Source organism: Macrotis lagotis, chromosome X (genome assembly GCF_037893015.1).
Source record: "Macrotis lagotis isolate mMagLag1 chromosome X, bilby.v1.9.chrom.fasta, whole genome shotgun sequence".
In the NCBI taxonomy this organism is placed as follows: domain Eukaryota; kingdom Metazoa; phylum Chordata; class Mammalia; order Peramelemorphia; family Peramelidae; genus Macrotis; species Macrotis lagotis.
In genome coordinates this window covers 141,234,468-141,522,825 of record NC_133666.1, presented here as the reverse complement: position 1 = coordinate 141,522,825, position 288,358 = coordinate 141,234,468, and the positions used below count along the sequence as shown (strand labels likewise).

Sequence of the window (288,358 nt, the reverse complement as noted above, 5' to 3'; positions counted from 1 at the left end):
GGTCATTGACCTTAGTTTTCTCCTGTGTCAAATTATGAATTTGGCCTTGATGATATCTAAGGTCCCTCTAGCTCTAAATCTTGTGACCCTGTGACTGGTTTCCATTACTGAGAACAAAGGTTTACATTCATGTATAAGCTCTCTTTTCCAGTTTGGTAAGATTCAAAGGGGATGCACCTAGCCAGGGTGGGCTAGGCATGAGGAATTCTGCTTTGTGGCACTAACTTGAAATCCCTTCACATCAAGGCAGAAACCATTTTTTGAAAAAAATCCTTTTGTTTGTCTCTCCTTCCTTCTCCCTCATCCCTTTTATCCTGCATTTTCTATTGATCCTCCGCCTGCTATGGAGGAGGCTAAAAGGCTCATTATTGCTGTTTTCTGAAGCTCTCTGAGAGACACAACCAGGGGAAGGATCATAGGACCTGGCCTAGCTATTTATGACCTTGACCGAGACGGGAGCCTAACCTTGACCTTGAGCAGGAAGCAACTTTTCCCTGTCAGACTTTCAGATGCTCAAAAATCATTTGCATTAATTCCATTATAAAATCAGAAATCTGAGTTTAACTTCTTTTCCCTTCTTTTTCCAGCCTTGGAGGTGGGCTCCTAACAGGGAATTGGGTCAGAAATGCCACCTGACCTCAGAATTGCCTTGCTCCATCTAATCCTGGGCTCTTGCTCCCCATCTTGAAATCTCTCCTCTCCAGCATCCCTAAACTCCCTCTCATACACCTACTATGAGAACTGGCTAGGGAGGGAGTGATTGATTAAGCACCCATAGAAACTCACTCCCTTCACCTAAGGGACTACCTTGCTCTAGTGAGGGAACCTAGAAGGGTCAGCAAAGATCTCCAGCTGAAGGAGCCTCCTTCTATCTCTGTTCTAGTCATCCATCCCTCTGTGCTTTCATAGAATGCCAGATTTAGATCTGAAAGGGGCCTTAGAGATTATCTAATGCAAGGGTTCATATTTTTTTAGTGGCATGGTCCTCTTCTCAGAAGAATATTGTTAAATAATTGAAGGATATTACTATATTTTTACTATATTTAACGTTATAATTAGAATTATAGTTAGAGGCTAATGAAAAATAAAGACATAATTTTTTCCTATTCACGTTTCATGGATTCCCTGAAATCCATTCATGGACCCTTGGGAGGGGAGTGTGGATCCTAGGTTGAGTACCTCTGATGTAGTTCAAACCCCTCATTTTATAGATGAGGAAAGTGAGCTCAGTGATATTCCCAGGGTCATATAGGTAGTGGGTAACAGTCCATCAGCTATGTGCTAGGAATTATGCTAAGCACTGAGAAAAAAAGAAAGTTTAAAAAAATTAAAAAACATATGGTCCCTGGCCTCAAGGATCTCATATTTTAATGGGGAAGACGATATGCAGATAACTGTGTACAACAGACATAGATTGTAAATGTAAAGTAATCCCAGGGGAAGGACCACAGTGGGATGGGGAGAGGTGCCAGGGAAGGCTTCCTAGGATTTAAGATGGATTTTGAAGGAGCCCAGGAAGGAGGTGAAGGACTGTCAGCTCTGATTCTGGGTCACACAGCTGTATTATGATGCCCTTCTCTTACCTACAATCTCTCTTGTCTTCATCACCTACCCTTTTTCTGATCATACGGCATACATGTGCACACACATACAGAGCACACATACTCATACACAGGCACAAACACACATAGCAGACATACATGCACATACATCCATTCTCACATATATAACAAACACACACATACACCAAACACACACACACAGCACACATACTTGTACACAGGCACAAACACACATAGCAGACATACATGCACACACACATCCATTCTCACATATATACCAAACACACACACACACACACACACACACACACACACACACACACACAAACACGGAGGCGCACACCCCTCCTTTTCCATTGTTAATGACCAGCTGGTCGCTGGGTCCCAGAGCTCATATTCTCAGAACAGCAGCAGCCTGGGGTTGCCTCCAGGACAGCTAATGAGGGAACCAGTAACAGCCAGTTCCCGGGGTGAGGAGGAGGAGGTGTGTAATTATGTTAAATATTCAGCGTGTTCACACTTCTCTTCCTATTCATCCCCTTGGTTTTCTTTGCTAGAACCAGTGGCCTGTCAGACCACATCAGTGACAAGATCAGTGAGTAGATCCCCACAGTCAGTTCCTTACCTTGTTAAAGAATAAAATATAAAATAAAATCATCATGAAACTAGCTACCCTCCCTTCTCCCCCTCCCTCCTTCTCTCTGGGAGGCTGCATTTGACAAGCCTCTGCCAGAAGGGCAGGGGCCGGTGGCCTGGTTTTGCAACCGAGGGTTGGCTGGAACACTTAGAGGTGGGAAACATCTGGGGCTCCCCATGGCCCTGAGGAGCTGCTGTCTGCAGAATGAAGCTCTGAGTCTCTGCATTGGAGCTTGCTGCATCAGTAGCTTTGGGTTTCCAGCACTGGGCAGCTGGGACTATGTTCATGGAAGTAAACATGGATTGACTTAAGCAGACTGGAATTGTACTGAGAAGGGATTCAGACTAGGTTTCAGGAGCCCTGGGGCCTTATTCCAGCCCCACCAGCATGTCCCTCTATAATCTTTGGGGAGTTCCTTTGTTCCCCACCACCACCATACTTCCTTTTCAGTTTCTCTAGTTTATAAAATGGAAAGATAATTTTTTTCCTTCCTTCTTTTCAAAGGTGAGGGACTTGGGGTGGGAAAAAATTACACATGCGGTTGATTTGTTGTTTAATTTTGCTAAAGTGCTTTTTTCCCCTACTTCACTAGAGCAGGTACCTCTTTGTACAGAAGAAGGGGGTTAGAACTGTTTGGAAATGAAAATGATATAAAAAGAAAAGACAAAACTAAAAATATTTTAAAATATATAAAAAATTAAAAGAGTGATGCCTTTCTTAAACAATTAGGTGATACAACAGGAGAGCACTGGACTTGGAATCAGAAAGATTCATCTTCCAGAGCTCAAATCCAGACTTAGACACTTACTGGCTGTGTAACCCTGGGCAAGTCACTTAATCCTGTTTACCTCAATTTCTTCCTCTGTAAAACAAGCTGGAGCAGAAAATGCCAAACTACTTCAGTATCTTTGCCAAGAAAACCCCAAATGAAGTCATGAAGTGTCAGCCATGATTGAAAAATGACTAAATGACTAAATGACAACTGATGCATTCATTTCTCCTTCCAAAGTTATGAAGACTAAGGATGTGGAACATTACAAATATTATCCATATTTGATTGATGTGTTGGTTAGTTTTATTAAAGTATTTTTACTTTTTTCATTACCTTGTTTGGTCTCTGGATAGCCCTGTAAAGAAGAGAATATTATTATTTGCATTTTGTAGATGAGAAATCTGAGGTTCAGAATGGTTTTAGTGACTGGTAAATGTCAGCGTCAAGCTCTTCCTAACTCTAAATCCTTTCCTCTCTGCACTGTTAATTTAGGCCCATTTATATAGCCCAGAATCTGGAGCAAAATTAAGCAGAGATCTCTGACCAGGAGCGCTGCCTCTCATCTTCCTTTTGGTTGAGATTGTCCCTTGAAGAACTTTGGGCATATACCTTCTAAATTGGGCATTTTTTGATCTGGGGTCCCCAGACTTACCCATGAACAAGACTTGATGGGGAGAAAAAAAATTACATCTTTCATTTCACTGACTTCTAACTGCAGTTTTACATTTCTTTCAATTATGAATAAAAGACAGCAAACATTATTCTTCAAAGAGGTTGCTAAGTTTTACCAAACAAACAAAAGTTAAAAAAAAAACCACCATGCTCTATGGGGGCACGTTTCAAAAATTAGTGGGGCTAAGGATGAAGAAAATCTGGTTCAATGAAAAGAATTCTTGATTTTGAATTCATATGCTAAACATTGATTCTGTTGTTTCCTATCTATGCAACCTGAGGCAAATCACTTAACCTCTCTGCACCTCAGTTTCCTCATCTGTAAGAATGAAATGATGGATCAGCTTACCTATAATATCTTTTCTGGATCTAAATCTGTGCTTCTAAGGGAAGGAAGCCAGTTTCATTAGTAAATATACTAAAGTTATTCAGCATCAACTTGTCTTATTTTTCTCCAATGGTCAGTTCTATGTGGACAGGGCAGGTGTCATGTTCATCTTTGCAGTTATCCCCCATTGCTTATCACTGTGGAGATGTTCTATACAGATTTGCTGAATAAAAGAATAAATCACAGAGAGAAGGTATGGTAGTGGAATCAAGAAAAATTCATATAAAAGTAATATCTTAGGCTCCATGTGACCAAATGTCCTTCAGTTCTCAGAATCCCACATCTAGGCAGCAGCCAGGACCATTGTAGCTATCACAGAACAGTGTGTGACTTGAGCCCCATTTATTGAATTAGCAACCCCCCAATCACTAGATAGATCATTAGCACCCTGCAGTCACTGGTAACATTCTGGGCAAGGAGACTGCAGTGGATGTGTTTAGGTTTTAAGTGGTCTCTCTACTGGGTCCTGGCAGTTCACTCCAGGGGAGCTAAGCCTCCCCTTCAGGCCGTGCCTCCTTAGTGGTCACCCCCTGCCTGAGAGATGCTGAGAAATAAAAAAAGGAAGACATTTATCCTACCAAGGACTAGGATGATGCATGTGTCATTGGACATTCTTTATGAGGTGCTCTGAGATCACTATCACAAAGAAGCTCCATCTCTATCTGTCCTCTCCACAGATGGGAAGCAACTTGAGAGCAGGATGCCCAGGACTACTTTGGTCCTTACAGCACCCTGTATTCTTCCAACCCTCAGAAAATGCAGTTTGATGATGAGCATGAATGGTAGGTTATTACAGAGCTTACTAAAGATTTAAATATATTGGGTGCTCAACAAGGGTTGTTGTCTGACTGCTTCACTGATTATGGCCAGCTGTTCTGTATCCCCATACAAGACAGATCAATTGTAAATGGGATTAAATTTTAGCTGGGGAGAGCTAGGAAGCTACTGATGGAGAGGCCAGTTTCTCTTTGGAACTGATGACCAAGAAAGATAAGGAAATGAAATGATGGAGAGGCAGCCAAAGAGATAGACTAAGGGTGATACTTCTGAAGGCTAGTGATTGGCTTGACTCCAAGTCCCTTTCAAAGTTCAGATTCTATGATAATGGATAGTTAGATGGTACAGTAGATACAGACAGCACCAACCCTAGAGTCAGGAGGCTGAGTTCAAATCTGGTTTCAGACACTTAACTTACTGGTTGTGCCACCCTGGGCAAGTTACTTCACCTTGATTGCCTCATATTCAGGATCATCTCCAGTTGTCTTGATTCATATCTGTTCACTGAACCCAGATAGCTCTGGAGAAGAAAGTGAGGTTGGTAACTTAGCATAGCTTTCCCTCGCTCAAATCCAATTCACTTTCTTGTCATGGCATCATCTCCCTGATGTCGTGTCTTCTTGAAGAATGAAGGACAAACATCATCATCTATGAAAATCACCCTTGCCTTTATACAGAAACTTAAACTTTGTGTGACCATGAACAAGACACTTAACCTCTAAGGACTCTGGAAAACTATCTAAAGTGCCAGTTGGAGGTGGCTAGGTGGTGTAGTGGATAAAGCACTGGCCTTGGAGTCAGGAGTACCTGGGTTCAAATCCGGTCTCAGACACTTAATAATTACCTAGCTGTGTGGCCTTGGGCAAGCCACTTAACCCCATTTGCCTTGCAAAAAAAACCCTAAAAAAATAGATTGCCAGTTGTAGAGCGAGTATTGATCTACATTGCTAAAGGGCAGTTCTAGATAATCAAAACAGGTCCAGTTAAAAAAAATTATAGTGTCTTATAGTGTCCAGCAGAGTTTTCATGATGTTCACATCAAAAGATATATATAAAGAACTTTAAAAACATTAAAATGTTACTCTATGTGTCTGATTATATTATTATTCTAATATGATAGGAAGATTATAAATTACATTGTAAGTGCCAAACTGCATTGTTCAAGAGTGTTTCCTCATCTGGAGTTCTTCATTCCAATGAACTCACAGGTGCAATCCTTATCCCTACTTGCTCTTTTTAGGGGTATTTTTGTGTAACTGAATTTAGCAGGTTTTGATATAATAAAAGAAATAATCCCACATTTACATATTGCTTTTAGGTTCATGACCCTGCCTCAAGACTCACATGTTTGCTGTCTGAGGAGCAGTCTAAGTTCAAGCTTAAAAAAAAAGAATTAATTTGTTAAGTACCTAATATGTGACTGATCCTCTGATAAATATCTACTATGTGCCCTCTACCAAGCACTGGGGCTACAAAGGGAAGCAAAAAAAAACAACAAAGTTCCTGCTCTTAAAGATCATGGAGTTTAATGGGCAACACAATATGTAAGCAACAATGTACAAACAAGCTATTTAAGGAATAATTTGGAGATAATCTCAGAGGGAAGGCACTAGCTTCAAGGTATCAGGAAAGGCTTCTTGTAAAAAGTGAGATTTTTGGCAGGGATTTGAAGGAACCTAGGGAAAACAAGAAGCAAAGATGAGGAGAGAGAGAGTTTCAGATATAAGGGACAACCAGAGAAAATGTCTGTGAGAAATGGAGTGTTGTGTGCTTATTACTATATGGTGAAAATGATAAATTTCATAACTAGGCAATTCTGGAAGACACCATCAAGTCCTAGAAGGGTTGCAATCTGCATCAATGAAAGGAACACCCATATTTGTGGAATATCGAGTCCTTGAAGTACTGAAGCGTTTAAAGGTCATCAGATCTTGTGATCTCAGTTGTCTCTATTCCCAGAGCTTGCTTTACCATGGAAAGCTGATGCCTTCTGCTTTATCTGCATTGCCAGAGCAGAATAAATACACTCAGTTGTGGATGTTCCAGTTGTCACTCAAAGGCATCGTTGCTATTGTTGGTAATTACTTTACCTCTTAACAGGGAGTTCATAAATTTCAGAGGGTACAAGAATTTGGATGGAAAGAAAATTATATCTTTAATCTTCACTGATCACTAATCAAAATTTAGCATTTCCTTCAAAAATAGTTTTAAAAAGAAAACTAGGAGGGATCTATTCAAAAAGCTTCACCAGACTGCCAAAGATTCTATGACACAACAAATATTAAGCCCTAATCTTGGGCTACCTTATCTTCATTTTTCTATTTTTTCATCTTTCACCAGTTTGTGTTTTGCATATTGCAAGCCCCTTTAGGGTAAGGAATGTAGTGTAGGGCAGTGTGGATTTAGAGGCAGGCAGCAAATCTATGTTCAATCTCATTTCCACCATTTGCTACCTGAATGACATTGGTTAAAATACTATCTCTTGGTCTCCATTTCCTCATCTATAAAATGGGAGTTTGGACTACATACAATGCTCTCTAAGGCCCCTCCCAGCTCTAAATCTAAATGTTTATGTTTCTAAGATTACCCAGTCATAGGAATCTTTTTTTTTTCTTCCTGGGGACAAAAACAGTAAGGAGAAGTCTTAGTAACTGGTACCTGGGTTTGGTGTCCACCAATAGGGTAACGAACATATTTGTGCCTGGACAAAGACTCCTTCATACCACACTAGTATGAACTAAAGTCTGCTTTGACTTCTTTATGTCTCCTGGGTACAGAATGGGCTCTTTCTAGTTAATACTGCTAGGTCGATTTTACTGATCTAAACTTTGGGTGTGTGTGTGTGTGTGTGTGTGTGTGTGTGTGTGTGTGTGTGAGAGAGAGAGAGAGAGAGAGAGAGAGAGAGAGAGAGAGAGAGAGAAGGACTTTGCTTTCATATAAACTTTAAGGGGACAGCTAGGTGGTGTAGGATACAGCATTGACCCTGGAGTCAGGAGAACCTGAGTTCAAATCCAGCCTCAGACAATTAATCATTATCTAGCTGTGTGACCTTGGGCAAGTCACTTAACCCCATTACCTTAAAAATATAATTTTTTAAAAAAATATAAACCTTAAATGAATTACATATGAAAAAATTGAATGTATTGCAACAGTTCATTATGGGTAGGGTGGGGTTATTATTATACCTGTAGGCAACTACTACTTTTAGAACATGCCCACTAAGTTATTCCATCATCATCTGAAGATAACACATCTGAAACTGAAATCATAGTCATCATCAGCTTGATATAATGAAAAAACATTGACCTAAGATCTGGGTTCATATCCTACATCTGGCACTTATTACCTCTGTAATCCTGGGCAAGTCACTTATCCTACTTAGGTCTCAGTTTTCGCATCAGTAAAATGAAGATTTTGAACCAGATAGTCTCTGAGGTCCCTTATTTGACTGTCATCAAATAAGATAATATAGCCCTTAAAACACTAATTAATATGAGCTACTACTCCAAGAGCAGCTTTGTTGCTGAGTAGTTCAGACATGTCCACTATTTGTGATCCCCTGGATCACAGCACACCAGGCCCTTCTATCATCCACTATCTCTCCAAGTCTGTCCATGTTCATGTTCATTGTTTCCATGACATTATTTCTCTATCTCACTCTCTGCCATCCCTTTTTCCTTTTGCCTTCAATCTTTCCCAACATCAGGGTCTTTTCCAATTAGTCCTGTCTTCTCATGTGGCCTAAGTATTTAATCTTCAGCTTCAGTATCTGACTTTCCAGGGAAAGGGCAGCTTTAAGGCAATGGAAAGAGCACTAGACTAACAGAAGACCTTGTTTAGAATCCTGGCTTTGTTGTTTCTTAATTCCTTGACCTTGGATAAATCACTTGTCTGAGCCTCAGTTTCCTCATCTATTAAATGAGAATATAAATGTGTAAAGCAGTTCTCTTTGTGGTGTTAAAGAATCAAAAATTGCAGGAATGTCCATCAAATGGGGAATGTCTGAACAAGGTGTGGTATATGATTGTGATGGAATACTACCATGCTATAAGAAATGATGAGCTCAATGATTTCAGAAAAAAATGCATGAAATAAAGAACAAAATGAACAGAACCAAGAGAACATTGCATATAGTAACATCAATATTGTTATAAGAATGACTTTGATAAATTTTTATATCTATCTGGGAAAATAAAATTAAATACTAAAAAATTAAAAACAAACAAACCAAAAGAGTGACTTTGAATGAATAAGTTATATTGTCTATTATAAATACCTGAATGAATTATAAGGGATATATGAAGAAAGATACTATCTGCATCCAGAGAAATAACTGATAAATTGTATGTATAGAATAATTATATATATATATATATATATATTATATGCATATATTTGTGTCCAATGGTAGCCATCTCTAGGGTGAAAGAGGAAAGAAAAGAAGAAAAAAAGAATAAATTATAATTTTGCATAATTGAAAAGGCTTAACAAGATGTGCATAGTAGATTCACAGTTTCATGTATAAATTATCTTTTTCATTGTATTATGCAATGGAAAACTTGTTTTATCCCATAAATTAAAAACAAAATAAGCAAAAAAGAGAATAAAAATTCTTACACTTTTTACTTTATATAATTGTGAGGATCAAATAAGATAACTATGCTAAAGTACTTTATAAACTACAAAGTACTATAATGATATAAAGAATTTTTTTCTCTCTTCTCTATTTCTGTCCATGGTACCAATGTTTGCCTAGCCTTCAAGGAGGAAACGAATCTCACCTTTGACTCCTCTCTTTTCTTTACAATCTATATTTCATCTGCCTTTGAGTCCTCTTGTTTCTTCCCATGAAAGTTTTCCCAGATTTGTGGTTTCCTCTGCATTTTTTGCTTTTTCACAATTTAGTTCAGATCCCTGATAGCTGAGTTCTTCCTAGTTCTAGCTTCCTGACAATGGTTTTCGCCCACCTCTCCTCCAATTCAACCTAGACACCACTAACAAATACATTATTCTAAAATGACTTTGTTATTACATCTCTAGCCTACTTAGGAACCAACAATGGCTCCTTATTACCTACCAAATAAAATTCAAAATCCTCTCAGTGACATTCAGGGCCCTCTGATGCAATCTTTCCTTGTTGTTCAGTCCCTTTTCAGTTGGGTCTGACTCTGTGATCCAATTTGAGATTTTTCTTGGCAGAGACACTGGAGTGGTTTGCCATTTCCTTATCCAGCTCATTTTACAGAGGAGGAAACTGAGGCAAACAGGGTGAATTGACTTGCCCAGGGTCACGCAGCTAGTTAGTGTCTGTAGTCACATTTGAATTTAAGAGGATGTCTTCATGACTTTGGGCATAGCATTCTTTGGCACCACCTGGCTTTCCTAGACAACTTTATTTCTACTATTTTAAAAATCATATTCAAATGAGCTACTACATATAAATCATTTTGAAACATATGTGAAAGAGTTTGTAAAATTTTAAATGCTGTATAAATACTAACTATAACAATTATTATTAAAATCTGCTTTCATTAGTGAGGTTGTGGTAGAGTGGACCTTCAGACAGCTAGGTGGCACAGTGGATACAGGGATCGGATAAGCGTCAAAAAGACCTAAGTTTAAATCCAGACTCAAACAAGTAGTAGTTGTGTGACCTTGGACAAGTCATTTAACCTCTGTCTGTCTCAGTTTCCTCAACTGGAAAGTAGGGATAATAATAGCACCTACTTCCCAGGTTTGTTATGAAAATCAAATGAGACAATAATTGTAAATCAGTTAACAAAGTATCTGACACAAGCGTTATATAAATGTTAGCTGTTGCTATGTTATTGTTTCTACTGCTACTACTAAATGCTTTCAATAGTAGACACTTAATAAATGCTTTTTCTTCTTCTTTTCCCTATTCATTCTCATTTCTATTACCTTATTTACATTATTCTTTTTGTTTAGAATCCAATTTAATCCAATAAGCATTTATGATGTGATATATGTATATGTATATTCACATGTTAATATTTGCTCCATAGATGTATATGTATAACTAGGCTGCTGGGTGATACAGTGGACAATGCACCAACCTTGGACTCAGGTGAAAACAAGTTCAAATCTATACTGAGACACTTAGTAGCTGTGTGACCCTGAGCAAGTCATTTTATTCCATTGCCTCCAAAAATAAAAATATATATGCATATATAAATACATATAATTATATGTATATATACATATATACATGTATATACTTAAATAATATGTGTGCCCAGGCCTAGGTTTTGAGATTCTTTAGAGTTAGGGACTGGATCTATGATTTCTTTAGTAATGGAGACTCTCAAGCAAGATTGTATTTGAGTTTGATTTACTCACCATATTTTAGGAATATCTGTCATTATATAAAACTAGATCTATCTGTACAGGTAAGGTACAAATCATTTAGGTTGGGTTAATTTCTACCAAGGTCCTAACCTATAGACTGGGCTAATTTTCCCCAAAAAGGCAGGGAAGTTGTCTTCAAGAATTGATTAGCCAAGGGAACTATGACCTGAGCTATTGATATAGCTTTGCAGTGGCCTATGAACCAAAGAAGTGGCCCACAGGAGTTAATGACTTTCCCACCCAACAGATTTTATGTTAACATTCCTATTAACATATCCTTCTGATCAGTCATGTTTCTAAAATGAGACAAAGGAGGCTTTGTCTACCTGAACAAACATTGTGTCCTTCCTGAACATCCTTTCTGTGTTAAGTCTAAATAAAATTTTTTATTTGATCAATCTTCAGACAGTATAAAATGGAGTGATGAAGGGGCAACTAGATGTTGCAGAGGATAGATAGAGTACCAGCCCTGGAGTTGGGAGGATCTGAATTCAAATCCAGCCTTAGACACTTACTAGCTGTGTGACCTTCGGCAAGTTACTTAACTCCATTCATTGTCTTGCAAAAATCAAAAGAAATAGAGTGGTGAAACTTTTATTTAGCACTTCCTGCATGTCACACCCTAGACAGAAGTGACTTATTTTGTTCCAGTTCCAAATGGGAACCACCAGACTTACCTGAGTCAGGTAAGATCTGTAACAGTGAGCATCACATCCTATAGTAAGTGGTGGGGATTAGACCTAAATTAACCTTGCAAATAAATACTTGCCCATAGAGAACTTCTACCAGCCAGCCCTTCCCAGAGCCTACATTCAGACAGGAGACTCAATCAAATCTTTTTTCTTTTTATCTCACCTGACCTGTGCCAGATGACTCTGGATGTTAGTGAGTCTTAATAGTGGCTATATTGAGTAGGAGTCAAAATGAATTAAATGCTTCCTTTTCTAAGGGATAGGGTAATAGAGTAGAAAGAGTGCTGAACTGGGAGCCAGAAGACCCAGAGCAAGTCATCTAACTTCTTGTGGCTCTCTTTCCTAGTCAATAAATGAGTGATCATAATACCTTGATCTTTCTTTCCAAGATTATAGATTTCTAGCCATGTGACCATACATAAATCACTTAAGTTCTTTTAGCCTCTGTTTCTTCATTTATAAGATGGAGATAATATTATATAGTACCTCCCTATTGAGACTCAAATTACTATTTTTGCAGAGTCAACTAAGTGAAAAAGTGTGGATAGAGTATTGGGCCTGGAGTTAGAAAGACTGGAGTTCATATCTAGCCTCAGACACTTAATAAGCTGTGGATTGATAATAATAATTGAAGAACAAATAAGATAATGAATGTTAAAGTGTTTTGGAAAGGATAAAGTCATATTCAAATTTAAGGTGGTATTATTAATAGTAGTTGTTCATTCTTTCATTCTACTGTTTTTGTTAATCGTTTTCAAAGAAGATCAATGGGAAAAATAAAAAAAAATAAGAAAGAAACCTGCCCCCAAAACAAAGAGGATCAATGACATAATGGCTGATATCTTGACTTGTGTGTGAATTAGATTTAGTGAGGCAGATTTGCCCAAAGTCATCAGCCTCAGTCTCTTCCAGAGTCATCAAAGTTCAGTGGCAGGACAAGAGTCAAGATGACTGGCAATAGTCCAGAATGCAGGGGAGGATCTTGGCATCATTGATGTTTGACCAAGCTCTAATCGCCCCACAGCACCTGCTTCAGCCATCAGTCTGCCAGAGGAAGGCTTCACATACTTGGGATAGACATACTCCTACCTCACCCACAGATTTAGACCTGTTAGTTCCCCTCACCCAGGTTTAGCTCAGCTGCAAAGATAGTTTTATCAGTGTGTGGCCCCTGTGACAGGTAGACACCAAAGGTGGATGAGCAGCCCTGAAAAAATGTTTTGGTAAGCTCTCATCCCAGAAGTGTTGGTCCTCCCTGAACATCCCACATACCTCACATACCACCCCAGTACCACTATGATAATGACCCTGGCATTAGGAAGACTTGAATTCAAACTCAGCCTCAAACACTTATTTGGACAAGCCACTCAACCTCTGTCTGTCTCAGTTTCTTCATCTATCTAGGAATAAAAAGATTAACTATCACCCAAGATTATTTTAAGGATCAAGTGAGATCATATTTAATAATATTAATAATAATAAATTATTATTTTTTCAAATGTAAAAGAAGTATTAGTAATAGTAGAAATAATAATATTAGTAGCAATAACTATTAACAGGAGTCATAGCAATCCCTTAATGTGTCCCTTGATTTCCCACCTCTACGCCTCCAGAGACTGCTAAAAACAGACTCTTGGGGTGAGGTCATTGTGTCCTTGTTTGAGATGAGAATTCATCTTGCTTTTGAGTTGAAGAGCCCATTTACGCTTGTATATTCTATCACGTAATCAAATCTGTATAACTTCTCAGGTTACTGCTCACCACTTGGTTTGATAAATATGTTTGCTAGCTATTCATGAGAGTCTTGGGTGTAATAAGTATCTTGTAAGAGAGAAGACAAGTTGACCAAAAGTAAGCTAACTGTTAAACTCCTGGTCTGGGGAGTGCTTTCTGCTGAAGGTGACCAAAAGAAATGGTTTTTATCCTGAACCCCAAAAGAATATTATGCCCCTCAACCATAAATATTTGATGTATAATAGATATAATTCAACTCTCCCCCTCACATCCTCCCAGAGATGAGAGAATGAAATAGTAATAGCCCAGTCAAGATCCTTCTCCAACTCTCCACAAAGACAGATACTGCAGTCAACCTGCAAGATGAAGTTAGATCACATATATGCACCTAAACCAAAAGTTTAAACCAGAAGGTCCACAGCCCCAATTGTTGACACTTAGATTTCAGGTCTTCCATGAACTTGGAATTGGAAAAATTACATCTTAATTCTAAGTGAAATTCATATTTCCTTCAATTACGAATCTAAAAATATATTGTGAGAACTCCATAGCCTTCACTAGATTGCCACAGTATGGATGATACTTGAAAAAAGGTCAAGTCTATGATGTAGACAAACTCCTGCTGCATATGAACCTTCTATGTTAGGTGGTCATCTTTATTAGAGATACTTTCCTATGTTAGAGCTATTCTGTCAAGTGATAAATACTCATATTAGTTTGCTCATCATTTCTGAGAAGAATACTTTGTAGTTGGGATGCATATGTTTATCTGCTGAATAAAAATGTAATTTGTCCATTTTTAAAAGTACCCACAGAATTCAGCCACCATTTTCTTTCAAAAAAGCAGCATTATCCACAAATTAAATGTAAGGGATATCTTAATGTCCTTTAGCTGAATATCAGACTTGATCAAAATGAGGTGCTGATTGCAGAACCAATGACAAATTACTTACCTTCTGAGGGAGGGGTAAGGGAAGGGGGGGGGAGAGAATTTGGGACTTAAAAATTTTAAAAAATAAATGTTAAAAATTGATTTTACATTCCATTGGGAAAAATAAAATTTTATTTAAAAACAAAAAAAACAAAATAAGATATTGACTTGGTAAGTTAGAGTGGAAGGATAGGACTAATAAGCAAGAAATATCAAGCATTTGAGTTGAACAGAGATGTCATCATTTGATGTGGTGTAGTATGGGAAGATGGCCAGTTCTAGAGTCAGAAGCACTGGATTCAACTCTCATCTCAGATGCTTATTAACTGTGTGTCCTTGGGCAAGGTCTAGGTTTCAATTTCCTTAACTATTCAATATGGGTGGAGGGGGCAGAGTTTGCTCTAGATAGCATTTAAGGTCCCTTCTATATTTTGGTCTTTGAGGACCTTAAAAATCCAACCTCTGTATTTTATATTGATGAACCAGAAACCTAAGGAGGTTCAATGACTTGCCTAAGCTCACACAATTAATAGCTAAGACGGGTTTTGAACCCACCTTCTCTAACTAGAGAGATGATGTTCTTTCTATACTGCCTCTTTTTCAGCTCTGGATCTATGATCTTTTGATTCAGTTGAACCCATTGAGCAGATGGAGAAACTGAGACCCATAGAAGGAACAATGACTTTCCCCATTTCCTAACTGGTTCATGGCTAAGCAGGAAAGACACCCTGTGATGTTTCCTAAAATTGCCCTCACTACAATGTCCCAACCCCCACTGTGTGATCAGCTAAGCAAAATACTGCTATTATGACTTTTGGAATCTCTTTTCCCCTTCATGCCTGATTGGTTCAAACAGTATTTGTTTAAACTTTCATTTTATTGGTGTTTTTGTTGAATGTACAGAATTATTCATGGTTGATTTCAGAACTCTCCTTGCGACAATTTCTTCCCCATGCGTAAGGTACAAATTATATGTCAGCTCAATTTACCATCAATAAGACAATGCGGCCCAGCATTAGCACCGAGGAGCACTTGGTAAGCTTTTCTACATTTATTTTTCCGTTCAGGTGCTGGTGAGGAATTTCATTTTGTCTGTAATAATGAATGACATTCGGTTTTGAGAGCATTGCCTTCAAACAGGAGCCTCTAGGTCCTCTAAAGCACCCCAACAACTATTAGCATCCCACTATGCTTCAGGAGGGAAAGTCAGACAAGATCATATCTTCAAAACTAGGAGAGATCATTTAATACAATCAGTTTATTTTAGAGATGAAGAAACCGAGTCCCAGGAAAATTAAGGGATTTGTGCAAGGTCAAACAAGTAGTAAACCCTAGAGCTGGGATTTGAAACCCCCAACCTTTTACTTTGCAGCCTGTCTGTTTCCATTGTAGCCCCATGATGTAGTGGACAAGACAGAGAACCTATGGGATGAAAAGGGAGGATGTGGGGCAACCTGAAGGGATACTGAGGAGTCAGAACTGAAGCTAAGACTATCCTGGGAGAACTTAAATCCAGCTCTTTCTGCCCACATGCGATTGTGGTTATTCAGACATCAAATTCTCCTTTTTTCTTATAATCCTCTTCCCTTCTCCTGCTTTTCACAGGATCATAACATAGCCAATAACCCCACCCCAAAAAAAACAACAAAGAAAAAAACTCAGAAGGCATGCATGTAATACACATCTATTTTACGTCAAATACTAGGGTAAGTGTTAAGAGTCAATGAGACAAAGAAAAAACATTCACCTCCCTTAATGCCGTTTTCTTTCTACTGAGCAAAGCAGAAGCAAATACAAAATCTATGTAAAGGAATTATAAAGTGATTTAGTGGGGCAGGGAGATGGGTTTAGTCTTGTGTTTGGAAAATGTTTAACCAACTGGGTGGGGTGGTGGGGTAAGTGTGACACACTTTAAAACTTTTTTCTACTCTATTACTATTTCCTCCACTACTTTTTAAAGAGGACAAACAAAACAATGAATCAAGTTTTAATTCAGGGTCTGTGCTGATTTCCAAGGTAATATGCTCACTTTCAAAATTTATCAACTAGATTCACATACCACATTGGATATTTAAAAGTTATTTGACCCAGGATGAATCATTGTGCCTTAGTCTAATCTACTAAGTCAGATAATTTTGGACTAAGTCATAGATATGCATAATAGATATGTTGAAACTATAGGTCCTTTACTATTTGCTTCTGTTAAAAATTACTAGTTATTTTGAAGATTGACTGTTTCTATTTGTCAAATAGAAACTTCTCTACAAAACAAATAGAAACTGTCTTCTCTAAGTTGGGAATGTCTGGTTTTTGTTTTTTTTTTGTCTTTTGCTTGAGTTTTTTTTAAATTTGTGTAAATAGCAAGTTTGATAAATATTATTTGTTGTTTGAATTTTGTTTTTTTAACAACAGGTTCCTATGAGCAGGAGTCACCCCTGATGTGACTCTAACAAATGGAGGAAGCAGAATAAACTTGCTATTTAGAAGATGGCACTAGAACTGAGTTTGAATTAAGATAGGGCTTCTAAGAGGAAAGAATATATTTCAGGAATGGATAACTGCCTGGACAAAGTTATTAGGGAAGAAAATAGACTGCCCTAGTCAGAAAGATTCACCTTTATGAGTTCAAATTTGGCCTCAGAGTCTTACTAGCTGTATGATTCTGGGCAAGTGATTTTACCGTGATTGCCTCTGTTTTCTCATCTGTAAAATGAACTGGAGAAGGAAATGGCAAAAACACTTCAGGATTTTTGCCAAGAAAACCTCAAATGGAGTCAAAAAGAATCAGATACAACTGAAACAAGTGAACATGAGGAAGAGGACCAGCAAATGCAAAGTTGTTCTTAATTCTTTTCCCATGAAGCTTTAACAAGCTTCCTAATATTATATGAAGACAGAGTAATTCAACTGGACAGTAATTAAACACATAACACATATAGAATACTTTGCAAATAGGTGGGGGCAAGAAGAGGGAAATGTTTTCTTTTCCTTTATTTTCTGCTTGGATGAAAAGTCTTCATCCTGACTTCTCCCTGACCACTCCCCCCTCATTTCTTTTGAGTCATGATCTTGTGGTTCATGGGTAAATTGACATTGTGAAAACAAGGAAATCACAACCAGGGGAAAACCCATGTGTTAAAAACAGACGTATTTTTATAACAGACCCTGGAATCAGGAGGACCTGAGTTCAAATACAGTCTGAGACATCTACAAATTGTGTGACTCTGGGCAAGTCGCTTAATCTCAATTATCACTTAACTCAGTTATCAAAAAAGAAAAACCCCCAAATATTAAATTAATGGCAAAGCCTAGCAGGGGTTTGGGGAAGAAAGAAAATGCAGGACCAGGAGAGAAGGTGATGGGAGGGAAAGGAGAAGACTAGGAAAAAAGAAAATACATTTTCCCTGGTCATTCTGGACAAGCCCCAAATCACACTAGCCAAGGAAAGAGCTACTAGGAAGCAATGGAAAGAACAGTGACCTTGAAATCAGGAGAGCTGAGCTTAGATAAATTATTTCTTCTCTCTGAGACTTAACTTTCTCCCTCCATGGATTAGACCAGATTGCCAGCTCAAGCTATATTCTAACACCCTTTGTTCTAATGTCCTTCTCACTTACAACATTTTATGTCATCTAGAAAAGACCTTGTAGTGGAAATGCACTTGGAGTCAACGAGATTTGGGTTCAGATTCTACCTCTGACACTAATTAGCTATGTCAGTTGATCTGTCAATAAATATTTAAATGATAATATTTTTTGTATTATTGAATATGTATAGCATATAATAAATTGCTTACTATCTCAAAGAATTGGGAGGTGAGGGAGAAAAACAGAAAACTTGGAACTCATTTTTAAAAAATGTTAAAAATTGTCTCTGTAATTAGGGAAAAATAATTTTTAAAAAATAAACATATTGGGGTAGCTAGAGCACTGGCCCTAGAGTCAGGTGTACCTGAGTTCAAATCCGGCCTCAGACACTTAATTACCTAGCTGTGTGGCCTTGGGCAAGCCACTTAACCCCATTTGCCTTGCAAAAACCTAATAAATAAATAAAACAAACAAACAAACAAACAAACAAACAAATAATAAACATTAATACTTTGTGTAAGGCATTGTGCTGAGTGCTGGACAAAGAAAAAAGAGAAAGAAAAAGAAAAAAAGTCCCTGTCCTTGAGGAGGTTATAGTCTAATGTCTAAAAACCAGAGTAACCAAGTGAGGAGGTTGTTGTTTAGTCATATTTTGGTCTTTTGTGACTCTTTGGGACAAAGATGCTGGAGTGGTTTGTCATTTCCTTCTCCAGCTCATCTAACAGATGAGGAAACTGAGGTAAAAGGGTGAAGGGGCATGATGCTTTGTAAAATCCAGAGGACTGCAGCCAGATGGAGAAGGATGAGAGGGCTAGCCTAGACCTGCTTTTTAAAGGGAGATTCTGGGAAGAGCTCTCCATCTCTACCCTAACCAATCAGAAGGAGGAGCCTCAGGAGAAGTGGTGCTGATGAGAGGATGAGTTCCAGGACTGAAGTGATCTTTCAGGATGATGAAGTTCAGTCCACATGACCATGGGCAGGTCCTTTCATCTCTCTAGAAGTTCAGTTTCTTCATTTGAGAAACAGGGATAATAATACTGTTAGTGAGTACCAGAAAGGGCTGTGGTGAGGCTCAAATGAGATAATACATATATGTAACTCTTAGCAAACATTAAAAATCAGTATATTCAGCTATTATTACATTTCTAGGTCCCTCCCAGTTCTGACATTTTGTAATTCTAAGTTTCTGGCTGGGTAGGGAGGAGTGCAGGAAACTGTTCTTTATTTGTGAGTGTTCCTGAGTGTCATAGTGACTTCTGATCAAGTGCCAGGAAATCCTGGGGCCCCAAGTCCCCAAACCCCAGAGCAGACTAATATTATAACAGCTGGGATGAGCTAGGATAACAGAAAGCACAGATGGAAATTATTTCAATTTTATCCTGGCTTCCTTTGTGGAATCTGTATGATATAGTAGCAGAAACAATACAGATTCCAGAGCCAAAAAAAATCTGCGTTCAAATGTTATTAGTTTATTATTCGTGTGACCTTGGGTCAGTCACTTAACTTCCCTGGACCTCAGTTTCTTCAACTGTAAAATGAGAGGAATGACTTTTTGAAGTTCTTTCTAGATCTATGGTCCCAGCCCTCTATTCCTATATTAACCTTGGACCATTGTTGCTGGTGAGTAGTTGAAACTTTGTTTTAAAGTCCTTCCCCCCTCTGACATTTGATGTCACCTATGAAAGGACATGTGTTGTAGTTCAGTTTTTTTCAGTTGAATCTGATTCTTTGTGATCCCATTTGGGGTTTTCTTGGCAAAGATACTGGAGTGGCTTGCCATTTTCTTTTTCCAGTTCATTTTACAGATGAGGAAACTGAGGTAAACACAGTTAAGTGATTTGCCCAGGGTCACACAGCTAGGAAGTGTCTGAGGCCAGATTTGAACTCAGGAAAATGAGTCTTCCTTCATTCTATGTGCTTTACACTCTATCCACTAAATCACCTAACTCTCCCCACAAAAAACCCTGTAGTATAACCAATATAAAATTGAACTTGCAGTCAGCAAGACCTGGATTCAGATCCTCCTCCCGCTGACATTTATTGGCGAACAAATCTGTCAATCAGGACAGGAAATCCATCAATAAATGTTTATTAAACATCTACATATGTGGAAGCACTGTGCTAAGTGCTGGAAATTATTTTTTAAATGAATAAGATAAGCCATCCTTCTGAGACTCAAAGGTACACTCATTCATACAGGTAGCAAAAGATCCTAGATTCAGCAGGAACCAACTTGGGAAGATAGTCAATAAGATGATAGGGGTAATGGGATTTGTAGCCATATGGCAGGCAGATAAACATATGGAATCTGAGCTCATACTTAGACTTAGCTCTCTGACTTTGTTCACAATTCTATGCCTCCTGTTGTCTAGAATGTCTGCGTTTCTCCCCTTTGCCCATTGCAAATCCTTTAAGGTTTAGCTTAGATTCTTCCTCTTCCACGAAGCCCTCTTGGATTTCTCCAGCCCAAGTTGAACACTTCTTCCTCCAAATTTCCTGGGTTCTCCCCACTTTTTACCTGCTGCATAGAGACAGCCTTAGAGGAGAATTGTTAATGTCTCAGTAGGTCTATTGGCAGGAAATGGCTCTCTTCTTAGATGCCTTGCCTTCCCTGACTACAAATCATCAAGATTTCTGGGAATAACCAAGGCAAACTTTCCGACTTTTTTCATTTTGTGGACTGATTCTAGGGGGAGGGGAGTAGTTAAGCATATATACATATATATATATATATATGTATATATGCATATATATGTATCTTTTTGGAATAACACATTTAAATAATTGAAGGAAATACTTTATTTCACTTAACGATTAGTGAAAATAAAAATGCAAATTTTTTTTCCATCTGAGTTCATGAACACCCTGAAATATGAAATGATAGCTAGGTAACACTTGGACATGGAGTCAGGAAGACCTAGGTTGGATGAATCCAGTCTCAGATACTAGTCAGTTAATGCCATTCAGGCAACTAATAAATTATGAGACCCTAGGCAAGTTATACAACCTCTGTCTGCCTCAATTTCTCCATCTGTAAAATGAGGATAATATCCCTCAGGGTTGCTCTGAGGATCAAATCATAGTGTGTAAAACATTTTTTGAACCTTAAAGTATTGTATAAATTCTTTTCTGTTCAATTATTTTTCAGTCATGAACTACTCTTTGTGACCCCAATTGGGGTCTTCTTGGCAAAGATACTGGAGTAGTTTGTCATTTCCCTCTCCAGCTCCTCTGATAGATGAGGACACTAAGAAAAATAGGGTGAAGTGACTTGCCCAGGGTCACAGAACTAATAAGTATTTGGGCTCATATTTGAACTCAGGAAGATGAGTCTTCCTTGACTCCAGGCCCAACATTCTAATCACTGCATCTGCCCACAAAGCTGTTGAGTGTCCATTTGTACCAGAAACTAAACTAAAGGACTTAAAATATTATCTCTTTGAATGTCATCTTGCCCATTTTACAGTTGAGAAATCTGAGACAGATGAGGTGAAGTGACTTGCCCAGGGTCATACAATTAGTCAGTGTCTGAGGCTGAATTGGAACTCAGGTCTTCCTGACTCCAGGCTCAGCATTCTATTCACCAAGCTACCCAGCTACCTAATATAAATGCCAACCATTTAAATCTATCCATAAGTCCTTTGGAAGTCTATAGATCTTTTTTTTGCAAGGCAAATGGGGTTCAGTGGCTTGCCCAAGGCCACACAGCTAGGTAATTATTAAGTGTCTGAGACAGGATTTGAACCCAGGTACTCCTGACTCCAAGGCTGGTGCTTTATCCACTGCGCCACCTAGCCGCCCCCATCCATAGATCTTAAGTTAAAAACTTCCACCTAGGAAAAGGAGTTGAAGAGGGCACAGGTGGGGTGTGATAAGGAGACATTATCCCAAGAGGACCCCCATTGTTTCTAGACTCCTGCTAGCCCCAGGTTTTCCACTTGGGGCTATAGTGACCAAGAATATTGCTGTGCTATGGGGAGATCAGTCAATTTCTCTGATCCCCAGTAAGAACTGTGAAGTGAACATAAAGTAGAAACTTAGTGGGGTCTGTGGTCACAGGGGGAGCAACATGGTTGGGGTCCCTGGGCTCATGGACCAGTAGTAATAAACTCCTCAGTTTTGTCTTCCTTTTGGAAAAATATGTATTATGGCTCTTAGCCCATCACACAGTAGGTTCTAATAAATCTTTCTGGATTTGAATGTGAATTGGTTTTGGGGGGTCCCTGAAGTGCTTTGCAGGAGTGTTCTAGAGTCAGCTAAAACCAGTTTCTGAAAGACAAAGGTTACCTTTTCAGCATGAGTAGTTACTACCTGGAAAGAAGTAATTGCTACAAATCAGGCCTTGATTTATTATTTTGATTTAAGAAAGTGAGGGAGAAAATGTTAATATTGCAAATTAAACATAAAAGTGTGTCTTGCCTATATTTTCCCCCTGAGAATGGGTTGTTAAACATTGACCAGCTCACTCCTGGATATATGTCTCTAACATCCTCCCTGCTGCCCATGACCCTCTATGTCTGTGCCTGAGGGAAAGAAAGGACTGCCTTGAGAAGATGAAGGCCAGGAGCAGCAGATGCTTTTTCTTTTTTAAGTTTTATTGATGCCCTTTGTTTTTAATACTAGTCATTTCCTGATGTATTCCCTGTTCACCAGTAGAAAGCAATTTGGCCAAACCCCCAGCTCCAGCCACTTTGTCTTGTTCTACAACTTCTCTACTGAGAAGAGGTTCATTCTCTCCTCTTGTACCAGCATTGGTCATTGTATGTAATCTGTGTTCAATCATCTTTTAGCACCATTTTCATCATTATATAGGTCATTCATTTCTGTTATTATGAATATCATCCTCCTGGTTTTAATCAATGCCTTTTCCCTGGGAATTTCTTGCTGACTCATTCTCTTGCCCTAGATGTAACTCAGAGCTAGTGGGTACTCATTGGATGTTGGCTTGCAGAGATGGGGAGGTCTGATGGTTGACAGTTTAATAGGGGAGATAAGGCTAGTACTCTTATTAGCCATAATACAAAACATAATGCAAATGCTTCATAAGGAAAGTAATAACAAAGAATTATTTACTTCAGACAAGTCCAGACTACTTCCTAACTAGGGGCTGGAGGAAGGAGGATATCATACTGATATATACACAGACAAATATAGATAATAAACCCTGGGCATTCCTCATCCCAAGGAAGGAAGAACATTCTTGAAAAATCCTCAAGTCAATCTTCTGAGAGACCTCAATGATTCTGGAGGGAAGATAGCAATGTCAGCAGGAGCTTCTAACTTATCTGAGCAGATGGGCCTCCAGCCAAGTCCCAAAAGGCTTGACCTATAGAAGGAAGGAGGGCACAGGAGAACATTCAAATCTTGACCTACTGCAAGTGAGAAATGCACCAGATTTCATTATATTTCCCGTCAATAATGAAAATATTTCTATGATGCCAGGAAGGGGCCACTCAGGTTCTTGCCTATCCCTTAGTCCTTGGCTGCAGACTGATATGGAAACATTACAGACAGCCCTCCTGGGTTCCCCCAGTGCCAACCAATAAGATTGGTATTTGTCAGGAGAGTAGCCAATTAGGTCTCTAGCCCTGAGTTCCTCGCCCCCAGTAGAAATGAAGGGGAAGAATTTGACCTCCTGGCAGTGCCAGGCAGGGAAAACTGTCCTGAGAGAATGGGTGGAGGGGAGGGGGAGTGAAAGAGGTGGATCAAGGGTTCTTGGAATCTCCTCTACAGTAACAGTGAACTGATTGGACCTTGACAGCCAACCATCCACTGCCTGCCTTCCTTCGCCCTCCTCCATCTGTCCTTACTTAAAAGGGAAACATCAACTCTCCATGATAATTCACAGGACCCTAGCCAACCCTCGGGGGTTTCATAAGTAAAGTAGTCTCTGATTCTGTAAGTGCTGAGTTATCATAACTTATGCCCACTTTACAGCTATTATAACTATATTATAACTACAGATAACAGCAAAACGACAACAATAATAATTTCTTATAGCACTCTGATGTTGTTTAAAGCACTTACCTATCTGTTTCTTCACTGGATCCTCAGGATAGCTCTGTAAGGAAGGCAGAGGGAGTTTCAATTTATGGAAGGATTTATTATATACAAGGCCCCATACTAGATTTACAAAAGATGACAAATAGTAGAGTATCTCCCTATTAGAAGCAGCTAACTAATGGGCCAGTGATGTAGGACTGAGTCCTGGAGACATGAATTCAAATCTTACCTCAGACAATTATAAGCTGAGAAGTTAACAACTTCTGTTGCCTCAGTTCCCTCAGCTAAAAAGTAGGATTAATAGCAGAATCTGCTTTTGAGGGTTATTGGGAGACACAAATGAGATAATATTTAATAAGGGTTTAATATAGTTGCCTGGGACATAAGTAGATGATTAATAAATACTTATTTCCTTTCTTCCTTAAATAATGATAAGCATGATTTTGAAAGTGTAATATAATGTAGGCAAAAGACAGATCTGGAGAAGAGATTCTCTGCCTGGGATAGGTATAAGGGGGAGTAGTGAAAGTGGTTTCAGACTAACTGATGGCCACTTGCTGTGACTCATTGCCTGGAAACAACAGTATTTTAATTTGATTTTTACAATTGATTTCCAATCAAAGAAGTTACCAAGTGTTTGACGTCCTCCTAGAGATGCCTATCCTATGCTTACTTTTCTTATGAAAACTTAATCTCTTTCATTTATCTCTTTTCATATTGAATATGAGGTTTATTGAAAGACAAAGGCTAAGGGGAACCTAAAAAAGTTGGGAATCAATCCCTGGTCTAGGCAAAGGGCTTTAAGAGGAGGGAAGGGGAAGTCAATAAGCATTTGTATGTGAGGCATAAGCCCTTTAGAAATATCTCATTTGATCCAAACACAAACAACTCTGGGAGGTAGGTGCTTATTATTTTCTCTATTTTTACAGTTGAGGAAACTGAGACAAACAGAATTTAAGTGACTTGTCCAGGGTCTTCCTGATGCCAGGCCCAGCTATGCACTGTGCTACCTCCTAGGAAATCAGAGAACAGAGAGAACATATTGTTCTGGGGGTACAGGAAAGACTTCTAGTAAGAGGAAGCATCTTGAGGGATGAGAAAGATTGCAACAGATAGAGGATAGGAAAAGAGTGTATTCCAGGCTAGTGATTCAGTATGAATTGAAACACTGAAAGGATAGAGAGTCAGATAAAACTGGAAAGGTAGATTGAAGTTAATGGCAGGTTAAGGAGGTTGAATTTTAACCTATGGAGGATTGGGAGCCACTAAAGATTTTTGAGCAGGGGAATAACATAGTCAGACCTGTGGTTTTCTAGAATACCACTTTGGCAGCAGTATGAAATATGGATTGAAGGGGAGGGAGCCTGAAGGCAAGGGCATTAATTAGGAAGCTATCACCATGGTCCAGGTGACAGATAATGAGAGCCTGAACAAGGAATGGGGATAGTAGAAGAAAAGATGAGAGTTATCATGATAATGATAATCATGGTACAGTGGATAGAGCAACAGGCCAGGAAGATCTGAGTTCAAATCTAACCTCAGATTCTTGCTAGCAATGTGACCCTGGGTAAGTCACTTAACCCAGATAGCCAAGAAAGAAAGAATGGAAGGAAGGAAGTATTTATAGATTTGATATGGAGAGTGAAAGAGAAGAAAAACTACAAGGTGACTTTGAGATTTTGAGTCCAGGCAACTCAATGAAAGGTGGTGTCGGGGCAGCTAGGTGGTGAAGTAAATAGAGCACCAGCCCTGGGGTCAGGAGGACCTGAATTCAAATTCGGCCTCAGACACTTAATAATTACCTAGCTGTGTGGCTTTGGGCAAGTCACTTTACTCCATTGCCATAAATAAAAATAAGTGGTTCCATCAAAAAGAAATAACTGGGGGGAAGAAAAGAAAGGAACAGCTGAGTTAGGTGGAAGGGTAGGTGTGGGGGGGCATGTCAATTGGATGAGTTAAGTTCTAGGGACATTAAATTTAAGCTGCCAGGAGATTTGGGGATCATTCCCATAGAAGTAATCATTGAAGTTCTAGGAGTGTTTTAGGAAAGGAGAGGCAAAAGTTGAGAAGAAATGGTTAATGAAGGTTTTTATCCCAGGTTTAATACTGAAAGTCAGCAATGTTAAGATCATAGAATATCTAGCCTGAAGAGAGACCTTAGAGGTCATCTAGTACAACTCCCTTATTTTATAGATGAAAAAATTGAGGTTCAAATAAAATTGGGCCAACTAGGTGACAAAGTGGATAGAGTGTCAGTCCTGGAGTCAGGAAGACTCATTTCCTGATCTGGCCTCAGACACTTACTGGCTGTGTGACTCTGGGCAATTCACTTAATGCTATTTGCCTCACTTTCTCATCTGTAAAATGAGCTGTATGTTGTCATTTTTTCCTTCTTACTCAAAGTGGTGAAGCCATGGCATGCCAGTGAATGGGAGCTATCTTGGTCCAGTAGGAAATGGCAAACCATTCTAGTATCTTTGTCAAGAAAATCCCAAATGGGGCTAATCACAAAAGTCAGACATGGCTGAAAATGCTAAATAATGACACCAAAATATCCCCAGGTCTGGTGGGATATATAATGCTTCACACAATAATCCCCTAATGTCTGCAGAGAAGAAGAGGGATAGATGCATTTTTTCTTCTCTTCCTTGGGAACAACCTTGAATTGTTCAAATTACCCATCACTGAATTTGTTTTTCAGTCATTTTGTGTGAGTAGAAACTTGGGTGCCACTTCCTTCAAGAAACCTTCCAAATAATGATCATTGTTGGAAGGGTTGTGGGAAATCTGGGACACTATTACATTGTTGGTGGAGCTGTGAACTCATCCAACCTTTCTGGAGAGAAATTTGGAACTATGCCCAAAGGACAACAAAAATGTGCATACCCTTTGATCCAGCAATACTACTACTGGGTCTATACCCTGAAGAGATGATTAAAAAAAAAGGGTAAAAACATCACTTGTTCAAAAATATTCATAGCAGCCCTGTTTGTGGTGGCAAAGTATTGGAAATCAAGTAAATGTCCTTCAATTGGGGAATGACTTAGCAAACTGTGGTATATGTATGTCATGGAACACTATTGTTCTATTAGAAACCAGGAGGGATGGGAATTCAGGGAAGCCTGTGGATTTGCCTGAACTGATGCTGAGTGAGATGAGCAGAATCAGAAAAACACTGTACACCCTAACAGTAACATGGGGACGATGATCAACCTTGATGGACTTGCTCATTCCATCAGTGCAACAATCAGGGACAATTTTGAGCTGTCTGCAAAGGAGAGTGCTATCTGTATCCAGAGAAAGAACTGTGGAGTTTGAACAAAGACCAAGGACTATTACCTTAAATTTAGGGGAAAAAAAACCCTGATATCTTATTGTCTGATCTTGCTATCTCTTATACTTTATGTTTCTTCCTTAACGATATGATTTCTCTCTCATCACACTCAGTTGGGAAAAATGTAGACCATGGAAACAATGTAAAGACTGACAGATTGTTTACTGTGGAGGAGTGGGGGAAGGGAAGTAAGATTAGGGGAAAATTCGTAAAACTCAAAATAAATAAAATCTTTTAATTTAAAAAAAGCCTTCCAAGATTACCTCAAGCCTCATGATCTCTCCCTTTTTTGAGCTTCCTTACTCTCTTTATGCACCATTCTGTTTCTTAGCTTGTTGTCTTCTATTAACTAATTTCTCATATGTGTAAGAGTCTCTTTTATCTAGTTAGAGCATAACCTTCTTGAGGGCAGGGATCCTAACATACTTCTTTGTGCAAAAGAAGTTCATACACACACACCCACACACCCACTGCCAAAAATTAGTCTATAAGTGTTTGCTGATGAAAAATATTTTTAATTCTGATATTTAAATTGTTAAAAAATTGAATTTATTGGAAGTTAAACATTGTGTTAAGTCCTGAGAATATAAATAGAAAAATCAAGACAGAGTCTGCTTGCTAGAAGCCTGGACTCTAACTATTTAAGGCTATATAGGCAAGAGTTCATCTGCAGGGCAGCTGACCAGGGGGTCCCTAGGGTGATTCAGAAGGTCATAAGATGGACTAAACTCATAAACTCTGACCCTTTGCAGGCTAGGCTTCAGGCATCAATCCGAATTGATACATGTCCATCTGAATCTTAAAGGCTGGGGGTGGGTGAAACTCGAGGTTCTCCAAATCCGCCCTTCTTCCCCAGATGGCCTAGAGATACATGATTATTTTGTTGATGAGTATAAACCCTCAGGAAACAAATGCAGCAGAACAGGAGCTGTGAGAGTGGCTAAGTGTCCATTCAGAGAGGAGAAATAAGGCCTTGCTGTCTGGGGAGGAAGTTATTCTGGTGTATATCAAAGGGAGTGAGTTTAGAGATTCTTCTATTCTCAGAGGCTCTTGGAAAAAGGCTTGAATGGCCTTTGAATGAGGCTTAAAAAGGGGGCAGTGTTCTCTGATGGAGAATTTTGTATGCATCCATCACTGGCCCAGAGCTCTTGCATCATAGATCCCAATCTAGCTGACCCATGGCAGTGTGACCCAGGGAAGCAGCCTTGAAGAAGGGACCTAAAGGGGGCAGCTAAAAACTCCTCCGAAAGATACTGCCTCTCCTAGGCAGGACCGTAATTGGATAGAATGCTGGGTCTGTGACCTTGGGCATGTCACTTAACCCCGTTGTCTTGTGAAAAACAAAAAGAAAAGAAAAGAATGCTGGGTATGTAGTTGGGAAGACCTGAGTTCAAATTCAACCTCCTTCGCTTACCAACCTCAGGCAAGTCACTTAACCTCTGTCTGCCTCAATTTCCTCTTCTGTAAAATGGGGACATCTACCTTGAAGTGTCATTTATGAGGATCAAATGAAATAATATTTGTGAGGCAGACACTTAATAAGAGTTTATTCTCTTCCTCTGTCCTTTCCTGTTGGACTGAAGTTCTGTCCTTGGCATGGAACATGTGAGTTTTTCTTTCATTCCTTTTTTTAAAAAAATTTAACTCCCCCCTCAATTAACAAGCATTTATTTCCTCTCTCTTCTATCCCTTCCCAGCCCTCATTGAATAGCAAAAGAAAAAGTAAAGGAAATTGTCATAACCAATATGCATAGTCAAGAGAAGCATGGCTCTTTATTGGCCACGTCCAAAACCATATGTCTCATTCTCCATCTTCAATCCATCACCTTTTGGTCAGGAAGTGAATAGCATATTTCATCTTTGGCCCTCAGGACTTGTGGTTTATCCATTTCATTGATCAGTCCTAAAGTTTTTTATTATTTTTTTTCTTTATGACAGTGTTATTATATATATATATATATATATATATATATAAAATTGTTCTCTGATCTTGCTCTCTTCACTCTTTGTCAATTTATAGAGTTCTTCTCTGTGCCCTCAAAAACTGCTACTTTTGTTATTATGTTAAAAATAATAGTTCAACAAGCTATTTTTTAAAGTAGGAGTTCTTCTGAATTCTGTTTATGACACCAATGTGGTGCTGATACCTAAATCAGGAAGAGGTCAAATAAATGCAAGAAAAGTATAGCTCAATCTCCTTAATGAACATTGATGCAAAAAATTTAAATAAAATTTTAGCAAAGAGATTACAATAAATCAGGTAGGTAGGGAATGGTTCAATATTAGAAAAACAATCGACATAATTAACTATATCAATAACAAAATTAACAGAAGTCATATGATTATCTCAATAGATGCTGAAACAGATTTTGACAAAATACAATATTCATTACTATTAAAAACACTAGAGAATATAGGAATAAATGGAGTTTTCCTTTAAATGATAAGCAGTATCTATCTAAAACCATCAGCAAGCATTATATGGAATGGGGATAAGCTATAATAGTTCATTATTTTCCTTTTTTTCTGATTCATTTAGCCATTTTCCAGTAGCCAGGCACTCCCTTTTCCTACTGTTAAAGAGTTTTTCCAACAGGAGCATCAACTAAAGAAGACCCAGCCCTTCTCTGAATGTTAGAGGGGTCTCCAAGCTTCCAAAGGTCTTGGGTCTCCCTGAATAAACTCCTAATTTTTACAAATCAGGGGTAGGATGACAGAGGGAGCAGTGGCATCCCCAAGGAGCTATGGTTAGCCCTGCATTTGGAAAGGATGGTGAGAACATGGAAGGAGAAAAAGGGCAATGTTCACTAAGTGTTAGGGATTCAAAGACCCAAAATTTAAAGAACTCACAGTCTAATAGTAGAAACATGCAACAACTGTACAAACAAGACAGATTCAGGACAAAATGGAGATCATCTCAGAGGGAAGGAACTAGCCTTCTAGAATTGGAAAGACTTTTGGCAGAAGGTGGTATAGTTATCCCAGACTTAAAGAAAGTCAGGGAAATGAGAAAGAGAAATCAACCTGAATTTCAGTACTTTTTCTGACATATCCAAGGCATGTGACCATGGACAAGTTACTTAATCCCATAGCACACCAGAGAACTCTCTTAAATTGCACATTGTAGGGATGGAAAGAGTTTTGGACATTACAGATCTGGACAAAATTAAAATGTTCTTCTATGTTGTGCATAGATGAAATTGAAAGACAAAAAGACAAAAATAAAATGGTCCCTGTCCTCAATTCATTCTTTTATTCATTCAATAAAGCTTTATTAAGCATCCATGTTCAGTCTCTGGGTTAGCCTGGGGGATACAAAAACCAAAAATTAAAAATTAAACAGTTCATGCCTTAGAGGAGTTTGATTCTACTGGAGGAAAGTAACTTGTAAACAAATAAGTCCATTCAAAGTATAGGAAGAAGGAATAGAGCTCTGACTTCATTGGTGTAGGGAGCAACCTCTGCTGGCTCAGGTTGTTATTTTCTCTGCACTTTGTAGGCAGAAAGAAGTACTTAGAGCAGAGGAGTCAAAAACACCTGTGGGAGATGGGGCAAATACCAACCCTTAAGTCAAAAGTACCTGAGTTCAAATTTAGCCTCAGACACTCACTAGCTGTAGACAAATCACCTAATCTTGATTGCCTCTAAAAAACAAAACAAAACACTAGTGAAAGACTCCAGGTAGCCCACAATATTCCCTAGTATTGCTGGAACCAGATGGAAATACTTAACAAAATAAATAAAAATATAATAGAGTAGGGGCAGCTAGGTAACGCAGTGGATAGGAACACTGGCCCTGGAGCCAGGAGTCCCAAGTTCAAATGTGGTCTCAGACACTTAATAATTACCTAGCTGTGTGGCCTTGGGCAAGCCACTTAACCCCATTGCCTTGCAAAAAAAAAAAACAAAAAAAAAGAAAAAAGAAAAATAAGCATCTAATAAATATTATATATGATAATTAGTAGTTAAATAAATAAAGAATAAGAAGGAATAAGAATAAGAGGGGCATAGTCATTGTGTATCAGAAGTAGCATCCATAGTCTGGTCAAGAGCTTTCTCCTACTTTTCTTTGCTTCAGCAACATAAAGTAATTTCCAGAGCTTACATTGGTGAGGATGGTGGTGAAGATGGTGGTGGCAGATCGTTGTTTTCTAAAGTCTAGTCTAGGATAAAGTTCAAATTGCTTATCCTGGCATTTGAAGCTCTTCGTAGACCCACCAGTGCTTTGGCCTCTCCATTTTTCTAGTGTGTGGCAACTTGGTGCCATTATTCATATGAATCGCTTTGGGTTTGAGTGGCTGACACTCCTCTCTTAAACCGTTAATTGATTTTCTGTCTCTAGATTGTGGTTACTTTTTCTATATTAGGGTGTTTTCTTTCTCTGCCAAGGTCAGGGTGCTGCTCTCTCTGGCTTCCCTAACTGATATTTTTCCTCCTTCTAGTTCTTTCAAACAGCAGCAGGCCCTTCCCACCCCTCCCCACTCCTGCCCTCCTTAATAGCTAAGTCATAAAAAGGGCATGTTAACAGGGGATCTACATACATAGTGATGGATCACAGTGCAAGCAGTCTCACATGCCACCCTGCTTTCCATTATCAGCCATCTCATAAAGACTCTCTCTTTTTCTCTTCCCTACCTCTCCCCTCCTTTTCTTCCTCTTTCTCCCTCTTTTCCATCCTCCTCTATTTTCTTTCTTTGCCCATATATATATATATATATATATATATATATATATATATGTATATATGTCTCTGTCTATATATATATGTCTCTGTCTATATATATTTGTGTGTGTCTGTGTGTGTGTGTGTCTTCTCTATCTCTGTTCCTCTGTCTCTCTCAATCTCTTTTCTCTGTGTCTGTCTTTATCTTCTCTTCTTTGTGTTTCTTTGTCTTTTTCTTTTGTCTTTTTTTCTTCCTTAAGGGACTTTTTTGTCTTTCATGTTTCTTTGTCTTTTCTTTGTCTATTTCTGTTTCTCTCTTCCTGTCTCTGTGTCTCTCTACCCTCTCATACTCTCTATATTTCCTTATTAGGGCACCATCAGGACATTGTAACAAACCCAGTGGAATAGAAAATTACTAAAATAAGATTCAGGAGACTTGAGTTCTAATATCAGCTCCACTACTAAATCGTTGTGCAGTCCTAGACAGGCAGCTGAATCTAGAGCTAGTCTCCAAGTTAGGAAGCCTAGGTCTGAGTCCTGCTTTTGATAGTTATTGGCTTGTGACCCTGGACAAGCCCTTTTTAATACCTCTCTAGCTCTGTAGCTATATTGCAGATAAGGTGCTGACTTGCATGAATAGAGATTTCCTTACCTGGAAATCCTTTCCACCACTGAAGTGACAGTTCCAGTCCAAGGGGTGGGGGGTAGAGGAGGGAGAAAGTGTCTTCCTCTCTTCAGACTTCAGTTTTCCCACTTGTAGAATCTATTTGGATTAGATTAGAACCTGTTGCACCCTAGTAAATGTTTAACAACCAGCTCTGGGTGGGTGGATGGGGAGTATGAATGACATGCTTTTTAAGTTTAATCTATACCTTTTCTCCATTGATTTCTTAAATCTAGACAATCAACAAAATAATAAATCAAGCCCTGATTTGTAGCATTTGCAAGATTTCCAAAGTATGAATGCTCACCCTTAAAATTTAACAATCTGCTTTTGTTGGCAAATCTATAAAAGCTGGCTCCAGCATCTTTTGCAGGAAGGGCTTTGTTTTATTCATGTATACTCAAACTATTGCCTTGAACATTTGAGAGTTTCTAGGGTAATGAAAGTCCGGAACTATGTTTTTCATCAATTTGGGAATTCCTGGTATGGCAAGCTCTCTTTCCAGATTCTTATTGCCGTTCAGTTGTTTCAGACATGTCTGACTCTTCATGACCCTTCTGGGGTTTTCTTGGCAAAGATTCTGGAGCAATTTTCCATTTCCTTCTCCAGTTTATTTTACAGATGAGGAAACTGAGGGAAAACAAGTTAAGTGACTTGCCCAGGGTCACACAACTAGTGTCTGAGATGAGAATTTAAATTTATGAAGACCAGACTTCCTGATTTCAAACCCAATACTCTAGCTATTATACCACCAAACTGCCCATGTATTGGACTATTTAGGCATAATATATTGCCTAACAGAATATATTGAATTGTCTAGACATAATTCAGTTCTACTGTATTATGCAGGTCTTATTTTGATGCCATAGGCAGGTGTCTCTGAAATCTGTCCTCACAAAATGGAAGAGCTAGTAGAGATCTGAGTGAATATCTAGTCCAACCTCCTTGTTTTTCACAGACAATGCAACTGAAGTCCAGAAAGAAGAATATACCTGCTCAAGACCATAGCTAATAAGTGGCAGAGCCAGGAGCTTGAACTTGGGGCTTCTGCCTCCAGTGCTAGTGGTATCTTCACATCATAATAAAGTGTCTCACCTCTCCAACCTTTCCTGATGATTTTGGAGGCAGAAAAAGGACTATGAAGAATGACACAGTGACCAGTCCAACCTAAGGTACAGAGACCTGGGATAGTGAGACCTTAGTCCCTTAAGGAAGAAAAAAATACCCACCTGAAAAGCAAGAACTTCTTCCTCATGGGTTCCCAAAGGCAAATTTTGGACCTCTATCCCCATCACAGCTAATCACATCTCTGATGGTCAGCTCCATTTCCTTTAAAGGACTAACTATCCTTTACATGCCCAGAAGAGGAGCTCTGATGAGTATACTTCTTTCTTGACCCAAGTTACATGTGATACAGCTAATAACCAGGATCCCCTCACCTAGCTCCCATACCCAGCCTTTTCTTCTCTCTTTACCTTGATGACACCTAGGACATGCCAAACTCAGCTTAGAGTTGCTACAAGAACCTAGTCCCTTAGGCCTTGCCTTCAGTAACCTATCTCTGAGCCTGAAAGTCCCCATGGACCACACACATCAAGGTCTGTTTATTTCTTTTAATTACTCCCTCTTAGAGGGACATGTTAATAAAAAGGTTAAAATTGTTAAAGCTCAAACAAGGTTTAATTTTCTAGGCCAAATTCTCCACACTTCTGTTCCAAGGGAGTTCCCTCTGGAATGGCATCTGAGCATTGAAATTCTTTCAGACAACCACTGTTTCTTGGGGCAAGGGGACAGAATGAGGGGCAAGGTCTGCTGAAGAATGAGGATAACCTTGTAATTCATCTCTATGGTCCACTTCTTACCCTCTATTCACTGTCTCAATGCCTATTTTTTTTTAGGTTTTTTTTTGCAAGGCAACGGGGTTAAGTGGCTTGCCCAAGGCCACACAGCTAGGTAATTACTAAGTGTCTGAGACCGGATTTGAACCCAGGTACTCCTGACTCCAGGGCTGGTGCTTTATCCACTGCACCACCTAGCCGCCCCCTCAATGCCTATTTTTCTAGGCATTACCTTCTGTTCTCATTCTACCAGGGTCTCAGTTGCTATTACTCTCTTTTAAATATTACTTCACCACAAAAAAAGGATGAACAGTAATAGAAGACCTTTAAAACCAGGAGCACCTTCAATATCTAAAAGAATGAATCTCTAATAGTGTAATTTCAAGAACCATTGACATAGGTTGGTGGTGATGCTATATTTGGGAAGTAACTGTATTAAGACCCCTCTAATCACATTGCATGGGTAGTTTGATACCAGGGACAGTGACATAAGTATAGGCTGCCTTGGCCTTGCTTTGAAACTTAGGACCCGCCTCTTCAGCTCCCCAGTACTGGGTTTCCTGCCAATCTGACCCCTGTAATAGGATCTTTTTGGTCACAGCTGTTCCCCAGACTCTGTGAAGGGGCTGGGCCTCTGTGAATGAGGTAGGGAGTGGGAGGTAAGGTTGAAATGGAACCAAAAAAAAAAAATCATGTGAAAGGCGAGGTTCATTAACCAATATCTGTTATCCTTGGGAGAAGAGTTTCCAATCTGTGGAGTCTTGGGGTGGCAGGAAGAATGCAAGGGGAACCTTACAAAGGGATGATCCCTTTGTTTCCCTCCTGGGAGCTATTCCCTTCTCTAGTGGGTAATCTGAGTGACAGGGTGTGAAATAGTAACGGGGTGGTTTGCTAAGTCAATGTTAGGCATGCCACAGATAGATACACATGTCCCCATCCATCTAAAGGGTGTGATTCAGGGCACTAAAAGACAACTCCCAGGGCTGATAGAGACCTGAAAGGTCATATGAGATCACAAAATCTCAATATTGGAGATTCTGTGATTCTGGTTTCAGGGACTACCTAGGACCTAAGTACCTATAAGACCTTATAAGGGAAAGTCCCTTCACCTCCTAAGTGTCCATTTCATCATCTGTAAAATAACATATTTGAATTCAAACACCTCTGCAATCCTTTCTGGCTTTACCTTTATGATTCTATGCTATGACTTGTTTATCATCACAAATTCTTCCTAAAAGGGCAGTTAGGTGGTGCAGTGGTTTTTAAATCAGGAAGATTCAACTTCCAAAGTTTAAATCCTACCTTAGATACTTATTGGCTGTATCACCCTGGACAAGTCACTTAACTATGTTTGCTTCAGGTTCTTCATCTGTAAAATGAACTGGAGAAGGAAATGGCAAAACACTCTAGTCTCTTTGCCTCAAAAATCCCAATTGGGGGTCAGACATGGCTGTAACAACTGGACAACAACAACCCTTCCAAAAGTATGAAATAATTAACCAAGAAGCAGTTATTGGGCCTCTACTGTGTCCCAATTACTTCTGCAAGTACTCAGAGCACAAAGGAAAAACTGAAATAGTCGAAAAAAATCTTTTTAATGAAACAGTCCCTGTCCTTGAGGAGCTTACATCTCTAACAAATAGTCATCCAACTAAGCACACTTCTTTCGACCTTTCCTGCACCTCCTCTCAGATATCTCTCTCTAAGCTAGCTCTCTTTCTCCTGGCAAGAAACTATCCAATTTCATTCAACAATCATCTATCCTATGTCAAGTGTCTGTGATCACATTTGAACTCAGATCCTCCTGACTCCACTGTGCCATCCAGTTACCCCTCCATGCCAGCTATAAAAGATAGTGTGGCAAAGTGAATATTGAGGAGATCTCAGAGACAGAAAGTTCTGGATCTAATCCCTGTTTCTGATACCTGAAGTCTATGTAACCATGGGCATATATATCCCTTCAGCTCTCAGAGCTCCAGGCAACTCTCAGACTGTACCTTGGCCAAGATAATGCTACAGGTATTGGTAAAAGGGAGTTTCCTTAGTTGAGACCCATGAACCCCTTTGTTGTAAATTCTTCCAGTCTCTGTAGGAAAATTCTGCCTGAATCCATGTCCTAATTCCTTTCTGCCTTTGCTACTTTCATTCTCTATCCACTTGTTACAGAGATGGAGAACAGCAGGTTATCATCCTACAGACCCAGTGCTAAGACTTCTTAAGGACCTTTGATCGTTGGACAGAGAAAATGTTGATATTCTGTGGGAAATATAGAAAGAGAGCATTGTTGCAAGATCCCCCAAAGCTGGGGTAGAAAGATGCAGAGGCCACCCTGAGCCAGACAGGAATCTACTTCAACTAGGGTTGGGGTGAGGAGATTGGGGTAGACCTTGGGGCAGTAAACACTTTTTACTCTGGTGCCAGGCACTCTCCTAATCTGGTAATACAAACAGAAAGACAGTCCCTGCCTTTAAGGAACTCACATTCTAATGGGGAACCTGATGCTTAAAAGGAAGCTGTCAAGGAGTGGGGTGGGGAGAGGGTGGTTTGGTGGGAAATGAAGAGATGATTGGCCTGGGAGCCCTCCTTAATTGGAGGTTCTAGGAGGAGTCCTCTACCCTCTGATCAATTCCAGAGCTGCAGTAATCTTCCAGGGTGTGATAGGGTACCAGGAAGAAGAGATTTCTGGGTCATGATGAAAAAGTTTCAAGCTAAAAAAGGGACCTGTGTCTGATTTAAGGGAGGGGGAGGAGCTTAGTACTAAAGATTTATTGTTGGTTTTTAAACTGGACTTGTGATTTCATTGAAATTTTCCATGATTGGCACCATTATTCTAGGCTGTAGTCTTTGTGAATTTCCTGATTCAGGGAGAGGAGAGTGGATGGGGTACAGGGAGGACTAGTATCATAGGTATGAGTAGAAATTAGAACCCAGGTCTTTGGACTACAAGACTGGTGTTCTTAACACTACACAAAATTGCCTGTGATAGAGAAAATTATTTTAAAAATATATAGGGAAAAATATTCGTGTATAGAAGGGTTAGCACCCTGGAATACAGGACAAACAAAAACAGTGTCAATAAATTTTTGAAGCATAATGAGAGAAAGGAAACCTGAAGTCTTTGCACCAAAAAGGAAAGAGGAAGCCAAGAAGATTTATCTTTGTCAAAGAAGGGCTGAGCAACTGAGGGCAGAGTGGACTGAACCAGTTAGTGGAAGCTCCAATAGAGAATGCCAGTTTGGGAGAATTCCATTTGGGGAAATTACAGGGAGTCCAGGGACCATGAGAAAATGACCTTCTCGCAGGCTTCTGGAAACTTGGGTTCAATTCAATTCAAGAATATTTACTGAGTATCTATAGTGTGGAAGATACTATACTATGCTGAGTGTATGGAATACAAAGCTGAGATTTGTGACCTTAGCAAGACCACTTACCTCTCTGAGTCTCAATCTTCCCGTTTGCTAATTGGGGATTAGGCCTTCCTCATGGGATAATAGTGAGGATTAAATGACACCAAACTTAATTCATTCAAAACCAAATTTAATTCATTCAAAAATTTTCAATTAATTCAATCAAAAAGTGATTAGTGTTATTATGTGTAAGTGATCTGAACAGAAACAAAAAAACAATTCCTGCCCTCAAAGAGCTTACATTCTCCTGGGAGGATACAATTTATACTTAGATAAATATGAAGTCATTTTTAGGGGTAGTAAGTAGTAGAAAACACAACTAGGAGGCTCAGGGAAAGCTTACTGTACCTGAACTAAGTTTAGAGGTAAGTAGGGATTCCAAGAGAAGAGAGAGCCATAAAAGGAAAGAGTATCATTTAAAAAAAATTTTAAAAGATGAAAAGTATTGCTATAGGACAGCTTAACTTCTTATACATAGTAAAGACAAAATTGAGGCTAGGCTGAAGAACAATACTTAAGTTTTCTGGGCTGGTCCTTTCTGCTTTGTTTTCATGACAGACAGAAAAGTACTGTGGGGGAAGCACTTCTAAAAACTCAAAACAGTTCTGTGGGGTTTCTTTGGTGGAACTCCCCCCACTCCTCAAATTGGTTTGAAGGCACAGAATTTTTGTTGCTTATAGTCATGGCTGTCTCTCAGTGACCCCATTTGGGATTTTCTTCGGAAAAGATACTAAAATGATTTGCCATTTCCTTCTCCAGCTCTTTATACAAATGAAGAAACTGAGGCAAACAGACTTAACTGACTTGCCCAAGGTCACACAGCTAGTAAGTGTCCCAGACCAGATTTGATCTCAGGTCTGACTCTAAGCTTAGCACTCTATCCACTGGCCTATTAGCTTCTTCTTTAAGAAGGAGCTAAAAGGAATTTTTAATTCTAAACCAAATCAAGGTTTCTGACAGAGAACCCTGCCCCTAGTAAACAAGAAATCAAGGTTAAAAAACATATTTAAGCCTGCCTGTGGACATTAGTTATCTGGCTCCTATGGCAAAGACAATCCTTTTGGAGAGGATAAGATTACACTGACCCTCTTAACATGAAGGAAAGTCACTAAGGATTTTTTTCCCTAGTCTGGTGACTGGTCGTGTGAAGACTGGTTTTCTAAAAGAGTTGTAGCAAAAAGCTCCTGGGTTTTAAGCTAAAAGAATGATCCCAGAGGCCATCCTTCCTCTTGGGGAGAAGGAAAAGGATCTTAGCTATGAACTCCACTAAAGCTAGGAAGTAAAATCAGAAAGAAACTCCAAAGCTAGTGGCATTATATCTGAGAGGGACCACTAAATCAGAGGAGAATAGGTATGACAGAGACTATCCACCACACTCACATGCTTAACACAGATTCTCTGTCTGGCAGAGAGTGGCAGAGACCAAGAGGGAGCAGACCCAGCAGGAATAGTATTAACATCACTAGAAGATATTGGCAGGCTTCCAAGAGTCAGAAGTGGTACTGCCCTTTCATGGATGAATATTTGTCACACATGTTCATTCTGGGCATGTTCCCTCTTGCTATGGGCTTTGGCCGAGTGAATTTCCTATATTTATGCTTCTCTATACATATGTTCACTCTTCTTCCCACTGATGAAATAAATGCATATATATGTATATATAAATACAAATGTTTATATATGTATATATGTATACAGTATATATATATACATATATATATTTATCCACTTTTATTTCCACTGATGAAATATATACATATATGTATATGTATGTATACAATGTATATATATTTGTGGAAGAGTGTTCCCCAGGTATATGTGTAGAATTTTTTATTGTTACTTTTTCTACTATTCTATTTTGTTAAAATTAGTTTGAAGTCTTTGCTCTGAATAGTTTATGTTTAGTGGAACACTAGTAAATGTAAACACATCAGAAGGGCCTTTGTAATCTATGGCTTTTTGAGAAAATGTAGACTCACCAAATATCTTGAAACTGGGATAGTCTGATCCTAGGAACCCTGTATGTTACATTATAATTATATGAAATAATGATTCTGTTGGACAGGAGGTGGGTCAGTGTGGAGAGGAATACTTGATCCTTTTTTTTCAAACTGCCATATAACAAATTGCTTTCCTCCCTTAGGTGAGAGAAGGGTAAAGAGGGCTGCCCAGTGGAAAAATCTAGGAACCCCTGGTAATATCAGAGAGGTGAGGGAGGGCAGAGAGTTCTGTCTCTGGGGCAGATTTGTTTCTAGCTTTCACTATTGTCTTCCAGGCTTTGTGGCCTGGAGAGGGGCAAACAACCCCAACAGCTCCCAAATCCTTTTGCCTTTTTTCTTCCCAGTAAATTTAATTAAAAGTCATTGCTGTCCTTCTGAAGGAAAATGTCTGCCAGGGACACAATTACATTTTAACCAACCAAAGCAGGGCCTGTGCCAATATATTGGCATCGGGTGAGGGCTGTCGTTATTAGTTCTAAGCAAGTAATTTATTCCCGTTATTGTGTTCAAATTACAGGATATTACCTCCTGAGGAATAATCCTGTTATTTGAAATGTAAAGAGAATTTGCCTGGACAACAATAGCTTCTTAAATGAGTGAACAAGGAATGCAGGATGGAAATTTTTTTTTAATGCCTCTCATGAAACCAACATTCAGTGACATGGAGGTGCAAGATGGAAAATTATTACATTCCTTTGGACTTGTCTCCCCCTCCCCAGAACTACCTCTTTCACCTACCAAAGAGAAAAACACCCCAATTCTATGAGGTCAGAAGGGGAAATAAAGCCACAAGCCTTTTAAAGGGAATTGGGTGTGTGAGAGTGGGAAAGACTGACTCTTAGAATCGGGCCATCCCTAAGATTTCAGTGTATCCTAGGAACAAATAAATGTTAACTTATCTGAAAAGTGTTTCAAACACTACTGTGGCTCTTCACATACAACACCCTCACCCTGCATCCCCACCCCAGTTTATCAAACCTCTCTTTTCTCCCATCTTCCCATAAGGAGCTAGCAGGAGCTAGGTTTTCAAGGAAGAGATTTAGAATGATAAATTTGTACTGTCTTGAAAGGCATAGAACTAAGACATTTCATCATTTTGGTTGCCTTCCTCTGAATACTCTTTCAATTTATCTTTTTTTCTTTTCGGTAAAGCAACAGGGTTAAATGACTAACCCAAGGTCACACAGCCAGTATCAAATGTTTGAAGCCACATTTGAACTCAGCTTCAGGGCTGGTGCTCTATCCATTGTACCACCTAGCTATACCCTTTCAATTTATCAATATCTTTTTCAAACTGAGGGTTTCAGATCTAAACCAAGTAATTCAGATTATCTCTGACCAGGGCAGAATACAATGAGACTCTTACCTCCCTATGTCAAGAAGTGATGTCTCTTTTTGTAGTCTAAAGTTTAGAGCTGGAAACATCCATAGATGCCATTAAATCCAATCACCTCTTTTTATAAGGAAGAAATTGTGACCTAGCAAGGTTAAGCAACTTATCTAGTAGGAAGTCACCTACCCAGAATCACACAGTAGGGAAAATCCTGAGGCAGATCTTTCTGACTCCAAAGTGCTCTATCCACTGTTTTCAATACCCATAGAAGTAGTTCATCTGAGCTATTATGTCTTGAATTTCTGAAAGAGGCAATGAAGACTTTCTTACTGCCTCTTCTATCTATAATGAGTGTTAACAACCTAATAGTGGCTTTTGTTTTGTCTTTTCCTATGCAAAGAATATTTTCTTTGGCAGAGAAAGTAAGCAGTTCTGCCTTTTCTTTATTGTCTATTAACGTTATTCCCTTGGGGCAGCTAAGTGATTCAGTGGGTAGAGCATCAGCTCTGGAATCAGAAGGAGCTGCGTTCAAGTTCAGCCTCAGATACTCACAAGCTGTGTGATCCTGGGCAAATCAATTTAAAGCTGCGTCAAAAAAAAAAAAAAAAAAAAAGAACATTGTCCCCTCTACCCCAAATTATGGTCACATATTATTTGATCTTCCCCTTCCCCCCAACAAGATTTTTTTAAAAAGCCCAAAGGTTGTGTTGTCCTTAGCTGGTCTCATCAACCTAGGATTGTACTGAACTTTAGGACTCCTAATACTTTGTGTTTGTGTGTGTGTGTGTGTGTGTGTGTGTCCTGTCCTTACTTCCAAGCTTTTTATGTCTTTTTAAGCACAAGTTGATTAGTGAGTTCTTTACCTCTTTAGATAAAAATTTCTCTTATTTTTTTCCTTATTGGAATTATTTCTCTAAGACTCTTAAGAATTTCATCTTTAGGGGGCAGCTCGGTGGATAGAGCACTGACCCTAGAGTCAGTAGGACCTGACTTCAAATTCAGCCTCTGACACTTAATAATTGCTTATCTGCTTATCTTGAGTAAATCACTTAACTCCATTGCCTTGTAAAAACTAAAAAAAAAAAAAAAGTTTCATTTTTGAAAACTTCCCCTCTACTCTTTAATGCTTCTCCTACAGAATTTTAGTCTTTAGTGTCCTTCCTTTTCTTCCTCTAAACCCTTTGAAATTTGCTGTCCCCAAATTAGTGGTGCACACAGGGGTGTACTGGAGCCAACTTGAACCATTTTAGGACAGGTATTGTTTTGTTCTTTTCAAGGTTTGATGTTTTGTTAATTGTCTCAAACTTAAGAAAATAATGGAGAAAAAATGTTAATAAACAGCTTAAATTATAAAAGTATGTCATCTGTACTTTTTTCTTTTTTCCTGGAAAGCAGATCCCTGAGTAGATGTCAGACATGCCTGTTTTTTTTTTCTCTCTATCACAAATTTTAAGAGGTCTACTTCCCCGCCTCCTCAAGGTCCCCATCATTTCCACCCTTCCTTCCTGTGAGTGAGAATCAGATCCAAAACAGAATTTCCCCTGGTTGCTTCCTCCACTTTTTTTTTCTCTTTCTCCTCCACTTTTTGAAGGATGAAATTATCATTAAGGCAAGTCAAGAAGTTATTAGCTACTCTGCTTTTGGCAGAGAGAGAGAAGGAGAGAGAGAGTGCCAGCAGCTGTCTGGATAATTGAAGTCCCCAATCGCCACTACATAGTGCCTCTGCGCCAGGCCTGTGATCTGTTTCTCAAGCGCCTCATTTATTTCCTCTTTCCATCCAGGTAGTCTATAATATACTCTGATGACAAAATCGTTTCTGTTTTACCCTCTATTGATCTTCACCCATATGCTCTCCCCTAGATTTCTCCTTCTAGTTCCTGAATTTCCTTCCATCGGTATACCTTATTAATATGCAATGTTACCCCTTGCCATTTACTTATCCTGGTTATTTTCAATAAAGAGCACCTTTCTGAAGACATATTCCAACCACAGGTTTAATCTCACCAAATTTCTGTGATCCCTAGGGGGTCAGCTTTGTTTATCTCTAGTAGGACCTCGGGTTCATCTTGCTTGCTATTTAAACTTAGGTCATTTTTTGAATAGAGGCCATGGGTTTTTACTGTTGGTAGCTTTTTTTGCAGTTTTTTCCCTCCTGTAAAATACTTGAGTATTTCAGCTGCTGTTCTTATGGACAACTCACCCCCTATTCATGTGCATAGATAAATATAAAACATATGGAAAGCAAATGAAACGTCATTTGTGGGGAATGAGGTGACTAGCAGTGGGGGCGGGGGGTGGGGAATCAGGATCAGTCTCTTGTAATAGTTGAGACTTGAAGAAAGCTAGGAATTCTAAGAGGCAGAGGAGAGGATGGTCTGTATTTCATTCCTCTGCAAAGGTGTAGAGGGAGAACAGAGATGAGATACCTATTTGAGGATGTTTGGGACTCTAGAACTTAAGGGAGGTGGCTGAAGGTAGTAGAAAAAAAACACTAGATCTAGGTACAAGTCCTGATTTTTGTCTCTTACTATCTGTGGAATTGTGAATAAATCATTTTAATTTCTCTAAATTTCTGTGTCTTCCTTTGTAAAACTGAGGTGATTGGGTTAAATGATCTCTTAAGCTAGCTTTTGGCTCTAAAAGGCTGTGATTCTATAACCATCTTTATTCCTCAGATCCTCTCCATTTATTATGTAGGCTAAGATAGGTTTTTCTTTTAAAAAAAATTATAGGCATACTGCATTTTATTGTGCTTTGCAGATTGTGCTTTGCAGATTCTGCGTTCTTTACAAATTGAGGGTTTGTGGCAATTCTGCATGAAGCAATTGTAACGGTGCCATTTTTCCAACATCATGTGCTTATATTGTGTCTCTGTTTCACAGATTGGTAATTCTCACAATATTTCAAACTTTTTCATTATTAGGATGATGATCTGTGATCAATGATCTTTGATGTCACTATTATAATTGTTTTTGGGGTGCCTATATAAGAAGGTGAATTTAAATTGATAAATGTTATGTGTGTTCTGATTACTCCACCAACCAGCTGCTCCACATCTCTCCTTGGGCCTCCCTATTCCCTGAGATACACCAATACTGAAATGAGGCCAATTAATAAATAATACAATAGACTCTAAGTGTTCAAGTGAAAGGAATAGTCAGTTGATGGAGCAAACTTCAGTGCTCTTGTTTTAAGAAATTGCCACAACCACTCCAATCTTCAGAAATGGCCCCTCTGTTCAATGTTGAGGCAAGATCCTCTACCAGCAAAAAGATTATGACTTGCTGAAGGCTTAGATGTTGGTTTTTTTTTTAGCAATAAAGTATTTTTTAATTTAAGTATATGCATTGGTGTTTTTTTAAGACAATATAATCATACCCTAATGTAATCATAAGGTTTACATATACTAGGAAACAAAAAAAAAATTCATGTGACTCAATTTATTGAGATATTCACTTTATTGCAGTGGTCTGGAACTGAACCCACAATATCTCTGAGGTATGCCTGTATGAGAAACTTAAGACTCAGGATGTTGACATAGTCTTCTAGTGGTTTAAGTAAGAAGCCCAGCAGAGAGGGAAGAGTCACTCTCTGCCTGAGGTTTCTGACTTGTACACCAGCATGACAGGAAACAAAGAACAGGCAAATTGTGGAGAATGTAATTATTGTTGTATCCTTGCTGAATTCTTCCGGGGCTATGGTTAAGCAAATGACTTTTTGTTAACTATTAGATGGTCTATTAATATAGTTTTAAAATGTGTAAACAAACCTAAAGGACCAGACTATCTTTTAGCCTTTGTGCTTCAACTACCTGGACCACCCCCCCACCCCCCCACCTCCCGCCCCAGAACATCCCTTAAGACCTAGAACAGACTTCTTTATTCCCCTGATGAGTTCTACCCAAGCCCTTCATTTTGAGGAAGGGCCCAGGTCAGTCAATTTCCATTCTCCTTTGGCTTTGCTTCTGGCTTTCCAAACAGCAATTCCATGAACTTGTTTGTATACCTCCTCCTTCAATCCCCCTACACCTTTTAACATCCTTTTGTGAATTACATTAGAATATGATTTCCAGGACTTTCTTTTTTCTTGTATTTGTATCTCCAGACTGGCCAACATTCTATTAAATGCAAACCTTGCCTTGGTGCTTACCTTGATGAGACCTGGTTTATAAGAGAATTCATGATCTGATCCAGACACACGATTCTAATCAAGTCAAGTCAATCAGAATTTCTATGTTGTCGACCAGGTAAACAAAGGGAATACAAACACAGAAAGAAAGCAAGGAGTTTACATTCTAATGGACACATAAAAGGAAGTTGAAAAGAGAAAGGAGGAAGGGATAGTGCTGGCAGAGAAAGTCCAGAGAGTTGAGAGTGCAGTTAGGAGAGGAATTAATACTTATCTTTAACTCTTCTTCAGAGACTTCAAGATGACAAACTAGGTTTCCTGCTCACTAATACTGTCCTATCTTTCCCTTCTTCAAGGATTTTGCTCATACCATTGATATCCCCTAAACCTGAAATATATCCCCTTCTCTTAAGCAATGTTATGCTAAAGATTCTGCAAGCTAGATTTCAACAATATGTGAACTGAGAAGTACCAGTTAAATAGACTGGTTTTTGTAGAGGCAGAAGAACTAGAGACCAAATTGCCAAATTCATTGGAAGGGAGTTCTCCCCCAAAATCTACTAAAAACTTTGACTGTGTGACTCACAACAGAAAGTGGAAAGTCCTCAAAGAAGGAAAGAATCAGATCATCTTACTTGTTTCAGAAGGAAAATGTATGTGGGTCAAAAAACAAAAGTTAGAAACAAAAATAAAATAACTGATGAGTTTAAGACTGGAAAAGGACTATGATAAGTTTACATATATTGTCACTTTATTCATTTAACCTATTCATAGGGTACATCATGTGAAAAGTTAAGCTGGATGAATGAAAAACTGAAATTAAGGTTATCAGAAGAAATATCAACACTTTCAGATATGCAGATGATATCACTCTAATGGAAGAAAATAAAAAATTAAGAAACCTCTTGATGAAGGTGATAGAGGAGAGTGTGAAAGCTAGCAAGAAGCGTAACATGTATTTTAAAAAAAAGGTCCTATCATTTCCTGGCAAATAGGGGGAGAAGTAGTGTCAGATTTTATATTCTTTTTTATTAAGTTTTTTTTTTTTTTGCAAGGCAGTGGGGTTAAGTAGCTTGCCCAAGGCCACACAGCTAGGTAATTATTAAGTGTCTGAGATTGGATTTGAACTCAGGTATTCCTGACTCCAGGGCTGGTGCTCTATCCACTGAACTACCTAGTCACCTCATATTTTATATTCTTGGGCTTGAAGATCACTATAGACAGTTATTTTAGCCTTGCCATTAAAAGATGCATATTCCTTGGAATAAAAACTAGGGCAAATCTAGACAACATACAAAGCAGAGATGTTATCTTGCCAATAAAGGTCTATATAGTCAAAGCTAAGGTTTTCTAAGAAGCAAGTGTATGGCTGTGAGGGTTGGGCATAAGAAAAGGTGAATGTAACAGAATTTATATTTTTTTGAATTGTGGTACTGGAGAAGATTTCTGAGAGTCCCTCCAACATCAAGGAGACCAAATCAGTCAGTATTTAAAGAAATTAATTCAGATTATTAATTGAAATATTCAAGCTGAACTTAAATACTTTGGCCACATTAAGGAGAATATAGAATTCATTGAAAAAAGACACTGATGTTGGAAAAGAGTGAAGGCAAAAGGCAAGGGGGATGGCAGAGGATGGAAAGATAGTTTCATAGAAATAAATAAACATGAACTTGGATAGACTTTGGGACATAGTGAGAAGAGAAGGACCTGATATGTTATCATCCATGGGGGCTACAAAGTGTCAGACAGGACCAAACAAATGAATAACAGCAAACAAACAAATTACCTTCTCAGTTCACAAAATCATATAATTACCTGATAAGAAGCAATTTTAGAGCATAACTACTTCAGCCCATGAATGAACAAGAACCATCGCACCCCTGCAAGTGATCACACACAAGTACTCAGTCATCTAGTTTCCACTAAAATACCTCTAATGGGAGAGACCTTACTACCTCTATGCTAGTACATGTTGAGGTAACTGTAACAACTAAGAAGTTTTTCCTTACATTGAGCTGAAATCTACTTCTTTGCATTTTCCCACCCAGTGTTCCTGTTGTGCCCACTGAAGCAAGAAGAACAAATCTAATCCCTTTTCCACATGAAAGCTTTTCAGATACGTGAAGAACAAGTATGTTTCCCCTCCCCCCCAAGTCTTCTCTACTTCCAGGGAAACATTCCCAATTCTTTCCATTTATCCTGGTAGAGCACAGTCCTGAGGTCCCTCCTCATTTTAGTTTCCCTTGTAAGGGTGTTCTTCAGCTCATCAATCTTTGCTAAGATGTGAAACCAGAAATGAACACATTATTACAAATGTGATCTCCCTAGGAAAGATCTCAACAGGTGGGACTATCTTCTCCCTATCCCTGTATATTATCCATGCTTTCCTTAAAACAATCTGAGACTGCATTAGTTTTTTTTGATACTAATTTATTAAAATATATCTTCTCTTCTTCTCTCTCCCTTCCCATTCATACCCCATTAAAAAACAAAGTCATGTAATAAAAATTGGCAAACATTTAGTAATCACCTACATCTTGGTAGAATGCTAGGACTAGAAAGGCAAACTTAAACCAAAGCAATCCCTATACTTAAGGTTGTTGTTTAGTCATTTTTCAAACTTCATGACTATTGAAACGGATTGATTTTGTAGTGCTCTTTTTTCAGACACATTTATCCACCTCCTTTGCTAGCACCCCTCTATTATGCTTTTAATTATAGGTTGACTTTATATATGTTTTTCATTGACACCTCTATATATGTTTTTTCCCCTCATTAACATGCAAGGAACCTTAAGTATCAGTAGTTTTAAGTGGATAGAGGGGACAGAATACAGATCTGGAGTCAGGAAGCCTTATCTGAGTCCAAATCCAGTCTCTTACTAGCTTACCAGCCTTTTACTTGTGTGACCCTGGGCAAGTCACTCCACCCTGTTTGTCTCAGTTTCCTTATCTGTCAAATTAGCTAAAGAGGAAAATAGCAAACCACTCTAGTATCTTTGCTAAAAAAAAAAACCTCAAAACTACCAAGATGTAGGTTGTTACTAAGTGCTTGTCAATTTTGATTACATGACTTTGTTTTTTAATGGGGTATAAATGGGAAGGGAGGGAAAGAAGGAGAGAAGATATATTTTAGTAATTTAAAAAATAATTTAAAACAAGCATTTTTATTGAATTGAAATAAATATCCAATAAATTTCATTTTTAATAGATTCAGCACCAAATTCTAGCTTGCTGAACTCTCCTTGAGATCTGGATCTGTCATCTAACATGTCAACTATCCTTCTGATTCTGTCTGGCAAAGCCATTCATAACTTGGAACCCCAGTCCCACTCCACTCCACCCCACCCCCCTCTGGTGTTCTTATGCCTTATATTCTCCAGGTACTCTGAGATCTTGTGGCATTGACCTTTTCTTCTAGTCTTCAAAAAAGATACTCGTGACTCTAAGCATTTTCACTTACCTGTGACTCAGTGTGGTATTCTCTCCCTTCTCATGTTTCCTGGTTTCACCTTTGAATCCCAGCTAAAATCCTACCTTTTACTAGAAGCCTTTGCTAATCACCTTTAATTTTAATATCTTCTCTCTGTTAGTTAGCATCAATTTATCCAGTGTATAGTTTTTATTTGTACACAGTTGTTTGCATTCTTTGAGATCAGGGTCTGTCTGTGTCTTTCTTTGAATCCCCCAGAAGTTAGCACAAGACCTGTAATAAATGTTTGTTGACTGACTGATGTTTGTCATCTGCAAATTTGATAAGGATGATACTTATGTGTTTATACAAATCATTAATAAACATGTGTCTGTGAGTGTGTGTGTGTGGGGGGTGTGTATACAAGATTTTGCAGTCAGAGATTATGGGTTCAAATTTGCTGTTACTTAATAATCTAGTAGCCTTAAACTAGTCACTTAACCTCGTCGGGATCCACTCATCAGATCTGTCAAATGAAGGGGCTGGATTATATGACCTCTAACATTCCAGCTCCAAATGTGTGTTCCTAAGACCTTATGATATGGCAAAACATGAATGCATGGGAACACTTTTAAGTTGATATCAGACTATTAATGGCTACTCTTTGAGCCTAGACATTTAACCAATGTTGTTGCTGCTCAGTCATGTCCAGTTCTTCATGACCTCATGTGGGCTTTTCTTGACAAAGATACTCGACTGGTTTGCCATTTCCTTCTCCAACTCATTTTTCAGATGAAGGAACTGACTTGTCCATGGTCCTACAGTAGGTAAATATCTGAGGCCATATTTGAACTCTGATCTTCCTGATTTCAAATATAGTATTCTACCCACTGTGCCACCTAAACCTAGTTACCACTTAGTAGTACTTTTGTTGATCTTCCATCTGTCTATCTTTAAATGCTTGTGCAAAACTAGATGCATAATATCCACTGCATTTGATCTCTCATTTTGGTAACTCTGTCAAAGAGGAAATGAGGCTAATCCCACCTGCTCTTGATGAAAGTATGCTATCTTCTTTTTCTAAAGATTCACTAACTATCCTTTAAAAATATATTCTAGAATTGTGTTCAGAATATGAGTTGAGCTCACTGGCCTATAGTTTGAATGCTCTATTCATTCCTTTTTTAGAAAATTAGTACATATGCCCTTTCCAATACTTCAGGCACTTCTCCCATTCTTCATGATCTTTGAAAGATTACTGGCAGTGGCTCAGTGATTACATAACATATATTTATACTTTCAATGACTGAGGAGGTAGTTCATTTGGACCTAGTGACTTGACTCATCTGGTCAGCTTGGTGGTTTCTTAACTGTCTTCACTACTTATCTAGAATTTTAACTCCCTAATTGCTATTTCTGTTCTGTCCTTCTCAGACTAAAGCTCATTCTCCTTTGCAGAAGAAAAAAATATAGAAACAAAAAGAGATTGAAACAGTTACCTTTATCATTGTCCTATCCACTTCAGGAAGTCCTTTTCCTTTTTTTATCCTCTTTTTTTAATCTAGTATAGATTAAAATTTTTTTATTATCCTTAGCATTTTTCACTAGACTCAGCACATTCTGAAATTTAGCACTCTTGAGTATTTTTATAGGGCTATGCCATATACCTGGTTTGCCCTTGCTTCTATCTTCAGGATGAGTCTTTTTAAAATCTAAGTTGTTTGGCTTGGTAAGTCCTTTGTAACTTCCTTGTCTGTCTTCAGACAATTCCAATTTCTTTTCCTTATCAGAATTGTTTCTCTTTGTGACTTAAAAACTTTATTCTTGAGTGTCTCTTATTTCTCCTCAGCTGGTTTTCCTTATAGCATTTAGTTCATAGGATCCTACCTATTCTTTTTTGGAATCCTTTGAGATCTGTTGTACATTTCAGACTATGCCTTGTTTTTCTCTTTCCCAATTATGTATGCTAAGCTGATGACTTCCCCCCTAAGGTTCCCACTATATCACCATCATTAAAAAGTATTTATTACTTGCTCTATACCAAATGCTAATCTCTAGAGATAGAAAGACAAAATTATATTGATGACCTCAAATAGTTTACATTCTAAGAAAGGACACAACACACAAATGACATGATATAATCAATATATAATGTAAATGGGAAGTGTTTTAGGAAGGAAGGGACTAGCAGGAAGGTTAAATGTGGGGAGAGGCCTCTTACAGAAGGTGAGATTGCAAATGAGTTTTGAAGGTGTAGGATGTCAAAAGGCAGAGGTAAAGGGGGAGAGTATTCCAGATAATGGGGAGAGCCAGTAAAAAGATCCAAAGTTAGGAAATGATGTGTTATGTTTGAGACATAGCAAGAAGATCACAAGATATATGGAAGGCAGTAAAGTAGAAGACTAGAAAAGTAGAGAGGGACCAGAATGTTTGACTTTTAAAAGCTAAACAGATGATTTTAATTCCACCTCAGGTAGCCAGTTTTTACTAGTTAGAGAGAATCAGATTCCAGAATTTATTTCCCCTTGTTGATTCCACTTTTTGAAAGATCAAATGAATATGAAAGTAAATCAAGAAGGAGAGGAACAACAAATATCTGGATAGTTACTATAAACCTCTTGTGCTCTATTTACCAAACTTTTCATCTCTTTCTTCTTTCTGTTTAGGTGGCCTGTGGTACACTCTGATGACATTATTGCTTTTGTTTCTTCCCATCCTATTTCTTTTAAATATGGTGTGCCCAGAGACAGCTAGTTGGTTCAGTGAATAGAGTCCTGGAGTCTAGAAGACCTGAGTTCAAATTCCATCACTGACCCATCATTTAACCTCTGTTTGCCTCAGTTCCCTCAACAATAAAAAGGGGATAATAATACCACTTACCTTGGAAGGTTACTGTGGGGATCAAATGAAGAAATATTTAGAAATATTTAGAAAGTATTGTCATGTACATAAAATGACCTTCCTTCCCCTTTTCAGCACCATTCCAGGCATGGTTCCTGACCTACAAAGTCTTACTGATATCAATGAGATACTATTCCTAGAGTTAGGTTCTCTATTCACCTGGCTTTTTATCTGTATGTTGTAAAACATTTTATGTATAGACATCTGAGGCCAGGTGTTTTATTGTCAAATCCTTTTTAAATATTTTCTCCTATGAATTTCTGGACTTTTCTATTCCTCTTCCTTTTTCCATGTTACGGTTCTTCTTTATTTTTGGATTAGATTATAAATACTAGAAGCAAAATCATTGTTATCAGTCATTGTTGGATGTACATTCCAGGGTACAAGCTTGTCATTACTGTATTTGAGGCCATGGTCCAGAAATGCAAATCTCTTTTTCAGATACTATCTCCTTAACTAACTGCTCACTTTTCAATAGCTAAATCCCAGTCCCAGCTTTGAAAGCCCAAATCCACTGTCATCTTCTCTATGACACTGTCCATGCTCTCTTGGAAGAGGTTTGCTCTGATTTGAATCATACCTATTTTGTACTATTTTTTTTTATGTATGTCTTATCTCCTCAGTGAGACCGTAATCTTTTTGAGGACAAGGACTAATTTTTGCGTAGCAGGTAAGGTACTGAGTTCAGTTGCAAATACCTCCAAATCTAGAGTAAGATTTAGCCCAGTGGTGAGTTAATGGAGACTCTCAGATAAATGATTCCATCCACTTTCTCATATAAAGTATTTACCCTGTTAATGTTCAGGTTACCCTGAACATTAAGAGCAACTTAGGAAGGAAAAAGCAGTCTCAAAAGGGATCTGTCTATCTATATGTGTAGTCATAAGGGTAAGGAAGGAGTTATTCCTTTAAAAAGTGGGTCTTGTAGACATATATACATAATTACTTGTGTATGAGTCTTAAGCCTTTAAAGTATTTGCTCTAGAAAAATCTTTTTGTCCAAAGAGGCTGCTTCTATGAGTCACTATCCCAATCTGCTAACAGATGGAATGCCCCAGATCATAGCCTCTCTAGACCATTCTCCTCATTTCAGGGTCTAGAGGATAGGTTGTACACAGGCTAATAATAAACTTTAACTCTTTAATTTCCTTTACTTTGGCCCTTGGTCACCATAAAAACTGAACTCTTCCCTCTTCTCTTCCTCATACTCTCTGGGACTGAGCTCCTTTAAGTATAAGACACTTTTCTTTATACATTAAGGGGTTCTTTTCCTTTATATAAATGATAAATTCTTGTATCAATAGTCCTGATTCTCCTCCACTTTACAATGAGCTACAGAAGGTGGGGTTTGGGGGTTTCTGCTTCTAACTGATCAGAATTGAAGATGTTGGTGGAGAAGATAAAAAGAGACATAGGAGAAGCTGAGGTTGAGGAGAGGAATGCAGTGAGAAAAGCCTGTTTGCAAAGGGGTGTGTGTCTTTGTATCTTTGTGTGTGTGTGTGTGTGTGTGTGTGTGTGTGTGTGTGTGTGTGTAATTCTTTTTGGATTTGTTTTTGGAATTTTGAGATGCCAACCAGAAGAAGATTGAGATGGGGTGGGAGACGAGAGGGAATCTTTCAAAGTAGTAGCCATGGGAAATGTTTTTATTTTCTGCTTGAAAGAAAATGTCAGAGAATAAAAACCTAAAGGGAGGAGGAGGAGCGTGTGTGTGTGAAACACACTTCTTTCCAAAGACTGTCAGAGACTCTGAAGAAGGTGAGAACTAGTTTAACTGGCCTTTCTTTTTCTCTTTACCCTTCCCCCCAGATCCCTCTTTCCTCCCCCTCCAGAATCCTTTGATTTGATGATTCTTATTGGAAAAAATATATACAGGGCAGTAGAGTATGTATTCTATGGTGAAATATTATACCCGAATAGAAAAATGTAGGGTGCTATACAAGGATTTGAGCATTTCTAGAAATGGGAAATAAAATGTACCTGACTTCATCCTAGAAAAATAGCTTTTCCTTTCCATGTCCCGAGGATTGCTGAGAATGCACAAGTCACATCTCACCAGATTCTGGCCTAAGTAGTTTAGTTTTGGCCCCAGTGAGGCTTAGTCTTTTTTCCCTTAGCCGTAGCTTTTAGCTTCAGAGCTCTCTTTGTATTTATTAGGATGGCTTTCCTTTAATAAGGCAGACACATCTCCTTGTTAACTGAATGATTCAGCAAGTCCCGGGGATTTCTGAAACCTATTTGGTTGGAGGTGTGGAAGAAACCTTGGGCCCTGTAATCCTTAGAGTGATGTACCGAGGTGGGGGTGGGGATGGAGTGTGTGGGATCATTGTTGTTTAATTTCTGTCTTCCTGGGCTGTTTCCCAATTAGACTGAAAGCTTTTCCAGGACAGGATCTATACTCCACTCGTTCCTATTCTTATTTTGAAGCATTTAAATTCACGGAAAAGAGGGAGCTTACTAGGTTATTCCTTTTATACTTGGGAGTGGGCAAGGCAGTGAATCTCAAAGTGAGATGGCTCAGGGCCAGCCCAGCCCAGGCAGGCCAGGGGAAAGAGCCAGGTTCGCCCTGGATGTCCTTGGTCCTGGTTGGAGGCCGTGCGCTCCAGCCGCCCAGGGCGAAGCTCTACGTTGTACAGAGGAAGGAACTGAGGTTTCCCTTTGCTTCAGGTGACACAGGTAGTGAGCACTGAGGACGGTGCTTGAACCCAAATTCTTTGAATTGAAACCCATGCTCCTTCTGTCACCTCTGGCCCCGAGTCGTGGCGTTCTCAGCGCGTTGCAGGGGATCAGCGGGGTGCAGAGCGCAGCGGGGCTGGGGGCGCCACCGGAGCCCCCGGCCCAGCCTAGCCCCGTGGAAGCTTCAAAGCGCAGCTGGGCGAGAGCCGGGCGCCGGCCGGCCGTTCGGACACTCCGGGAAGGTCAGGCCGATCGGCGCCCCACGCCCAGGCCGCGGCCCCCCGCCCCCCCTCCCGGCTCGGCCCAGGCTCGGAGAGGCCAGAGCCAGGCTGGTCCGGGCTCGGAAGGCCCGGCAGAGCCGGCCCCGGGCGTGGAGCCACCGGGCAGAGGCGCCGGGACGGCCGCGGGGCGCCCCGGGGTGGGGGCGGGGCGGGTGGGGGCGCCGAGGGCCCCTCCCGGCTGTCCCCCGGCCGGCTGCCGCGGGGCTCCGCCGGCATTCCCCGGAGCGCCGGACTGCACTGCGGGATCCCGGGCGGGGGCACGCACGGAGGGGGAAGTGCAGCTATTAATGCCGTGGGGCCCGGCCCGGCCCCCCCGGCCGCCCCCGGCCGCCCCCGGCCGCCCCCGGCCGCCCCCGGCGGCTCCCTCCGGCCCCGGCCAACAGCAGCCGCTATTTCAGGGCTGGAATCCGCGGCGCGCGCTGCCCGCGGTCGGCCAGAGGCTGCCGAGAGCCAGCCGGGGGTGGAGGCCGGGCCGAGGAGGCCGGGCCGGCCGGAGCCCACGCCCCGCTGCCTGCCAGATCTCTCCCGCAGGGGCCAGTGCGTCCCCCGTGGCTTCCCCAGGGGCTGCCGCCAGCAGGGAAAGGCACACACACACACACACACACACACACACACACACACACACACACGCCACCGGAGACCCCTCCTCCACGTAAATACACCTAATGTGTATTTTTCTTTCAATATTTTGTTTTGGGGGGGGAGGGCGTGGGCAATTGGATAGCACTTCAGGGGCCACCGACTCCCCCCAGCCTTCTGTATCCGCCCTAAGGGTTAGACATGCAAGTTGCTTAAGGTTGCCGGGAGCCCTTCAAGCAAGCCAGTCTCTGGGGAACCGGGCCGCCTGACTGATTTATTGGCGGTTTATTTGGAGAAACGCTATCTTCGATTCTGTGTAAAAATGTGTGTACTGGAATGTAACCTTGGGCTGAAAACTGCAGAGATTTTTTTTTTCCTAAAGGAGGAGAGAGGATAGGAGGAAGTTGTTTCTCCATTGGATTCCAAATCTGAATTCTCCAGTTCCTTGAGGGTTCTGGTTTAAATAGCAGTGGTTTAGGACACAGATAGAAGCAGCCAACTTCTGAATTCCTTCCTTTTTGACACCCGCTGAGCAAGTCCTGTAAGATCTTGTCCAGCAGCCCTTAAATCCCTGTCCCTTTAGCACAAACAGGCAGCAAGAAAAATGTAATTTTAAAAAATATATATCCCCACAGCGGTGGGAAATGTGGTTTGAAGCAGATGCCAGATCCATAGGGACTGGTTTCTGTGGCAGAGACACCTGGGAGAACTTCGCTTAATTCATTGATCAGTATTTCTGAAAGCACCAAGCCCATGCATCCTGGACATCTGTCAGTCAGTGTATCTTGATGGCCCATCTGTGAGTTTCTGAATGATTACTTTCCCTAGACTTATTTTTTTTTTTTGAAACATTTAGATTTCAGCCTTATGGCTCTTTCAGTGACTGATGGTGTTTGCTGTTGAAAAAAAGGGGGGGAAGGGAAATATAACTATCTGCCCTCAACTCTGAAAAGTACTGAAAAAATTATGAGAAACTGAGGAAAGGAAAAAATAAGGCCATACTTTGGTGTCCCTGGAAAGCCTGTATCTTGAGTTTTAAATGTAGAGTTCATAAGTATTTTTCCCCCCAGTTGGTAGAGTGATATAAAATAATTCGTGGTGGAATTAATTAGGGGAAAATAAGCTCTCTCTGGATTTATACACTAGGTTCCCTAGGCACAGATGATTACATGTTGATGTTTATCCACCTTTATACCCAGGGAAAAAAACTGAGAAGAAATACAAGTCTATAATTCCATCTATGAAATAGACTTTAGAATGAATGGGGTGTTTTCTTGGTCTTCCATATTTGCAGAATTATAAGTATTCATGGCAAATTACAACTTCTGCAACAAGGAATCCAGCCCCAAGGCTCTGGGGCAGCCAAAAGATGGAGAGGTGAAGATTTTCAAGAGAGGCAGGAATTTCAAAGTTCTCAGGCAATACCTCTCTAGTGAGATACAGGTCTTGGAACAGCTGTCACCCCAGGCCAATTGGTGTGACTTAGGAATCTGGATTTTACCATCCTTGCTTTGGCTTTTTGAAGTTTATCATGTCAATTAAAAAACCTTACTGCCTCGCCTCAGGTGGACCCCCTATCTCTATGTGAGTGGGAAATAGGGCATCTGCAGTGTGGCTGAATAAATAGCCATGGAAAAGCCAAGTTAGTCAACTTTTTTTTGGAGATTTTATGTATTTATGAGAATTTTCTAACCACATTCTCTTCATCAGCTCTATCAGAAGTCAATAGTGAAGAAAACTAAAGAATATGAGAAAAGTTAAAAACTAGACAAGAGTGGCAAACATCAGATGAAGACACACCAGACTAAAGATGTAACTATCTCATAAGTCACAGAAATCTTCTCAGTTCCACCCTAAACCCCAACTCATTGGGGGTGACCTCTTATTATATTCTCCCATCTTGAATGAACCTTGTCTGTCTGCCTAGATGGGGCAGTTCCAGAAATGGAGCAATCTTTGTAACTCTCTCCATCTCAAGATTTTCAGGGCAACTAGTCTGTGCAAACTGTTGCCGACCCCTCTGGTCCTTTTTAGCTCAGCTTCCGATGCTAGCTGAGAATAGGCAAGCCCATAGAGATGCAGCACCCAAAGCGGTTGGGTCCTCTCCCCCCCAGTCCTTCTTGCTGGGCCAGCTTCAGGCTCCAACGAGGAAGTGACCGAGGCTTAGCGCCAGCCTGAGACTCCGAGGCTGATTCCCGAGACTCCAGTGTCTCCTTGGGGTCCTGTGGGGCCACGATGCAGACCAGAGCGACCTGGCCGTGGGCTCCGAAGGCAGACCACACAGAGGGCACGCACTGAATGTGCAGTTCCCTTCCATGCAGTCTCTCCGGCATCTTGGCCTCCTTGCTAGGCTTTACCCCCGGACTTTACGCCTTCGGATTCCACCGCACAACGAATCGTTGGTGCGGCGGCTGCCAAAGCTCCCTGAGCTCCCTTCAGCTCGGTACGGATGGGGGACTTAGAGCCTGAGAGAGTTTCTTGGGTTGAAATGGAAGGTCTCCGGGGCGGGGGAGGGGAATCCATTTGTTCAGTCTCCTCTCTTGTAGAACGGCATTAGGGCTGCCCGGGCTCATCTAAGCCGCAGCCAGCCCGGGCCACGCGGCCGGCCCAGGCCACGCAGACAGCCCGGCCACGCAACCAGCCCAGGCTCCCAACACTATGCGCCCAGATTTCTCCTCCGAGGAGAGCGGAGCAAAAGGGAATGAAAACCAGGATGGCCGTAGAGGGAAGAGGAGGACCAGAGGGTTTGAGACATGAAGTGGAAGGGGTGGCTGATTTCTGGCTAAGAAAAGTTCTCCTCTCGCACTTCCGAGGCGCGGAAGAGCCTGGGCTCTATGCTCGAGCGACCAGGGGCCGGAGCGGGCCGGGAGAAGCTAGTTAAGCTCAGAACTGTGGACTGGGGGGGGGTGGCCCTAGCTGAGCAAGGGTCTGGACTGACGCGGTGGGGAGGAGACGGACTGAAGGACGGAAGCTTGAGAGCAAAGCCCAACCCCAGCCTCGGTCTCCGGATCGCTGGCTCCGGGAGCCCAGATCCCGACTTTCCTCTCCCTCAGTCCATGCCACTTCCCGGCCCAAACCGGTAAGAAACCCAAGCCGCTTCGGCCGGATCCAAGAAGTCCCCCTTGGGGATTAAATTCTGTTTTTCCTCTCCCCAAGGGGAGAGGGCATGGAGTAAGCAGAAGGCGCCTTGGCGGGGGGGGGGGGGGGGGAGTCCACTAGTTCCAGATGAGAAGTTGAGGCGTATAGAACTGGAAGGAGGGAGAGGAACTCGTAGAAGCGAACACAAGATTTATGGCTGAAACTGTCCTTCCTTGGCGAGGAGTCTTTAATTCCTTTCCAATCAAAACAGAGTTGAGTGTAAGACCCGGCCGGGCGTTGGGATGGGGGCTGCAGCCCTTGGCTCACGCCAAGTACTTTCCAAAGGCAAACGGGGTGGGGGGGAGCCAGACGACCCTCCCCAAACCGCTTGGCCTTCCCCTTTCGCCGAACCCAGCCAGGGCAAAGCAGTCCTCTCCTCCCCGCGGCCCCTTTTCACTTTGCGGCTGGGACCGCGGGAGGGACGCAGGCGTGGGCTCCGCTTCTCCGGGTCTTCCCTAGGAGCGAGAGAGCACAGAGAGAGAGAGAGAGAAGGGGAGATTGCAGTCCGGGTTTAAAAGCCAGGCTCCGCTAAGTAGTCTTGGGACTCACTCGGAGGCCCCTAAGGCCTCGCTTCGGTCAATCCCCAAATAAACACGGCAAGCTGGGAAGTCGGGGGTGCTTTGGACCTCCTGGTTTTAAAGGGCTAGGAGAGTGGGGGGATGGGGAAGAAAGAAAAATGTCTAAAACCCCAAATACAACCAGTGAATGTGTTTGTCCAGGACAGCAAAACTGGAGAAACCCAGTCCTTAGCTTGGAATCCCAGTTTTAGTTTTATAATTTCCCAATCCTTTTGATTCTCTTATTAAAGGCTTTTCTTTTATCTACCCTTAGGTGAGGACTCCTGGGTCCCTCAGCAAAGGAATAGGGACGGTGTCTTTTTTTTTTTTAACGGCTCCATTTTGGGATCTGCAAAGTTTTTAGCCAGTAAGCATTTAGGGCACTGCCGCCCAGGCACTGCAGGGTCCCCGGGGAGCTTGGGAGGACCCGGGTGTCTGGGTCCGCTGGCTAGGGGAGAGTAGTGCCCTTGAGTCTACACAGGGCAGGAGGCTGTGCACAGGGGGAAGAGACCAGAAGGCGGACACAATAGCCACTAGACTTTAGAGCCGTAAGGAAGCTTGGAGGAGCTCGTTTGGAGTGGAAGCTGAAGACCGCATTAGGCTCCCTTCTTCCCAAGGTGAATGAGAAGGGACGGAGGCTGAGGCGCGGCGGCGGGTGGCGAGGAGAGATTCCTATCTGGTCCCGGGACCCAGAGGAGAGCGCGCCGGGGAACAAAAGAGCCGTTTTCCCCCTGCTAAGCCAAGCAGCAACCCGGGCTGGGGGTGGGGGGGAGCTAGGAGGGGAAGGGGAGGAGGAGGCTGTGGATGGGAGTGTAAAAGCCTCAAGGTTGGCTTGTCCTTTGATTTAAAGAAAAGGGGGGGGAGTATTTTGTCAACCCAGCTGGGGCACGGTTACGTGTTGATGCTACATTCCGTCAGAAAAAAAAGGCCCCCTCAATTCCGAACAGACCGCAGCGAAACAAAAGAAGGGCTTAATCTAATTAACACAGCCCTGGAAGGGAGCCGGGAGGGAAGGGTGCTGGTGGGGGGCTTCGGGCTTCTCGAAGGCTCTCTGCCTCTCAGGACTTTATTTGGAGAAAGCAAATTCAGGTCCGCAGGGCAGTTTCTCTCCACCCCCACCCCCCATTTGCCCCAGGTTCTCAGAATGCGTGGGTTGGGGAGGGAAGGACACAAAAAAGGGGACTATCCTTCCAAACCCAGAGAGGTCCTATCAAATCTATTTCAAAATAAAAAATAAAGCAAACTTTTAAAGCATGGCTCTCTTAACCTGCGTGCGGGGGGCGGGAGGGAGTGCGGGTGCAGCCAGCCGCGCGGGGACTAGAAAGCTGAAGGGTTCAGCTGGGAAAATGGCTGTGGTGAAGTGGAGCAAAATCCTGTCCCCGCTCCCGGAGACTGGGGAGAAGGGGAGGGGGCTGCGGGGGGGGGGAGGAATTACAAGATCTAGTTTTTAAATTTAGGTTTTCGGGGAGGGGGGAGAAGGCGGGGGCGGCCCACCAAACACACAACCCACAATTTCCAAGCGAGGAGAGCAGAGCGAAGCCAATGATTAACACCCCAGCCACCCCGTTCCCCACCCCCAAATAAATAAAAAAGAAACTCCGACGCCCGCTGGAAGCAGAGGCAGCAGAGCCGCGAGTGGGGGGGGACGCCGCACTCCGCCAGCTCGCTCGCGGGCCCGCTTTGCCACTGGCGGGGGGCTGCGCGCGGGGGGGGGGGCGCTGGATCCCAGTTCTACAACAGGCGCAACCCTGGTTCATTCCACACTTACACCTCCTTCCCCGCCCCCTCCCCCCCACAATCGGTGGGCTTTTTTTTCCACTACATTCCCTGCAAAGCTCCTGGCTTCGGTTTCCCCACCCAATCCTACAAGATGGCTCCCAGCTGCTGTTTACCAGACTGACTGCAGCAAAAGGGGGGGGGAGAAGGGGAAAAAGGGCTTCATTCAAGTCGTGACTTCACTATCGGTGGCAAAGATCAAGGCAATTAAACATTCGCCACGGAATCAGGCCGGGTTTCATCGGGGAGGGCCCGATCTTGCACCAACAGCCGTATTCTGCACACACACACACACACACACACACACACACACACACACACAAACGTCCTCTATAAACATGCCAGCCAGCTTGTTTACTGCTCCAGTGTTAACAGGATCTGTTTTGCGTGTTCTCCTCACCCCCGTGTCTCCCCACCCTGTTCACACACGCTCCCACCCTCGGTAGAAAAAAAAAAACACCCAACCTTGCTCGACTAGGTAACTGTTTGATGCTATCAAATGGGCTCTAAAATAGCAGAGCTCCCGAATTTGTGGGGTCTGGAGACAATCGCTCCGCCAAATAGTCTCATTTAAGCTTTTTTTTTTTTTAAAGCTGAGGTGTGTGTATGAGGGGGGGAGATAAGTTGGATGACTGACAAAAGAAGAGGGGGGTGTGGAGGGGCTGGGAGAGGAGAGAGAGAGATTGATCAACACAGAAATTGCAGCTTTAATGAAATGCAGATTCTCTTTGCCCGCTGATGAGAAACACTTGAAAAATGCAAGCGCCATTGGCAAACTCAAGACAAACAAGCAGAATTTTTATTAGCAACTAAATGATTTATTGCATACATACCCCACCGTCACAATTACAGCGTCTTGTAGCATCCGGGTGTGAAAGCATTAAACATTTATAAAAATATGCTTTCCCTCTATCTCCGCCCTGCCCCCTCTCTCCCCACCCCCCAAAGGTATGCGATTAAACCCTTATTTTTTTCAGGTCTGCCTTATATTTTAAATTAAAAAAAATCTCCACCCTAGAAACCTTCTCCCGGGTTTCGGAGTGAGGGAGGGAGAAAAGGAGTGGTGGTGGTGGGGAAATTCTCAATCTGAATACGAGTATGTATTAAGGGGGGGGTTGAATTTGCAAGGTTTTCAAAGAATAAAGAACCACTTTTTAAAAAGCTTAGAGAGAGCGCCTGTCACTCATTGCTGCTCCAGTGATCGCTCAAGATCCCTCGGCATTCTGTTCAGGCAGCCATATAAGCTTCAGACTTGCATTAATTTTTCCAGCAATCACCTCCCCCCATACCAAGTCTCTCGCACTCTCATTCTCTCAGCACCCCCCACCTCCACCCCCCAGCCCTTCCCTCTCCCTCTCCATCGGGAGGATCCTCCTGCTAATTTGGGAGCGTTCTATGTAGTGTCCTACCCAAGTCAGCGTCCTTTTCTCCGCGGAGTCCGAGAGGTGCCTGGGTGATATTTAGATGAGCGCTTCCTTGCTTTTAACATACAGACATTGCTTTCCGCCTTGGCTCATTACTATTTTAGTTTCTTTCTTTCCTCTTCTCTCCCTTCCCCCCACTCCCGCCTCCCTCCTCCCTCCCCTCCCCTTCTAGATCTTCTGCTTCCTAAAGAGGGCAGCCTAGAAACCAGCTCGATAGGCTTTGGCGAAGGGCAACTTGAAACTGCCCTCCAGAGACTGAACTTTTTTTTTTAAATTTATACTGGAATTAAATTAGACACCCCCCCCCCCGCCTGGGCTGCCTCCCCCCTTTTTTCTTTCTTTCTAAAAGTCGAGAAAAGAAAATAGAATGGGGTCGAAGTATCAGAATGCTCTCTTTTCTGAAAGTTTTAAAGAAATGGTTATGAAAAATAAAAAAAAAAGACTGACCGAATCCTTAAGCTTTCAGTGACTGAGGAATACTCTGGGGTTCTCAGGCCTTAATTAAAAAAACGACTCAGCTTCCTTTCCGAATCAGAGCACGGGGTCTACTTCTTCCCTTCAATGTCTTGTTGATTTTATTTAGATAAAATAAGGAACTAAGACAAGCCCTAGGTTTTTCATTGTGTTAGTGTAGCTCTTAGGCACTCTTCCCCGCTCTCCCGGATTCTTTTCTCCTCCAAGAGAAAGCCCCAGAGAAATCCGATCTGCTCTCTCCGAGCCCCGGCCTGGGAAGTCACCGCGGAGCCAGGAAGGTTCCGTGGTGACTCAGGCGGCGGCTCCGCTCGGGGCTGACTTCGGGGCTAGCGGGGTATCCAGGCGGCGTTGCCTCCCGGATTACCCGGTCGCTAGCCTCTTCATTTTCCCTTCTAACCAGCTACGCATTCTCTTCTCTGCAGGCAGGCGAGCACCAGAGAGATTTTGCTGAAAGGGCAGTATGGAAAGTACAAAGTCTGGGGAATTGGGGGGGGGGGGACTTTTACCCCTCCTTCCTCTCCATCCAGTAAGATCGGCCAGCAAAGCAGTTAGGGGTTTGGCTACTGCCTTCCTTTAGCTAAACACATTGCCCCTGCCTGCAGTCCATCTCGCCCTCCTTCCAGAGAATGAAGGGACACAGAGCGAGCACGGGGGTGAAAGGAAGGGGATGGGAGGGTGGAACGGCTGGAGAAGAGGACCTACGCCGAGAGTTTTTAATATTACAGTTTAATAGGTTTCAGAAGGCCCCGCAGAGAAATGCAAATAGGATGAAATGTCAGAATCAAGTGGGATTCTGTACTCTGGCTCAGCCGCTTTAATCCTGTTTTCTGCTTAGATTTTTTGTGGGGGGGAGAGGAGGGGTGACGATCCTGAAAGAGGTTTGGGAGGGGCTTGGGGACCGAGGACTTTAAGTAGCTTCTTCAGCTCCAAAGGACATCAGCATGGGATTGTTTTAGGAAGGGAAAGCTCTTATCACGCACCCATACCCCCACCTTCGTTTCTATAGGAACCCCCCTTTAGAAGATTATATAGACACTCACCCGCTGCCGCTTTGGCCTCTCCAAAATATTAATCATTAACAATCTGACATTGCATTTTAGGGAGGGACTGGGGCTAGGAAAACTGCGTTTGCTCCCCCCCCCCCGAGAGAATGAATGGTGGCTTTGTAAAGAAAAAAAATAAATCATGTTGGTTCCTCCCTCCCCTTCTATACGCAACTGGATTGTTACTGCACCATCCTCCATGGTTGTGCAATTTGGGAAAGATATGGGAAGAAAAGGGGATGCAATCAGTGTGTGTGTGTGTGTGTGTGTGTGTGTGTGTGTGTGTGTGAGAGAGAGAGAGAGAGAGAGAGAGAGAGAGAGAGAGAGAGAGAGAGGAGGAAAGGAGAAAACAGGGGTTAGGGAGAAGAAAAACAAACGGCCTCAAAACTCTCCTTTCTCCCCCGGTTCCCCTGGATCCTACAAGCTGTAGTCCTCGTCCCTTTGCCAGGTCCCCAGTACGCAGGAAATTGACAGCATTCCCATTAAACAGCGGAATGAATAGAACTGAATTGCAGCTACAACCATCTTCTACTATTTTGATCAGTCAGCCCAGACTGCGAGGGGGGGGAGGGAGAGGGAGGAGGATGAGGGCAAGGGCGGGGGGGGGGGGTCCACTGGTGGAGAGGGGAGGGCTGCCTGGAAACGGCCGGGAAAAATTCTCACCACCAGTTTTGATCATTCAGCCCCGCCGAGGGGAGCCTGGAAACTGCTCGAGCCCCTTGGTCCATAATTGGTTTTATAGGAATGGCTGAGGGCCAAAGTGTTTACATGAGCGTGATTGGCAGCGCGGGGAGCCAATGGGAGGTTTACTATGAGATCCTGGCTGGCTAGCCCGGGAGGAGGAGGGAGCAGGGGAACAATGCTGGTTTCATTGCTAAAGAGTTGTCCTCCCCCCCCCCCCGATTTTTTTTTTTTTAGATCCAGCGAGAGGAACTTGAAAGGGGGTTGTGTAATGTACCTTTTCCAATCCCGGGCTGTATATGGAGATTTGGGATTCTTTAAACCAGTGCTACCTGGATTTTATTAAAAAGCGGGGACCTCTGGAGAAAGAAAGCTGGATTTTCCAGGAAAGCAGAGCAAGCCGGGTCCCAGAGCCTGTTTGCTGGAGGGTGGAGGAGTTGGCCAGCCGAACGGATGGACTAAAGGACATTTTCATACCAAAAAAAGGAAAGGCGGGCAAAAAGTCTGAGTTGGATATAATTCCCGAGAGGGAAACAAGAACGGGGGGCAGGCGGCAGGATGGCCGAGAGGCGAGGCGGTTAGGCGGGAAGGGGATCATCCGCTCCAGCAGGTAGGTTTTTCCCCAGTCCCTTATTTTTTGGAAAGTTAAATAGTTGGCTCTTCCACCCCGCTCTCCTACCCACACAGGTCTTACCTGCCCTCCTCAGCCTTCTCCACACCAACCCTTTCCACCTAAAACAACTTGGGGATGCAAGGACTTTTCTGGGGTCTGAGCTGCATTGGACTCTTCGACTATTTCCCATTTTCTCCACCTTAGCCCCCTCCCTAAGACTTTTTCCTTCAGAAAAATACAATCGGGGCGGTGGGGGGGGGGAATCTCCACTCTTCATTAAAAAAAATACCCCAGCTTCCCTCCGTGCCCCCGCAGGCTTTGAGAGAGGTGGGGAAGAGGGAGAGACATTTTAGATTATAGGCTGTTTTTAATTAAAAGCCGGAATTCAGCCATTTTAACTGCATTTAAAGGAGAAGAAAAGTAGGAATCATCCAAAGCCAAGCACAGAAAGATAAATCAACCCTTTCCATAATCTGAATAAGAAGATTCAACTTTAAGTTCCCCATTTTTTTTGTCCTGTGTCCATCTTCTGAAAGCAGTAGTTCAAAAAACATTTTTTTAAATCACGTGAAGCTCCTCTACCGCTGTGCTTAAGATGGAAAGCATGTATTCAAGGTTGTGGCGATCTTAGATTTTAAAAAGTAAATGTTTCATCTGGTAACCAGAGAATAGGAGAGAGGGGAGGGGGACGAGAGACGGGTGAGCTGTTTGTAAGTAAAAACCAGGTTAAAATAAGAAACCATTAACAAAGCTGGTAAGAGAAGCCCTGGTAAATGACTGGAGGTAGATATTTTTGGTTCAGGGTATTTTAGGCTTAAATTATGTGCAGGTCCAAAAGGAAGGGAGAATGTGGCAAACTCCCTGCTAGTATTTACTCTGTAGATAAGCCACCAGCAAAACTGAATACTGGAGACTTGTCCACGGGAAGTGGGGTTCTAAGACTGGGGAAGGGTTTGGGTTAGCTTGTTTGGGGGAGATAGCTACTGGGTTTTTTTTTTAATATAAAAAAGTCAGTTGTTTGTAATTGCCCTTCCCGCTTGCGTTTGAAAAGAGAGGGAAAATGTATCCAAAACTGATTCTCCCTTCCCCCAAGAAATCAGCAGAGGACAAATCTTTTAAACAAACAGCTTTAAATTGGAACTTCGGGAATATTTACCAAACATGGGGGTGGGGAGGGCGGAGGAGGAGGATACTCCCTCTATTGAGAACAGTCAGATTTTGGAAGAGGGGAATTTTTTTCCAGTTTATTTTTTTTCCAAGGGTGACTGCATACTCTGAAGTAGACTTGATACCACTCCCCCCACCCCCCTGCCTTTCTACTGCCCGTGACCACCCCTCTGTCCAGAGTTAGCGACCTTCCTTTTCCATACAGGATCCATTGAAAATGAAACCAAACCTTGTCCCATTTTGTTTTTTAAATTTCTACCAAATCCTCGGGCTAGAATGTATGCCACGTCTCACGAAATTTTCTGAGATGATCTATCATTGAAGAAGAGGAAGGAAAGAAGAAAACCCAACTTGATTAATAGAACCTTTTAAAAACCCTTACCCCCTTGCAGCTCAGAGGAATGAGGAGCTGCTTATAATTAGGAAAAAAATAAAATTCAGAAAAGAGGGCAAAAAAGGGGAGATGATTTTAAACTTAAGAATTATCACGGTTAAATATTAAACTTGTCCCATCAGATACTAAGCAAATGTTTAGTGAGACACTTTAATCTAAAGAAGCAAAAGGTTTCACAGTTTTTAAAAGCTGAAACATGTGACATTTTGAAATAAAACATATTTCAGCGGGTGGGATCCCGTCTTTCAGAGAGAAGCAAAGCTAGCCTTCCCCTCTCTGGCTAAGAATTTCTGGAGAAAAAGGGCGGGGGGGCGGGGTGTGTGTGCAAAAACCTCTGAAAGCTGCCCCGGGGATTGTGTGTCTGTCCAGGGAAGTCCAAGAGAGCGACTGTACGCCTTCATTTTTAGTAATATTTTGAAAGTCTAGATCTGAGGAAGACCGAAAGGGTAGAAAGTAGCGGTGATTTTTTTTTTAAGCTGAAATGCGATGCCCCTTTTAAATACATTTTTGGCTACGGAAATACCCGCAGGTTCTAAGGAGCTGCCCTGCCTGATTCAGGGGCAGAGGGAGACTTTGGGGGAGAAGACGCTTGTAAGGTTTTTGAAAGTGGTTTCCTTTTTTGGTGGTGGAAGGGGTGTTGTTTGTTTTCTCTCCGGGCCGGGAGAGCTCGGCGGGCTCCTGCCTACCTGCTGGCCCGGCTCCGAGCGGTGCTGCAGTACGGAGGAGGCAGCCGTAGGAGGGGGCAGCTCTAACGCCAGGGTTTGTGTCTCTGATCTCTCCCCACCGCAGGCAAAGAAAATGCCCCCAGCGGACTCTCCGCCGGCCGAAGACCATGGAACTGCTCCGAGGCTTATATTTTAAACCCCTCTGATTTGGGGTGTGTGGAGGGGGGGAGGGGCGCTGGGAGGGGGGGGCGCCTGGGGAGGGGTGGAGGAAAACGAAACGGCTTGGAAGTTGGTACTCAGATGATGGATGGCCGAGATTTGGGGCCTCCCCGGTCTGTTCACGGCCCCCCCCCTCCGCTACTCTCCGGGTTGGCGATGGAGAGCCACCGGGTCGGTGCTGCCACGGCCGCCGGCCGCCTGCCTTCCTCCTCCGGCCACCTGGCCGCCGCGCTGCCGGCTCCCCTGCCGCCGGGAAAGTACATGCCGTCGGGAATCAACCTCCACGCACACCCGGGTAAGTACGGGTCCGAGGTCCTGGCACCCGGTTCCCATTTCTGGCCACTCGATTGGCCCCTTCAGTGGAGAGCCGCGGCCTCCTGACCCTCCAGAGTCACCCTGGCCGGAGCCCTTTTGGGTTTCTAAAATCTGGTAGACTAGAACTGCGGGCTTAGGGTCCGCAGGGGGACCCAGGGGTAGGATATCAGGGAGGGGAGCAGGGGAGAATTTCCCTGCAACAAGGCTCTTAGTCCCTGAAGTAAATGTACTTGGAAATCTTCCCTCTCGGCCCCTTCTGCAACCCTTTGGACTGTTCCCCTGAAGGATATGAGGTCTGAACAGACACCTCCAGACTTCAGGGACGGATCAGAAAGTCAGAGCCCCTTTCCAGGAGTGCTGCAGCAGCAGCAGCAGCCAGTGTCCAGCCTGGACTGGGCAAATTGCATTTTGGTGAGGTCTCGGAAAAGGAGAAATCTCCCTTTCCCTCCCTGGGGGAACTCTGGAAAGCTTGAGAACCCTTGGAGACTTCTGCTGAAGAAGAGTCCATTCCATTGCCCAGCCTACTCATGGCTCCATGCGGAGGAAGCCGGGGTTGCTTGGTTGTGTGCAGGCTGCCGGAGTTGGGATCCGGGGAAAGGACACAGCTCAGTTTGTGAAGGAGCTTCCTGAAAAAAGATTTGCTCTCCTTTGGAAAAGCATGAGTCCTGAGAGAATAGTGGGCAGCTGCTTCGGGGGGGGGGGGCACGGATTACCTTGCACTGGACCCCCGTCTCCTCTCCCCACCCTCCGGGTCTGTCCTGTCCCGTAGGGTGCGGCCTCCAGACTTGGTCTGGCTTCTCTACTCAGGGGCAGGTGGGCCTCCCAACCCAGTTAGTTGGTGTATCCCTGCAGCAGGAACCAGGAAGAGAAAGCCCGGGACTGAGCGAACCTCGTTGGGATTTTGCTGGTCCAAGATCCTTTCAGAAGTCTCGCTTTACAATATCCTTTCTCCCTGGTCCCAGCCGGGGAAGGAGCTGGCTGACTCCTCAGGGGCTAGCCGCTGGGGACTGAAGCTTCTGGAGGGGAAGAATAGTTACAAGGTAGCTTTTAGAGTTGGTTCAAACTGAAGGGCTATCGGTTTCAGTTTTAAGACCTTTTACGATAAAAGGAAAAAAAAAACCCACAAAAATCAGAACGCTAAAAGTTTTTTCTTTTCTTTAAAAATACCTTTTCCCCCACTGTCTGCTTACGCATTTCCCCCGGTAAGATTTGTTTACTAAGATTTTTGGAAGCTTCAATGTATTTTAATTGTACCCAGCCATATATACACCCTCTTCCCGGCTGTCTCGGTCGTCTCCGAACTCCTACCGCAGGCTGATTCCCAGATGTTGGACAGTAAGACCCCTGCCCGTCGGACTCCTGGGTGTACCGGGACTTAGCTCCAGGACTGCAAAGGGGGGTGGGGTGGAAGGCTCTACTGACTCTGGGTGGTGAATTGTTCGATTGTGGTTCTTTGATGTTGCAGCTGTTGTCTGCAAAGTTGTGGGGAGACCCCCTGCCCTTCTGCGGTTCAAGACTTTTTTCCCCCCTGGGGTGTGGAGAAAGGGGTTGCTATGATGACAGTAGACTTTGCTAAGGTGACAAGATTCTGTGTGCTGCTGCAATCAACCCTGATTCCCTTCACCCGCCTGCAATGAATGACTTTGAAATTTTGCAAACCTGATTGCCAACATCTGCAGAGAAGGAACTGCCCAGATCGAGGGGAAAGATTTATGGGTTAGGGAATGGCTGGCAGTGCCAATTTTCCAGGTGCTGAAACGAGAGGTGTAAAATGAACAAAGCAATAAAACGGAGCACATGGGCATCCTCCATCCCCCAGACCTGCTGGAACCACAGCCAGCCTCGGGTTGTCCTTCCCTCCGTATCTCCTAGTGACCCTCTCCGCCCAGCCGAGCTAGGACTTGTTCAGGCTTTGCTCTCTCTGAGCACTGGAGTCCGAAGGTAGTTGAGCTAACTTGACCTGGAGAGAGAAGGGGATTGTTCTTGTTTGGAGTCCAGCCTTGGGCCCGTCTTCCCCACCGCTTGGCCCCGGCAATTGCGACCCGCCGAGTCCCGGCTTCTCCTGCCCGGTGCTGTTTCCCGGCTGTTGTGGGAGTGGGAGGCGGCGGCGGCGGCGGCGGCGGCGCGCTGGGAGCCTAGCCCAGAGCTCGGGCTGCGGGGCTGGGGGAAGGGAAGGGGAAAAAGCGAGGGCCGGGAGCTGGGGCCCCATGAGGCGGAATCGCTCCCTCTTCTCCACTTAGTTTCGTTGCATCCTCTGGGTCCCTCAGCTTCCAGCACCCCCCCCCCCCACCGCGCCCGTTTCTCCTCGAACCTATCGTTAACATTTAAATCCTTCCCATGAGCAGGGGGCTCTTTCGTTTTTTTTTCCTTGCCCAGGGATTTATCCCCCCATCGGTATTTGAGGGCGTCGGTGGCATTCCTCAGAGCGCAGGACGTGTAACCCACCGAGGGGACATCGGAGGTGGGGGCTGGGGGGGTGTCGCGGGCAGAGCTGCCCGTATCGGTCCCGACCCCGGAGCTGGCGCCTCCCTCCCTTTCTCTTCATCCCCAGTCCCGGGGGCCCCAGCCGACCTCTTCCCGCTTTCTCTCTTATTTATTTTACGTGTTTAACTTTTCAGGAACCTGCCCGGGAGCCGATCGGAGGGACAAAGGGCCTTTGTGAGGCGACACCGCGCTGGGGTGGGGGGTGGGGGCGACCTCTCGGAGCAGCGGTGACCCAGAGTGGGGGACGGAGGAGCGCGCGGGGGGGGGGGTGGGGGGGTGGAACGAAGTGAGGCGGGGCGGGCCGAGACCCGGGGGGGGGCGCGGGGTGGGTCGCTGCTTTAGCGCTCTGCCTTTCCAGGGACCCGGGGGAGAGGGATGGCGCGATGGGGGAGAGCGCAAAGGGGCGGAAAGCCTCGCCCGCCAAAAAAAAAAAAAATCAGGAAAGACGTTCCAGGCTTTGCTTATGAAAACCTCAGGGTGAGAAGACCCAGGAGTTCTGGCAGGACTGTGATCCCGGCCTAGACCAATAGGCTGAGGCGGCGGTGATGACCCTCCCTAGGCCCGGCTAGCTTCAGTGCTCACTGGGCCTTGAAATGACTGGAACTCTCTTCCCTTCCTGGCGTCTGGCCCGGGTGGGGAGGAAAGGAAAGGAAAGGAAAGGAAAGGAGGGAGCGAGGCCGTACTAGACGCCACGTCTGCCTGCACTCTGCACCAGAAACCCCCTGGTTAGGAAGCGGTTGTGGGGGAGGGGGCTCATCCGACGGGGCTGGGGTTGGGGTCGAAATAAAAGGGGCAAGAGTTGACTCGCACTGGGCTGGGAGTAGAAAAAAAAATTAGTTAATAGCCCTGCTTTTTCCCCCGGTGCCAACCATAGGTCCCCCCCCTCCCCCAGCTCCCCCTCCCACCCAGGAAATGAAACTCAATTTTGGGAAAAATACTATTGTGGAAATTAAAGGTAAAGCCTGCCGGCGTCTAGAGTCGGGGTTTCTGACGTCGGCCCCAGAGGTAAACTGGCATTCCCCTCCCCCCCCAGGGGAAGGAGGAGGACAGGAGGGCGAGTAGCCCGGAGTATCCTTCAGGACTTTGTAATTATTTCCGCTGGTTCTATTTTAGTCGGCCTCAGGCTTTTTTATTAACTGGGCCTGGCCGGTCACCCTCCCCGCAGCCCTGGGGCAGGGGTTGGGCTTCATCTGCGAGCCCAGACGGCGGCCTCCGTGAAATCAGACCTGCGGTGGCCCAGCCTCTTTCTCCCCTGCTCCCTTCCCCCCATTGGCTCCCGGGAGCGGCCGGGCCTGACTGGGCCAGGTAGGGGCCCGGGGGAAGGTGGAGCCAGGTTCAGCCGCGGAGCTCGCCGCTCTTTGTCCCTTCCACTTGGGGACTGGAAAGGACAGCCTCGCCCTCCTCCCGGAGGCCCGGGGAGGCCAGACTACCTGGACCACCTCCTCCCTTCTTCCCCTCCTGAAGGCCTTAGGATGGCCAGAGAGGCCCCGGGGGGAGTTCTTTCTTACAGGAAACATTTTTTTTCCCCCAAAGTGCTTTCACTTAGATTTGAAATGTACAAAACAATTACAAAGGGGGCAGATAGTTATTACTCCCATTTAAAAGATAAGGAAACTAAAGTTCAGAGAGATTAAACTAATTTGCCCAGGGTCACATAGCTAGTTTGTGACAGATCCGGGTCATCTGACTGGGACCAGAGTTCAGTTCTTTGAACTCTTGTTTTTTTCGCCCCCCCTTTCTTTTGTATCTCTCGAACTTTAGCACGGTGTCTGACAAATTATAGGCACTTAAAAAATTCTAGTTGACTCCCTTCAACACAGTTTGAGCCTTTCTAGAAGTTAGTAATCTCCACGGCGTTAATTTTTGAATATTTGTTGACTGATGTCATGAAGGAAATTCTGGAGGGTGTGTTAAAACTAAGAAAAGTTTTCCTGTGAATGGTCTTGAGATTTTAAGGGAGGATATGGGGATTGTCTTCAGGCTTACTTCACTTAAATGCTGTTGGGTGGATTAGACTCTGGAACTATAGAAGGAACCTTCTTTCCTCTTTTTCTTTTCAGTTATTCTTACTTGGACCTTTGTCCAGGTATTTTTTCAGTTTATCTTTTTAATAATAGTAAATATTATATTTCATAACGGTATCAACATTTAATATAGCTTCATTTGAACCTCATAACCACCCTGTAAGGTTAGTGATTAATTGTGGCAGAATGATTAATTCCATTGATTCCATTTCTATATTAGTTCATTTTTACAGATGAATAGGTTAGTGGTGAAGTGATTTGCTTAAGATTACACAGGCCTAGTAAGTGGCTCCAGGCTCTTCTCAAAACATAAGGATGTCTTGAAGTTTGGCTCCTTTCTCCATAATCAGATTTTCTGTGGATGAATCTTTTACTTGTTTTTTTTTTTTTTTTTTTATTAATCTGTGTGAGGTCTGTGTTAGTAGTCCTGTCCATTAGGCTTCCTTTGGTGCCCTTTGCTAAGGTTTATTTCTGTTTTCCAGTGCTCTTGGCTCTCCTTCTTGAAAGTTTATTTAGGATAAACATAGAACTTAAAAAGCAGAATCTCTGCTCACTGGAAAAGGAATCCTCAAAAATACTAGTCAAGTCTCTTTTCTTCCCAGAAGGGCATCAAGATGAAGTGGAAAGGGTCAAAAGTCTCTGGGTTGAAGATCCTATTTGTGTGATGATAGGCAAGTCACTTAACCTGACTGAGCCATACATAGTTTGTTCATCCAGTAAAATCATAGGTGTGACAGTCTTAGTGCTAGAAGGAACCTCAGAGGTCATTTGATCCAACCCCCTTATTTTGCAGTTGAGGAAACTGAGGCCAAAAGTAACTTTCCAATATCAAACGGATAGTAAATGAAGAAACCAGTGTTTGAAATTAGGTGTTCTGATTTCCAAATCCAGTGATTGGGATGCTTCTTGCCAGTGCTAAGGGATAATAATAGCTAACATTTATATAGAACTTTGAGGTTGGTTGCAGTTATTCCCATTTTACAGATGAAACTGGGAGAGATTAAATGACTCATCCTGCTAATAAGCATCTGAGAAGGGGATTTGAAACTAGATCTGTTCTGATTCCAAGTCCAGTCTTTTATCCATTATGCCATCCTGCACAAACATGGACGTATTGTTACTTCTTAAGCTGTGGTGTGCTGGGGATAAGTGCTAGGGACTTAGCCCTTATGAATTTGTAGGTCTGACTTTGAGGAGAAAGGCACACTCATTTGAACCTAGGCTTGAATATAGGCTAGGGGTCTTTGTTGTAACTTAGCAATAGATATTACCATTTTTGCCTTGACTGTATATGCCCACAGCTCCTCTTGATATCAGGTAAAACACAGTTGGACATTTGGGTGAGGTTGGAAGATTGAGAAGTCATTTTAGCACTAGATTTTGGGAAGTAGTACTAGGCCTAAGGGTACAAGGTTATATCACTATCAGCAACCCAAGTCATTTCAGAATATCTTAGGACCTCTCATAAGCATTTCTTGAGTTTTCTGATAATAATGATTATGGTTACTATCTATATGGAAGTTAAAGGTTTGCGAGTTGCTTGACAAATATCACATTTTATCCTCAAAGGCTATAGAAACTAGATACTATTATTATTCTCATTTTTCAGATGAGGAAATTGAGGCAGAAGAATTGAATGCCCTGCCTAGGGTCAAAGAGCTAGAATAAATGGATTCTAAGTCTGATTTGAATGTAAGCCTTACTAACTCCAAATCCAAAACTCTGTCTACTGTGCTGCCTGGCTGCTATAGAGAACAAGAAGAATGTATGGGTTAATGCTTGGGAAATAGATCATGAAATAATATTACAAATTAATGATAGGTTCTTAGTCTTATAAATAAAAGGAACTTTTTAATAAAAGGAGTTTTATCTAATCTAGTCATCTTATTTGACAGATGAGGAAATTGAGACAACTAAGGTCACTCAGGTATCCAGTGGAAAACCTGGGGTTTCTAACCCAACCTAGATACCTCCAAATCCCCTCTCTTTTTACTGGCTTTCTGCAATTAACTTTTGTTAAGAAGCATCAAATTAATATTAGGACATAGGAATAGGAGTGGACCTGTGGTTCTATTGGTAAATGGGATTCCTAGATGGGGAAAATCACCTCAAGAAGGTGTATGTGACTATCTTCTCTGCAGTTTATGCTTTCAGAATTGGCTAGGACACTAACCAGTTAAGTGACTTGTCCAGGATCACACAGCTGGTAAATATCCACATGAACCCTTAGAGTCTTCTTGACTCAAAGACCAATTCTTTTTCTACTATGCCATACTATGCCATAAAGGTATCGCTATAATCACATAAAGTTAGATCTGGAAGGGACTGTAGAACATAGGTTATTAAAGCTGGGTGGGACCTTAGAGTATTCCATAGCAGCTGTCAGAGCCAAAAATGACCTTAGAACAAAGAACATGAATGTCAGCCCTGGGAGGGACCTTTGAGATCATCAAACCATCTTTGCATCTCTCCCTCCACCCCTAACTCCCCATCTGAGATGAGAACATTGCTGTCTAAGGTCAGAGTAGTAAGCATTATCTAAAGTAACTGCTAGTAAGTGTTAAAAACCTGGCTAGAACCCAGGTTTTATATGAATAATTCTAATGTCACCCATTTTAATTGCAGCTAACACCTATGTTGCTGGCACTGTTATGTGACAAAGAGAGATATGATAGGTATAAAATACGATCCTTATTCCTTCAAATGAGGTAATATTTGTAAAGTGACTCAGTGGATGGAGTACTGGTCCTGGAGTCAGAAGAACCCGAGTTCAAATGTGACCTTAGATATTTAGTAGCTGTAGGACTCTGGACAAGTCACTTAACCCATAATTGCCCAGGTATGGGGGTACAAAGTGATTTAAATCAAGAAAAGAACATTAGATATCCACTATTCCAACTTTCTCTTTTTATCAGTGAGAAAAGGTGAGGTTTAGAGAAGAGTCTTGCTTAATGGAGGTGACATTGCTAGGAGCAAGTCTCCCAGTGTCACACAGATTCTTTGACTGCAAATCCACCATTCTTTCTATATTGATCCCTCAGTGAGATTTTTGGCTCTTTTGGGGGCAGAGGAGAGGCAGGGACTAGAATTCACAATTCTTTCATTTATAAAAATATAAAACAGTGAGACAACAATATTTGAGAGTATTTGATATTCATAGTAAATTGTGATCCTAAGAATAATTGCATTAAGAGTGAGTTTGGGTTAGCAGGGTAATAGAAGGGAAGGCACTTCCCTTCTGAGGCCTTCAGTTTTTCTCAAACAAGCCAAAAAGGAGATTTACATTGTGATCTCTAAAGGCCTTTCTGGGCTTCACTATTCTATGATTCTATGAGAAAAGAGGAGAATGATACTGATGTTTGGAAAGAAGATTGGAAATTCAGGATAGATATGTAGATAATTAATACAAATATATAAGACCAAAAGACATTCCCAATAGATAGGGGTCCAAAGAAATGAACAAACAAAAGAACTGCAAACTTGTCAGTAAACATGGAAAAGATTGCTCCGGATCACTAAGAGAAATATAAATTCAGACAACTCTGAGGTTTCACTTTAGGAAGAGTGAAGGGAACAGGCACACTAATATATTAAAACTGTGAATTGGTTAACTCATTCTGGGAAAACAATGTGGAATTATATAAAAAAAAAGTCTTTAATAGTTTTTTAATAACCTTTGACTCAGACCTTCCCAATACTGGCCTGGGAAATTAAAGGCAGAAAATTTCCATGTATGCCAAAAATACTGGTGTCTGAATGGAACTGAATTTAATTTTGTCATAAAAAAGAAGATGAATGCATAGGATTTAGACAAACATGGAAAGACATATGAACAGAGTGAAGCAAGCAGAAGAACAGGGAGAATAATATACACATTGACTATAGTAATGTAAACAAAAAAAAACCCCACTAAAATGAAAGACTGTTGAGTAATTATGTCCAGCCTTTGGCCCTAGAGAAGAGATGAGAAAGCACTTTCCTTTTGATAGAGTTTGAGTAAAGGTGGCAAATATTGCAAACACTGTTAATTATACAGACTAGACCCCTGGTCAATTTTATTTAACCCATTTTCTTTGTTATGGGGAAAACGTATTTTTTGGTAGTCAGAGGATATGTATGGAAACGACTGTGATATAAAATTGAAAGGCATATAATCTTTGAAAAAAAATTAAAATCTACCCTTTAAAAAAGACAAAAATAGCTTGAAAGTTGGATGGAAAGGATGGGGCATTTAAAGCCCCCTGAGAAGCTTGAACTTGATCTTACATACAGTAGAAGCTCATCTTAGGTTCTAGAGCAGGGGATGTGATTAATTGACATCTTAATTCAATATAGTTTAGCAATATCAGTGATGAGGTTACAAAAAAAATAAAGTCCTCAATCAAGGAGTTTACAAGAAGAGGAGAGGGGGAAATGACACAATGTATATACCAACAAGTAAAATGAATAAATGAGTAAAATCAGAAAAATTGAGTATGAGGAGAGTGCAAACATCTGGGGTGGTCAAGGGATTTATACCCTGAAGAAAGGACCAGGTTCCCAAGGGTCAAAAAATAAGGATGAGGGGGGACGGCTAGGTGGCGTAGGGGATAAAGCACAGGCCCCTGGAGTCAGGAGTACCTGGGTTCAAATCACCTAGCTGTGTGGCCTTGGGCCTTTTTGCCTTGCAAAAACCTAAAATAAAAAAATAAGGATAAGGAATTAATTCCTGGTGTGGGGGTACTGCTCCTGTTAGGAGAGATAAGAGTATTAAATTCTAGCAAGGTGGTGGTGGTGTAGAAGCAGCAGCAGCAGCAGTAGTAGTTCCTTTTGGGATTTTCTTGGCAAAGATACTAGAATGAACAAAGGACAAACCCCAGTAGTAGTAGCAGTAGAGGAGTAGTAGTAGTAGTAGTAGTAGTAGTAGTAGTAGTAAATATTGGAATGGACAAAGGACAGCCCTCAATAATAGTAGTGGTAGTAGTAGTGGTGGTGGTGGTGGTGGTGGTGGTGGTAATGGTAATAGTAATAGTAATAGTGGTAGTAGTAGTAATAGTAGTTCCAGATACTAGAATGGACAAAAGACAAACAGTAATAGTAGTAACAGTGTTGGTGGTCATTATCCTCATCCACTTTGGGTAAAATATCATTTCTAATAAGCAGAAGTAAGCAATTAGTAAGAAATAAGTCTGGAAACCTAAAAGGGGACCAACCATGTTGTTGAGGATTTAAAGTTCTTAGCTAAGAGGTTTGTAATTAGACTAAAGATGGTTCTAAAGACTTTTGAGTAGGGGAATGAATGACATGGTCAAATTTTGTACCTTAGGAAGATCATTTTAGCAGGAGGATAGAGAATGTATTGGAGTGGGAGAACTGGAAGGACAATCAGGAACCTAAGGAAAAAAAAAATCTGTGTTTTGGGGGCCTGACCTGGGGTGTATACCAGTTTATGGTATATAAAATGAATAAGATAGAGGGAAATTTAATGATCCTTTCAGATCAGAAAGAAAGAATGAGATCTAGGAAAGAATCATTTATTAGAAAATGTGGAGTGTATATGTGGGAAATGGAGAATGAGTAAGATTTCTTTCACATATATGGTCTCTGAGTCTTAATTTCTTAATTTCTGCTAGAATTTTTTGTAAAATGAGGTTAATAACACTTGTGCTATAGATTGAGACATACACACATTTTTGTTTACAAACATATATGACTTGACAAATGTGGGGATGTCTCTTGCTTGATGATACATATGTATAATGAAAAAAAAATAATAAGTCCAAGACCCTATGAATAAAAACCAGTAATAACTGTACTACATTCCTCAGGAGCTGGTTGTAAAGAAAATACTTTGTGATTTTTAAAGTGCTTTATAAATGCCAGTTTTTACATGAATGGCAGTGAGAGACTGGAAATCCTCCTGTTTAGGCCAGGGTTGTGGAAAGATTAGGGAACTGAACAGACAACAATGGGTTTAAGGAATTGACACCTGGCTGGCTTTTTTTCTACTACCTAAGTAATATGACCTTGGGCTAGTCACTTCCCAGTCTCCCAGACTGGTTTGTTGAGGGAGTTGGAATCTGTAACTTTTAAGGATTTCTTTAAGTTCTCATAATATCTTCATGTGCTTACTGATCAGTGTAATTTGAAAGCCAAAGATGACTGTTGAAAATTCCCTTACCAAAACTGGGCTATAAGTGGGAGTTAAAATTGCCTGACCTTGATTTTGGGTTTGGTTGCTTTTTTTGTGTAGTAAACATCTGATCTAGTTCCAATTGTGTGCATGCAAGTAAATTAGGTTAAATGGGAGCTAAATCTAATCAATTATGCTAATTGGTCCTAATTATAAGAGAAATGAGGAACTATAGTCAACCTAAGATAAAAAGTTGGGTAGGTTGATATTGATTGAAGCCTGAACTTCCAAAACCAACTGAAAAAATGATTATACTTATTGCTTCCTCAGCACCCACCTCCTTTCTTTTCTAACAGTGGAGATTACCTTAATTTCTTCCTGGTTTGGATACTACCATTTCAATGTCAGAGCTATTAATAAATAATAATAATAACCCTTAAGTTTTAGAAAACTTAAGATAATACTTTACATATTTAAGATACCTAGATAGTACAGTTCATTTTCTGAATTCAAATCAAATTTTACCTACTTAGTAGCTGGATGACCCTGAGCAAGTCACTTCACCCTGTTTGCCTCAATTAGTTCCTCCTCTGAACAATGATCTGGAGAAGGAAATGGCAAACCACTCCAGTATTTCTGCCAAGAAAAGTACATGTTATCTCATTTGTTCTTGAAACTGTGAAATAACTGCTTTTATCCCCATTTTCCCAAGGTCATCAGACAGTTTTTTAAAGGTCTGATGCAGGATTTAAACTCAAGTCTTCTTGAGTCCAAGTTCAGTACTATTCACTTCATCACTTAGCTGAAGCTACCTAGGATTTAATACTTTAGGGGAGTCCCCTACATTTTCATGTGATCTTTTAATAAATACAGATGTTTTTAATTCTAGATAACCTCATTTTTCATGGTGGTTCAGTATTTTGTGATAAGTCCTCATCCATATTGAAAAACGCAACCATTCTGCCAAATTTGACACCACTGGCTAACCCATCCTCTCCTGAATGCCCTTTATCTCCTCTGAGTTTTTATAATACTTGTCCTTCACTCTTGGTTATTCTCCTACCTGTCTTAACTGCTCCTTCTCAATCTCCTTTGTTGGATCATTCATCATATATATCCCACTCCTTAGGTGTAGTTGTACCCCAGGGTTCTGTCTATGACCTTTTTTCTTTAAACTCATCCTTTTGATCTTTTCCTCAGTTTCCCTTAGGTGAACTATTATATCTGTACAGATATATAGCTAGCTCTTATCTCTTATTATCTCCATACAGATATATAGCTTTCTCCTAAGCCTATTCCTTCATTACCAACTACCTACTGACCGTTTCCACCTGGATGTTTCATAGACATCTTGAACTCAACTCATCTAAAATAGAACTCATAGTTTCCCTGTCATGCTCTTCCTTCTTCCTAGTGTCTTTTTCTTTTGGAGGGTTCCACCCTCTGGGTACCCAGGTTGGTAACCTTAGAGTCATTCTCCCTCACCCCTCATGCCCAGTCATTTGCCAATTCTTGTTCATTTTATAATAGCCTTCACCATCCTAGTTTAGTTTCTTATTATCTCTAATATGAGTTATTGCATTTGTTTCCTGATTTGTTTTCCTGCCCCAGCCTCTCCCCTCTCTAATACATCTTTCATACAGCTGCAAAATGGATACTCCTAAAGCAAAGGTTTGTGTCCCTACTCAATAACTCATAGTTCAGAGACTGGGGACCTCAGAGGACTTTTAGTCCAAGTTAGTTATTTTCCAGCTACAGAGAATAAGGCTCAGAGAAAGTCTAAGATTTGCTAACTCAGACTTGTCCAGGTAACACAGGTGATCAGTAACAGAGTTGGGATTTGAACCCACATCCTTTAACTTCACATTTTGCTCCTTTTCCACCATATCACACTGGCTGGTTCTCTCTCGTCTCTTGCCCAGCATTTTAAATTCCTCACAATTTAGGCCAACCCTAACTTTTCAAGTTCAATGTCATGAACTGCCAGACTGTCTTCATTGTTATGCTCCATACTCAGCGTTCCATTTCTAGTCTCTGGAAGCTTATTGTCATCCCTCTCTCTCTCTCTCTCTCTCTCTCTCTCTCTTAGAAAACCCAGTTTCATCCAAGACTTGTCTCAAATGCTCAGGTATTGTGGATGAATTCTCAGAAGCAAAGAAGGTCATAGAGTTGAACAAATGATGCAGAACTGGGAAATAGTGACTGCAAATCTTCTCTATCTCATTTTCCCTTTTGTTAAGGAAACTCAAAGGGATTGTATGGTATGCTGTTATTTAGTCATATCCTTCTCTTTGTGACTCTGTGGACCCTATTGTCCATAGGTTTTTTTTTTTTTTTTTTTTTTGGCAAGGATACTGGAGTGGTTTGCCATTTCCTTCTTTAATAGATTAAGGCAAACAGAGGTTAAGAGATTTGTCCAGGGTTATTCAGCTAGTAAGTGACTGAGTCAGGATTTGAACTCAATTCTTTGACTTCTGGGTAGTGACACAATGTATAGAGAACTGGGATTCAAGTCAGGAAGATTTGAGTTCAAATTTGACTTCAGACATTTATTAGTTTTGTGACCCATGGCAAGTCATTTCACTTTGTTTGACTTAGTTTCTTTATCAGTAAAATAACCTGGAGAAGGAAATGGCAAACCACTCCACTATTTTTTTTTTATTAAGAAAACCCCAGATGGAATCACAAAGAGTCGAACAGACTGGAAATGACAACTTCCTGATTCCAGGCTCAGTGCTCTATCCACTGAACCACCTATCTGCCCAGAGGAAATTTTAATGGAAGAGATTTTTAGTGGTCATTTACTTCATCCCCCATTATTTTACAGAGGATTTTATTTTTCCAGGGTCCAGTAAACAGTAGCTATCAGAGCTGATGCTCACACCCAAGATTTTTTCTACTGTTCTGGGCTTCTTGAAGGGGAATGAAAATCTTTGAAAGAAATGCTGCTTTTCACTTGTGCTTCATACTGTTGGTCAATGATCTCTAAGGTTTCTTCTAACTCTTATAATCTGTGAATCTACTAAGCTATTACCATGGTGACCCGAATTTTCAAGGACAATCTTGACTTCAGGAAAGGGGAACATACTTGTGAATGAAGCTTTTTTTTTTTTTTTTTTTAAAAAGGAATATCTTTTCCTCAGACTAAGCTGTACCTGAATTTTGGTTTAGAGAGTGTGATCATGTTATTGACCTAGCTACCTCTCACCATCTTGTGTTTGGAAGGCACCAACAATGTACATGAAAGCAACAGAAAAGTAAAATGGAAAGGTTCGATTCATATTCAAGGGGCCTGGTTTGAGCCATTTTAATGTCATTGAAAGCCCAGGCTATGATCCTTGTGACTTGTGTGATTTCTGGCTAATCACTTCATTTTCAGGTCCTCAGTTTACTCATTAGTAAAATAATGAAATTAGACTTCATGACCTCTAAGATCCCTCTGGGCAGATAAAACAACAATAACAAGATCCCATAACTCTAATAGAAAAACCCAAGTTTATATCTTGCTCCTGACACTAGTTGTGTGAACCTGAGAAAGTCCTTTAAACCTCTCTCAGCCTTATTTCCTCATCTGTAAAATAGGGATAATATTATTGTGAGGATCAAATGAGATTTTATATATATAGCTCTTTGAAAATCTTAAAATGTGATATGTTCAGTTTTATTCGATTCTTCTTGATCCCATTTGGGGTTTTGTTGGCAAAGACACTGGAGTGGTTTGCCATTTCCTTTTCCAACTCATTTTACGGATAAGGAAAGGGTGAAGTGACTTGTCTAGTGTCACATATCTAATAATTGTCTGAGGCCAGATGAATTTAGGAGGAGGAGTTTTCCTGACCTTAGACTTGATGTACCACCTGGCTGCCCTAAAGTGCTAACTGTTATCCTAAGGAGGTATTTAGAATCCCTACTCTCAAGAAATTTATAATCTGAATTTGACACATTTCAAGTTAGGAACCATTAAATAGTAGATATTAAATGCTATAAGAGGAGAATAGGTGAGAGTTTTCATAGCAGTTAGTTAAAAGCTTTGGGTAGAGGTGATGAGGCTTGAATTGAACCCTTGAAGAATGAGTGGGGTTTGAATAAGCCAAGTCAAAAGGGACAGCTACTTTGATATGTGATGGTTTGCTTGGGTGGGCAGGTAGGCCTTGGTCTTTGGAACTTGGAATGTTCGGAGCAGATCATGGAGAGAATGTCCTGAAAGCTGGCCAGACTGGAGAGAGGGGAGTGTATATTGAAAAGCTAAGAAACACAGATAAGATATTTACTTTGGTGATAGATCTGGTATAGTGGGAAAAGTACTAATCTTGGTGACTAGAAATCAAGGTTTTCTCTTTTGATTTTTCCTTCTTTGTCAAATCCCTGTGATCCTTCTAAGGCTGTTTCCTCCCCTGTAAAATAGAAACATTCAACTCTCACCTCATAGGGATGTTATGAGGCCAGGCAAAGTGATTTGTAATTGTGAGTTTTATTAGTAGTAGTATTATTGGTTTCCCCTATTAGTAGGAATGTATTATGGAATCTTTCATCTACTAATGGATCATCCTTGATATCCAACAGTTTGGAAGTCTGCCAAGGGGGTAGATGTGGTCCTGGCTGTGGAATGGGATACTGAACCTGAATTGGCTGAATCAGCTAACCAAATAATCTTAGACAAAATTGTCAACCCACTTGCTTCCTGAGGTCTGAAGCCTTGTTATTGTCTACTAGGCCTTGCATTTTGCCCATCTTTTTGCACTCCAAGTTCTCTTAAAAGTTAGAAGGAAGGAAGGATTTATTAAATGTTTACTGAATACCTTGCCTTGGGAAAAGTTCTGGGACACAAATACTTGTAAAGAAAGGTAATCTCTGCTTTTAAGGAATTTGCATTCTTTTTGAGAAAGACTGAATACAAAGGGAGCTGAAAGTGAAGTGGGAAGGTCCCTATTCTGGATAGGGTCAGGTATCCCTGGAGGGACTCATCCAGGAGAGAAGGCCCTAGTTGTTGAAGAAGGTTATAGGGCGAGAGGACCCTTGGGGGCTTTCAGGTGTCTGAAAGAGAACTGAAGGGGAATGAATGAGGGGAATCAGTTGAATTACTCATTATTTTGGGAGAGCTAGTAACCCGCTGGCCCAATTTCTGTCCTAGTACTGGTTTTCTCATCCCCTACCTCCATGCATTTGTCTTCTTATGTTATCTCCTTCAATTAAAATTCTTTTGCTTGGAGAGGGGCAGCATGGAGGGATGGTACAGTGAATAAAGCCCTGGCTCAGAAGTCAAGAGGACCTGAGTTCATATGTGACCCAAGATATTTGAGCTTTACTCTGGGCAAACCACTTAGGTACAATTCTACTTTTTTTTTTTTTTATGTAAGCTGAGCCTGCCTTGCTCTTCTATTTATATATCCATCGCTTAGCACAGTGCACAGTGAAAAGGCTTAATAAAGGTTTTTTTTCCCCCATTAATTTCAATCTTAGAATGTCTGTTGTTCAGTCATGTTTGACTCTTTGTGGTCCCATTTGAAGTTTTCTTGGCAAAGATACTGGAAGGGTTTCCTTTTCCTTATCTATAAAATAGGGATAAAAATAGCAGTTATTTGATAGAATTATTGTGAGGATCAAATGAGATCATATATTGTACTTTGCAAGTCTTAAAATGCTATATGTTGTTCAGTTGTTTTCAGTTATGTCTGATTCTTTACGATCCCATTGGGGGTTTTCTTTTTTTCCCCAAGGCAATGGGATTAAGTGACTTGCCCAAGGTCACACAACTAGGTAGTTATTAAGTGTCTGTGGCTGGATTTGAACTCAGTTCCTCTTGACTCCAGGACTGGTGCTCTACACTGTGCTACCTAGCTGCCCCTCATTGAGCGTTTTCTTGGCAAAGATACTGGAGTGGTTTGTCATTTCCTTCTCTAGCTCGTTTTACAGATGAGGAAACTGAGGCAAACAGGGTAAAGTGTTTAAGAGTCTGAGATCAGATTTGAATTCTAACAGCTCCTTCTGGATGACTATCCTCCATCTTCCTGTGCATTTGATTTGTATTTATTTTATATACGTTCCCTATTTACCTATGTGTTGGTTTAATTCCCGAGAGAGTGAGCTTCTTGAAAACAGAACCGGTTTTTTGTGTTTATTCAGAGTGCCCCCTAGTTCAGTATCTGGTCCTGGAAAGTGCTTAATGGGTGTTGGTTGGTTGAAAGAATGAATGAGAGAGAGTTAGACAAACTGCTCTTGAGTTTCTACCAGCTTGGGCTTGACTAGGCTGATTCAACCAAAGAAGAAAGTAGTGACCAGCCTGCCCCTTAGGGTAGGGAGGTCTAGTGACTAATTTGGTTTTCACCAGCTATCTTCAGCTCAAGGGTTTTCTTTTCCTGTTTGGAAACCTTGGGGAGAGATTGAATCTTCACAGGTCCTGAGAGTCCATCTCCAAAAACCACCAAAGAAATAAGCCACAAAATTAAAACTTGCATTCGTTCCACTTTCTATAGCATTTTAATTCAGTTTGATTGATCAGTATTGATTAAGAGCCTGTTTTTTTGCAAGGCACTGGGCTACACATAAGGAAATGAAGACCCAAAACAAAACAATTCCTTCTTTCTAAGAGTTTACATTTTATAAACAAATAGGAATTGACAAAAATTATACAAAGTAATATGAACAGAAAGAAATTCTTTCCTAAGTTGTATTAAATAGGAGGTGCTTGAAATATGTTTTGAAGGAAATCTTTGAATTGGAGGTGAGAAAGTATATTTGAGGAAATTTGTTGTGTGGGTATTGAACAAAAGTCAATGGAGGTGGGAGATGCAAGGTCACTTAAGGACAGCAGCTTGCAGACCATTTCCCCTGACTCCCCCATTTTTATAATTTTCATATTAGCAATGTTGTGAAAGAAACCACACACAAAAATAAATCCAAGAAAAATCAATTTTAAAAAATGCTTCAATCTATTATTTAGAGTTCATCAGTTCTTTCTCTGGAGATGGATAGCTTTTCATCATAGGTCCTTTGGAATTATCTTGGATCATTGTTTTGGTCAGAGTGCTTAATTTCACAGTTGATTCTTTTTATAATCTTGTTATTTTGTACAGTACAATTTTCTTGATTCTGTTCTCTTCATTTTGTATCAGTTCATATAAGTCTAAAGGTTTTTCTGAAGCCATCCTAAGTAGGCCAATTTGATTAGAGTAGAGAGTTCAGGAAAGGGAGTAATATGAAATAATAATAATAGCAAACATTTATATAGTGCTTTAAAGTTTGCAAAATCCTTTATAGAAGACTGGAAAGGTGAATGAAAGCTGTCTTATGGAGAGTTTTAAATGCCAGCCTGAGGATTTTCTATTTTATCTTAGAGGCAATGGGGAGCCTCTGAAGATTTTTTTTTAGGTTTATGAGGGCTGGTTCTCAAAAATCATTCTGAAGTGTAGGTAATGACCCTAAATTATGGAGTGGGAACCTTCAGATAGTGAGCATATTGGTCTGGTGTTGCCAAGGCAACTGCAGGTGGGAAGGTGGGAACTCAAAATTCAATAAATCTAGTGAATTTTTTAGTGGTGAATTAAATAATTTGACCAGACATAGCCCTCAAATTATGTGACATATATATATATATATATATATATATATATATATATATATATATATCCTTTGGATGGGCACCAAAAGGTTCCCCACATAAAGGAAACCCAAGTTTACACAGATTTTGAGAAAGAGAGGGTAGATAATACAAAAAAAGAAGCTTAGTCTAGACAGACACTCATTCTTCACTGTGATTTTCCAAATCAGCCCATACTGTGTAGGTTGAGTGTGGTACTTGCTTTCTTGACATTTCTGCCACCATTGCTTTTAGCATTTAGTCAAATTTTAGCTAAATGGTCCAGTAGATAGAAGGCCTGAGCCTGGAGTCCGGAAGAGCTGAGTTCAAATGTGGTCTCAGACACTTAATAGCTGTATGATCCTGAACAAGTCACTTAACTGTGGTTTGCTTCTATTTCCTCCTCTGTAAAATGACAGTAATAGCAACCAGCTCTCCTATGGTTGGTATGAGGATCAATGCCATGATAACTGCAAATCACTGGAGCATAGTATCTGTCAGGTAGTAAGCACTCCATAAATACTAGCTGTTATCATTATCATTATTATTATTATTATCTCCTATTATGTTATCAGTACTGGGAAGCATTCTGAAACTTAATCAGAAGCCGATTTCCTCATCTCTAGGAGGGATATTTCTTTCCAACATGGCGTGGTGAGGACCAAAATGTAATGAAATGAAGGGTTGGGTCAGGGCCTTAGTGGATGATGTCCTTTATGGTTCTGGAAGTGAATTCCCAGAGAGTGGCAATTACCCAGTGGATGGTGAAGACACCTGAGGTTGAAAGTACCAGATTTAGTTTTGGAGGAACTGACATCTAGTTTCATCTCTACCACTCACTAGTGCTCTGATTCTGGATAAGTCACTTCTTCTCTCTAGGCCTCGGTATCCTCATCTGTAAACTGAGACCTTGTTGGGTCAGGAGGCAGAGTGGAAAGTCCCCCTGTGACTCTAGGACCTTGGACAAATCATTGACATTCCTGAGCCTTCTCAGTTTCACCTGTTGTAAAATGAGGAGGTTGGACTATATGGCCTTTAAGGTCTGTTCCTATTAATGAGGTAACCTTTATTTAAGGTTCCTTCCTGGGCTCTAAATCTATGTTCCTTTTATCTGACCTGCTTGTGACCTGGCCTTAAGTCATCAGATCTGAAAATAGCCTGTGGGGCACAGCTAATGAGGCAGTAAAGAAACCCTGGATGAGAACTCCTTAATAATACCCATTTAATTACCACTGCCAGTAGCCTGGCACAGGTGAGCTCAAGGCCTGTAGCTGGCCTGGCCCAGCCATGAAGGTGATGCCTGCTAACTGATGGATGCCCCAGTGTAAAAGGACTGCATCTACTCCTGCCCTATAAGGCCTTTGTAATGGAAAGTCCTCCTTAAAACTTTTTCTTCAGCAGGGGAATTAGAGAAGGCCCATCTGATTTGTTTTCCCCAAGTAAAGAGCCAAGAGGAGAAAGCCCAGAAAAAAACATGCTGAACCTCACAAACTGTAGCAACAGAAGCAAAGGGAAGGGAGTGAGGGGAGTGGGGGGTGGGGAGAGTTAGGTTGTAGACCCAGTTCACTTAAGATCCTTCCCTCTCTCTTTAACCAATTTCTTGCCAAAAACATTAGCTAGCACAGCAACATTATTTATATATTTTAGCAAGGTATTTTATGTCTCATTTGATCTGATACAACATTATTAGTGTATCATTTGATACATTGTTTAATTTCTCTTTGGAAAGACCAGGTCTTTGAGGCATAGGTCAACCTATAGTGAGTAGGAAAGTTGTTCCAGAATAAGACCTGGACTATTCAGAACGACTCTCTTTTTTTCCCTTCCCCTTTCTGTTCTAGGGTTTTTCTTACTCCCCCCGCCCCCTTGCCATTATGTAGAAGGCCAGGGGAATGCATAGTATATAGACTAAGAATGCTCCTACAAAGCCAGCAGAGGGCACACAATAGTCCCAGATCTGTCTTTGCAGCTGCTAAAGACCTTTAGGAGAATTGTCAATGGAACTAAAGTTGATGATAATGATGATGATGTCTTATGTTTACATAACCTTTCCAACTTTTCAAATCATCTTCATATCTAGGATCATTTGATCCTCACAGTCTTGCTCTAGTGAGGGGGGAGGTCACCTACTATATTGATCTTTTCATTTTAGAATAAGAAACTGGACTAGGCAAAGGAAGGAATTTACTTAGCTAATGAATGGCATAGGTCAGAGGATTAAAGATTTGGTATTCTACTTCAACCAACCAGTTAATCAATGAATAAACATTTATCAAAACTCTGTATTCTAGACATTGTATAGAAACTTTATTTTTGTTTTTGTAAGGTTTTTGTAAGGGTTAAGTGACTTGCACAAGGTCATACAGCTAGGTAATTATGTCTGAGGTTGGATTTGAACTCAGGTCCTCCTGACTCCAGGACTGGTTCTCCATCCACTTTGACACCTAATGCTTGAGACTTTAAATATAAAGACAAAGACAAAAAAATGAGAGCTCTTGTTCTCAAGGATCTGACATTCACCCTGAGGAGATAATTATAATAAGATCTAACATTTATATAGAATGCAATATGTTCTAGGATTGTACTAAGTGTTTTAAAAATATTTCATTTAGGGCGGCTAGGTGGCATAGTGGATAAAGCACCGGCCTTGGAGTCAGGAGTACCTGGGTTCAAATCCGACCTCAGACATTTAATAATGACCTAGCTGTGTGGCCTTGGGCAAGCCACTTAACCCCATTTGCCTTGCAAAAAAAAATATTTCATTTGATTCTCACAAGAACCCTAGGAGATTGGTGCAGTTATTATGCCCATTTTATAGTTAAGGAAACTGAGGCAAATAGAGGTTAAGCGATTTGCCCATATAGCATGTAGCTATTACTTGTCTATGGCTGGATTTGAATTCAGGTCTTTATAGACACATCACTCCATTCACAGTACCACTTAACTGCCAATAGCAGTGATAACTTAGATACGTGTTCCTTAGGTACAAGTGTACCTTCCCTAAGATTAAAAAAAAATAGTAGAAGAAAATTGGTAATAGTATAATGAAAAGAATACTAGATTAACAAGCAAAGAATCCTGAATTCTAGTTCTAGCTTTATCACCAACATAACTGTGTGTATTGGAATAAGTGTCTTCACTTTTCTGAGTCTCATTTTCTTATCTGTCAAAAGAGGATACTCAAGTCTATCTCCACTCTAATCCATCCTCTATTCAGCCTCTAGAGTGATGTTCTTTACTCAGGAACAAATAGAAAATCCTCTGCTTAGCATTCAAAGCCCTTCAGAACCTAGCCCCCTCCTATCTTTCCAGCCTTCATATATCTTTCCCCCAGATACTTTGATCTGGTGATACTGACCTTCTTCTGGCAGTCCACTGAACCAGGCACTCCATCTCTTGACTCTGGTCATTTTTGTCTGTTTGATCCCCATGCCTCTCTCTCCTCTGCTCTAACTACTGACCCCTTCATTTCTTTTAAATCCTAATGAAAGTCTCATCTTCTACAGGAAGCCTTCCTTAACCTTTTAAATTTGGTAACTACTCTCTTAATTATTTCCAATTTATTCTACATATAGCTTGCTTTCTATAGATTTGTTTGCCATCAGGGTGTAAGTATCTTGAGAATAAACACTGGCTTTTGTCTCTCCAACCACATAGTAGAAGATAAATAAATAAAAGTTTATCAATTGATTTAAGCTGTTTGTGAGGATATGGGAGGGCTTTGAGAAGTACAAAGTACTAATGTGAGGGAGAGATGGAGCAGATAAAGGGAGGCCAACCCTAACCCATTCACTATGTGGTTTGATTTTGGGGTAATAGATTGGACAAGATCACGACTCTCCTCTGATTCTTTATTATGAAATGTAGCAAGACATTCAAGTCCTAGGATGGGCCTGTTCTGAAACCTGTTCTCCATTATATAAAGAAGGCCAACCCAGATACACAAGAAGGAGGAGAAGGGGAGCTGGTTTGACTTGTGTGGTCAGCTAAAGAACAATTTCTATAATGAATTTAAACACTATCTTGGGCAAAATCACTCCCTTTTCTTGAACCTCAGTTTCCATTAAAAAAAAAAAGAAAAGGAGGTTGGGCTACATCAGGGCCTTCCAACTGGTATATTTGGACCTATTGTGAACTCTACCTTACTATTACTTCTTTTCATTTGTTTTGTATTAACTAATCTCCATAATATGTTTTTCTCCATTAGAATGTAAACTCTTTGATAGCAAGGGTTCTCTTTTTGGTATTTGCCTCTGTAGTGTCCTGTATATTGTGGGGCTTAATAAATATTTATTGAATTGATTAGCAAAATATCTAATCAAGGAATATCAGCTGGAAGGGACCTTTATGGTCAATTTCTCCTTTACTTGGAGAGGAAAAGGGGCTGTTTGAACTATCCACTATAGGTAGTACTCAGATCCTCTGATTTCAGATTTCAGTTCACTCCCCCTTTCCTTGTTGAAGAGAAAAGCCATAAATATGAGATGAAAGAATTAGAAGTCATATCTTAATGTTCTAGGTATTCTCACCATGAGAGTATAAGCTCCTTTAAGGGTGTTCTAGATATTCTCACCACCAGTTGGATAGAATATATACTTCTTAGAGGCAGGGGCTGTTTTATTTTTGGTTTTGTATGCACAGGGCCTAGCAGCGAGTTTAGCAAATAATAGTGCTTAATAAATTCTTGCTGATTGATGGGTTGCAGCCCCCTTTGTGCTTTCTCATCCTGAGGCAAAAATGGCTGATTAGGTAGAGAGGAATAGGAAGGGGGGGGGAACAGAGAGAAAGAGAGACAGACAGAGAGAGAGAGAGAGAGAGAGAGAGAGAGAGAGAGAGAGAGAGAGAGAGAGAGAGAGAGAGAGAAAGAGACTCTGTGTGTGTGTGTGTGTAAAATAGCATGTGTGATGGCATAGCAGTAGGGGTAACATAACAATTGGCCAGATAATTGGTCAGAGGGTCTGTGTTGATGAGCAATGAAACAGGATAAAGGTAATAAAACCTAAGAACAATCTTACCAATGATTCCATGCCTAATTCCTTGGCTCAGTCTTGTGAGTTTCTAGAATATGCAATCTTAGAGAGAGAAGGCGAATCAGGATTAGAGACCAAATCAAGCCTTCTCACTTTACAGTTGAGAAAACTGAGAAGTAATTTGTCTAACATTACAGGCCCTACTTATGTGGCCGAGCTGAGACTAGTGCTGGATACTCCTGGTTCTCCTTGGGTCACAGTGCTTTAAATGATAGAATTAAATGATAGAATTGCTTCTTTGGCTCAGGATTCTGTTCTTGTCTGGTCTGAGAAATGGCATGTGAGAGAGCCCAGGACCTTTCCTGTAAAAGGCCACCCCAATTTCCCTTTGATAACCTTGTGGTCCCTCAAATCAGATAATATTTGTTAAGCGCTTAGCACAGTCACTTAATAAATGACTCTTCCCTTTCCTCCTCCCCCCTTCTTTACTTGCTATGTTGAAAATAAGGATTGTCCTCCCCAAACACCAGCTGGGCCAGTTTTTAATATGTCTGGCTCTAGGGTGGTGGGACCTGGAGTATTTTGCACCAGCAAAAATAGTAAATATATTTGAAACCTTGGTAGCTCTCCCCTGATGGGCATGGTTGGTGTTACAGACACACAAACACTCACCCACACATTCTTCTCTGTTTTACCAGGCTTTGAGAAAAATAATAGCCCGTAACCCCCTGAAGTTCGCATTATCGGCCAACAAGGCAGGCTTCTACCTTTTATCTCTCTTGATTTCTTAAAAAAAAAAACAACCCCAAAATTCCCCCCAAAAAAATCCTCCAACCAAGCACCTTCTGGGGGAGGTAAGTGAGGGAAGCTGACTTTGGCAGTTTTGCTTAGGGGGGGAAGGAGAATGATTGTCAGGTTTTGTGTGGTGGGTTGGATGTACGCTACAAGCAATGTAGGCAGAAGGTAAAAGCCAGCCCCAGACACTATTTTTGTAGATGTTGTGAAAGCATCTTAACACTTAAGTTTGGAATTTTCCCACTCTTATACAACCTAAATTTGGTGGATGGTCTAGGCAGAGGAATAATGAGCAGTTTGAGGGTGACAATTGAAAAATATTCACTGGGCATCTATCATGTGCTCCATCCTGTGGTAGAATTATAAGATCATAGAACTTGAGCTAGAAGACACTTCAGAGGCTAACTCCCTCTTTTTATGGATAAGGAAACTGAGACCTGGGAAGGTTAAGTGATTTTTTTTTTCAGGATCTTACAGATATCAGGATTTGAACCTCGGATCTATGACTTCAGAGCTGCTGTATCACACAGTCTCAGTACAAAGCATAAGATGAGGTTCCCATCCTTATATACTAGGATTATAGTCTAAAAGATTTGCATTTGGAAAAGGGCCCTTAAGGTGGTCCAGTGCTTAGTACAGGTGCTTAATAAAGGTGCATTGATGCAAGTCACTTAACCTCATTGCCTTGCCAAAAAAAAAAAGTTATTGAATTGAATTGTCTGTCCAACCCCTTTATTTTACATATAAGTGAGGCTTAAAAAGGTTGTGAATTTTTCAGTAAGACAGGTAAATGGTGCTATAGATAGAGCACCAGCCTGGTGTTAGAGGGAATCTGACTTCCAGTCCAGCCTCAGATACTTATGAGCTGTGTGATCTTGGGCAAGTCACGTAACCCTATTTGCCTCAGTTTCCCCATCTGTAAAACGAGCTGGAGAAGGAAATGGCAAACTACTCTGGTATCTCCGCCAAGATATAAAATGGGGTCACACAGAGTTGGATGTAACCGAAACAACTCAACAATGATTTTGTCTATAGTCATTCAGGTAGCAAGTGGCAAAACTACAATTATAGCCCAGGTTCCCTGACTTCACATGCAGCAGTCTTTCCACTACAGCTCATTGCCTCTCCTGACATATTGTAGTTGAAGTTCCCAAATAGAGATTTTTCTCTCTGTAGTGTCTGTGCTTGGGATTGTAGGTGATATTATGTTCCTATCAAACCAGTCGGTGGTACCACATTAGGAATTCCAGTTGCATTTGAAATAGATAATTTCCCATAGGCATTTTCTGGACTTCAAAAAAAAAAACAAAACGAAAGGCTGTTTAGAATCTTTGAATGTCTAGGCAGACAATACTTTGAAATCATCCTAGCTAATCTAATTTTACAAATAAGGAAATTGAGGCCCATGCAGGTTAAGTAACTTACCTAAGATATACAGGTAGAAAGTGTGAGAGGAAGAAAGATCCATACCAGAGCTAATATTCTTGTTCTATACAATAAAATCTTCTCTTGAAAAAAATGTACTTCTGAGAGGAGTGGAGCAGGTTGTAGAATAGTGTGTGGAATAATGCAGATATATGCAGGCAATTGATAAAATTGATAAAAATCCTCCAACCAAGCACCTTCTGGGGGAGGTAAGTGAGAGAAGCTGACTTTGGCAGTTTTGCTTAGGGGGGGGAGAAGGAGAATGATTGATTATAATATCTCTTTTTATATTAGAATGGTTATTTAGTAAGGGAAGTAGGAAGGGATATATTTAGAAATGAAGATGATATAAAAAAACAAATAAAAAGCTGTCACCCAAAGTAAAATTTAAAAAATAATGATGATTTTCTCTTAAAAGTGATTAGCCCTAATGAATGGCTCTAATTTCAATTCTCTTCCTATCTCCCCCCCCTCCCATCTAACCCCCTTTATATCAAAAGCAGAAGCTTTGGATCTGGGGTTAGAGGAGAACAGTGAGGCCCCAGGAAAATGGAATAAAACAGAAGAAGTGGTCATTTGCTTATTTAGATCATTTGATGAAAGAAAGATAAAAGCAGGCTGAGAACAATTGGTATCTCTTTTGTTCTTATATTTGTTATTCTTTTGGTTTAATTTGGGGTGGAGGCTGGTGTTTTCATGCTGAAAATGATATCGTGATTTTTGTCGAGTCAGGTCCAACTCTTGATGACCTTGTTTGGGGTTTTCTTGGCAGAGATACTGGAGTGGTTTTCCATTTCCTTCTTCAGCTTATTTTACAGATGAGGAAACTGAGGCAAACAACTAATGACTCACAGATGAGGAAACTGAGGCAAATAACTAATGACTCACTCAGAGTCACCCAACAAGTAAATATCTGAGGTCAGATTTGAACTTAGGAAAACGAGTCTATCTGATTTTAGACCTAGCACTCTATCCACTGAACCATTTGACTATTCCCAATAATAGTAATACCTAGCAGTTATAATATGTAGTGCTTTGAAGTTTATGAAAGTTTTACATGTTATTGGATTTATTTATCACAATAATCCTGTGAGTTGGGTACAATAATTCTCTCCCTTTCATCGATGAGGAAACTGAGACAGAGAGTTTAAATGACTTCTAGGGACACAAGCTAGTAAGTATCTCATATAGGATTCAAACTCAGGCCTGTCTTAGTCTAAGGTCAACCTTCCAATTGGGATGATTTAGCTGGGTGCTGTCGGTACCTATTAGAAAACAACCTAAACTGTGACTTTCCCATTATGTGTTGTTATTAATACAGTATTTTTGTCTTCTCTGTCAAACTTGATCTGATCGTTGTCCCCAGAGCTATCTGGTGAGCTTCACAAAAGTAGATGAGAAAGGACAAAATGAGGGGGTTTTTCTTTTTGAGATCCTGTGATTATGACTGTCAAGAGAGGAGGTGTCCTTCTAAGGGACAGTAGATTTAGAACTAGAAGAGTCCTTAGAGATCATCTAATGCAGCCTGCTCATTTTACAGATGAAGAAGTTGAGGTCCAGCAAAGTGAAATGACTTAAGGTCATGCTAATGATTAATGCTAATCACTGGGATGTGAACCCAAGTCCTCTGAGTCCATTTTATTCAGAAGCCCCCAGAATGGTCTTCTGGTGATAGGACTGTGATATGGCACATGGAAACTCAGAGAAGGTCACAGACAGAGATCCAAGCAGCATTTGAGTTTGGTACCCCAAAGCCTTTATAGAGAACAAAGTATAGAGAATCAGAAGCTAACTAGACAGACAGAGAAGGAGAGCTGGATCTCAAATAAGAAAGAGGGGAAGGAGAAAAGGAAGGGGGGGGAGAGAGAGAGAGACAAAGACAGAAAGAGAGGAGAGAGAGAGAGAAACAGAAACAAAGACAGAGATAGATGGAAAGGGGGGAGAGAGAGGGAAAAGGAGAGAGAGAGAGAGAGAGAGAGAGAGAGAGAGAGAGAGAGAGAGAGAGAGAGAGAGAGAGAAATTTGTATCCTTGATGAGAGAAGTGGGAAGAAATAGACCTCATTCAACACCTACAGTCTTACTCACACCTAGAGAGGGAGGCCTTTTCACCAAGTTTCAGCCACAAAAGGGAAGAATTGTCAGAACAGGAAAACCACAGGCACTGAAGAGCACCCAAACCTATGTCTCCATTGGTACAATAAGTCATGTGGATTGTATGGGTCCAAAGGACAGAGGGGAGTGACTTGATGACCTATTCAAAGCGGAAGAGAGCTTTCCTGCCCATCTAGAGGCTCAGTTATGTATCAGTTCTGTATTTTGTGTCAGGATAAATAAAAAGAGCTCTATTTCTTGTTGGCCTGAATGTTTGCAAGGGAGCTAAGGGATTTTTTTTTTAGAGAGATACATGAGCCAGTTGCTGAGATTTCAATGAATGAATGAAAAGTATTGCTTAAATGATTACTGTGCTTTACCTTTGCTACTGTAAGATTGGAAAAATTTTGGTTCAGTGTACAAGTAACCGCAAAGATTATTACTATGTAGGGATGCTCTCAAGGTGAACCCATTCCAGTTTGCCAAGGGCCCGGGTGTAAATCACTAAATGAAACATTATACTCACCCAATGGTCCTAGATCTACTCTCTGAGAACAGCATTTTAGACATAGTATGTAATAAATATTTGTTGTATTGAAAAGCAAACAGGTCTTCTGAATTACATCCTTACATTTCTGTGAAGATAAAGAAGTCCTCTTTAAGTCTTTTCTTTCCTAGGTTAAACACCTCCATTTCTTTTTCCCTCCCCTTCCCCACTCTCAAGATAATAGGGGTTAAAGAACTTTCCCAGGGTCACATAACTAATACAGGTTTGAGGCTGAATTTTAATCCAGGTCCTCCTAACTCCAGGGCCAGTGCTCTCTCCACTGCAACACCCACTACCCTTCAGGTTTTTTTTTTAAATAAATTTTTGCATGACATGATTTCAAGACTTTGAAATTGTGGACTCCCTTCTTTCCAGACTATGTCCTAAAATTTGATCTCTAGTACTAAAGTATTTCAACTGTGACCCTACAGTATAGGGGAAGCAATACTATCTGGATTATTATCCTTGTTCTGTGTTATTAACACAGTCTAAAATCATATTAGATTCTCTGAGTGAAATGGTGACTTTTATGGAGCTTACAGACAGTAAAACTTCTGAAGTCCTTTACACTTGTGTTGACTAGTCATATCTCTTTCACTTTGTACAGTTGATTTTTAACCCCTTTGCCCAATTTACTGTTATCCCAATTATCTTCCAGTTTGTTAAATTCAGCTTTTTTTTTGTTCCAGCTTGTGGAGCAATTTCTGGATGGGATTTCAGTCATCCAACATTAATAGTCTCTTTCCTAGTTTTGTGTCATTTATCATTTTATCTTTTTCCATTTAAATCTTTAATAAAAATGTTGGTCAAGATTGAAAATCATCAGATCATAAAAGTAGTTCAACCTCCTCATTTTATAAATGGGGCACAGGGGTAAGTAAAGTAATCTCCTGAGGTCACATAACTAAGTTGTGGAGCTGGGATTTGAACTGTCATCCGACAACTCTTTTCCTCCCCCTTTCCTTCTCCCCCTTCTCCCCATCCCCCTTCACATTCTCCCTCCCCCTTCCCCTCCTTCTCTCTGTCTCTCTCCCTCCCCATCTCCACTGTACCTTCTGGAGGTGTCCCACAATGCTTATCTGATAATAAGTCAAATATTGATTAGTTTTGTTGAATTGCACCCCCCCTTCTTATTTCCTTGTTACAACAGATGGAACCTTGGGGTAGGAAAGGGGAGGAATGAGACCTTCACAACTGAAAGTGATGTAAAGTGAAAGATAACAGTAATTTTTTTTAAAAAAAAATGAAATCATATGGCTCAAGTCTTCTTCTCAGATCTAAATTTCTTCCCTAGATTCTAGTTGGGTGGGGAAGAATCAGAGAAAAATTTTATTCGGAGGACTTGTCTTTAAGAGCCAGATACCCTGAATTTACCTTTAAAGACAAACACAATTCTCAAACCTAACTTTGGATCTTCTGACAGCAGAATCAATGGGGGGTACTGACCTCCCATGGACCCCCTCTTCCTTTAAAGTGAATTCTTGTGAGGTAGTGGGGCATAATGGGCAGAACCCTCTATCTGGAATCAGAAAGATATGAATTTTGTTCTAATCTTTAGAGCCTTACAGGCTGGGTAAGTGAGCTATTCATTTAATTTCTCTGGGCTTTATTTAGTTTCTTCATCTGTAAAATAAGAACTCTAGACTGGATGACATATAATCTCTCTTACACACCTAAATTTATATGATCCGTTGAATTCAGAAAGTTCAGTTGTTTTTCTTGGTCTTTGACTCCAAATAGTCCTCCCAATTAATCTGCCTGAGAAAATTTAAATTTTCTCCCAATGTTCTTTATCCCCACTCTCTCTAATGGAATCTCAGCTCTTCTCTTTCACTGCCTTCCTTCTCTCTTCTTGTATCTTAACCATTTGAGGGCCATTTCTATTCACCTTGCTTCCTACAAGCTCCACTCCAACACCCCCAAATTGCTAATACTGGGATTCCAACCTTGTCAAACTTAGAACTTTTTAAAGCCCCTGTTCTGCCATAGAAGAGGGAGGTCTGCCACTTGGAAGAGCTAGGGTAGAGAGAAGAATGAATAAAACTACAAAAAGGGCATAAGGTAATAAGAGATATGTTAATTAGGGTTGTAGCCTTTGGAAGCAGATTTACATATGGCAGTTTCTCTAGTCTTATGCAAATCTTACCAATCCACTGTCAGCCAATAAATATTTATTAGTGCCTGTTGGCTTCCAGCAAGGGGCTTAGCCCTGGGGATTCAAAGGAAGGGAAAAAGACAGTCTTTGCTTTCTAGGAGCTCATAGTCTGATTGGGAAGACAAGATGCAAATGACAAACCAGCTAGCATTTAGAGGGATAGGATTGTAGGTGAGGTTTGAGCTGGGACTTGAAGAAAGCCAAGAAAACAGGAAGGAGGCAGAAATGAAGAAGGAGAGAGCTAGTCCAGAGAGTGTTGTGTTATTGTTTGAGGAAGAATGAGGAGGCCAGTATCACTAGATCATGGTAGTCCTCCAGGTAGGTGTAACAGAATATTGGAAATATTATGATATTATGGGGGTAGGTTGTGAAGGACTATATTCCATAGGATTCTATATTTAATTCTTGAGGTCATGGGGAAACCACTTGAGTTTATTGAGTGGGAGCAGGTTTTGTGTGTGTGTGTGTGTGTGTGTGTGTGTGTGAGAGAGAGAGAGAGAGAGAGAGAGAGAGAGAGAGAGAGAGAGAGAGAGTATTAAACCTGATCTTTAAGCCTTTATTTTGCTAGTTCAGTGGATGATGGTTTTGGATGGAAGAGATGTTTGTGACCTGGAGACCAACAAGCAGGCTATATAGGACCTCCCTTCATCTTTCTTTGTGCTTGGAATCTGCTCTGGTTAAAATACAGCTGAATGATCAATGCTTACCAGAAGCCTTTCTTGGTTATTCTATTCCCCATACCCTATAATTACTTTTGTATTTAGTTTACATTTATTTAGTACTGTTTTTACTTTTGTCTGCATATATAGTTTTCCCTTCATATCTTTTCTCTCCTCTCCTTATCTCCCCCAACCCCCTCATGTAAGTTCCTTGAAGGCAGGAACTGTTTCCTTTTTTTCCCTTTTTTTAGCATGTTAGGAATTTAATAAACATTTGTTGAATAGGAAATAAATTGGATTACCCTCTCTCTCTCTCTCAACTATGTTAAAGTATCAACTGAAGGCCTTCCCTTTAGGCAGGGATGGAGCAACATTGCCTATATTATTCAGGGATGAATTGCTTTTTTGTTTGTTTATTTCTTTTTCACTTTTTTTTTTTTTGGTTAAGAACCAAAGACTGAGGTTATGGAAGAGAGAAAGTGAATGATAATAAAAATTTAAACAATTATTTTAAAGCCTCAGTTTCCAGGATCACCATCTCAGTTCTTCTGATTTCCCAGTAATACTGTCTCACATTTATATTATGCTTTAAACTTTTTGAAGTGATTTCCTCAATACACTGTTGCACATAAAGAGAAGGGGAAAAGTATTAAGTACCTACTGTGAGTCAAATAGTTTAAGAACAATATTTCATTTGATCCTCATGTGACTCTCACATGAGCCCAGTTAAGTAAATAGCAGATTTTATTACTATTGTCTCATAGGTCACAGAAGATGTGAGAGTTGCAAAGGACCTTAAAAAGAGCATTCATTTCAACTCCTCCATTTTTACAGATAAGGAAATAAAGGTTCAGAAAGAGGACAAAGGCACAATTAATGGCAGAGCTAAAACTAGAATTCTACTAAGTTATTTCCTGTGTCAAGTAGTGTCCTTCATCATAATGCCTCAAATGACCAAATTTTGACAAATATCACTTCCCCTCCCCAGCCAAAATACCCTAATATTGGTGGTGATGTGGGTAGCTAGAAATGAGACCTGGAGTTCAAACTGGATGTCAGACACTTACTAGTTATGTGACCCTGGGCAAGTCATCTTTTTTTTTGACTCAGTTTCCTCATCTATAAAATGAGCTGGAGAAGGAAATCACAAAATACCACAGGATCTTTGCCAAGAAAACCCCAAATGGGGTTATAAAGATTCAGACACAACTAAAACAACTGAACTCAAAAGTGGTGGTAATAATTTATCCTTATATCCTGGGCCCTAAACTCATTTGTAATCCTTCACGATAGACTTTTCTAGACTTCCTGCACACTACTCATTCTCTCAGCATTCTATGTTCTAGACAAATTAGCTTTCTTAATGTTACCCAAGAATCCACCTTCTCTTTCTGTGACTTTGGTGCAAACTGTCCCTTATGCCTGAAATGCATGCACTCTTTAGAATCTCTGACTTCCTTTAAAACTCAGCTCAGTTACTACCTCCGACATGCAAGTATAATCCTGGTCTAATACTTTTCCCCATCTGGAAATTACTGTGTATCTGTTTTATATTTCCTTTTCTGTGTACTTGTTTTCCCAGTGAAATGTAAGTTAGTTCTTTTAAAGCTGGTCTATTTTAAATTTTTTTATTTTGTATGCTTAGTACGTAGAACTAGTGACTCTTTACACTAATGCTAGTTAAATCAATTAACCAATGACTCAAGTCAAATATTTTTAAAGGGCCTATTATGCTTCAGGTATTACACTAAATAATGGGATACAGAAAGAAAAAAAAATTCCTACCCTCAAGGAGTTTATAGTTTAATGGGGAACAGACAACATGCAAAAAAACAGTTACAAACAAGGTATATATCTTGAAAATTAGAGATAATCTGGAGTTGAGGTGGGAAATGATATAGAGAAGACAGAAAAGTTTTTTTTTTGTTTTGTTTTTTAGGAGGTGGGCTTTTAGCTGAGATTTGAAGGAAGCCTGGATGAGGCTGGACAATATTCCAGGTTTAAGGAATAATCAATGCAGAGGCAAGGATTTGGAAACTATAGTACTTTTTCTAGGAACAACGAGGAAGTTAGATTCACAGAATTATATAGTAGATGGAAAAGAATAGACTGGAAATATAGGAAGGGCACAGTTATGATGGGCCCTTTATATCAAACTTTATATTTGATCTTAGAGAAAATAAGGAGATTTTTTGATATTAGGAGAGTAACATGGTCAAACCTGTGATTTAGTGGGATCACTTGGAATGAATTAGAGGAGGAACTGGAATAGGAAGAAACTTGAGACAGTAAAGCCAATAGAAAGCTGTTGAAATAGGTCAAGTTTGAGGAGATGGTAGGCTTGTAGTCTTTGAGTAGAGAAAGGGACATAGACATCATTAGCCTCACTCTCTCTGAATCATTGAAATCCAGTGGTAAGACAAACATCAGGATGACTGATGATGGCTTGGGATTCAGTGGATGACCATGACATTTTCAATGTCTAACCTTTCCACATTGCCTCCTTCAGCCACCTTTATGGCCACTGGAACAAATTGTTCACATTCACCCATTCTGCTGGAGAAATCTTACTTTACCCTCAAATTAACTGACAGTTTTGAGACCTGTGAGTTACCCTCAACTTGGTTTAGTCCTCCACCTTCTGGAATATGGCTGCTGTGTATATATGTGTGTATATATATATATATATATATATATATATATTATGTCCTTCACCTTCAGGAATGTGGCTGCTGTGTGTATATATATATATATATATATATATATATATTACAGCTTCTTGGAGCCACCACCAGTGAGTTGGGTCAGTTAGGTAGCACCAAAGGTGGATGAGCAGCCCTCAACAAGTCCTCTGAGATGTCTTATAGGCAGGTGGAGATGAATGTTAATAGCATCCATCTCAGCAGAAAGATTAGTACTGGATAAATAGATTTGATAATCATCAGCGTAGAGATGATTGTTGAAACCATGGGAATTGGTGGGATCAGCAAGTGAAATAGTATATAGAGAGAAGAGGGCCCAAGCTGGATCCCTTTAGATATCCACAGTTAATGTCAGAACCGGAAACTGATGAGTGGTCAGAGAGGTAGGAGGAAAATCAGAAGAATGTCACAAAGATCATTCTAGAGAGGAAAAGAGCATCAAGGAGAAGAGTTTCCTCCTCAGTGTCAAAGGCTGCAGAGAAATCAAGAAGGATGAAGACTGAGAAAAAGTCATTGTATTTGGCAATTAAAAAATGATTTCTAATTTCCTAACTTTGGTAAAAGCAGTTTCAGTCAAATGACGAGGTCAGAATTAAGAAGAGAGTGAGAGCAAAAGAAGAGTCATGGATTAGAAGCCCTGCTGTTTGTCAATTGTTCTAAGTACTGACAAAAATGGGATTCTTGCCTTCAGGGAGCTCACATTCTAATAGGGGTCAACAAATAGCATGTATATGAAATATATATATATATATATTATATATACACATTTTCTATATATATATTTCATATTACTTCCCATTTGTGCTAGATTATATAGTATATATAATTATAAATACTAAATATCAAATTTATCATACTCTATTATATCACATAGTATAAATAATATAATATAATAATAGTATAAATCTGTTTATCATGCTGTTATGTGTATATATATATTATTGTATAAATAGATTATATATTTTGCTATATACACAAATATCTTGCATATTATTGAGCAATTAGGTGATACAGTGGCTGGAGCATCAGTCCTGGAGTCAGGAGGACTTGAGTTCAAAACTGATCTCAGGCAACCAACACTTACTAGCTGTGTGACCTTGGGCAAGTCACATAACCCTGATTGTCTCACATCCTGGGCCATCTCTAGTCATCCTGATTCACATCTGGCCTTTGAATCCAGATGACTTGAGAAAGTGAGACTGGTGACTTAGCACAGCTTGTCTTGGTATCACCTCCCTGATATTGTGATCTTCTTCTAGAACAAAGGACAAACATTATATATTACATCTATACTATTTAGATAAAAATCTAGATGATATTATAACATGATAGTATACTATATAATGTATAATAAATACATCTACACAGAATTTAAATGGTAGGCAATCTCTGAATAAGGTACTTGCCTTAAGAAAGGCTAAATAAAATTCTTCTCAACAATTAAAATGAAATGAGTTGCTTTGGAAGGAAGTTTCCTGTCATTTGATGTCTTTGGGGGTACAAGACTTGCTTGTTAGGGATTCATTTATTATGTATAGGTTGCACTCTATGACCAACCTTCTCTCCCAGCTGGATACTGGGGATAAAAAGGCAGTCTCAGTCTTATTGTTGTCAGTTTAACCTGGCTTAAATGTCTGCTTTTGGTTACGTTAAATACTGAAGATACAAAAAAAAAGGGCTAAAGACAATCTCTGCTCTTAAGGACCAATAGAAGGCTATTGAAATAGGTCAAGTATGAGGAGATGGGAGGTTTGTAGTCTCTGAGTAGAGAAAGGAACACAGAAGTCATTAGCTTCACTCTCTTTCTGAATCATTGAAATTTAGTGATAAGACAATCTAATGGGGGAAGAGAACTTCTAAAAGGAGACTTAGAAGGAAGGGGGAGCTTGGAGGGCATGATGAAGCTCTGAAGGAGTTCTGTATGGTGAGGAAGGATGAGATTACCACTCTTGTCAACCCTCTTAAAAGGAGGATTTGGGATCTCTGCTGTCCAGTCAGAGGGAGGGAGAGGCCACAGGCTGGACTACTGAAGGGGCGCAATATGAGACTGTGATGAAAGTCTGGATGAATTCAGTGGGCGGGAAATAATATATAGTCTAAAGAGGCAACACCATGGACATGTAGAATCAGAAATAAGCTGATTTGAGGTCACCTTGGGGTGAGGGGGGAAATAGGGTGCTACCTAATAGAGGGATCAGGAAAAGTCTCTTTTAGAAGATAAAGCTTGAGTTGAGTCTAGAAGGAATCAGTGACTCTAAAGAGGTGGAGATGAGGGTTCCATGAATGGGGGAAAGACTGTAAAGGGGCCATCTGAGGGACTATAAGAGTACCATAAGAGTCCAAGACTGTTGCAGGGTCCTTTGAGAAAAATCAGACCCTATTCTTTCTAGGCAGTTGGAGAGAGAATTGGCCTAGTTGGAGGCTTAGCTCACATTAAATGAACAAGGTTTCAGTTTTCAGTGTCTTGGGTGTGGTGGGACTTGGCATTATTGCTAAAGCTACTGTGTTGGTAATCTAATCAATTGGGTGATAAAATCCTGGGTGAATGGGCTGGATTTAGTTCTACCTTATATAAGGAGGACAATGATACTTCCACTTAAAGTTTTGTGGAGGGGAGTCTTGGATCCCTTTTTGATAGTATCTAAAGCTAAGAAACTCCAACCTTTGGAAGAGATGGAGAATGTAGAAGACAATAATGACTGGAGTGTCTGCAGGCTGAAAAACCCACCTGGCCAAGTAAGACTTTCACCAGTGGATTCCAATTTGGGCTGTGAGTGATCCAAGTTTTTGGAGGGGTGTTTGTGGGGGCACCGGAGAGAAAGACAAATGAGCTTATTGTGAGAGAATTCATTCAACTGTAGATGAATCAGAGAAATGTTGTTACTGAGTTTTTGGAATATTCCCTTCTAGTGCTTGGAAGTGGAAATCCAGTAGGATGCCATTCCCAGGTTGAGAGTATATATTTTGCCAGTTTATTTCCTTAGAAGTTTAGTTATTAAGGATTTGATACACCAACAAGTATGATCATGACTTCATACAAAGAACAGATAAAGATATGCAACTGAGAATATTATGTTTTTTTAAAGTATATAACAAATTTTAAAGGGTGCTTTTTTAAAGTTTTTTTTTGGTTTTGAATTTAAATATCAAAAAGAAAAGGAAATTTAGAAAGTATTTCCAAACACAAAAAGAAGTTTCTATATGAAACCAAGAATCTTCATTTCGTACTGCTTGCTTTTTTAAAAACAAAATACATAATAAATTCCTCACATTCTGTTCAAAATTCTGCTTCCTTCTGAATTTCTCTTGAGTAATTTTTTTAAAAAGTGTTTCAGTGACTTTATTTATATCTGTGGCATCACTATTGTTAATTCAACTATAGAATTGATCTCTTTACTGGAACTGAGAATATGGAAATTTAAAAAGTCCTAATCTTATATTGCTGTTTGCTTCCACTCCTTGGTCCCACTTTCCACAATCCTGCAATTTGCCTAACTTCTCCCTAGTACCTCTGCTCCACTTCCCACAAACTTGCTTTGAGCACAGAAATCCATTGCTCCCTCAAATGAAATAAAATATAAAGCTCTTTGTAAACCTTCCTCGGACATAAAGCTTAATGTTATTACCTTTGCCTCTGGAAAGGGTGTGTCAGTTGATTGTTCCATGGATAAACTTTTCTTGTTGTATCCTTAGGCCTAAACCCCTTTGACTACCAAAGGGTTGTTTTATCAGTTGGTTATTTTATCTGATTTAATTGGGAATTCTTGTGTCAGAGACCTCATACTTATTATTGATATCACCGGGATTTAGCAGCTTGTTTAGCAACATAATATATCTTTAATAAATGTTTTTTCTTTCTTTCATTAAAGGATCCATGTATTATGTGTTATTATGTTACCTTTTCCTGATAGAAGACTAAAGTAGTAGAAAGACTAATGATTAGGAATCAAAAGACCCAATTTTGAATTCTGGTTGTTATTTGGATTTTTTTTTTTTTTTTTTTTTTTTAGATTTTTGCAATACAAATGGGGTTAAGTGGCTTGCCCAAGGCAAGGTAATTAATTATTAAGTGTCTGAGACCGGATTTGAATTTAGGTACTCCTGACTCCAGGGTGGGTGCTCTATCCACTGCGCCACCTAGCCACCCCTGTTATTTGAACTTTTGAGACCCTGGGCAAGTAATTTCATTTCCTTTATATTCTTTTCTCTTATCAGTCAAGATGAGAGGTTAGCTACATGATCCCCTTCCATCTCCCAATCTTGAGCCAATGGTCTGTATAATCTAGGGTTGCCATCCAGTAATTATTTGACTAGGTTACTTAACCTTCTCTTAAAAGAGCTACCAAGCACCAACAGGGTACCTCCTTATCTCAAAGTAAAAATTCAAAAAAGGTTTTAAAATTTAGGAAGGAAAGGAAATTAAGAGTTCATTCTATTAAAGAGGAGACTGAAATCTTTAATTTATTACCAGTACTCCTTGCTTCTGGATTCAAGGAATAAAAACATTAGTTGTGGTTGGTGGTGGTGGGGTTAGTTAGAATATATTGAAATCAAGACGGATACTTATGCTTGGGTCCTTTTTGTTCAGATTCTAGGAAATAATGTAGTGCATGTGGTATCCAATCTCTAGGGATACTGTTCAACCTGTTGAAATTGAGAAGGAAGGAGGAAAGAAATTTTTTAAAAAGGAAGGAAATATCATTTATTACTGATCTTACTATATTCTAGGGACTCCGAAAACTGGAAATACAAATATTAAAAAAAATAAAGAAACATTTTCTGACTTGCAGATGATTACATTTTAATAGGGCCATGTAATAAATAAGGGAGTAGAAACCAGGGTGGGGAGTTTTAGTCTAGGCAGAATGAGGGAGATTTTTAAATAAATCTTTGAGTAATCAATGGAGGGATAGGACTGGGACTGTTGTATGCTATGGAGCCCTTGTTTATGTGTGGTAGAATTTTTATGTTTCTGAAGGAATTATTTAAAAATTAAGTTTTTCAGATATGCTTTGGGGACTAGCATTAAGGTAACTCCAATGTCCAGTAAGATCTTAGTTGCTTCTCAGATGCTTTGTGAACACAGTAAATAGAGTGCTGAGCCTAGAGTTGAAATCCTGAGTTGAGATCTTGCCTCAGACCCTTTATTACTAGCTGAGTGACCCTGGGCAAGTCACTTGACTTGCCTGCCTCAGTTTCCCCAACTGTAAAAAGAGGATAATAAATGATTTATCTTCCTGGGCTATTGTGAAGGTCAAATGAGATAAACTTTTAGCACAGTCTCTAGCACATAGTGACTATTTAATAAAAGATTTCTTCCTCCACCAAAAAAAGAGCACTTAAGAGATGTTTGTTTTCCTGTTTTACTTGACAAGGAAGTCCAAAGTCATTCTGGTCAAAGTGAATCACTCCCCTTCTCCCAGAATTGGTTTATTCATTTGTAAAATGAGATGATTAGCCTTTTTTTCAGTTCCCACATTTTGTAATTCCTACACTTGAACATCCAGTTACTCTTTAAAGTGAAAGTTTATGTTTATAATGATGACCTTCAAGGGCCTTGTGAGATCCTAAGATCATAACTTTGGAGTTGGACAAGCCTCAAAGGCCATCTAGACCAATCCCCTCATTAGACAGATGAGGAAACAGGAGCCCAGCCAGGTGATCCAGAAGTCATTTCTGAATAATCAAGGAAAGACCCAATTATGTTCAGCATAGTTTTATTGTTGAATAAATAAATGCATCTAATTGCAAAGTAGAGCATTTCTTTGAAAATCAAACCCTGGTTCTATGTATACATGGCAATTCTTTGTTAACCAGTCAATAATTGCTATGTAGTCAGAGGAGAGAGGAACATCATTTGCACCACCATATCTACTTCCTGACTTTTCTGGAGAAACTAGATTTTGCTGTTTATATTTTTAAGTTGAAAAGAATTGGAATTTCAGAAAAGCACTCAAGAATTTAAAATATCCCACCCGACAATGACCCTGTCTCCTCTCTCTGGATTTCTATATTGATTCTTAAGAGGAATGTCTAGATCTTTATAGATTTGAAAGGGGAAAGTAGATTTTCCTGAACCACACAGAAACTAGTGTCTCTAGGTCTGGACCCTGGTCTTCTTAGTCCAAGTTCCTGTGGGCGATCTTTCATAGGATTTAGTGCTAGAAATAATAATTAAGTAATTTGCTAAGTATCACACAGAACTACCATTATATCTTTCCACCATATCCTGGTTTTCCTGAACCAACTACCTTAAATTCCTAGTACTTTCTCCCTCTTGAAAATTACTTTGTTTAGTCTTTATTCTTTCTTATGTTTTTATAGTATTTATCTTCCCCTGACCCATAAGCACTTAAGCTACTTATGGGTAGGAACTGTTTGTTTTTTGTATCTAGGCATTTAATATCAGTTTGTTGAACTGGTAATCCCATCCATAGATTGCTTTGGCATGCTATAGCCCCATCCCAGAGAGTTCCCATTTGGTAGAGTTATCATGACCAAATAACAATATCAGCAATATAGTAGCTCTTGAGGTTGAGTGAAGTGAGCAGAACCAAGAGAACTTTGTAGATATTAAAAACAGCATTATGAGATGATCATCTATGATGGATACAGTTCCTCTCAGCAATTCAGTGATCAAGGATAATCCTGGGAGACCTGCTATGGACAATACCATCCATAGCCAGAGAAAAAACTGAATGCAAAGCAAATCATACTCTGTTCACTTTTTAAAACTTCTATGTTTTTCTCATGGTTTTTTCGTCCTTGGTTCTAATTTCTCTTTCACAACATGACTAATATGGAAATATGTTAAACATGATTGTACATGGACAACTTTTACCACATTGTTCAGTCGATCTGGAGAGGGAAGGAAAATGGTAGAAAAATGTGGAACTCATAAACTTGTAAATGGATGAATGTTGATACTACTTTTGCATGTAATTAGGAAAATAATAATAATAATAATAATAATAATAAGAAATATAGCAGTTCTAATAGGCTAAGACTTTCTTGCTGTAAGGCTTGAGGTGAGGATGATGATGTTTACCCTTCATTCTTGAAAACTGCGACATCTAGGAAGTGATGCCATAACATGCATGTGAATTGGATTTGAGTGAGGGGGTGTGCTGTGTTAAATTACCAGATCATTTTCTCCTCCAGACATCTGGGTTCAGTGGCCAGATATAAATCAGGGGCAACCGGAGATGGCCCAGAATTTGAGGCAATCAGGGTTAAGTGACTTGCCCACAGTACTAAGGTGGAAACAGAGAGATTCTTAACCTTTTTTATTCCTTGAATTTTTTTAGCAATCTGGTGAAGCCTATAGACTCCTTCTTAGAACATTTGTAACTTACATTTAAAGGAAATGCTAAATTTTAGTTGAAGTTTAGTGAAAATAAAGATCTCATTTTTCCCTGTCTAAGTTCACAGATAGACCTCCTGACATCTATTCATAAGCATGGATACCAGATTAAAGAACCCTTGTTCTATAGGGCTTGCCAAACAGATCCATTTTAAGAAGGGTCTCTCATTTCTGGGAGGAAGTAGAGAGAACTGATGATAAGCATCTAAAGGATTTTTAATTAGAAAGCCCACATATAGTGAGTGACTTAGTGAGAAGTAGAATTCCTTGGTATATATTCCTGATTAGGCAGTCTGATTAGTCAGTCTGATTAGTCAAGGTCAACTTTTAGAGCCAATCTCCTTGCCCTCTGGAACCTGGGCTAATACTGAAGGAGGAAACAAAGGCAGAACTGAAGAGAGGGAGTAGATCTGGCAGAGAGAAGGGGAAATAGTTTTGTAAGGACACCTATTAAAATCTCTGACCCAACCAGAGGGGAGTGGGAGGGAGGAGGGACAAGAGTGTATGTGAGTGTTTGGGGGGGGGGGTAGTAATTGGAATGGTCAAGTCTACTCCCTTTCTTAGCTATATTTACATATGATTAGTACATTGCTTACTATGGCTATAACTCTCCAATCCTTTTAATTCTCAGTTTTTTAGTTATGATTTTATCATGGGTCCCATTTCTAAATTGGTCTTTTCACTCTCAGATCTACCTTTCTCACTTTCACTGACTTGGGTCCCCTCCTCCAATCTTTGGACATTCAGGCAAATTATATTGTTTGAGAATCCATGTTAAGCAGAGTCCTGTGAAAGGCGATGAGAGAGAAAAGAAATTGAGAATAGGGGAAAAGGTAAACATTTTGGGGAGGAAACCAATGAAAGTCTTGTTTAGGCTCTAGGTAATGGCCCCTAGAGGGATTGCCCTGGGCAGATAACTGTATCTGAAATCATATCCTTCCACCATTCATAGTTTTGGCATGGTGTACTTAGTAAGTTAATGTCTGACCTTTGGAGAAATTACCCAGAACCAACCCTAGGGACAAGGGCATTAATAACAGGGACGTGCTTGGCAAGTCACACATCCCTGGGGATAGGTGTGTTAATTAAATGAACATTTCTTAAGTATTTTAACAGAGTACTGTGTTGGGTAGGTACTGGGGAAGAAACAGTTTACAAAGACGTAACTCCTGACCTGATGGGCATTATAGTTTAGGTCAGAAATAAGATGATAAACACATAGCTGTAATATACAATATTATGTGATAAGTACATAAGAAAAAAGGTTTGGAAAAGATGCCATGAGAGCTTATGGATAAGAGAGATCCCTTTGAGTTGATTATTGGAGTTGGCATCTTGTTAGGTTTTTAGGCACAGTAGTGCCCCATGAACGTGTAGTTTTTCACTGAGATTTGGTCCATGTGGAACAAAGCTGTGGTCAGTCTGAGAGATTTGAAACAATGGGTGATGGGGTAGAGGGAGTGGAATGTAAGGTAGGATGGTCCAGAGCACTAATACAAAGGGAGCTCACAGAAACTTCCCCCATACTTGATTTTATAGCACACTTCTCTTCTTACCCTCTTGAGGTGAACAATATCTAATTGCATACACTAATGAAGGAGGGAGGAGAGAATTGGGAGTCAGGAAATCTGTACTGGAATTATGAATAGATTAGCCATCTATCAATAATTGACTATGGACTGGGCAAGATTTATTAGGAGTTAATAAGGGGGGAATCTCTTTTGACCAATTGAAAGCTATTTTTCATAGAAGGGGTTAATATGTAGCTTGCCTTTCTAGCATGTAGGACTCTGAAGTAATACTGAATAATACTACTATGTCTACTGGAAACATTTTGTAGCATTTTCCCTAGATTTTTAAGGACTTTAAAGCCTTAATATTTTTCTCTCATCAGATGTAGTTCTTGATTCTATGGCTCTATGGCTGCTCTCTGCCTTTTTGTGTGATTATATTTACAAAATCCAAATTGAAAAGATATAGCCTAGATTTCCAGCAAATATTAATCAATGCCAGTCCCTGTACTTAACTGCTTGGGATACAGATGAAAAAAAAGATGGTCTCTGCCCTTGAGGAGCTTACAATTTAATGGACAAAGAAAATTGGTGATGGGGCATAGCCAAAGATACATGGCAAGGTGTCTTTGGAGTCAAACTAAGCTGCTGAAGGAAAATGTAATTGTGTGCCTTTTGTAAAGGAAGGGATTTAGTGCTCTGACTTCTGTCCTTCTAATCAAAGGGGAGAGGCTTCTAAGGGTGAATTGTGCTTTGAGTATCAAAATCTCAATGAATCTGCAATGGGGATAAGATTTTTGATGATGAGTTTATCTTGGGTAGGATATGGTGTTTCACTGAGTCAAAACTCTGCTTAGCTGCTGATGGAATATGGAGTGCTGTAGTTTTCATTTATTATAATCAGGTAGGGAACATTCATAAAATATCCAGAATTTAACAGATAGCATTGACTTGCAGTACTACACATTACCACTAGGTGATGCTGTTTTAGAATATTACATAGAAATGCCTATCCTAAATATGCTCTAAGTTTGAGGCTTTGGGTTATATAGCTTATGTTTATATTGTACTATACACTTTACAAAATACTTTATTTATTTATTTATTTATTTTTTATCAAATTGGTTCATTTAGAATTCAGTATTGTGTTGTTTAGACCTGAGGTAGGTAGAACCAGTGGTATGCTCATGACTGGGGAGCGTGAACAATATCGGAGTCATGATTTGCATTGTATGAGCCTTATAGAGGTATGGGAGGCATGTACTTATAGTATACCGTCAACCCAGTTTGTGAGGGATTGCACAGTCTGAGGTGAGGCACAGTTCTGCTTCCCCTCCTTGCATGTCCCTGGGTACAACCTTAAATAAGGTTATCCTACCCTTAAGGTTTAGAAGGGGAGATAAAGACACATACATAAATAACTTACATTGGAGATAGAATATGATAAATGCATAAGAGCAAAGTTATTAGTCTGGGGGATACCTACCATTGATTTTAATTTTTCTTTACCTACTACTCGCTTTCTTCAATCCTTGGATTGATGAGCCTCTTATAGGGCTTATAGTATGGCATACATAATATTTAAGTCATTTTAGATCCATCCAGAAATCCTTCCCTATTCCTGGGATGCTTTTCTCCTCTTTAAGAAGTACATAGCAGTGTTTTTCTGCTGTTTTGCTCCTGGATAGGAATAGTTTGATCTTAAGAGTCAGTCCAAGATTAAATCAAGAGTATGTTCCAGAAAGAGGATTTTTCTCTTAGGTTGAGGTTATCCTCCTTTCCCCTTCTCCTTAAGGTGCATTCCCTATATTTGCTCATGACTAGGGTAAACCACAAATTGTATCACTTCTACCCAGGAACTTAGGGAGATGGTGTCATTGACCATAGGAGTAGGGGGCAGCCACCATTGGGGCCTTCAGAACCCTCTTTGGTTGGTTAGAGCCGTTGGTGGCATCCGGGCACCTGCCCCCATATAGGCTGTTTCTCTTCCATCATTCTCTCCCTCTTGACATGGTCATCTATCAAAAGGCAGTCATAGGAGACATACATGTATGACGTTGGTGGTTAGCCATATTTCACAAGATGTAGGGGCCCCCAGACAGGCTAACAGGCCACATCTGTTTGAGGCTGTGTCAGGGGAAGGGAAGACCATGAGGAGGTTTATGTAACTGATTGTGTAAACCTTGAGGACCACTGGCTGCTGGGTACTGGTTTCTGGCTTCCGGAGTGGGCCTGTCAGGGGAAGGGAGGAGGAAGCTGTCTCTTTAGAGTCCCGATTTACCCATTGTGGGCACAGACTGGGCTCTTCAGAGTGTCCTTCCCACCAGCTGTCTCCCCCACTTGTGACTAGATAGACACCTGCAAAGCCTGGGTCTCATCACCTGCCCCTGGTAATGCCCCGGAGCCAGCCGATGGGACCACAGCACTACAGGAATGGGTCGGTCTTGGAGGCTTTCTGTCTAGCAGGCAGATCTCTACAAAGGGAAGTACAGGGTGAGATCTGCTGCCAGACTTAGGGAGCACCTTCTACTGTTGGCTAGGGATGATGGAAAGGAAAAAGGGGAATGACTATATTTATGAGGAGAGGTAAAAAGGGGAGTTCAGTTGGATAATTTTCTCTTTTTCCTTAGTCTTGCTTTAAACCTACTTCAGAAGGGAAGAATTTTCAAGCCCTGTAACACTCTTTAGTAGCCTGCAACTTCTTAGGAACTTTTCCTACACACATTAGTGGGCAAGAAGGTAGTAGCCAAGGGCTCTTGAGCTGGTAGAAGTAATATCCCAGTCTAAGTTGTTTACTTTTGTTCTCCCTTTAAGACTAGTAGTATCTTTTGTCTCATTTTATTATTTTTTAGGTTAAATCTCATTTTTTTAAGCCTTGAGCTTATTCTGGGGGTTCCCAGAATGGGAAAGAGGGGATCCTGGGAAAGGGGATGTTCCATTTAGAACCTTGTGAGGGCACCAGTAGCCATGCCCAACAGACAAGCCTGGTATAGATAGCTCTTTAGTATTGTTTTCTAGACAAATGTTTCTGCTTAGCTAGCTTTGCTGAAGGTATATAAAAGGAAGGGTTAGAGGAAGGTGTGGTCAGTAGCGGGTAAATAAAGGGCAAAAGTGTGGTCAACTTTTCTTTCTGTATATTTTTGCTCTGCATTTTTATTCTGTGCTCAGCAAAAGGGTCATGCAGACTGTCGCCAAGCTTGTTTTCCCCACCTTCTCTGCTTAACCAAATCACTTTTGCATCTGCTGAGGCTCTCCCAGGGAAATGACCTACAGACCCGACAGCTAGCTCATTAGCAGGTTTCAGATGCCCCCTTTCCCACCCTGGCCAAAGGGCAAGCTTGCCTTCTCCCCACAGCTTGATTAAAACATACCGACTATCCAAGAACAGAAGAGTCCCTGTTCCTTTTGTTGGGGGAACGGATGGAAGGAAAGTAACGGCTTATGTCGAAAGCCCTTACCAAATTCTGTTAGGTTTGGTGGTAGGAGCCAGTGTGCCCCCTCTCTTCCTGGTCTGACCTTTCAGCCCCTAAATATGAGCATTCAACAAAAGTCTTGATTGTTTCTAGCCCTCAAGCTTTCTCCTCTTTTCTTTTTTTTTTCTCCACTCCCACTGATTTCTACTTGCACCTTTATGCAGCCAGCTCCTTGATCTCTTAACCTCTCTTCAGAATTCTTGACTTGCTGGATACTGGATATTTTCACTATTCAAAACCAAATTGCATTTGTAAAAGGAGGGAATTAGACTAGTCTCCTTCCTTTTTTTTTTTTAACATGAGAAGTCATACAAAACATTTCTATATTAGCTGTGTTGCAAAAAAACTCAAGAAAAATAGACAGTGAAAAACAATATGTTTTAGTTTATATTCAGAGTTCATCATTTCTCTCTCTGGAGATAGAATTTTTTATCATGAGTCCTTTGGAATTGTCTTAGATCACTGGACTGATCAGAGTAGCTATGTCTTTTGCATTTGATCCATCGTTACAATGTTGCTGTTATTGTCTACAAAGTTCTCCTGGCTCTTCTTGCTTATTTAACTTTGCAGCAATTCATATAAATCTTCTTAGACTTTTCTAAAGCTTAAACCAATCTTTCAATTCTGAAATGTTACACTTCTTCATGAGTGTAACTAATTAGAAAGACTTGAAGAATTAGAAAAACCTGAATTCAAATCCTAGTTGTTTAACTTTGTGTGGCAAAGTTCTCTCTTTTATCTCTCTGAGTCTTGGTTTTTCTCTTCTGTAAAATGGGGATAATACCTATATTGCCCATCTCACAGGGTTATGAGGGTTGCAGGCACTTGGACTGCCTTGGTACTTGTCTGTGGCATACTTACTTCATCTTATCTCCCATACTAGATTGTGAGAGCAGGAATAGTGTCTTCAAAATAGATTCCCTTCCCTTTGCTTCCTGTCTAGATTATACCTTTGCATGTGGTCTATGCTTAATAAAAGGCTGTTGAATAAATAAATGAAGAACCTCCTAGAAGCTCTGTCCCCTTCCCAAATTTTCTTTGCCATTGCCTTGTTAAAATGGTCTAAATAGAATGTCCTAGAACAACAATCCTTTTCAGGTCTCCAGTGTAGGCTCTGAAATATTACAATATATGGTTTATGTGATCATCTTGCCATTTCATCCCTTTATCCCTGTGCCCCAATTTCAGAATGGGTAAGTCCCCAATAGTTTTGCTCAATAGAACTGAGAGAACTTACAAAGGAAAAGTGGTTGGAGGATGGTTGGGGGGGTAATGTTGACCAAGCATGAGAGTTAAGATGGTTTGGTTGTGTTCATTGATTGGTGTTTAGCTAGGTTTGGTAGACTGTACCAAATGGGTGCGTTCACCAAATGGGTGAATAAGCTACGAGGATAAAAAGAAAAGGAGATTCCCATCAACTGGGACAGGTACTACTCCAGAGAGGCTGGAGAACGGGATAGGGAGTGTGGGAGGGGAACTCTGGGTTAAACTGCCTTAAACCTGCTGCCTAACCCTGACTTCTTTCTCCATCCTTCCCCATTCAGGTGAGGCCTTCCTGGGTGGGTTTGTGGCCAGCGGACTAGGGACCTCCTCCACACCCCATGGAAGCCCTGCCCCTTTGCCCTCTGACCTTCCCTTCCGGTCACCTACCCCCAGCAACCTGCAGATGGTGCAACTGTGGGCCGCCCACTCCCATGAAGGTAATGACCCGTCCTAAGGTGGAGTGTCAATATTCCTCTTCTCCCCATCTTTCCTAGGTCAAGGGGGAAAAGTGGGGATTATTGTTCTCCTGGTAACACAAGCTATCTTAGAGGTCAAAAAAGTAGTAGGGGAGCCAGCAGAAGTGGGGAGGGACTTGGTACCAGAAAGCAATAGCAATCAAAGCAATCAAAGACATTTTGGGTAATAGAAGATCCAAAGGAATTGCTCTCTCCTGCGATCTCATAGCTCTTGAGCCTTTTGAGTCATCTTCTCTTTAACCAGAGGGTTGGGGATGGGGGGTGGGGTGGGGTGTGAGAGCAGAATGAACATCGGGAAGGGGTTTCCCTGATCCCCACTGGTGAGCAAGTTTGACTCTCTTCTACTCTGTGTTGTTGACCATGGCTGAATGTTTTCTTTCTCTGACCAAAAGCCCTCATCAGGTTAGAAGGAAAGCCCAAGGGGAGTAGATTTAACAGGATTTCTCTCTGACTTTTCTCACATTTTCTTGCTTCTGCTATTCTCAGTCTAATGCTAAAGAAGAGAGTCAGTGTGGGATGAAAAAACCTAGTCTCCCCCCTGTCTCTTGGTCTCTTTTTCTCTTCCTCTTTTTCTCTCTCTGTCTCTCTCACACTCACCCACACATCCATGGCAAGTGATGGAACCCCTCAATAACCTCAAGCACTCTGCGATGATTAGTTGCTGTGGAGGCAGATAATTTGAATTGGGAGAGGGAGTTTTCTCCCCTGGAAGCCTCTTGCCTATACCTATAAAATCACATGCCTGGACTAAAAAAGAAAGAATAAAATACTCTGAGCAAAAACCTGGATAAGGATTGGTTTGGGAGAAAATGGACACCAGAGAGATACACTGGCATCGCCAGGATGGATATAATAATAATTAATATTTCTAAAGCATTGCTAAGGTCTTAAAGTGCTTTACCTTTGCTTGGTGCTCTCTTCTTTCATACCCTCTTTTCCTTTTATTCTAACCTGGATACTCATCAGACTCTCAATAATAAATAATGAAGGAATGGCTAGGCAGGCTGATTAAGGTCACCTAATGAGAGATGGGGAATTTGGCCTCAACTGATCAGGCTGTTTCCATGAATGGAAGAACATAGTTCATGACCATTAACCCCAGGACCTCTGAATGATTTTTGTTAGCTTATTCAGGTTCTGGGGGCGGGGGTTATAGAATGGTTATAGAACTGTGTTCATCCCCAGTCCTATTTTCCCCTCTCATCAAGGCCTCCTTGTCCAAGTCTGAATTCTTTCCACATGGGCCTGCCATCTCTGAATCAATACCTCTGAGAAGGGGAGAATTTGGTAATGGAGCCGTAAGGGAGAGCTCTCAGATCTGAACTTACCATCTCTAGTTAAAAAAAATTCTGAATTTTGAGATAAAGAAAGACCTTTGTGGTTACTGGTAGGGTGGACTGGTCAAAGATGACAAGTTCCAGATAGAGAAAGAAGTCTTCTAGGGATCTTTAGAATCTTGGGGGTGGGGGAGGGGAAAGAAGGAAGGCTCAGGTATTTTTACCAATCTGTCTACTCTTCTGAAGAATTTTAAATTTTTTTTTGTTTCATGGACCTTTTGGCAGTCTAGTGAAATCCTATGCACACTTTCTCAGAATTTTGCTTTAGTGAGGCATTGAAGTTAAGTGACTTGGCTAAAGTCACACAGCTAAAGTATCGAGTGTCAGAGTCTGGATTTGAACTCCAGGGTTAGTTGCTGTATCCACTCTGCCACCTGGCTGCCCCAGAATAATGTTTTTAAAGGTATAAAACAAAATTCATAGAATTACAAAGGAAACCAATTACATTGAAATAAAATTATCAAAATATTTTTTCAAAAAACAAGTTTATGCACCAGATTAAGGATCCACTCTGCCTTAACTGGTATAATGGAAAAAAAAAGCATAGAAATAGGAGTTAGCAAGCTATTTGTGTCTCATGGACTATTACTCTCATTAGACTATTAGGACTATGTAGTTATATCTTTAGGTCGGTTTTCCTGATCTATAAATTTGATATGGCAATACTTGCCCTATTTATCTTGTAGTTATAAAGTGAGAGAATTTTTATTAAGTTATTTTGAAAATTTTAGTCTGGTAAATACTGTGAGTGGTGATATTACTATTCTTGAGGTCAGGGAATGAGTAGATTAATGGCATTCTTTGGTCCCATTTAAGTGGTCCAGTGGGCTAAAAAAACAAAACCTATGACCATTCTCATAGCCTAGCCAAATTTGAGGAGAAATCCCAGGAGGAACTTTTATCATTAATAGTTTATTATTCATCCCCAAATTCATAAAGCACTTTACAGTTTTCAGAGTATTTTTGCAAAATAGAATCTTGTTTACTCCTTCAGCAATGAATTTTGTTGGTTAGGTTGAGAGTGGAGGTGAGAAAGTGTTGGTGAAAAGAGAAGTATACTAACTCTCCTTTATTCTCACTGAATATTTACAACTAGATTTTATTTATTTATTTTTTAAATGTTTATTTCTTTACTGCAATGAGGTTAAGTGACTTGCCCAAGGCCACATAGGCAATTATTAAGTGTCTGAGGTCGAATATGAACTCAGGTCCTCCTCACTCCAGGGCCGGTGCTCTATCCACTGTGCCACCTAGGTTTTAAAGACAACCCTGATTATCTTTTAAAATCCAGTGGCCCCGAAAACCTGGATGACAAAGAATTGGAGGAGGAAGGCAAATTTAGGAGAAAAGATGAAGGAGGAGGATGGAACTTGTCTCAGCAAGCTCCTAGGTCCAGGCCAAGCAACTCAGAGGGAATAACTCCTTCAAACTCTTTCATGTTTGCCACGGGGCCTGCTGATGAGATCCTTGGCCTGCTCAGCAGGGATTTCTTTTCCTAAATTTAATTTTAGGAGCAGGTGTCAAAATGAGCTTTCGTCTGTGCCCACAGAATCAGTAAATTATCGGGCTCTGCCTTAAGGGTTAATATTTATGATTGCCTGAGGTGTCTCTGGCAGAGAGAGCTGCCCAGCTGTGCCCTGGATATGTAAAACATAATGTACACAAGCACCAGTATGGAGCCCAGCTTCATAAATCTTTTTTTTTCTTTCCTAGTCCTGTGAGTTGACTTTGTAGTTGGGAAACTTTGGATAAAAGGGTGTGTGTGTGTGTGTGTGTGTGTGTGTGTGTGTGTGTGTGTGTATACAGTAACCTATTTTCTATTTTCTCTCATTGGGAAAAAAACATGGAAAACAATGTTTGTAACATTTCAGTGATTCCCCCCCCCCCCTTACCCATTTAACCTCTTCTCTGCCTATCTCCCCTGTCTATGCTAGACTGTCCTTCTATCTGTACATTTAGGGGTGATACTTTTGGATCTGCCACCAGCAGAAATTGATTTCCCCAATTTCTTTTTTCCTTTCTGGGATGCCCAAATGAACATTGATCATTGATGACAATGGTGTGTGTTTGTGTCTGTCTGTGTGTTGTCTGTGTGAGACTAGACTAGATGTAGAGTTAGAAAGTTCAGAGTACAAAATCTGCCTGAGATCCCCAACTTCGTGACTCCCTTAACCAAGTATGCCTCAGGCTCCTCATCTGTAAAATAAGACCAACCTCTAAGATTCTATCTGAGGATAAAATGAGATACTTGTAAAGTGCCTTGCAGACTTTAAACCATTATAAAAATACTATTATCATATTCTTATTCTCCCCACCTTAGCCTCTGTTCACATCAATCATAAACTACTGGTAGTAGTTTATATGTATACTAGTTTATATGGTATAGCCCCCCCAAAAGACTGGGCTTAATATGAATTTTTGCTCTAAAACAATGCATTAGGGTTTATTTACAGGAGCTGTCTTATTTTTTCCCATGTACACCAATCAACATTTATTCATGTACAAAAATTTGTTTGAGTATTAATGTCAACAATTTATTTATATTTAATTATATATTAATATTATTTTACAATTCCATATTATAATTATATAGCACATATTTATATATATATATAAATTATATATTTATATAATTATAATTCCCTCCTGTGTTGCCACGGGTGTACCAAATGCATATATCTGGGACTTATTTTGGGGTAGTATTTATATTAGAAATATTCTGAAAAATCATGCTAAGGCTTATTTTATGATTAGGTCTTATTTTCTGGGACATACAGTAATAACATTGATATTAACTAGCAGTCTTTTGGAGAAAATCTTAGAGATAAGCATTTTTTTTTAAAGTTCTCATTTTTACATTTAATTTCTATTTTATAGAGGAAAGACAGGGCCCCTCCTATCCAGTATCACACAACTGACAAGTATTTTAAAGTGGAGGCTGAATCTTCCTTATTTCAAGTTCAGCCCTCTCTTCCCTACACCTAGCCGACTTATTCTCTTCTCATTTCTCCTTCCTCTTCCTGATTTAATCACCTTTACCTTCCCCCTCTTCCACATTTCTGGACTTCCATTTCTTTAATTATAATTTAAGATGAATGGACAAAATAATCTCTAACTTCTCTTCTGGCTTTTAAAATCTTTGATTTTTAACCTTGAAGAGAGATTCCCTAAAGGTCTGGGCAGTATCCAGTCAAGGACCTCTACAGCTGCTAAAGTTGGGGTCCTGAGAAGTTAGGGGTCCTAGTGTGAAGTTGTACTCCCTGCAGTTTGCCTTTTTAAAAAATTTTTTCCATGATTGTCTTTATTTACTTTGAGCCCTTTGCTTGGCCCAGTCTAAACTGACTAGTTGAGGCAGTGAATGGAGCATTGTGCCTGAAATTACAAAGGCAAACCTCAGTTCTGAGTCTAATCTCAAATTTATAAGCTATGTGATCCTAGGCAGATCATTTATCCTCCACCTCCCTCAGTATCTCTATTTGTACAAGATGGAACAGCATTTGATTCCCAGGGTTGTAAGAGCCAAATGAGTTAATATTTGTAAAGCACCCTGTAATGTCTTTAATGTGAAAGATAAATGATTGTGATGATGATGGGGTTTCATTTATCCCTGCTCCCTTATATGTTAGTTGAGGACCCTTTTGTTCCCATTTTAGAATGAAAGTTCTTCCAGGGCAGGGTCTGTTATCCTTTACCTCTATATCCTTTGCATTTGGCACTGAGGAGGCCTTTAATAAATGTTCTGCTCATTGCATTCTTTGGCATTATTTTGCTTTGCTTCTGACCTAGTTTTTTCCTGGCCTGGCTTGGTTCCTTGGCCCACGAAGGTTCATTTACATAGCTGGCCTGCACGGTTCCCTTCTCTCCTCTGACCTTAGGGCAGGAGCTGGGAGGGTTTAGTCAGGCCTGTTCTAACTGTTTGGATTTTTCACTGCCATGGTTATTGATTAAAGTCCTACCCCTGGGCTCCCCGGCAGGGGCTGGAAGTCACCTTGCCAAGCCTGAGGACCGTGCCAAGCCCTTACACTGTTTTCTGTTGCTCTCCCCCCACCCCCAGGCCCTTACCCTTGCAGCTGCCTCTGATTCCTTGGTTTCTCGGGTCCCCCCCACCCACCCAACTGGCCTGTGAGTAAGGAGTGAGGGGGGGAACCCTCCTCCCAGCAAGCTCCCCTCTGTGATTCCCAGGGCCTGAGCAGAGACAAAAGTCCAGTCTGTCAGGTCTTGCTTCTGTTGCCATGGCAGCGGCTGTACCCCTGCTTGCCTAGGTCTTCCTTCCTCTCAGGGATGGAGGGGAGGCTTCCCTTGACCTTTGTCTTAGGTCACCCCACACCTTATTTCCCCCTCCTCTTCTGAAGCCCCCCTGAGGGATCTCTCCACCTCTTCCCTCTGTCTCCCCCCACCCCCAATTTCATTATTACCAGATGGCCTGGCTGAGCCCTTAGCTTGACCTGCGAGGGTGGCTGGGCCAGGGGAATCGGCAGACTGGATGATTAAAGGCTTGGGAAATAAGTCCCTCCACAAAAGCCTAAAGGGACTGGGATTATTTGACTGGGAAGACTCAGGGAGGCATTTAATAAGGTCTTCGCCTGTGTGAAGGTCTCTTCTGCCAGAGGGTAACCAGCTTTTGGCCATCTCCACGGAGGAAGGCACAAGAGGAGAAAGGCTTAAAATGTAGCGTGAGGGATTTAGGCTACATTTTAGAGAGAGATTTCCCCATTGATGGCTCCTAAATCCTCAGAGCACTAGGCCAGTGGGTGGTGGGCTGAGGAGTAAGTGAGGGAGCTGGCTGATGACCATTCCAACAAGATGATCTTCCCATCAGGTGTTCTCTATTGAAGTAGGAAAAATGGGGGGGGTGATAGATGAGAAAGAAGCCCTTTCTCAGAAGGTCTGTGAGATTCATTTATTATCTAATTTGTGACCTTACCCAAAACATGTTTGACATTCACTGATAATCTCCTGGAACGGGTTGTGAGGCATTTGTGAGAGTGGGGGATGATGGTGAGGATGGAATATATAACGGTTAATATATGTTGCTCTTTGTCTTTCATTCTCAAAGAGGGCCAATGACATCAGAGAGGTGATGCCATGACCTGTAAATGAATTGGATTTAAATGAGAGAGTGCTGTACAAAGTCATCAACCTCTCTTTTTCTTCCAGAGCCATCCAGGAGCCAGATCTCTTTCTCTAAAGATGCATATGCACATATCTGTATACCTATATATCAATAGCTGCTAATATATGACCTCTTCATGGTTCTTCCCAGTCCCTGCACCCTCCTCAAACACGTTGGGCAAAGATATTCTTAGAACCAGGAAAGGCTTGGGTTCAAGTAACATTTCTGATCTGGACTGGCTGTGTAACCCCAGGCAAATCATTTAACCCTTGGTACTCTAAAACTAGGTTCCACTTTTATACTGTTTTGCCTCAAGGCTCACTCCCTGCTCCAGGCCATCTCAAAGTGTTTTTACTAAACACAGTCATTCCCCTATTCAGTAAATTCCCTTGGGTCCCTATGGCTTCTGGGATTATAATATAAAAATGCTAGGTTTGACTTTTAAAGCCGTTAATAGACAAAGGTGACCCTTCCCATCTTTCCAGGCTGGTACTTGACTCTTCTCTCCACTTACTTTACAATTCCATCACACAGGACTCTGGGAATATCTTCCCATTCTGCATTTTCACTGGCTGTTTCTCATGTCTGCAATTCACTCCCTTCTCATTCATTGCAGCTTGGAATTTTCTGACTTCCTTCAGGCTTCAGTTCAAATTTCATCTTTCACAAGAAAAGCCTTTTGGGTCCTCCTTGATGCTAGGGCCTATCCCCTGATGATGTCCAATTTTTCCTGATTGTAGTTAGTATATTGTCTCATTAAACTGTGAACTCCATGAGAGCAGAGGTATTTTTTTGTTTTTTTTTTTACACCTTTTTTTGTATCATTCCAGTGCTTAGCATTGGCTTCACATACAGTAGGTACTTAATTAATGCACATTGACTTATCTTGACATGGTTGAGGCGATTTTTTTCATTTGGGAGAGTTCCAATACTAATGAAGGAAGCTACAGGTTTAGCCCCTATCCTTAATCCTCTATGTTGCCCATGCTTAAATGTGTTCGTGATGTTGTTTTTTCACTGTTAAAAGTTAAGCTCCTTGGAATCAGAGAGCGAGTGTGTGTGTGTGTGTGTGTGTGTGTGTGTGTGTGTGTGTGTGTGTGTGTGTAAGTAATTCTGGTCTATGTTATAGGTGCTTCAATAAATAAATAAGTTCCTGTTGATTTATGGGAAAGCTTTAATAAAGGAATTGCAGGTATTGGATTGAATTCCATTTCCTGGTTAACCATCTGAACATTAACTGGAAAACACCTATTTAGTGTTTTTTTTTTTAATCATACTTTTTTCAGATTATATCTTGATTTTTCTCAGACTCTATTTTTCTTGTTTTTGGAGCAGCAAAATGACAAAGTAGATAGAGTACCAGATCTAGATTCAGGAAGACTCATCTTCCTGAGTTTAAATCTGGCCTCAGATACTTACTTAGGTGTGTGATCCTGGGCAAAACACTTCTCCCTGTTTGCTTCAGTTTCCTCATCTGTGAAATGAACTGGAGAAGGAAATGGAAAACCACTCCAGTATTCTTGCTAAGAAAAACCCCAAATAGGGTCACAAAGAGTTGGACATGACTGAACAACAATACATAAAAAGAATCTGAAAAGTGGTGTAGATTGAAAAGTGGTAGGGAAGAGAAAATGAAGGCTCCTATTTCCGGACATGGAAAGGAAAGAGACAAGAGTATCCTGGGTACCTTCCTTAAAATGAGACAGGATATCATTCAGACTTTATTTGTCTCTTACAGATTGGGATAATAAACTCTGGTGTGCCTGTAGTATGTTCCCATTGTTTCTTTTGTTTAGTTATTGCACCTCTTTGGGATAATGAGGATACTCATTTTGCCAAAGAAGAAACTGAGGCAAGATTTAGGTGATTTGCCTAGGCTTTATAGTATGGAAATTCTAGAACTGCAACTGGAACTGGAGTCTTTAGACTTCATTACTCTACTATTCTTGTCATACTGCCCCAGTATTTTATTGATGTGAGTATTTCCTCCAGAGACACAATTTTTTCAGTTACTGACAAAATGTGGATTTGGCAAATATTTAGGACCTCACATTGGACAACTCTAGATTTGGAACTCTACATCTGGGTTTAAATCCCTACTTTTTTACTCTATGTGTAACATTGGGAAAATTACTCAGTTTCTCCATCTGTAAAATGGGAAGTGGACCAAATAGATGACTGCCAAAAACCCTTTTCCAGGTTAAATCTTGGGATTCTGAGATTGAAGGGTTGGATTTGCCCCTTAATAGACATTGCTGACTTTGTCTCTTGGATTTAAATGTTGTTCTTAGTAAAGTGAGAAGGTTGAATTGGAAGGGATCAGAATAATAGTTATATTTATAGGGCACTCCATATGTGTTATCTCGTGTCAACCTCACAACATCTCTAGTAGGTGGGCACTTTTATCATAACTCTCATTTTATAAAAGAAGAAACCAAAGTTGAAAAGTTGTGACTTATTCAGGGTCATATAGCCCGACTAAATCTTTGAGAAGTAGGATTTGAACACTAGTCTTCCTACTTCTCTCTGTAATGATCCATTTACTGTACTACCTACAAGTGATGTTAAAAATAGAGCTCTGGGCCTGGGTTCAAGAAGATCTCAGTTCCAATCTGGCCTCAGACACTTAATTGTAAATAACTGGGTAAGTCACCCTGTTTGCCTCACTTTCCTCGTCTGTAAAATGAGATGGAGAGGGAAATGAGAAAAGATTCAGTATCTTTGCTATGAAAACCCCAAATGAGGTCATGGAGAGTCAGACAGGAATGGCACAACCCAACAACAAAAGTAAGGAATTTTAAGGTTTGCAAAGCAATTTATATGTCACTTTATTTACTTTAATCAATTTATTTACCTTTAAGGCAGAAAAATTCGATAGGTACGTTTTCGAGTTTTATACCAGAAGTGGGATTTTGAAATACTGGACTTGGGACCCAGACAGTGAGTGGACTTGCTAGTTTTTCTAAGTGACCTTTTTTTTGGGGGGGGGTCTGACTAGCTTCCCCTTTGACATAGTAATTTGGATATGTCTTGGTTAAAGGATGTATGCTGTATGAGAGAAAAGGATGATGGGGTTGAATATGTAACTGCTTCTATTTAATCATACTTAATGTATTCTATACTGAAATTCAGGAATAAACTACCCCTTGTCCCCATCTTTATTCCTTATCTTTTCTGATTCATTCTCTTTCCTTTACTCTCTTTTCTCTTTTTTCCTTTCTTAATCCTCCCTTTTATAGAATCATCTTAGATATGAAAGGAAGTTCAATCAGCTATTATTCAATCTGAAACCTGATTTTTTTTCACATACTAGACAACTCAAGGCTGTGTGTTGATGCTGACTTAACAATGTGGCTCTCCTAAAAATATGCATGCAGTAACTTTTAAGTTTAATATGTGTTATTAATACTTGTCTACTTGTCAACTGATCAATAACTCAGACCCTAATTTGCAGTCATTGTTGATTTCTGAGGTGTAGATGCTCACACTGAAAATGTAACTGTAGATTCTTACAGGACCGGTGCACCTCTGCTGACAATTTTTCAACCAACCTTCATTTGCAGACCTCCAGTGATGGGGAACTCACTATGCACCATTCTACTTTTGGAAGGCTTTCATTTTTGGAAATTTTTCCTTGTATGAGGCTTGCATTTATTTCTGTCACTTTTACCTGTTGGTATAGTTGGGTCTGGGCAAAACAAAGTGTTATTTCTTCTACCCAAGACAGCCCTCTAAATATTTGAAAACAATTGTCATCTCCCCACTTTCCTGGGATCCCTTGCCTTCTCATCCTTAATATTACTCATCCAAATATTACTGGTTCTTTCTATGGAACCCCATGTTTCAAAGTTTTAGGTCCCATCTCTGTCCTAGTCTCTCCCTTCCTTCTCTATTTTGTCATTGTCTTGTTAAATGTGGTGTGTGACCCTGGTCAAGTCATGTAACCTCAATTTCTCATCTGTAAAATGAATTGTAGAGGGATATGGCAAACCACTCTAGTATATTAGCCAAATAGGGTCAAGAAAAGTCAGAAAAACAGCTTGAACAGCAAACATTACAGAAATTATGCTAAAGTACTTTACAAATATCTTATTTCATGTTGGAAACAATGCTGGGAGGAGGGTGCTATTGTTGGTCCCCATTTTTCAGGAATCTGAGAAAGACAAGGGTGAAATGACTTTCCCAAGGTCACAAAGCTGAATTGGAACTCATATATTCCTGACTCCAGGTTCAGGGTTCTATCCACTGAACCACCTAGAACTGTGGTCTAAACTATATCAGAGTACAATTGGATGGGAGTGTGGAGGTGGTGTTAGATTACCCTCTAGATTTTGTGCTTCTGTTAATGCAGCCCAAGCTTGCATTGACCTTTTAGGGACTCTGTGCTCTTCAGTGTTGATTGATTTTGAGATTACAATCCATATCCTTGCCGATCTGGTCTTGTATTTGTATAATTAATTACTTGATTGCTTCGGAACATTATAGTCATCCCTATTAAATTTCATTTTATTACATTTAAGTCTTTCACTTGCTCTAGTCAGTTCATATCTTTTGAAATTTCCAGTTTTTACCCATTATTGTTGTTCCTCTAGGCTTGTGTGATGTCCACAACTTTTATAAGCATTCCATCTATACCTTCATCTGAGTCACCAAAGGAAAAAAAAAAACCCGTGACTCTCCACCAGAGATGCCTGTGTAGTTGATGATCCAAGTATTTTTTTAAGTCTGTGTGCTAATCAATCAATCAATCAGTAAGCATTTTATTTTTAATTATTTTGGGGAGGAAGGCAATTGGAAGTAAATGATCTGACCAGGATCACACAGTTCATAAGTGTCTGAGACTAGATTTAAATTCATTCTTCTGATTTTGGGGCAGGCCCTCTATCTATTTCACCACCTAGCTGTCCCTAATAAGCATTTTTTAAAGTCCTTATTAGCTACAGGTATTTTAAGAATTGGTGGGAGTAAGTACTTATGCCTATCTAATAATACAATCATTCAGTTTATATTCTCTACATGGTTCATAAGGATATGGCTGGATGATATGATTAAAGATACTTTACCCTTTTTTCCTTCTCAGTCCTTTTAAATTAATTACCTTCAAAATAATCCTTCTCTGTTTTGATTTATTAGGATGACCTTGTGGAGACCAGACTAATGCTTTAGTAGCAGGAAGGCCTATTTCTTAATTAGCATAGTTAGTATTTATAAATAGTATTTTGGAGACAGCTAGATGGTACAGTGGATAGACCACCAACCCTAGAATCAGGAAGGCCAGAGTTTAAATTCAGTCTTAATACACAAGCTGTGTGATCCTGGGCTGGAAAAGGCAAGTCACTCCAGTATCTTTGTTAAGAAAACCCCAAATGGGAACATAGAGAGTTAGATATAACTGGAACAACTCAAGAACAACAACAATATAGCATTTTAAAGTTTGCAAAGCAATTTACATGAAATTTCATTTAATTATCACAACACTTTAAAGGAGATTCTGTTATTAGCCCTATTTATTTTATTTCAAAATATTTAATTTTTTTCAATTATTCTTTTTTCCCCCCATCCTGCCTTCTTCCCACTGGAAAAATAAACATTGTACAGAAGATGAAACTGAGACTTGGGGATATTAAATGACTAATTATCCAGGGTCAGTTAGGCTTTGGTAACAGTTAAGGGTAAAAAAATCTGACAATATATATATGTAGTTTTCCACATCCAAAATCCTCCACCTCTGCAGATAAAGTGAGAAGTCTAGTTCACTTCACCTGAAAAAGTCATCAGTTAACTAGGTGGCACAATGGATTGAACAAGAAGACTCCTCTTCAGGAGTTCAGTAGGTCATCAGCAGGATTTGAACTTGTCTTCTAGACTTTAAGTTTGGTATTGAGCCACTAAGACAGGTTCCAGCATCTCTGTGGTCTCCAGTCTCCTCCTCCTTAGACTAGGTTTCTTAGTGCCCAACTGGAGTGGAACTGAAGATTAATTAAAATAAACAGTATATTCCTCCAGTGCTTGAAGCATTCCTAAGGCTAAGCCTTGTTTGCCTTGCGGTCAGAAATTTTTTGGGGTGATAACATGTGAAGTTCTTTTCTACTGGAAAAAAATGCTTTTAGTCACTTGTTATTAGTAAGCATACCTCATTAAAATTGGACCCCAACTCTCTAGCACTTCCCCAAATTGATACTTTTTGGGAGTTGTACATCTGGCCCAACTCCCCACTGAGTCTCACTTGGCTAAGTGTCTGCTACTGTTCCCTGTCCTCTCCCATTCCTCCCCACTTTCCAGTCTACAGAAGGAATCTCATTTTTTACTACTTGTCAGTGGCAAAAAATTTTCTAATTTATTGTTGTTGTGTCCAACATTCCTACCCCCCTTTGGGGTTTTCATGGCAAAGATGCTGAAACAGTTTTCCATTTTTTTCTATTGAGGCCAGATTGAACTCTTGAAGAGGAGTCTTCAGCATGTCAGATTTTTTTACCCATATCTGTTGGGTTTTGCTGAACTGTTTTCCTCTTTTATTTTCTTTGTTATAAGAGGTGACTCTTTGAAAAAAACAAAGGGAAAGGAGGTAAAGTGAAAATACAGATAATAAAGTTTTATTTTTAAAAACACTTGAGTCATAGGAAACTGATCTTTCCACTTCCATTAGTTTTCTTGGGAATCCATGTTAAGGGGATAATACCTTACCAAAGGTGAATATGGAAAAGAGTGGGAATTGGTAAATTGTACCCCTTTGGTTTCCCTTGATCCCTTATAGACTTAAGTCTACTCTTGGACCACAGGATAGACAAAACAAAATTCCCTTTAGAATAAAATAACATAGGAGATAGTTCTTTCTGGGCCCTATCCAGGAGCTATTCATTTCTGAAGTCCTCCAAGGACTTCTCTCAAAATGGCCTTGGGGTTTTATAACTACATTTCCAGGTTAGAGATTCTCAGAGAAAGACAAATAGTTTACTTGGGTTGGAAAGGGTATAAAGAAGAAACATTATCCTTTGAAGTGGTAAATTACTCTGATGCCTACAGGGTTAGAGACAAGGTGACCTTGCCTGAGTAAGCAAGCTATGATTTGCCAAAATCCCTGCTACCAGAAACAAAGTGGGTGATTCAGACCTGATTTAGAAGCTCCCAGCCGTGTGTGTGTGTGTGTGTGTGTTTTCATGTATCCATCCATCCATATATGATAGGCACATGTATATATATGTATAAACATAAACATATATTCAAAATGTAATATTAGGAAGACCAGAGTTCAGATTTGACCTCAGATGAATATTAGCTGTGTGACCTTGGACAAGTCACTTAGTTTCCTCATCTTTAAAAATAAATGGAACTTAAACCACTCCCCCATGTTGTTCTACAGCTAATTAAGGCTCCCCTTACTCCTAGATTTGGAGATGCAGGATTATAGCCTATCTGTTCCAAACTACTATATGATTTAGAACTAGAAATACCCTCCCACTCAATTTCTTAGCTGACATTGTTGTCAGAGTCATCATCATATGGGTGGCTCATTGCATGAGCTTGATATATTCAGATTTCTTCTGATTAGATCTCTAGTGATAAGAACATCATTTGGAACTGGGTCTTTAGAGGTGATGAAGACCAACTCTATCATTCTATAGACTCAGAAAAGAGAAGGAAAAGTCCAGTTAGAGTTTTCCATTAAAAAAAATAGCAGAATGCTTGAAAAAGGAATACATTTTTATTTCTTTTAAGAAGGTAACAATTCTGGCTGACACAATCTGGGGTAAGTGATGGATCTTGAAGATGAGTTGAAGATGAATTAAAGCAAATTAACATCTTCCAGTGCCTGAAGAAAACCTGAATAAAGGTGCTGGAGAGATGGAGTCTTTGTTTTGGGCTCTTAAATTTATAGCTGGTGGTAATTATAATAGCTAGCAGTTATGTAGCAAGGTTTGTAGAGCACTACCGATACTGGATGTCCCTAAAGTCTTTGAAGCTATTACTTTTGGGACACCCTTTCTTATTTCAGTTGATTCTGATAATAATCTTCTTATACTTTAAAGTAGGAAGCTAACACATCCCCATTTCACAAATGAGAGATTTGTGTTCAGAGGAAAGTTAATCAATTTGCCCAGGATCATACAGAATTTGAACCCAACTGTTTCTGACCCTGAGTTCAGTCCTCCATTTATTAAGCTTGGTTGCCCATAACTTAAAACTGATCAACAAAGTTAATGCTATTAAGTAATGTTCTCTAGATGACTTTAGCTAATAAATATTCACTCTGACATTTAATTGTATTTTCAGTGCATGCTTGTAAACTGTAAAATCAATCAAGGCTATTATTAAATAGCTTCCATGCTTTTGACCAGAATGCCTAGGCTCTGTGGGAAAGTAGGCTCCTGCCCTTAAGGAGCTTACAATTTAGTTGAGAAGGTAAAATTAACTTATCTGGAACAGTTATAAGTTTGTGGGACTGATTAGACAAGGAAGGAGGCATCAGTGTGAGCTAGAGTAGAATTAGAGGCATACCTTGGAGATAATTTTAGGTTTTTGCAAGACAATGGGGTTAAGTGGCTTACCCAAGGCCACACAGCTAGGTAATTATTAAGTGTCTGAGACCGGATTTGAACCCAGGTACTCCTGACTCCAGGGCTGATGCTTTATCCACTGCGCCACCTAGCTGCCCTAGATCATTTTTGTAAGGAAAATAACTCACATTTACATGTTGTTATTGTTGTTCAGTTGTTGATGTCCTACTCTTCCTGATCCCATTTGGATTTTTCTTGGCAAATATATTAGACTACTTTGTCATTTCCTTCTCCAATTCATTTCATAGATGAGGAGACCAAAGCAAACAGGGTGAAGTGACTTGCCCAGGGTCACACAGCTAATGTTTTAAGACTCCAAGTCTTCCCAACTCCAAAGCTAGAACTAGTTGCTCAGACTATATTCTTTACCCTCAGTTTTACAAATCATAGATTTAGTTCTAGAAGGGATTTATTCTAGTCCTTTCATTTTATGGATGAGTTAACTAAGGTCTTAAGTAAGTTAAATGTCTTGGTCAAGATTTTATAGTTTAGATTTGAACCCTGGAAGGTTAAGGATTCAAAACCTGATTTTTTGACCCAAGGATTCTTATCGCCTTACCTCACTGTCCCTGAAGTTCACTGTCTTTCAGATAGGGACATGGAGGCCCACCTTACTAGTTCTTCAAGGGTAGAAAACTGGAATGCAGTTCACCCGACTCCCAGGGTTGCCTGCCCGCCACACTTCCCCATTATATTCTGCTGCTCATGGTCATCATCCTAGAGGGTGAGAGGCTTCATCCTCTTGCTCTGGTCCAGAGGGCTGCTAAAGGGTTGGAGGGGTTGGGTCACTTTGGGGCCTGCCATGTTATGAAAGACCTCGTGTTGAAGGAAAGATGGCGCTACATCGAACAGTTGCCTCATCTGGCATTTGGGGTTGCCAGCCAAAACAGTCTGCAATTCAGTGTTTAAAAAAAAAATCGCTAGCGTGCTGTTCCTAAAACATGTTTCTCCTTTCTGTTTTTCAGGCTTTTCCCATCTGCCTAATGGGCTGTACCCTTCCTATATTCCCCTGAGCCACCTGGAGCCCCCCAACAGCGGCAGTCCCCTTCTGGCCCAGCTGGGGCAGCCGGGCCTCTTTGACTCTCCGAAAGGTCAGCGTGCGTGGGCGGGTTGTTGGGAGCTGGGTGCCGTCTGTCTGCCCACAGCAGACATATGCTTCAGCTCCCCTTTTCTCCTCGCCTTCCCACATGGCAGCTTCCCTCCGCCTTTGCAGGGCTTGGCAAGATGCTTCTCTCCTGCCCTCCCTATGTCCCTCTCTTTGTTAATGCCAGTTGCTCCTTGTTAGGCATGGGTGGGGGTAGGGAGAGGGGGGAAGCCAGGGAAGGAGAGATGCTGAGATCTAGTGCTTATGTCAGGAAGGGAAGGGATCCCCATCACAGGGTACCGTGGTGGGGGAGGAGGAGGAGGAGGAAGGAGATTTTTATCCAGTTTCCATTTATAGCCTCTTTCCAGTTCTCAAAGACACTTGTCCCTTTTTCCTTTTCTGTTCTCCCCCTCAGTCATCTCTTCCCTCCCCCCAAGCCCCTAACAGTTGGTAGTATATAAAAAAAGAGATTGAACCACAGAATTCTCTAACCCCTTGACTTGGGGCAGAGCCAAATTCCAGACCCTCCACAAAGGGGCCGGAGTTCCCATAGCTTCCCTTGGTGTTTCCCTGTTTCCTACCTGGGATCCACCTGTATAAACAGGTTAGGATATCAGCTTCAATTGACTTTTTCTTATCCCTCCAGTTCCTGAAGGTCTAGCTTTCTGATTTCATTCTAGATACATTTTATACACCGACAAATCCTTAGGTGGCTTTCCAGATCTCTGCTTCTTTGTATCTCTCTCTCTGTCTCTGTCTCTCTGTCTCTGTCTCTCTGTCTTTGTCTCTCTGTCTCTGTCTCTCTCTCTGTCTTTCTGTCTGTCTTTCTGTCTCTCTTTCTCTGTCTTTCTGCTCTCTCTCTCTGTCTTTCTCTCTGTCTCTGTCTCTCTCTGTCTCTCCTCTCTCTCTCTCTCTCTCTCTGTCTCTCTTTCTCTGTCTCTGTCTCTCTGTCTGTCTTTCTCTGTCTTTCTTTCTCTCTCTCTGTCTTTCTCTCTGTCTCCATCTCTCTCTGTCTCTGTCTCTCTGTGTCTCTGTGTCTCTCTCTCTCCTCTCTCTCTGTCTCTGTCTTCCTCTGTCTCTGTTTCTCTGTCTGTCTGTCTCTCTCTCTTTGTCTCCATCTCCATCTCTGTCTCTGTCTTTTCTGTCTCTGTTTCTCTGTCTTTCTCTCTGTCTCTGTCTCTCTCTCCTCTGTCTCTCTTTCCTACATTGCTTTCTGCTTTCATTCTTCATGTAAGAACAACTGATACACATACATCTGTACAAACACACACACACACACACACACACACACACACACACACACACACACACACACACACATACTGATGCTCTCCTCCTGTCTCCCCACCTCTCCCATTCTTCCTTCATGAGAGCTATGTCATCTTCATTCTTCATACCTCCCTCCTCCCGTACCCCTTGGGAGAAAAACTGGCAGAGAGTGAGGAAACTTGGTCTCTCTCATACAAAGCTATCTTCAGCATACTACAAAGTATCACAGTGTCATGAAATATCCAAGATTTTGGTTTAGGAATTAGCATTGTCCAGCAAAAGAAAGGGATGAGGTGGAGATAGCTGCTGGCTGTGTCTGATCTCATACTCCCTTGGGGATTGGGGCTGGGGGTGGATGCTAAGTTCTAGGCCTGGAAATGACCATCTGTAGGGTCAGACTGCAGTCTTCATTCAACCTGGCCTCTTTGTTTTGCCGATTTGGAGGAGGCAGACCCTCCCTATGCAGAGGAGAACCCATCCCTAAGGGACGGAAGAGAGATAGTTTGGTTTCATCACAACCAAATAGAATCTACTGTATCTTTGATGAGAACCAGAGGGCTTAGAATGGATCTAGAAGGCTGTTTTCCTCCATCCTAGTATTTCTTGGATTTACTCTAATTGGGTCTGAGATAAAGTCACAGTTTGAAATAGTAAATTTGATTAGTTTTTTTATTCTCACCCCAGGGTGAAAGTAAGTGAAAGTCTGGCAGGCTAGTTAGTCTATTTGACCTTTTTTGGGAAAAAAAAATTATTTTAATACCATAGTTCATTTCTTTTATTTTTTTAATGAATAAACTTTTATTTTTTTCTCTCTTACTCCCCCATCAATGAACGAGAGAGAGAGAGAGAGAGAGAGAGAGAGAGAGAGAGAGAGAACCCAAATTTGCTTTGACATATAAACAATTTTGCAAAGCAAATCTTCTCAATGGCCAAGTTCAAAATATCTGTCTTAGCATACAAAATGTACACTGGAGGTGGGATGCATGCTTCATTATTGATCTTCTGGAAGATTCCACTTTTGTTAAGTCATCCTCTTCCTGATTTTGCATTATTGGTATGGATGATGCTACTCCTTGGAAGGGATAGGCTTGGTTTGAGCTCCAATATAGAGGTGACTCACTACATTCCTGCTATTTTGCAGATGGATTCTATCTCCCAGGCCAGGTGGCCTTGCACCCCCAGAACCCTGTGTCCCGGACCCCAGCCAGCCACTCTTCGGCCTCCCTGCTTCGGGACAAGGAACTTAGCCACCTTCCCAAAAGCTCCCGGGAGGGCACCACAAAGGACCACAGTAAAGAACGGGCATGTAGGGGGGACCTGCCTCCCCCCTTCAGCAAGAGGGAGGGCAAGGCCAAGGAGGAGCCACGGCCTCGGAGTGTGGTGGACCTGACTCAGGATGCCAAGCCTGATGGGGAACGGAGACTGAGCGGGCTGGAGCGGGCGGCTAAGATGGGTGACCGGCTCTCCCCCTTTTTGGCTGAGCACGTGGGCCATCGGGGTTTAGGAGGTGGAGAGCCCAAATCCAAAAACCCCCTCCAGACATCCTCCCTGAGCAATTGCAATGGTGGCGGAGACCCTCTGCTGAAGGTTTTGGGTACGGAGCAGAACTGTTACAGTAAGGATCCTGCCCGGCATGATGAGAACATGAGGCCAGGGGTCCATGGCCACCTGGACAGGATGAAAAGGGGCGAGGCCGTGATCCCCGCCATCACCACTTTGCACATTTCATGTACTTGCCCCTCTCCCCACCCTGCCCAACCAGGGAAGATGACCCCGTCTTCGTCCTCCTCGTCCTCTTCCTCCTCTTCTTCGGCAGTGACATTCCCCCCTCAGCCCGTCCATTCCAGCATGTACACTATCTTTCCCCCGGCCAAAGAGCCGGGCCGCGAGCACAAAGTCATCGCCCCCACCTTCGTGCCTTCCGTTGAGGCCTATGACGAGAGGATGGGTCCCATCCAGATTGCTTCCCAGGCCCGGGACAACAAGGCTAAGGAGAAGGAGGCGAGCAAAGTGGAGGTGCTGCAGCCCCCGCTGGAGAGGGGTCTGGCTGACCTCTCACGTGCCCTCCTGCCCCAGGACTTCCCCTGCCCGGGTGAGGCCCGGAGGGCAGAGGTGCTGAGGGAGAAGAACTCGGTCATCCGGGCCAACTCCCTGGTGCTGAAGCGGCATGCGGCGTCGGAGCCCTTCCAGAGTCGGCCCGGGTTGGGGTCCCCGGAGAGCAGGGACTACCTCCCCTCCAAGGACTTGCTAAAGCCAGAGGTGGAGCACCGGGCATGTGAGCGGGAGCGCTTCTCCAGGGCAGGAGCCAAAGAGGCAGCCAAGGTGTATGGCACCCTGGACCCTTCCCGGCAGCATCCAGACACCAGCCAGCTCAAGCTGCCCCCTGAACAGAAGTGGAAGCCCTTTGAGATGGGCAACTTTGCCACCACGCAGATGGCGGTGCTGGCGGCTCAGCACAACCACGTGAGCCGGGTGGAGGAGGAGGTGGCGAAGAAGGGTTATTTGGACCCCAGTGGGCTACAGCGAGTGTCTGTGGTGGGGGGTCCCCGGGGCGGTGGGGACCTCCATCCAGTTTCTCACAGTGAAGGTTCTGCCATGCAGAGCCTCATCAAATACAGCGGCAGCTTTGCCAAGGAAGCCTCTGCCCGACCTGGCAGTGGCAAGAAGAGCCCTTTTGGCGGACTGGGCAACATGAAACTGGACCCTTCACAGCTAGGAACCGCTAAGGTCCAACAGCTGCTCTCCCACCAAGGTGGCAAGCAGCTAAAGAGGGACCCTGAGAGGCCAGAAAGTGCCAAATCCTTCGGGCGGGAGAGTATTGGGTCACAGGGCGAGGTTGAAGTAAGGCACCCACCTGTGGGCATCGCCGTGGCAGTGGCCCGCCAGAAGGACAACAGTGGCAGTAAACTGGGGCCCAGCCTGGCTGACCAGGATCGTTCTTTATCCCTGAGCAACATCAAAGGTAGGACCCAGGATGGGCAAAGACCCAAACCTCTGCAGCTGCAGAGGGATTCTTCCTATCTCTCTCTCCCCCCTTCCTTGTTTTTATCCTTCTTTTTGTCTTTCCCTTTATGACTCTTAATTCTCTACCTAAGATCAAGTAGGGATTGCATTACTAGGATCCTAGAGGCTGAAAACAACCTTAGGTTCCAGTTAGTGGGATGACTATTTTATAGATGAAGAAATTAAGGAAATTAAATGATTTGTCTGAGGTTGCAGGAAATAATTGGAGGTGATGGTGGTGTGGTTGGAACCCCCAAAACCAAATCCCTTGATTTAGTGTCTAGCTTTCCCCCATCTTGTGCTGTATTTCTGAATGGGATGCATCAGAAACTTCAAAAGAACCATTCTTCACTAAGGTGCCTCAGTTTCCCTATTCTTAAATGGGGATAACTCTTAATTTTCTGACCAGACCATAGAAACTGTTAGAAGTGATAAAATTAGGAAATGGGGGGAAAGCAAAGCAAAAAAAAAAATCCCTGTATTTGGGGACATGATTTGTATTGAGGAATCTAAGACCTGTGTGTTGGGACAGTGAGGTGAGATGGAGGGAGATGTTTTGGTCGAGGGAAAAGGCCATTCAGGACAACCAAAGAGATTTGAGGGTTTAACCCTGGTGACTACATGCCTCAAGTTTCCCTTCTCTTGAATGGGGATAACTCTAATTTTCTAACCAAGTAAATATAAGTAAATGAAGGGAAAGGAAAAGTAAAGGACGGAAAGGAAAAGGAAAGTAAATGAGGTGCCAAAACCCATCACCCACAGAAGACTTCTGTCTTTGACATAGGGTTTGTGGTTTCAAATATTTATCTTGCACCATGAACCAACATATGTTTTTTCTGTCCGTGGGTTAGGGTGGCAGTCTGATACTCCACCCACTTTTGTGTTTTTTTGGTAACACAGTAGGTTGAATTTTCCCTTTGTTGAACTGTAGTGGCAACTATTCCTAAAAGGTAGGAATAGGAGAGTTGGGTAGACAGGGGAAGAGTTAGCTAGAGAAAGGAGATTTGACTGGCAGAGAGAAAACATGCAACCCAAGCTTCCTTAGTTTATGAGGATCTAAGATTCAGGAATTTGTAGGGAACTCTAAGACTAAACCTCTTCAGATATGGAGAAAATACCCTAAAGACAGGTCATATTCCATATAACAGATTCTAGGGGGCACCCACATAGTTTATGATTTTGATAGGGGTTAGAATAGTCTAGATTTCGTTTAGTCAACTCCTAGGTGAGGGAACTTCCTTCACCAGCAAAGATCAACAGCTGTTCTGCAATTTATAGTCTTTGAGAGAGGTCTGGGACCCTGAGACTTGCCCCCAGTCATACAGACAATGTGTGTCAGAAGGGGGATTGAAATCCAGGTTGTCTGTCCTGTCTTCAAGGCTGACTGTCTTCTTCTCCATATGCTATTATGAATACCTTATAGAATAGTATTCAGTGTAATGACCAAAGCCCAGACTTTCTGAAATGAAGTATTGAGAGATATTTTTGTTATAGTGGGGGGAGTGGAGAAAGTAAGGAAATATGGTATAGGAAAATTTTTTTTTTAAAAATTTATTTATTTTGAATTTTACAATTTTCCCCTAATCTCACTTCCCCTACCCCCCCACAGAAGGCATTCTGTTAGTTTTTACATTGTTTCCATGGTATACATTGATATAAGTTAAATGTGATGAGAGAGAAATAGGGAAAAAAAATTTTTTTTGAGACTTGGTCTCCCTCTTTGGAACAGTTGCCATTCACTAGTCCTATTCCTCTATTGATCATTATGGAAGTTTCAACCTGCTCCTTTTTTCTGATCTGGACAGATCTTAAGTCATTCTTTCACCCCTCTCTGGGAATTCACCATATTGTGCCATAGAAACTAGATTAATTCACTTGATGGCAGCTCAAAATTACTTAACTCGGGGAGGCTAGGTGGTGCAGTGGATAGAGCACTGGCCTTGGAGTCAGGAGTACCTGAGTTCAAATCCAGCCTCAGACACTACTTAATAATTACCAGCCTGTGTGGCCTTGGGCAAGCCACTTAACCCCATTTGCCTTGCAAAAACTTAAAAAAAGAAAAAAGAAAGAAGACTATCTAACTAAAATGATCATTAGCCCTAACCTACCTGGTACCACACTACTCTCATGTGAACATTTTAATACCCACTAAAGAATTTGCATCTTTTATTATACTGTGATTTTGAAGTTTTTTGGTAGATTTTCTGGAAGGTTATTGGTTGAAATAGATGTCTTTTGAGGTCCCTTTCACCTCTAAGCTTCTCTGAACTTTGAAGAAGGATGCCTCTTTATGGCAGAACCAAAGAACCATAAAGTCCTCTCTCACTACATAAACAAAATCTTATAAAGAAAGGCAAAGGGGGGCAGAGACATGGTGCAATGGATAGAGAGCTGGGCTTGGAATCAGGAAGATTTGAATTCAAGTCTAACCACAGACATTTACTCGTTGTTCCTGGACTCTTTGTCTATAAAATAAGCTGGAAATGGCAAACCACCCCAGTTTCTTTGCTGAGAAACCCCAAATGGGGTCACAAGGAGTTGGTTATGACTGAACAATCAGAACAACAAAGGTCAAGGGAGGGACTATGAATGCCCTGCCATTCTTACTTATTCAGAATTCATTGTAAACATTCATATCCCAGGGCATAGAAATCTCTTGACTACATAAAAGTTTCTGTTTAATCAAATTCAATATCTTTAGAGTTAATAGAAATTACTTTTCATCATTTAATGTCCTTTGCTTAGCTCCTCTCTATTCTGTAGAAACACAGAGTAGATTATCCATCATTCTTTAGAGAAAGCAACAAGAAGAGGAGGAAATCAACCCATTTACTTAAAGGGCACCCCCCTTGCCGCTGACCTGCCCACCCCTACTCATTCACACCTACTAGCAGTTCTGACTTATAGTGGGCCTGATTGATCCATAGGAGCACCCATACCTAACCTGATATTTCAGTTGTTCTTTCCTGAGCTCAGCCACCTGTTGAAAAATTTTTTGGGGGGGTAATTGGTTTCCCCTTGGGAAAATGAGGAGTTTGTGGAATCAAAGCCATAAGTACTGGATACTAGCTTTGTGATCTTTCTCTGCAATTTTTTCCTTCTTCCCTTTCTTCTTTCTCTTTTATCTCCCTGACCTCATGTTTTCCCTTAGTGCAGTGACTGGCCCATAGAAAGTGCTATATAAATGTTAATTATTGTTTCTATTATTTAATAAATGCCTTTTAAAATTTGGTTCATTCCAAACTTTTTTGTTTTTGTTTTTGCAAGGCAATGGGGTTAAGTGACTTTCCCAGGGTCACACAGCTAGGCGATTATTAAATGTCTGAGGTCAAATTTGAACTCAAGTCCTCCTGACTCCAGGGCTGGTGCTTTACCCACTGTGCCATCTAGAGGCTCCTTCCAAACTTTCTTTTCCTCCATCCCTTAAATAATTCCTCTCCCTTTCTCTTTGGAAAAGGGTCCTTAACCCTTTTTTTTCTCAGCTGTGGAGCTTGTTGACACATATTTGTGCATGCATATCCCTATATCTATATATTCATGCATGCACATGTGTTTGCACATCTGTATAGGCATTTATGTGTGTGTATGCCAATCTATGCATATACACATACTCACACGCACTGTCTATGTAGATATATGCATGTGCCTCTCAATACACACATGCCTATGTGTGTATATAATTATTCTGCTTTCTCAAAATACTGTTTTCAGATACATAAAATATATAGGACTCCCAAGGAAATAACTTGGATCAAAAATTACGAAAATAACGATAGCTACCATTTCTATGCTACTTGAACATTTTCTGAGTGCTTTATAAATATGATCTCATTTTATATGGGAATTAGGAGCTGTTATTATCCCTGTTTTACAAACTGACTGTGGATTAAAAAGCCTGCTCTGGATTACATGACTAGCAAGTGTCTAAAGGTGAATTTGATTCCAGGTCCAGTGTTGTAGTTAGAACCCCAGTTTCAATTCCTTGACTCCCTTCTTCCTCTTCCTCCAATTCTTTGGTTCTCCCCACCCTCTTGTTTTTCCCTCGCTCAGTTCCTCTCTTCCTATTATCTTTCTTTTTCAGCTAATAATTGGGGGGGGGGGTAAAGCTTTCAGTGAAGACCCAGTTTCCTCATTCTTTTGGGGTGGGGGCATTGACTTGAGCAGACCTATCTCCTGGGATTGTTGTGGGGAAGAAATCAGATGATATTTGCAAATCTTAAAGCCCCGTGTGAACATTAGCTAGCTAGCAGAGATTGTTATTGGATCTCTACCTTCTACCCCATATTTAATTATTGACATCCTGAAGCTCAGGATTTGCTAAATCTAATTGTTTTATAATTGTCTTAGTCAGCTGAACGATGGGGCTCATTCATTAACTTGCTTGCTGGTAGAAGTCCCTGCTATCATCTGATCATTTGGCCGTTTCCTCAGAATGCTGTTGTTTTTTTTTTTTTTTCTTTGGGAGCGGCAGTTCTCCTTTAAGCCAAATTTCTTCTGACTTTCAGTGTTATTTAATATTTAATTGAGCACCAGCCATGTCCTTGGTACCATTCAGAACATAGCTCAAGACATGCTTTCTACTCACAGTCTAAATAAGAAAAACAAGACAAGCGAGACGGAGCGGGCGTCCAATCTCACAGGAATAGTTGCAAGTGTAACATTTCATTTCCATCACTTCATCTTTGGACCTTCTTTCAAGTCTCCTTGGTTCTCAGATGAAAGTTCAGCCATAGCGGAGAAGGACATGGCAAGGGTAGAAAAGAAAGAACCTTCTGGGAAAAAAAATAGCTGGCATTTATATAGAGCCTTAATGTTTACCTTACCAATATTATCTCATTTTATCTTCATGATAATCTTATGGTTACAGATGAGGAAATGAGATGGAAGCTAAGTGTCTTGCCTGGCTTCATATGGCAATTAAATGTCTAAGTCTGGATTTGAACTCAGGTTTTCCTAACTTCAGACTCAATACTTTATCCATTGTGCCATCTTGATGCTTGGGTAAAGAGAGGCCAGCTTGGGGAGGCAGTGGTTATAGGGGATGGATTCAAATCCTGCTTTGATTGCCTATTAGTTATAGGGGATGGATTCAAATCCTGCTTTGATTGCCTATTACCCATGGGAAAGTCTCTTTCTCTTACTTTTTGGGAGATTTTCTTACTTTCTCTAGGTCTAAGAGTTTTCATCTGAGAAATGAGGGTGTTCGAGTCAATGGCCTTTGAGGTCTCTTTGAATTCCGGATCAATGATCCTCTAAATCAAGGATCTCCAATCTTTTAGCTTTTTTTAGGCCTATTGCCCAACATAAACTTGCCAAGGGCTGCATGAATTCTACATCGAATTCATATAGACTTTATGGAATCCATAATTGACAACAAGAACTTATTAAAGGCTGTGTAAATTTTATAGATATAGATCCTATATCATATAGATCCTATAAAAATCTATGCTTGGCAAGTTTTTGTTGGGTGATGTGATCCAGAAAAACTAAAAGTTTGCACACCTCTGCTCTGAATGATTAGGGAGGCTGGTGGTTGGGTTATATAATGGGGAAGACATAAACCTGGGGGGGGGCAGCTAGGTGGCACAATGGTTAGAGCACTGGCCCTGGAGTCAGGATGACCTGAGTTCAAATTCGACCTCAGACACTTAATAATTACCTAGCTGTGTGGCCTTGAGCAAACCATGTAACCCCATTGCCTTGCAAAAATATGTAAAACCTGTAGCATGAGAAGAAATGAAAAGGGGCCCTAGGCCTGTGGCAATTTTTTCATTTTTTGGGAAAAACTAGTTGTCAGTCACAGTTCCAAGGTGGGAAAAAAACCCCAAGTCTATTCAGACCAATTGTTTGGCTGAACTTAGAATCAATTTAGTCAAGATTGTCTCTCCATTAGATCTATCCATATAACCATAGTTCACAATCCTAAAAATAGCCAGCCACTTGACCACGGTGGGTAGCAATTTGAGTTAGGTGAGAAATAAGACAGAAAGGATTTTCTCATCCATTTCCCATCATTCTTCTCTGATTGAGGGCTGGGAATTTCTGGTAAAGGTTCACAAGGCTGGACTGTTGAGAAATTAAACATTGACTGGGATAGAATGGAGGCCAGAACCAAGAAATTTTTGACTTGAAGTGAACAATGATGGGGTAAGGGAGGGTACCATAAAAGTGTATTTGGCTGCTGGGAGATCAATCTGTAATGTGTTTTGTACGTATGTAGGGAGCTGAGATTATGAAGAAGGGGGGTAGAGTAGGGCTGTAATGGTGAGAATTACTTGGAGGAGGAATCACTAAAGGATAGAGAGAGAGAGAGAGAGAGAGAGAGAGAGAGAGAGAGAGGTGTTTTTAGAAGTCCAAGGAGAGCTAATGGAAGGAAGCCCAGATGGGAGGGAAGAACAAAAATGGGAGGATGTGGTCAATCCTGTAGAGCCAAGGAGAGAAGGAAAAGGCAAAGGTAATTTTAGGTCTGTGAGATATTTTTTTTAGTTTAATTTTTTTAAAAAAGTTTTATTGATGCTTTTTCTTTTTTTGGACCCCTATCCACTTTCCTATCTCCCCATCCCTCACCCCAAACCTCCTTCTAACAAATTAAGAAAAAACTTTGGCTTTGTCTGAAAATATATGCCTCATTCTGTACCTGTAGGTTACCACCTCTCTAATGAGGGAAAGGAGATGTTACATAATTCTTCTGAATTCTGATAGTTTTCACCCTTCTTTCTCTAGTCCAGATTTACCAAGACCCCAGGGAATATTCTGTTTGGAAAGCTGACCCAAGCCTTTTAACCCTTGAGGCATAGGTGTGATTTTATCCTACAGCTCAGGGAGAGCTTTGGAAGCACTTTGTTAATTAGGATAGCGTTGTGGTCTTAATTCTCTGAGGATCCTGTTAGCTTAGCCTTCTATATGTTCTGAATCACAGGAGATTTTTGAAGAGGGAATCCAAGGAGAAAATATGGATGGATTGATGCAAATCTATATGGAAAAAAATCCCAAAGTAATATCCCATTATGGCTAATAAGTCAGTAGTCAAGAGCTGACCATTATGGACTCCCACTTGCAAATTCCAAATTTTTTTTTTTTTTGGTGTGGATACTTCCTTCCACTAATAAAGATTGCCAACCCTGTAGAGGCATAGGCCTTAGAAGATGGGCATTATGAATTCCCCTGAGGGAAAATTGACTCGGGTTTCTATAGTTGACTAAATTGGTCAGCCATACAACATAGGTTGGTCATTAGGACTGCTGCTTATATTTAAAAAAAAACACTTTAATTTTTTTTGATATTTAAAAAAACTCCACTCACTGTTTATTGATCTTCCTCCCTTTCTTCTCCTCTCCCATCTTATAACAAAGGATTGTTAAGTAAAACAGACTAACACATTGGTGATGTCTAATGCCCTATTTCATAGCCGTAGTCCACCACTTCCAGGCTTCTGAATTTCCTTGAGGTCTTCCCAGCTTGATGGTACCAACTCCAAAAGTCATTTTTGTGTCACAATATTATATCAGTTAGGGGAGGGTTATGGGATTGCCATGATGATTGTGTTGCATGAGGAATGAAAGTCCTATTATGTCCTTGTCATTGAATTCTAGCTTTTCTCTTATAGACTCCAGGCCAAGTGTAATTTTTCTCTATGTGGGATCTGCCTGATGATATCTGTGAACCCCTTCTCAGAGTAATTTTTAAAAAAATAATAAGTGAAGGAAATATTAAACTTCATTTAGAAGTTTATGAAAATAAAGATGCCATGTTTTCCCCATCCAAGTTCATAGACCCTTGGAAATCTATTCATGGACAGGCTTGGTAGATTCCAAGTTAAGGCCCCTCCTCCCCTTCCCTCTAGTTCTAGACCCCTTCTTAGGATATGTAGGTGAAGTATTGCATATATGTGTGTGTGTGTGTGTGTGTGTGTGTGAATATATGTAACACATTTATAACTATATATATATATATATATATATATATATATATATATATATATATACATATGTGTGTGTGTGTGTGTGTGTGTGTGTGAAATATTGGGTCACCCTTTTCTGGCTCCTTGACCTCTTGGGGAATACTAAATTTAACACTGACTGCTGGGATCAAATTTTTGAGGTCCTTCATAAAACCCCAACAGAAGAGCCTGGATAAAACATTTCAATGTATCTGAAATGCATAATTCCAGGTAGGAATTAGGAAGAAGGAAAGGGACCCCTAATGATTTAGGATTAAAATCATCTTTTTTGTCTTTCATTATTAGGGAGATTTTGTATCTCTTTTCCCCTTTGTCCACACAAAGGATGGACTGGAAGTTTACTACCTCTAATTCTGGTTTTCAAATCTTGCTTTAGCTATTGCCTTTATAACCTTGAGCAAGCTACTTAATCTTTTTGGGACTCAGTTTCCTCATTTGTAAAACAAGAAAATTGGTCTTGATGACCCTGAAGATCCTTTCCAGTTCTATTTCTGTTAACCTGAGTTCCTAGGAGCCAGGGCTCTGGGACTGTGGTTTATCTCCTGGTTACTTAAGATCTCAATGACCTTGAAGATCCTTTCCAGCTCTAGTTCTGTTAACCTGGGGTCCTAAGAACCTAGGGTGGTTTAACTTCTAGATGCTTAAGAGAACAAACAAATAGGATTTGCCCTTGAGGGGGTCTGTTTTTTTTAAGAGAAGTGGGAAAAGAATGCATTCTAGGTGAGTGTGATATGTCTTCTAATTGCTTTTGGTCCTTCCTGCCCATCCCTTGCAAACCACCATTACCATCTTGAATTCCCTTGTCATACTTGAGACCTAATGGGAAAGTTCTAGCTATGGTAGCCAAATGACTCACCTGTGACTACTTTACATAGACCTGCCCCTAAATTATTATTGGCAGCTCATTACAGTCTCCTCTTCTCAGGTGGAGGGGTGTGTGTGTGTGCGCGTGTGCGCGTGTGTGCGTGTGTGCGTGTGTGCATGTGTGTGTGTGTGTGTGTGTGTGTGTGTGTGTGTGTGTGAAAGGGGAGCTTCCTCCAGCTTCTTTTAGGAGAGCCATGACCATGTTTATTCAGTTGGTCATCCAGTTGAAATATTTGCCCCAGGAGCCATTTTCCTCTGCCCCTCTACCATAACTTGAGGCTGCAGAAGGCTTCCTCATTAGCCCAGGGGGGAGCTGAGTGGAAGAACCATTCAACCACTCAGACCCTCCCACCAGGTATTAAATGTAATTTACTGAGTCCAACTCAGAGGCTGAAAACAAGGGTTGAATTCTAACAGGCCTCTGGGTCTGTTGCTAAGTGATGGAATTGGCTTGGCAACAGAAGCGGGCCTCCTCTCTCCCCCTTTCTCCCCATCCCTTTTCCTTTCCCCATGTGCCAAGACTCTAGTAATAACATTAGCTTGCTTGCTTGGGAGTGGAGAGTGCTTGAATATTTAGACCTTTTAAGAAAGAAAGCAGGCTTTAGATGACTAATCTGTAGTATTTGGCTAGTAAAATGCAAGTATTTAGTACTAGGCCTTGGTTACCATAGAAACCAGGCCTCAGCCTGTCCTCTGTGCATAATTGATTGAATTTTGTATGCAAGTTCCCTGCATCACGTTATATATGGACAAAATGGTCATTCACTGATAGAAACAATAACTGGTTTGTACCAGAGGGAGCCATCCCAAGCTCTAGGGAGTGGGAAAAGGGGGAGTTGGAGGGGAGGGGCAGGGGTGTGGTGAAGGGGAGATGGTGGAAGCTTTAAAATTAAACCTGAAATAAATAATGGAGCTTCCATAATATCACCCGCCCAAATAAGGTTGCCATTGGGAAAGTCCCAGGCTGGCAGTCTCCGTGGAAGATTTGCAAGGAAATGAAGACGCAGCTCAATGGGGGCAAGTCCAGTTTGAGTGTTTGGGCTCTGAGATGTTAGCATTTCTTCTTTTGCCATTATTTTTAAAACAGAGTGGGGGGAAAGAATTTGAATGGTACAGGAATAAAAAAGCGTACCTTGAAACAAGGGATATGTGTTTATTAGTGATGTTAGCAAGCATTGAAAATGTAGAGATTAGTCAGAATTAAAATACTCAGAAGTTTCATATTACATCAGTAATCTCTTCTGTCTACTAATTTGATGAATGCTTAAGGATGTATCTACTAAACCCTCCCTCAACTCCCATCTGAGCCTGCACACACACACATACACCTTTTATTTTTGTTTTTTTTAAATGTTTAGTGATTTAGCAAGTCTGGACATTTATCCTAGAGGAGGTCTTTTCTTTAGGGGAAATTAGCCCGGAAGACCATTTTTATCACTCAGATAAGGTGTCAGGGAGCTGTCAGGTTTACCTGCTGCCTTCCCCTCCCCATTCCCACTGAGCCATTGGTATTGGCATTCGGTCCTCAGTGGGTGGTTTGGCATAAAGGAAGTAGAAGCTGGGAGATAAAAGGCCTTGGGCATCATAACCCTTCAGAATAATACCACCATATATTGCAGAGGATTTTTTTTGTTTTTCAGAATTCTCTTACTTGAGCTTCATAATCTCTCAGTTTCATAGATGAGGAAATAGGCCTGAAGAAATACAATGACTTACCCAGGGTCACACAGCTAGAACTGTTCTCTCTTCACCTAGGTACCCTACCTGCCATAACCACAAAACACCACATTTATGGGCCTGTCCCTAACTGGCCAGTTGTTTGGTCATGTTAACTCTGTTAATCTGAGGTTGGTGTTAATGAGACCAACCCTTTGAGGCTCTATGGGGCCACTTAATTTCCTACAGAGACACTTTGTTCTTTTGCTCCTCACTGTAGCCCAGACCTCAAACAGTTCATTTTCAAATTCCTGAAGTGGATATGGAAGAGCAGCTTAGAGTATGTGGTGTTATATATAGGATCACAGATCCTGATCTAGAAGGAACCTTTGAAGTCACCAGTTCCATCCCCGCACTTTTTACAGATAAGGAAACTGAGTCTGAAAGATGTATGACTTGTCCAGAGCCACAGATAATAAGAGTCTGGGGCAGGATTTGAACTCTTGTCTTCCTGACTCCCAAAGGCCAGTGCTCCCATTTCATTAAGAATATTTCATTCAGTGTCCAAATACTTGACTTGGGTCCTTGGACTTCAATAATCCTACCTCATTGTATTTATATATGTTAACTGAAATGGGGAAAAAAATAGATGGACTAGAAGGGAGCTAGATTCTCAAGGAGATAGTAGAAATCATTTTGTCTGGGAGATTCAAGTGGGAGTATAATGTCTGCATGTGGTAGGCATTTAATAAATGCTTGCTAACTTGAGTCCCATTGATATGATTGAGAGTAGGAGTGGGAGGATTAGTTTCCTTTTAAAAAGAAGATAACATTTCTTCTTGGTTATCTTGCGGTGTTGGGAAGAACACTAAAGGGGAAAACCATAGTGCAGGCTTTACTACTAATATCTGGTGATGGGACCACAGATTTTTTTCTCATTTTTTAAAATGAGCAGTCGGGGCAGCTAGGTGGCGCATTGCATAGAGCAGAGGTCCTGGAGTCAGGAGGACCTGAGTTCAAATCAGCCTCAGACACGGAATAATTAATTACCTAGCTGTGTGGCCTTGGACAAGTCACTTCCTAGCAAAAAATAAAATAAAACAAAATGAGGAGTGAGTAACCAGACTAGGTATGTTCTCTATTGTTATATTGAGGTTTTAACTACATGATTCCGTGATAGGTAAAGTATGATCCTTCTTGGGGGGGAGGTGAAAAATAAAAGAATACTGGGATTAGATTGAAGCACCAAAAGAGAATTTATCATCTCACCCATTATCTGAATGAGGAAACTGAGCCTTCCAAAATTAAGGAACTTGTTCAAGGTTATACCCTCCTGAGATTCAAACCCAGGGAGTGCTCTTTTCAAGATAAATCTACTGTTCTTTCCACTGCACTTGCAGTTTCCAGATTAGGTGAATAGATTAGATTAGAGGTAGGGAATTTTTCCCCCCTCTATTGTAGCACAGGCCATTGACCTACCCAAAGAGATCATATATAAGTAGGGAGCTGCCTAGCCCAAGATTATAATAATTAGCTTCTGGTTGGTATGCCAGTACCAACAATACGCTGCCACCCACTCTGCTATCAACACATTTGAATCACTCATGATGATGACTATATGCATGAAAAATGCTGTTAGAGAAAAGTTAGAAGTGCTCCTGTCATTCAGGAGTCTTTATTTTTAGAAATAATTGCTGTGGACCTGATGAGATGAAGCAAAGTGAGGGCTATAGATTCTATACTCCAGGGCTAGTTCTCTCAAACCCCTCCCTATCCGCCTTTCTGGAAATTCTCTGATTTGGTGAAAAGAATTATCTCTGTTAGAGATGCCAGCGAACTGTTGAAAGTGACTTGTAGTGGGGCAGCTAGGTGGTGCAGTGGATAAAGCACCAGCCCTGGAGTCAGGAGTACCTGGGTTCAAATCCGGTCTCAGACACTTAATAATTACCTAGCTGTGTGGCCTTGGGCAAGCCACTTAACCCCATTTGCCTTGCAAAAACCTAAAAAAAAAAAGTGACTTGTGATATCTTGGGGAGAAAAGCACAGGATTTGGAGTTAGAGCGCCTGGGTTCAAATCTAGACTTTATTACTTATTAACTTGTGTGCCTTTGGGTAAATCACTTCTTGCCTATCTGTAAAAATGAGAGTGTTAGACTGCAGGTCCTCAGGTTCTTTCTGATATGTGAACCTTTTTGGGGGTCCCTAAGGCAGCAGACGGAAGAAACAAAGCAGAAGCAAAAATATTCTGTCTTGATTAAGATCGGATTGATTTTCGAAGTCTGTGCAAAATCCCTGAAATGTTATGACATGGCATCTCTAACACTTTCCTCCAGGAGGAGTGGGCCCTTTACAGACTGACAGCCCAGCCAGGCCTTACTCCTGGGAGACAGACAGGGGCAAGTTTTGGTCTCCCCATTTGACAAGTAGACAGACTGAACTGAGCAGCAACTTTCCTAAGATCACAGTGGGAGGCAGAGGTGGGAACAAACCCAGGGTCTCCTGGCCTGATTCAACATTCGTTTCATGCCACCTCTGCCCTCACTGGGATTGATTGAGAATTCTACCTCTTGGAAGAGACTGAGGTTTTTAAGGAGTCTCTGGTTTCCTCAAGCTCTGGGGGTCTTGCTCAGCCTCTGCCCCCTTGGGTCATCCATCCCAGCAGGGTTTTGGCTGGAGACATCCAGGTTTCCAGAAGGCTGTAGAACTGAGGAAGGCTTGCTTCTGAAAGCGGTCCCTTTGTGCTGTTTGTCAACTATTTATAATAAACTTATTTCCCTCTCATTTATAGACAGGGATATTTCAGGACCTCGGGTGGAGCCACACATCATGGGTGTATTTTCTTTTTTTAAATAGAGATGTCTTCTATCCTCCTTGGGGCAGGGAGTGGGTAAGAGCCAGAACCCACAGAGCGGGGCGGGGGGGGAGGTGCAAGGCAGGGTGGAAAGCAGTCCTAGGAGGCTTCCAGATGGCTATGGAACCACAGGGGCACCCCTGTCTGCCCAGGCTTGAGACCACTTGGCAGACCAAGGCAGCCAATACCAGGACTAGAGCAGAGTGCGGAAGCCTCATCTCTGTGCCAGTAGCTACTGGTTTTTGTACTCGCCAACCCAGCCTCCTTTCTGGCATTCCTGGGGAAACAGACCATGAGAAAAAGTAATTAACCACACGTAAATTAAAACATATGGAGCCTCAAGACAATTAACATATTTCTCCTTTTAAGAAAACCATCTTTGTTGTTCGCTGATGTGTTGTGGGTTGTTCATAGATAGGTTGTATCTGTGTTTCCCTCTTGCCTGTTATAGTAGTGACACTATTGATTCAGGCTCTGTTGGGCCCTGGTTTAATATATTTTTTTAAATTTAAATTTTATTTTTTTCCAATTACATATAGAGATAATATTCAGCATTCATTTTCTGTAAGATTTTGAATTTCACATTTTCTACCTCTCTCCATTTCCTCTCCCTTTCCTATGACAGTGAGTAATCCGATACAGGTTATCCACGTTTGCATGCTTTATAATAACACCAGGAAGGATTAAAGATGGTTAGAGAGTCTGGAGCTGGGAAGGGAAGGAAGTTGGGGAATAGAAGGCAAGGTAAGGTGACAAAAAGAGGGGCTGGGTTTCAAAGATTCTGATGCTTCTGACTGCTTTATCCTAAGTCTAGACCTATAAAACCTATTGGGATTAGACATTGCTCAGTAGAGAGTTATATCCTGTCTGGTCTCCCCTCCATCTGGGTTGATGAAACTTAGCATGGTAGAGGGGAGGAAAGAAGAAGTGTATAAGGATACACAAGCCTATTTTCTTCTCTGAACCTCAATCTCATACCCTATAAGATAGAGCTTATGTAAAGATAGTGAAAAAAAATACTTGGAGAGTCTTGGGTTTGAGGCATTAGTATAAGAAGTGATTATCAATCTACTTTCCAAGTTAGGCTAGAATTAGGGTTCTTAACCTCTATCTTTTGTTAGAGATAGATCCCATTGGCAATCTGGTGAAGGCCATGGACCTTTTCTTGGGAAAAAAAAAGTTTTTGATTGCATAAAATACACAGGATGACAATTGTGTTGAAATACAGTTAACATAATATTTCTACAAAGTTCATGGGACCTAAGTTCAGAACCCTTGAGCTAGAAGATTCCACCTAAGCCTGGTTGGGGGATCATCTCTACAAAGATTGTCAGGCAAAACTCTACTTATGTTGCTAGCTTGATAAAACTGGCCAGGGCTGCCTGGCCACTGCTACTCCCTACACCTAGAAGAGCATTAATTTCATCTAAGTCTACAAGGGGGATATGCCCAGTTGCTTTCTGGAATAATCTAAACTATCTTGCTTTGAGGCAGAAGTGGTAGAGTGGGAAGATCTTTGAATTTGAAGCCTCAAGATGCTAGCTCAGCTATCTGCTCTGTTTCTATGGACCTGGGGAGAGCCACTTAACCTTCTATGACTTTAGAACCTTCATCTGAAGTTGGGCCAGGTGATTTCCAGACTCCCTTCTAAATCCATGATCCCACCCCCTTTTTTTTTTTGAGAACTAAACACTTACCTGGCTTGGCATTAGCATTAATTACATTTCAGAGTTTGTCCACTTACTTGTAACAGAGCTGGCTCTTCCCAACCCTGATCAGGGAACTTTATAAACATTGCCCCAAATCTTATCTCGGGGAAACCTGATAGATTAAAAACCATATAATAGAAGCACTGGCAGACTGGTTTGTCCATTCATCGATGATGAAGATTAGTAGGGTGGAGAGAGAGAGGTGATGGAAGGGTTGAGCCACGGGGGAGAGTATGGGGACAAGTCAAGATGGAAGACTTTTGGCCTCTGCATCTTTTGTTCTTCTATCCTAAGAAACCCTTCTCCTGGCTGCCACTGTCCCCCACTGACCAGTTTGATCTTCTTGTTTAGGACATGGTCGCTCAGATGAGGACTGCGGAGATGACCGAAGCCGCCACAGAGAAGAACGCCTCCTGGGAGGAGGGCGCCTGGAGCGGGAGCAAGAGAAGCTGCTCAGGTGAGGCTCGACCCTGGAAGAACCAGCCCCTTTCCTTGCAGTGGGTTCCTTCTATCCCAATCTCCATGACTCCAATTTGTTTTCCATTCCTTGACTCCTATTAGTCTGGGACCAGACATCCAGCTCCAAACTGTGCTCTGAGGCTGCCACTCTTGGAGGCTGCTTTGAGGCAAGGAGCTAATTAATTCCTGGAGATTTGAAATAAAAGATTAACATCATGGGGTCTGGGAACTTTGGGGAGTGGGAGGGGGATAAATGGATATGTGTGGATAAAGGGGAAAACAATAGCTTGAATCTGCAGAATGTTTTGCCATATTGTTCACTGATTTTTTTTTTTTGGTAAGAGGTCATGACACTCTTGAGGTTTGTTTGAGATTAGACTCTTTGTTTAGGGCCTTGCAGGATCAAACCTACAGTGCAGAAGAATTTTTTCTCTTTTGCTTTCTATACTTTTGATTAGTCTTCTTCTTCTCAAGAGCCCTGGAGAGATGTCTGCAACACTGAAAGGTTAAGGGTCTTGTCTAGGGTCTGTGTTTGAGGCTGGCTTTCTAACCACTCTACCAAACTGCCTCTGGAAACATCTAGGACGCTGAGAGGTTAAGGAGCTTCTCCAGGGTCTGTGTTTGAGTTGGCTCTCTAACCACTCTGCCTCTGGGAACATCAGACAATAGCCTAGTTCCAGGTACATCTTTTCTGACTCCTTGAATGACAACCCCTCTGCAGCCTTCCTTCACTCCATAGCTCTTCTCCCCAAATAGCAGCATTCCCCAAGGCTACGCCCTCCACTCCCTGCATGTCTCTCTCTCTGGGCTATCCCTTGTCAGTTCCTTCTATTCTGATGGTTTGAGCCTATTGACAGTATGTGGAGGGCTCTGACATCTGCATGTGACTACTCTTCTGAGCTCCAGTCCCACATCACTGGCTATTGAACATTTCCACTGGGATGTCCCATTGTCAATGCCAACTCAGCCTCTTTCAAATAGAACTCATCATTCCCTGTCCTTGCATATGTGTGCTTCTCCTCCTCCCTCCCAATCCACTTATTCTTCAGTCCCTTCCTCCTCGATCTCCTCCACCATCCCATTTAGCCCTCTTTTATCCTCAGCTCTTTCCTTTGTTTACCTCTCTTTCTTCCAAAGACTTATAAATAGCATTTTCTGAACCATTAGGATCAATTTTTTCTAGTTATCTTTGATTCTTAGTTTTCTCCCATCTGGCAGTTGCTAAATTTTGTCAACCTTTCTTCCCTAGCATCTCTCTCTTCTATGCTGTGTTTTTTTAGAATTGCCCTTCCCTACCTGGATTTTTGCATTAGTTTCATAATTCTTCTCTTTGCTTATAATTTTATTCTTTGCCCATCTGTACTTGATCCAATGTACCACTACTAGATTAATTGTCTTAATGCCCAACCTCAAGACTGCTTATAGGACATATTTCAGATTTCTTAGCCTTACATCCAAGACTTCATACTCTGACTCCAGCTTGCCTCACCAACCCTTTGCAATTCCATGTTCCAGTCAAACCTCTCTGCTCACTCTCTGGAACACACCTTACACACTCTTCTTTCCCTCTCTTTGCTCATGCATTTCCTCTTTGAGGTCCAATATAAATCCCACATCATTTCTGATGAAGCTTCTTTTGTCCATCCCAAATCACAGTGTTATTTATCCCTTCTGAGAACTCTATTGCATTGTTTACACAATATTTGGCACTTTCCATGTTGTTACATGGCTTTTTATATGGCTGTTTATTCTTTCCTCTCTACCTAACTCAATCATAAATTTTTATCATCTTTAAAACTTAACAGATGAGAAATAGAATGGCAAAGATGATCCTGGGCTTAGAGTTGGGAACACACAAGTGAACAACCTTTGACACTTATTGTCAACCCTGTAACCATGAGCACATCTCCTTGAGCAACTCTCAAAGACAATCGTCTAAGACTCATCTACCTCAGTAGACAAGTTCTTGCACCAACAGAATCATAGGACCTTAATATACTTATCATATTTTTCAGAATTTTGTAGATATTTAGGTGTTCAGCATGCATTTAATGATATTGATGGTGGTGGATCTGGTCTGGGGAATCGGGAGACTCATACTCTAGTTCTGCCTTACCACTAATTGTAGCAGCACTGTGAACTTCAATAAGCCACTTAACTTTTCAGTACTTCAGTGTCACTATCTGTCCACTGGGAATAACATTGGCTGACATCTATATCTTTATTCAGTCAACAAGAATTTATTAAATACTTATACAGTAGACATTTTACTAGGTGTTAAATATTCAAAAACAGAATGAAAACAGTCCCTTACTTACAATTGATTGGGAGAGAGACGTCATGTACATATATAAGTATATTTAGAATAAATACAATATGAATCCAAGTTAGTTTGGGGTAGGAGGACTTTAGAACTTGGGGGGGGGTCAGGAAAGGTTTGATATTAAATGTAGAGATGAATTTTGAAGGAAGTAAAGAATTTTCTATTTTTAACAAGGGGAAGGAAGAAGAACATTCCAGGCTTTCAGGTTTGCAAAAGGCTCTCTCTATACAGTGCCACGTTATGTATATTTTATGCACTATACATAGGTAGATCAGTAGTTTACATGGTATATGGTGGAAAAGAGTATATTAAAATGTAATAACTATATATATATATATATATAATTTACATACATCATCGCATTTGATAATACCTGCCTTCCTTTCTCATGGGAATAGGAAACAGGCTTTGCAAAATGAAAATCATTATACAAGATGGTTTTATTGTAAATAGTATAGGATTAAGGCAATGCATCTACTCAGGGAGCCCAACCATTTCTGTCCATTTAGCTATTCCATTTTGTCTTTTCCTCATTTAGCCTTTAGAGTCTCTTTGCTGCTGACTGGTTCTACTGAGAAAAAGGTCAGAAGTTTCAATGAGGTCCCCATATAGAGCTCCTTTATGGATTAAATTTCTTGAATATATAAATAAACAAACAAATAAATATACAGAACACACCTGAGTATTATGTGAACTCCTCCATTTCCCTCTATCTTCCTTCTCTCACCTCCAGAGAAAGCAAAGAATTAGCTGATTTGGCTCGGATCCATCCTACTGGTTGTGCCACAAATGGCCTCAATCCTAACCTCATGGTGACAGGGGGCCCAGCCCTGACTGGTTCTGGGCGTTGGTCTGCTGACCCAGCTTCCCACCTCGCTGCACACCCATGGCTACCCCGGACTGGTAGTCCTTCCATGTGGCTAGCAGGCCATCCCTATGGTGAGTGCTAAGCTGTGTTTTTATGGACTAAGATATCTATTTTTCTTTGTTGGTTTTTGTAAGGCAGTGGGGTTAAGTGACTTGCCCAAAGTCACACAGCTGGGTGATTATAAAGTTTTTTAAGTTAAATTTGAATTCAGGTCCTCCTGACTCCAGGGCTGGTGCTGCTCTATCTAATGTGTCACCTAGCCGTCCCCTGGGCTAAGTTATTTCTGGGTGGAATAGTATAGTATATAGGGCGGGACAGTAGTAGTCCTTGAATTAACCTGGTAGAGAACCATTCACACTCTCTCTCTAAGTGTACTTGATGATTTGGTCCCTGGTGAAAATTAATAGATTTGACTTGACCTTGGCAAAGGCTTTGACAAATAAAAAATTAAATGGATGGCAAATATTTAAGTACCTAGAGTCAGCTCAGATTAACCATGGCTTCATCTTCTCCACCACTTATTTGCCCCAGACTTCTCAGTATTAACATTACAGTAGGAGGACAATGGGGGCCAGGCACCAGAGGGTGTGTGCATGTTTGAGAATAATAACTTGTGTGTCTATTTTGGGTGGTGGCTGAGATGACCGATATGACTCTCAATGTATTATAATTTAGTGTTTTGGAGATTATTTGCTTCTCTGCTCCCTTCCATCAGCACAGAGAGCCAAAAGCTTATGGAATGACATCCAAGTAAATATAAAGATAGGCCACTGGACTGCCACCCAGCCTCTTTATTGGTCCTTCTGAAGACCCTAGACTGACTGTTCTTTAATCAAAGAGGGGCAGCATTTCTCTTTTGAGGGGAAGGCCTTTGAATCCCACTGTGAAGTCTAGTCACTGTCTCTCTTGGACTGGGATCTTAAGGTTCTAGAAGCATCTGAGTTAGTTGCAGTGTCTGCTAGGTTGTGGGTCTTGGCAATGATCTAAGCTGAGTTGACGTGAATCTGTTTTTTTCTCTCCTAGGCTTAGGTCACCCTTCCCTGCACCAGGGTATGACTCCAGCTTTTCCCCCTGGGATGGGGGGCTCTATCCCTTCTTCTGCTTATCAATTTGCCAGGGACCCTCAGTCGGGACAGCTGGTAGTGATCCCCAGTGAACACTTGCCTCATTTTGGTAAGTAACCTCCCTGATGAATGGTACACATCTGGAGACCCCAGGTAGAGACAGGTTGCATTTTTACCTATCAGAAGCCTTGCTTGCATGGTTTAACTCCCCCAGCCTCAGATGGGTTTTTCCACAATGGGCTTTTGATCCAGATTGCCCCAGATTCAGTTGGAGGGAGATAGTTACTGCTTCTTTTGGCCCCTTTGGCCACTCTTAGGGTGGCAATCTCTCTGGCAGAGATATCTCTTCAGTATGAACCAGAGCTTAAGAGAAGGTAGTGTGGTTAAGGGTAAAGAATTGGGGTCTAGGAGACCAGATACCTGGATTTTGGTCATAGCTTTACCAGTAGTGAACTGGCTGTCTATTCATGAGTAAGTTTCTTAATCTTTTTTAGATTATAAATCTATCAATCTATCAGATAAGGATAATGAGACCCTGTCTTAATTCCTTCAAAGAAGGTATAGTTATAAAAATCAAACTAGATTAAAATTAAAGTTATGAATTGATCCACTCATTCTGGAAAACAAAAGCATCATATGAAAAAAAAAGAGACTAAAATGCTCCATTAATGGCACATACTTTAAGCATGTCCAAGGCAGAAAGGACCCCTATATAGTACACCTTTAATATTCATTTTGTGTGATGTTGAAGAACTGGAGACAAGTGGGTGTCCATCAATTGGGGAATGGATAAATGGATATGCAGTGGATAAAATGGAATATTTTTGTGTCATTATAAAAGGATAAATATGAAGAATTCAGAAAAACTTGGGAAGTCTTATGAACTAATGCAAAATTAAAATGAACATAACAAGGAAAACCACATACAATGACTATAATGATGCCAATGGGAAAAACACTTAGACAAAACTAAGTGTTATGGAAAGAATAAAGTTATGAATATGATTTGAGACAAACAATTATATATATTTTTTGGAATCACAATTTCGATCAAGTTTCCCCCAAATGAGAGTTTGAAATTTGATAGAAGTCATTAATACTGGCCCATGTAGAGTATGGGCACAGAATAAAACTGGAATAAGGATTATTTTTCTCTATGCATTCTTATTCCCAGTTTCTATTACTGTTTGTTTACATAGTGGGTACTTCATAAGTCTTTATTGCTCAATTAATTGATAAAAGGATTTTGTGAAAAATTTTAAAACATAATATGCATGATTGCATTTATTTTAGCATTCCCCAGGTTGCCATATAAATATTTTTGATAGCCAAAATATATATATATATATATATAGGCCATCTTATGATAGAGGTACCACCCTTTAAATGAGATCTTTTTGAAAGAAAAAAATAAGTATACACTGAAAAATAATTATAAATAAGCCATGAAAGATTCATAATTACAATTTGGTTAAAACTTTCAGTGCCTGTCCTAGATGTCTCTACTAATATACTAATTCAAATGCATGATCATTTAACTCTTGTTATAAACTAAGCAATAGATATTTTTCATCCATTTTATTTTTCCCTTATGGATTGTTTGGACAATATATTGGGAATAATCAAGAATCTTATTGAAGAAGATTCATAATATTCTGGGGCATGATGTAGTCAGCCCCAGACAAATAGGTACTGCTTAATGTGAATAATGAATCCTGTCAAAGTGCTGCTTTTTTTTTTTTTAATTCATACTGCATATTTCCATTGGGTTGGAACCAATGACCATATCTTACATATTTATTACATTGAACATTGTGAATTTGACTACATGAAGCCATGTCAAGGGACTCATTATTCCCACTAATCAGAACCTAGCTCTATCTGGAGGTGATCACCATTTAAAGGAATCCCTCTTCCATTTAGACCCAACTCAAAATACTCTCTGAAGAAGTAGGAGATCACCTTTGGCATACATATTTCTTATTTTATCCCTCATTTGATTTTAATCATCAAGAGAGTCATTGGTTTCATTTATCTTATCAAAGAATCTTTCTGACCTTAATAGAGCACTTTTAAAGACTAATTTTTGTTCTACTGAATGAAATGATTTTTTCTTCTTCTTTTTTTGGTAATCAGGATGCTAAATGTAATATGATCTTATTTTCTTGACTTTTCAGCCAATTGTGTGACTGTAAAGATGTGCTCAGTTATAAAAGTTTTTACCAGTGCCTACCTTTTTTTATTTTCATGGAGTGTACTCTTGATGCATGTGTAGGTCATTCTCATAAACATACATATATTTGCAATGTGCACTTCAGATGGACAATGAATTGAACTCAGAATTTAATAGAAGGAAGGGAGCAGAGTAGGTTGCATTTGGACAATTGGGTCTGGTTTTTAAATCAGTTTTTACTGTTAACTTTTGTTTTTATATCAAATGCATTCCCCAGTGTATCCTTTTCTTTCTCCCTCTGAAAGCCATCCTTTATAACAAATTTTATAAAAAGAAAAGAGTTTAGCAAAGCCAACATATCAATCTGACATTTCATTTAGTCCCCCATACCCATAGCTGTGCAAAGAAAATGGAGATGTGTTTTCTCATGACTCTTCTTTGGGATTAAGCCCAAGACCCCTCTTTTTAACAAAAATGATTTTTTGGCAATATTCTGAGTTTATGAATGATGGGACATGGCACTTTCCAAGAAATCAAAGTTGGGAATGACTCAAAAAACTATAGAGAAATATAGACTGGGCATATATTTCCAATAATAACTTATACTCAAGAAGTAGCATAAGAGATAATTATAGGATCATGAATTTAGGTATGGAAAGAACCTTAGAGGTCATTTTAATCAACCCCCTCATTTTACAGATAAGGAAATTGAGGCCCACAGAGAGTAGATGACTTACCCAAGGTTATTCACTGACACATCTTAGATTTGAATCTAGATCTTATGATTACAAATACAGAATTATTTTAACTCTAAGTAACACACTAGGGAAATGTATGTTCAGAAAATCAGGTAGACCTTTTATGTGATATGAACAGAAGAAAGATAGTCACAATGATCCTTTGATATCTAAAGGAAAGTTTCCATCATGCTGAGTGGTAGGGAGACTCTTTGGAGGAACAAGAATCCTACAGGATAATAAGGCATGAATCGTTTAAGTTCTGGCCCTGATGGAGGAAATGTTCTCATCAATGAGACCTGAGTTCAAATCCAGATTCAGTTACTTACTAGCTGTGTGACCTTGGACAAATCTCAACCTCTCTCTGCCTCTGATTCTTGATTTGTAAAATGGGGGTGATAAAATCAACTATGGGGATCAAATTTAGGGATAGTTAGGCCTAAATAAATGATTGATGAATAAGTGATCAAATAAATATTTAGACTTTTCCTTCCCCTTTCATTCAAGTGTTTTTTAATCATTCAGTCAATCAGTCAGTCAATTATTTACCACTTACTTGATGCTAGGCACCTATGTTGGGAGTGCAAAGACCAAGGTATAATGGCCCTTCCTCTCAAGAACTTACTTTCTAAAGGAGAGACAAAATTTCTAGAAGAACCTTATTTTTATCATCTCTGCTTCCTACATTTTCCTCTTTCTAAGAGAGGAGTTAATAGACTTTACCCAGTTTTTGTTCAAATCAGATTTAGGAGAGAAAATATGATATCTGGGCCATTGTGGTATATACTTTTATCAAAATATTACAGCTAATATCAACACTTCCTAATGGATCCCTTCTTTATTTCTTATGTACTCTCAGGCCTTTACAGAATGCAGTTTGCTCAATCTTAGCACATTATAACAATAAGTGTACATTAGCTAAGTACACTAGAATATGGTCAAGACAGAAATCTCTTGTTTATCTGATAGGTATCTAGAAATATTTTCTTTCAAAGTGATGGCTGTGTTCCTTAAATTTTTTTTCATAATTAATTTTTGTTGATAAGTCAGATGAATCTGATCTTAAGTTCTATTATAGTATATACCTTACTGGAAAAGTATATTAAGAGTTTTTTTTATTTGTTTTTGTTTTTGTCTTTAGTATGCTTACATATAGCAACTTCTTGGTTTATTTTACCTTAATTATTAAAATATATCCAAGAAACAGAAAATAATCTAACCTCTGCTTTCTCCCCCCTAAAAATAAAACATTGTTTCACCACACTGTATAATTTTGATTATTTACAATGATATCCCCAAATAGTCAAGGAAAGGCAAGATTGCTTTATTCTATATACTCTATGAGGGCAGGAAAGTGTGCAACCTATTTTCTTGGTTCTTATAAACTTCATTCTTCCAAAAGGATTCGAGATGGCATAGAAATTAAATATAATCTTTGAGTATACTGAGTGGGAGATAATTTGGGATAATACCAGAACAGAGACCATGCAAAGGAAGCAGATGTAGTGGTTGTTGCCAGAGACCCAAATTAAACAGATTCCTGTAGTTGAACCCAAGTTTGGCTCCTAAATTTCATTCATTCAATTGTTCTTTCATTCAATAAAGAATTACCCAGTACCCACTGTGTATAAGACTACATATAAATTTTGATAGAAATATCAAGATAACATAATGAAAACTACATATCATATTTCTAATCTCTTTTCTCTCTCATCACCAACTATCTATATTCACTGGAATCCTTAGCTTGGAAAAGCGTCTCATATGCTCCCATCCATCCTTGCTGACTTACTTTAAATTACCCATCTTCATGGATACTGTTGGGTCAAATTGGCCCTCTTACCTGTTCCTTGAACTTGACCCTCTAAATGACCCTTGCACTAGTTCTCTCCCATGCTTAGTGTGCACCCACTTCTTTCATCCACCTCTTTAAGGTGCTAACTCTCTCTTATATCTTGATCCCCCCCCCCCCACACACACTTATTTCCACTGTCTCTCTCTCCCATCTTTATTTACTTTGCATTTTCTTCTTTGTGGGCACTTTTTAGAGCCCTATTAAGTTCCCTGAGGGGCTGCTTCATTTTTGTTCATGCAGGCACATAGGGTCCCCCAATAGTTAAGTTTTTGTTACATTGAATTGACTTTGACTCAGTTTTTTCCCCTTAAGAATGAGAATTGAACAAATATAATTCAAAGGAGAGTATAATGTGTCCATATGAGTTGTAAAATATAGGATTCCAGGAAATGTCTCATTTCCCAGTGATGCTAAATAAGTGAAGGCCCCCGTTTAATTGTCACCATGATCATCATCAGGGATAGAGAGAAAAGGAAGGATATGGGACTTTAGGCTCTTGGGGATAGAAACAATGGGGAGACCTCAACTCATAGATTAACTCTTAGCCTCAGTCCAAGCCTTGGGAAGCCCCTAGAGAAAGCTGGGGAATGGGGCACCCCCTTCTTCTTGCTGGCTGGTGAGACAGCAGCCTTTACGGTTCCACCGAGGCTGACTCCACTCTCCATTTGTGCATATTTGTGTTTGTTTCAGCTGAGTTGATGGAGCGGGCTCCCCCTCTGTGGCCTGCGATGTACCCCCCAACCCGAAGCTCCCTTCAACACGCTCATCAGCTCCAGCTGCTGTCTCACCAGCAGTTGCTACGGCAACACGAGTTGTACATCTTGCAGCAGCAAGCTGCGCACGCCATGGAGCTGCAGAGGAGCGCCCAGCTGGTGGTGAGGACTTCACACGGGCATTTCCTGCCTCGGACCCAAACTCTGTCGGGGGTAGTGGGGCCAGCCTGTGCCAGAGAGAACCCTGTTTGAATAAACCTTCGCCCCCAGGGCTCAGCTGCCGCTGCCTCTCAAAGAACCATTCCTTGACAGGATCCCCTGGGGTTGTTCATAAATCAGACACAGTCCAGTTCAGACTTTGAAGGGTGATTGTATGAAATACTTGTGGCCCTCGTGGGGGTACCCAAACCACAGGGGAAGACTCAGAGAGGTTTTACTCTTTTCCCTAAAGCACTGAGGTCTCCTAGACCTCTTGACATTTTATAGATGGAGTCTGGTGTCTCTCCCCTCCTCCCACTGATGCTTTCTTCCTTTAAATTTTAAAAGAATTTTTGAAAAAAAAAAGGTGAAGAGGGCTAAATTTACAGACGTAACACCCATTTGGGCCATTTCCAGTGCCAAACCCTCTGGGACTTTAGATCATTCCCTTTTATATATCCAAATCTCTCATTTGGCTTCCCTTTGCTCTGAACTTCATGCTCGGAGAATGGATTGGTTGTCTTTTAATAGCATCATGTCCTTTTTTCCTTCTGGCATGCCCTACAGGGTGGGAGAGGGAGCCCTTACATTTACATTGAGCTAAGAGAGAGTACCCCAGCCACCATTTGTCATGACTGTCAGCAGCCCCTGAAAGTATCTAGAGGTGAAGGGAGGTGGTCACACAGTTTCAATGTGCTGTCTGTCCCATGTTATCAAAGTGCTTGGGTCGAAAGCAAAAAAAAGGCTTTTGAAGGGCCGAGAGAGCCTCCAAATTCTTGCTTTCCAAGTTCCTCCAAGGGTAGATCAAAAGCCCAAAGAGGACCTAAGAGAGGCCCAGCTGCAAAGCTCTGAACCCCTCGCCATTGCAGCTCCAGGACCAGGGCCCAGGCCAGGGCCAGGCAGAACCTCCAGACTCTTATTCCCTTCTCTTGGGGACATTCAGCCTGAGCCTAAGGAAGTATCCACCTACTAAATTAATGAACACCTAAGTGAGTCCAGTTCCAGAAATGTCAAATATTCTAGTATCTATGAGATACATTTATAGTCTACAAGAAAGAATTATTTCTCAGGGGGAACTAAACATGCCAAAAATAGAAATGTGTTCCAAAAAAAAGTTTAGATAAGGTCATGGATGATAGGTTCATTACGAATTTTTTTGTGGGGAAACTCTAGATGGTCAAGATGACCTTTTGACGTTACCATTGGTGAGATAATCCTTCCCTCCTGCAACTATATCTCTCCTTGCTTTTATCAGTAATGTAAATTGGGACTGAGGCGAAGGTCTAGTATGGCAGCTATCACGTTCTTAAGAATAGAGGGTAATTGATGAAATTCACCAACTTATTCCTGTTTCTCATTGATTCTTCCTCCCAAACCTCATGAAACATTCTAAACTTATCCAACCCATGGCCAAAACACAGAATTGGATTCATGGTAATTGGTAGGGAAAGCCTTTCCAAATGATCCGTAGGCCCTAGGAAACATTGTTCCTGATTACTGGAGAGAATTCTTGAATAAGGAGAACTGGCTTAACCCAATAGCCTTCTCCTTGGAGGAGAATTGCTGCTCTTGGCTGTTCTGAATGGAACAGTTGTGCTTATTACACGTCCTTAACAGAACAATTACATCATAGTCCCAGAGAAGAGGTTGAGCTTTGGCTAGAAGACAGCAAGACCTCCTCAGGGCTTCTTCAGCTCTGACCAGGTGGTGTGTTAACTCTACCTGAAGGGTATCTATGTACATGGACAAGCCTTTGACCACTCCTGGGGTCTCTCTGAAAGCATGGCCTCCCACTCCCATCCTTTTGTACTATCAGACTAAAGCCTATCTTTTCAATATGATGGTTAACCCAGCACATAGGTACAAGTGACTTTTAATCCCTTCAGAGCAGCTAATGCTATTGTGTATTTTTTTTTCAAACAGGAAAGGTTAAAAGTCAACGAACAGCGAGCGGAGATGGAAGAAAAAGTCTCTAAGCGGAGCCTGGAGAGTAGTAAACAGGGTCTCTCCTCCTCTGGTTCAGGACTTATCCACCACCGGAAGCCCCCCGTTCTCTCACCCAGTACTTCCACGTCCTACAGCAAGGCTGTGAGCCCACCACCCTTATCCCCTCGTGCCTCACCTGTGACAGTGCTCAAAGCTAAGGTGATCCAGAAATTGGAGGAGACACCCAAGCCACCAGCTTACTCCTACCCTGCCACCCCTAGTTCTCACCCTTCTAGCCCTCCTCCTGCTTCCCCACCTCCAACTCCTGCTATCCCCCCCAAAGAAGAAGCTCCAGAAGACATAGAGAAGAAAGACTTGGAATTAGAGAAAGAAGCCTCCAGCCCATTTCAAGACTTATTTCCAGGTAAGAAATTCATAAGCCATGCCATTTTCCCCTCCTTTAGGATTATAACCTAGAAAATGACCCCCCCCCCCAAGTTCCTTCTCATATCAAGTAACTCTTCTTCATTGAAGTTGGGGTCTGATGATATCTCAAACTTGTGCATCCTGCCATCTTTTCTTCTCTTGGCCCATCTTCCATGCCAGTCCTCATACCATAAATCATTCATTCTCTTCCTCAAATTTCCACACCCTGAAGTTGGTAACAGTTTGTAGAGTACATAGGTTAAGGGAGAACTCATCTCCAAAGCAGAATAATTTCAGTCCTTGAGTTGGTCAGGGAATGTAGTAACTGGTACACCCTAATTTTGGTATTTTGGGGGAACCAACTGTTCCAGGTGGAAGGAATAGACAAAGTGCAGAAGATGATTAAGTTTTCAAATGAATTAACAAGTAGTCATTAAAACACAAGCAGAGTTCCAGACCCAGTTTTTTAGAGAGGTGGATTGGGGAGGAAGGAATACAAAATAAGTAAAAGTCAGGATTTTATCACCTTTCTCTTCCCTCCCACCCATTTGGATAAATAGGTGATTACTAGGTTGTCTTTGGTTGATTATCATTTAATCTTTATAGAAGGTGTGAACTATATACCATCCTAGAGTACAATATAAATGATCCCTGCCCAAGAATAGCTTTCACTCTAAGACAGAAAGGGAAGAAATATCTGAATTTTGACTACAGTATCTAATGACTATCTCCCTGTTTCTTTGGCAGAGATTCCTCCAAGATATTCATTCCAGTCCCTTCCCACTTCTTTTGGGAGACATTACCCATATCTCCTCCAACCCACAGCAGCTTCTGATGCAGATGGGTTAGCCCCCGATGTGCCATTACCTGCTGAGGGACCTGAACACATGGAGTTGTCCCCGGAGGATAAGCCCCTTCATTTGACCCCATCCAAAATTGTAGAGCCTCTCCAGGCCAGCCCAGAAGAAGAGCCCTTGGAGGAGAGGGTGAAGGCTGAGGTGGAGGAAATGGAAGAGAGCCAGGAAGAGCTCCCTGAGCCAAACTTGGAGCCACCCAGTCCCCTGTCCCCAGTGGCTCGGCCAGCCCAGAGCCCTGACAACTGCAGTCATCTGTCACAGCCTGGGGAATCGTTAGGCCCGATGGAGCAAGAGCTAGAGGAGATTCAGGATCGTCCACCAGAGTACCAGGTCGGGCCTTGCCCATCCGAAGTGGAAGCTGAGACTCAGGATGAGGCAAGTGCTGGTCCAGAGACCTGCTCCATTCACATGGATTACGAGGGCCAGCTAAATAAAGATGAGGAAGACCTTCCACGAGTGGAAGTAACAGAGGAGCCGAACGAAAAGAAGAGCACACCTCTGCCTGGTGGGCCTTCACCCAGCATAGAAATACAGGACAGGGACTCTGGCCCTGGGGGGCAAGAGTTTTTCAGTCTACCATCAGAGGAGACAGGACCTGTGCCAGCCAGCCCCCATTACCCAGAAGAAACCTCCCCCTCCCAGCTTCCCTCTTTGGACATCAAGCCTGATGATCCACTGGCTGGCATGAATGCCTTGGTGGCAGCCACAGAGCTCCCCCAGGCCTACCCCCTGCTCAACACTGGTGGTGTCACCCAAGCTCTGGTGAACCTGGAGGTGGCTGACAGCCTGTCCCTGGAGCAGAGCTTCTTACAAGGAATCACTCTACTGAGTGAGATTGCAGAGTTAGAACTGGAGAAGAGAAAACAAGAAGTTGAAAGTAAGTTGGGAAAGAGATTGTGTATGTAGCAATCGGGTAAAGTGACTTGCTTAAGATCACACAGTAAATATCAAGTATTTGAGACCAGATTTGAACTTGGGTCCTCCTGACTTCAAAGCTGGTACTCTATCCTCTGCACCAGCTAGCTGCCTCAGATTTTTATTTTTTTTTAAGCCAAGGCTCCTCAATGTCCTAGGTTTGGAAATTGTCTGGAAGGTCAAAGCAGTTGGCTTGACTCTCTTAGATGAATGGGATCCCCACTGTCTTGACCATGGATTACTTTGTGACCTTTGACATGTCACTTTTCATCTTTGTGGACTTCAATATACTCATTGTAAGACAAAAAGGATGGACCAGATGACTTGAAAGGTCCTTGAAATATCTCACTTTGGTTTTTTAGAAACTGTTCTTTCAATTTTTGCACCCAAATCTTACTTCCAAACCTTACTTATATTTCTTTGCCCTTCCCCTCTCCACATTATCAGATCATAGACATCCTTTTTGTCCAGGGGTCCTTGGCTGTTTTAGGGTTATGGACCCCTTTGGCAGCCCTGGTCCCCTTCTCAAAATGGTGTTCTTAAATGCCTAAGATGAAATACACAAGATTACAAAGGAAATCAGTTCTATAGAAATACAGGGTGTCCCAGAAGTCTTTAGTATAGTGTTTATAGCTTTTGGAGCTTAAAATTGTATTTAAGACTTTGGGGACACCGTGAATATCTACTAAAACTAAAATGTTAAATTTTATTAAAATTATTATTTTAATAAAATTATTATTAAAATTAAATAATAAAATCAGAATTATTGAAATTAATATTATTACTAGTAAAATTATTGTTGGGTTACTGAACAGCTAATAAATGCAAAATGCTAAATATTTGCTAAAATTATTTTTACTAAAAATGATCATTGCCATTAAAATTTAATTAAAATTAAACCATTAAAATTTTTACTAATAAAATTATTTAAATTATAAAACTAAATAAAATAAAATTGTTAGTGTGATTTTTATAATTGCTAAAACAGTTATCATTCACTAAAATAAAATGCCAAAAAGTACTCAAATATTAAAAAAAAACAATTCATGGACCCTAAGTGAAGAACCCCTCAGTAAGCCATCTTATTTGACAGAGGAAAGGAACAAACCTAGAGGTGATACATGGCTTTACAAGGGTCACACAGTTGATTAGTGGCAGAATTGAGACCAGAATTGAGGTCTCCTGAGGCTTTATCCACTCCATCATAATGACTCTTGAATTTTCTTCTGCCTCCAGAGTTGTCCTCACCATCAGAAAGTGCATGATGTTGTATGAATTTTTTGTGGTTCTCTGCTAGATTAGTACCCCAGCACAGGATCTCAGACAAAGATCATCCCTGTCCTTTGGAGTCCTGCTCCCTCTCTCAGACCATACAAGTCCTGATTCCTTCCCATAGCATCTTATAGCCTTATAGGGGTACCTGCACTCCTTCATTCTAAGCACTGACTAGTAACTGGGCCTAGTGAATCAATCAAAATAACAGGACTGTAATCAGTTACTGGCTGAATTTTTCTTCAGGCCAAGGTTGCTTATCAACCTGCCTCTACCATAAATTATTATTTAGCATTATTATTTATTTATTTAGCATAGCATTATATTTTATATTTCCTCCCGAGTTATGTGTAAAAACAAATTTTTATCATTCATTTAAAAAAATTGTTTAAATTCTTTCTTCTTCCCCAGTTTGGTTTTTTTGCACTTGTAATAGTATTTTATTTTTTCTAATTTCATGTAAAGATAGTTTTCAACATTCATTTTTAAAAATTATATAAATATTTTATTTGTTTTTCATTTACATATAATGGTAATTTCTATCAATCATTTTTTTTGCAAGGTTTTAAATTTTGCAATTTCCCCCTCCCCCTTCCCTCCCCTTCCCTTCCCCTTCCCCAACAGAAGACAATCTGATAATAATCTTTACATTTGTTTTGATAATATGCATAGATCAAAATTGAAACAACATTCATTATTGTAAGATTTTGAGTTCCAAATTTTTTTCCTTCCTTTCCCCATCCCCAAGACAGCAAGGAATCTGATATAGGTTATACGTTTACAATCATGTTAAACATATTTCCACATGAGTCATGTTGTGAAAGAAGAATCAGAATCAGAACAAAAGGGAAGAAACACAAAAAAGAAGAAAAAAAAACTCCAAAGTGAAAATAGTTTGCTTCAATTTGCATTCGGACCCCATAGCCTCTCATTTGATTTAATGGGCATTATTTATTTATTTTTTAAAGTTTTTGCAAGGCAATGGGGTTAAGTGGCTTGCCCAAGGCCACACAGCTAGGTAATTAAGTGCCTGAGGTTGGATTTGAACTCAGGTACTCCTGACTCCAGGGTGGGCGCTCTATCCACTGTGCCACCTAGCCACCCCTTAATGGGCATTATTAATCAAGTTATTTGCGAACTCTGTGGCTCCATTTCTTTATCTGTAACACAGAAACTGGTAAATGACTACTCTTTATATTAGAGAAGTTATAAGAGGATGCAAATAAGGTAGTCATGGTGAATGTGCTTGAATGAAGTTAAAAGTGCTCTAAAGTATAAGGATACAGAAAGTGACTATGGTAAAGTCTTTTTTTTTTCTCCCTTGCTTTTGTGCCCCCACAGATTTTCATGACATTCCAGAAGACAGTAGAGAATTCAATTTAATTTGACATTTGAGTTTCTAATTTGCTCATTCCAGGGAGCAGTCTTTTTTGAAATTTTTCCCCTTTCCCCCAACAGAAGGCAATCTGATATAGTCTTTACATTTGTTTTCATAATATGCATAGATCAAAACTGAAACAACATTCCTTTTTGTAAGATTTTGAGTTTCAAAGTAGTCTTTTTTACTCAGAGGATAAAAAATTATTTGTAATAATGGTCCAAGGGAAGGAATAGTAGATTTGAAGTCTAGAGCATGTTAGTTCCATCAACTAGCTGTAAGAGAGGAACTATGAGTGGTGAAGAGAGAATCTGTTTCAGAATCAGGAAAGCCTTGGTCACTGTCCCGTTCCTGACACTTAGGGGTTATGTGGTACAGTGGATGGAGCATTGGCTTTGGAATCAAGAAGATAAGAGTTTGAATCCAGCCTCAGACACTTGATGCTTTTTTTTTAGTTTTTTTTTTGACAAGGCAATGGGTTAAGTGACTTGCCCAAGTTCACACAGCTAGGTAATTATTAAGTATCTGAGGATAGATTTGAACTCAGGTCATCCTGACTACCTAACTGCCCCACACTTGACCCTTATTAGCTGTGTAACCCAGCATCTGGTCATCTCCAGTCATCCTGATTTCAAATATGGCCACTGGACCCAGATGGTTCTAGAGGAGAAAGTGAGGCTGGTGACTTGGCACAGCCTCTCCCCCCTCACTCAAATCCTCAAATTAAATTCACATGCTTATCATGGCATCACCTCCCTTGATGTCATGGTTGTCTTTGAGCATGAAGAACAAACATCATCATTATCATCGTCATCTGCCTGTGTGACCTAGTCACACATTTCTTTTTTTTCCTTTAAATTTTTTTTTAAAATTTGCTCATTTAGGAAACTTCAATGTTATTCTGCTGTGAAAGAAATTAAAATTTTTAAAAAAAGAAATTTAATTTGTTTTGCTGCAGAATGACATTAAAGCTCCCTAAAAACTAGTAAAATCATAGGTCTAGATCAAGCTAATAATAAAAAACAAACAAATGTGCAAAAAAATAATAATAATGGTTTTAGACAAAGCATTTGATTATGGTCTAGGACTAAGTTTCATATTTTTCCTTTATCCAGGTTCAGAGAACTGTCCTGTGCGTCCCACCCTTGAGAGCTTGCTAGCTGCCAGCACCCATATGTTGATGGAGGTGCTTTCTAATCCATTTATGGACCCTTTGAAGACCATCAAGCTGCCCCGGGAATTGAACCCCAATAAGAAGTATAGTTGGATGCAGAAAAAGGATGAACCGGTAAGGTGCTCTCCATTTTTATTCTTCATGAGGCCAGAATTTTAGGTTTCCTTTCATTCAAGGCAAGACTACTAACCCTGGTGTTTTTAGCTTTTCACCAAACCCACATTTAAATCTCTCTTACCATGGGGTACATTATCTGGTCCAGAAACCCTGCCAGTGAGAGCCCCCTAGGATGGAGGCAGGCAAGGCTTAACCTTGAAGACGGCCTCTGAGGTCTACTGTCTTCTCTTTTTCTTTGCAACCATCTGTGTCAAAGATGTACTCTATCAAGTCTGCCATCGAAAACATGGATGCAATGGAACTAGACTATCGGATGAGGCTGGCCGAGCTCCAGCGGCGATACAAGGAGAAGCAGCGGGAGCTGGTGAAGCTGCAGAGGCGCAGAGACTCTGAGTAAGTCCCTGGCCCCCTTCCACCCCATCTTCCCCCCAACTTTCCCCCCATCTTGGCCCTCCCCTGGTGGCTTTTCTCCACCCTAGGTCAGAGGCAGCTTCCTGGACTGGCCTCTTGTGTCTGGCTCCAGGAGGGCAGGAGAAAGCATCTTTCATTAGGAAGCCTTGTTTCTCTCGGTTCTTGTGGTAGTTCAAACTTAGCAGTTTGGTGGTGGCAGGTGGCATAGGGGTGTGTGTGTGTGTGTGTGTGTGTGTGTGTGTGTGTGTGTGTGTGTGTGAGTGGTTGTGTGCCTGGGTGTGATCGGGTGTGTGTTTGCGCACCCGCCTGCGCTTCATGTGCATGCGTTGTGTCTCCCCTGGTTAACAGCGAAGCTGTGGTTCTTTTAAAGGGAAAAACGTGAAGAGAAAAGTAGAAGTTTGGCGCGAAGGGGCCCTGGAAGGCCGCGGAAACGGAAGCATGGATCCAGTGCTCTGTCTCCTCCTCTGGAAAAAGGGAAGAGTGACGGCAAGAGCGGAAAGTAAGGCTGGCATCTTGGGCCAGGGCAGTGCCCTGTGGAGGGGGAGGAGCATGTGCTTAGAGGGCAAGGAACCGCCTGGCGCCTCCGGGGATGTTGGTGTGGTGTCAGTGTTCCTGGATGGTGGTTGCCAATAGGAAGCATGTGTTTGGCGGTAGTCACGGGGCCATTTTATCGTTGTCCTGGTAGCAAGTGGCAGTGTCTCCCAGGCGAGGTTGCTGTCAGGCGTGGTGTCTTTGGGGTGCCCTTGGCCGGGTCACCGGGGCTCAGGCTGGTGTGGAAGCACAGCTTTGTCGGTAGTGTGTGTGTGTGTGTGCTCCCTTTCAGAGAAGGGTGACTGGGCAAGAGAGTGAGTGATGGGAAGATTTCCAGGCTGGTAATTGAGGTGAACAACAGGTAGGAAGACGGACCTGCATCAGCACGCGTCAGAGCGGGAGGAATAAACCCGACAGGAGAATTTTTGTGCCTTAACTCCAGTGAGAGGGCCAAACCTGCCAACCCTGCTTCCTCTGCTGCTGGGACCTAGCTCCTCTAGGAGAGAAAGGCTGAGCCCAGGAGTCCTCCACCAGGCTCCCTCCCCGCGCTGGGATGGTTCTCCTGACTGTTGGTGGTGACTCGGACACGCAGTTCAGCCCCTCCTGCCTGGGGCACGGACTTCCACTCCACACGCTCCTGATCTTCTCTGATCCGTCCCAGCACCCATCTTCCAGCAAATCCACTCTCTCCATCTCCTCCTGCTGGCCAACCTCTCCCTGGCTTTGCCTTATTTTCTGCACATCTGATCCGTGCCTCCTGGGCTGCTTTTGTTGACTGGAGAGGACCATGGGCATCTTTGGGGACTTGATGACCGTTCAGACCTGAGTTGGTTGGCATGATGGGTCTTCCAGTTAGCTGGCGAGTGAGACTTCCCATGGGGATGAGTGAAGGGAAGGGAGAATTGGGAAGGTTGTGAGGAAATAGGTTTTCTCTGGACTTTAAGGGCTTTCATGTCCATTCTCTCAACCATCCCCAAGAGAAAGTATCAAGGAGCATGTCTCAATGAGGCTGGAATGTAAGAAAGTGGCTAGCAGGATCATTGTAGGGGTAGAATTATTAGATAGCTAGAGCTTCTCTATTGTGTGTGGAGGTCTATGGGATCAGCCTATTGATTAATCTGAGGTTCAACAGAAAGTGGGGCAACTTATGTCTCATTTCCATTGGAGAGGTGCTGTAGGATTCGTTGTACTTGTGGATAAAATTATGGCAAAAGGAACACTAGAGGGATAGTTTCAGTTCATCTATAAAGAAGTAGGTTGATGTCCTGCCCCCCCCCTTTCTACTGGAACATCCCTGGAGGCCAAAAAGCTAGATGAATAGAGGTGAAAATTTCTTGATAATAACCTGCTGTGAATGAGAAAAGGGAAATAGTTTGGGGATATCTACAATGATTTTAAAGAGTTTGGAGAAAATACATTTTTTTCTCCAGATTATTATTTTTTACCTACAAATAAACAAAAAGTCCTTTAGTTTCTCTTCTACTTCCTATTTGTGGTCATTCAGGCAGATGAGCAGAGAGGAATGGTTCTTTCCCTGAGCAGACACTTTTTAGCTTTTTCCAGACCACTTTACCTGGATCCTTGTGGATTCTACTGAACATTATGACTCAATCATCACATTTTGGTAAAGAGAAGTGAAATTATGAATGTGTTTTTGTGTGTATGTATGAGTGTGTGTGTGTGTGTGTGTGTGTGTGTGTGTGTGTGTGTAGACCTGAGAATGAGCATATAGCAAGTTGACATGGATGAGAATTCTTTCTTCTCTGTGTAATTAAATTCTTATTCTTCCTGATGGAATTTCCTAAAATTTCTCATGCAAAATCTAGCCCTTTGCCATGGGTAGACCCAACCTAGAATCTCTGGCATCTTTCTTCTAGGAGGTAGGGTTTTGCAGTGTTTGAAAGAGTCCTGGATTTGGAATCAGAGGAAGTGTGTTCAAATACTACTAGTTTTCTAATCTGAAAAACAAGAGGTTTGAACTAAATCATCTCTGAGGTCCCTTTCAACTCTAGAATTGATGAGCTCTAAAAGCTAAGACTTGTTTTCAGTGCTCAGAAGAGTTCTTCAATACCAAGCAACCTCAGAGAATTTAAATAGCTACCTCCTCTCAGGGGCCACCTCGGGCTCTTTGACCCCAAAGGGAGATTCATTTCCCAACATTAAATAATAGTTAATTCTGGCTGTCTCTGGGGGCTGAGGAGTGGGGTAGTTCCTGAGCTAATCACCAATAGTACATCTGGATTGCAGGCTAAGCAAATCTTTGCTGCTGTCGGAAGACTCTGAGAATGGAGAAGGGATGCGGAAGAGACACAAAGGGTCAATCCCTGAGGACGACGAGGACATAGACAGTGGAATTGGGAAAGCAAAGGGGAGACACCAGAACTGGGACGAACATGAGGCCACATCGGGCTATTCAAATGAGGTTAGTAAACTAGGAATTTAATGAATGAAAAATGATTGAAACAGCATTTATTAATTATGTAGTATGGTGCGAAACTGTAGATACTGCCCTCATGAAGCTTATATACTCATATGGGAAGATAACACTTGGGAGGGAATTGGTGGCCAGGTAGGACTGTTTTGGACTGGGAAGTAGATGATGAAGCATTGGGCATATTTAATGGACATGTCTAGGAACATTAATATTGTAGAATTAAGTATGGATAGTGTCCAACATCTACCATTTGGAAGGCTAAGAGAGGAGATTGGCCCCAGTACATGGGACTATGGGCCTGGAGACAAGACAAGAGAACTGAGTTCAAAAGTGGCCTCAGATCCTTGGTACCTGTGTCATTCTGGGCAAATTACTTAACCTTTGTCTGCCTCTATTTCTTCATTCATAAAATGGAGATAAAAAGAGCATCTACTTTCTAGGTTGATTGTGAGGCTCAAATGAGATAATATTTGGGAAATACTTTGCAAACCTGAGCGCTCTATCTAAACACTAACTAGCTTATTAGTAATTGGTCACACTGACTGTCCCAGTGTTCCCTCTCAGTTCCACCCAATTCACTCAAATCCAAGGGTAGATTTTTGTATATTGTTAGTAAACTAGTGTTTGGTTAACTGTCTTAGTCTCCAGATCTAAGAGAAGGCATATTTGATTGAAGTATAATTTGTTCTCTGAACTCTCATACTTATATTTAGAATCATCTCCCTTAAAAAAGTCCTCTATCCTTTTATATACTCTTTATCCTTCTTCCATAAAACCCTTTGTAGGAGGTATGAATTGGAGAATATAGTTATGCAGGTCTGCTTCAGTATAGGAAGGAAGAACAATTAGCAAAGCCAAGGTTCTGTTTACTTTATGTTTCATGGTCACTATTTTTTCACCATTCATTTTCAGGAGCAAGGAATGTCCAGCCTAAGGGCAGTATTGATCTTGTGTTGCCAAGGCAACCATAGTCCAGAACTTGAAATTCAATAAATTTAGTAGCTTTTTAGGGATGAATTAATTCAATGTTTGACCAAATATAGTCCACAAATGATGTTATAAATATCCAGATGACCCTTGGTAGAAAATAGGTTCCCATAAATAATACCATAAACCTTCATTATAAACTTTAACATAAGTAATACCATAAAACTTCACTATAAACTTTTAAGATAAAACCTGTAAGGAAATTAAAATATATTTACATCAATGACTTGATCAAGACAGAATAGCTAACTTAAAACATACAAATGGTCAACTTTAACAATAGAGTAGAAACAGGAATGTGATTGATTGAATTTTTTTTGTTATATTTTGTGCTCTGGTGAATTCATCATCAGTCGCTGTGCTGCAGTCATTTCTGTGGTCAATCGGATATTCCATGTAGTAATCTGAAACAGTGGTCAGATAACCAAACTGCTATGATTTGTTTCATTTCCATGGTATAGGATATATTGTACTGGTATGTTTTTTTTCTTCCTCTCTATGCTTCTTATATTTTCCAGCTGAAGGTCATTACTTGCTGCCCAGCTGCTGCCCAGAGAGGCTCTTTTATCCAGACCATGTCACTTGGATTCTGCCATGAAGGCAAATTGAAAAGGCCAGACCAAGGGCTCCCATTTCTGTATCTTAATGTGTAACCATGACTTTTCCTTTCCAGCTAAAGATCAAGAAGAAGAAAGTGGCCAGTGACCAGGAGCAACTGGCAACTAAACTGGATAAGGCCCTGTCCCTCACCAAGCAAGACAAGTTGAAGTCACCCTACAAGTTTTCAGACAGTTCTGGGGGGAAGCAGAAAAGTAGTGGGGTTAGCACCAGGTACTTATCTCCCCATGATTCTCTGCTGAGCAAGGAAGAGAAAAAAGCCCTGACCAAGGGCCTGAGCCTATCCCTAAAATCCTCTAAAGAAGGTAAAAATAAGTTTGCTGCCAAAATGAAGATGGAGGTGGGGCTAAAGGTGAAAGGCCAACTGAAAGTTTCCCACTCACCTGTGATATCGGAAATGAGCAGCTACTCGTATAGTAAGTAACCTGTTTATTGCTTGTCCTTATAGGTTAGGGAAGGGAGGTTTCTCTCTTTCTCTCCCTTGGTGTTCTCATTCTCTCTCTCTCTCTCTCTCTCTCTCTCTCTCTCTCTCTCTCTCTCTCTCTCTCTCTCTCTCTCTTTCTTTCTCTCTCTCCCTCCCTCTCTCCCTCTCTCCCTCCCCTCTCTTTACTTTTTTACTCACGTGGTTTTTGGGGAAGAAGATGTTAAAATTGTACTTTACCATGTCCTAGCTGAGCTGGTCACCTCCACCAAGTGACCCCTCCTTGGATGATGTATTTGATTGCTGAGTGGGTGTTCTTTGCTTTCTGCCGTTCAAGAGTCAGACCTTTGTGTGTCACTTACGTTTTTATGAAATAGTTGACATTCATATACTGTGTGGTCTTTCTCTTTCTGGGTGGTTACCTTTTGTTGGTATCTGGAGAATTCTGATGGATGGAAGGGTAGGATTTGTTTCATGATCGATCTCCATGCTAAACTGGTCATGGAGAGAAGGTCTTCCTAGTGGCTGGATTACTTTGTAGAGTTTAGGGCTTTGGTGATAGTTTGGAATTCTCTTTGGAGAAGTGTAGTGCTGTTGCCTGGTATGGACTCAGCCCTGTGGTGTTCAGAATTAAGACTAAAGGAGATTGGGAAGGGAGGCAGTGACCGCTCCTTTATAGGGATAGGTCAACCCCACTTATGGAAAAACAAACACACAAATCCACACTTTATAAGAATCACATAAATTTGGTGGAGACAGGTATCATTACTTAGTTTTCTCATGCAATACCCAAGAAATAGGCTCTTTGGTTTCTTTAAGTCATGAAGTTTCACCTGGTGCATTTAAAATGTGAGTTGACTGGACACCCTTTGCTGGAACATACATATCTGCTTTTATGTTTCCTTACCCCCTACCATGTGGAAGATGGAGCTTAAGAGACCCCAGCCATGTCTCTTGCTTCAAGATTTTTTGATTCCCATGGTGATGTTTGAGTCTCTCCGACATCCACAGAATATTGCACATGGACGCTGAGTAAATGATGGTAGACCACCTGAATGGATGATGCTTCTTGCTCTCCATAGTAGTGATTAAGCAGCTGTGGAATAGCGAGTGAAATTCTGTAACTCAGATGGCAATTTCTTTTAGCCCTCAAGATAAGAGGTTGAGGTGGCTCCTGTTGGTCCATTTGTGCCTGCCTCCTTAGGGTTTTTTTTGTTTTTTGTTTTTTTTGCAAATTGCTTGGTTATCTGTCCTCAAGTGTCACATTGGCTTCCACAGCAGGGTATCAGAAATGGTTTCTTGTTTAGCAATTTGTGGTTGGACTTTTGACTGTCTGGACAAAAAAAACCCCCAAAAACCACAACAACTCACATTTTTCTTAAGCAATCATTTCATTTGTATTCCTAGTCCCAACAGACCCTAGCAGGTCTCTTGCTCCATATCTCTCCAGGATGGGACTTGAACAGATCTCCTTAGGCTTATACCTGAACATATCCCATAGTTAATGAGAAACCCATAAACTAGTCACTCATTTAATAAATGACCTTAGGGAAAAGTCGTCATCTTCAGTATATCATATTGATTATTAGATTATGGTCTGGTTGTACCCTTTGCCCATAGAAGAGGATGTATTTGCAGTAATACACAGGTAGTAATCAATCAAAAGCTGTTCCGTTTCTATCTTTGTGTCTGGTACTGAACATTTGTTCCTCTATGGTACAACTTGGCCTCCTCTCATAAGCGGGACTTGGGGGATATATGATACTCTCTTCTGATTTTCTGTGCTATTGACTGATTGGAAATCCAATCTGATCAGCACAAAAATTTTATCAAAGGACTTTGTTATGCCAGAAGATGGAGACAAGTTAGGAGGAGTAGTGCTGTGCTTATGACCAGTTCTCAAAGATTTGGTGCTAAAATGCCAGAAGGGGCCATCCCAAATAGCTTTTTTTTGGTTTGTTTTTGCAAGGCAATGGGATTAAGTGACTTGCTCAAGGACACACAGCTAAGTAAGGATTAAGTGTCTGAGGCTGGATTTGAACTCAGGTCCTCCTGACTCTAGGGCTGGTATTCTATCCAATTCTCCACCTAGCTACCTACCCCCAATAGTTTTGATGAAATACTCTTCACTTTCCACCTTTCCACTGATAGGAGAGCTACTGGGTTTGAGTTTGTGGTTTTTTTTTTTCCCTTAGGCTGGGCAGGGAGGTGGGATGTACATATAAGAGAATTTAAAAAGGGTCCACTGAAGATCAATCAAAAAAAATGAGTTACAGGGAAGAAAAATGGTGTCTATGAGATAAGTTAAGGGGATTGCTATTATTTAGTCTGAAGAAGGGAAGATTTGCAAGGTGGTTTTAAAATGCTGACCATCTATTCTCTATTTTCAGAGCTAGAGAAAATGGGTTTAAATTTTTCAGTAAGGAAGATTTGGGTTAGATTTGCAAAAGACTTTTTTTCTTTGAGCTGGAACAGCAGAATAAACTCCTGAGGGATCTCACTGATGAGGGAACATTTTTGCCACAATAGGCAAATATGAGTACAAATGGAGAAGGGGGGGAAATGATCTTATCTTACTTGGCAAAGATATAGTGCTTACCAGAGATAAGAGGGTTAGATGAGATGACCCTGGAATGCTTTTGTGTCTTAGAATTCTGTTATCATGTAGGAACAAATGACATGGATTCTGAGACAGAGGACAAAACCTAAAAGTTAATTTTCAGAAATGTGGAATTGTTGCATAACTGAGAAAGGAAATCCTAAACTCCTAAGCCTCTGGGTCAGGGACCAGAAGTAGCATCAATGTGTGTGCTCCTGTGCCTCAAGGCAAGATCTCCTAAGCTGGATATCAATGTTGCTATAGGATCTTCAGGAATTTTGTGTTTCTGTCTCTTTGAGGGCTTTTCTTTTGGAGCTAGGGAGGAGCAATAAGGTATTAAGAGAATTTTCCATTTTGATGTTTTCTGAGACTTCAATAGCTGTCTGAAAACACCTTTGATCACTAATATTCTTTTTATTTGTTTATTTTTTTTAAAAATTTTCATTTAAGGCAGTGGGGTGACTTGCTCAAGGTCACAAAATTAGGCAACTATTAAGTGTATGAGGCTGGATTTGAACTTGGGTCCTCCTGATTCTAGGGCTGGTGCTCTATCCACTGTGTCACCCAACTGCCCTGATTACTAATAACTGGATTGTGACTCAACAAACTTTTGAGAATTTTCCACACTCATAGACTTTTGCAGTTGGGACAGAGTTGAACATGACTCTCCTTTACCAGAAATTAGTTTCTGCATTGGATGATATATCTCAGGAGGGATGAAAAATAAGAGGTTTCCTTGAAATGTTTCTTTCTTTTCATTTGCCATAAGAATTAGGAAACTGAGTTAGATGGTGTTGGTCATTGTTGGTGATCACAACCTAGGGAATGACTCAAGTCCAAGCTTCACTAAGATGAGTCATTGGTGGTTCTGTCAAATTGGAAGCCTAGTCCAGGGAGCCTAGGACCGAGGCAGAGATCTGGTGGCCAAACTAGCTAGTATGGAGGAAATTGAACATGATAGATCTCTCTAGTCCCAGAAAGAGCCTCCACTTTTCAGGAGCCCCTGTCATTTTCACACACCCACTTACACACAAATAAGTAAATAAATAAATAAGGGAAATGAACCCCCCCAAAAAATGATATGACTTAATCTCTATTAAAAACTACTTTGACTGCAGATACGGACTCAGAGGAAGATGATGAATCCTTGAGGGATGAGTGGCCTTCACAGTCTCCATCCAGCTCCAAAACGAGACCTTCCAGTCTCTACAGCGTAGTGGCCAAAAAGAGCAGCAAGTCAACTGGAGGTCTCAAACCACCCAAGAGGGGCGTCTCTGCCACCAGAACTCTCAAAGCTAAGCAGGCCACAAGCAGAAAGCAATCATTTGGTTTGCTACTCCAAGAAGCCGAGGCTAGATCTTCCTTCAGTGACTCTTCGGAGGACTCATTTGATCAAGGTTACTAGCTAAAAAACACAAAAATACCTTCCATGTTTTAGAGAGAGAGAGAGAGAGAGAGAGAGAGAGAGAGAGAGAGAGAGAGAGAGAGAAAGGGAAGGAGGGAGGGGGAGAGAGAGATTGAGAGAGAGATTGAGAGAGAGAGATTGAGAGATTGAGAGATTGAAAGAGGAGAGAGCGAGAGTCTTGAGAGATGGCCTTACCAAGGTTGGCCATCTGGGATGGCTGAAGGAAGGGCAGCCATCTTTGTTCTTGGCAGCGTAGCCTGCTTTATCAGTATAATTTTTTATTTTATTTTATTTTGTATTTGTATCATTGTGATAATATTATTGGCTGGCTCTTTTAGAGCTTTTATAATGGACTGGTTTTTAGTCTTCACCTTTTTCCATTCCCTCCCCCCCTCCTCCCCTTCCAGTTCCTTGACTTCTTTCCTGACCACTGTCACCATGGTTTTTGGTTTGTTTTGTTTTTGGCATGGGCCTTATAGAGGCTTCCAGAGGAACTTTTTTGTAAATGGAATACTGTTGTGTGGGCGTGTGACTTGATGTTTGTACTGCGATTTGGTATACCAAGCTTTATTAAACATATCGAGTTCATTTTTAACTAAACCAGTGTGCCTTGTCTCTCTTGCTGTGTCTCTTATTAGGTGATTAGGTTGACGCTTCCCTTCATTTGTTCTACCCTCCCCCCCAACCTCCTCACAACTCCAAAACAAGTAGAAATTGTATTAATGCAGTCTGATGCTCTCTCTATTATTCAAATATCCCTGGTAGCGATTGGCATTCATTTCATTTTTCAGGATTAAAATTAATTATTCTATTATCACCATCATCATCCCTGCTCTTTTTTTTAAGCTGCTTATTTTATTTTTTAAATTTATTTTCTTAATCTCTGTTATCACACAACAGTGGTTAAAGAATATTTGGAAACACTAGTTCAAAAACATATTTCCACTTTGAAGGGTGACAAAAGTCAGAATGGGGTGTAAAATATTTGTCATTTTAAACATTTTGTTGTTCACTTTTTTAAAAGTAATAGCAGTGGTAGTATTGTGTTGGGCCAGTGACATGGTGTAGTGACAAGGTCACTGGACAATGAGACTTGAGTCCTAATGTTGGCCCTGTCATTCATTCACTGGCTCTATGATCCCTGGACAAATTATTTCTACTCTCTGAACTAGATTTTTCCTGTATAAAGTGCAGGGGCTGGTCCAGGTGATTGCTGAGGTCCCTCCCAACTCTAAAAACTTTTATATGGTTTTCCAAACACACACCTTTTGGAAAAAGTCTGGTTTGTAAATTTCTCAGATTCTCCATTTCAATTAGAAATAGTCAAAGAAGTGGAAGTAAATGAAGTAAATGAGAATCTTTGGGAAACTCTACACTCCACTGACTTCCTTAGCCAGGATTTTTTGTACCTGGATCCATCTCAGTATTAACTCCTTGCTATTAACTGGGAAGGAAAGATCTCCGAAGACCTTAAGAAATACAAAGAAGTTACTTTTTAAGGGCTCACTCATGAAGTGAGAATAACAGAGATGGGTCATCAGAATGGTTCTGTGGAATTTGGAAATGAAGTGTTCCTCACCCCCATGACAACTAAAACTATTAGCATCCAGCTTAGACAAAATCATTGAGAGGGAGGTTGACCAGACAAATTTAGATGGGAGGGTGAAGCAATTTGAAAATTCGTAGGCAATAGTGTTTATGCTCCAACCTTTCCAACCCCTTTCTGGGCTCAGCTTACTACTTCCTCTCCTTTCCAAATTGGCAGCTCTCCATTTTTGATGACCATTAATCCATAGCAAAATATTCCATTCTGGTTGAATTGTTTTGAAATGGCCATCTGATACAAATGCTGTATCAGAGAAAGAGAGAAATCTGTGTGACCATGAAGAGAACCAGTCCTTCCTAGCTCTGTGACAGAACAACCACACATACACAACACACATGCACAACACACACACACACACACACACACAAACACACACGCACATGCATTCTCACACTCACACACACTGATAGGCCTTAATTTAAAGGGCTCATGCTCTAGTGTTTCCATGGAAGAATCTGGTTTGTTTTCCATTCAATTCTGCATCCCCATGTGTCCCTGCAAGCTTGGGTGTTTGTCCCTTGTCCTCGAGGCCCTCCCCTCTCCCCCCCTTTTTTTTCTGAGTGAAGCCAATGCTTTCAACTTTTTTAGTTTCTTCCCAACTTGAACTTCATATACAAATATGAAATTTCTCCTGATTCATCAGGAGAAAGCCAAATGGCCAAGAGTGTATTTTTTAAAAATGTGCCTCCTATCTATTCCCGTTAGAATTGGACAGGGTGGGGGTTGGGTTCAATATTGATGGGAAAATGCATCTGGTCTTCCATTGGGATCTCTTAGCTGGGGAAAGGCACTGGGGATCCTCGTGGGATTGGAGGGAGGAGGGTGGATTACTCTTTTTATGAATGTTTGTTTATTTATTTCCCTGCAAATGAACCTTTTTTTTCCCCCCACCCCGAAGTTTCTTTTAAGGGATATTTGGGTAATAGGGTTTCTAATGACTTTCCCTGATACTAAAACAATTAATAACTTAAGCTTTTCTAGCGTGCTCGCTTTCTCCTTGCAGCTGCTTGACCATCCCTTCACCCTTGACCCCTATCCATGATGCTTTGAATGTCTGTATCGGTCTCTTGCATTTGCTCTCACGCTGCACTAAAGAAGCAAAGGGAAGGCTGGGAGTAGGGCAGACCCTGCTCAGCGAGGGGTCCCTAACCATGAACCTGAACCTTGCACATTATTATGTAGGTAGGCAAAATACCTTTTCTTTCTGTCGTCTATAAAACCTCCGGCTTTTTTGGTGTTTGCCCCCATTTGATAAAACTTAAGTATCTTTTCCTTTATTTTCCTTTTTTTTTCACTTATTGGGTTTAAAAGAAAAACAAAAACCAAAAAATACAGCATCCCTCCCTTTGGGTTTTTCTATAGGAATGTTTCTTGCTATTTGCAAACCCTGCTTTAGTTGGTTCTCATGCTAAGGACTCCAGACAGAATTTCCTAATTTCCTAAGATTCCCCAGAGGAAGAAGCTTTTCTACCCAAGTTCTGGGCCTCCCTCAATATTCTCAAGTAGACTTGGGAGTACCCTCTGTAGGAAGCTTCACATCTTCCTTATAGATCTGCTTTTGTTTTTAAGGAGTTGATGAGGGATGACAAAGACCCAAGCTGGGAGGAGAGCTTGAGGCCTTGGTAATTCAAAGAGTGATGGACAAATTTGTTGATAGCAGTGATAATGGGTAAGGGTCTGACTTTAATTAGGCAAAAGGAGAAATATTTGCAAATGGTCCTTAATAGGAGGGGGAGGGTTGAAGCTCATAAATATCATTTACAGACTTCTTTGCAAAGTCCCAACTGAGTCTGTGCTGCTTTTCTCCATCCTCTCATGGGAAGAGAGGTCTGATCTTTGGGTAGTATTTTGATGTTGCCTTTCAATACAATAGAGCTAAATTTCTGTGGGTTACTGTTGAGGAGGGGAAGAAAAGTGGCTTGGGGAATGAGAGGTGGGGAGAAGAGGGGTAGTTCCGATCCAAGCCAGCTAGCTCCCTTGACTTGTCAAGCCTTAGCTGTCAAGCCTGTTCTTGGGACTTATTTTGAATGGAAAAATCTTTCTGGAGTCAGTAGCATACTATGTGGGAAAGCAGTCCTCCAAAGCAAAGTCAAGGATTCTCTGCTTTTGATAACCCCAAAGTGTCATCTTTGGAGGGGAAGATAGAAAAATACCCTAACAGAACCAACAAGCAAATCAAAAACAATCAGCACCTCCCCCCCCCAAAAAAAACTCAAAACCCAACAACCTAGAATTGGAAAGCCCAGTCAAAGCCAGATGTGGGGGGACCCAGATGCTGTGGAAAGTCTGCCTACACTTAGCCTGCTTTGCATGCTGTAGGCCTTGCTTGACAGAACCATGTTATTTTAATATGTGAAATGGATCTCAAGTGTGTGTTGTTCAGTCCTCTCCCTTTCCTCCTGCTTCTCACTTTCTCCATTTCTTTCTGGAAACTGTCCCTTTCTCCTGTTTTCCGTTAACAGCTCTGTCCATTGCTTCTCCTCCTTTCCCTTTCTCCCTTCCTTCCTGTTCCTTTGACTTTTCATTCCCTCACCTAACCGGCTCGCCTCCTTTTTGAGAGATTGCCTAATAACAGAAGTTAAACCTCAGTCTGGGTTTTGGTGCCAAATTGGTCAGACAAGATGAACTTCCCACTCTTGTTAGCCATTTCTGGCTGTCGTTAGCATAGAAAACAAACAAATGGATTCTGGCAGTTGCAGAAAGTCTTGGGGCTTTTCCCCCCTTTGCCTTCCCAAAGTACAGTCTGCTCACTGCTCCTGGTTCCAAAGATTTATCATTAAAAATGACATTAGCCTTTTATCTCCTTCCCATGCTTTCTTTGTGCATCTGTTAGATGTCCAAACCACATGTTTCCTTGCCATAGGCCACCATGGCTGTGCTTGCATGTCTGGGACCAACTTAAATGTTTCCACATCATGCATATGAGTAAGACACATCCTGCTTCCCCATCCATTGCCCTACCTTATTGTTATTCCTCCTAGGAAAGTACCCTGCTTTTCAAGCATCAGAGTAATTGAAGTGTGCAATAATGTATCTATACAAAATACATACATATATATATGTATGTATGTATGTATGTTATAGTTAAAGGGACCCTCAGTCCCTTCCTAAAAGATATGCTCAGACTCTGAATTAACAAAAGAGGATACTTGGGGAAAGGGAAAGGGTAAAGAGCTGCTTGCTTTTGCTTTTTGAGTGAAAGGCCAGAGGGTTTTATTGCCTGTTTTACTTGAAAAACTACTCACTTGTGAGTAGAATAGAGGCCTCATCCTTGTACATGGGTGTTTTTATTTCTTAAAATTTAAAGGTCATCCATTAAAATTTTATATGGTATGACTCCTGTCTTTGGACCATTTTTTTTCTTTCTAATAAATAGAATGCATATTGGCTGGTCATGTTCAGGTTTTAAAAGTGTTTTTATGTCTTGTTGCATTAGAAATATTTGCACCACAAATTTTATGGAATGTATGACTCATAGGCAGAAAATGGTTATTTTGCCCAGATGGGATTCTTAAAGTGCTGGGCAGTATTATCTCTTTCCTTCCTTTTTTTTTTTTGATCCTGGCCCACCCACTTCTCTAGCTCCTTGTCCTAGCCTACATAAGCCAGAACAAAGTTAATGGACAACTTTGTTCCTTGTGATAATCTGGCGGCAGCAGGCTGAGTTGTGAAAGCCCAGATGGATAGGCTAAGTGAAAAGATGCTGGGCTACTCCATGGAGTCTGAAGGGCAGCATCAGCCTCCTTTGATCAGATCCTTCTCATTGATTCAGCTTGGATTTGGGACCTATTTTGCTCTCCCTTTTTTTCTCATTTGACCCTAGACCACTAAAAACTATCCAAGGAAAGAGAGATTTGAGGGATAGGAAAAAAAGATTAGTACTATACCTTGTTCTGAAATCAATTTTTTTAGGTGAGTGAACACTCCCCTAAGCAGATGTACGTAGAACTGGGATTATGAACCTCAGAACTTCTTTCTGCCAGATATCATCTTGATCATGGTTGCCACCAGGGGTAAGCTAGAAAATTATGTCTCATTTGGCTAGAAGTTCATTGTAGGTCATTTTAGGGACCTTCTCACTGAGAGACTTGAAGTCTTGAGCTGTTAGTCCATCAGAGTGGAGGTAGTTTCTAGACCATCTCTGTGACTTAGAATACTTTATGATTTTTTGTTTTGTTTTTCTCTCAGTGAGATGGAGTGGACTATAAGGGAAGACCAGCTTTCTATGATTCATAATTGAAATAGTCACAGTCATTTCATATCTAGCTTGATCATTGATTCTTCCCTCAACTAGTCTTTCATATCCTTTTCCTGTGATTCAGCACTGGAATTTCTTTGCTTTGCTCTCCCCACCTGGTGTTGGAACAGAGGAAACCAGCAAGTCAAAACAGGACCCTAGCCCTACTTCAAGGCACTCCTCGAGGATGGGCCTGGTCTCTGTTGCTGCTGAGGTTAAATGTTTTGTGGTCACTCTTCCCCCCAAATAAAAAGGTAAACCCCTTTCCATTGTCCTGCTGTTAGATCCCACCCTAATCCAGATAGGTTGTGTTGTCAGATCTGGCCTTTTAAGGTTACCACTTGAAAATGTTATCCCCATGTCTTGAGAATACCCCAGACTGAGTTCTTGGAGGCAAAGGAAGTCCATGAGCCTGGTTTCTTTCTTTTTTCTTCCAAACCTCTAGTCTCTCGATTCTTTTTTTCCTTCTCCTTCTCCTTTTCCTCCATACTCGGTCCTGCTTTGCTTCGTCTCTCTTCCTTTTTTGGGCCCTTGTGTGTGAGTGTGTTGAAGCATGTCTGTGCAAGATGAGTGTGGATGGATATGTTCCTCTGTCCTCTGTATGTTTCACTTACTGTCACTTTCCCCTCCTCTCCCACAGCACATACTGATTGGTATTCCCCTTACAAAAACTGATAATTCTGATTTTAAAGCTACTGGGGCCTGACCACAAGGTCCTTGATTGGTTAGCAAATCCAGGAAGAAATGGTACAAAATGCTGGGTATCTGTCCATTTTGACCTTAAAAATTATTTTCCTTTCTTTGATGAAAAGGGGTCCCCTTCCCCATGTTGGGCTCATCCCAAGGAACTGGTTAGTGTTAATTCTTCCAGTTCTTGAGGGATAAGGTTCTAGAGCTGCTTGACTGCCTGGTTTGAATGGTTTTTGAGTCAGTAGATAGGTGAGAACCTTCAACACAGAGCAGAATCCAGAGCTCAGTACTAGTGTGGTGTGTAGGAAAATGGGAAGATGGGGGAAAGAAACTCTACTGCCCAACTGGGTGAGGGGAGAGGGGTTTTTTGCTGGGGGATACAGAGACTTTGGCAGCTGCACGGTCACACCTGATGTATAACAAGCTTCCTGTTTTCTACATGTTAGATTATAGCTCTGGAGAGGAAGAAGAAGAAGATGAGGATGATGAAGAAGAGGAGGAAGAAATGGACAGCTATGGGATGAATGGGCCCAACAGGCTCTCATCCCCATCTTTAGATGAGAGTGGTCTGGGCTTGCTGGCCCGATTTGCGGCCAGTGCAATGCCTAGCCCCATTGTGGCTCCCCCACTTTCTATCATCCAGTTGGAAGCCAAACAGAAAGCAAAAAAGAAAGAAGAGAGGCAGAGTTTAATGGGTGAGTTCTGTGCTTGGGGTCAAGGATGGAGGGAAAGTTTGTAGAGAGAACAGACAAAATATTTCATAGATATCAGGATCACTGAAGAAGCATTTAAAAGCCTCATAAAAAACAGGTGGTGTTTGAAAACAAATCTCATTTAAGGTCATTCCTTCAATGGAGCTCACTTTAAATGAATTCACCTATTATCCAAAGGCATACTGATGTGCATATCACCCGTCTCCTTTTTATTGGCTAAGCCAGGGGCCTTAGCTGATCAATATTTGTTTTTCTATGTGGTTGAGTCTCAATGAGTGATAGAGGTGCAGGTGTTAGCACCCTTTCATGCAAGTAAATATTCTCATTGTTTTTGGTAAATGGGACTCTTTGGAGCATTTGGGTGTTTATGAAGAGCTAGTGGTATTTTTTTAATGCTCTGGGACTAAAGGGAACCCAAGGAGAGCTCATTGATTTGGAAAATCCCACAGTTGGGGCTGAGAAGATTCCCAGTTCAGCCCCACTAAGTAAGGCTATTGGGACCTGAGACTGACATTACTCCTTCCATTGTTGAAAGTATAATACATCTTACTTTGCCATGGCCCATTGGGAAAATGCTAGATATTTTTCCAAAGGAACCCTCTTCACCATTGCCCAAGGGACCACATTGCCTAATCCTTCTAGCTAAGAACTCATAGAATCACAGGATTATGTGCTTAGAGTTGAGTCCTTAGAGGCAGTTTAATCCAACCATCTCATTTTATAGTTGAGGTCCCTGGGGCCCAGAGAGTTTAAGTAACTTGCCCATGGTCTCAGTGTTAGTGTCAGAGGTAGGATTTGAACCCAGGTTCTGTGACTTTGGAGACAGGACTTTTCCCACTGTTTCACAGGAGGTCTACTTTTTACTTTTTACTTTTTACCTTTGCCTCTTGGCTTAGCATGTTTTGCTTAAGAGATCATTCTCGTCTTGTTCTGTGACATCCCTTTTTTATAAAATGAAGATATTAATTTCTGTCCTATTCCTTGTTGGTTTCATTAGATTGAGGGGAAAAAAAACCTGCTGGGAAATGGTGGTCATGGGAGTAGATCATTTTTCTCTCCCTTTAGGAGCTAGGTGTCCCATTTAGAGCTTAGGGAGGTTACTAAGTTACCACAAGACTCCTGGAGAAGGAGGAATTTGAGATTGGGATGAAAATGCTTTAAGATTTCCACTTAAAATTCAGTCCCTAAACCTAATGCAAGCACCAAATCATCTTGTATAAAGCAAAAAAAGAGTCCTGAGATCTTCTAGTGAGTCCTGCTGCCTTCAGTTAGTCATGCTCAGGGAATTGAGGAAACGGAGCTGTACCCGCATGCACCAGCCCTCACCCCTTCCTCTCTGGAGGAAAGGGGTGATCTAACCAGTCTGCCTCACCCTCTTCCTTTTCAGAGGAGGAAACCAGCTCAGAGTGGTGTCACAAGTTAGCTCCCATTTATATCTCCTACTCCAGTCACGAAACTAGAACTAGAGGTCTTCTGAATCCAAGTTCAGGGTTTTGACTTTTATCACGAACAGAACCCATGCTTTGAATTCAGGCATCTTGAGCAAAAGTCTAGGGTTCATATTGGAATTACTGAGTCAGTTCCTCATCCAGAGAACTGTATGATTATCCATCCTGGCATGTCTTATTTCCTAATTCTACACCTAAATCTGGAAGGGTTCTATCTAACTCAATCTCCTCACTTTATGATGAGCAAACAATAGTCCCACAGAGGTCTGCCCACAGTGAGCTTGGCCAAGAACACTTAATAATTCAAAGAAGCCTAGATTCTCACACTCAAAATCTCATCTATTCATATTCTTTAGTATAACATTCTCTCCTTAATGTGGACAATAAAATTATGTCATTAATGTAATATGAAATTATTTAATAGACATGTAGTGTCTCATTGTCACTTGGAGCATCCAGCCTTTCCCATTGAACAGGTGATGGCCCACAGGGTCTCTCCAGGACTGGAGGGGACATGCAAGGGGTGATAGCAACTCATTCAACAGAGATGGCTATGAATAGATTTATAATGTCTCAGACCTGGGAAGGACCCCAGAGGTTATCTAGACCAACTTAGACCCAAAGTATCAATATCTTTAGCAACATCTCTCTTCCCCATCCAAAAAGTCTTTAACTCGAAAACTAACTAAAGACGAGACTTGAACAGGGAATTCACTCCCAGTTCTAGAATTAGAAGATCTAGGTACAAATACTGTCTATGATATTTTTCCTACCTGGTTGATCCTGAGTAAGACTCTTAATTTCTTTAGGACTCAGTTTCCTCATCTTTAAAGTGAAGGATTTGAATTCAATTAGCTCTGAAGTCTATTTCTGCTTTTAAATCTTTGGTCATATCATCTTTGAAACTACTCCATTCCATTGTTTCATGGCTTTGTCATGAAGTCGTTCCCTAAATACAGACCATGCATAGGCACGTGACCAAAGGAATGACAGCTTTTATAAAATATGAATTCTCTGGATAAGGTGAAAATTCTCCTTTAGCCTGTATGCTTTTTCCTCTCTTTTGTTTCTGTCACACTCTCATTTAACAGTAATAACTAATTATTATACCAGAAATCAAAGCATGAATTTTGTCAACTAATAAATTAAAAGATTATGACTTTGCTTAATGAAAACTTAGTCACAATAAAATCTTTGAGGCTAAATTTTATTTTTTACCACTATTCTGCACTTGCTAATGCCTTTAATATTTATATATCCAATATTTATTTTTATGTGCATTTATCATGTTTCTTCCATTTGGTCCCCCATATTGCTTTCCTTCTGTCCTACTCTCTCTCTCTCTCTCTCTCTCTCTCTCTCTAATTGTAAACCTGCACAAAGTCGGGGAGGGAATCTACCTTTTTTTTAAACCTATATTTATGCTCCATTGATATAACCTTCTTTCAGATTATGAGCACCAGAGAGTTGATGCTGAACTGACTCCACAGAGTAGAGCTGGCTTGTGGACTTGTCCTTTTAAAGGAGAGAACTCCCCTTCTACCTCCCTAGGAGATAGACCAAATCATCTGATAGAAAGATCCTAGAAGAAAAGGCCAGAGAGAGGACATATAGACACGGAAACATAGAGAGGAACGCAGACTCTACAGTAGAAAGATTAGGCCATCTGTAGACAAAGAAATAAAGACCCATGTGCATGAAAGGGTCACTTGGTGGACCTGTAGAAGAGAACACAGTATTCTAGTACTAAGTCTTGTTGACTTGACCCTCACACACCAACACACATATTTCATAATTCTTTCTAGAGACCTCCATGCCCACCTTACCAACAGGTATTCCTTCTAGAGTTTCAGTTGTATTTTTAATATGGTCCTAAGCTATGTAACTCTACTTAAGGTAGGCACCTCTGCCCTTTCATCCATTTCTAAGTCTTGTAGTTGTGAGTTAGGTGGCAGGCCTTCCTCTGGCATTCATCACAGCTGCACTTTATTGCCTGCACCCCTAATAAGCCGTGAAACCCCCAAGCTGTATCTAGAAGCTGCTGGAAGTCTGTTAATAAAAGATTGGTTAATAGCATCATTAAACTGGTAAGCAGATCCTTCCGTTAAAATATCTCCCAGTCTGGTCTCCTTCTGCCGCTGGCTTGCAAGTGAGAGACAGATGATGGAGTCTGGTATAAGAGAAAGGAACTAGGAGACCGAAGACCCTCAGCTCCAACTCACGGTGTGACCTTCTGGAAGCTCCTTTTTCTCTTTGGGCTTCAGGTCCTTCCTCCTTGAATGGAGGGAGGTAATCTCTAAGGTCTCTACCAGCTGTGAGTCTTAAATAGGAAGGGAATGAAAGTACCATTCTCCTAGTTTGGGGGGTTTTCATAGGGGATTTCTAGCTTCATTTTGTGTAAGAGAAATAGAGCATGGGGACTTTGACCAATAACAAGCCTTTTCCTCTAGTTGGACCAATCTGAGGGTTAGCCTGGTTTCTATTGTTTCTTTTTTAAGTAAACTTTTTTCTTTCTTTTTCTTTTCTTTCTTTGTTTTTTTAAATCAAACTCAGTCTATGGTGAGAGTGTCCCAATAAGACATTCTGAAGCCTGGACCATGTATAGGACTTGCTAGCATGGAGGCTCTCCAGTCTTCATGAAGCTTGTGCTTAGGACTCTAACCTCATGTTGAAAAAGTCCAGAGCAGGGAAAGATCAGAATCTGAAGCTCCGGAGGCAAATGCATGGTCTGGGACTTCTCTACGCTGGTTGGAGGGGCCGTTGAGAAAATGGAGGAAAGTTTCCAGGAAACCATTCTGACTTGTTCTGGGTTTTGGGGCTTTAGCTGTGATTCAGAAGGCACTCATCTCCCAGAAGGGAGAGTAGCATCTCTTCTTTGCTTATAGGATTGTCAAGAATAGGAAGAGAGCAAGGACCTAGGGTGGGAAGCAGTCCCCAGATGCAGTGGGTCTTCAACTCTGTCAGACACTGTTTTGTTGAATGAACTGATTGTTAGTAAGGTGCTGCAGCTGAGTGTTGGAAAGGATGGGAAAGGCTGGCCTTAAATGGGGAGCTCAAAGATACCCTGGCAGATACCATCCCCCTGCTGCTGAGTGGCATATATCATAATCTTTTCATCCAATTGTATTTAGGGACTGAATTTGAGTACACCGACTCGGAGAGTGAAGTCAAGATAAGGAAGAAATCCCCACCAGGGCTGCTTCGTGGGAAGAAGGGGCTGATGGAGCAGGGGGGAGCCCCACCTGCTCCTTCTCCCAGCACTCTGGGGGTCAGTCCTCCTGGCCCAGAGAAAGCCAAGATTGCGGTGGAGAAAGGGCGAAAGTCAAAGAAGCTAAAGTCCCCCAAGGAATCAAGCTTTGAGTTTGGGCTGGAGATGAGTGATGATGATCTGTGGAACAGACGCCGGAGTGAGCGGATTTTCCTCCACGATGCTAGCACTTCGGTCACTGCTCTGTCCCCGGCTTCCTCCACCCCTGTCTCCAAGGGAAGCCGTTGTGGCAAAGGGACCCCACTGAGCCCCAGAAAGGATGGAGGCAAAGGGAAGGAGAGGAAAGAGCTCAGCAAGGTAGGGGAGTCACGTGTGTGGAGTGTGATTTTTCTTCTTGATCAGTTTTCTTTTTCGTGTCTGGGGTTGGGGTCTATTGTTTAGCACAAGATTTAGCCATGTATTAGACAATAAATGCTCACTGATTTTTGCTGACCTGCAAAGGACATGGAAGCCAATCACAAGAGTTTCCCACTTTGGCAAGTGTTAAGAATGTCACTAAGTCCTGGGAAGGACCTCCTGTGTCTACTGCTATTCTCTCTCCCTAATTTCTACTGCGACCTTATCCCCAATACTAGCTTTTTCTCCAGTATTGCCATCCCAACTAGGGGAGACAGTGAAGTAACAGTAGAAAGGTAACTGACTATGTTCAAATCCCACCCTCTGACACTTATTACTTGTGTGACTTTGGGAAAGACAAAAAAGAATTTCAATTTCCTTATCTAGAAGATGAGGGGGGGTGTTGGTTCCTTCTGGCTCCAGATCTCTAATCCTTATGATGATCTTTGTCATGAGCAAGAACACCCCTTCTGTTGAGATAAGCACTATTGTTTGAGTTCCTTGGTCAAGTCATGTCAAAGCCATCCTGCATTCCTTTCTAATTAGTCCTGGGAACTTACTATTTTGGCGGAGTCATTTTGGGAATCATCTTTGTCAACAGAGACTGTTTCTGATATATCTGCTTTTCCTATAAATCAGGGATGAGGATTGGACATGTGATTCAAGGGTCTAAGGGACTTCCTTGACCATTATCAGTCAGAGTCTTCTCTGTAACTTAAAATCTTAGATAAGAGTTGGCTAGAGCCCTGCATTAAGTGGCTTAAGGTCACAGAGCCAGTGGGTATCACAGGTAGGACTTGAACCCAGGACTTCCTGTCTTTTCTATAGCATTGTGCTAAGTATTTTCCAATTATTAGCTCATTTGATCTTTACCACAACCTTGGGAGGTAGGGGCTATTAAACCCTTTTTATAGATGAGGCAAATGACATTTAAACAGCTTGCCCAGGGGTCCTGCAGCTAGGAAATGACTGAGACCAGATTTGGACTCAAACCTTCCCAACTTCAAATCCAGTACTCCAGCCACTATACCTTCCTGCTTCTGTTTTTCAGATAGCATGACCCTAAACCAGGAGCCAGGGGAACCTTTTTTTCTGCCATTTGGATATTTATAACATCATTTGCAGGTCATACCAAATCATCAACTTAAAAATAAGCCTGTTATATTTGGTCAAATATTTCATTAATAACCCCTAAAAAATGCCTAGATTTATTGAATTTCAGGTCCCACCTGTGGTTGCTGTGGACCAGACCAAATGATTCTGTGAGCCTTAAATGGGTCAGACTCTTGCTTCTGTCCTAAATCACAAACCCTGATCCTACACCACCTCTTTCCCTGCCTGGTTGATCAGGTCTTGAACTTCCTTTGGGTTCAGGATTAATAATTTATAAATTATTATTATAATCTTTGGGTCCAATGGCTGGAGGGAGATGGTAATGGGAAAGGTAAACAAAGGATCATACAATCTCTGTTTAGATATCAACTTTGAAGTAAGAATGGGCTCTGGGAAAGGAAGGCATTTTTTTTCAACTCTGGACCATCCAGTTCTTATTTTAAAAAAGTAAATGAAGAGAGGTTAGGTGTGAGTCCTCTGTCCTTGATGCAAGGGCAAAGGGGACCACTACCACTGCTGTGAGAGATGGGATCTCAGGGTGAGAGGTGATACTTAATGAGCTTCCTCCTCTACCAGGACCCCTTTCCTCTCAGCTGATCCTCTGACCTTATCCATCTGCTGTGCTTGTCCCTTCAGCAGAAGAAGAAGGGGAAGGAGAGTTCCTGTTGTTCCTCCATGTCCCCTCCTGGCATCCCCTCTCTGACCTCAGAGTCTCGGACTTCCTTAACCAGCTCCATAGCCAACAAAAAGAACAAGACCAAGGCCAAAGCAAAGGAGGTAAAGAAAGAGGTAAGTTCATGTGCCTCTCCATGGCCCCAGGAGAAAAGAGAAATGCATAGCAATGGACTTGGTTCTTTATCTATGTATCATTGTCAACATTTGATGGTTCCCTAGATATAAACTATTAGACCTGGAAGAAGATTTTCAACACTATCTAGCCCATGAATTCTTAACCTGGGGTTCTGGATTTTTTTTAATATTGTGATAACTATTTGATTTGCTTTCCTTTGTTAATCCTATGTATTTTATTTTATGCATTTAAAAATATTTTTCTGACCTGGGCATGATGATAAAAACCTGCAGTCCTTGCTGTTGGGGAGGTCAAGGTTGGCCTCAGAAGTTCAAGAGTTGTAAAATGAAGAAAATTTTAAGTCAACTATATGGCAAGCCTCCAAGAGTGGTAGACTGCTAGGCTGCTAAGGAGGAGTACACTGACCTGGCCTGGAAATTGGAGTAGGTTTCAATTTCTGTACCTATCAGTATTGGGGTAGCTCCCCTCAAAGAGCTTATAATTTAATGGGGGAAGACAACCCACAAAAGGAGTTAAAGGGGGCAGAAAACAGAAATAGAGAAAGTCCAGAGAAACCCCAAAGTAATATAGCCAGATGAGAAATGAGGAGGTATTCTGATCTGGACTTAATCCTTAAAATGAAGTTTTAGGATTCATAGCTCTACCTTTCAATTAGGAGGTGATGATGAGGTGGAGCATTAAAGCTGATGGTTTCTTGCAGGATATTAATTCTTACTCTATGACAGTAGACAAATAAAATCTTTATGCTTCTTTTTCTTCATTAAAGTGAGAATGAAAAACAATACTTGTAATACTGATCTTATAAGATTGTTATATGTATGGACCTTTTATTTCTGTCCTTTTTTTAGTTTTTCACATCTTCATTTATTGTTTTATTCTTTTTTTAATTTAAATTTTGATTTAGTTGACAAAAATCAATATTCTCTCCCTCCAACTCTCATCCTTGATTAAAAAAACCCAAATGCCTCATAACAAATATACACAGTCAAGTATAACAAATTCCTTCCCTGGCTATGCCCCCAAATATCTACATCTCATTCTGTACCCCCGAGTTCATCACTTCCCTATTAGGAAATTGATAGCATACTTCATTATCAGTCCTTCGGAATCCTGGTTAATCATTGCATTAATTGGAGTTCTTAAAGTCTTTCAAAGTAGTTTGTATACAGTTGTTATTGTATAAGTCATTCTGGTTCTGTTTACTTCACTGTGTATCGGTTTATTCAAGTCTTTCCAGGTTTCTTTAAAACCCTTCACTTCATCAGTATTTATGGCACAATATTATTCCATTACACCTAGGTGCCGTAATTTGTTCAACCATTCTACAAACAATGGGCACCCTTTCAGTTTCCATTTCTTTGACAGTTAAAAAAAAAGTTTCTATAAATATTTTTATACATAAAGATCCTTTTTCTCTTTCTTTTTATTTTTTATTAGGGTTTTTTTTTTTTTTTTTTTGCAAGGCAATAGGGTTTACCCAAGGCCACACAGCTAGGCAATTATTAAGTGTCTGAGGTCAGATTTGAACTCAGGTACTCCTGACTCCAGGGCTGGTGCTCTATCCACTGTGCCACCTAGCTGCCCCCTCTTTTCCTCTTTCTTTAATCTCATTGTTGGAGTATAATAGGTCTAGTAGTAGGCTCTCAAAGAGTGAGTTCACAGTTTAGTAACTTTTGGAGCTTTGGTCCAAATTACTTTTGAGAATGATTATACCAATTCACACTTCCATCAGTTATGTATTAATGTGCTTTTCCTGTCCCAGTCCCTGCAGCATTTGTCATTCTTTTTTGTGTCAACTTTGCTAATCTGATGGGTGTGATGTGGAACCTGAGTTGCTTTAATTTGAATTTCTATAATTATTAGTGATTTCAAGCTTTTTTTTTAACATGACTATTCTTAGCTCAGATTTCTTCCTTTGAAAATTTCCTGTTCATATCCTAGGAAAGGTTTCTTTTTCCTTTTAAAAGACATTTAAAAAATAAATTATGTTGATAAGTTTGTTTTACCATCACTTATATTTCCCAATAAAGAATAAAAAGAGGAAAAAACTTAAGCAAAAGTAACTTATTGTATTTAAAAAGCTTGACATTATACAGTTTTTCACATTCATTAACCTTCTCCTTTGAAAGGAACTGGCAGTATGGGTCTTCTTTTAGCCTTATCTTGGTCATTGTAATTTCATAGCATTCAATTTGTTCTTTTGCCATTCAATTTGTTCTTTCCATTTACATTGCTGTAGACATTGTGTTTACAGTTTTTCTGGTCCTGCTTACCTCATTTTGCAGCTTTAAAATTCTATGATTTCACAGACCAGCCCCTCCCAAAGCTCTCTCCCTAGACCATCCACCTTGACTGATGTGTAGGTCATCTTTGGGAACTAAGGTGTAGAACTAGTAGAGATGACCATTTGTCCAGAGCTCTGATTTGACCAGGAACAGACTCCTGGAACCAAGACATGAACCATACCACATCAGAAATATTTTCAGTGCTGGCCAGATCAGTCCTTTTGCTCCATGCAGTCTCCAAGAATGGCAGATCTTTAGTGATCACTTCTCCATCCAGATGTTCACACTGTTCTACAGGACATTGGATAAACATCTTGCTGTTTTTTATGGTATTGAGCTTCTATTCTTTAGATCCCTTTGGAAAATCATGGTAGCCCATTCTTCAACCCTGGGATCCAATATCTTATTGATAGAAACAAATATTTACTGAGCATCTAATGGTGCTAGTTTTTGAGGTAAGTTAGAAAATGGAATTTTAAAAGCGTAATCACTATTTGTGCTTCTAGAAATACTTGCCCTATGACTGTTTCTTCTTTAGTCATTTATCTTTTTGTTCATGTTTCTCTCAATAACTCAGTGATCTAGATAGGGCAAGCTATTCTTATCCCCATTTTAGAGAAGATAAAACTGAAACCTAGAAACATTAGGTTAAATTATTATAAGAGATGGCTCCTGGTAGGGGAAAAATAGCAATAAAATTTGATTTATACAATAAACCAAAAAAAATCCAAGATGAATTGTTTAAGATCAAACACATAGGCTTGAGAGATTCATGATTCTCAGAACTCAGGACTTTGTTCAGTTCTCTCTCCACTTTATATCATCTCACCCTTTATGTCTAAATCATGTTCCCATTTGGAGCCTATCTTGGTATATGGTGTGAATGTTGGTCTGTACCCAATTTCTTTTATACTATTATTCAGTTCTCTCAATATTTAGTTTGGTTTTTTTTTGCAAGGCAGTGGGGGTTAAGTGGCTTGCCCAAGGCCACACAGCTAGGTAATTATTAAGTGTCTGAGGCCAGATTTGTACTCAGGTACTCCTGACTGCAAGGCTGATGCTCTATACACTGTGCCACCTAGCCACCCAATATTTAGTTTTTCTACTACTTCATAATGAGTGTCTGGGACTGATCAAGGCCATTTTGCTACAATGAAATGAACTGTTTTGGTTATCTGTTTGAATTCTCTCCTATCTCTAATTTCATAGTTAAAGAAAAAGGAATCTGACATTGCAATAGTTCAGTCCTTTAGCTGGAACGATGAATAATTTTTTGAAGGGTTGTGTTCAACCAGTGAAAATTCCAAAGACTTTATTATAGTGATATAGTATAGTATGGTATGGTATGGTATGGTATGATATGGTATGGTATGGTATGGTGGTATGGTTTGGTGTAGTGGTATAGCATCCTAAGTTTTTTCTCTTCAGTATGTTACAAAGGACATAATCTCTGTTTTTAAGAGTCTTATAATCTTGTATTTCTGACCAACTCTAGAACCGAGGGAAAGGAGGAGCTGTGAGTAAGCTGATGGAAAGTATGGCAGCTGAAGAGGATTTTGAACCCAACCAAGATAGCAGCTTCTCTGAGGATGAGAACTTGCCCCTGAGCATGCTGGTAGAACGGCCGCTGACTCCAGGTGAGGGAGAAGAAAAGCTGGGGCCCAGAGACAATAGGGCAAGGCCTTCCTAGGCCACAGTACCATCCATGGGGCTAGTCATGGAGATAATGGAGCGAGACTTTCTTAGGCAATTCTAAACATGGGGCTAGTCATGGAGACAATATGGCAAGGCCTTCCTAAGCCACAGTACCATCCTTGCAGATAGATCCTTCCCTCTCAAGACCAGTGCCTTGTCAAAAATGCAAAAAAAACCCCAAAACACTAGACTTTCCAATTCTCTATTGTCAGTTTTTGAACAACTGAAAAAGAAAAGTATCCTGTTGACCAGGGCAGAGAGAAAATTGAAATAAAGCCACAAATTTATAAATAAATGAAATTATAGATGTAAATGAGATACAGAGATTTCATACATAGTCACATATTCCTTATTATAGACTGCTGCATCTTATTGTGTTTGGGTGACCCAGAGATTTTGTAGACCTGGGGAAATGAATGAGTAAGGCACTGGACTTGGAATTAGGAAGACAACCTGGGTTCAGATCCTCCATCAGACCCTTCCTAGCTGTTTAACCATGAATAAAATTACCTCACCTCTCTTGACTTTAGTTTTCTCATATGAAAATGATATTCTCCAAGGCACTTTCCAAATCTAAGTCTATGATCCTAGGTCCTAGCATACTGGAAAGTTTTTGAGTGTAGGCTCAGGGTTGGCCTTCATCTTGGCAAAGTGAGTTGTATCTAGACATTCAAGAAAAGACAATCAAAGCCTCTTCCCCATTCCCCACTGCCTGTACCCCCCTTCCCAATGTTCATATAACCCTTTGTGAAATCTTGACCCTCTACTTTAGTCTACAACTTCTATTCATTGTAAAATGAAGACTGCTGTCCTAGGACAAACCTAGCTAAGTTTGGACAGACATCACCAGATTGGCTGAAGGGTGACAGATTTCTCATCAAGGAAGCTTTCAAAGATCCCACTAAACTATAGGAGGTTTGTAATCTGTGTAAGAATAAATGAGTGCCCACAATGATGAAATTGCAACTTCTTAAAATATTGAAGCATGTATGTAACACTATGTCCTACCATAGTCTAAGTAAAAGTCAGTTTAGGTATATGTGTAATTATATAGATTTAAGAAGTTGTATAGAAATACAGTATGTGTTTCTTTGTATAAATAAATATATATATATATATATATATATATATATATATATATATATATATATATATATATATATACACTGGTGGGTATCCGTCTGAGTATATTTGTGTACAGATGTGGTTGTAGATATTGGTTCTGAGCAGTCGTGTAGAGGGAGGAAATATTGAATGGGGTGGGGACCCAGGATATCATTGATCTCATTCCTTAGAGGGCTAGAAAGAGCGGCAGCTCTGTTCTATTTACTTATCTTACACAAAAGGGGGAAGACCAATCATAATGGACCATGGGGTGACCCAGTATATTGTATGCCTTTGAGGAATGCCTGAATGACTGAACAAATTTAGGTTCATAGGAATGAGTTAAAAGGATGGAAACACTGGACTAAGCAACATTGACTGGCACTTCTGGTAGACCTGGAGCAGGGGTGAGAAACCTTTTTCCTGCCAAGGGTCATTGAGCTATTTTTTAACATCATTCACCTGCTATATTTGATCAAATATTAATTCATCCTTAAAAAGCTTCCAGATTTATTGAATTTCGAGTCTCATTCCCCTCCCCACCTGCCTGGCCTAGAGCATTGTCAAAGGAGAAGGATTAAAGGGTGAGGAAAAAAGTAGATAATGAAAGCAAGTTAGAAGAAAAAGAAAGGAGATATAAAGTAAGGAGAGTGAAGAAATAAGGAAAAGAAGAAAAGAAAGAAATGCATCTGGAGGAACATGGGCCTTGGGACTTCTTCCTCCCAGGTAGATGAATTATCCCATCTTTGCCCTCACTGAATAAATTAGTGAAGAATTTGCTAAATTGATTGACATATAGGGTAACATCCTAGTCAGGAGATGGTGTATCTTCCCCCAAATTATGCTTCTTACTCAATGCTAGTGGTCATTTCATTTAGGCCAATGGTTTCCAATGTTTGTGGTTCCATGAATCCCTTTCAGCAACAATAAAAACCCCAAAGTAACATAATTGCACAATTATTTACTCCTTAAGGTACTATTAAGGAATTTTCAGTGTAAACTCTTTGGACTATCATCTGAAACTTCTGAAGAGTTCTGCGAAATGGGAACCATTGACTTAGAATGAACCTCCTTTACTGAAGCTCTCTCTAGGAAAACCAAGGAAATGAATAATGAGTAGACCATAGACCATTGAAATACATAAATGAGACTCACAAGCTCTAGCCGAAGCCAGCACATTGAAGTTCCTTTCCAAGCTACTAACAAGATGTCATCCTGGGCTTCCTTTGATTTCTTTTCTCTGTCCTTGGGCAGAGGTCCTGCAAACAAACAAAAATAAATAAATAGGTAAATGACTGAACAAATAACTAAATAAATAAATAAAAAATAAGAGTAAGTAAATAAGCAAGTAAATAAATAAATAGGGTGGTTGTGCAAGTAAATAAATAAATGTGAGCTCACCGATAAATAAATAAGAAGGTAGATAGATAAATAAATAAATAGGTGAAAGCCCATGATTCTGACCCAAGCACATGCTGAATCATTAGCTAGTAAACTGGTGATTCTGTGTCTTTTTGCTTAATGAGAAGGAATTTTATTGTCTTTTGAGACCCAGATCCTAGGGCCAACACATGGCTCTGTTGTCATGGTCCACTTAACCATCTCATCCTCCTGGTTGTCAGAAGGAGGTCAGTCAATAGCAAGGTAGTATAATGTGGATACAGTGCAGGACTTGGCATAAGGAGGACCTGAATTCAAATTCCACCTTAGATATTTACTGAACTCTCTCAGTCCCAACTTTCTCATTTCTAAAATGGAAGCAGTAACAGCACCTGCCTCACAAGATTGTTGTGAGGTTCAAATGTGATAATGTATAAAGCACTTTTTCAAATATTTAAATAGAATTTAAATTTGAAAATTTAATAATTTTTTTATAAATAAAAAAATTTAAAGTATAAATGACAGCTATTATTGTTGTTATTAACTGAGAGACCGATCCATCCTTCAAATGAGTTTAGATCTATGGTAGTTCAAAGTGCTATTAATACTTTAAGAGTATGCCTATTAAAGGCATCAGACTTCTAAAGCTCTCAAGAAAATCTAAAACATGTGGTGATGAAAGCCCTATCTGTGAATGCTGTCTAGACTATCTACTGAAAAGGAAAGAGGGTGGGGAGGTTGTGCTCTAGCATTCTGGTTTTTGAACTTTAAATCAAGAGACAATTATTTAGTGCCTACTGTATATTAGAATGCTCATCTCTGGGGATACTTTTGAGAGGTTCACTATTTAATGGGGGGAAGAGAATATGGATATATTGGATAATGATAAATTGGAAATAATCGATTGAGGGAAAGCACTAGAATTGAAGGGAACCTTCTTAGAGAAGGTAGGATTTTTTGAAGGGAAGGGAAACCAGTCAATTGGAAGGGGAACATTCCAGGCATAGGGGACACCAGTGAGGATACCCAGAAACTGGAGATAGAGTGTCTTGGTTGAACCATAAGACCAATGTTACTGGAGTCAGTGGGAAGGAGAGGGTCTACAGCAAGGGTGGAGAAATTTTTTTTCTGCCAAGTATATTTATAACATGATTCTTGGGCTATATTTGGTTAAACATTTAATTCACCCCCCCCCTAAAATCTCCTATATTTATTGAATTTTGAGCCAGCATTTGCCTCGGCAATGCCAGATCAATACAGCTGGAGGACTGGAGGCTCCCTGCCCTGCATCTAAGGCATTAAAAAAGCCAGACAAGGTTGGGTGTATGTATGTATCATATATTATACATACATATATTTGCATATATATTGTCTGTGTGTGTCTGTGACAATTCACCTAACCTTTCATTACTCCAGGTCTTGCTCACTTTATTTAAGGGACTATTGCAGTAGTTTCCTAGTCATTCTCTCTGCCATAAGTCTCTCCTTCTGGATCAGCTTTATGGTAAAATGGATAGAGCACTGATCCTGGAGACAGGAGGACTTAAGTTCAGATTCAACCTCAGTCATTAGCTGTGTAACCCTGAGCAAGTCACTTAACTTTGATTGCCTCTCCGCCCCCATCAAAAAAAAAATCTCTCCTAGACTTAGCTGCCTGTTAAGATCTGGCTAGATCACCTCCCATTCGCTAAACCTCAGGCACTCCCTATCCCTTCCATGACTGGAGCAGAGCTCTTTATAACCTGCCTCAGCCTGTTCACCTTATACACCTTCCGTCCCACATACACCCACCTCCAGCCTGTTCCCCCTAAGAAGGCATTCCATCTTCTAATTTCTTGCATTTTCTCTGAATGTTCTCCCTCCTCATCCCTGCCTCCTGACTTCCTGCAAGTCCCAGCTAAAATGCCAGCTTCTACAGCAAGGGCTAGGAATGTCTGGCCCATGAACCGTGTAAGGCCCGTGAAATCATCGGGTCTGATGCTGCCATGGCAACTGCAGATGAATTTCAATATAGCTAGGAACTTTTTAGGTTAATTAATTAAATGTTTGACCAAATATAACAGGTTAATTTTTGAGTTGATGATTTTGTATGACTCTTGAATGATGTTATAAATATCCAAATGACCCTTGACAAAAAAAGGTTCCCCACCCCTATTCTACAGGAAGCCTCCCCAATCCTCTTTATTGCCAGACCCTTTCCTCTAAATTCTCTCCACCTCTTCTTGTTTGAATCTGCCTGGCTGCATGCTGTCTCCCCTACTGGACTGGGGACTTCTGTGTGTATATATATATGTCATTGGGAGAGTTTCCTAGACTGAGAGGTCTCTTTGATAATGAAAAATTTCATAGATCCAGTCCTATCCCCTTGATATGTGTGGCACCCTTCCCCTTCCCCCCAGCCTGGAGAATCGATAAGGGCTTGCAAGAATCCACTGCATGCATGTTGGTATCCCTGGGCTGATTTTGGACAGGGTTAAATCTCAAGTCAGGGTTGATCTTAAAAGATCAAATAGGACCAAGACCCAGAGAGGGGAAGGAAGCGTTGCAGGGGAGCCAGCTGCTCCACAGAGCGGGGGTGGAGAAACAAGCTCAAGGAGCTCACTCTTGGGGGGCGGGGAAAGGAGGAGAAAAAGACAAGTGAGAGGCCTTCTAATTGAGGTTCCCTGCATTTTGCTGAGTAGGAAGACTGACACTCATCTGGTGACAAGTAATAAATCCTTCCTGGCCAGGCACCACTTCTCTGTGCTGACTCAGACCCTTCTGATTGGGGAACAGGCTGGCTCATTCCTTTCCTTGTCCCACAGCCCCCCGATCCTGTATCATTGACAAGGATGAGCTGAAGGATGGACTGAGGGTCCTCATCCCCATGGATGACAAACTGTTGTATGCCGGACACGTGAAAACAGTGCACTCACCTGATATGTAAGTTATATGAGGGGATTACCCCCTCCCCCTAATCTGGGGAAAGGCATAAAATAAAGACTGAGAGAACTGGGGAAGTCACACTGCATTTGACACCATCCTAGGCCCATCCAGCAACATAGGGAAAACCAAGAAAAAAAAATGATGCATCAAGATAGGGCCTATTGCTGGTTAAATCCTTCAGTGGAGTCTGGTTGAGGCTTTTCAGATTTTCCAAAAGTCTGAAGCTCTGAAAACCCTTTTAATATAATTTATTACTCTGGACCAGAGTCTGGTGAAGCCTTCTCAGAAATACTTTTAAATTCTTAAAATAAAATGTATAAGATTAGAAAGAAAATCAACTACTATGAAATGCAGTTATCAAAATATTTTTAAAAAAACAAGTTTCTGGACCCAAGATTAAAAACTCCTGATCCTAGATCATGACTTCATTTAGACTGAGGAGTGTCTGTATAGTTTATTAACCAATGACTCAGTTCCTTCCTCTCAACCATTGCATCCAACTTAATTCAGAAAACATTTGTTAATAGTAATGTGTGCAGGGAGAGGACAATGAGAAGTAGAATGGTGTAATAGAGAAATGACCTAAAAGACAGGAAGACTTGAGTTTCAAATTCCCTAACATATACTGACTACTTAACCCCTTCTATTTTAGTTTCCTCATCTTAATATGGGCATAATAATAGAACTCACCCCTCGGGGTTAATGTGAAGATCAAATGAGATAAATAATTATAAAATGTTTATATAGTAAGTACTATATAAAGTTAGCTATTTTTATTATTAATATTTTTCCTGTCACTTTCTTAAATTCAGACAATTAGCAAAACAACCAAACTTTGATTTGTAGCATTTCCTGGCAAAGTAAGAAGTAAATTGCTCACACTGAAAATTGTGCCATCCAGTATCCTTAATCCCTAGACCTCACCATTTTAATACTCATTTTATATTGGCAAATAGTACTTCCAGGGATCATTGCCATTAAAAAAAAAAGGGTAATGGGAGGTGCATTTTTTTTTTTGACAATCGCCTTTCTCTTTCTAAGGTTCTTCTAATCTATTGTTTTGATCTCTCCAAAGTACCATTAAAACTCACCTACTAATGACAGATGGAGCAGTGCTAGTGTTAAGTGGTGACTGGGGCCAGGTTGGGGGGGACTGGAGTTAAGGAATCCAAGTCCTTCCATGAGTTTGAAAAATCAAATATAGCCCTAATTAGGCTATGCTGTTAGCTTGAACCACTTTGATTTAATTATTTAAAATCTTATTTTTATTTAGTTTTTAGTTTTTAGTTTTTGCAAGGCAATGGGGTTAAAGTGGCTTGCCCAAGGCCACACAGCTAGGTAATTATTGAGTGTCTGAGGTCAGATTTGAACTCAGGTCCTCCTGACCCAGGGCCAGTGCTCTATCTACTGTGCCACCTAGCCACCCCTATATTTATTTTTGTTAAATAACAAAAATTTATTCTCTACTCTCTCCTCCCCTCTCCAAAGAAAAACTCAAATTCCCAAATTGACCACATCCAAAAATATATCTTCTTCTGTTCTGAGCCCATCTCCTTTTCTCAAGAAATAGCATACATCCCTTTGGTCCTCTGGAATCACATTTGGCCACTACATTGAGCAAAGATCTTACATCTTACAAAATGTCTTTATGTTGTTGTTGTATATTTGTATTGTAAAACAACAACAAAGAGATTTCTCCCAGTTTTGCTTACTTTACACTATTTCAGTTCATACAAGTCTTCCTTGATTTTTCTAAAATCTTCCCTTTCATTTTTGTATTATTTTCATTTCCAAATATATCCCTAACCAGTGTGAAAGAATTTAAAAAGAGGGGAAAAAGAGCAGATCAGCAAATCAAACCACATATCAAGTGAGTCTGACACATATTTAATATTCCAAAGCCACACTCCCCCCACTTATCCAAAGAAGGGAGGTGCATTTTTTTGACAATTAATTGCCTGTCTCTTTCTAAGGTTCTTCAGTTCTATTGTTTTGATCTCTCCAAAGTGCAATTAAAACACACCTACTATTGACAGATGGAGCAGTACTAGGAGATTAGAGGAAAGGGCATGGAAAAAGGAAAGGACTTCACTGAAGGCGAGATCTCCCTTGACATCATTTGACCCATCAGAGGTAGTCAGAGAGGGAGTACCCTTCATTTAACAGTCCCAGTGGAAGGAAGCCATGCAAAGAGGAGGGAAGGAAGAGGAAAACAAGGAAGGAAGCTTTTGATATTGATGATAGTCAGTCTCCCAGTGGCTTGACACTTGAACTAATCTGGTGTTTTAGATATCGGGTGGTGGTGGAAGGAGAGAGGGGTAACCGGCCCCACATCTATTGTCTGGAGCAGCTCCTGCAGGAAGCGGTGAGTGAATGTGACCTTTTCCTTTGGATTGGAAGATGAGGAAGAGCAGGTGAAGAAAGTTTAGGAGGGAAAACATAACAATCATGCCATGGGATTCCAATTTCAAAGAGAAATATAGAGATTTAGGGCTTTTTTTTTCTCTCAAATCCTTTGACAGAGGCATTGAGTTAGGATGAAGACTAATCTCTCCCCAGGACTCCAGTTGTTTTTTAAAATAAATTTTTATTGATTTCTTTTGTTTTCATATCAACTAAATTTCCCCCTCTATCTATAATTTCCCATTCCCTTCCCAGAGAGGCATTCTAAATAACAAAATTTTATTTTAAAAAGGTAGAAAATGGAAAAGTGAGAGGGGGAAATCAGCAAAACCTCTCAATGCATTCTAAAAATCTGATCTTCAAGGGAGTGAGGAAGGTGGTTCTACGATTTTAAAGCGAATATATAAGAAAATTTAAAAAGCTTTTCATTTTCCCATTCCTTTGGAAAGACTGTTTTGGACACCCATGCTTACAGGTGATTTTTTACAATCTCTGGGTGAATGTAGTATTTCCCTTCACCATGACTGGAGCACCTGCTAATGTCAACTAATAACTCTCCAAAGGGTTTGGATCGAGGCAGGAAGCCAGTTTCTAAGCCCTGGTGAGGAGAACCCAAGGAATACTAGGGACAGACAGGGAGCATGATTCTTTCAGAGTAACCCAAAGAAACCTTAGTGTATTTTACCTGTTGCTGCCTCCCACAGATCATAGATGTGAAGCCACCTTCAATCAGATTCTTGCCTGAAGGAACCAGAATTGCAGCTTATTGGAGCCAGCAGTACCGCTGTCTCTACCCTGGCACTGTGGTCCGAGGTAAGCCATTCCTCTAACCACCATCTTGTCTGATCAGCTTTCTCAGTAATTTGATTTTTTTTTAAAGAAAGATTTTATTTGAGTTTTACAATTTTTCCCCCATTCTTGCTTCCCTCCCCCCCACCCCCCACAGAAGGCATTCTGTTAGTGTTTACATTGGTTCCATGTTATACATTGATCTCAGTTGAATGTGATGATAGGGAAATCATATCCTTAAGGAAGAAAAATAAAGTATGAGACAGTAAAATTACATCATAAATATGATGCTTCCCCCCCCCCCCCCAATTTGACAGTAATAGTGTTTGGTCTTTGTTCAAAGTCCATAATTCTTTCTCTGGATACAGATGGTATTTTCCATTGCAAATAGCTCAAAATTATTCCTGGTTGTTGCACTGTAGGGATGAGCAAGTCCATCAGGGCTGATCATCACCCCAAGTTGCTGTTAGGACATACAATGTTTTTCTGGTTCTGCTCATCTCACTTAGAATCAGTTCATGCAGATCTTTCCAGGCTTCTCTAAATTCCCGTCCCTCCTGGTTTCTAATAGAACAATAGTGTTCCATGACATACATATATCAAAGTTTGTTAAGCCATTCCCCAATTGTAGGACATTCACTTAATTTCCAATTTTTTGCCACCACAAACAGGGCTGCTATAAATATTTTTGTACAAGTGATGTTTTTACCCTTTTTTTATCATGTCTTCAGGGTATAGACCCAGTAGTGATATTGCTGGGTCAAAGGGTATGTACATTTTTGTTGACCTTTGGGCATAATCCCAAATTGCTCTTCAGAAAGGTTGGATGACTTCACAGATCCACTAACAATGTATTAGTGTCCCAGATTTCCTGCATCCCTTCCAACATTGATCATTGTCTTTTCTGGTCACATTGGCCAGTCTGTTTCTCAGTAATTTGTGTCATTGTCAGAAAAAGTTATAAATTCCTGCTTCAGCTCTGTCTTCATGTTGGTCCTCACATCCACCTCCATGTTGCCCTGGCTTCTTTTTTTTTGTTTTTAATATTTATTCTCATTTTGTACAAATAATGTTTTTTTATATATTAATAAAATATTCTTGTTTAAGAGTAAATGAAATACCCCCTCCCCCCCATAAATATAGACTTGCTTGAGTGATAAAGGGGAGAGAAAGAAAAATTAAAATTTTAAAAAAATAATAGTAATAATTGTAGGTATGGCCAGGTGGTGCAATGGATGGAGCACCTGGCTTCTTTCGAGACTTAGTTCAAATTCCACTTCCTACAGAAGACCTTTCCTGTTCTCCTCTAGTGCCCTTGCTTTCCCTAGCATAGTCTTTTCCATTTATATGCCTACTTAAGGTAGGGATCATGGTGTGTGTGTGTGTGTGTGTGTTGGGGGAAGAGATGGTTGGATGGACATCACCCTTCCAACCAGTACTGTTCTAAGACTATTACTGTCGAATTAGGGGAGAAAAAGCGAACTCAGTGATAAAATATCTTAAAGGACAAGGGACCATTCAGACTCACCATTCTCTTATCCCTCCACTCTCCTTATGTAATGCACTGAGGGAATTCTTGTGAATTGATTGAGTTGGATTTTACAAGAATGCTTCAAAAAAAAAATCATGAAATATCCTCCCTGCATTGTTATTCCATTTTATAGGTGGAGAAACTGAGTAATAAAGCAGTTAAGTAACTTTATCCAAAGTAGTTGCTGACCTCAAACTAGAATCCAAAGCCCCCAAATCAGTGATTTATCTTTCATCCTCCTAGAAGTCATTTGAACTGGGAACTGACTACTTGGGGATGGATTTTGTAAGAAGTCTTCCTTCCTTCAAAACTTTCTCTCTCTCTCTCTCTCTCTCTCTCTCTCTCTCTCTCTCTCTCTCTCTCAAACACACACACACACACACACACACACACACACACACACTACTACTACAATTTGAAGCTGGACCCGAGTGAGCACCCTTGTAATGACTCCTTTCCCTTCTCCTCCCCTTAGGGGCACTGGATCTTGAGGAAGACGGAGATCTGATCATGGTAGAATTTGATGATGGGGACACTGGGCGGATTCCCTTATCTCACATCCGACTCCTGCCACCAGACTACAAGATACAGTGTAAGTGTGGGTAGAGACCTGGGAGGTGCAGGGCTAGGGTGGCACTCCCAGGCCTGGGTTTCGGACCCTCAGCTGCTTCTTTGGTTAGTGCCCTCCAGCAAATCTGTCTCAGACTTGATCTTGAGCTTCCTAAGCCTGGCTCACTATGAATCAGAATTTTCTTCTGCAGGCTTTCTTCTGCCACAAGGGAATCCCAGGAAAATACAGCATGAATGTTTGTGACCTTTCCAGGAGTCACTTTCTATTTTCTAGATCTGACCTTAGACAGGGCCAGGCTAGCTCTGAAGTCCATATACCCATACTGGCTTTCTTCTCTTCCACAGGAGGACTCTAAGAACTGATTTGCTCTCTTTGTTTATTCTTCCTGATTGCCTGTAGGCAGTCTCATCATACATCTTCATGAATAGGAAAAAAAGAAATGAAGGGGATATTCATTTGGGGATTCCCTAGAGTGGGATAGGTATACTTTTTAATAGGGGATTCCCAGAACCTATCAAATGGTTAGAAAGTCCCTTTTTTCCCCTACAGTTGCCCATAAACCCTGAGCTTGCAGTAAGCTCCTGGCATAAGGGAAGGCCGAGGAATAGCAAGTGTACTGGGGGGGATGTAGACATCCATGTGCAGGAATGGAAATGCCAGGGAGTAGACTCAGCCTGTTTTGTTCTGACTCATCTGCCCATGGACACGGCCACTTTTGAGCCTTTCCTGTACCTGCTTCTACAGGTGCAGAACCCTCCCCTGCTCTCCTTGTGCCCAATGCTAAACGTCGAAGCCGAAAATCCAGCAAGGATGTGGGAGAAGGAAAAGAGGGTAACTCTATGGGGTCTGAAGAATCTGGAGCTAAGGGCAAAGGTCGTGGGCGGAAACCAAGCACCAAGGGCAAATGTGGTAAGTCAAACCTGGAGAAACTAAGTTTAGAGTTCTGAGTTCTCCCTCCTCCCTAGAATGAAAATTTTTCAAGGTGACTTCCTTATCCTATTATCACAAGATCGTAGATCTCATAATAGTAGCTAATATTTATAGAGCATCTTAAAGAGAGTCAAATGTTTTACAGATAGCTCTTTTGATCCTCACAACAGCCCTGGGAAATAGGTGATTTATTCCAATTTTACAGATGAGGAGGAGAGTTTGAATCCAGCCTCAGATACTTGCCACTTACTAGCTGTGTGACCTTTGGCAAGTCACTTAACCCTGATTGCCTCACACCCAGGACCATCTCCAGTCATCCTGATTCCTATATGGCCATTGGATCCAGATGGATCTGGAAGAGAAAGTGGGACTGGTGACTTAGCACAGGCCCCCTCATGCAAATTCAATTCATATGCTTGTCATGGCATCACCTCCCGATTTTGTGGTCATCTTTGAGAACAAACGACAAACATCACAGATGAGGAAACTGAGGCTAAAAGGTTAATTGGCTTACCTCAGGCCCTATGACTAGTAAGTTTCTAGGCAAGATTTGAATTCAGACCTTCCCAAATTCTAAATTTTTTAGTGTTTTATCCTAGCTTTCTCTAGAGCTAAAAGGGATCACAGAGAGTATCCAGGTCAATCCTCCCATTTTACAGATGAAGAAACTTGAATCCCAGAGAGATTCAGTGACTTGCCTATTTCAAATGATCACAGACAGATCCAAAGGCAGATCAATGATCAGAGACCATGTCCAACCCCCTTGTTTTTAACCATGATCTAAATGAAAGCTCTCTAGTCTTGAACAGCCTCTGAATGTCACAATCTTTCATCTAATGTCCATTTGAATCAATCTGGTTTGCAGCCAGGTCATGACATTGCTTTCTTGAATAGCAGATGTACTGCCAAACCTTGTCTTCTTTTGCCCCTTGATGAGAAAAGGTTGGGAGGTTGCTCACCTTGTAACTATTCAAAGAAGCTAAATCCCCCATGGGCATGAATCATCTTATGAAGGTCAGAACCTTGGACATAAATGGAGGCCTAGAGGGGTTAAGGTATCATCCTTCACTTTTAAGCAGGGGAAGTAGCTTTGCCCTCTCATTGCACATTCCTAGACTCTCAGTTGGCAACAGAATCTTCACCCAACAGGCTGGGTGAAGTCATGAGTCTGATCCAGGATGATAAACTCCTTTATTTTTCTGACTATTCATCCCTGGAAATCAGACTCACCTTCTTCTCCCCTCTAATTTCTTTTCCCTTTAGTTGTAGTGCTAGCTTTCATTTGCATTACTGGGAGAATAAGTCAAGATATTAACAGTGCTCAACTAGGGAGAAGACTGGAGGAATTCCATTGACAATTATTTACCTAGAAAAGAGCTTCCCAAGTTTTGCCTAGAGAAACCTCTTTTAAACACTTCCCCTCCCCATATCACCTCCAGTGAGCCATGTTATCAGGTGGCTGGGGGGAGGCAAAACTTAGGGTTGTCCATTGGCTTGGAGATTTCAGACTTGGTTGAGTAATTCCGGGTAGTAATTGATATGGCAGTTGGGGCCAGGTTCCAGAGCCCTCCGCTGTGTCCCTATGGCTCACGGAGATCTCCATTTAAGGAAGTCCCTTCTTTTAATGTGCTCCCTTCTCTCTAAAGGGTCTTTAAGCATGTCTATTTTCTGTCCCTTTCCAGAAGAGGCGAGTCTTCCAGAAGAAGTGGCCCAGACTGACTCTTCTCCAGGTGCCTCTTTGACGCAGGAGAAGCCAGGCAACCTGGGCAAACCTGGAACCAAGAACTCCAAGAAGAATCTGACGACGGGGCTCCCTGAGGAGAAGCGGAGCAAAGCAGCCAAGATGAGAATGCCCCCCAAGCTGCATGGCCCAGGGCCACCCTCTTTTCAGACACCCACGTTCAGTAACGCATTGGCCCCAGAGGCATATGGGGAATTGACAGCTTTCAGCACCTCTGACAGCTCCTCTGGGAGATCGAAGGCAAAGAAGGGCAGGGTGGCTGAGGAGGCGGCTGAGTTTGGTCCAGTTTCCAAGGGCTCGAGGAGGCCAGCAGAGAGTGAGCTTCTCATCAAGTTGGACCATGAAGGGGTGACCTCCCCCAAGAGCAAGAAGACAAAGGAGGCCATGATGTTGTTGGAGGACTCAGGCCTGAGCAGCCGAAGGGAGAGCAAGAACCTGGTGGGACTGGGCAGCTATTCTGCCCTGGGTGGTGGTGAGTCGAAGGCCAAAAGCACCCGAGGGAAGGCCCCTGAAGAGGACTCTTTGGCGTCCAGTTTTTCTGGCAAGTTTGATGGCTCTGGGGACCCACTGGCCACCACAGAGAAGGACAAGGGCAATGCAGAGACAGGAGAAGCAGCCGAAGAGTCAGAGAGCAGCAGCAGCAGCAGTAGCAGCAGCAGCAGCAGCAGCAGCAGTTCAGAGACTGAAGGGGAAGAGGAGGGAGACAAGAATGGAGGGGATGCCCGTGGGGAGGACAGTAGTTCCTCCAGTTCTCGAGCCTCTAGCCCAATGTCTTCATCCAATTCCTCCTCCTCCTCTTCCTCCTCCTCCTCCTCCAGCAGTTCTTCCTCTTCTTCCTCTTCCTCTTCCTCATCGTCATCATCCTCTTCCTCTTCTTCCTCCACCTCCTCCAGCTCCAGTTCCTCCTCCTCCTCCTCCTCTTCCTCCACAACAGATGAAGATTCTTCCTGCAGCTCAGATGACGAGGCAGCTGAGGAGACCCAGGCTGGCCCTTCCTCCGTCCAGCCAGACCTCCCTCCCAAGTCGGCCAAGCAGGCAGGGAAATCTCGGACTTCTTCCCACCCTCCGGGCAAGAAGCAGCCTCAGCAGCCACCAACTCCTCAGGCACAGAAGACACAGCCTGGGGGCAGCAAGAGCCGCCCCAAAAAGCGTGAAGGGATCCACCTGCCCACTACCAAGGAGCTGGCCAAGCGGCAGAGGCTGCCATCTGTGGAGAACAGGCCCAAAATCGCCGCCTTCCTCCCAGCCAGGCAGCTGTGGAAGTGGTTCGGCAAACCTACTCAGGTAATGAATCTCTCATCCCTTGGTACCCCATGCCTTGACCTCATTGGTCACTGTGAAGGAGGGGCATTCTATAGAGCAGCTTTGTCAATAATAAAAATACCTTTATTGAGTACTTTTGGTCCTCATGGTAACCCTGTGAGGTATATGCACTATATGAAGGTCATAGAAATAAAATGATTTGCCCAGAATTCATAGTGAGACAGGGTTTGATCTCTGGTCTTTTTGACTGCAAGCTTAGCTATCTATTCACTGTATTACCCAGATCATTGGATCTTAGAGATCATCTAGTACAATCACCTCATTTTTACAGTTAAGGAAATTGAGGCCCAAAGGAATGAAGGGTTATGATGGTTATGTCAGAGGTGGGATTTGACCTTGGGTTCTCTGATCAAATTCATGACATGCAAAGCAATAAATTAGAAGAGGCTTCTATGTTTTACCAAAAGATTTAGTTAGAGTTTTTACTTGAAATATCAGATCTTCTAATATAACTAAAATGATTCAATTAACACCAGTTTCATTTTACATACAATTTCACAAATCTCTTTATTATGAAAATCAGAGTCCAGTCATCCCATAGGAGGGTCTTCCTTCTCTTTCCTGTGGAGGGTCCATAGGCTAGCCATTGAAAGTCATCCCTGTCCCATTCTGACCAATGAGCAAAAAATGAATTGACAAGCTGTTCACCTAATGGATGAACATACCTTTGTGTCCACCTTTCCAGTCCCAAGAGCATGTTAACTAACATTTCCTAATGTGGCTGGCTTTTTCTTTCTTTCTTTTTTTTTTTTTTGCTAAGAGAAGCTAGAAGTGCCATTGAAGTTTGGCTGTGGCCTGTTGAAGCAAGACTCTTATTGCCATCTGGGAGTCAACCCAACCATAGACCTTGGCCAGATCTCCCTTTGCTAAATCTGATGGCATTGCCTAGTCCTCTAGATAACAGTAACCCTAACATTATTTAGAATCATGCTTTTCTTTTCTTTTAGCCACAGAAACCAAAGGAATTTTTCATTTATCCTGGTGATCAAAGTATAGGTGGGAGTAGAGTATATGAATCCCATCTTACAGATGGGGTAACTGAGTCACAGAGAGGCCTTGTCCTTAAGATGTAAGGCATTTAGTCTGAGCCTTCCCTGCAACCAAGGAATCTTTGATTTTTTTATGTGTAGTCTAGTAAAGCCTTATGGACCCCTTCGCACATGAATGGTTTGGATTACAAAGGAAATCAATAATATTGAAAAAAAATGTTGTCAAAACACTTTTTTTTAATTTTAGGTTTTTGCAAGGCAAATGGGGTTAAGTGGCTTGCCCAAGGCCACACAGCTAGGCAATTAAGTATCTGAGGCTGGATTTGAACTCAGGTACTCCTGACTCCAGGGCTGGTGCTCTATCCACTATGCCACCTAGCCACCCCCATCAAAACACTTTTAAAAAAATTCCAAAACTTTATAGGACCTAGATTAAGAAACCCTGCTGTAAACCATGACGTAAGTATGAGTCTCTTTGTGTCTTCCCCTCAATTCCTAAAAGGCAGAGATTGTGACTTCTTTTTCTGGATCCTTAGAATTTATTGGCACAAAGATGATACTTATAAAGAAAACTTGGGGATGGATCAATGCCTTCCCTCATATACCTGTTCAAGTGCTAGCATAGATGTATACTTGTATACATGTGACCTAATATTTTTGGCTTTCCACAGAGGCGAGGCATGAAAGGCAAGGCCAGGAAGCTTTTTTATAAAGCCATCGTCCGAGGGAAGGAGATAATCCGTATTGGCGACTGTGCTGTCTTCCTGTCGGCTGGCCGGCCCAATCTGCCCTACATTGGTCGCATTCAGAGTATGTGGGAGTCATGGGGGAACAACATGGTGGTGAGAGTCAAATGGTTCTACCATCCTGAGGAGACCAATCCTGGCAAAAAACTCAACGAAGGCAAGGTAGGTGGCAGGGTCCCAAGCTAGGCAGAACAACATCCCTCAGGAGCTGAAGTTCTGGTCCCCCAAAATAGCCAATAGATAATGTTTAAGTGTGCTAAGCTCTAAGAAAAACCTCCGTTCTTGGACCCCTGTCTGCCAGTTGCTCAGTTATCTTTGTCCTTGGAGTGGAACAGGAAATGTTCCCAAGGAAGTGAGAAGCCAAGCCAACCAACATCTTTAATATTGATAGCCAATTGGTAGGAAATCCAAGTGGCAGGACCCATCTTGAAGAATTCCCACTTCACTGCTGTAAGTTTCAGTGGGTGGTCTGTTTTTATAGTTAATCCTTACTCCATGGTTTCTTAATCTTATTTTTGTGCTACGAACCTTTTTTGGTAATCTGGTAAAACCTCTGGACTTCTCAGAATCACATGTTATCCTAAGGTGAAATAATGTTTGTAAGGAATTTTGTAAGGAACCATAAAGCATTAATATAAATTACAGCTATCATTATTATTATATGCATAATCTAAAATACATAAGATTACAAAACTAACAAATTATATTGAAATAGTTGTCAAAATATTGAAAAAATTCATAGACCCCAGGCTAAGAAGCCCTGAGATGCTGTTTTGGGATGAATAGAGAGAGAGGGCTTCAGAGTCAGGAAGTCCAGGGTTTAAGCCTGACTGATGACTCAAATCCCTTAACCTCTCAGTACCCTGGGCAACTATTAGACACTCTGAAGTTGCAGGTAGGTGCTACCTGCCTTGGCAGGGGGAATTCCCTCCCCTAGTGAAGTCATAGGTCCAGTTTGAAACAAAATGCTTTCTAACATCAATGCTTTATTTTCCATCCTGAATCCATCATTCACTCATAGTGTTCAGTGAATTATAGTTGGATATCGTAGTTTTGTAGAGGTTTTCTCTGATATTTAAACAGATGAGGATGGTGTAGAGTATTAGTTCTTAATTTCAGGTCTTTAAATTCATCCATTCATTATTTATTTAGGCAATTGGGGTAAAGTGACTTGCCCAGAGTCACCTAATTGGTCTGAGGCTGGATTTGAACTTATATCCTTCTGACTCCAGGGCTAGTGTTCTACCCACTTTGCCATATAGCTGCCCCTCTTTAACTATTTCAATATAATAGTGTTCTTTTGTAATATTTTATATATATATATATATATGTTTTATTTTTGCATTTAAAAGCCTCCTAAGAAGGGTCTAGAGGCCTCACCAGATTGCCAGAGGGAACAGAACAGAAAAAGATTTAATAACACATCTGATTCATTTTGTCCCCCCAAATATCTATGGGTGATAATGCTTGGGGAGCCACTGCTTTAACTGAAGCATCCTCTAGAGATGAGATGGTAAAATCATCTTCATTGCCTTTCTGGTGCCTTTGTTGTTGTCTAGAAAGACCCCAAATAGCATGTTGAAGCCTATAAGAAGCCCAAGCCCAGGTCTGGGATTCAGAAATAGGATCAATCCAAGAGTGACCATCAGGGAAGAGAAATTTGGATGTGTCTGGAGCTGCCCAATTCTTCTGGATCCCTGGGACTGGGTGGAGGGAACAACTTTGGCAGGTCATCTGTGTATTCATTGATGTCTTCTTGTCTCTGCTTTGGGAAACAGCGCTGGGATCAGAAATCAGGGAGGAGTGTCCCCACAGCCCTGCAGACCTCTAGCCAGAGGAAGGACTTCATGGAGGTAGGTAAAATGGAAATGACTCATCCCTCTCCTTCAGAGAGCTGGCTCATGGGCTCTGTAGTATCTTGTATGGGAGGAACAAGGAATGGTTTGATTTGTAGACTTTGGTCAACTCCCTCTCTTAGAAAATAATGAAAATCTAGAACTAAAAAGGATGTTCAATGCAAGGGGATCATAGATTTAGAGATGAAAGGACACTTTTCAACAGTTATCTTAGTTGAACTTCTTCATTTTATAGTTAAGGAAACTGAGCCTCAAAGTTTAAGTCACCCATCCAGGCTCATACAACTAGTTTATCTCAGAAGTAAAATTTCAGTACAGGTAATTCCAGAATAGCATTTTCTCCCCTTAAGGCACTCTGCTAGAAACCAGAGAAGTAAAGGATTCAAATTTACACAGGGAGTTCATGGCAGGGCCAGGACTAGAAACAAGGGTGTCCTGGGGTCAGCTCCAATCAGTTTGAAAGAACTAATTATTAAATATTCACTATGAGCATTTGCATATTGGAAATCAGAAAATGCTACAGATCAGGGTTTGATGTGTTGTTCTATTTTAAAAAGTGATGGAGAATATATTAATTATGTAGTTTAAACTTAAAAGTGTGTCCTGTGAACTGTTTCTTTTTTTTTTTTCTCCCTGGAGAGCTGGTTTTTCAATATTTACTACTACTCCACTATAACATCCACTAGAAGCTAAGTCTTTGGACAGTAATGAAAAGAAATCCATGCTTTTCTGATATCATCAGGTTGCTTCTCCAGAGCCAGATGCCTAATTAAGAATATCTTGTATCCTTCCTGGCTTTGTTAGAAAAATCTGAATTCAAATATGGTCTCAGACAAGTTGTTAGATGTGTGACTCTGAGCAATTTTATTTTTCTTTGGTTCATTTGCCTGAGTTTCTTCTGTAAAATGGGGATAATCATACCATCTACCTTCTAGGGTTATAGTAAGGATAAACTGAGACCACATTTCCAAAATGTTTTGCAAACCTTAAAAGTACATTATAAATGGGAGTTATTATTTGCCCAAAGAATTGCTTCAAGCCATTAATATTTGGGTTGATAGCAGAAGTAAATTAGGAGATTCTTTTTACTTTTCAGAAAGATTCACTAGAAAATTTCTTCTTAAAACACCCATTCTAACCCTGGAAGTTTGAAATAGTATTGACTTGACAGATTCAGTTTATGTAACTACTTTTGGGGGGCATTGTTCTGCCTATAGTGGAAAATGAGGCACAATTAAACAAATAGCTTTTGAAGTACCAAGCTAAGGGTGTTGATTTACCATGAGGTAGGTTAAGTTGATATAGTTGTGAAGAGAATGTTGTACTTGAGTCTGAGAGACCTGAATTCAAATCCTCCCTCAAACACTAGGTATATGACCTCAAGCAAATCTCTTAAGTCTTCTGAGACTCAGTTTCTTCATCTGTAAAAAGAATAACACATAGCCATGCAATGTAAATCACTTTTCAAACCTTAAAGGGGTATGTAAATTGCTGGTTTTCATTATCATCATTATTATTATTACAAACTTAATCTTTCTTCCCTAATTCCCCATCAGCGGGCCTTGTACCAGTCATCACATGTGGATGAGAATGATGTTCAAACAGTCTCCCATAAGTGTCTCGTTGTTGGCCTGGACCAGTATGAGCAGATGCTGAAGACCAAGAAGTACCAAGACAGCGAGGACCTGTATTACCTGGCGGGGACCTATGAGCCCACCACAGGCATGATTTTTAATACAGATGGAGTCCCAGTCATCTGTTGAGTTACTGAGAAGAAAGGGGAGAGATCCTAGCCAACCCCCAAACCAGGATCTCTCTCCGTTCTGAACAGAGGGATCAGAAGAAGATAGAAAGGGAGAGAGAGAGAGAGAGAGAGAGAGAGAGAGAGAGAGAGAGAGAGAGAGAGAGAGAGAGAGAGAGAGAGGAGAGCGCTATATAGACGACATGATTGTTTCTTTCACTTGCCTAACCTCTGAGTCGTTGAGTGGGGGGAATCACATAGGGATGGCAAATGCTCAGAGAAAGAGACTGAAGATGCCTTCAAGACAGCGCCAAGGACAGACTCTCACCCTAACCCCCCCTACTCCCTTTGCCGGCCCCCTCACCCGGCTGCCCGCATGGAAAAAGGGCTCATGACCAGCTGCCTTTGCCTCCCCTGGGAAAAAAAAGGGGGGAGATTCTCATGATCACTGCCACGGCGAGGGAGATCTCTGTGTACATGCGTGTGTGTGTGTGTGTGTGTGTGTGTGTGTATGTGTGTGAGTTGTGTGAGTTGTGTGAGTGTGTCTCCAGCCTCCATTCAGAATCCTGAGGTGCCCTTGGCTGGGGACACGGGAAGAGGTCAGGGTATATTAAAAATAGCTGATGCTCCCTCACCTTCCAGTTGCCCTGGATGGGGTGGGAAGCCCAGCTTCTCTGGAGCACCTTGGACATGCTTGGCTCTTGGGGTGGTCGGCAGGTGGGTTTTTCACTCCGACTGCTGCCCAGGCCCTGGAGGATGGCGCTTTAGGAATAGCACGTCGTCTTTGGCAGTGGTCTGGACAGCAGCAGAAGGAGCCCAAGAGACACTCGGAGGAGGGGGGCCTGCAATTCATGTTTGATCACAAATCAACAAAATACGGAATCTGTGGATGGCAGAAGGCGAGGGAGAGGGGAAAGGTTTGAAAGGAAGCAAAATGGCCCGAATTCAGGATATAAACTGCACGAGAACTCTTTCCAAGGAAACTCCCAAATCCAGATCGACTTGTGGGTGGAGAGATCTGTTTCCCAAACTCAGAGCTGGCCCGGCTCCCAGGCAGTGCCGTCGGGAGGTGTGTGACCAGAAGAGCAAGCCGGGGGAAGCAGATTACCAGCTCCCCCCTCCCCAGCCTGCGCATCCCCAACCGCAGAGGGTGACTGGAGATGGTGCCGTTGGTCCCCAGCGGGCGCTCCCAATCCCTGTTCCAAAGCTGCATCTCTGCCTCTTGCTACACTGCTCCACCAACCCTAAAGATGAAGCTCCAATGGCCTGTCTATTCATGGAGAAGTCCCAGCTGCCCCACCAGGCCTGTTCAATTAGCAGGCTCAAAGGGATCATGACATAAAAAATAAATAGCCAGAAGTGTCTGGGGCCCAGGCCCTTGCACTCAGGAGGGGGTGCACCTATTCCTGCTTGGGGCACCCCATCCCAGGCCCCCCTCCAAGGATGGCCGAGGGTAATGCCTCACACTCCTGGGAGCGCAGCTTCCGAGGACACATTTTGGACTCATCTGCAATGGTACTTGGGGCAAATCCTCGGGAAGGGAAGAGATGAGGGGCAAGCCCACCTTGCAGCGCTCACACTACGAAGAACCACAAATGGTGCTGAAATTGTCACCCCCTCACTTGCCCCCGCACCCCCAGTCCCTCTCCCAGATCAGGGCTCCCCAAGAGCCTCGAGGAGAATGCTGTTTCTTAACCTGTACAGTTTTAATGTACCGAAAAGACTCTAGCCCCCCTGTATCATACGTCTTTAAATGGATTCAACTTTTTAATTATATATATAAATATAAATATATATAAATATATATATAAATATAAACTTTTTAAAACTGTGAAAAAAGTTATGGAATTATAAAGTGAACACGGTCTGACGTTTAGAATATTTTTTATTTCCTGTTGGATTGTGATTGTAAAGCATTGGGCTCACATGCCACACTTCCACGCACACCCCACCCCATCCCACCCTACCCCCTTAGACCTAAAGTGTACTGTACTCACCCCAATAGACTGTGTGCGGACATAGGGAGAAGAGAAGCCTGAAAGTGAGCGAGCGACCGATGGAGCGCGGTTCCCGTGCCCAACAGAAAGCACTTATCTGCCCCAGCGCCTTCTAGGAAAACACAAGGGTTTGTCCAGACAATCGCGAGGGAAGGAAAGCCAGACTTCGGTTTTGTTTTGGGGGGATTTTTTTTTTGTTTTTAATTTTTTTTTTTTTGCAATTTTGTTTGTTGGCGAATTCTGTGTGATCTTTTTTCATAAAAAAAAAAGATTCAACTGAAAAAAAAAACCCCAACCAACTGTTTTCTGGTCTGGTTTTTCCTAGGGGGAAAGAATGTGGTGCTACTTCTCTCTAGTGTGGGGGAGTGAGGGGGATTGCAATGGAAGAAGGATTGAATGTTCATGTGTGTGGTGGGCTGTCTTAGCACCACAAGGCTTGGGGAACCTTTGAAGTCCAACCTGGAGATCTTGTCTGAGATCTTAGCTTAATCATGGCTAGCAAAGGAGCAGAATTCCTGGCTTGGCAAAGGCCAAGTTGACTGCCCCATCTGACCCTGACACCAGGATGGGGCAACCAACTACCCACAGTTGAAGGAAGAAAATGGGAACTATCTTACTGAATGAGATGTCAAATGGACTGCTGAAAGGAAATGCAAGCTACTCCTCTACATCAAATGAGTAGGCACACCTGCCTTGGGCACTGCCAACTTGATGTTTCTCATCCCCAAAGAAAGGGAATTACAGTGTTGTGGGTTCAGAGATGGGTCATAGACTTTCTCTCCCACTCTTGGAGAATACATTCCAAATATGCACCTAGATTTACCAATGTGTTAGTCACATGATCCTACATGAATTGTTGGAGGTGAGATAGGATGTGAAGGAGATGGCTATTCTATTGGGGAACTACCCTGCTCTCCAGGCAGGAAGATTATGACTGGGGTATTGGTGGGGTTGAGTGGAGAGAGTGTCAACCTAAGACTTGGCTCTACATTCTCAAAGCAGAAAATGGTGACAGTCTTCCTACAATAACCTTTCCAAGGTGCCTCTTTTGGATGGGTCAGATCCAGGGGTAGAAGGATTGATGTATAGGCACTTCCCTCTGTATTTTCAGGAACCTAGAAAGGTATGACTTCAGCACCTTTCTGGAAGGATGATTCCCCCCTCCCCCCCACCCTAGGCTATTGTGGGATATTCTGAAGCATCTGAGCAGAGGGATTGCAAAGGGGATGCCTGGAGGCTAGCTCAAGCCTATTATTAGATTGGGGGCAAGGACTGACTTGGGACCTCTGAAAACAGGTTAGACAAGTTGCTTCAGGGCCAGACTACTGGGACAAAGTTTGCAGGTCACTGCTGAGCCCTTCTTTAGTTTATTAAGCATTTATCAAAGGCTCATGGACCAGGAATTGTTAAGCATTTGGAATACAATGAAAGGCAAAATAGCAAACCAGTCCCTGCCCTCAAGGAGTTCACAGTCCAATAGAACATGTGAACAACTGTACAAACCATACACAAAGGGGAGTTGCTTGCATTAAGGGGGATTGGGAAAGGCCTTCTGTAGAAGGTGGAATGTTAGCTGGAACACGGAGGAAGCCAGCCGGAGGCAATAATGAGCAAGGAAAAAATTCCAGGTAGAGGGAAAAAGCCAGAGAAAATGATCAGAAGTTGGGAGATAGGGTGATAGAGTTGTATTTGAGGAACAGTAATGAGGCCAGTGTCACAGAATTGGAGAGTATATTCAGGAGAGGAACATATATGAAGGATGGGAAGGTAATAAGGGGCCAGCTTTTGAAGGTTTTTGAAGGTGATACAGTGGATAGACGTAAAGTCAAGACAACTTGCCAAGTCACTAGCTGTGTGACCCTGGGCAAGTCATTTCACCCTATTTGCCACCATTTCCTTATCTGTAAAATGAACTGGAGAAGGAAATGGAAAACCATACCAGTATCTCTGCCAAGAAAACCTCAAATAGAACTGCAAAGTGGATATAATGGAACAAAAAGCCAAAGTATTGGGTCATAGAGGTACTGGGGAGCCATTGGAGTTTCTAGAATGGGAAGGAGAGGATCAGGCTTGCACTTTAGGAAGATAATTTGGCAGCTGAATGAAGGAAGTATTGGTATTGGAGAGACTTAAGGTGGGAAGATCAACTAGAAGGTTATTGTAATAGTTAAGTATAAGGTGAGAGCTTGCCCTGGGGTATGGTGGTAATGTCATAAGAAAGAAAGTGGTTGTCTATGAGAGATGTTATCAAGGCAGAATAGACAGAACTTGACTACTGATTGGATTGGGTGGGGGGAGAATAAGCAGTCAAATAAAATGTCTAAGTTGCAAGCCCAGCTGACTGGGAGGATGGTTATACCCTTGGCAGTAATGGGGAAGTTTGGAAGAAGATAGTTTTGTGTGAAAAATGAGTTCATATCTGGACATGTTGAGTTTAAGATGTCTATGGAATGTCCAATTTGTGATATTCAGAAGAACTGGAGGGACCAGCCTGAAGGTTGTTGGGAGAGAGGTTAGGGCACACTCATCTGCAGAGATAATAATTGAATTCATAGGAGCTGGGGAGATAACCAAGAAAAATAATACAGAGGCAAGAATAGATGGCAGGTGATCTCAGAAGAAAGATACTAGTAGCTGATGGGGGACAGGGTAGGGCAGAAAAGGTCTCTTCCTGTAGAAACTAGGCTTTGACCTGAGTCTTGAAGGAAGCCAGGGAAGCTAGCTAGCTATGAGATAGAGAAGAGGAGAGACCATTTCCAAAGCAAGGGGGAAACCACTTCAAAGGCAGGAGAAGGGAGATGGAGCGTTGTGTTAGAGAAAATCTAAGTAGGCCAGTATAGCTTGACTGTAGCAAGTGGAGTGGAATTAAAAAAGGAAGGAAAAGGTGGGAAAAGGTTATGTTTTTGCAAAGGGCCTTAAATACCAAAAAGGGTTTTGTCTTTGATCCTGTAGGTTTGCTCTTACTCTGAAAGCCTATTTGATTTCGGGGATTTGATATCATTACCTTCATCTCCTTATAACCATATTCATATACAAGCCTTACCCTTAATTTTGTATGACTTTAGGCATGATCTCTCAAATGCCTTTCCATTTTTACCATCTAGGTTCTGTAGAAGTGGAAAGGACCAGGTATGTGTGTGTGTTTGTGTGTGTGTGTGTGTGTGTGTGTGTGCGCGCGCGCGCATGTGTGCATGCATGTATGTGTGCCTCATTTTACAGATGAGGAAACTGAGGCCTAGATAGATAAAGTGACTTACCCAAGGTCACACAGATAGTAGGTGGCAATGCTGGGATTGAACCCATGTCCTCTGACTCCAAATCTCATGCCTTCAACTGCAGATGGTGAACTTCATTTGATTCTCACAATAGTCTTATATAGGGTAATGGAGACTTGGTAAAGACAAATAGAAAATAGCAAGCGGGTACCCAACTACCTTTAAAAAGATTCAAGTCAGATCTAGATAAACTACATCCCAAGGTGCCAATAGAATTGATGGATCGTTATCCAGGGATCTTTGAAAAATCAGGGATGATAGAAGGAATGCCATAGGCCTAGAGGGAAAAAAAGGAATGTCTTGATTTTCAAGTTAGAGACTAGAATCATGTTCACACTAAGTTTGACCTCTGGGTAAAATCTTGGGTATTATTAAAGGAATGTGACCATGAAAAGGAAGTAGCAGTCATAGAGCAAAATATTTAAGACAGGTAAGTTGAAGAAATGTAGGCTGCCCAATAGTACAATTAGGTGAATTTAGACTTGGTTGAATGAATCCAGGGATTAGCCATGATGTTTGGATATCAAGTCTAGTAGCATACTCAGAGAAAATGTGGACAGCCTTGTGCAGTTCTGTGCTGTTACCAACAAGTTAGACTTAGTCTGCGGGGACTATACTGATTACATTTTCAGTTAACCCCAAGGGACCTTCATTCATGGATGAATTTGAAAATGGACAATTTAATATGATAAAATGTAATAGGGATAATTGTAAGATTACAGTTGGTGGGTCTGCCTGCCTCAAGTCTCTCCCTATTCCAATTCATCCTCCATTAGGTCACCAACATGATTTTCCTAAAGCTCTAGTTTGATCATCTCACCCTCTGCTCAATAAATTCCAGTGGCTTCCTGTAACCTCTAGGATCAAATGCAAACCTTTTCAGTCTTCTTATACCCTACATCTCCACATGTACTCTTTGATCTAGTACTTTTGGCCATCTTGCTGTTCCACAAACAAGATACTCTGCTCTGGACATTTTCTTTGGATATTCCCTAGGCTTGGAATACATTTCCTCCTCAACTTTGCCTACTGGCTTCCCTGGCTTCCTTGAAAAATCCCATCCTTTATAAGAAGCCTTTCCTAAACCCTTCTTAATTCTATGGGCTTCTTTTAATTATTTCCTATTTATTCTTTATAGAGCTTCTTTGCATTTTTGACCTGCATGTAGCTCTTTGAGGGCAGGTGCTGTCTTTTTATCTTTTTTTTTTCCTTTTTGTATCCTAATACTTAGCACAGTCCTTGCAAAATAGTAATTGTTTAATGTTTATTGGTTGATTGTAAGATCATATATCTAGATTTTTTTAAAATTTACTTTTAATATGGGAAAGTATAAATAGGCAGCAGTTTATCTGAAAAAAAATATTGGAAGGTTTCAATGTAGGGTCAATAAGAGTCAGCCAAAAAAGTGAATGCAACCTTAGGCTGGATTAAGAGCAGTGAAGTGTTTCAGATGAGAGAAATGGTAATTCCTTGATCAGGTCATAGCTTGATCATGTTCAGTTTTCTGGGGAGTGGATTTAAGTGCCAGAGAATGTCCAGAGAACAACTAGGATAGATTAAGAGCCAGAATATCATGCCATTTCAGGATCTACTGAAGGAATTTGGAGTGGGTGGCCTTAGTTGGGAATGCCGAAGAGATTCATCTGGTAAAGGTGGACTAAATGACTTGCAAGATACCTGCCTATTCTGAGACCCTATGAGAAGTGAAATAGTAGTAGCAGGGGTCCTGAAAAGTGTCATGTGGTAGAGGGATCACATGTGTTCTTGGTCCTGGGGGTGGGTGGGCAGAACTACCTACCAGCAATGGCAGAAGATATTCAGGCAGATGGAAGATGGAAGGAAAGAATTAGTTGGCCAAAAGTGGAATGGGCTGCCTCAGGAGAAATAGGTTCCATCTCACTAGGGTTCTCTGAGCAAAGACTGAAATCTCTTTATTAGGTTGTATTGTAGGGGGGAATTCTTAGGAATGGGTCCTTTCAACTGAAATTCTGGAGAAGGCAGGGTATCAAGATCTAGAGGTGACAATTGACTGCAGTTACTGATACCCAAGTCAAAGCTGTCAAAATGGATTAAGATTTGGCAGCCCCCTCAGTCCATAGTGTACAGGTGTCCAACTTTTAGTTCTTCTGGGCCGCATTGCCCAACAAAAACTTGTCAAGGGCCACATAAAGAATTTAATATTTATTTATGACTACAATGTAGCCCATATTACAATGATAATAATATAATGTAATAATGTCATATAACAGGACTTTGAGGACTATGTGTAGCTGTGGTTTGCAGGTTGGACACACCTGCTCTAGTGCCTTTGACCCTTCCACTCCTTCCTTCCCATCACAACCCCAAAGCACTGCTGTCAAGATTCCAAGGACTTTTCCATCTAAGGATGGAATAGGAAGCCTAGGAAGTAAGCAAGATGTCAACAAGACCAACCCTGCATGAGACAGAAGGATCCTACACCTTCTTTGGACACCCCTATTTGCACAACTTCTTGGCCTTTTTTCTCAACCTTGGAGGGAAGGTCATTTGGGTGCCTGTGCTCACCCAAAGGTAGGAGCTGCTTGTGAGGCAATAGTGCCATCTTGTGGTTATATAGGGCATCTCCCTCGGGTCCCAAACCTCCCAAAGGAGACCAAGGTCTTTGTGGTGCCCACCCTGGTAATCATTTGGCAGAAAGGAAGAAAATGACAGTCCAGTCCATGCCTGACTGAGAACACTTAAGTCAATGGGCCTTTGTTAAAGGGCATAGGGGTGGGCACAGTATAAAAGGAAAGTCGGAAAGATGCTAAAATCAGATAATCTTAGAGTAGGTATAAGAATAGGGATGGGGACTAGACTGATGATTTCATTAGTTTAGGAAACTTTCTTCACCCACACAGGTTGCTTATAGAGTGCCAAACCATTAGGAGGTTAAGTGATCTGCCTAGGGTCACACAGCCAGTGTGGGTTGGAGACTGGATTTGAACTTGGATCTTTGTGGCTTCAACACCAGTTTTCTATCCACTCTACTACCTCTCAGGAATAATAACAAAAACTAAGATTTATGTAGCATTTTAAAATTTGAAAAACTTTATTCTTTCACTTGATACCTAAAACAACTCTCTGAGATTAGGACTCAACAGAGGAGGTTGTCCTGAATCTGAAGTGTCTAATTTAGGATCTGAGTTCAAGCCCCAGCTTTGAGACTTCATTCCTGTGTGACTGCATTTCATTTTGTAAGCTGTTCCTCCAGCTCTGATCCTATTATCTCCCAGAAATAGATGTCCCTATGTTACAGATGAGGAAACTGAGGCACAAAGGTGTGGGAGGTGAAGTGACTATCAGAAGTTCAATTAAAATTAAGATTGTCCTGACCCCAAAGCTTTCACTTTTTTTATATTATACCAGGCTATTAGAAAGGATCTTGGATCAATCTGGTCTAAATCCTAACTGCAATGTGAATCCCCTCTGGAAGGTTCCTGAGGGAAATCTTGGTCGTTCCTTCCTTCAAACATTTCCAGTGACAGGGAGGCAATCTATACTGGACCAGTTGAACAGAATCCCTAAAGCTTTCTTGGCTAGAGATCCTATTCTTGGGAACAAGATATAGGACAAGCTAAGTCCTTCAGAATCCCATCAAGATGGGGTGTCTAGGGGCCTGGGGAAGCTGGGACCAGATTTGGGACAACTGGGAAAGCAGTTCTTTTCTAAACATCTAAACACAGGGCTTTATACATCACTCTACATACAAATGAAGCTCTGAGTGAAGGTGAAGGAAAGTCTTGCTCAACAGAAGAGGCAAGGTTAGAGAAGTGAATTTAAGAATCCAACTTCTTTATTTTTTCACAGGAGAAAGTTGAAGTTGAGAAAGGGAAATTGCTCCTCCAAGGTCACGCATTCAGTTAGTGGCAGTGATCCCTCCAAATCTGGGGCTCTTTTCATGACCTGGTCTGCCCAAGATCCTTTAAGAATGGAACTGGCACATCTCTTAGTACTGAACCTAATGTCTAGAAGCAGTGTGGCCTAATAGAAAAAGCAGTCATTGGATTTGAACTCAAGGTCTGACATTGACTAGCAGTGTGGTCATGGGCAACTTAAGATCTCACTGCACAGCCCTAGTTTTACCATCTATAAAAGGGGTATATTGTGAGGAAGGCATTTTGTAAATCATAAATAGTATGTTTACAAGAAAGACTCCAGTCATTCATTTGTAAGTGTAACACCTCCCTCGGTACTCAGGAAAAGGAAAAAAAAAGTAAGAGGGGAGCAAACGGAACAAGAAGGTCAGTATAAATTCATTGGTGCATCAACCTAGTGCAGATCCTTGTTCCAGTCAGCTAGCTGAGCATCCTCAGGACCTGGAGGAGTGGATCTGGATTCCACCGCAAAGTCCATCATATGAACAAGGCTATGGGCAATATCTTCTGGCACCAATATCTTCTGGCACCATCTTACCTTGGAGCAAGAAGCTTCACTGTTCCAATAGCTGATCCAAAGCTCCATGATGCTTCTTTCCACACAGCTCCACTCAGCTCTGGGTCTCTCAGATCTAAAAAAGTATTCATTCAATTCCTATAACCTATAATGTCATAGCTAGTCATTCCTATGGAGGGATAAGAACAGGAATGTGGTGGAATCAACTCATACCCGCTATGAAGGACTGATTGTTAAACTTTAGTGTAAGCATTTGTATCTTGGGAATCATAAAATCAGGGCTTGGTTTGTTGTTTTGTTGATTGTATCACTACTTTAAAAAGTAGTAGAGAAAAAGTTATAAACATTTTTTAAGGCAATTGGGTATAAGTGACTTGCCTGGGGTCTCATACTACTAAGTGTCTAAGGATTTGAACTTAGGTCCTCCTAACTCCAGGGCCTGTGCACTACCCACTGCACCACTGGGCTGCTGTAAAGATTAAACTTAAAAGGAGGACTTTTTTTTTTAAATCCAGAGAACTCTTTAAAAATTTACTAGCACATCCCTGCATCAGTCACTAGCTAATGAAAGATTGTACTATTTTCAGAGACCTTCTATTCATATGAAAGAGGAATGAAGGTTTCTTGTCCTTGGTCCCAGGGAGCAGAACTAGGGGCAATGTGTAAAATCCTAGGGAACTAGACTTTGGCTTTATACAAGGAAAAATAGTTTATGACTTTACCTAAAGCACTTTAATTTCTGTGAGCCTCAGTTTCCTCCTCTGTAAAATGAGAGGCTTGGACCAGATGATTTCTAATGTCCCTGAATATCCTAAATTCATGCTTTTGTGATCCTAAAAAAAGCTATTTAGGGGAATGTACTGTAGTGAATTTCTCATCATGGAAGGAATTCAAACAAAGGTTATTTAATCCCTTGACTCCTCATTATGTCTAGGCTGGGGATGAGGACAGACCCAGGAAAGGTTGGATATGGACTATAGACTTCTGCCCCAATTTCTTCATCCTCATCAGTGAGCCTCCTTCTTGTCCCTACTACCTCCTTGCCTTCTTCCTTTCCCTTTATTCCCCTCCTCTCCCCCCAACATCTTGACTAGCAAATGTCCCATTAAGAAAACTACTTTCTCCAGGTCAAGAGCGAGAAAGACAAGGATTAGAGAAGGTATGGACTGTATTTTTGAGATGACATGACTCTCTACATTCATGTTAGAGTTTAGACTGTAATCTGCCCTCTGCTGCAATATTTCTCTGATTCTTATATATTTTCACATGACTTTTTAATGGTCAAAATGGTACATTTTTATGAACAGACAGATATATACACACACACAATAAAATTCAGTGGCACAGAATGGAGGACTCTCTGCAGGGAGAGGCCAGGCTGTTGAGGGATGCCCATCTTTCTCCAGGGCTCAGGGTGAGAAAATTGAGCAGTGGAAGGGTAGAGATGGGGAAAAGGCCAGGGATCAGAAATCTTTCTTCTCCCCTTGCCCACCAATAATCAATTAGTATCCCTTCTCCATGGAGAAGAGTCTTCAAAGCTCCCATCAGTAATGTCTTGGGGGCAACTTACATCCCTGTCCCACTCCAACTTTCCTGGCAAAATTTTAGCTAGAGTCTGCAGAGATGAAGGAAAATTTTTTGCTGGGGATTGGGGGTAGAGTGTGGGGAAAATAAAGATTGCATCCAAGCAGTTGTAGATGTGTCTCTTCTGTTGGCATGCCCCCAAACTAGGGTGTCCTCCTTGCAGCACTGGGGTGTCTGTTTGCACCCTTTCACAGAAGACCAAAGTTCTTCCCTCACACTCTCCATCAATCATTTGCCCGTAGAATTTCCTTCTCCTTTCTCTAAATATCTTCCCTTCTCATCTTCCTTCTCAGCCTCATGTCAGGAGAATCCTAAAATGTCAGAGATTATAGGGTGCCCCAGAAATCATCCACTTCAAATATTCTTATGATATAGAGGAGGAAACAGAAACCTGGGGTAGAAGGGGAAGTGATTTGTCCAAGATTATGCAGCATGTCAGTGACCAAGCTAGGACCAGGGCTCTGTCTCCTGACTCTTAGCCCATGTACTACAGTAGAAGACCACTGGATTTGGACATGGGAGATATGGATTCCAAATTCCAAGCTCTGTGGCTTGCCGGTCATTTTACTCTGCCTGGCCTCAGTTTCCTTATCTAGAAAATAAGGGAAATGGATGAGGGGACCTCTTAAGGTCCCTTCTAGCTCTAAATCCTTTATATTGCTCTTTTCACCAAATCACATTGAACTTGCAGAGTTCATTTCATTCCATGCTCACTGGAAGGAAGTTGGTTTTTTTCCCCATTCTTGAGAGGCAAAAATTATCCATCCTGGCCACTAAAAGAGGAAGGGTGGTGGTGGTGGTGATGGTGGTGTGGACCCAAGAGCAGGCCTACTCTATAGCATTAACAGTCAAAGGAGGAAAGGGTTGGACTATGGTCTGCAAACTAAGCAATGGGACTGGCCTCATTCCCAGATGACCTTGGGAACCACAGGACCCACTTTTGTCCACAGTGATCAGAAACAGTGGGAGAGTATTCAGTGGCACCCCTCCCCCCATCCTGCTTCTAGGTCATCCCACCTCTCCTAGGAACACCACCAGTGCCCGTGTTGGGTCTCATGTCTGTCATGCTTTTTCTCCCTAGTTCCAGGGCCGCAACACCTCCAGACATCTATTCTGGGCTCCACCTATTTTGAACAGTTCACAAATAGGATAGCAGGAGGCACAGTGTTCGAGAAAGATAGGTAGGGAAGTAGACAGGTAGACAAAAGATGATCAGGGTTTCCTCTCCCTTCCCAGGACCTTGCTAGGAGAAAGTAATCCCTGGTTTAACTGATTAGTCAGGATCTCCTTCAGCAGAATCCTTTTGTTTAAAGAAGACTAGATTGGGAGGGCAAGAAGAGAGCCAGGGGTGTGGCTTGGGGGGTGGGGTGGGCAGGATTCACCAGACCCTGTTCAGGATTCTTTATTGGTCCCGACCTTCACCTGCCCCTGCCTGAGAAAGGTTCTCCCAGAAGTTTTGGGTGGCTAAGAGCTATCCCATTTACAATCAGGGAGAGTCTGGCTGCTTTAAGGGTTCACATGGTTCACTACCCTTACCACTCCCAGGGACATCTCTTCTGCTACTCCCTGCCCCAAGAACATTGTGGAGTTCCAGGAGGGACTTGGTATAGGACTGGGGTGCATGGCTTGATTATAATAATAAGGCTTTGGGTTGCCTTGACACAGCCAAACTCCACCTCTGGCCTGCTCCCTTCTCATCAGCCCCAGAATCTCTGCCCCACAGGTTGCACCCAAGAGCCAGGATAAATCAATGAGGCAGGAGGCAAGAAGAAGCAGGAGAGAAGAAGAGAGGAATCTTCAGGGAGCGGCTTCCACATATTTACACACACACTCACATACACAAATACACATTCATACATATCTTCCCAGGTTAGGGTGGAGACTGGCTCTTGCTTATAGTGCCCTTCAGTTGAATCCTCTTTCCTCTAGTCAAAGCCAGTCTCCCTTAGCCATCTCTGCCTGAAGCCATGCCCTGAGGCTTCCTCACAAGTCCTTGCAGACTTTCCATCTTTCCTAGAGTCCTCAGACAGAATAAGAGGAGCCATAAATTGGGGAAGTGAAAAGGGATAGGTTTTTCCAAAATTGGGGGGGTTGTTTGGAATTGGGTTATGGGGTGTAGGGAAAGGGGAGAGAGGTTGAACTTACACTCAGAATCCTCCCCTCAGAATCCAGGACCCGGACACTCCACTCCGCCCCCCACATCTGTCATGCACACACACACACACACACACACACACACACACACACACACACACACGCCAGCAGATCTTCCTGATCAGGCCCTGAGGCCCAGCTCAGTACCCTGATGTGAAGGTGTTATTGAAGGTTTCAGTGTAGAAGCAGGTGCTATGGGAGGTACTGGTGAGGCTATAGGCAAAGTAGGCCACGGCCGAGCCCAGAGTCAGTCCCGTCATATAGGAAACTGTCATCGTGTTCCCTGAAAAAGAGAAGGGGAGAACCAACTTAACCCCCTGAGTCGAGGGACTGGAGTCACTCCCAGACCTCAATGCTGGGGCTTTGAAAAGGAACACAATCCTACAATGCAAAGGCTGAAAATTAATTAATTTTTGCTTTTTTGCAAGGCAGTGGGGTTAAATGACTTGCCCAAAGTCACACAGCTAGGTAATTATTAAGTGTCTGAGGACACATTTGAACTCTGGTACTCCTGACTTCAGGGCCAGTGCTCTAGCCACTGCTCCACCTAGCTGCTCCTGATGGGCCCCAGCCCATCCCCTGACCTCCCTCTGAAGGCGAAAAGGGTCCATCTAAGTCTTGATGATGGAGGAAGGAGGTGCCCATTACCTAGACTGTTCACGGTATAGTCCTGAACTTGGAATCAGGAATATCTGACCTCAAACTCTTCTGAGTTGTGGGTGCTGGATAAGTCACTTAACCTTTGTTTGTCTCATTGTAAAATGGGTATAATAACAGCCCCTACCTCATAGTGCTGTGGTGAGGATCAAATGAGCAAGTACCTATATAGTAAACGCTCTATAGATGCTTATTGCCTTTCTTCCATTCAGTTGAGGCTCTTTGGTGCAACTCTGACAGATGATTATCTGTCTTTTACCTCTGCTCTTCAGGACAGGAAGCTCACTCCCCTCCCTCATAAAGTAGCCTGTTCCTTTGTCATCCGCTTTATTTGCTGGGTAATTTTTCGATATCAGAGCTGAAATCTGCATCTCATTTAACCTTTGCCCACTGGTGCTAGCCCTGCCCTCTGGATTCACCCAGGGTACGTCTCATTTTTTTTTTGAAGGATAGGAATAAGGGAGGATTAGACTTGGGATTTCCTGGTTTGGGATTTCATTGGAGTTCCTGGTGAAAAACTTCCTCTATCAATTGATTTTCCAACTACTCTTGGAAGTAGGTGCTATTATTATTCCCATTTAAAGGTGAGGCTAAAGTTAAGAGACTTGCCAGGGTCACACAAGCTAAGTGTGTGACCCTGGGCAAACATGTGAGGAAGGATTTGAACTCAAGTCCTCCTGCTTTCAAGACAGACATTCCCTTCAAGATACCACCTGACTTTCTCTTGCTGAGATGGGCATTGACAGAATAGAGATTATACTGAGATGGGGTAAAAAAAGAATTGAAAGAAAAAAAACGCTGGGGGCCTGAAGGGGAGAACCACAGGTAAGCAGTGGGTGAAGGGGAAGGGCAGAAAAAAAGGTTGGGGGTGTTGATCAAAGACAAACTTCAATGACATCCAATTTTTTTGCTGAGGGAAGGCCATTCCAATAGGTGGAAGTGGTTTAAGAGATACCCTCTCTGGGCTTCAGTTTCTTCAGCTATAAAAATGAGAGGGATAGACTACATAATTGTAAAAGTCTCTTCCAGTTTTAATAAAACCCATAGAAGGATGTGTGTAGGAGGGGGTGTGAAGGGAAGCATTTGGGATGGGTAATTGCTAGTTTTTAACTCAATGGTAAGTTTTGGATCTTCTGGGCTCATTGAGATTTTTCTGCTTTGCCTAAGGTGACTAACGGGCAGTAGACCTCCTGTTGAGCCAGCTCCCCATACCTGCAAGCTCTCGATGTTCAGGGCTCACTTTGCCAGCAGCCAGGATCATGGGCACGCTGCCAAAGTAGCCATTGCTGATGCCCATGAGGAGAGAGAAGATGCAAGGCCAGGCAGGGTGACTGAAGGTGGGCTTCCCACTGGGGTACACACACAAGATGAAGAGAGGGATGAATACAACACGTAGGCAGGAGTAGATGAGGAGGTGGGTCCCTCGCCAGTCATAGGGCAGGGCTGCTAGGATCTGTAAGAGAAAACAAAAGGCATAGGAGCCACAGTGGACAAGATGCCCAACCGGGGTAGGAGTAGGGGCCTGCAGGCTCAACAATTCAAGTCAGCAAGCATTTAGTAACCATGGACAGGGCATTCTGCTAGGGGAAGATACAAAGTTTAAATAAGACACATTCTTGCCCTCATGTTGCTCACGGTCTAGAAAGCGGATAAGACAAAAACACAAATAGCTATTATACACAATACTAAAGAAGTCAGGTAATGATGAATAGTAGTTAGGGAGCCTACCTTGAAACTAGGAAAGTTTGGAAGAGTGTTCAAGATACATATAGTTTGGGAGGAGTAAGAGGAAATTCCAGAAAGCGAAATGATAACTATTAGGCAGAAAATATTAAAAGTTCTTTTGTGAGAGGCTGGAATTTGGGGCTAGAGTTAATCTTGAGGTCAGGAAAACCTGGGTTCAAATCTCAACTCTGATACATATTAGCTGTGTAGCCCTGGGCAAGTCATTTGATTTCTCAGTTCTCTGGGCAACTCTCTAAGCCAATAAGTTTCAGCAAAAGTAATGCCCTTGGGGCACTAGATGGCACAGAGGATAGAGCACCAGGCCCAGGGCTGGTGCTCTATCCTCTGTGCCATCTAGTGCCCCAAGGGCATTACTCAGACACTTGATACTAACTAGCTGTGTGACCTTAGGCAAATCACTTAGCCCCATTGCCCCCCAAAAAACAACAACAAAAAAGAAATATCCTTCCTGGGGTAGCTAGGTTGGCATAGTGGACAGAGGGAACCTGGAATCAAGAAGACCCATGTTTCTGAGTTCAGATCCAATTTCAGATATTTACTAGCTGTTTGACCCTGAGCAAGTCACTTACTGTTTGCCTCAGTTTCCTTATCTATAAAATGGACTTGAAAAGGAAATGGCAAAATACTCCAAAATCTCTGCCTTAAAAATCCCAAATGAGGTCATGAAGAATTGAATCCAACTAAAATAACTTAGCAATGCAGAAGGAAGCATTGACTATCAGTGTTGTAAAGAGCAGATTGGAGAAGGTGGTCTGTTAGGAGACCATTAAATAGTCAAAGGATTAGGGACTTAGAGTTGGAAGGGACCTTTGAGGTCATTTAGTTCAACTTCTTATTTTATAGTAGGGAAACTGAGACCCCATATGTTGAAGGGACTTCTCCAAGGTCATATAGGTAGTAAGTGGCCATGATAGGAATTAAACCTAGGTCTCCTGACATCAAGTCTCAGATAGTGGATTGGACTGTACCAGACCTTTCTCCAAGATGGGGTTGCTTCAAAGTAGTAGATGCTTTAGTGTTGGACATGTGAGCCCTAGAATGTGAAGTGGAAGGAGCTGGGTTCTAGGAAGTACTGCAAATTGTTAAGTTACTCTGTTATGGGAAATTAAAGTCTATTCATGTCCAGCTTCAAAGCCCCCTTTTTTGCTAGCATCTTAAAGTCAAATAGAACAAGATTCTTTAACTTATTCCTTATTCATAATTTAGATCAATCACGGAGTCTCAGACACTTATGACCCTGGGCAAGTCACTTAATCACAATTGCCTCAAAAAAAGAAATACATAAAAATAAAAGAAATTTTTAAAAATAGATCAATCACAGAAAGGGATCCAAGAATAAAAATCTCATATGGAAAAGTTCCTTTCTCTTTACCTGTGATTCTCATAGAGCTCTGGGAGTCAGGCAGACCCTGAAATATTATCCTCATTTTTTTCAGTTGAGGAAATTGAGAATGAAAGCGGCAAATGACTCACCCAAAAGCCCCCAGTAGAATCAAGATTTCAATCCAGGTTTGTCCAGTTCAAGGTCAGAGATTTGCCTCTGAACCATCCTGGCTCTCAGGAAAGGTGTATTGCTGCCTATCATGTGAGGGTTGCCAACTGTTCTTCCTACCAATGTTTTTCCCACTAATTTGTCTTAGAACATAATATTCCTTTATTTATTTTTAATTTTTGGTTCATCTTTCTCTCCCTCCAGTTCCCTCCTCCAACCACTGAGAAGGCCAGAAATACAATACTCATTTTAAATATACTATCAAGTACATGACAATCCTAACAGCCTAAGGCAGATACATGTCCTGGCCCTCAAAATTGGAGAGGAGATGGCTAGTCTAACTAGTTTAATGCTTTATGTTATCTGAGAGGGTTAATATAGTTCCTTATCTACCTCAGTATCACCTGCATCACCTAAGGGAAAAGATGGGGCAAAGGAGGAGTGATACATTGCTAGGGGAAAAAATAAAGAGAGGTCTGAAAGATAGGGCGTACTGAGGGAAATGGGAAAGGGCATTGGAGCTTCCAGAATCCTATTCTGTGTCCAGTTGGCATACCAATCTACAATAAAGGGACCAATTTATCTCTCCAAAAGGCATTTACCTATTAATGTAGATCTCCTGAACACTGAAAACCAGTTGGAAAGGGTCTTGGAAGACTAAGAGAACAGGTATGTGAGGTTAATTGATATGGGATGGTCTTCCCAGGATCTATCAAATCAGAACATGTAGGTGGCCATTTACTTCCCCAAGCATGAGGCCACCTAGGAACAGAGAAGCAGGCAATTGAGTCTACTTGGAGCTCCTCCTAAGGAACCATTTCACTGGGCTCAGTATCAGGTCAATGTTCTTCCCTGCCTAGGCCCTGGTCCTACCTTGCCCACGAAGTCAGAGAGGTTGAATATGGCCATGACAAGGATTGGGAGCCATTCGCCAAGTGTACAGTTGCGGATCTCAGATTCCAGCCCAGGAAAGAGGCACAGCGTGATGAAGTAGGACATTGCTATGGAGAGCATGTAGGCCCAGATCACCCGGGACACCACATATCGTTGTAGCATCATGGCTGGTGGGAGGAAAAACCCAAAGTTCTTATCAGCATGACCCCTCCTCTTCCTTCTCTTCCTGTCACAGAACATTTGAATTCAAAGGCATTGTAGAGACCAAATTCCTCCTTTTACAAAGGAGGAAACAAATTCATAGAAGGTCATTCAGTGATTAAACTAGAACTGAAGCTAGTTCTAGGAGGAACTGATACTTCAAAGTCAAGTGGTCTTTCCATCAACTCACTACATTCTAGTTTCTGGGGGGTACCACCTTGTACCTGGCTGCTCTAAAGAAAAAGACCCTTAGAACTAGAAGGGCCCTGAGAGATTATCTGTCCAATCTTCTCATTCAATAAATAGGGAAACTGAGGTCCTGAAAAATGAAACCACTTGTCCAAGGATATTTTAGCTAAATAGTGACAAGATTGAGCCTACAGTGACTATGGTTAAGACTTCTATTTGGAGCCTGTCCTCAAAATGGGGCTTTAAGTGGCTCTGGAGTAGTTAGCAAGGGCTAAGCCAACTTAAAAATGGTATAGTGTAGAGTTGTCTAGATATCATTCAAGGAGACACTGATATAACCTCAGAATGATTTCAGCTCCTACATGGACATGTAGTCTCTTCCATCCCTTCCTACACTTTGAATATCTGTGAGTGGTGAGGAGGGGCAGAAGTGGCTAAGACAAGAATGACCATCTGCGCCAAATCTGGTCATTGTGCCATCAAGAAGGCACACACACACACATACACACACACACACACACACACACACACACACACACACACACACACACAAAATCATATATTCTCTTTTGGAATGGCCTCATGAGAAGCAATGAAAAGGATCCTGAAACCCTCTTACACGTCAACACTGATGGTAACCGGAAGAATGACAGACCCTTCTGTCTTCTTCCACTTTCCTCCTATCCCCAAGCTTCCTGCTCAATTGGGATGGACACTCTTTCCCCTACCTCGGAAGTTGGGCCAGCTCCTCTTGAATTTGGGCTGAGGGACATCAAATCTCATATAGGTCCCACCACCATCCAGTTCAGCCTCATGGCCCACACTGCCCTGAGGGGACCCCCCTGGGCCAGGGTGTCGATCCTCCTGAAAAAGTAAGGGCAGTGGGAAGAAAGGGGGGGAAGGAGTTAGGGTATGCATGATCCTGGAGGAAGATTCCCACATCCTAGAACATCAGCACTGGAATGGACATTAGACATCTTTTGTCAAACCCCTTCATTTAAAAAATTTTTTTTAATTTATATTCTGCACTTAACAAAGGGGAATTTACATATTCATGGTAGAACAGAAAAATAGATAGCAATGTACATAAAATTTCAGATCCCTATTAAGTATGGCTTGCCTTTCTTTTAAACTTGTCTAGCTTTCCTTTTGTATTTTTCTTGCCATTAAAAAAAAAGATATTTTAATGATCTTTTTTTTTCTTTCCTCCTTTTTTTTTTGGCTTCCTTATTCTAATTCTCCTTCACTTTTCCACTTCTTATGTTGGATAAAAAGGAAAAACAAAGCCTTTCTAACAAATATGCACAGTTTAGCAAAACAAATTCCCATGATTCCTAGATGATCTCTGAAGTCACATCTAAAAGCCTATGTATCTTATTCTGTATTTTGAGTCCTTGATTCTCTGTCAAGAGGTGTTATCTCTCTTCCCTTATTTTGTGAGCTGGAACCCACTTTATAATTGGGAGATTTAGAGTCAAAAGACATTTTAGAGGTCCCCTGGTCCAAGCCTTTCAAACAAGATAATATAAATGTTTTGCAAATATTAAAGGACTATTCGGTATTACTTTTTTCATAAATGAGAAACTGAGACCTGGAGGGGTGAAATGTCTTAGTCAAAGCTCTATCCACTGCACCACCTACTGCCCCCAGCTCTAGATCTAAGATCTCTGGCATGGTGCTCTGGACGTCATTCTGAATATCCAGGAATTCAAGATAATGCTATAGTTCTCTTGGCCACATTGCTTCTCAGAAAGAACAGAAACTGAGAAGGGTCTCCTTATTCTTATGGGGAGAGTAAAAAGGGTCCCATAAGGGACATCATGGGACAGTGGAAAGATTACTGGACCTTGGAGTCAGGATGGAGGAATGGACATGGAGTCAGGAAGCTCTGGGTTCCAATCCCTCCTCAGACATTTACTATGGGTGAGACCCTGCAAATCATTTAAAGTCTTGGGACCTGGAAGATGAGGAAATTGGATTAGATGGTCTCTGAAATCTCTGAAGAAGGGCTCTCAAGTCTTTTAGAGCAGTGACAGGATTGCAATCCCCCAGCTAAACTCATATTCCTATATCCTTCCTTACTACTTATTCCTTCAGGGTGGCAGCTGTTACTGGTGCTGATGCTGGTAATCATTTTTTCCTTTTGGCTCCTGCTAAGCCAAGCAATTTCTAAATAATTTTTTTTGGGGAGAGAGAGAGAGAGAGAGAGAGAGAGAGAGAGAGAGAGAGAGAGAGAGTGACAGGTTGGTGTATTATCTCTGGCCACCACTAGATGGCATCCATTGCTTAGCAGGAACAGCTGTGCAGCCCCCTCCAAGCTGGCTAATTGGGATACAGCTGTGGTGGGACCACACCAAAGCCCCTGCTTCCAAAGGAGCATTCTGCTTAGCCCAGCAAATGTTCCCTAGATGCCCATCGGCAGGATGCCCTCATACATCCTCCTCAAGTTAGAAATCTCCCACCCATTCACATGCTCCACTGGTTGAGAAATAAGGCTCCCAGGCCAGATGGGCAGGAGACTGGGGCAGATGGGTCCACTTTGTCATCTCCCATCCAAAGAGCCCTGGTGGGTGGGGGGGAGCTCAGTCTCAGCCTTGCAGTGGACTCAAGTCTGGAGGGAGAGATATTGCCAGGGATTTTTCAAGGCTTCAGAGATATATCTAGCATCTGATCTAGACTGTCCCATTTGGGGACTTGTGATCTAGACTGTCCCATTTGGGGACTTGTGTGATATGATGAAGAAAGAGAAACACTGGTTAATGGAGTCATAGCACCTGAGTTCAAATCCTGCCCAATGCATAACCACTCATGTGGTTTATGCTTTAAAACCCTTCATAACTTGATTCCTTTCTACCTGGTCCGATCTTGTCACTCTTCTATTCAATAAAGGTCAGTGGTTCCCTTTTACCTCCAGGATCAAATATAAAATGCTCTTTTGGCATTTAAAGCCCCTCTCTACCTAGCTCTCCAATCTTCTTACTCCTTATTCCCCTTTTCATTCTCTAGGTTCTAGTGACACTGGCTTCCTTATTCTTCCTCAAACATGGCAGACATCTCCCAATCCCATACATTTTTCTCTGGCTGTCTCCATCCTAGGAAGGCTCTCCCTCTTAATCTTCATCTCCTGGCTTCTCAAGTTTTCTTCAAGTCCCAGAGTAAAATCTCACCTTCTACCAGAAACCTTTCCTATTCCCTCTTTATCTTATTGCTTTCCCCCTGTGACTCCCTCCAGTTTATCCTGTATATATCTCATTTATAAACAGTTGCTTGCATCTGGGCTTCCCCGTTAGATGGTGAGCTCCTTAGGCATAGGGAATGTGTTTTGGTTTTCTTTCTCTCTCGGTACTCAGGCTCATAGTGCATGGCTCATAGAAAGTAATAATCAATACTTTTTGACCTGTTGACTTTTCAAATCTGGAGAAAGTATTTAACGTCTCTGTGCCTTGGTTTCCTCATCTGTAAAATGAGGGAGTTGGACTGGATGGTTTCAGAACTCCCTTGGAGCTCTATGACCTTGAGACCTTCAGAGGTGAAAGGCATCCTTCAAGGGACTCCTTAGAGAATGGGTCTTCACCCATAATACTTCATTTCCAATTTCTGTCTCGCAGGCCTAGAATCCATTTCTCTATTTGGCAGAATCCTTTATTACCCTCAGGACTCAGCTAAAGTGCCACTTCTACATGTGATCTTTCTTCATCCCAATCCCAATGCCTCTCTTCCCCAACTAGTATGTATTTACTTTGCATTTACTCTGTAAATACTTATTTGTGTCCATTTGATTTTTCTTGTCACAATGTCAGTTATTTGGGGACAGAGATGATTCCTTTATTGTCTTTAATCCCTAATATCTAGCACAGTGCCTGGGATGTAAGAGGCCCTTAACAAAAGCTTAGTGGTGGCAGCTAGGTATTGTAGTGGATAGAGTAGGAAGGCTCATCTTCCTGAGTTCAAGGCCTTAGACACTAGCTGTGTCATTTCATCCTGTTTGCCTTGGTTTCCTCATCTGTAAAATGAACTGGAGAAGGAAATGGCAAATCACTCTAATACCTCATTAAGAAAACCCCAAATGAGTTGAACACAATTCTAATAATTAAATAACAACAACACAGGAATGAGTACTGAAGAAGTACCAAATAAAAACTTTTTTAAAAGTTCTGATAAAATATTAGAATCATCTAATGTAGCAATTGTCATTGGGAACCCCGGGGTGGGGTTTCTTTGTGATCCTTTCAGAAGGTTCACAAAGTCAAAACTATTTTTTTATAATAGCACTAAGATGTTTTCGTTTCTAAGGAAGTGAATAACAATAGATATATCTCTCATAAATATAAGCTCTTTGGAAGGATTCTCTCCAGTTTTGTAGACTGTAAAGGGGTCCTGGGACCAAAAAACTTGAGAACTGCCAATTTAATCAACACAAAAGTATCTAGAGGAAGGCAACTAAGTTGGAATAGGTAATGGCAGAGCCAGGTCCAGGTTATGTGATCTCTTAGCTTCCAGGACTCAGTTTCCTCATCTGTAAAATGAGGGTTGGACTAGATTACCTCTCAGGTCCCTTCTAGCTCTATATCTACCATTCAGTGATTTAAAGGAGACAAAGGGCAATATGGCTTGGTGGAGAGTTGGATTTGAGGTCAGAGGACCCAGGTCCTCTGATTGAATCTTGGTCCTGTCACTTGGTTGTTTTAGCTCGAAATTAAGAGTTAACTAGAGCAACGAGGCCAAACTCAAATAGAAACAGTCTGTGGCATACTGACTTAGGAAACTACAAATTAACATCATCTGTATTTTTAGTTATGCTGTTAAAATTTCCCCATGATACATTAATGAGGTTTGGTCTGTTTTTGCATGAGTGTGTCCACTCTGGACCTGGACCTGGGGATCTCTAAGGTCTCTTCCAATTTGAGATCGGTGATCCCACAGTACTGTCTTCTAGTTTTTGAAGGAATATCACCTGGAAGAGGGATCCAACTTATTTTATTTGGTCCCAGAGAACAAAACTGGGTGTGAGGGTTGAAAGTTGAAAAGGGGGGCAGCTAGGTGGCACAGTGAATACAGCATGGGCCTTGGAGTCAGGAGTACCTGGGTTCAAATCTGACCTCAGACACTCGATAATTACCTAGCCGTGTGGCCTTGGGCAAGCCACTTAACCCCATTGCCTTGAAAAATCAAAAAAAAAAGAATGACTGGAGATGGCCTTGGATTTGGGTAATCAGGATTAAGTGACTTGCCCAAGGTCACCTAGCTAATAAGTCAAGTGTTTGAGACCAGATTTAAATTCAGGTCCTTCTGACTCCAGAGTTGGAACTCTATCCAATGCATCACCTAGTTCCAGTTGTGTCAGGAATGGACGGGTTGTGGAATGGAAATAATGTAATATGATAATAATAATTTAACTGCAGATCCAGTCACGCCAGAGAAAGGGAGATGGGAAATTAGAGTCAGTTCAGATTAAACTCAGGTCCTTCTGACTCCAGATTTGAATGCTCTAACCATTGCACCACTTAGCTAGCAATTGAGACCAGAATGAATGGGTTATGGAATGGAAATAATGTAATATGATAATAGTTTAAGTCTAGTCACACTAGAGAAAGGGAGGTGGGAAAGCAGAGTCAGAGTCCAGATGAAACTCAGGTCCTTCTGACTCCAGAGCTCTATCCACTACTGCACCACCTAGTTGTAGGTGAGTCAGGAATGGATGAGTTGTGGAATGGAAATAATTTAATATGATAATAATAATTTAACTGTATATCCAGTCACCCTGGAGAAACAGAGGCTGTGGGAAGTCAGAGTCAGAGTTCATAAGAGGGATCTGGAGCAATGCAGAGCTGACAGAGGACCTCAAAGGAATTACAGGGGAGTTATATACATATAAAGAAGAAAGTATCCCCCCCCACCCTAACCATGGTGGCCCACTGGACAAGCCAATTATGACTCCGGCTAAGAAGTAGAATAAGGATTTGAAACTCAGGGGAAAGAATTATAAAGCGCTTTGAACACCAAACAGCGGACTTTTGATCCTGAAAGCGATCCAAATCCAGATCTCTTTTCAGTATAGCAGGGAGAGGAAGTAATTCTAAAAGTCACCATGTTAGCTGGGTAGCAGCAACGCCTAGAACAGCGATGATGTCGGATTGTTGTAGGGCTGTGGGAGGGGGAGGAGGGCTTTTTGTATGTAAGTGGTAAGCATACAAGTAAAGCACAGATTTTTTTTTTTTGAAGGGAAGCAGTGTGTATGTATGTGCGTGTGTTTTGGGGAGGCTACATGCCAAGAGGGAAGAGTATGTGCGGTCTGATGGTGTGCTGCCGAAGATGCTGGCACGCGGCGGGGCAGGGACCACTCTCCCGGGCTTGGATGCATCCAGCCAAGGACTCCCCCAGCGCATCCGCCTCCCCCCCACCCCAATACTTACAAACCGCACTTCGTCGGCGGTGACGTCATGGTGCACGCGGTAGCCCGAGCCGGTGGCCACGCTGCCCTTGAGCTCCGGGGCGCCTTCTTGGGAGCGGGCGGTGTAATAGCGGACAAAGCGGGTCCGCTTCACCAGCACGTGCAGAAGCAGGCACATGAGCTCCATGCCGATAGAGATGAAGAAGAAAATGATGGTGTTCTCCTTCTCATCCGACAGCAGCAGCTTGGTGAAGATGCGACTGAGCGAGATGATGACCCCCGCGGTGCCTGCGCCAGAGGGAGAGGGCAGTCAGGGAGGGGTAGCCTCAGCAGGCCCTCCCCCATTCAGACCCCATGCTGTTTCCTGTCACCTCACCACGGCTCCCCCAGACACCACTCCCATGCTCACATAGGCGCAAATATACAAGGACGTCTCTCTCCTTCACACAAGCGCACACTACTGCCCTCCACAAATGGGCACACCCAGCCTGATCCGCTCCAAAACACATACAAATACACGGAACTTTCCCCACAAATATACACACTTCCCCTCTGAAACTTTTACAGAAATACACACATTGCTTACACAAAGCAGTCATCCGCAGATAATACAAGTCCCACTATTTACGCACACTCTGTACACACAACTCTCACAATCATATACAAGAAAATTAAGCCAATCTCCTAGAAGTGAACTAAGAATTTTGGAGCACCTTGTACATAAACAACAGTTCCAATGAGGGAATTTGTCAGTTAGTCGATAAACATCAATTAACTACCTATTATGTCCCAGAGGGCAGCTAGATGGTGCAATAGATAGAGCACTGGCCCTGGAGTCAGAAGAATCTGAGTTCAAATCCAGCCACAGATACTTCATAATTGACACTATGTGACTTTGGGCAAGTCACTGAACCCCATTGCCATAAATAATTTTTTTAAACGAAGGACAAATGCTAATTATGTCCCAGACATTGCTAAGGACTGGGAATAGTCGCCCTCCCCTCAAGGAGCTCACAGTCTAATGGAGGAGTCAAAAGCAAATACAGATGTACAAATAAGCTCCTTATAGGATAAATAAGAAATAATTTTTAGAGGGAAGACTGGAATCAAGAGGAGCTGGGAAAGGCTTCCAGGATTTTAGTTGGGATTTAAGGGAAGCCAGACAAGCCAGTAGACAGAAATGAGGAAGAAGAGTATTCCAGAGATGAGAAACATTTGGAAAAAATGCACAGAGCCATCAGAGATGTCTTGGTTGTTTGTGGTACAGCCAGGAGGCTGGCATCCCTGAATGGAAGAGTACATGTTAGGGAGTGAGGTGCAAGAAGACTGGAAAGAAGGACTGAGGGTAGCTGGGTTTTGAAGGGCTTTGAATGGCAGAGGATTTTTTATTTGATCCTGGAGGTGGTAGTGAACCACTGGGATTTATTGTGTAGGGAAGGTGGTTGAATAGAGAATGGATTGGAATGGAGAGAGACTTGAGGCAGGCAGACCCATTAGTAGCCTTGACTTGATTATGCTTATTTGTTACAAGAAATTTTTCATTTTTTCCCCAATGGGTTGGCAGGTGGGAGGGAAAGGAAACATTTTCAATTTTTAAAAAGCATTTAAAATAGAGGGACAAGGGAGCTACAGATGAGGAATGTTGCATGCCCTTACAGATAAGGGTACCATGTTAGTTTTGCTTATTAATTGTTTTACTTTGTTATTAGAACACATATCCTAGGTCAGGGTAACAAAACACATCATTAAATTTTTAAAAATTAAAAAAAAATCTCAATATCCTTGCTGTCCAAATACAAACACTTTTTACCCACAAATATACATACCTTTTATACATACTGCACTCACAAAGATAATATACATACTACTCTCTCCCACCACTTAAACACACGTATTCCGAGTCCCCTGCACATCTTGTTCCCCACAGATTGCCCCTCCACAAATTCTCAAATTGTTCCTCTCAACTTCCCAAACACACATGTAAACAAATTCAAGTCTATCATCTTTGTCAACACTTCAAACTAGAGCTGAGGTCTCATGCTTTTCAGAAGAGACTAAAGTTTTATGGGGGAAAGGGAGGGCAAGAAAGGGAAAGGGGAACAGACTGGTTCCCCTAAAGAGCAGTGGTATCAAACTCAGAAACAGGGACAACTAAACTCTAAGGATCACCAAATATTGACTTAATTTTAAAATGTGATATTTCTGTTTTATTTGTATTTTTTTAAATTTTGTTAAATATTTCACAATTACATTTTAATTTGGTTCAACTACACTTGTAAGTGTTGTAGGTTATGAGCTGCCTGGTCCTCAGACTAAGTGTTTGACATCTCTGCTATCATGGACATGACATAGGCATGGGATCCAAACTCCAGGTACTTCTCACTGATCCTCATTGCCTAATGGCTTGGTCAGAATGACCTTACATATTTTTGCCAGCCTTCAGCAGGGTAGAGAACAGGAAGAACCAGAAATCTTGGACCCTGTCTTAGGTTCTAGCCTTGTTGGAATCTAAATCACTTTCCCCAAAGTCAAAATATCCTCTTCCATTGGTTTCTTTACCCTATTGTTTATATCCTCCAGTCCTTCCCTAGTGTTGGTAAAGCAGGAAAGGCTTCAGGGTGTTGGAAAAGAAAGCCCCTTCAAATCAACTCCAGTGCACTTCCCACTCTCCATTTCCTACCCCATGTCCTGTCAGGGTAGACCAGGAGAGTGACCAACAAGCTAGGGGAGCCTGTCATTAATGTCTGATGGACACAGATACTTACTCTCTCCAGTCATCACTCCCTGGGTGTACCTCTTTGGCAGCATCCCTGTGTAACCGTAGAAACTGGATTGCTGCACTTGAAGAGAGAGGGGAAGGTGAGAGAAAGAGAAGAAAAAAAGATATGTTATTATTTGCTCCCCTGGAGGGGTGTGGGGAAGGTAGAGTGGGAGAGAGTGAGGAAACTTCCCCTAGGCTATAACTGAAATCTTTTAGATTAGTTCTCTAGGCCAGTGGTCTCTAAACTGTTTCCATCGTATACCCCATCAATAAAACATGTTTGAGCACTCTCCCTAATCCATATATGAAAATTGACATTAATAATATGTAACTGAAGGTTCAAACCTAAGCATTTACATTTGTGACTCTCCATATACAGGTGTTTGTGTGTGTAACCCAAGGCTCAAACTTAGGTATTTGCACAGGGCTCTTTTCATTGGCTGAGAGAATGATTAGTTTCCAGCACTATCGATAGTAATCATTCTCTCCACCAATGAGAAGGGTCCCATGCAAATGTCTAGATTTGAGCCTTGGTCTAAATATATACCTATATTTCCTTGTTAGCAATTATGTACATTATAAAGCTTAAACAAAAATAAAAATGAAAAAAGAATGAAATAAAAGTGTTTTGGTATTTGATCCAAGAATCAACAAGGAACCCCTGGAGTTTATTGATTAGGGGAAGTATATAGTCAGACCTTCACTTTGGGAATGCTACTGTTCATCCTTTGTTCTTGAGAAGGACCATGACATCAGGAAGGTGATACTATGACATGCAAGTGAATTGGATTTCAGGGAGGGAAACAAAATCATCAGTCATCTGGGTCTAGTGGCCAGATATGGATCAAGATGACTGGAGATGGCCCGAGAGTCAGGGAAAGACCTCGGCCTCTTTAAGCTAAGGTTTTAACAGGTCTCAGTTTGGCTGAGGCAACACTCATTCAGTGAATAGACTGTGGGAATACCACTTTAGCAGCAAGGGAGACTTTAAGGCAGGGAGATCAATGAGAAGTTTGTAAGAATCCAGGTGAGAGGGGGATCAGATTCAAGAAATGTGAAGATAGAAACAAATAAGATTTTGCAAAGTAATTAGCCATGTGTAGTTTGAAATTGAAGAGTTAAAGATGACACGGAGGTTATGATTTGGAATTGTGGGAAGGATGGTGGAGTTTTTGACAGAAATAGGGAACCTGGGAAGAAGGGTTGGTAGGAGGAGAAGAGTCTTGAATGATTATAACATATCCATGCTGGTCCACTCTGGTGACTTTGTCCCATTCAAAATTTAAAAAAAAGGAGGTGGAACTCTTACTCATGGGCCACTGCCTGGGAGCAGAAAACCTGTCCTCCTTGAGTTTTTTGCTACAGCTACAAGGGATCTGGAGTTGAGGGGAGACAAAAGGCGGGCTATACTGGGTTGGGAGATGGATGGGATGGTGGATTTTCCCCACGATATTCATGTAGCTGTTGCTATGCATGCCTGTGTAGAGACTGAGTTTTATCCACCCAGAGGTGTGACTCAGAAAATTGGAAATTGGGAGTTTGAACAGGGGAAGGAGTTGATAGTGTTGGATAATAGGTATGGAGGTAGTTGTGTTGGCAACAAGTCCCACTATTATAGGGGAGGGTAGGATTTGTTCTCTCTGACCACCCTTTGATTGATTGATGACATATTTTGGGGGTTAGGCCACTGTCCACCAGGACTTTGGAGACTATTGTACTAGACCACATGACTCTCCATCCCTTTCCCCCACCTCCCATAGAATGTAAGCTCCTTGAGGGCAGGGACTGTTTTAAATTTTTATCTTTTTATCCCCAGCACCAAACACAGAATCTGACAAATAGTAGGTGTTTAATAAGTGCTTGCTAAATTGAATTGACCTAGTGGTGAAGTGGATAGAGTGTGGGGTCTGGAGTCAGGAAGACCCAAGTTCAAATCCAGCCTAAGTTACTTAGAAGCTGTGTGATCCTGGGCAAGTCTCTTAATCACTATTTTCCTCAGTTTCCACATCTGTAAAACAGACATAATAAGAATATTTGCATCCCCAGGTTGTTATGAGGACCAAGTGAGATAATAAAACACTCTACTGTCATATAGTAAACACTACATAATGTTATCTATCATGACTAGTTCTAGCCCAAGGACTCTAGCTGGAAGGTCCCTGTTCATCCCCACTAATTAGAATCCCTAGTTTCCTTCAAGACTTGACTCAAGTATTACATTCCATATGAAACTTTTCCTGATTCTCCTCCACCAATATTCCAAAATCCAATATCCAATAAATACTTAATAAGGGTCTACTATGTACCAGGCCCTGGGAAACAAAGGGGAACATATTCCCTAAGGGATATGTTTATCCATACTCATTTACACAATATATACAAACAAATATATATTCACCTTTTTTTTGTATATATACATGTGCATGTATATTATACAGATACACATACACACATAGACACACACACAATTTTGTTATGGAGACAAGGAGATGAAAGCTTCTCTGGAACAGGGATTGTTTCATGGTTGTCTTTATTTATCCCCATGCCCAGCCATGTATCTGGCTCATAGCAGATATTTAATCAATGCTTCTTGATGGCTGGATTATTGATCAGGTCTATTCCTTCACTGGTGAAGGTGAGGGAAGGGCAGGTCCCCTAGGACCAGCAGGGACTCTCCACAACTCCATATCACTTATCTTTCCATATCTGGCTCTGGAGAGTTAAGCCACCCCCTCCCCCCAATCCCTGGCCCCCAGGTTATCCTAGGCAGGAGAGAGGAGTGGAGAACCCTCTAGATAATTACTGCAGACAAGGGGAAGTTCCCCCTGGGTCCGAAGGCTGCCCAATTCACCCACCTCATTAAAAAAAGTCATGAAATAGACAATAAACATTGGTGGGAGAAGTTAGAGCTGATTAGCTGGCAGAAACCTAGGTTTGAGTGAGTGAGATATCTGACCAGAATATGACAACCAGATGGAAGCTTTCCTGACCATTACACAAGGTGTGCCATCTCAGCTGCTGACTGTGTTGGCATGAAGGTCTTGGAAAGGTCACTCCCTCAGGGCAGGCTTATAAAGAATTCTCTTAGGCTAGCTGATTCCTTACTGTGAATGGAATGAACATAATGCAGAAGTCTTTCCCCTTCCTTCTCACCCCTCAAATCACCAACTCAATTTAAACATACTAAAAAAAAAAGAATCTGTAAATATTTGTATCATCCAGGCCAACCTTTATCACAATTTATCAGAACAGAAACTTTTGGGAGCTAGAGGCTGAGGGTATGAGCAGCTTCCGTATGGTGCCTAGGTATATTGGAAAAGACTAAGTAATATTCATCATCATTTAGAATCATCAGATATCAGACCATTTCCCCTTATATACTGAAGAAGTCACAGGAATACAGATTTAGAGGACATTTTACAGGAAACTGCAGCCCAGAGAAGTTAAAGGACTTACCCAAGGTTGCAGGATCATAGATCCAAAGCTGAAAGAGACTTCAGAGGCCATCTATTTCAACCTCCTCATTTTGCCAATGAGGAAACTGAGGCCCAGATTTGTTAAAGGTTTAACAGGCAATAAGTATTAGAGGAGAGATTTGAGCCCAGATTTTTCTAATTCTAGAACCAGTCTTCCATTCTATCGCTTGGAAGGGTGACATCTGGAAGAGCAGCCTGGGGCTTGCCTGCCCCCTCCCTTGGGATCTGACCCTGGTGCATCAAAAGCCCACCTATCCCCAAAGTGGATGATCCCCGCACCCCAATACTGCTCTGTAGCCTAGAGATTAGGTTCAAGTTCAGTCATGGAGGAGAGAACTCATTCCCTGTCTCACCTACCCAAATCTAGCCCTACAAGTTGTATGATTGTTCTACCTTTGGGGTCAATTGAAAGGTTACTCCCTTAAAAGAAGGTGAGCCTCAGAGCTAGATCAATATTTCCAGGACCTGGGGCAGACTCAAGGTCCAGAACCATGCCCATGAGACCCAAGTTGTTTCCTCAGGACCCATCCCCTCCCAAATCTTACCCAGGCTCAGCCCACTCTAGGAAAATCAAGGACATTGTCGATAATGGAGTAGGTCACTGGAATGCCCTCATTCCTTTACCCTCTTTGGGATAGTATTCACCTACCTGTACAACCAAAGGCCACCGTACCCACAGCAGCCAAGTTGATGGCATATGCCTGTGTCTGGGAGAAGAGCTGCAGCCAGACATCACAGATGCTGACAAACAGGAGAGGGCCCACTGCGAAGAAGTAACCTGAAGATGAGAAGTCACCCAGGACAGTCAAGGTTAAGACTTGGGAGGCTCACAAGGAAGGAGCTCCATTCATTCTTCCTAAGCAGTCAGAGGGCAGCCTCTGTCCCATACATGTGAGGATGAGACTTAGAAGTAAAAGGGATTTTAGTGATCACTTAATCCAGGGATTTTTAACCTTGGAGTTGTAAACTTATTTTGAAATATTTTGATAACTGAGTTTCAATATAATAGGTTTCTTTTGTAATGCTATGCATTTTATTTATGCATTTAAAACCATTATTTTTGAGAAAAGGTTCATTGGTTTTATCATATTGCCTAAGGAGATTCATGATACATAAAAATATTAAGAATTCCTTATTTAGCCTCATCCCTTTATTTTACAGGAAGGGAAATTGAGGCCTAGACAAGTGGTTATTCACCCAAAGTTTTATTGTTGTTTAGTCATTTTTCAGTTGTGTTTGAATCTTTGTAACTCCCATTTAGGGTTCTCTTGGTAAAGACATTGGAGTGGTTTGATTTTTCTTCTCTAACTTATTTTACAGGTGAGGAAACTGAGACAAACAGGGTTAAGAAACTTACCCAGGGTCACACAGCAGGATTTGAACTTAAGGCTTCCTAACCCAGAGCCCAATGCTCTATTCACTGTGCCACCTAATTTCCCAAGGTTACATAGGTAGAAACTAGCAGACCCTTTCACTCAGGAATCAGTACTGTTTTTTTTACATCACATTGGCTAGAAAGAAAAAAAATATCCCCTGAAGAATCCATCAGCTGCCTAATTTTTCTCATTGCTCTATCCCCCCCAAAAGTCAATATTCTGATAAAACTAGATATTGCTGAAAGCTTCATGGTTCTTAAAATTGTCTCCAAGGAAGCAGATAGGTTAAGTGGGTTAATTTCAAATTAACACGATGTAATCCAGTGATTTGCACCTGCAGGGGATGGAGAGGGTCGAGGTGGGAGGACTCTTTAGTTTGGGTTCTATAAGCTATAGTATCATGGGGGAGGGTAGGAAGTGGTCGTTGAATGACTGGCACGTTAAGAAGTAAAGATTATTTAGAATCATAGAGTCCTGGGAAAGACCCTGGAGATCATAGGGGAGACCCCTAGTTTGAATCCTAACTGTGCCATGGAGGCAGTTAGGTGTCAAAATGGGTAGGCACTGGCCCTGGAGGAAGACCTGAATTCAGATCTAGCCCTACAAATTGTATGACCATGGGCTGGTCTCTGTCTGCCTTCATTTACTCAACCTTAAGACGGAGATAAATAACACCTACCTTACTGGATTGTTCAAGGATCAGTTGATATAATATTTGTAAAGTAGCCTGGCTTGAAAGTAGGAGTTATATAAATGTTTATTCTCTTTTCTTCCCACCAACTAAATCATTTAATCTTCCTGGGCATCAGTTTCTTCGTCTGGTGTTTGGACTAGATCAGTGGTTCTTAAAGTGGGATCTTCAAACTCCTGGAGGTCCAAAACACTCTTTTGGGGGGGGTCAGTAAGGTAAAAAGTAGTTTCATGATATTACTAAGTTTTTTATTTGTCCAGTAAAATTTTCTTTCCTTTTCCAACCACATTTTTGTGAGGATAGATTTCCTATTTGTATTTCAACCAAAACAACATATCTCAACAGATTGATTGTAGAGGAAGATAGGAGAATACAGTTGTTTTCATTTAAGTCATACATTAAAGAAACTTGGGCATTGGGGTAGCAAAGTGGACCTAGAATTAGGAGTAGTTCAAATCTGGTCACAGACACTTTTAGTTGTGTAACCCTGGGAAAATCACTTCCTCACCTATAAAATGAATTGGAGAAAGAAATGGCAAAGCATTCCAGTATCTTTACCAAAAAAACCCCAAATGGGGTCATAAAGGTTCAGTCATAACTGAAAAATAAGAAAAAAGGAAATTTGAAAAAAATATATAAAATAATGCTATTTTTCATTAATTTTTTGTCTTGGGAAATAGTTATTTTTTAATAAAAACATGTCATTTGTTAATATATAATGGATTTATTTTAATTTTAAATTTAATTAGTGAAAATATTTTATAAATTTGTCAGCCTTAATTTCAATATGGTAAATATCCATAGATATATACTGCTTAAATAAAAGCTCTTAGAAGGATTACAATGAATTTTAAAAGTTAAAAGGAGTCCCAAGACCTCTGGACCCATTAGACTATAGGTCCCTTCTGGCTATAAATCTATGATCACTCGATGCTCTGCCCTCATTTTAAAAAAAGAAAGTAATTTATTGTGAACTTAATTTGCAACAATAAAATCAATTAAATACATTTGCAACTAATTAAACTCTTAAAAGACCTTCAACCTACAGATCTCATAACAACTTATCTTCCCTCTGTCCACTTCAACCATTTTTCTTTGTCCTTTCCCTGCTGTACTGTAGATAGCTTTTTTAGTCTTTTTTATGAAGACCATGGTTCCCTTAGTCTTCTGGCTCTGGTTTTTTATATTAATTTTTTTCTTTCTTTTTTTTACCATGATCTAAATAAACATGAAATTTTGTTATATAAAGAACAGAAAAGATGATTTAAAAGTTACCTATCACACTTTTTTCAAGTATGTGTATATATATGTATATATATATATATATATATATATATATATATATACTAAATTTAACATAACAGACATAACAAAATTGCCTTGCTCATCTGTGTTTCCATCTGAATTTTCTCCCTAGAGAAGTTCTTTTCTGTGGAATAATAATAATAATAATAATAATAATAATAATAATAATAACTAACATTAATATCATATTTTAAGTTTTGCAAAGTACTTTCACATATGTTTTATCACTTGGTTCTCATAATCACTCTGGAAAGTGGATTTCCATCCTATTTTACAGATAAGGAAACTGAGGTTAATAGAAATTAATTGACTTGCTAAGGGTCACACAGCTAGACAGTATCTATAGCACATCTGAACCCAGATCTTGATCCTAGTTCTAATGCTCTAACCTTTGTACCACCTAGCTGTAATTTCCAATTATTTGATATTAGTCTTTCTAGCTTTCTTCATACTTGTCCTTCTTAATTGAATCTGGGCTCCAGTATTTACAGTCTGTGTGACCTTAAGCAGGTCATTATCTCATTGAAATAATTACCTCATCTGTAAATGGAGTAATGATACATATATTATCTGCTTCATAGAATGAGAAATTGTAGGAAAGGTACTTTGTAAACCTAAAAGTACTTTATAAATGTGAATTGTCATCATCATCATCATTTCATCATTTTCAGAGATAGAAAGAAGATGACTTTGCAAAGTCACATAACTAGTTTGTGGCATAGGTGATGCAATGGAATAATCACTGGATTGGAGTCAAAGGCCCCATAGTTGAATCCTAGCTCTGCTAGTTACTACTTAGGTAGTAAGTCACTTAACTTATTCTTTTTTTTTAAGGTTTTTGCAAGGCAAATGGGGTTAAGTGGCTTGCCCAAGGCCACACAGCTAGGTAATTATTAAGTGTCTGAGACTAGATATGAACCCAGGTACTCCTGACTCCAGGGCTGGTGCTTTATCCACTATGCCACCTAGCTGCCCCTACTTAACTTATTCTAACCTCAGTTTCCTTACTTGTAAAAATGACCTCTGATGTTTCTTCCCTCTAGATCTATGATATTTAGAACCTTAACTTTATATTTGTATCTCCAGCACTCAGTACAATATCAATAAGTCAAATATCAACTATTAAGAGGACCATATATCTTCACATTCAATGTAGTGATTGCTACATTGCTAGGAATAAGAAGTATTTAGTTTAACAATCTCATTTTTACAGATGAGGAAACTGAGGCAAAGAAGGCAAAGTAAATGTCTGAGGCCAGATCTGAATTCAGATCTTCCAGACTCCAGGCTCAGAATTCTGTCTATTGTACCACCTAGCTGTCCACGAAGTTATTTAGCTGCGGCCTTCTAGGCACGGCTGCTATATTGTGATGATGAGCATTGCACCTTCAGTCAGGTATTAGTGACAAATCTAGCCTCAGACACTTCATTAGCTGTGTCACTTAGCCACTGTCTATCTCATTTTCTTCATCCTTAAAATGAAATAATTATAGTACCTATCTCCTAGGATTGCTGAAAAGATCAAATGAGACAATAATTGTAAAGTGCAATTTGATTGCACATGTATAACCCATATCAAATTGTTTACTGTCTCAGGGAAAGGGGAAACGAAGGAGAGAAGGAGAAAATTTGAAACTCATCATTTAAAAAAATTAATGTTGAAAATTGCCTTTACATGTAATTTTATTTTTTAAAGTGCTTTGCAATTCTTTTTGTTTTTAGGTTTTTGCAAGGCAATGGGGTTAAGTGGCTTGCCCAAGGCCACACAGTTAGGTCATTATTAAGTGTCTGAGGCCAGATTTGAACACAGGTACTCCTGACTTCAGGGTCTCTATCCACTGCACCACCTAGCCACCCTGCTTTTCAATTCTTAAACCTTGATGATTGGAACTTTAGGTCAGTGGGATATGAGCTACTATGAGTATGACAAGCCTTAGGTCATCCCTGAGAAGCAGGGAAGGGCACTCACCCACAGTGATCCTGGTATGTAGGCTCAGCATCTCCACCAGGGCATTGTTCAGGAGGACAGCCACCAAGGCGACGAGGATGTAGGTGAGGCTCATGTCAAACACAATTGAAGTCCCTGCAGTACAGGAAGAAAGAGGTCAAAAAAAAAAAAGATGCTTCCCCCCACATCTGTTCTCTCCCCATCCAAAAGGCTTCTGTGGAGGGACCTGGCAGAAGAATAGACTTTTCCCTCCATTTTCAATGCTCTTTGTGGAACAAACTCAGTTTGGTTCTCCATCACACACATGTCATTTTTCTTTCTGACCACCCCCATCCCCACCCCCTGCCTTTGTTTCAATGTTCACTAGATTATTTAGATGAGGAAAAGTAGGGTTAAGACTGTGTCTCAGACAGTGTAGCTTATATTTAGGCAGTCAAGCAGTAGTGGTAGGTGAGTGAAAAAATGGTCTATTTTTGCTAAGATGAAGGAGGTTCTCCAGATCTAAAATTTCTTAGCAGTTGGTGAGTAGGGAATGAAGCTTAAAGAGTAGATATGCCATAAGATAGAATGCTGAACTTGTACTTGGAAGCTATTGTTCAGTCATTTCAGTCTCGCCTGACTCTTTCTATCCATATTTGGGGTTTTCTTGGTAAAAATACTGGAGTGGTTTGCCAATTCCTTCTTCAACTCATTTTACAGAAGAGGAAACTGAGGTAAACAGTTACGTGACTTGCCCAGGGTCACACAGTAATTATCTGAGACAAAATTTGAATTCAAGTCTTCCTGAATCTAGGTTCTGGTGTGCCACCTAGATGCTCATTGTATTCAGAAGACTTGGGTTCAAATAATGTTCCTACTATATGATCATGTGATATGATCTTTCAGCAGCAGTTTCCTTATCCTTAAAAAAAGGGATTATCATATTGGTATTGTTGGGATTCCTTTTTTTGGTGAGCCTTTTTTGTTTTTTTTTTTTTAAAGGCAGTGGGGTTAAGTGGCTTGCCCAAGGCCACACAGCTAGGTAATTATTAAGTGTCTGATGTCGGATTTGAACTCAGGTCCTCCTGACTCTAGGGCTGGTACTCTATCCACTGTACCACCCAGATACCCTTATTGTTAGGATTCTTGTGAGGGAAATATTTTAGAAATCTTAAAACACTATATAAATATGAATTATTAGTAGTATCAGAGCTGAAAGGGACACTAGAAATCATCAATTCCCATCCTCCACACTCATTCTACAATTGAAGAAACTGAGATGTAGAGAGGTTAAGCTCAGGGTCATATAGCTAGTATGGAAACTGAGGCCAGATTCCAATATTCCTAATTCCAAGTTCAGTATTAAATCCACAGTACCATGCTGTCTCTCAAGACTACCATTTTTACAACTTCTTACTGATGTGTTTTACTGATGTTCAATTCATGAAGAGTATGAGAAGTGCGAAAGGGTATTGAATTACCCACAATGATCCTCTATCTCATTTTGTGCTTCAGAAACCATTCTTTATGATCAACAATGGGTGGCAGAGTTAATTGAAATTCTTCTCAAAATTCTGCCTCTCAGTCCTCATTTTCCCCCATTTTGATGCTTTCTATCCCTATTCCTCAGTCCCTGCCAGGTTCACTCCTCTTCCCAATTCTGATTTCTTTGAGGAAACCATCTTCCAACTGGTCAGTCATGTTTCCAATTTCAGAGTCATTTTTGTTCCAACTGGTGACTTAAATCCTATTTCACTTAAACCCCTGCAACTTCTTTTGCATTTGTCCCATTTCTCCCCCCCCCATACACACACACATACAACCACCATCCTCATTCAGACCTTCATCACCTCTTATCCAGATTATTACAATTGCTTCTGAACTGGTCTCCTGGCTCCATGTCTCTCCCTACTCCAATGCATCCTCTACATTGCTGCCAAGTGATGTACCTGAAATCACAAATCTCTCCATGTCACTCACATAGCTGCTCAGTAGTTTCAGTGGTTCCCTTTTGCCTCTAGAATCCACACGAACTCCTCTGTTTAGCTTTCAAACCCTTCATAATCTGCCTCTAGTCTACTTTTCCAGACTTATTAGACACAACTCCTACTCCCACACTCTTCACTCCGGCAAAACCAGCCTACTTACAAAACTATTTTCCTAATTCCCTACTTTTGTCTGGGCTGTCCTAAAATGCACTCCCTCCTTGCTTCTACTTCTTGGAATCTCTAATTTCCTTCAAAACTCAGATAAAGTTCCACCTTCGTGACCTCCCCAGCTGTTAGTGCCCAGCCCAGAAATTACTTTGCATTTGCTGTATGTTTAGATTTTATTTCCTTATAATGCATTTTGTCTTTGTATCTCTAGCATCACTTAGGACAGTGTCTATCATATAAAAGATGCTTAATATCTGTTGAATGATTAGAAAGATCAATTTCTTAATGATTTTCTTATCTAAGGGAGGGGTGAAGCTCTTCCATGTCCCTGATATGACCTGAATAAAAATAGTAGAACAAGCCAGTGGGCATGGTGATGTTGTAATAAAATACTCATATAATTGAGAACTGAGCCAGTTCCCAAAAAGGAGGGGAATGTTTACTGGGAACTAAGGCCAGTTCTGTAAGTACCCCCCTTTTTTCTTAATTACCTGGAGCATGGACACTCATCCTGAAACTTGGCCAGTTTCAGGATGGATCTTCTGGGTCCAGAGTCATGTAGATATTTGGTACCATGCCTTCTTTATTCAGAATCCTATAATTACACAAGCCTTGCTCAGACCCCTGTGGAATCTCACCCATAGAGGGGATGCTGCCTGGGACCCTTCTGATTGGGACTGTGAAAGAGGCTGAAATTCAGGGTTCCCCAGCTTGATGTTTCATGAGTCAGAGTTACCCCCAGTCACTTGTTTGATTGATTGATAGATTGGTAAAAAAACTTTCTATCTCTTTTGATTATCTTTGATAATATTTCCTATCTCTTTCATTATCTTAGTTGTAGTTGTTATACACCTCTTAGGAATCATCAGTTATTGTTGTTTTGAGCTTTCTGTACCTTTGTTGTAATAATAATAATAAATTCATGTTATTCCCATTCTGGAGGGTGTCTTTATGTAGGTGCAAACTGAACTAAAACCATTAATCAGACGGGGGGGGGATAGAAAGTTCCCCAACACTAGTGGTCATCGCTAAGATTGTATAACTGTTTCACTCTTGTCACCAAAGAAACAAACAGGAATTTTTTTCATGTTGAAGGGAACAGAGTAGTAGGAAGGTCTAAGTTCAATTATGTATGACCCATTCTTCTTCCCAGGTACTCTATAGTGGATAGGATCCTAAGCCTGGAGTCAGGAAGACTTATTATACTGAGTTCAATTATGGCCTCAGACACTTATTAGCTGTGATCTTGGTCAAGTTACTTAACTCTGTTTGCCTCAGTTTCCTCATCTGTTAAAAAGTAAGATGGAAGAGGAAATGGTAAACTACTCCAATATCTTTGCCAAGAAAACCCCAAATGGAATTATGAAGAGTTGGACACAACTGAACAACAGCAGCAACAACAACAACAACGTCTCTGTAGAAATCATAGTTCAATAGTTCATTGGAGAGAACCTGGCATAAATACTAATGTTAGCCTAGGAATAATTTAACACTGACATTTCTCTAGTTCCATGTCTAGATTCATAGGATCATAGCAGCCATTAGAACTATAGGAGAGGCCACTGAGTTCAATACCTTCATTTTATAGATGAGGAAACTGAGACACAGAATAGTCAAGTGATTAGTCCAAGGACACATATCTCATAAGTATCTGAGTGAGGATTTGCTCTCAGGTCTTCCTGCCACACATAGCACTTAATGTAAGTGACCCAGCCTTTAAAGAAACAAAGGGGAAATTTAATAATTTATTATAAAAGGACTATCCAATCTATTATTTAATAGTCAAGCTTTGTTACATCTCCCTCTTCAACAACCTGATATTCTCCCATATTAGTCATCAAAATGAACTTTGAATGACTGAGATGTTTTCAAAAACCAAATCCATCCTCAAAAGATGAGCAGTGCAACAATTTTTTTCCTATTCTCAATGATGCCAATCATAGAACATCATACAACTGGAACTTTTTCACCACACATATACACACCATAAATTATTCATCTGAATAAGGTTCCATAGACTATCAGACTAAAAGACACTTCCAAGACCCTTTGGTCCAACCCACACCAAAGCAGAAATCTTCTCTAGTAGAAAAGTCATCCAACCTCTTCTTGAAGATCTCTACTCTTGGGGAGCTTACTACCTCCTGAAACAGGATAGCTTTAATTATTAGAAAATTTTCCAACTGATAACTTTCACTTTGTAATTTGAAACCCTGGCATCCTACTAGAACTAAATAGAAAAATAGAATCATACTCCTACATGATAGTCCTTCAAATACATGCAGAAAACTCTCAACTTCCTAGCCCCAGCCCCTCCAAGCTCTCTTTTCTCCAGGTTAAACAGTTTCTTTAAGGAATCTTCATATGGCATAACTATTAGTCCTTTATACACCTTAATTACCTCTCTTTTTTTTAATTATTTTTTTTAATCAATGAACACCTGTCTTCTTTTTCTCCCATCTCTATCTCCCTAATCCCCTTTGAGAAAGCAAGAACAATAAAACTTGTACTATAAACACTTATAGTCAAGCAGAACAAATTCCCTATTGATCATATCTAAAACAATCTGTCTCAATCCTCACTCTGAGTCCATTACCTCTTTATCAGGAGGTAGGCAGCAAGTTTCATGAGTCCTTTGGATTAGAGGTTGGTCACTCATTACAGTGCTCAAAATTCCAAAGTCTTTTAAAATTGTTTGTCTTTACCATATTGTTGTTGTATTGTTTACTGATTCTTCTTACATTCTTTTGCATCAGTTCATACAAGTCTTTTTGTGTTTCTCTGAAACCATTCCCTTCATCATTTCTTATAATGGAGCAATATTCCATCATATTCATAAACCAATAATTCATTTAGCCATTCCTTAATTGATTTGCCAATTTCCAATTCTTTGCCACCACAAAAAAAAATCTACTATAATTACTTTTGTACATATAAGTACAAAAATATTCTTCTTTCTTTGATGTCTTTGAGAATATAGATCTAAGAATATTATGTCTGGGCCAAAAGATATGTATGCTTTAATAGTTTTGGGGGCACAGTTTCAAATTCTTTCTAGAATGATTGAACTGGTTCACATATCTATAAATAATGCATTAAAGTACCTATTTTTCCATAGACTTTCTAGTGGTTGTCTAAGGTTAGAAGACTTGCCCAAGCACACAATTAACAAACAGTGCATATTTAAACTCACTTTTTGACTCCCAGTCTAGCATACTATCCACTCTGCCACCTACTTGTCAATCTTTTCAATATTTGCAATGGTGGTAAAACTTCATCTTTTGAGGATGGATTTGATTTTTGGAAACAGCTCAGTCAGTCATTCAAAGTTCATTTTGATGACTAATATGGGAGAATATCAGGTTATTGAAGAGGGAGATGTGACAAAGCTTGACTATAAAATAGCAGTGACTGCTACATGTGGTTCATAAGCTGGCTTCAGTGGCTCTTCTCAATGAGTGGTTCCTCAAATGGTTTAAGCAATGGTTAGCATTCCATTGAAATAAGTGTATAGTCTTCCAAAATGACTACTTTGAAGAGGTCAAAACTCATCTGAATAGACATATTTTGGTTTGTTTTGAAAATGACCTAGTCTCATCACTTTTTACCTCTGATCATTGTAACCATGAGTCAGGAAGAGGAAGGTGAGCCAGTAAAAGAGACACAAAAGGATAAGTCAGACAGGTAGGAAGAGAACCCAGAGAGAACAGTGTTCTTTGTCTATATCAAATACATTATTTGTTTCTACATCTCTGCTTCTAAGACCCTGGGTTTTGAGGATAGGAAAAAAAATCATTGTTGCACTTCTGGTATGGTATGGTATCTTGGTAATGGGTTTACCTTGCCCCATTTCCAACCTGTAACCTTGTTCCTCTCAGGACTAAAGACACAGGACAAGATTCAAGATGGCAAAACTATCTGGACTCTTGGAGACACATGATCTTGTCCTTCCTAATAGCCACCTAAACTATTTTAAATGACATATAAAGGTGAGGACTTTTTATTTTTCAGTCTTAGAGCTAACTTGTCATGTTATCAGAAAGCACTCTCCCCAGGTACATGGATGACAGTGAAGGTTACCACCATTATTACTAGCTACAAAATGAGTAGCCTAGAGAAGTCCTTTTTTTTGCCTTTATACCTACATATGCTTGCCTATTAATAAATTTTTTGAGGTATTTTAGGATATCCCTCCTGGATATATCAGCCATCAATAATATGTCAACTTTCATAGTTTACAGATTTACATGCTAAAGGAAATTGTAGCTATTAGTCCTCCATTTTCACATTCTCGCACCAGCAAATGGGAAAGTAGCACTGCTAAACCTTCAGGCTTATTGTTTAGTCATTTTTAGTCATGTCCAACTCTTTCTGATGCCATTTGAGTTTTCTTGACAAAAATACTGTAATAGTTTGCTATTTCCTTCTCCAACTCACTTTACTGAGTGTATTAAGTGGAGGAATGTGAAATGAGTCTGAAAAAATTAGGAAACAGACAAATAGTGTTGTTAACTTGGCCAAGGTAACACAGTTAGAGTCTGAGGCTAGATTTGAACTTGGGAAAGTGATTCTTCCTGGCTCCAAGTCTGGCACTCTCATCCACCTTCAGCACCACCTAGCTGAGCATTCAGAACCAAGAACAAACAAACAAACAAAAAAACAAAAAAAACAGGACTCAGGAGCTAAAAGAGTTCTGACATGTCCCAGTGTGCCTCCTTGGTCAGATAGCTTCCATCTAGACTTTTGAAAGGGTTTGGTTCTCATTAGTTCCAAACCCTGTGCCTCTCCTCAGCATCCAGGATCTCAGGAGCAGAGACAGAGAAATCATTTGTTTGATAGAGACAAAAGTCACTGTTCTCTCTGGGTTCTCCTACTGGTCAGATCATTCCTTCTGTTTCTCCTTCATTGGTTAATCTTCCTCTTCCTGTCTCATGGTTACAATGATCCTTAGTTCTTTCCTTTCTCCCCTCTTTCCTTCCCTCCTCTTCCTCGGTCCATATAGGGAATCATGCCCTTGCCTGCAGTTGCTCTGTCCAAAGGGATATAAATTTCGATTATTAAAACCTCACAAAATATCTTGGGGTTTATAGACTAGATTTCCTTCTTAAGGATCAAGCCTTAAGCCCAAATCACTCTGGCTCTTATTTATTGGTCAACAGTGGGTCCCAGTCCAAGTTTCTCTTGGTCATTGTTTGAGCCTTGATGACTCAGAGTAAGTGTAAATAGCAATGGGTTCTGTTTTGGCCAAAAATACCTTCCCAGATTGATTTGGGTTTTGATTACGTAAAAGAGGTCATTCTTAACTCATTTCTTACCTAGCCTTAATCAGTGAATGAGACCTGGGAAAGACCTTAGTTTAAAAAGTCCAAGGTTTCTCACTGCCTCTAAGGTCATCTCTGGTCATCCTGATCTGGTCACTGGCTCAGGAGGAGTCAGGCTGGCGACTTTGCACAGCTCTGCCTCACTCAAATCCAATTCATTTGTAAATCATGACATCATCTTCATGATATCTCAGTCCTCTTCAAGGATAGATTACAAACAAACGATTCACTGCCCTGATCCTGGATTGGACTCTAATTACCTCTCACTTGAACGATTTTAATATACTCCTTGCCACTGACTGTCCTCTCTTCAAATCATTTTTCACATAGTTGGCAAGGAAACCTCTCTAAAACACAGCTCTGATAATATCACTCTCCTTCTCAAAAATCTTCAATGGCTCCCTGGTGCCTCTTGGAAAAGGTTTAACTCTCAGCCTGGCAGTAGGAACCTCCACATTTGGGCTCCAACCTATTTTTTCCAGACTCATTTCACATTCTTCCACTTTATACACTCTATATTTGAGCCTAAATGTAGCTGCTCCCCAAATCTGACATGCCATTCCTCACTTCTTACCTAATCCCCCTTTGCAATGATTACAATTCATTTCCTTTTCACAAAAACTGTTGAAATCTTTCCTTCTCTTCAGGTGCCACCTCCTCCACGAAGCCTTTCCTAATGCTGCTTACCTGAAGATGATCTATTGCCTCTCAGGTTTTCCTAGTGCAGTTTTTCTGGATCTTTCTTTTCCCTCTATCTTGTATCATAATTACTTGTACACATATGGAATAGTGTATAGGATGCAGGATTTGAAATCATGAAGATACTTGATGTTGAATAGGACACAGTATAAAGTAAACCCAAGCTACGTGTGCCCCTGTGAGCCTGAAACTCCTTCCCCCAACTTGATTGGATGGATGAAATGACACCTAGACACTAGTTCCAGTGTGACCCTGCAGACCCAGCCCCCTCTAAGAAATCTTGAGAGGCATCCACTTGTTTCTGAAATGTTTTGATAGTCCTATGAAAATAGTTGAACATTATGCTTTTCAGAGGAGACATTTTGGAGGAAATCTGCCTCCAAAGTGGACCAGAATTATACCTGGTAACCAAGAATCTATTTGAATTTAAATGGATATTGTATAATATATATATTTAATATATATGTAATTCTATATAGAGAGAATATATAATTCTATAGAATATATAACAAAAATATAATTTACAAAGGAAAGATCAAGGGCTAATCTAACATTTGGCTTTTCTTCATATAGTATTTCTTCTAGAGAAATCCTATTTGCCTCATTCTGAAATTATTAGTGTGGTACATTCCTTTAGGAGCAATTCAAAGATGATGTAGAAATTAGTCATATATTTGGCTGACTGGTTCAGTGTTCTCTTCAGTTAGTTTTTCCCCTTGTATATAATTGAAAAAAACTGAAATATGTTCAAGTGACATGGGTACAGACCATTAAATCAAGGGAAATATTGAAGTTCAATACTACTTCTATAACAGCTTGCTACAAAAAAAAAGGTTGTGGAGGCCATATTGCCCCAATAATTTGTTCTGACACTTCCTTGATGAGAACAATATGCAGAACAGGGCACAAAGATTCTAAGTTGAGTTATCAATGATATTCATGTCTGCTTTTTCTACCTCATTCCTCAGTCTGGTTAAGTTAAGTTCTAAGTTAAGTTCTATACTGGTGAATAGTGGTATTTATTTATTTTTTTAAATTTTATTCATTTAAGGCAATGGGGTTAGGTGACTTGCCCAAGGTCACACAGCTAGGCAATTATTAAGTGTCTGAGACTGGATTTGAACTCAGGTCTTCCTGACTCCAGGGCCAGTGCTCTATCCACTGCACTACCTAGCTGCCCTGAATAGTAGGATTTAGTTATGGGCAAGTGTCATAGCCTATTTGAAAATTTGTTAATTACAAAATAACAATAAATCTCTAGCTTTTACATTTTTTTTTAAAAAAAAAGGAAAGAAAGAGAGGGGTCCATTTTCTACCAGGAATCTATGACTTACCTGGGTATTTGTGATGCAGATAATCAACATCTGTGATAAAACTGTTGTATGGCAGGAGAAAGCCCACTCCAGCCAGCAGCATGGCAAAATATATCCCATGATATTGGTCATCAGGTTCAGGCTCCTCAATCACTAAAACCCAAACATATGAGAGAGATCAGACTCAGATCCCAACTGAACTGATGCCTCATGGGGAATGAGTAACTATACTAACAACAGTTGATTATTTAGTGTCTACAAATTGTTTAACAGTTTGACCTTATTTGAAGTGGATGTCGGATTTGTTTGACTTGTTGATGCATAAACAAAAATACCAGACACCTAGGAGGGGCATTAGATAGAGTGAGAAGCAGGCTTAGAGTCAGAAAGATCTGAGTTCAAACTCTTCCTCTTAACTTACTAACTGTATGACCTTGGACAAGTCACTCAAATTCTTTGAACGTCAGTTCTTCCATCTCTAAAATGAGGATGGAGTTTAAACTTGATGGTCTCTAAGGTCCCTTTTGGTTTCAAATCTAGGGTTCTGTCATTCAATCAAATAAAGGCCCAGTCCCTTTCAGGCTTATCATCTGGGATTGTTTATATCCAAGAAGATAGATGAGAGGGTAGCTGAGGGTGTGTGTGTTTGTGTGTGTCTTTGTGTGTGTATGTGTGTGTGTGTGTGTGTGTGTGTGTGTATAAAACCCATGACTCCAGAACTTCCAGACTTTATAGTTGATTTGATAACTTACTTTTTATTGATCTGTACTCATGTTACTTGAATATAAATCGCCAGTTTTCTGAATACCAACTATGTTTCTAACTCTTTCCTACTTTCTACAGTCAAGATAGAAGAAGAATAAGACATAGTCTTGCCCTCAAGTCACTTGCAATCTAGTTGGAAAGAAAACCAATATACAAAAAATAGGAGCATATATAATTAAACATTATATTGTTGTTTGACTTTCATTCTCAAAGTGAACCATTACATCAGAGAGGTGATGCCATGACATATAAGTAAAATGAATTTAAGTGAGGGAGGGCTGTGCAAAGTTACCAACCTCATATTCTCCTCTGGAGCCATTCTGGTCCTGTGGCCAGATATACATCAGAATGACAGGAGAAGATCCCGAATGCAGTGACCTCTTTAAGCTAAGGTTGTTAACTTTAGTTGACTTTAATTGACTGAGATAATGCCTATTCAGTGATTAAGAACAGATAAGAAAGAAAAGATGCAAAGAATGGCCTCTTTAGGCTAGCCCAAAACAAAAAAACAATCTGGTGAGATTTGGAAGGGTTCAGAAAAGAAGGCTGGGGGGAGAGAGAGAGAGAGAGAGAGAGAGAGAGAGAGAGAGAGAGAGAGAGAGAGAGAGAGAGAGAGAGAGAGAGAGAGAATTTGAAGAGGCAACACTGACTTTGAAGTTAGAGGATCTCATTTCAAATCCATTTCTATTGCCACCTGTATGATCTGACACAAATCACATTAACCTCATTGGACCTCAGTTTCTTCATCTGTAAAAGGAGAAGGTTAAATTAGAGGACCTCAGAGGTCTCTTCCAGCTCTAAGTCTGTGATTCAATGTTCTGTAAGGAGGAGTGGAGGGCATCCCAGATGAGTAGAGATGTGTGTACCCTCATAATTCACATTTGTATAGTGGTTTTAAGATTTGCAAAATGCTTTCTCTACAATGACTTGTGACAGGTCTGTATGAATGAATGAAAAGCCTTTAAGTGCTTAGTATGTCCAAGTCCTAGAGATACAAATAGAAAAGTAAAACTGTTCATCTTCTCAAGGAGTTTATTTTCTGGGGTTAGTTTGTGTGTGTGTGTGGGGGGCGGGTAATGGAGTTAAGTGACTTGCCCAAGGTCACACAGTTAGTTTTTATTGTGTCTGAGGTCAACTTTGAACTCAGGTCCTCCTGTCTCCAAGACTGATGTTCTATTCACTGTAGGAGTTTATAGTCTAACAGAAAGAGAAAATAGGTAAAGAATAGTTATTCCCACTGTGCAGATGAGAAAACTGAGAAAAGGTTTAGTGGATTATCCCAAACATACAACAAGTAAATATCTAATCCTAGATTCAAATCCAAGCATTTTGACTCCCAAGTCCAGCCCCCTATTCTCTCTTCCATCAATGCCACATAAAATGAACTTGGCATATTCAGGGAACAGCACAGAAGAACATATATGCTGGAGGGTGAGGGGGAATAAGACAACCTGTCAGGATTTTTGTTTTCCATATCTGTAAAATGGACAATCATTCCTATCTGTTCAAAAGTGGACTGACAAAAGTTGTAGAAGAAAGATACTACTGTGGGTCCAAAGGTTAAGCATCTCTTTGGCTTTTTGTGGCTCACTAAGACTATCTCCACCATCACCATTACCATTTTATGGGGACTTTGCCATCCTAGAAATGATGATTAGGGTTTCTTTGTAAGTATAATTCTTACCTAGAGTAAAGATTGAGATTGACTTATTTAATCAATAATGTACCTCACTTGCTAGGGCGTCATTTTTTAACCAATTAGAAAAATCTTTTCCTAATAAGAACATGTAGTATTATTCCAGTTAGGCATGCCCCAGTAAAGTTTGGGAGGTGCTTGGGAATAAATGAAGGGCAGAAAGGGTTCTAGATTGGGTGACTGTTCAGCAGGGAGTCCCTCAAGGGCCTGGCAGAGGATCAATAGTGCATCTGAGCAGAGACTAAGGGATAAATATAGCTAATATCCCAGAGTTCCCTTGGTGTAGACAAAGAGAGCAGCCGGGTTAAGCAGTGGGAAGCATAATTACCCCTCTGGTGATGTACAAAGGATCAAAGTTGCCTAGTATGAGGCAGCCAAGACCTGAACAACCATACTGAGCAACAGGCAGGAGGGCCAGGACTGATACTAAGTATGTAAACACAGCTGGCTCTCCCCCTCCAGTGGTTGGGACTGCCCACTTTAAGGGAGCCTATTAAACAGGTAGGTGGTTTTCCCACCATTGTCTCTACGATATCTTTATTCTCTGTTACTAAGGAGACCCTATCGTGATGTCAAATAGTGCAGATCTAAATAGGAAATGATCTCCACCATCTCCCAAGAGTTCTTCAAGAGGCAACTAATTAAAATGTCCCAGCAGTTGAGCAGAGGAGGAACTTTTCCCCTTGTTTTTGCAGCAGGAGAAACTAAGGATTAAATATTTTGGAGGGTAGAGAGACCACTTAGAACAGCCAAGGGATAGGAATTTAGATGTTTAAGGATCCATTATGTTAGCAGCATCATTGTAAAATAATAATAGCTAACACTTATTTAGCATATAAATGTATAGATTTGTATGTATATGTATATTATTTATATATATCACATATATTCTATATGCAAGCAGTAAAACTAAAAATTATTATATCATTTGATCCTGACAACAAACCTGGGAGGTTTATAGAAAAGGAAACTAGGGAAAGCTAGGTGGTATTGTGGTTAGAGCACTGGCCCTGGAGTCAGGAGGACCCGAGTTCAAATCCAGACTTAGACACTTAATAATTGCCTAGCTGTGTGACCTTGGGCAAGTCACTTAACCCCATTGCCTCAAATAAATTTTCAAAAAGAGAAAAGGAAACGGAAGCCTATAGGGGCTAAATGACTTGCCTAGTGAATAAGTGTCCAAAGATGGATTTGAATTGATGTCTTCCTGACTCCAGCCACAGAGCTCTCTACCCTAAAAGTTCATGGATTACAAAGGCCTTTTTTTCCTCTAATGCACTTATGAGATAGACAATACAAGTTATATTAAGCCATTTTACAATTTAAGAAACTGAAACTCAAAGAGGTTAGGTTATTTATCCAAGGATCACAGATAATAACTGTCAGAGATGGGTTTTAAACCTAGGTCTTGGCTCCAAATCCAAAGCTCCAAAACTCCCAGGGTAATTTGTGGAGATGTTGGAACAGAAGACCAAAGAGTTTTGGGAAACCTCACAGAATCATAAATTAGAGCTAGAGGGACCCACGAAAAAGATTCTCTCCCAGACTCTTCATTTTACAGATGAGGAAAAGTTATGTGACATGTCTCTAGTCTGTAAACGGCAGAGCTCAAATTCAAACCCAGATCCTCCTGTACCAAATACTGTCCTCAATCCACTGCCCTATACTATATCCCCCCCCCCCCCCATACTACCTCAGTTGAGATTTGGTGGAGGCTGTGCTATTAGCTATAATGGTGGAACTATCGATCTATCTGAAGGCAGGGGAATAAGTTCAATAACCCCTTGGATCCCTTTCAGTTCAAAGTCCTATGAGTTATATTAAATATAGTTACACCCTTAGTATCATGGTGACACTTTATATTTAAATAGCATTTTTCATTTAAGAATTCCAAAGCTTTGTGCTTTTGTTTTTATTTTAGTCTTTCATTTTATTACTGGTCAGGAGTTTCACACAACAGACACCAGTCACCATCCCCACCTTACACAGACAGAGCCTAAGGTCTGAGTCACATGCCTGAGCCACAGCTCTTCTGAAAAGAAGTCAGAAGAGAAACTTACAGAATCCAAGTTCTTTTCCCACTTTCTAACTCCTGGGAAGCCCTGTCTCTTTGCCAGGGAGGATCAGGTCTTCCTGACTCTTTAAGCGCAACAATCGATCCATTACCATTGCTAAGAAGTACCTAAGTGGTACTTCTTAGTTAATGCTTTGTGAATGTTACTTTTCTGATTATGGTCCAGTCCAGCATGGGAGTCAAGAGTAAAGACAAGTTTAAAGCAATCTTGAGGAAACATTTAATTCATTTTCCTGTCTTAGGGCTTCACCTACAACAACTAATTAGCTAGCTCAACTAGCAGCTGAGTCCCCTTTGGCAATGTCAACTCTTAACTACACATTCCTAACCCATTCCTGAGTCTCCTGAAAAGCCTAGAGGGGCTACCTCCCCATTATTATTACCTGGCTCCATAAATGTCAGGACCCCTTTGGCCTGGTTTCCTTTGGCTTGGAGCTCCTCTTCCTCCAATTGGTAGCTGTCAAAACTGAAGCTCATCACCACATTTCCCTCTGGTGTCACTACTGGACTGAGTTCCTTGAAGTGGTCTCCCCCAACTGACCCCATGGCTACTGTCCTTTAAAAGAAAAAGAAAAGAGAATGAGCAGGAGTGGGAAAGCATAGAATTCCTTTTTATTCTTATTAAATTTTATTTTTCTAATCAATGAAGATCCTCTTCTCCCCACCCCTTCCACAAAAACAAAGAAAAAACCAAACTCTGCATAAACATTGAATAATCATCAAAGTAATTTTTACTTTGATTTTATCCAAAAGAATTATGACTCAATCTGAAACTCTGAATTCACCTGTCTATCAGGAAGTAGGTAGCAAATCCTTTAGAATTGTGATTGATCAGAATTCCTAAGTCTTTCAAAGTTGTTTGTCTCTACAATATTATTGTTATTGTATAAATTTTCTCACTTCCCTCTGCATCAGCATATCCAAGTTTTTCCATGAGTTCACCCAAAAGACCAAGTCTAACTCAGGAAGGCAGAGCCAGAAAAATGAGAGCCAATTCAATTCAAGCCAATTAGCATTGATTAATCACAAATCATTTACAAGTCATTCTAGATGGCACCAAGATAAAACAAAGAATTCCTAATCTCAAAATGCTTCATTCTACCACATACACATGATGATTTGAGGAGAGGGGAGAGAAAACACTAGGGAGATCATGAAAGGATTTCTGTAGAAGGTGCCACATGAGCTGAGTTTTAAAGGGAGCAGGGATTCTAAGAAACAGATGTACTTAGAGAGGTAATAGGATTTTCTTCATTTAGAGGTCTTTAAGTAGAGACTACATAACCACTTATTGAATGTGTTTCAGTGGGGTTTCCTTTCAGGTATGGTTTGGATAGTTGCTGAGGTTCCTTCCACCTCTAAAATTTTGTTATTTTGTGAGATAGGAAGTGAATGCATTCCAGGTATGGATCAGCTCATTCATAGCCTGGGAGGTGAAACAGTGTATTAGAAGAAATAGTAAGGGGGCAGCTAGGTGGATAGAACACCCATCCTGAAGTCAGGAGGACCTGAGTTCAAATTTGACCTCAAATACTTAATACTTACTTAGCTGTGTGATCTTGGGCAAATGACTTAATCCCATTACCTTGTTAAAAGGAAAAAAAGAAGAAGAAATTGGAAGGAGGCCAGTTTGTCTGGAACATATAGTATGGGAAGAGAAAGTAGTGTGTATTCTTCTTGGAAGGGCAAACGAGTTCAATTGTGAAGGGCTTTAAATGACAAACAGGAGCATTTGTATCTTAGAAGTCATGAAGGTTTTTTGAAGATGGAATAAGCATTGTCTGGCTCATGTTTTAGCAAGATTAATTTAGCTACTGTGTGGAAGATGAACCAGAAGTCTAATTAGGAGGCTGTTGGAACAGTCCAGGTGAGAAGTGATGAGAACCTGAAGAAGGGTGATTGATGTCTCTATGAGTAGAGGGAAAAAGACATATCTGAAAGAAGCTGCAGAGAGAAAATTCACAAGATTTGTTAACTGATTGATGCAGGGGGTGGGGATTTGAGACTGTAAACCCGGATGACTAGAAGGATGGAGGTGACCTCAAGAGAAACAGAAGTATGGTGAAGGAACTTATCTAGGAAAGAAGATAATGAGTAGTATTTTAGACATGTGAAGTCTGAGATGCCTACAAGATATTCACTTGGGAATGTCTAATATATGATTGTGACTAAGTCCATTTAAGGATCACTTAGTACAACCTCTAGAGAGAATAGTGTAGAAATCCTGAAGGTTTCCAGAGAGCTTTTCCTTTTTTAAATCATTGTTTGATCTACAGCATAGGGTCCTAGATTTAAAATTACAAGATACCTCAAAAGTCAAACCAGTTTATTTTTTACAAGTGAAGAAACCGAAGTCGAGTAGAGTGATTTATCCAAGGTCATGCAACTAGTAAGTATAACAGGATTTGAAATTAGGTTTTTCCTGATTCTTGATTCTAAGTCCATCATGCTATCAACTGTGCCTAGTTCCCTCTTCTGATAACTGTCTAGCCTAGACTATAGTCCTGGTTCAGCTGGTTCAAACATGGAGTAAGGAAAAGGGCATGTGGGGTAAGGAAAAGAATCCCTGAGTCAATTTGTGAACCAGGAAAAGAATCCAATACACTATATACATTCTCTTCCCCTAAGAGGATTCAAATCCCATGAAGATGTGGGCCTCTCATACTTTGAAAGTTTGACATTTTTTTAACCTAACCTGCAGTAAAAGAAAACAAAGATTTGGGAGATAGGTCATTCTGAAATCCAAAAGCTCCATGTACAGAAGGCAGTATGGTACAGTGGATAGAATACTGGTTCTGGAATCAAAGGACCAAGGTTCAAATTCTTCCCCTGAAACTTACTACCTTTATGACCTTGGATAAGTCAGTTAACTTTCTTGGGCCTCTGCTTCCTCATTTGTAAGAAAAAGATGGCTAGATGGCCTTTGAGGACCCTTTTAGCTCTAGAATTATGACCCTCTGTTCTATTACTGAGAAAGACAGTTTGATATATTGGAAAGAGCACTGACTTCAGAAACAGAGAATCTGGCTTCAAATCCTGCCTCAGCTACTGACTAGCTTGGGCAAATCATAACCTTTCTGGGTCTCAGTCACCTCATCTGGAAAATAAAGGTACTGAATAGGTGATCTCTAACCTCTTTTCCAAGTTTTTGCTTTTCAAATCATAATTATTTCACCATTTCAGAGCTGATAAACAACTCCTTTTAGTATCTTCTCAGAGAGCAAAAAGAGACAGGAAGAGAGTAAACCAAAATCACTGAATTTAAAAAGATGCAAACAATGCTAGTAAGAGATTATGCGGGACAAAGATGGTGAAGTTCTTAACAATAAAAGGTTTTAGAATTAGCAGTTACTTTATTATTCTATAATTTACTTTTAATTTATCACCATGGACAGCTCACTGGAAGATAAAGTCCTTAAGTGTGCAGAGTACATTTTAGACAGGGAAGAATGAACCCTACATGTAACATAGTAGTATTCTTTTTTCTTTTATAGTGTTGGAAACTTGGGACTAGGAAAATAATGTTTGTCCTTCATTCTCAAAGAAGAGCATGACATCATCGAGGTGATGCCATGACAAGCATATGGATTGTATTTGAGTGAGGGGGATCCTGTGCTAAGTCATCAGCCTCACTTTCTCCTCCAGAGCCACCTGGGTCCAGTGGCCAGATATGAGTCAGGATGACTGGAGATGGCCCTGGATGCAAGGCAATCAGGGTTAAGTGACTTGCCCAAGGTCACAGAGGTCTGAGACTGGATTCAAACTCCTGCCCCCCAGACTCTATCCACTGCACCATCTGCTACAAATACAAAGTAACTTAGTAGTAAATCCAGGACTAGAATTCGACTGGTTCTTTTATCTCCAAGTCTAAATCTCTGCACCAGTAAGTTTTCTTCTACATAGCTTTGTACAGGGAACCTCATTTATTCAACATTACTGGGACCTGGGCTGTGCCACTTTATACCTTTGTGTCAAAGCTCTTGAATTTAATAATTTATGATGGAAATCTTTTAAAAATGCATTATTCACTCCCCTGCCTTCTTAAACAGGGGACACAATATAATTCAACCTTTACTTGAAGGCTCAGGATAATCACTATGAATATCAATGATTGCACTGTGCTGTAACAGTGATCTGGGCTATGGAGGTTTGTCACTTTCCCCTTCATTCAATGCCTCCAATTGCTGGGCTCCCCGCTTCTTTGATCAGTTATATGTATATGTGTGTATGTGTTGTGTGTCTATGTATAAATACACATGAATACATCATATATACATCTACCTAAATTTATCTACACCATTTCTCTCCAGTGTCTGGTTGCTGTCATTATGCCTAATTCTTATAGTGCCAATTCCCTCTTCACGTCTCCTTCTAATTTACTGTTTCTAATCTCCCATGGGCAGGAAATTCAGTTCATGAAGTTTATAAGAACTGTATGAACTACATAAATACAAAGTGTCAGATTCAGCTGATGTGTTGTTATATTTGATAAACTGCTACTTTTTCTATTTTTTTTTAATTTTTCATTCAAGAGAGGGCTCACAATGGAGGGGAAACATTCAGAAATCAATGTAAACATAAAATATATTAAAATGAAATTTTAAAAGAGTAAATGGGTTTAGAGTGAGGGATCTGAAGATCTCTCATATATAAATAAAATACATGAGCTATATGACATTTATTTTTGCTTGATTCAAGACCTTTTTTTTTCTTTCTTTCTGAATGTATTGTAGAAATTGAGGCTTCAAGATAAGTGAGATATTGCTATATCTTATCCCACTCTATGTACAGTGCCTTGTACTTGGTAGCTACTCAAGAAATACCTGTCAATTGAAAGTCATGATTTCATTGGACTCTCCTTTTCAAGTTGTAAAGCCTCCCTCCTGATCTGAGAAAGCCTTGAGGTAAAAGCACAACTGAATGGAAAACATATAATTTGCCCTACAATGTTACTGAGATTTGACTCTTGTTAAAACTTCCACAAAGGCTGAGGAGAGTAAAGGCCACCTACATAGGAAAGCTATAAAGACACCATAGTACCAGCTTTCATCCCTACCACCTCACTTCATCCAACCAGGCCATCAAATCAACTTAACAAACAGTTCTGAGAGTTAGTTAATGCGTTATGCCTCTGGAGAATGAGGGTACTGGCAGCAAGCCATCCAGCCTCCTCTATTGTTTACATGACCACAAATGTAGCCTAAAGAATTCCTCTCTGTAGAATAGAAATAACTCATATTTATATCATGCTTTAAGGTTTGAAAAGTATTTTGTATACAGCTTTACAATAACTCTGTAGGATGGGAACTATTATTGATCTTATTTTACAGATGTTGAAACTGAGGCTCAGAGAATTTAAGTAGTTTGCCAGGTGTCACACACCAAGTACATATTGGAGAAGGAATTCAACTCTGGATCTTCTAATGTTAAATCTAAGGTCCTAGTTACTACACCTAGCTACCTAGTTTCTTTTTCTAAAAATAGATATTTCTAAAAATTTTCTAAAAATAGAATTCTTAATCTTTTGGGGTGTGTGTACTGTGGACCCCTTTTGACAGTGAATCCCTTTCAGAATAATTCTTATTTAAAAAATTAATAATTGAAGGAAATGCTAGATTTCAGTGAGAGGTTAGCAACAATAAAGATATAAATCATTTTTCCATCCATGTTCATAGACCCCCAGGCTAAGAACTCTTGTTCTAGAATATTAAGAGATACAGGTTCAGAAGTATTGCTGAGACTCTACTACTCTGCCCTCACCACAATCACTTCTACTTCTGTTGGTGTTTGTGTCCTAAGCCAAGGTCATGTCCAGAATTCTGTGCCAGGAAGACCCTTCAGAGAAAGAGCACTTGCTGGCCAACTGAGATGAGATAAAAGCATTAGCACCACTCAGCTCAGGGAACAAGAGAAATAATAGGAGTAATTATGAACCCCAGATCCCTGATTTCTTAGGCTGAACTTTCCTTTCAAGTTGCCTCCTCCTCAGAACAAGGATCACACCATTTTTTTTTGCATCCCCCACAGTGCCCATCATGGTGTCTTCCACAGGCTCAATATATTGACTGTTGTGAGAAAAAAAAAAGAGATTTCTGTTTTTTGGGGGAGAGAAGTTGGGTGGGGGCCAACAGTTAGATATAAATGTTTTTGTTTGTCACCTGGGGTAGATGTGCACAGAACAGGGTTGGGTCAAAGTCCCTCAGAAACTAAATTAAAAGAAGGTGGCATATTTTTTGTCTTTGGGAGACAAGCCAAAACATTGATCATCTCTCCCCTTTGCTTACTGTTCAGCCAGAAGCTTCCCTCAGCAGCTTTTAATCTTGCCTTTCAAGTCAAGCATCCCAGCTCCAGCTGTTTTTATTGCTCTCCTCTGTATTCCCTCCAACCCTCCTCGAATTTTGGTTCTGAAGTCTCTAACAAGGCTGGGTCTCTTCCAGACACAAAGAAGAAAGTCTCTGTTCTTCCCTCTCAGGGTCTCAGCATCAACATCTCAAAGTTTAGACTCAGAGAAAATGCCAAGGGGTGGTCTCTCCAGTCTATGAATTTAATGACCCAGGGAGTTCTTGACTGAGTGAGGAGAAGCTGACTAGAGGCAGGACTAGTATGCATCAAAGGCAGAGATATGCCCTTCTACTTCCATTTAAAAATCATCATTTCTAAGCATCATCTGAAGATGATTTCACATTATCCTAAAGGAGTGGATTTGGGGGCCAACCCAGTTCATATAGTCTACCAACTTCCTTCTCTTTCTAAAAGTTTGCACTATGAGCAGACACCAACCTGTTGCCCCACTTTTTGGTGTCCTGAAAGGTATATACTTTAGTTTCCCTGGAGATAGAAGCTTTCCCTAGATTTTCAGGCATCCTCACCCTATTCAAACAAAGGCAGTTGAACTTTCCATGTATGATGGTAAAAAAAACAAAATACTCCAAGCTTGGAGTACATTTCTCCAGCTCTTCATAATAAGTTCTTTCAGAATAATAAAAAAAATTAAACAAAGAAGGCTGTCTGATATCTGACAAGGTGTCTGAGGATAGGGGATGGGTAGGGTTGTTTGAAGTCTGAAATTAAACACTAGTCAGCAAAAGAAGGGCCTAAAAGATTAGGATTCCACTAAGTAAGAAGATTCTAAGTCAAGATTTTATCAGGAAAAATAACATTCATAACAGAATTCTTATTATCAAATGACCAGTACAGTTAGCTGATTAGGAAGCATATTTCCCTCCTTTAGGCAGACAGGTAATGTACTATATAGGTTTGAAATGTAAGATTATCAAATCAATAGCTTGTTTTGTTTAACTTGATTAAAGATAAGAGTTTTTCTTTATTAAAGATAAGGGTTCAAAGTGGGTTTGGCAATTGGGAAGGGACAGAAATATGGCCAAACAATAAGCACTGATAAAATATTTAAATTATAAAAATTCTACCAAAAAATTTGTCATCTTAACCACTGACATATTCCAAATTGGGCACCATTTCCCTGAGGCACTTGCAGGAAGCTTTATTTTAGTTCACCATCAATGGGAAACAATCATTTATCCTAGAGGATAACAATTCTGAAAAATTCAAAAAGTGGTCTGAGGGGGAGGGGGGCATCTAGAGGCAGGAAGGCCTCATTTCAATCAACCTCAGACACTACTAGCTGGGTAACCTCTTGGCAAATCGCTTCTGTTTGACTCATCTGTAAAATGGGAATAATAATATCATTAAACCTCCAAAGGTTGTTGTGAGTAGAAACAGTAATTGAAAGCAAAACTCCTGGTAAAGCATTATATAAATGTTAGCTGTTGATGTGGTCCTTCAGGGGAACCACAAAGTCAAAACTATTTTCATACTAAAGTACTAAATACATACTAAGTACTAAAATCTTTTAATTATTAATGTGACTACTATTTGATACAATTTGGGTGTGCCAGATTTGGCTCAAAGAGACTCAAGAGGAATTATTGGTTAAATTTTCAGTGTGCGCATTTATGGACGGGAAATTGGCAAAAAGCTATAAATTAGGGCTTGATTTATTCTTTTGTTGATTATCTAGGTGTAAGAAAGTGGTGATATGCAGATTAAATTTTAAAATGTATCCCATGTACCTTTTTTCCCCCCTCTGATATCCAGTTGGTAAATAGTTACCAGAACACCCTTGGATAGAACCTACATAAACAAAGGCTGGGGGGGGGGGGGGGGGCGGGAGGAGAGGTCCAACATAATTTTTAAGAGTATATAGGAGGCTCAAGACCAAAAACTTTGAGAAGCACTGCTCTATCTTATGGAAAACTTTTCTGTGGTTTTAGAGATCTATTTTCCAGCTATTTCCACTTCGGTACAAGAAATAAGCCCATAGGGGACTCCTATGACTTCTGATGGTTAGTATAATTGCACTTATCACTAAATCATCATTATCTAGTACAGATGGATTCCCTAAAAGCAACACCTGAACTGCCAAGTCACTGGGATGATGAATTGTTGCTGAGGCCACTGTATTTGCTTCAAGAAGACCCAAATGTCCTACTTTCAATTGGGCTAATTTGGTTTTGGTAGTGAGTGACCCAATCAAATTGAATTGGAAACTTCCTGATGATTTATACCTCAACCTCACAACCCTTCACAAAATTTCAGAAGGACCCATTCAGAAAACCACAGCTTCAGATTAGATTAGGGACCTCTTGACTGGTAGGATCCATGAACTTCCAAGGAGTTTGTGAATAGATTTTGGGTGTGGGAGTTGTATGAATTTGGATAGGAAAAATGTTACATCTTCATGTTTGCTAACTTCTAATTGAACATGAACAATTTCTCAAATATGAATATAAGGCAATAAATATGATTTTGAGAAGAGACTCATGAGTTTCACTAGATTGTCAAGAGGGGTCAAGGGCATAAAAAAGGTTAAAAATCCCTGTGTTACAGAAACTGGAGCTTAGAGAACCTGACTCTTTTCAAAAAATGAGATCTAGTCTAAAATAGAAAAAGATTGAAATGAGATTTAGATAGGTATAAATCTCCCTTAAAGTTGTATAAAATTGTCTTTAAGGAGGTGAGAGACACATAGAGATAGGGATGGTGATAGAAACTGAAACTGATTTCATTAGTATAGGCATAAATGAAGGGCATCTATTAATTACTGTGTCAAGTCCTATACAGTTAAGATAAGAAGAAAGTCCCTTTTTTTTCAAGGATCCCCAAAGATCTTTCTGGTGCTATACAAAGCCTTGGAAAGACCCCAAAGTCCTTTAAGTGCAGCAGGGAGTCCAGTCCTTCAGTTCTACTGGGGATGGGGGAATGGGGTAGGATCTAGTCCTTGAACTACATTGGGGGATGTAGTTCTTCAGCTGCATGAGGGATCTAGTCCTGCATTTGGGGGTCTGCTCCACTAGAGTGACTGTTAGGAACCAGCTCATAAGTTGGTCACTGTCTGAAGATAAAGGGGTTGCTAGAAAGAGAATTTATAATTATATCCTATAGTTTATATTTATAAATAATAATACCCTATAGTTATATGGGTCAGAATAAGAAAAGCAGTCAGGAGGTAAAGTTCAGAATTTCATGACACACGGGAGCAAGAATAAGCTTATTTGAACCTTACAACAACCCCACAAGAGAGGGTATTATTCCCATTTTACAGATGAATATACTGAGGCTTCTTACGGTCATAGAGTGCCACAGACAACATTTGAACCCAGCTCTTCCTGACTCCTGAGTTAGCCCTCTATCCACTATTCTTCCCCCACAAAACTATGGGGGAAAAAACCAACTGTTAATCGGAGGACCTGGTTTCAAATGCCACTTTGATATTTACTCTTCGTGTGACCTTGGATGAGTTACTTAGCCTCCATGGGTCTCAGTTTCCTCACCTATAAAATAATGGAAATTCTTTCTTTTCAGCTCTAGACCTAGGTTTTGAACAGTTTAAATATAGAGTGGGTTGGAAATACAAGGTTGGAACAGAAGATCTTTTCATGTTTTGGTGGGAAGAGAAATAAGTTGGAAATGGGGAACCTCATTTTAAATCCAAGCTTTGCTACTTATTACCTCTGTGACCTTGGTTGGGTAAGTCCTTTTCCCTCAGGACTTCAGATTTCTCATCTGTAAAATAGGGAGTTGTACTAGTTAATCTTTCCATCTCTAAATTCTTTGTTTCTTTAAAAACTTTGTAATCATCCATTGAAAGTCCAGTCACAGGGCCATGAGATAATGCTAAATGAGAGATGCTCCTACCCCCTTCACCTCCATTTAAGTTCTATGAGAGGATTTCTGGGGAGCATTTGAAACTGAACTGATTCTCACTGAGCATCTTCACTGGAGGAGCAAACATTTCCTATCCTGGACATGAAGGAAAAAAGCATTTGAAAAGATGAGCTCCAGGCCTGACATAAATACCAAAGCCACTCTTGGTTTCTTTGGCTAAATGATGCAGCCCAGGCCAGGCTAAATTGATTTATGCTGAAAGAGCAGCAAAGAATGCAGATTTTATTTGCCATATTTCAGTGTCTTGGACTTTACTCTTCTGTGAGTTAAAAACTTGAGTCCAGTTTGATTTATTTGGTGTGCTTTTCCACAAGGCTGTATCCAGTTCATACAGCAGGTCCTCAAAATAGCATTTGCTAATGATAAACTAGCTCTTCTCTGGACAATTCAGGAGCTTCTAACTTATATTGTTCTCTGTCACCCCTCCCCCCACCCCTCTCCTACCCAATACTGCTTTGAGGCATAATGGAATCAGAAAATTCCAAACACAGGGATTCAGAGCTTTCCATGGGCCATTCATCTCTTTCACGCCTATGGTTCCCATAGGAGACCTGCTCCCTCTAGACCTCCCAGCCCTACTTATAACTTTCACCATCCATCATGGAAGTGTGTCTTGCCAGCCCAGCTCTTTGGGCGACATCTGTTGTCTTGAAGCCAGGCATTTGGAATGGAACATGACGTCACTCTCCAAGACCTGACTTTGGCCCAGGTTCCTAAAGCTGGTCTCCAACTCCTCCCCAGGACAAAAGAAAAATTGAATCTCAGTTAAAAAAGCAGTCTGAACCATCTCTTCTCTGAGTGGGAATCTTGTTGGTTTATATGCTTACTTATTTTCTTAAGGATGCTACAATCAGAGTTCCACATTCTTAACCTGGGATTCATGGATAGGCCCTCGAGGGAGGGTCTGTGAATATGGATGGAAGAAAAATTACATCTTTATTTTCATTAATCTCTAACTGAATTTAGTATTTCCTTCAGTTATTAAAAAAACAGCAATACACCATTACATCATTCTAAGAAGAGATCCATAGATTTCATCAGACTGTCAAAGGACCCATGACCTTCTTCCTCCAAAAAAATAGGTTTAACAACTCCTGCTGTAGATCAGAGATCAGAGCTTTATATTTGGAAGGGAACCTAGGGGTCATCATTTTACAGATGAAAAAAAATCAAGACCAAGAGAGTTTAAGTGATTTATCCAAGGTGACACAAGTAGTAAAATGGAAGGACCAGGTTTTGAATCCATGTATCCCTGATTCTGGGAGCTAGCAGGTGTCATCCCAGCTTTTGTATAAGAGGCCAGAGAGTTTAAAATTTGTCCTTCCTCACTAAGAATCTTCCAAAGTCAAATACAAACTCTCACTTTTTTAATTGTTGCAAGAATCAAAGGGAAGTATTTTTCCTTTCAAGTAGAGAAGGGTCATGCTTCATTAACCTTTTGCTAATTCTCTTCAGAAGACTCCACCCCTTCCCATTCTTCATCCCCATTCCCATCCCCTCCCCCCCCAAGTACACTACTAAAACAGTTTACCCTCAAACCCCAAACAGCACAGGCGTCTGACTGAAAACATGTGAATCCCAAGCAAACTCTCCTAGAAAAAAAGTAGCATTTGGCTTCCATATCACCTGCCAGCTAAGGCATATTATGAAAAGCTAGTTTTCGCAGAGGCTCCGCTCAGGGTATAAAGCTGTCATAATTCCCATGCTCAATCGGGATCAACAACTTTCCCACCAGGTCTGGCCAATCCACCTCTATAGTAAAGCACAGCGCAGTGTGCACACCCCCGCTTGCCACTATGCAACACCAGTGAAAAACTTAAGGCAGAAACCACTATTTCCTAGGAGAGTTGAAAAGCCCGAGGGGTGACTGGAATCTGGAAGGAAAAGGAGGGCTATCGTAGCAAATATCTCTGGGGCAAAAAAAAAAAAATGCTGAAATTATTAAAGACTGATGAAATTTAAGGCAAGTGGTTATATTTAGCGGCGGATTCTGGGCTACCACTAGAGGAAAAAAGAGAGGGGAGGCTTGGCAGGAATGCTGACTTGAGGATGGAGTGGAGTGGAAATAAATGGGCCTTCACCCTGTCTCACTCAGCCCTTCTGCTTCCCTCGCCCGTTTCTGTGTCCTGCCCTCTTAGTGCCCTTCAGGGATGCCACAGTTTCTTGCGCAGAGTTGGAAGGATGGCGAATGGAAAAATGCCTGAGGCTATTAGCTTTGGGGAGGATGCCTGGAGACTGGGAATCTGCCGGCTTGGGGGGGGGGGGCAGGGACCCCCTTTGACCTCCCCGCTCATGCCCTCTGGAAATAAAGGCGTGCTGGTCACACTGCATCGAGGCTAGACCTGGCCTGGCCAAGTAACCGTTCTCGGAAGGGACTAAGTGATCAATTTGGCAAAGTATTACCTGTGGACCTCCCTGGGGAAGGGAGGCTGCGGGGCTGGTGAATGTCTTCTGGCAAGTCGCGTGTAAACCATCGCAGGTCCGTGGGCTGGGGGCAGTCAGCAAAGTCCCCAAGCAGTCCCCTTCACGACCCTCACCCCCAAGTTAGCTCCGACCGAGCCCAGCCCTTACCGAGGTTAAACGTCGCTGCCTCCCTGGCGAGACATCGGACTCCCCTTCCTTCCTTCCTCCCTCCCTCCTCAGGGCCCCGGGGGGTGGGGTGGGAGGGGGTGCTGTCCTTTGACATAGGAGGCTCTTCCTCCCCACCCCACATACCAGCAGGGGGAGCCCCGGATACGCCCAACTGGCATCTAGCCAGGACCTAGGATGGGGGGAGAGGTCCGCGACAGGGGGTGGGGGGCAGAGATTAGCACCTATAAAGAGTCTGTTTTACCCCCACACTGGGGGAGAGGGTTGAAAAGAGGGTAGTCACGGAGCGCCCAGCAATAGGCAGGGTCCTGGAACGGACGGAACAATAGTTGAGGGTCACGATGGGTCAAGTCTCCCATCTCCAGCTGTCTGTTCTCTGAGAGTCTGGGTCGCGCTTGCCCGAGAGCCCGGGGCGGGGAGCTCCTGAAGCAGGCTCCCCACAAGCTCCGGAGGGGCTGCTCCGCACTAGCCCCCGTCTTCCCCTCCCAGGCTGTCCTCGGAGCCTAGCCGCCGCAGACAAAGGGCTCCAACAGGTTAGCCGCCTGTCGGTCTCTCTTACCTCGGGGCCAGGCTGGGGGGGGTGGCAGCCGCCGCCTTGGGGTGCTGCTGCTCCCCCGCTCGGCCCCCCGCCTCAGCCTCAGCGCCGCCGCCGCCGCCTCCCGGGCTCTCAGCCCGGCAGCCTGAGCCCTGCCCCGGCGGCCGCCGCCTCCCGGGCGCTCTCAGCCCGGCAGCCTGAGCCCTGCCCCGGCGGCCGCCGCCTCCCCGCGCCCCTCCGCCGGCTCCATGCAGCTGGCCCCGGGCTCTCCGCGAGGCTCCCGGCGGGGGACGAGGCCCCACTGGGCTGGGGGCGAGCGCGCGTGGGGCTGTGCGAGTGGAGGAGCGAGCCGGCGGGCGCCGGCCGAGCCTCGCGGGGAGCCCCCGCCTGTCTCCTCCTCTCCGCCAATCGCTCCCGCGCTCGCCTCCCCACCAACCCGGCCCCGGAGCCTCCCCGCCCCGCGCCGTCCCACCGGGGCCCGCCACCCGCAGGTGGCTGCGCTGCCCAGGCTGAGGCGGGACCCCGGGCACCCCGAAGTTGGCCTGGCTGCACCAGCTACGGGCACGGGGCGGGGGGCCCCGGGGGGCCTGGGGGTCACTCTCGGCGGGGACCGGTGTCGGGCATGCTCTCCAGCAGGCTGCCACCCCAGGGGAGGGGCCGTGGAAGGAAGCAGGCTCAGAGGAGGGCCTCCGTCTGGGCCACTCAGAAAGATGGCTTAGCTTCTAGTAATGTGGCCGCGTCTCCCTTCTTATTCGCCCTCCCGACCACGCCACCCTGCTTTCTTCCTCAGTCCCGGGGATTTTCCCTTGTGCAATCCGTGAGTGGCTCTCCAGAACGCTGCGTTCTTCTTCCCCATCCTCATCGTCTCTCAGTATTGTTCTCCAGGTCAAATCAGGTGAAAGCCAATGCCAAGGATGAAGGGAAAAAAGAAGTCACAAGAATGACTTACATCGCACACCTTAGTCCTTACAAATTGGCTTCTGCCCTCTCTTCTCAAACCTGTAACTGCTCCCCAGGGTTGCAGAAGGGTCTCCTAATTGGTAAAACCCATGGTCTTCTCTTCCTGCACCCTTGACCTCTCTGCTGCTGCGATGGTTCAACACCCCCCCCCCCCCCCGTCCATTCATCTTCATGTTTTTGGTGACACTGCTCTCCTTTCTTCTCAGCTTTTTTGGGGGGAGGAGGGGCGAGTGGGAGGTCACTGCTATCTCCTAGTCCCTCTCCTCCAATCTTCCTTCTCAATCTCCTATAGGAGATCAACATTCAAGTGGGGGGAGAGGGGTCATGGGAGAAACTATGTTTCTCTGGGATCTCTCCTTGATGCTCTTCTCTTTAAACTTTCTTGGTGATCTCATCATCACACAGAAATGCAGACTTTGACAGACTGATAGGACCTCAGAAATCATCTAGTCCAACCCATCCTTGAAAGGAATGTCCACTATTACATATCCAACAAATGATCCATCAGGCTCTGCTTCAAGACCTCCAATTAGAGAAAACTCAGCACCTAATAGAGAAGCCCAGTTTATTCTGAACAATTCTAATCCTTAGGATGGGCAGTGAAGCAGCTCAGTGGATAGAGAGTTGGATCTAGTGTCAGGGAGATGAGTCTTCCTGTGTACAAATCTGGCCTCAGACATTTACTAATTGTACTGACCTGGGACAAGTCATTTCACCCTCTTTGTCCCAATTCCTTCATCTATAAAATGAACTGAAAAGGAAAGCAAATTAGTACAGTATCTATGCCAAGAGAACCCCAAATGAGGTCACAGAGAGCTGGACCAGACTGGACAAACTACAATAACAAACATTTAAATTTACCTCTGCAGTTTCCACTCATTGTTCCTGCTTCTGCCCTCTGGGATCAAATTGGATATGTCTTATCTTCCATATGACAACCCTTCAAACCCACTGAAGTTTTCCCTTCCCCAGGCTAAAAATTTTATGTGAGAACTGGTTGATGCCTTCAACCAGTTCTCACATAGAATAGACTCAAGGTCCTTACCTCTCCAATGGATATAATTATCATCTTTATACAGATGTCCTCCATATCTACTTTTCTAGACTTCATCTTTCCTCTTAGCTCCAGATGGCCTGCTGCACAAACCCACTTAGACAGCCCATAGCTATCTTAACTCAACAAGTCAAACATATATTAACTGCCTATGTTTTGCCAAGTAAACACTGAGAATACAAATATGAGCAAAAGAAAAGACCAGTCCTCAAGGAACTTACATTACAATTAGGAAATGCAACATATAAAAGGAAGCTGAAAAGGTAGAGGTAGTGAGAAAAGGAAGTATTCAGAGTAAAAGCATGATAGAGAAGTCCAGGAATTCCATTGGATAGGAAAGGAAGAGATGGCTGGTCTGAGTTCTCTCCTTAAAGTTCTAGAAGGATCTCTCCACTTTCCAGGCAAAAGGAAAACCCCTAGGTACAGATGAGAATTGAAGTTATCTTCCAGGATGAAGAGGTTCCTGGAATGAAGTCCCACAGAAAAAACAACACCAGAGTTTGCTATCTTTCCCTCTTCCTAACTTCTTGATTACTATCCTTCTAGTCATTTACATTCGAGGAATCTCAGAATCAGTTTCCTCTATTGACTGCCCCAGTTGCCAAATCCTGTTGCTTCAGCCTCCACATGTGTTTCCTTCTCTGTACACATACAGCCATCACTCCACTCCAGGTCATCATCACTTCTCTCCTGGACCACTGCAGTAGCCTCCTAATTGATCTTTGCATCTTTACATCTAATATTTCTCCTTTCCAATTCATCTTCCATACAACTGACAAATTGTTACTCTTAATGTATGAGTCTGATCCTGTCAGTCCCTTGTTTAGGAAGTTTCAGTGACTTTTTATTCCCTCTAATCAATCAATATACATTAAGTGTCTACTATATGCTTGACACTGTGCTGATTGCTAGAGTCAAATAATAGTAGTGTATTTTTGTTAATCACTTTGAGGAGAACAATTGAAAGAAGAAGAGAATATGGGAAGTACTTAACATCTTTGGCAACCTATAGACCCCTTCTCAGAATAATGTTCTTAAATGCATAAAATAAAATGCATAAGGCTATATATAAAGGAAATTACTAGGATCAAATACAAATTCTTCTGTTTGTTATAGCTCTTTGCAAAAAACTGGCACAAACCTAGCTAGACATATGTCACCTTACTCACCCTCTTACACTTTACATCCAGGCAGTCTGGCTTACTTGATGTAATCCATGGTCAGTCTGATATTTTTCATTGCTGTTTTCCCATTCTCCTTTCTCACCTCTGCCTCTCCAAATCCCTAGCTTCTTTCAAAGCTCAGCATGAGTGTTCACAAGAGAGCACTTATCTTCCCAGTTCTGAATGTTCCCCCAACTCTTTGGTATTCACCTATTTATTTACATATTGCTTCCCCCAAATAGAATGTGAACTTCTTCAGGGCAGGGAGAGTTTAATTTTTGTGCTTTTATTTTGTATTTGAATCCCCCCCAAGCCTATTGCAATTTCTGATTCACAGTAGTTAATTAATAAATTGAACTGGATTGATATTTTTGCCTAAAGTACTTTGCATATATTATATATTAATACAAATAATATAAATTAATTGTGTTCAAGTACTTTGTATACATCATACATTCTTAATTACAGCATCTAGTATAATACTTGGAGCATTGTTATTGTTATCTTTCAGTCATGTCTAACACTTTGTGATCTCATGGACCATCACATGTCAATACTTGCTTTGGGGTTTTCTTGACAAGGATAGTGTAGTGATTTGCCATTTCCCTCTCCAAAGGATTAAGGAAAACAGTCACTTGCCCAGGAGCTCACAACTATTAAGTGTCTGAGGTCAGATTTTAATTCAGAAACATAGTAGGTGGTTAATAAATGCTGGGTGATTTGATTTATTATCTCATTTGATCTTCAAAATAGCTCACAACAAGGTATGGAGGAACCAAATCATACAAGTTTGTGGGAGATAATTATTAAATTTTCATTGTGAACCTTTACCTCAGGGTTGGTTTATTGTTTGTTGATTGTCTAGACTTTAGAAAGTAGTGGTGAAAATATTAATAATGTAGATTAAACTTAAGAGTTTTCTGCTCATTTTTGGAAAGTCAATTGTTAAACATTTACCAGAACATGCCAACTATATGTATTATTGTCTCTACTTAACAAATGCAGTAACTGAGACTCAGAGAGCTTAGATGATTGCTTTGTGGTCAAATTGCAGCCCAGTTCTTCGTGATTCTCAAGTCACTGCTATATCTAGTAATAGCACCATGATGCAGAGGTGACTCAGGGTTTTATTATTATTTTGGACCTAATCTGTCACTTTGTTGTTGAAGGGAACTTTCATTGAAGAAATTCTTCCTAGCAATGTAGATCAATACCTGCTCAGCAAATTATTCATTCAGGTAGCATTCAGTAAGTACCTAAATATTAAGCACAAGCTGACATTTATTAAGCACCTAATTAAGTACCAGCTAGCATTTATTAAGCACTTAAAGTACAGCTAGCATTTATTAAGCACCAGTTAATATTTATTAAGCATCAGCTGACATTTATTAAGCATCTAACATTAAGCATGGCTAGTATTTATTAAACAGCTAATATTAAGCATCAGCTAGCATTAAGTGCTGTTATTAAGCACCTGATATTAAGTACCAGCTGACATTTATTAAGTACCCAGCTGATATTTATTAAGCACCAGCCAGCATTAATTAAGCACCTAATATTAGGTGCCAGTTAGCATTAATTAAGCACCTATCCAGCACAATACTAAGAACTAGGGATACAAAGAAAAGCAAAAATTAATTTAAAAAATTAATTAGTTCCTTGAGTCCTTGAGGCATTATCATTGTCAAGTTCACAGAACTAGAAGAGTCAAACTACAGTTTCCCAAGTCAAGTTAGCATTGCCTCCCTCTGCCTTACCTTGCTAGATCCCTCCCCTTTCCTCCCTCAGTCTCTGGAGGGAAACATATAGAAGTTCAGATCTGAGTCTGTTCCCATCTGGCAGAACTCATTTGAGCTCCTTCCACTATGCCATTGAAACCCTAGCAACTCATGCTTGGGAAATCTCAACATCTGGCAACATCCATCTAATCAGTCTTGGTGAGTAGCCTCTGCCGCTCTGACTAGAGGGAAGATCCATGAACTCTCCAACCTCCATGTAAAGAGCAGGGCTAGAACAGACCTCTCTCCATTTCTCACCTGGCTGCTCTCATTTGGGACTTCTCTGACTTCTCTGCCATGACCCCAGTCCAAAGACCTTCAACTTCCTCCCCAACTTTTCATCTTTGTCTTGTTTATTGTTTTTTCCCATTAGCTTGGAAGTTCCTTTAGGGTAGGAACTATACTTTGCCCCTTTTTATACTCCCCAACTCTTAGCCCAGGGCATGATACAGAGTAGGAACTTAATAAATGTTTATGAACTACCATAAAAGCATAGGATGTTAGAACTGAAAGGGTTTTCAGACTTTCACAACATCTAGGCCAGCCCCCCAACCCTCACTTAACCTAGAAAAGTTCAATGATTTGCCCAATATCCCACAGGTAAGAAATCGCCAAGCTCAGATTGGAACTTGAATCTTCTGAAATCAGACCCAGTCTTCCTTCCAATGCATCATGCTACTTCTAGAGTAAGGGTAGTTAGATGGCAAAGTGAATAGAACACTTGTCTTGGGGTTGAAAAGTTATAGCTGTTCATTGCTTTACTCATATTTGAATCTCTGAGACCCCATGTAGGATATTCTTGGCAGAGATACTGGAGTGGTTTGCCATTTCCTTCTCCAGTTATTTTACAGATGAGGAAACTGAGGCAAACAGCATTAAGTGACTGGTGTTTTCCTGACTCAGGCCTGGTACTCTATGCACTGCAACACTCAACTGCTCCAGGAACTCAGGGAGAGCTGAATTCAAATCTGGCCTGGCACATCTACTAGCTCTGTGACCCTGAACAGGTCACTTCCCCATATTTGCCTCAGTTTCCTCATCTGAAAAATGATCTGAGAATGAAATAGTAAACTATTTCAGAATCTTTGCCAAGGAAACCTCAATAGGATCACAGAGAATCAGACACAACTGAATGACTCAACAACAACAATTTTATGGAACAAGAAACTGAGATCCAGAGATATGAAGCTAAAGTAACATGACCCAAGTCACACAGGAAGTTAACAACAGGGTCAGTTCAGGACTGGAACTCAGGGTCCTTTGATCCTCCCTTCCCCTAAGGAGCTTTTTCATGCCTTTCCCTGTTATCTTAGATTCTTATCATGTTTTCCAATTTTTCATGGGTACTCACTAGGAATCTTTCATTAGTAAAAGGCATTGGAGACAGTTCAATCACTCACTCACTCACTCACTTACTCATTCACTCATTTATTCATTCATTCAACAAGAAGTTGTTTATGCTAGGTACTCACTGGGGTTAACAAAGACAAACAGGAAACAGTCTCTGCTTTTGAAAAGAATACCTTCTATCAGCACAGACAAAATGAACATAGGTAAGTCCACAGAACCTCAGAATCATTATGATAGCTACTAGAATTTATTTTTTTTTATTTTATTTATTTTGAGTTTTACAATTTTTCCCCTAATCTTACTTCCCTCCCCCCACCCCCCACAGAAAGCAATGTGTCAGTCTTCACTTTGTTTCCATGGTATACATTGATCCAAATTGAATGTGATGAGAGAGAAATCATATCTTTAAGGAAGAAACATAAATTATAAGAGATAGCAAGATCAGACAATAAGATATCAGGTTTTTCCCCTAGATTAAAGGTAATAGTCCTCCATCTTTGTTCAAACTCCACAGTTCTTTCTCTGGATACAGATGGTATTCCATTAGAATTTCTAAAACACCTTAGGCTTTGCATAGTACTTTATGTAATCATATATCATTTCATTCAACTCTCACACCAGCTCTATGAACTAAGTGCTAAAATGGCCACCATTTTACAGTTGAGAAAACCGAAGTTGAGAGAAAGTAGGTTGGCCAAAGTCACATAGCTGGTAAGTATCTAAGGCAGGATTTGAATTAGGGTCTTCCTGACTCCAGGTCCAGATATAGCTACTATGTTGCCACATCCTCTATGGGGGGGCGGTTTCTAAACTTTTTTTTGTGTCATGAGTATCTCTACATTCTGATGATACCAATGGAGTCTTCCAAATAAAGCTATTAAAAAGTATAAAATAGAATTCATACAATTACAAAGGAAACCAATTATGTTGAAATACAGTTATCAAAAATAGATTTTTTTAAAGTTTTCAGACCTTAGATTAAGAATACCCAAACTAGAACTTAGATTTAGAGCTTGAAGGGACCTCAGAGGTCATCTAATTCAACCAGTTCATTCTGCAGATATGAAAACTAGAAGCTAGAGAGTTTAAATTTATTTTCCCAGGCTACACAAGTAGTGTAATTATGATAGTCAGAATTCAAATGGAATTCAAATTCACTTCTCTCTATCCATATATATGTATATATATGCATATAGAAATATGTAAA

General features: G+C 41.1%; 2 protein-coding genes and 1 long non-coding RNA gene across 9 annotated transcripts; 1 reads left to right on the top strand and 2 right to left on the bottom strand.

The window, feature by feature from the left end:
• Nucleotides 1-65,653: 65,653 nt before the first annotated feature.
• On the bottom strand, nt 65,654-70,434 carry LOC141503126 (uncharacterized). 2 transcript variants are annotated; one of them, XR_012472767.1, is made up of 4 exons: nt 69,465-70,434; nt 68,695-68,821; nt 67,293-68,431; nt 65,654-66,524 (listed from the first exon to the last, which is right to left on the bottom strand). It is a non-coding gene; the product is annotated as an uncharacterized LOC141503126 (long non-coding RNA). The 2 variants fall into 2 exon arrangements; XR_012472766.1 differs by having other exon boundaries at nt 65,654-68,431; nt 69,465-70,413.
• TNRC18 (trinucleotide repeat containing 18) lies at nt 67,523-220,069 on the top strand. Of its 6 annotated transcripts, none has more exons than XM_074208312.1 (29): nt 67,523-67,785; nt 115,237-115,392; nt 131,402-131,527; nt 133,931-135,751; nt 151,184-151,289; nt 154,348-154,553; nt 155,506-155,655; nt 161,002-161,186; nt 163,146-163,572; nt 164,322-165,308; nt 169,112-169,284; nt 169,544-169,680; nt 170,069-170,197; nt 172,477-172,651; nt 174,324-174,684; nt 178,407-178,685; nt 185,673-185,921; nt 190,519-190,952; nt 192,741-192,893; nt 196,696-196,837; nt 202,184-202,301; nt 204,594-204,669; nt 205,412-205,520; nt 207,503-207,619; nt 208,343-208,507; nt 210,211-211,553; nt 213,253-213,489; nt 215,106-215,180; nt 216,740-220,068. In XM_074208312.1, exons 1-29 carry the CDS (start codon nt 67,572-67,574, stop codon nt 216,944-216,946), a joined length of 9,057 nt encoding a protein of 3,018 aa, XP_074064413.1. In that variant the 5' UTR covers nt 67,523-67,571; the 3' UTR covers nt 216,947-220,068. The 6 variants fall into 6 exon arrangements, with proteins under 6 accessions (XP_074064413.1, XP_074064414.1, XP_074064416.1 ...); XM_074208313.1 differs by having other exon boundaries at nt 192,744-192,893; nt 216,740-220,067; XM_074208315.1 differs by lacking the exon at nt 170,069-170,197 and having other exon boundaries at nt 192,744-192,893; nt 216,740-220,069.
• Nucleotides 220,070-227,851: 7,782 nt separating this feature from the next.
• SLC29A4 (solute carrier family 29 member 4) lies at nt 227,852-268,033 on the bottom strand. The gene is made up of 10 exons (XM_074208319.1): nt 267,861-268,033; nt 262,964-263,095; nt 253,496-253,609; nt 248,804-248,932; nt 244,683-244,757; nt 241,940-242,205; nt 236,255-236,390; nt 235,116-235,303; nt 232,217-232,457; nt 227,852-230,630 (listed from the first exon to the last, which is right to left on the bottom strand). The coding sequence occupies exons 1-10, from the start codon at nt 268,021-268,023 to the stop codon at nt 230,488-230,490; spliced, it is 1,587 nt and encodes a 528-aa protein (XP_074064420.1). The 5' UTR covers nt 268,024-268,033; the 3' UTR covers nt 227,852-230,487.
• Between the last annotated feature and the right edge of the window lie 20,325 nt (nt 268,034-288,358).

Excerpts from the sequence above, each read along its gene's own strand:
- TNRC18 (XM_074208312.1), top strand. The coding sequence starts at position 67,572 with ATGATGGATGGCCGAGATTTGGGGCCTCCCCGGTCTGTTCACGGCCCC. Across the intron at positions 115,393-131,401 it reads GGCCGCCCACTCCCATGAAG|GCTTTTCCCATCTGCCTAAT; the intron begins GTAATGACCCGT and ends TCTGTTTTTCAG. Across the intron at positions 196,838-202,183 it reads AGAACGGCCGCTGACTCCAG|CCCCCCGATCCTGTATCATT; the intron begins GTGAGGGAGAAG and ends CTTGTCCCACAG.
- SLC29A4 (XM_074208319.1), bottom strand. The coding sequence starts at position 268,023 with ATGGGGTCAGTTGGGGGAGACCACTTCAAGGAACTCAGTCCAGTAGTG. Across the intron at positions 263,096-267,860 it reads CCTGACATTTATGGAGCCAG|TGATTGAGGAGCCTGAACCT; the intron begins GTAATAATAATG and ends TTTGGGTTTTAG. Across the intron at positions 242,206-244,682 it reads GGGAGTGATGACTGGAGAGA|GCACCGCGGGGGTCATCATC; the intron begins GTAAGTATCTGT and ends CCTCTGGCGCAG.